At 47.8% G+C, this 232517-nt stretch overlaps 12 protein-coding genes and 1 long non-coding RNA gene across 34 annotated transcripts; 8 read left to right on the top strand and 5 right to left on the bottom strand.

Moving 5' to 3' along the window:
* The first annotated feature begins 27622 nt into the window (after positions 1–27622).
* On the top strand, positions 27623–38015 carry LOC133218967 (epoxide hydrolase 1-like). Its single transcript, XM_061365930.1, has 11 exons — positions 27623–27719; positions 27751–27785; positions 29137–29160; positions 30038–30251; positions 30935–31115; positions 31788–32018; positions 32375–32504; positions 33429–33643; positions 36360–36468; positions 36771–36896; positions 37708–38015. Exons 2-11 carry the CDS (start codon positions 27757–27759, stop codon positions 37907–37909), a joined length of 1461 nt encoding a protein of 486 aa, XP_061221914.1. The 5' UTR covers positions 27623–27719; positions 27751–27756; the 3' UTR covers positions 37910–38015.
* Positions 38016–38783: 768 nt separating this feature from the next.
* MAD2L1BP (MAD2L1 binding protein) lies at positions 38784–41183 on the bottom strand. Its single transcript, XM_061365929.1, has 2 exons — positions 40905–41183; positions 38784–39394 (listed from the first exon to the last, which is right to left on the bottom strand). The coding sequence occupies exons 1-2, from the start codon at positions 41181–41183 to the stop codon at positions 38864–38866; spliced, it is 810 nt and encodes a 269-aa protein (XP_061221913.1). The 3' UTR covers positions 38784–38863.
* Positions 41184–42571: 1388 nt separating this feature from the next.
* On the top strand, positions 42572–53253 carry GTPBP2 (GTP binding protein 2). Its single transcript, XM_061365938.1, has 12 exons — positions 42572–42766; positions 45041–45067; positions 45686–45870; positions 46123–46231; positions 46760–46957; positions 47212–47386; positions 48019–48238; positions 48667–48802; positions 49223–49281; positions 50026–50197; positions 50437–50601; positions 51024–53253. The coding sequence occupies exons 1-12, from the start codon at positions 42587–42589 to the stop codon at positions 51219–51221; spliced, it is 1824 nt and encodes a 607-aa protein (XP_061221922.1). The 5' UTR covers positions 42572–42586; the 3' UTR covers positions 51222–53253.
* A 1783-nt stretch (positions 53254–55036) lies between these two features.
* Positions 55037–65043, bottom strand: POLH (DNA polymerase eta). Of its 2 annotated transcripts, none has more exons than XM_061365936.1 (10): positions 64867–65043; positions 64648–64782; positions 64293–64531; positions 63719–63888; positions 60349–60452; positions 59180–59299; positions 58458–58581; positions 57706–57771; positions 56875–57077; positions 55037–56061 (listed from the first exon to the last, which is right to left on the bottom strand). In XM_061365936.1, exons 1-10 carry the CDS (start codon positions 65001–65003, stop codon positions 55206–55208), a joined length of 2154 nt encoding a protein of 717 aa, XP_061221920.1. In that variant the 5' UTR covers positions 65004–65043; the 3' UTR covers positions 55037–55205. The 2 variants fall into 2 exon arrangements, with proteins under 2 accessions (XP_061221920.1, XP_061221921.1); XM_061365937.1 differs by having other exon boundaries at positions 56875–57038.
* Positions 65044–65222: 179 nt separating this feature from the next.
* XPO5 (exportin 5) lies at positions 65223–93247 on the top strand. 4 transcript variants are annotated; one of them, XM_061365925.1, is made up of 33 exons: positions 65223–65458; positions 65764–65885; positions 66496–66568; positions 67152–67289; positions 67604–67786; positions 68800–68841; positions 69716–69742; positions 70037–70222; positions 70889–70965; positions 71418–71517; positions 72913–72996; positions 73374–73499; positions 73721–73811; positions 74537–74665; positions 75410–75525; positions 76450–76605; positions 77023–77064; positions 77692–77799; positions 79132–79331; positions 79915–80014; positions 80924–81105; positions 85973–86073; positions 87100–87196; positions 87743–87879; positions 88493–88590; positions 89105–89151; positions 89340–89434; positions 90285–90347; positions 90826–90908; positions 91614–91721; positions 91902–92039; positions 92205–92369; positions 92929–93247. In XM_061365925.1, exons 1-33 carry the CDS (start codon positions 65303–65305, stop codon positions 93067–93069), a joined length of 3711 nt encoding a protein of 1236 aa, XP_061221909.1. In that variant the 5' UTR covers positions 65223–65302; the 3' UTR covers positions 93070–93247. The 4 variants fall into 4 exon arrangements, with proteins under 4 accessions (XP_061221909.1, XP_061221910.1, XP_061221912.1 ...); XM_061365926.1 differs by having other exon boundaries at positions 65224–65458; positions 77710–77799; XM_061365928.1 differs by lacking the exon at positions 68800–68841 and having other exon boundaries at positions 65224–65458; positions 77710–77799.
* Positions 93248–95847: 2600 nt separating this feature from the next.
* POLR1C (RNA polymerase I and III subunit C) lies at positions 95848–99141 on the bottom strand. 3 transcript variants are annotated; one of them, XM_061365939.1, is made up of 9 exons: positions 98994–99141; positions 98840–98911; positions 98655–98762; positions 97926–98058; positions 97718–97864; positions 97356–97508; positions 97033–97182; positions 96481–96597; positions 95848–96153 (listed from the first exon to the last, which is right to left on the bottom strand). In XM_061365939.1, exons 1-9 carry the CDS (start codon positions 99060–99062, stop codon positions 96035–96037), a joined length of 1068 nt encoding a protein of 355 aa, XP_061221923.1. In that variant the 5' UTR covers positions 99063–99141; the 3' UTR covers positions 95848–96034. The 3 variants fall into 3 exon arrangements, with proteins under 3 accessions (XP_061221923.1, XP_061221924.1, XP_061221925.1); XM_061365940.1 differs by having other exon boundaries at positions 97718–97837; XM_061365941.1 differs by having other exon boundaries at positions 98983–99101.
* Positions 99142–99340: 199 nt separating this feature from the next.
* On the top strand, positions 99341–105022 carry YIPF3 (Yip1 domain family member 3). 2 transcript variants are annotated; one of them, XM_061365922.1, is made up of 9 exons: positions 99341–99493; positions 99582–99782; positions 99854–99960; positions 100515–100560; positions 100951–101043; positions 101352–101483; positions 101990–102103; positions 102511–102634; positions 104531–105022. In XM_061365922.1, exons 1-9 carry the CDS (start codon positions 99422–99424, stop codon positions 104650–104652), a joined length of 1011 nt encoding a protein of 336 aa, XP_061221906.1. In that variant the 5' UTR covers positions 99341–99421; the 3' UTR covers positions 104653–105022. The 2 variants fall into 2 exon arrangements, with proteins under 2 accessions (XP_061221906.1, XP_061221908.1); XM_061365924.1 differs by lacking the exon at positions 104531–105022 and adding an exon at positions 102908–103458.
* Positions 105023–109886: 4864 nt separating this feature from the next.
* On the top strand, positions 109887–116153 carry LRRC73 (leucine rich repeat containing 73). Of its 2 annotated transcripts, XM_061365920.1 has the most exons (6): positions 109896–110289; positions 110733–110893; positions 111885–112007; positions 113214–113314; positions 113932–114115; positions 115691–116153. In XM_061365920.1, exons 1-6 carry the CDS (start codon positions 110018–110020, stop codon positions 115759–115761), a joined length of 912 nt encoding a protein of 303 aa, XP_061221904.1. In that variant the 5' UTR covers positions 109896–110017; the 3' UTR covers positions 115762–116153. The 2 variants fall into 2 exon arrangements, with proteins under 2 accessions (XP_061221905.1, XP_061221904.1); XM_061365921.1 differs by lacking the exon at positions 111885–112007 and having other exon boundaries at positions 109887–110289.
* Positions 116154–116377: 224 nt separating this feature from the next.
* On the top strand, positions 116378–116936 carry LOC133218962 (uncharacterized). The gene is made up of 2 exons (XR_009727313.1): positions 116378–116472; positions 116871–116936. It is a non-coding gene; the product is annotated as an uncharacterized LOC133218962 (long non-coding RNA).
* A 1619-nt stretch (positions 116937–118555) lies between these two features.
* Positions 118556–156892, bottom strand: TJAP1 (tight junction associated protein 1). Of its 9 annotated transcripts, XM_061365915.1 has the most exons (12): positions 156715–156892; positions 155608–155682; positions 133929–134033; positions 131932–131971; positions 129929–130087; positions 127321–127349; positions 126046–126207; positions 125317–125383; positions 124839–124868; positions 123562–123669; positions 122772–122855; positions 118556–121163 (listed from the first exon to the last, which is right to left on the bottom strand). In XM_061365915.1, exons 5-12 carry the CDS (start codon positions 130052–130054, stop codon positions 119847–119849), a joined length of 1923 nt encoding a protein of 640 aa, XP_061221899.1. In that variant the 5' UTR covers positions 130055–130087; positions 131932–131971; positions 133929–134033; positions 155608–155682; positions 156715–156892; the 3' UTR covers positions 118556–119846. The 9 variants fall into 9 exon arrangements, with proteins under 9 accessions (XP_061221899.1, XP_061221897.1, XP_061221900.1 ...); XM_061365913.1 differs by lacking the exon at positions 131932–131971 and having other exon boundaries at positions 133939–134033; XM_061365916.1 differs by lacking the exons at positions 155608–155682; positions 156715–156892 and adding an exon at positions 151715–152189.
* A 7212-nt stretch (positions 156893–164104) lies between these two features.
* On the top strand, positions 164105–175144 carry DLK2 (delta like non-canonical Notch ligand 2). Of its 2 annotated transcripts, none has more exons than XM_061365909.1 (6): positions 164105–164482; positions 169716–169817; positions 171248–171311; positions 171436–171566; positions 172223–172370; positions 172880–175144. In XM_061365909.1, the coding sequence occupies exons 1-6, from the start codon at positions 164410–164412 to the stop codon at positions 173655–173657; spliced, it is 1296 nt and encodes a 431-aa protein (XP_061221893.1). In that variant the 5' UTR covers positions 164105–164409; the 3' UTR covers positions 173658–175144. The 2 variants fall into 2 exon arrangements, with proteins under 2 accessions (XP_061221893.1, XP_061221894.1); XM_061365910.1 differs by lacking the exon at positions 164105–164482 and adding an exon at positions 167347–167501.
* Positions 175145–175552: 408 nt separating this feature from the next.
* On the bottom strand, positions 175553–197985 carry ABCC10 (ATP binding cassette subfamily C member 10). 4 transcript variants are annotated; one of them, XM_061365905.1, is made up of 22 exons: positions 197879–197985; positions 191062–191258; positions 188747–190115; positions 187251–187478; positions 186898–187054; positions 186052–186191; positions 185515–185594; positions 185195–185366; positions 184507–184605; positions 184101–184290; positions 183645–183722; positions 183068–183259; positions 182519–182654; positions 181946–182141; positions 180813–181156; positions 180509–180678; positions 180049–180209; positions 179404–179657; positions 178933–179078; positions 178362–178459; positions 178052–178164; positions 175553–176059 (listed from the first exon to the last, which is right to left on the bottom strand). In XM_061365905.1, the coding sequence occupies exons 2-22, from the start codon at positions 191220–191222 to the stop codon at positions 175924–175926; spliced, it is 4620 nt and encodes a 1539-aa protein (XP_061221889.1). In that variant the 5' UTR covers positions 191223–191258; positions 197879–197985; the 3' UTR covers positions 175553–175923. The 4 variants fall into 4 exon arrangements, with proteins under 4 accessions (XP_061221889.1, XP_061221890.1, XP_061221891.1 ...); XM_061365906.1 differs by lacking the exon at positions 197879–197985 and adding an exon at positions 192006–192011; XM_061365907.1 differs by lacking the exon at positions 197879–197985 and adding an exon at positions 191735–191930.
* Positions 197630–226844, top strand: ZNF318 (zinc finger protein 318). 2 transcript variants are annotated; one of them, XR_009727310.1, is made up of 11 exons: positions 197630–198196; positions 203355–203500; positions 210313–210952; positions 212022–213446; positions 216076–216175; positions 216909–217195; positions 219984–220187; positions 220669–220768; positions 221810–221928; positions 222359–226490; positions 226607–226844. XR_009727310.1 is itself a non-coding variant. In XM_061365904.1 (10 exons), the coding sequence occupies exons 1-10, from the start codon at positions 197825–197827 to the stop codon at positions 225806–225808; spliced, it is 6843 nt and encodes a 2280-aa protein (XP_061221888.1). In that variant the 5' UTR covers positions 197630–197824; the 3' UTR covers positions 225809–226844. The 2 variants fall into 2 exon arrangements, 1 of the variants encoding a protein (XP_061221888.1); XM_061365904.1 differs by having other exon boundaries at positions 222359–226844.
* Positions 226845–232517: the final 5673 nt, after the last annotated feature.

Raw genomic sequence — 232517 nt, 5'->3', positions numbered from 1 at the left:
CCAACAGTCAGCACCCCCAGGCCCTTTTCCACTGAACAGCTTTCCAGACACTCTTCCCCAAGCCTGGAGCACCGCATGGGATTGTTGTGGCCCAAGTGCAAGACCTGGCACTTTGCGTTATTGAACCTTGTACCATTGTCCACAGCCTGTCAAGATCCCTCTGCAGAGCCTTCTTACCCTTCAGCAGATCAACACTAGCACCCAACTTGGTGTCATCCACACATTCACTGAGGGTGCCCTCAATCCCCTCATCCAGACCATCAATGAAGATGTTAAACAACACCAGCCCCAGTACTAAGCCCTGGGGGACACCACTAGTGACCATTCACCAACCAGATGTGACACCATTCACCACCACTCTGGGCTCGGCCATCCAGCCTGTCTTCAACCCAGAGAAGAATCCACCTATCTAGGCCATGAGCAGACAGTTTCTCCAGAAGAATGCTGTGGGAGACAGTGTCAAATGCTTTACTGAAGTCCAAACAATGTCCGCAGCCTTTCCGTCATCAGTGGGGTGAATCACCTTACCACAGAAGGAGATCAGGTTGGTCAATCAGGTCACAGCAAGGAGGCTGTGCACTATCTGCGAGTCTGCCATGGCCTTCCTCTAGAACCACAGAGGAGAAAGCAGAGCCCTGGAGAGCTCACAGACAGATCTGTCTGTAAAGCTAACCCTGTCAGGAGCCCCAGAGACACTGACAAAGCAATGTGGTTAAAGGTGACTGACCTGCATAGGTGTTCCTCAATTTCAAGAGGCCTCGATCCAAAGGTAAGGCCAAAAAGCAGGAGGGCATACAAATGCATTGCACCTTAGCTGGAATACCACAAACAGCTCCAAGCTCCATTTTCCTCATTTCTTGAACAACAGGGAAAAAAAAAAGAAAACAAACACCTTTGACTCTCATTATTTAGTGTCGTTTTTATAGATCTTATTTAGCTCATGTACACCTATAAATAAATTGCTTATTTATGAATGACTGTATTTGATCACTCTTTGGGGCTCATTTTGCTGAATCACATAAAGACATGAAACACATACCCATGAAACAGCTCCTGCCCTAAAATCTTGCAATCTGGCTTAAGACAAAATGCAATCAGTAAATAATGAGATTGTTGAATTTCTGTTCAACATCTTCAGGAAGTTAAGCTTTGTATGTGTGCATTATATAAATAAATGTCTATGCATTTAGATTTAAATCCATTGCCATGTCATAAATTCTTGCATTTCTTTTTCCTCCATTTCCTGTTCATTTCTAAGGAAAACACTGATCCTGGGACTGCTGCCTGTTAACAGTCATCACCTGCTTGTCTGTCAAGTGAGGTGTTTCACGAGCTGTGCAGCCCACAACCTGACCCCTTAGTTTTACTTACACCACACAAAAAGCAACTCAGATTCTTGAAGGTTAACCACCTCTCTTTTACATGAATCAGGCAGAACGTGCAGGAGTGACTGCAAATATTTTGTCCTCGTTGTCACCTGTCATCTTGCCATAGTCTGATTTGCTCCATGGGAATAGGAATTTTCAGGCTTTGTAAAACTCATTTAATCACTGATGTCTCTAGAACTGTGTGTCAACGTTTTCTAATATGGCTATTATTGAGCTAAAAAACTGCAAGTAGAACTGCAAGCCAAACTCATCTCGTATGAGTCAGAGGCAACTTGAGACCCTAATGAATTTCTGCCACTGTCAAAACCTGCTGGATTCAAACCAGATGCTAACAGCTGAGAGGCTCTTTAACCTGTTATGGAGCTTCTAAGCCACCCAGTCTCCAGTCTTTGCCTCTCCTGACTGAAGATAATCAAAAAGGAAATCTATAGCTTAAGGAAATTCTTCCTGGTTCAGTAAAGTCTGGTGGGTAACTGTACTCTGCTTTGCTTTGTCTTGACCCCAATTACTAAACACTGATAAGGATCGGGAAGTAAGTGGTTGCATTATTTAACAAATGAAAGGTCAAAAGTGCTGCTATTCAACAGGGTCAAAGGTTACCATCACTGTTATTAAACAGTTTGAAAGCAGTTTCTCCCATCAGTTGCCATTCCAGGCTCAAACGAGGAGCTGCTCAGCAGTCGGGATGCCACTAGAAAAGAGAGGCACCAGGCATCTATAGCCAGCTGCTGGCCAGGAGGCTTTTCTTAGAGACCTGCTTTGAGGAGGGAAAGTGCCATGCTTCGGTAACACACAGCAGCTCCCATAGCAGGACTGAGCTCTCCTGCTTCTGTACAGAACATGCACATACCTGGGTGCCAAACAGCTTCAGCTCCTCCCAGCTCCACCCTGTTAGAGCTGGCATTCTCTCCAGTGAGAAATAGAACTTGGATTCCTTTTCACTCATCTTGGGCAAGGTAATGAAGTGCACAGAACTATTAAACATCTTGAAACACATGTAAGTTGTTGCTGAGTAGACAGTGGCTCCTGTGTGCTTGCACAGCTTTATAAAAGATTTGAAAATAGTTCTAGTGATGTAGTAGGAAGTGAGCTCATCCTCCTTTATGTTTTTTAGTATACGTCATCTCAAAAGAAAGAATACTTATTAATCCTTGTCACCATTTCTGGTAGCACACACTAAGAAGGCTGCCCTCAAAGTACTGTTTCAGGACCACTGCTACACTGCAATGGACATTCACTAAGCTGACATTGCTCACAAGTTATATTGCTATCCTTCATCCAGGTCACTTCTTCAGGTGGTAGAGACGGTATGCAGCTGGTTTTGATGCAGCAAGAAATAGAGAGGGGTTATTCCTCCCAGGTGTGTTGAATATAAAGTCTGATTTTACTCCCTATTAGCTGAAAAGCTCAGACTGTCTCTGGCTTCAGAAACATAGCAGCTTTGAATCACTTTCCTCCATGTAAGTCATTAGTGTATAAGGACAGTAAAGATGGTAAACAAGAAAGGAGAGAGTTTTTCCTCAACAAGCAAGACATGATAGATGGCTGCTTGACAGAAGGGGAGGAGATTCTGTATAACAAACTAACTGTTAAACAAGCTTCAGAACTGCAAAGTGAAGCCTTGAGCTGTGTTGAGCCTAAAGAAACTGGGGCCAAATAACAGGTTAACAGCAACAGAAGGGACATGGGATCATCGAGTGGTTTGGATTAGAAGGGACCTTAAGGATCATCCAGTGTCAACTCCCTGCCATGTGCAGAGACACCTTCCACTAGACCAGGTTGCTCAAAACATGGTCCAACCTGGCCTTGAACACTACCAGGGACGGGGCAGCTCCTCTGCACCGTCACCGTAAAGAATTTATTCCTCATACCTGATCTAAATCTATCTTCTCTCAGTTTAAAGCCATTACCCTGGGATGTCCCTACCTCATATAGTACAGAGATTTTCCTCTGTCATAGAGATTGTACTAAATATGGCAAAACTGTGGGAATTCTTTGACTGCAAACTGTTCAAACTAAAACGGTGTCAGTCTTTTGGCTTGTCTGCGACAAATGCTGTTTTCTCAATTAGTGAGACCCGAGCTAGCTGTGTGCAGTCACTGGGAGACTTGGAAAAGAAGGAATGAAGGGGAATGTGTGCTGTGGGATGGGTTTCTCCACATCTGGAATCCTTGCAGTAGCATTCTCAGTAACAAGTCAGCAAGAAATCAGGCCAGTAGATCAGGATGAGAACAGCTGTGCTGAGATAAAGAGAAAATCTTCAGGATGACTCTGACAAGTTTTCCCTGGAGATTCATTTTGGCATAATCCTGGGCAGGCAGTATGCTCAAAAAGAAGTGGCTATACTGCCCTACTCAGGAAAAGACAGGCACAAGAGCCAAAGAGCTTTGTCATTTTGTGACGTGAAGTTTTCTACATCTCTAAGGTTTATTTCATGCATTTCATCACCCCCCTCTCTTGCTGGATGCTCTTGATGCAGTAGACAGGTAAAGGTTTTACTGGGGTAGGAAGTACCAGTGTGGTGATTATATCATCTTGCCTGGTCATCACATGAGTAGCTGTGATTCTTCTACCTGGCAAATGAACACATGTCTGTCTTTGGGTTTTGCCAGGTACCCACAGAGGTGAGATGCAGCCTTTTGACCTTGCATCCACCATGCTGCCAGTCAAACTGCTGACAGTCTGAGTAGGAGAATGATGTATAATGGTGCAGAGCTGAGTGATGTGTGAGAAAAGCATGTATCATGCGGATGATAGGATGAGTGTTGCTTGCCTACAGCCTGAGAGCTCAGAGCAGAAGTGAGAAAGTGGATCCAGGGCAGCTCTGGGATCAGAACAATGATAAGACAGATCTCATTAACTAAAGATGACATTTCCAGAAAAAAAGTCCTTCTTCTCATAAGCTTGGCTTTTATCTAGGCAGAGCTTATTCCCCTTGGAGACATCTGCATCTCTCCGTTTGCCAGATAGTCAGAGACCAGTGGCCTTTTCTCATGTCCTTTCTATAGACATTGCTATTTCCAACACCCTTTTTTTCCCCTCCTCTGGAAAATACTTCCCAATCTGAAATTTCTGCTCAGACTCAGGCACCTGGTTAGAACCCTTAAAAACATGCAGGAACCAGAGACCAATTCAGGTAGAGTGGATGGCCTGACTGCGCCCTCCAAGCATCAAACACCCAGAGATGTGTTCACATCCCCATCTCTGGGGCACTGACTCTTGTCAACAGAGCTCAGCCATCCCCTCAGCAAGCCTTTTGCCTTTGTGTGGATTCACTCTTCCCCCCTGCTGCTGAATCACTTTGTTTGAACAATGCAGCTGTGTCATGCTGACACTTTTATGTGGTTTCTTTTTCCAGCAATAGAGTGGAGCCAGGTAAATCGCGTCTGAAAAGGGGAGGAAAAGAGGGCTCCATGCACTGCATCTGCTGCAGGGTCTGTCCCTCCACATGCAGCATGTGGCCCTCACTCAGCCAGCCTTGAAATTGCACTAACCAAGGAGGGTTTTCCTCATTTTTACTGCAAGACTGAAAAACATTTTCTCTCTAGTTCTGAAGAAAATGTTACTTGTCTGAAATTTCCAGCTTTTCTTTCCCACCTGTACTCAGTTCTGGGCAGAGATTGAGGAAATCTGAGATGACCCAGGAGAGAGAACAGCAGAATGCTTGGCCTAAACTGTTTGAATAGCTAATACCCTTTCCAAATATTGGCACCTGGGAACCCTTTAATGACTTGGATGATGCTTTGGGTTGACTGAATATCTTCTTTCAGAAGCAAAGACATTATTATTATTTATTATCTGCCTCAAATCTTAGAAACAGTCAGAAATTAACCCTTTCTTGCATTATATTCCTGATCCTATGCCAGATACCATGAGGCCAAAGTGTGCTCTCATTTACTCTGATTTAACAGCAAGTGTAAGTCAATATTAGGGCAGATATTTCAGATTTTCATTAAAGAGCAGAATTTGCCCCTATTCATTTAGTAAAATCTTGAATGCACACTGCATGTTCAGAAGGGAATTAATTATATGTGGAAAAAAAATCAAAGTACTAAGTGGATGTGTGCCTCCAACATAGCTATTGAAAAGGTAAGTCATCATTTGTAACTGAAAGGAGAAGGATTGTCACTGAAAGGCATAATAAACCACCATGTAAAACGTGGTTTATACTCTGCCTTGGGCAATTGTTTTAATCACCTGAACCTTTACTGATTTTTCTTTATTGATAGAGTTCCAGTAGGAGAAATTTTTCCTTCTTTTCTGCTTAGAGATTAGTATTTGGTCTAAAGAAAGAATGAATTCTGTGGTTTCATGGGCATGCATGGAGACTCTTCTTAATAACATGATCCAGAATCATAAGCCTTTGAAACATATCTTCTGCCTCTTTCCATATTGCCTTGATTTGTTTATCACCGTCTGCATCACTCCCAGAGCCTGATTAGCTTTATAGAATCATAATGTATAGGCTTGAGCCACACGGTTTCTTGCAGACTCCAGCCTTTCTCAGTTTGGTTTCTTTTTCAGTCCTCTAATCTTTAAATAAGTGAAAGAATTTATAGCAAAAAGGTGAAAGAGTAAATGCTGCAATTTTAGAAATTTTCCTTTACATGGGCCTAGCTTACACCTGTAAACTGCAGGGGTGGAAGGTCAGTCTGCATTTATTCAGCACCTACAGAATTAATCCTCCCTCCAGTCTCAGTTGTGACTTCCCTGGATGGGAATATGGGTAGTGTCACATATAATAATTATAATAACAACTACCAGCCTGTTTTACTGATAACTGTTATGTTTTCCTTTGCCTCTTTACAGCCTCTATCTTAGTATTTCCTGCAGAATGTCAACCTTGTCCTTGTACATCAAGGTTTGGAAGTCATTGCAGATATGACCCAGGGAAGTTTCCTCAACAACAGTAAGAGAAACCACATGCCCAAGACCCCACTGTGAGTTTGTAGCACAGCACTATGCCAGTGGAAAATGGGGCGGGTCTCACACTGTCAGTTACTTGGGCTTTCTAGCCAGCCGTGGGGAAATTTCATGCACAGAACAAGCTTTGAGGCACAGAGGTGCATCTGAAGTGTGAGGCCTGGGACTGTTTTCCAGCTTGGAAGCCCAGATGTGCCCTGCAGTCACATCCTGCTTGCTTGTCAGGATGAAGCCTGGGTTTGTAACTGTCTGCCCTCTCTTCCTTCTCCTCCCTGCCATGCTTCTGGCTTTCCATTGGGTAGAAAATAGGGAATGAAGGCAGGGAAGCAAGTGCTGTTGTGGACTCCTGGTTTAGGCTGCCATAGCATCACTTTACAGTTCACCTCAGACTAGTAACAACACATGGCAAAGTTTGACCTTGCACAGTAGAATCACTGTGGGATGGGCTGTTGCCAGCTTCTGAGCACCTGAGACATATGGACTTGGACTAGAGCAGTGCCTTTGAACCAAATTTCCCAGAGAACCACCACGGGGCAACCTCATTGCTTGTTTTACAGCTGTCACTACCAGTAGCGATGAGTTAAGATGTAGTTGTTTTGGGAGAGAACTGTTTGGATCAGTACTGACTGATCTGGATGCCTAGTTCTAGAACTTCTGTGGGTCTCTATGTGCAAACACTTAATTAGTTTGAAAATAAAAAACAACTTAATGTTTCCTTTTCATTTGACCACAGCTTTATTTTTGCCCCTTTTAACCCATCTTTTAACACATCTTGGCCACTTGAGATCATTTATTTTTCAAATGATGGGCTACAGCTGTATGAACTTGGCTGAGGGTAGGTGAAAGCTGCAGCTTATTTTAAAATATTATCTACTTTATGTAAGCAAAAATAGACGCTCAGATAGGTTATTAGATGTGTGTATTGCTGAGTTGTTGGAAGAATTGTGCTAAAAAAAAAAAGGAAAATGAAATAGGAAACTGTAGCTAGATTAAAATACAAATTCAGTGACAGCCAGGGGCTGCTGGTTGAAGCGTAAGTCTGGCAGAAGCCAGTGGTAAAGCTTTCATTCATTTTGCTGGATCAGTGTCTCATCTGTAGAGTGCAAATGGGGAGCCAATGGAACAGCAGTAGCAGAAACAGCAGTAAAGCAGTTGGTAAGGTCGGGTATGATGCTTGATGTTGTGCATGGAGAAGCAAAATTATAAACCTACAAAATGAACTTGATGAGAAGGTTGAAGTGTTTGTGAGGTGGCTACATGCTCTGAAGAAAAGCTGTAAGATAATATCATGGGAGAAAATTAGAACATGTCCTGGGCTCTGGTCTTTGGGACTACCTCTCTCCCAAAGAAAGCTCCCAGCTGCTCCATATTACTGACTAATGTGAGCTCCTAAGGGGAGAGATTCCTCACAAATTACTTGTTGTGAGAGCACAACAGCACGGTTCAAACTCCCAGAGGACTTCTGGTTACAATTATATAACAATGCCAAAGTCCATTGAACTGATTGCTTAAGCCAGAAGTAACCTTGGCTGATGACTAGCTCCCTTGTATGCTGTAGAAATCCTACCTTGTAAACATTCATAAACTTCACACCCACCAGAGCAGCCCCCTGCTCTCCCTGTAGTAAGAGCATCAGGGCATTCATTCCTACCCTATAAGAACTGGTCTGGGAGAAGGCAGCATGCAAGAAATCTCTTTCCTCTTTAGTTTAAACAGCACCTCCTTGGGTGTTATGAAAAACTCACTAATGGTCATTTTTCCTCTCCTCGACTGTTTTTAAACTGAGGGATGTAATGCTAATGAGAGCCCAAAGGTAGAAAGGGAAGGGCGTTTTGTGCATATAGTACTTCTCCTTTTTAAAAGAATGTTTTATAAGGATTCTTTCTTCGCAGAAAAGACCTAGAGTGGATGAAGAAATCTCTCTCTTTCTTAGATGCTGTGTTTCAGAAACACATATGGATTGTGTTCTATGGGCAGCTCCAGTTGATGTTTTTTATTGTTACAGTGACTGAGTCAAAACATAGTGGGTCTAGTGAAGGTGATAGATACAGCAGGCTTGTGAAAGTAGAGACCAAGCAAGCAGCAACTGAATTTCACTGATTTTGTACAGCAAAAGCTTGGTAGACAGTGCCCTCTTCGTTCCACAAAGAAGAATGCATCCCTCTGAAATGCAAGAAACGAAGTTCTGGCTAAGTATATGTTGAAGAGATGCCAGCCGTTCAGCCTGGCCTCTTAATCTTTGAGAGTCTGGAAATCCTGTTCAAGTCAGGGCTATCCCAGCCTAAAGTGGAGACCACAACAAATGATTGAGCATAGACTTCTATGTCCCTGCAGGGAGATCTACCAGACATGGATGCACAGACCAGCAGAAATATAAAGTGGCTTTGATTCTCTGTAGGAGTACCAGAATTGTACCCACTTCAAATGCTGTTTCTGTTGAAAGGCTCTTAGAATTTGAAGCATTTGTGGGACCCAAATGCAGGGATCCAGTAAGATCCTCACTTGTTACATTCCCTGTGCTTCTACTAGAGCTCAGCCAGGCTTGCCACAAGTTGGAACTGTCTCGCCTCTCCTAATTTTGGTAGCAACAAGAAGGTGGGTCTTTCTGGGGAGCCCTCCTGATCAAAACAAACACAAAACACAGGTGCCAGGGGCTACAACCAGAGTTTTCACGCTCCAGGAAAACACAAAGTTTCTGGGCTTAGAAACAAAACCTGCATGGGAAGGATCTGGAAGTAGCCCATTGCCCACTGGCATCAAAATGTGTGAGGTGCACAGACTGCACTCGTCATCCAGGGATACAGCAACTGCTGTGCCTGGCGCATGCACACAGGTACTATGGAGGCCCCAGCTCTCTACAGTTCCAGGAACTAAAGGAAGACACAGCCAAGAGGAGCAAAGAAAACACAGACTGAATAATCAGGAAAAGAAGATAAACTGTGCTGAGTGGCAGCTGGTCTTTAGAGAACAGGCTGTGTAAATACCCCAAGGGCCTTGCACATCATCCCTGGGAAGCTAGTCCCCAGAGTGGAACTCAGCTGGATCACCGTGCCACTCCACACTGGAGGTATGTTTATTTCTGCACAGCCTTCAGTGTTTCCTGTGAGAACATTCCGCTGCTCATAACCAATATATGCTGACCTCTCAACAAGCAATGTTTCCCTTCTGTGTCTGTACACATCTGTCCATGCCAGAAAAAGCCTACAAATAAATTATTTACTGCTTATCCTCTTCTAGGCACAGAAGGCAGAGGAGATTTCAGTCCTGCATTTCCCAGTGTTGAATGGGAAGGCCAGCTATCAAATAACAGGATTCTTCATTTTGTCTTCCATGCATAGGTGACATAGAGTGTCATACAGTTTCTCTACCTGTATGTTCTTGTACTAGAAACGGTTTGTAGGACAAATTTGCCTTGCATAATTTTCAGCATAATACACACTGACAGCTCTACACTGATGCTGTTGCAAGTGGTCAGGATGGGTGACTTTTGGAAGACAAATGCAGCTTGCCAACATAACAAAGTTTCAGTGCCTGCTGTTAATGTTGCTTCTGGCTATAATTGTACAAACCATCATTCAATGACTATTTAACAAAAGTTATCACCAGTTTGCCCTTCTAATTTACTCTTAGGTCCATTTTGTGTCCCTTTCTTTCTCTTTTTTGTCACAGACTTTGCTGTGTTTCCCTGTTTTCTCTGTGTCTCCGGCCCTCCCCTGCTCCCCTGGAGCAATGTGCCTTGTTACGTTCACTGCCTGCAATTCATTTGTACTGGTAGACTTGCCAGTGCTTGGAGGCACACAGCAGTTTTGGCACTGGCTTTGACATGATCTCCAGTGATCTTGGCAAAAGAACCGACGCCAGCCTGGAGCTGTGGGTTTCCTTACAGGGCTCTGCAGAGGCCCCACAGAGCAGGGATGGCTGAAGGAGAGGAACAGCTGAAATGATTTACTATCAAACAGTTGCTTTGTAGAAGCTGAGGTTTGGATCAGAAGTGCTGTCAAAGGAGCACTTAGGTGCCTTTCCAGCCTGCTCAGTGTTTGGGCTGTAGCTGTTGTAGCAGTGAATCATTTGGTCTTCCACCAACCAAATCCTTGGTCTCTCTTCACTGTCCCTAGGTTGCAGTTTCCACCCTCCTTTTCCACACTTTTTGATAGCTGTCATCACCCAATACCTGGTTCAGCAAGGGAGCTATCTGACAGAAAACTTCCAGTGATTGCATTACTCTAGGAAATTAATAAATACGAAACTTTTCCTGGGACAGCCTACACCAACAGCCTGACAAGCATTTGCTATAGGCACACTGTGCTTGCTCCCTGACACAGAAAGCATCCCTACTCTAAGAAATGTCAGTCTGATTTAGAAATGAAGAAGAGGTATGACCCACCTTTCCTTAGAGTGTTTATTTCATGCAGGGGAAAGGAACTGGGGATTAACCATTGTCTTTACTCTGCAAGTGAGAGGCTGGTAGTGGAAACAAACCAGAGACTGGAAAACAAATGTGAAGAAAGAGCTTGATCATTCAGAGATGGAGGTGAAAGGGGCTGATCGTGCAGTGACTCCTGGGATCTACTTCTGAATTTACTGTTCCACTCCTTAGTTCTCTATGTGAGATCCCTACAGTGTCAGTTAAGGATCTGTTGATGGTGGCCAGAGGCTCTAAATGAGAACAGATAATTATTTGCTTTTACTGCAGTGCCAGGGAACTTCTGCCGTAGATCAGAATCTAATTGTTCTAGGAATACAAACAAACAGAAGACACATAAGCACAGAAGAAAGCAAAGTCGCTTTCAATCTAAGTAGATAAAAGAAAGAGCCGGAGAGAGAAAGCATTATCACCTCCTTTACATGGATGGAAACTAGAGCATTAAGAGATCAAATAACTTGTTCAAAGTCATAGAGATGATGGACCAGGAAATGAACCCAATCCATCACCAGTCCTTATTTGCAATCCCATCTCTTCTTTGCACAAGGACTCTGATCCACCTGTGCAGACAATGTGGTAATTTAACTACCATGCAACTCCCATGTTAGGATGTAAATTAAGTTGTAAGTTTTATAAGGTATAAGAACCAAACTTTGTGAATTCTGTAAGAACTGGTGCTGCTAATGACTGACTACTCAGTTCCATGGACCCATAAGAAGGACTCAGATTATTTCTGCACTTATACCCACTTGCACCTGTGACTTGCCTACATCTGCCATCTTACAGGAGGTGCAATAGCTACGCAAATACTGTTTTAGGTCAGGAAAGCAGGGGAGCTAAAGACTTAGGGAAAAAAAGCTGATTTTTTTTTTTGTGCTACATAATTTTGATGGAGACTGTCTGCATATCCTCTTGAAGAAAACCTATCTGGAAGTTGCTGAGGGATGGAAAAGACAGTTTGTTTTTCCAGAGGCTGAACTGGTTGCAGCCACTTGTATTGCAGGTGGGCAGTGGGCACACAGCTGGTGGCTCCTGTGAGCCCATCAATTTGCCACTGTCATCACAACTGCTAGAGATCCATTCCTGTATCCTGCCCTCTGTAAACAGCAGGTCATAACCACAAAGCACCAAGTGTCTCTGGTCCAGCATCAGCTCAGGGAGCCAGAGAGCTGCTTGCTGAAAGCTGCCTTCTGTTTGCTTGCAGAATTGTCAATATTTACTGAGTGAGGCTCCACTTTTGCCCAGCTGGAGCATGACAGCTTTGCCACTCTTGCACTCAGTGGCCCTATCTTCCAGCATTAACATCAGGAGGTGATGAGTGACCAGGCTGGCCTGATAAATGAGAAGAGATCTGCAAACAGAGAACAGCAAACACTTCCTGGGAGGCTCAGGACACCTGCTGAGAAAGATGTTCTTTTTTGCAAGGATCAGGTAGCATATGATGCTGTATCAGGAGAGAGACAGGAAAGGTACTATTGGTGGTGTTGGGTGCTGTGGCAGGTCCAGCTTCAAGCAGGGGTATGTGGTAAGCTGTTAAGGTGGCCTCGCAAAGAGCGCATGGTGTGTTTTCAGAGGTGTAACCATGTCTCTAAGCTTTGGGCAGAGCACTGTAAGGAAAACAGCCTGGAGCATGTGGCAAGGAGGAGGGAAAGATGGTTCAAGAGGTGCACCAGTAAGGTTATGTCTCTCTCCTGTTTCTAACGATGCAGGAGATGCAGAAGGCAGGACGCAGGATGCGCTTGAGGGTAAAGTGCCACCACAGGCTGGGGGTTGATCTTTTCTCCCATATAACAAGTGATAGCACAAGAGGAAATGGCCTCAAGATGCACCAGAGGAGGTTTAGACTGGATACTAGGAAAAATGTCTTTACTGAAAGGGTGCTCAGACATTGGAACAGGCTGCCCAGGGAAGTGGTGGAATCACCATTCCTGGAAGTGTTCACAAAATGTGTAGATAAAGCCCTCAGTGACATGGTTTAGTGGTGGTCTTGACAGTCCTGAGGTAGAGGTTGGATTTGATGATCTTAAAGGTCTTTTCCAACTTGGTTGATTCTATGATTCTATGAAATCCACTGCACGGTTAAAGCTGCAGTTCCTCAGTTATCAAATGCATATGTGAGCCATTTTATGCAAATAAAAATCAAGAGGCCTGTTTCTGCCATTAAGTCTTCAAGCTTAATTCTCCATGATTTCACAGCTATTTGCAAATCCTGTAGCAGTGGGCATATTGCAACTAACGGTTTGAATGTGGCCAGAGCTTACTGGCATGTTCTGTTGTGAATTAGGCGGACAATAGCTCCCAGTGGTGGGGACTGGCAAAAGAGAGGGATCAGTAAACAGTAGAAAGGGCTTACAGATGAATGGGGGAGAATATTCAAAAAAGGATAAAGCTGTTCAGTTGGGCTGTTTCTTCTTGGTTAGTTTATTTTTTTTTATCCCTCTCCATCAGGACCCTGTAGGGAAAGAAATTTAAATGACTGAAATCTGGGCCTTTCTGTACCACCTAAATGACACAGGAGCATGAGTTCTCCAGAGGTTGGCTGAGGCACCTTTGAAAACCCCTCAGAGAAATCAGTGTGGCTACCAGCTTTTCCCTGAGGATTTAGGAAAAAAGAAAGGGTGAGCAAGGAGGATATGAGGAAACTGGCCCCTCAGTTTAAAAAGGACAGGGACCTGCTGGAGAGAGTCCAGCGCAGGGCAACTAAGATGATTAAGGGAGTGGAGCATCTCCCTTATGAGGAAAGACTGAGGGAGCTGGGTCTCTATAGTTTGGAGAAGAGGAGATTGAGGGGTGACCTTATTAGTGTATATAAATATATAAAGGGGGAGTGTCACGAGGATGGAGCCAGGCTCTTCTCAGTGGCAAACAATGAAAGGACAAGGGGTAATGGGTACAAATTGGAGCACAAGAGGTTCCACTTAAACCTGAGAAGAAACTTCTTCTCAGTGAGGGTGACGGAACACTGGAACAGGCTGCCCAGGGAGGTTGTGGAATCTCCTTCTCTGGAGACATTCAAAACCCGCCTGGACACGTTCCTGTGTAACCTTATCTAGGTGTTCCTGCTCCGGCAGGGGGATTGGACTAGATGATCTTTTGAGGTCCCTTCCAATCTCTAACCTACTGTGATACTGTGATACTGTGATACTGTGATACTGTGAAAAGGGAGTCCAGCCATTATATGGGTAAGTGGTGGCTTGATACAGCAGAGTGCAGGGATAGACAGATTACTGAAAGGAAAGCAGGAAAAAAGATAAAAAATGGGGAACAATGTGGCTTATGCACTAAGGGAGAAAAATGAGTTTTGGCAGCTGATCTGTGTTTAGAATCAGGCAGTGTCACTAGCACATTCTGGCTTTTCTGATGGCAAGCTTTGCATCACAGATGGTTTAACATGACTTGGGACTAATGATCCAGCAGTTCAGATCTCCTTTGCCATTATGGATTAAACGTTTCACCCCAGTGGGGCCCAGCATCCTGCAGTTAAATTCTCATGTATTATGATCAAATAATGGGGTTAATTTAAATGAATTTTTACGGATAGGTCATCCCATGAAACAAGCTGCCACAGCAGAAATGGGTACCAGCAGGGCCGTACTGAGGACCGCCCTCTGAAAAGCAGCGCAAGACTGCAAGGATCCCAGCCCTGCTACCCTGAGCTAGCAGAGCCTGGGGCAGATAGCAGCTGCACCGGGCTGCCTCCCAGGAGTAGGATGGACAAGATCAGTCAACATCTGTTCCCCTTTAATCTTTTGTTCCTTTATGTTTTGATGTAGTGCTTTTGTACATAATGAGTTACGCTGCTGGGACTGAAGAGCTATCTGAGGCTGCGATGTGTCTGGAGACAGTGCAGGCTACAGACTCAAGTGTGTTTCTGATGGCCCAGCTCCTCCTGCCCCACCAGATTCAGCAGGATACCCAGGGCTCAGCAGACCCCATCAGGAAGAGGCTGAACCATGCAAGTTGGTTCCCCTCCATGTCACTGCTTCCAGCTGTTTTGATTACAAGGGGTTCATGTCAGGACAACCTCCAGGGCTTCCTTTCACTCACACCCCATTACATAGTCAATGTATGCACCTGCAGGATCAGCTTGCCTAAAGCCATCGATGCTTTTAACCCCATATGTATGCCATTGAACACACTCTGAGTTAGCAGAAATGGAAAGAAGGGAATAATGTACTAACAGTCTTCCACAAAGGCCTTGTGCTTCCACTGCTGTCTCCAGAAGTTTACTGTGACGCTGGGAAGGGAGCCAAAGATGGTCTCCTGCTGAGAAAAGACCACAGATATTCTGTGGGATCTTTCTCCCCATGAAGTAACTCACAAAGCAGCCTGGAGTGTGAAAGGCTCCTTGTGATATGAAGGATTTAGACTTCAGGAGAGGAGGTGTTTTTCTTTCCAAACAATGTATGGAACTCTAGATAATTTCCTTACGCCTTAGTGTTTGGTGATGTCCCTGCAACTCCTCCAGGTTGGGAAGCACAGGAGGAAAACTTTAATTGCCTTCCACTTCTGAACCTTTTGAAACATGAAGGCCAGGATCCATGCAAATGTTTCTCACCCAGGAAATTACCAGCAAGAACGTACACAGGACTGAACTTAGCTGATGTAGTGATGCACCAGCTTCTGCACAACAGCACGCCTCAGTCAGGAGCAGCAGTGATGGCAGTGTCATACACGGAAGTGCAGTTCAGATGGAAAAGGGATGTCAGAAATACACAGTGGGATGGATACTGGAGGCTAGTGAGCCCAGAGCAGTTCCAAAGGATTGTGAAATGACCCTTCTTCATGTCCACCTGTAAGACAAAGCTGGCTGGATCTATATTCCCAAAACTCAGAGCAAGAGAGGATGAATAAAGGGTGAGGCCCTAAGGAGAGGACTGGCTTCCAGATTTCCCAAACGAACATCATTTCATGCTGGCCAGTCTTTGCTTTAGTGGGTACATTCTCAGACTCTTGAAGTCAAAAGGGGAAAGGATGGGATAATGGCACCCTGCAGCTAAAGTAAAAGAGCCAGAAAAACACCTGGAAAGCTGAGCTGCTGCCCTGCTGTGCTGGCTTTGGCTGGGATAGAGTTAATTTTCTTCAGAGTGGTTAGCATAGAAGCTATCATAGCTTCATAGTAGCTAGCTATGAGAAAATTCAGGCACATTTTAGTTACTGTAAAGCAGTGCTTACACAGAGTCAAGGCCTTTTCTGCCTCTCACACCTCCCCACCAGTGAATAGGCCAGGGGTGCACAAGAAGTTAGGAGGCAACACAGCCAAGAAAGCCGATCCCAACTGATCCAGGGGATATTCCACACCATATGACACCACTCTCAGCATATGAAGGTGAAGGAAGAAGCAAGGGGGAGAACATTTAGAGTAAAGGTGTTTTGTCTTCCCAAGTAACACTTACACATGATGGAGCCGTGTTTTCCTGAAGATGGCTGAATGCCTGCCTGCTGGTGGGAAGTGGTGAATGGTTTCTGTTTTGCTTTGCTTGTATGTGTGGCTCTTGCTTTATCTATTAAACTGTCTTTATCTCAAGCCACAAGTTTTCTCACTTTTACCCTTCCAATTGTCTTCCCCATCCCTACTTGATCTTTGGAAAATGGAACATCCCGTCCCCATCTCTGTGCTAAGGGGAGGATGATGAACTTTCTCTTATTTCCTCCCTTGGGGTATGTGCAGCAGGGAGGGATTGTAATGTCTGGGGAGTGCACATAGTGTGGCAGCTATTGCTATTCCATTGGGTCACTGTTCAAGGGCTCAACCCTTTCTTTCCTTTTCTTTCACACTCACAACAGCTTTATTTTCCAGGAGCCAGTGAAAGCAGGATATGATGAAATCGAATTAACCTCTCTGACTGCTTCTCCCAGGAAAACAGCTTATGGGCAAGGACCCTACAAAGCCAGGAAGGAGCTGCCAGGAAAAACATAACAGTCTCCTAGTGGTGACTTCCCCTCCAGCTAGGGGGACCTCTGCCATGTCTTCTGTACAGAACAGCTTGTATCTCCCTCTTCATGTCACTGCACAGGTCAGGTACTTGAATGCATTGCCAGATACCTTTTATATGATGCTTTGAAACAGTGGAGCCTAAGGGTAGGAGACAGTAGAAACCAACACAGAGCAATAAGCACTTCCAGTACTGGTTTCCCTATTTAGCCTTCTCAACATCGGCTCAGAGATACTCAGTGTGGGAACCTGCAGAGGATGCTGGTAAAGAACAGATAGGGCTTTAGGTTGCCAGAAAAACCATGGTTTGGTGCCTTCTGTTAGATAATCACTTTGCCTCTTTTTTTTCCTAACAATTTCTTCTAAGTTTGCAGGATAGCGGCCTGTCTTACAGGCTCACGTGCTCTGAGTCCCAGCTGCCATGCCATGAAGGGATCTGGGCCACAAAGCTGCCCACACCAACTGTCCAGAAGACATTTGGCAGAAATCTGTCCTCTTTCCTGGAATCAGTGGTTCTCAAAACAAATGAACTGTAGCTTGGTTTGATTGTGCTTAAACAGGGATCCAGGCTTGAATCAGTATTAGAATCAAAACAAAAGCTCTTTGCTCTTTGATTATTAATCTTTAATGGGAATCTGAAAACAGTGGATTGTGGGGATACTGTTCTAGCAAAGACGGTGCATTAGTCTGTCTCCAGGGTCTGAGATAGGCTGGTGTATGCGAATGTTGACTCCTTGATCCCAGTGCTGGGGGGGGGGGGGAGGTGGATATTGCTGCAGGCTGTAGAAAAGGGATTTGATTAGTCTTATTTGCAAATAAGTCCTCTGAGAAGAGATAATTGATTTGGCCATCTTTTTTTGTTCTCTAAAGACCTGTCATCATTGGTAAAGTTCAGCTTTAGGATTTTCTTTCTTAAACAGGGAATTTGGCAAGGGAAGGAAGGGCTGCTGCTTTTTATTGCTTTCTGTTTGGAGTCAGTCTAGTTGCTTGAGCTCAGTTTGCTTCCCAGATTTTCAGGCTCCGTCACGCTTAGGGCATGCCTGCCACAGCATCAGTGTTTAATTTCAGCATAGCAACTGTACATAAACTCTAACAAGGATAAAGTAACAGCAAGACGGACTTTCAGGAAGGCTAGTTAAATCTAGTCAGTGGCTTGAGCAAGCTTGTTAGACCATGCTGCTGAGGCTCCACTGTTGACATCCCAACTACTTGGAGCTAGATGAGTCTGCTGCTGCAGCATTCCCTTCTCCAACTGCATTTTAAATAAGGAACATCTTGCAGATCCTTCTGCCATGTCCTGGTGTAACAGGGCACTCCACACATTGGAAAGGTCCAGAATCACTCCTTTTCCAGCGCTCTTCAGTGGCCCAAGATCACCCTGAGGCTTTTGGCTCTGTACTTTTTAAGAAAATGAATCCCAAACCCTTGAAAGGAGCTCTATGCAAAGAGCTGATTTTCATGCTGCCATATTCCAAGGGCTGATGTGGTCCCATCAGTGACTAAAGGAGGAATACGGAGGGACAGAAAGAGAAGAATGGAAGAGATTGATAATGGGAGGTTTGGGTAAAATTGGTAAATTTGGGTTCCAGGTGGATGATTGACAGTTGTCAGAGGGAAAAGTGGGGAAAGAGATGGTTCTCAGCTATATCAGTATCCCTCCAACCTCACCAGCAAGAGATACTAAGAGGGGAATGAATCAAGAGAGCAGGTGATGAATAGGGCGGAAGGGCAGACTGGGGTTAGACAAGCAGACAGGAGATGCCACCTTTGTACTGCCCTGGTTTGTAACACTTGCTTTATTGAGCACTGCTGAATCAGGCAGGCTGGCAGCTCCTACCAAATGATGGGCTGTGCCTCTGTCTTAGCACTGTTTTCTTGTGTTGTACTTACAAGGGCACTCAGAGCCCCCTCCATGCAAATTGTGTAAGCTCTTCCATTCCTGAGCAGAGGACAGAAGCCAATCTATCCCCAAGTGCCACAGCTTTAGCTCTGCAGCTTAGCTCTGCCTTCAGGACTGGTACAGCATGATCCTGCCAACTATGTACGTTCCCAGGTTGCTAAATCCACTCTTTGAAGAGCCTCAGTAACACCAGGGCTTGCAGAACCACAGCTCTGCTAGCTTGTTCAGTGTATCCAGCTCACCCAGTCCTACTCTCCCTTGCCCCATCTTGGAAGACTTCTTACACCTCTCTCCTGCCTTGTCAGGCAGATGGGAGGGCTGCCTGCCCCTGAGGAGGGACAAGGCTGGACCACTTCCATCGTGGCCATCCTGTGGGCTGCTAGAGGTGCTGAATTGGACCCACACCGCACAGCACCTGGTTCTCATTCTCCTTGGGTCCTCTGGCACACTCCTCCCAGTCCACAGCTCACTACTGGCTCATTAGCACAGTGAACACCTCATTACCCACTGCCATGAGGCTCTGCCAAAGTTGTGCTACAGTAGACAGATCCATGCAGTGAGGAAGCCAAACCTGGACTGCAGGAAAGGCAGGACTTCTGTTTCCCCTCTCTAGACCTGTCTGCACACATATATGTGAAGCTAGCAGTTCACATCAATACTATAAATTCAGCACTGCCTTTCACCCCTTGTTCTAGGCACCAGCTTAGTGTTTGTACCAAGCAGAATGCCTCCACTCTACTCCCCACCAGAAAAATAATTCTCCAAAATCAAGGCAAATGGTGGTTTGTCCCATGGGCTGCCTCCAACCACTGTCATGTCTGACCAAAGGCCCAAACACCTCCTTCCTTGGGAAAGCCGTGAGAAGGTGGAGAAGTAGCCCTGGCCTAAAACCAGTGTTGTTCTAAAGCACCCCCAATAATATGTCATAGGCTGGCAAAAAAGAAAGACCCTTCCTGGGACCATATGTATCTCCCACACATGGATGTGGGAGAATAGTTTGGATTTCCTGGAATTTCTGACACTTTGGAGGAATGACCACTCTTTTTCAAAGAATTTCTTACTTTGTGGTACCCCTATCTTCATGCCCCCAAAACACTGGTGTCCTTTAGCCACTGGTCACCTCCTGACTTCCAGGTAGACTATGAGCTGCTCTTCTTGACCAGGTCTCTGTTCGTGGCCCATACTATGCTTACCCTGACAGAGGCTTGATCTTTCATTAGAGAATCAGAATATGAACACCTCCAATTCACAGCCCAGTGTCTCACAGGCAGGAAAAACACAAGAAGAAGACCAGGCACATTTTCCTTGCCTCATTTCCACCAATTACTCATACTTCTTTATTATGCTGAATAATTTTTCTTCCCTCTTTGAATATTTGGAGGCCAGGATCCTGCTCCTAATCAATCACTCCTTAGGCAAACTAGATTTTGCTTTTGTAATGTTTTTCTGCATAGTAGCTCCAGCCTCCTAATCATTTTTGTTGTTGTTCTTGGAGCTGCTTCTCGTTTGTCACAATTTTTCTGGTAATGGGATTCCTGGAAGCAAGTGGGATATTGCAGGCACAGGAGCCCTGCACATCCCATTGCGTGTGTGATGTTGCCCTCAGGTGGCTACTCCAGAGAAAGGATGCAGCTTTGAAAAAACCACTCCAGTGTCTCCAGGATGGATTTGTAACTCTCTGTGGAAAGGATAACTCTGTGCTCTCTTACATGATGCTTTTGCGTCAGAAGCCAGGATTACACTGGCTTTTTCTGGCTGTCCATCTTCAGTTCTAGCTCTCAGTGTTTAAAGTTTATTTCCCCATGTGAACACTGCTGTGCTTAAAAGCAGCAGGAAGAATCTGTTTTAGTGAGCTACACAAAGCTGAATGGGAATCCTAAGACAAAAGGCTTATGAACTGACAGACTTTCACCATCACCAACTTTATTAATACTAATTTTCTCACTGCAGCTACTTGTCTTGGTCACATTTTTCAGCAATTATTTTTGTCTCAAAATTATATTCAGAATAAAATTAGATTTCCTTTATTACACAAGATTTTGTGTAACTCCTAGATTGTAATTCATATAAAGCCATAGAAGGTGCTCAAGAGGTGACAGAGACCTTATTAAAGGTCAGATCAGAAATTCGTTGTGTTTGTCTCTTCCCTAACTCCGCTCTTCACAAAGCTAAACCATCCTGCTCACTCATTCCCTTCTCCCACTGCAACCTCCATTGTCCCAGAGATTACGGTGCCCTTTTTTTCCCTGCCTTTTCTATGCCTCTCTGCCCCTTTGTTACAGAATGACCATACCTAACACTGGAGATACTCAGCTGATACATTTAGGAATCATTATGGTAATATATACATTCCTGACCTATTTAATACATGACATCTTATTTTGGTTTTGCTACGCTCTGCACTGAGGCTCCTCTCCCAACACTGCACCATCCACAGAGGTGCCCAGAGCTTTTCCCTGAGATCAGCTCTAATTCAGAATTTCAATTTATGTATCAGGTAATTTGAAAAGTTTTTCCATCTTCCCTTAACTTGTATTGGAATACAGAGAGCTTCATCTGCCATCACTTCATTCCACTTACCTAACTTTTGGTCCATTCCTGCTCCCACGGAATGCAAATGCCAAAACATGCAGTGGGTTTAAAAGGAACAGCCTTTGCTGTTTTCCCAGTCATTCTATATCTTACATAGATTTGGCCACCTCACTGAGCATTTCATCTTCTGAGAGTGGTGCAAAAGTAAGCTTTGGTCTCACTAATGGCACTGAAGATTTTGCCATTGAAACCAAAGGAGCTGGATTAGATCATTCTTGGCTACTGTACGTCTCAGTGCTGATCATGGGGGATGCCTTGCAACTCCTGTCAGTGCAACACTGATAAGAAATCGTGCTTTCTCCTGTGTTTTCTTTCACAACTTTATGTCCTTGCTTCCTGTAGACCCAATGCTTGTACAATCACCTCATGTGTCCTCCCAGTAAGTTTTCGACCTGTTCGCTGATTTCAACAACTTCAGAAAGCAGAGATTTCAGAAATAGTTCTGAAAGGTGTTTCTACACATTTCATAAAAACTGTTTTGGGAAGTGCTGGGGGAATTTTGTGAACATACCTAGAGAAAACAAAGTCTTAGAACAATGCAGTTAGAAAGCCTTTTTGCTTGCAAAACACAAATTATTTGTGTTTGCAAATAGTAGCTCTGTTTTGCAAATATGTGTAGGAAATGAGGGTTCATTAGTCCCACTGCTCGTGGAACTGCTTACTAATCTTTGGCAAGGATTCATCCTGCATGCTGCTCTTGCCAAGATTCCTTAATAGCCACTTGCAAAGGGGTTTATCCTCATACCTTTGGGAAAGGCCAGTCAGTTACATATCCTGGGATTTTGCTTAGACAAATCCTTCCAAGAATGCTGAAAAGCTGGAGGAGAGAAAAAAATTACAGACTTGCTGATAGAATCTTGCTCACCATGTTCAAACCCCTATCTTGAAATGGAATACCTACTTATTTTCCCAGCTGTATTTGTGGGTCCCCAAATAAGGCTCAAGGTCCATAGTGCTGTTTTCTTTATGTGAGATGTCTGCAGTGCTGTTACTACATTATACTCAAACATCTCTGGTTTTCCAGACTAGCTGTTAATAATGAAAAATGAAAATCACATCCTTATGTTAGAAGTTCAGCTTCGTTTTCTTAACGGCTCTGGACCTGAAGAGTTTCTTCATATTACTGTTATTGCTGTTGTTGTTGTACAGTGTAGGCATAACAACTAATAATGGACAGTAGGAAAAACCATCGAGAGAACAAATGATTATTCAGAAAGGAATATTTCCAAATAGCAGTGATGTTCCCAAAAAGGGAGGAAACAACACACAGGATCAGAGCAGAAAATTTCCCAAAATCTCCAGTAAACTGAACACATCACGAGACCTACTTCTCAAAAAGAACGTCCCCTCTTGCACGTGTCCTCAGGCCTGCAAAGGGAAGCTCAGCTGCTCCAGCAGCCCCCACCCACCTCCCATACCAATCATGGGAGCTCTGCCGATGTCTAAAGCTCAGCTGATGTCTCTGCAAAACCAGTGCCTAGATCTGGGCTTCTTTTCCCCCTGAAGCCCTTCTCTGTTAGGGCTAGTTTTGAGAAGCTGGCTATCTGGCCCTTCCCTGCAATGCACCTACCCTTGCAGCTGCTGAGCACTGATGCCCACCAAAAGCAAGACCAAGAGTTTGCCAAGATAAGGATGGGGAAAAGGAACTTGGGATCTGGCCTGTGATAGTAGTTACTTATAATAGCTAATAGTTACTAATAATCCTATTATAGGATTCTCAGAGGCAGTCATTATTATTGAGAAGAATGGAGATCATTGTCATTTCTTTTTGCCTCAGCCAAATACGATAATTGAGTTTTCAGATATTTTTTTTGTTGTTTAAATAAATCATTGAGTATAGGCCCCCTACACATACTGATTTATTTCCTCTTTACTGTAAACCTTTGTTGAAGATAAGGCCTTTGTTTCTGCCACTAATGCTTCTGTCACTACAGTAATGACAAATCACCCAGGATATTCTTTTCCATAAGCCATTTATATCCATATTGCCCTACAGATCTTAAGAATATTCCCTTCTTCAAGTGCCTTTGGTCAGTTGCATCCTTTTTTTGGTTATTTTTTAATGATTCTTGCTTCTTTGCAAGATGATGATTTTACATGGCTTGGAGCAATGGTTGCAGAAGTTGATGCGCAACACACTCCTAAGGTTGTAAGACCACAAAAATGTCATAACTGACCAAGATTTAAAGTTGTATCTGTACTGGTTGTATGGAGTTTTCTTCTGTATAAGAAATCGCTCATGTCCAGGCATTTGGGCACCTGGGTTTCCTGAGCCAAGCCCTCAAGCCTCCACCACACTCTCCAAAACACCAGTAACGTGTTCAAGCCCAAGAAGGCTCTACCTCACATTACGCTCCAGGATTAACACTCCTAGTACACAGCATAGCAGGACCATGTCCCAGAGCACAGGAAGGACCTGTACACCCAGCTTTCAGTGCATGGCTGGGTGCACATGCAGGGACCATCAGGTTTTGCTCATCCAGGCTCTGAGCACAAACTCCCGGCGCCTACTGCCCACCTCCCATAACCAATATCCCCAAGATTATCCCCGGGGTATCAGTGACCTAAATACACTCTTTGGGACTTGAAAGTTGCTTTTGTTTTTAATGTTGCTGGGTCTGTAAAATGAGCACACGTAACTAACTGCCTGTTTCCAAACAACTGTTGTGTAACTGCTCCCCACCCCCAGAGATGTGGCCTGCCATGATTTAATGGGCTCGGTTTCACTGGGAAGTGCCTGGGGGAGCCTCTTAACTCCCTAATTAGGAACAGAAGGGCTAGTCGTTGCTGGAGGTAGCAGCGAAACATTTGTGAGGTCTCCTGGCAATAACGGAGGCAGAGACGGGGCAGTTCCAGCTGGGAAAAAAAACACTTTTACTGAAGATACAGGGCAGAGGGCTAAAGAGAAAGTGTCAGGGGGAATGTACTTGCAGAAATTATGATGGGTTTTCGGGGTGAGAAAGAAGGGGGAGGAGGAGAGGGGAGAGACTGTCCCTGGCCCTCCCAAGTTCTTCATCCCTCCTGCAATCTGAGTTTTATATAAGATACTGTGAAGTAGCATAGAGGCCTGGTGGGCTGGCTGCTGGTGGAGGCAGGTACAAGGTGTTGCTGTGATCTGCTCTCAGATATTTGAGCTGGCTCTTGTTAATTAAATTCAGGAATTAACAGCTTGGAAGTACTTAGGAACTCAATGTTTCCTCAAGTGATGTGATCACTGAGGCTGAGCACAGAACCTGCCATTGAAGGCTGAAGTAGATTTTAGCACAAAACAAATCTCCTGCCAACCAGCTGAATGTCCTCTGAGACCTCACTGGGAAGGTGAAAACTTTGCCCATCCATTGCAGGTAGGGTAATGTGCTTGGGGCTATTCCTTATCCCCCAGGACACAGCCATAACATGGCAAGTTCTCCGATTTTCCCCATGTGATCCCATTTCTGGGCAGTGCTTTTTTCATACAGTACCAAATGGGAAGAGTTGTGTGTGCATAAACAGTCCCAGCTTGGACCTGTTGGACAGTGGGGCTGATTGTCCTTCAGAAGTCATGCAGGGAAATACAGCATTCAGTATCTTTGGCCTGTGGGAGCAAAGATCCAGCGAAGCAAAGGAAAGCCTCTTTGGACCATCCTTAAAACCTAAGGAAGAAGACGAGGTTCAAAGATGTAGTGATATCATGGGGCAAGCAGTGTTGCAGGAGCCCGGAGCACCACAGGGGAGATGTGAAGCTTTCAAATCTCACCCTGCTCTGCAACATCACCAGCCAGCAGTTCACTAGTAGTAGCCACTGACCAGATGAAAAGGAGAGAGACTGACCTTGCTATAAGTCAGGAAGCTATGTTCATGAAGATCTCCTGTTACGGAGCACCATTTCCTCTCTAGTAATATTCTTAAGAGAGTGAACCTGATTTGTGCATGCAAAAGGAAAATTACTCAGCAAAGCCTTCATGCTGTAAGGTGAAGGACAGTGTGTTACAGCCACGGTCATAAACCCCAGCAAAGGCCTTGGAGTGGTACTGAAAGTCAGAATATTCATTTCCAAGTTGCCACAGCATCTCAAGCTGTAAAAGAGCTATGTTCAAAGCTTTTGTGCTCCACTCTTGCTCCTGTTCATTAGCTCATTTCATAGCCAGAAATAACCAGATTTCCTTTCTGTGTTTCAGGTTTCAGTATTAGTAATACTTACGAGGTTTGGATTATGATTAAATGCAATTGGCAGTGAGAAAAACAAGAGACCGAAAGAGAAATAAGTCCCAAGGAGAAAAAAGGTGGCGTTAACTGTACTGCGAGCTCCTCTTTCCCACTAGAGGGCACCCAGTATTCGCAGAACTGCTGCTTGGCCTTTGGGTGCTTCTTCCAGCAGCAGCAGGTCACACTCTACACCAACATCATTGAACGGGCCTGGGAGAGCTGGCAGGTTATGTTGTGTTTGGCTCCTGCTGCTCGTATCCAGCTGCTAAACCAGCTGAAAAAGTACATTACAGTAACGTATTCCTATGCACATCATTTCCATCATTGCAGCAGGGGTCATCCTGCAGATCAGTGGCAAGAGGAAGAGAAAAATATAGGAAGAAAGCTTCCTATTCGTATGTGATTTGCGCAATGGAAACGCATGAAATCTCTTTATAAAATTATGAGAGGCATAAAGGGATTATGGGATTGCAAAAATTGTAAGTTTAGATGGAGGCTTTTTAAAATTGGGTTTGCTAAGACATCTGTCATTAGCAATAAGGGATACTGCTCAAATGCATGGAGATGCTCTGAGACACTTTTGCAGGTTCTTTCTGGTGGAATTCTCCTTTCCATGGATGGAACATGCATCAGAATCTCGCAGGAGGAGGCAGCCTTGTTGAACGCAGCAAGCAGTTTCTGCCTGGATTTGTGCATTTTTAGGCACTAGAGGTTATAAGAGAAAGGGGGGAAATTCCCGGGAGGGATTTCCTCTGGGAGCCTTTGATATCTGCCCACCAGGACTCACAGAACACCCCTGCCCATGCCCTGCATTTCAGTAGGCAGGATCCTGGCATCTCAGCTGTTTCGGGTTTATCACCGGGGGAGGGGGGGGTTGAATTTTAGCCCTGCGATATTAATGGCCTTGATGTGTTCCTTTAAAGCAAAAGCAGTGCTGATTCTCCCAAGTCTTTTGGATAGAGAGTAGCAACTTGCATCTTTTCTTTGCAGCTTTAAATAGCTCTGGTGGCTCTTTTCCCACATTCCTGCTATAGATAATTTCACTCTTAGATGCTTAAACCAGACCTTCCTCCATCAACCTTTATGCTTTTTATTAATGCTAAGTAAGAAACACATTAAACTTTGACCAAATTAAGGGTTTACAAGGTTTCCTTCCTGATGGCTCTTTTTGATGGCATAGTGTGTACATATGAGCTAACAGAGCCCTCATCATCACAGAGCTCTCTGGTGATGGTACTTCACTTTAAGCATGGAGATAGGAATCCTTTCCTCTGACAGTAGAATGTAGCTATTCCTGGAGTGAAGCACAGCAAGGACACTGTGCAGCAATTTACACTATCCAGTAAGATTTTACTGACCATGAGGGAGATGAAATCCTGTTCCCTGAGCTATAACAAAGCATTGATTTCTGTGGAAAATGAAAAACTTGTTTTTCCTTTTAGTCTTGGCTGCTACAAAGCACATGGAATAGAGCCACTTGGTACCCAGGTCGGAAGCCATACCTGGAGGTCAGCTCATCCCAACTCCTGCTCAGAGCAGGTTCAGGTAGGTCAGGTTGCTCCATGCCTTGTTCCTGTCAAATATTGAATGCTTCCAAGGATGAAGATCCCACATCCTCTTTAGGCCCCTGCCCTGTGTCTGAGTACCTCCATAGTGAACTGATTTATCCTCACAACTAATGAGAATTTCCTTGTTGCATTTGCACCTATTGCTTTCTGTTCTTCAAATGTTGCTCCTCCAAGACGAGCGTGGGTCCATTTTTCCTATGCTTTCCACTACGTAACTGTAGACAGCAATAAGATCTCACCCTTTGCTTTCTCTCTGATAGGCTAAACAAGCCCAGGTCTCTTTGCATATACCACATGCCCCAGCCCCCTGGCAGCCTGGTGGCCCTACACCACCATGAGTGAGTTAATTCCAGTGTTTGCATTAGCAGCAAGGCCAGAACTGGACTTGGCACTCCAGATGTGGTCTCACAAGTGCTGGAGTGACCAAAGGATCACTTATTTCAGCCTGCTGGCTAACATGTTTGCTCTATAGCCCTGCTATAGCCCTGTACACAGCTGTCCCTCACTGCAAGGACACCTTGTTGACTGAGGTTCAGCAGGTGACTTCAGGCCAACCTCTGCAGAGCTGTTTTCTCTTCATCTGGCATCCAGCCTGCGCTGGTGCACAGGGTTATTCACTCCCCACGCAGGACTTTGCATTTCCCCTTGCTGAACTTAATGTGTGGCTGCACACTCAGGCAATAGGTGGCACTAAGTGATGACGTAGCTTGCAACTGCATTGCCCCAGAGTGTCACTGCTAAAACGAAAGCCAGCAGAGGAGGTGCCTGGATTCATTCACCTGGAGCATTGGCCAGGAAAGGAGGATTCACCTGGAGCAGCAGCCAGGAAAGGAGGAGCAGACATGTGGCAGGAGATCCTTCCCAACACCTGGTGAGGTCTCTTCAGCATGGGGAGGAGGGACTCCAAATGGGGCTCCCCAGGGCTGGAGCAGGAGAAAGTCCCTGGGGGGTCACCAGGGTGGGAGCATGCAGCTGAGTTGTGAGCATAAACGGGGAGGAGGTTTTATTAGGCTGAGCCTTGCTGTGCATCGCTCTGAGAGCTGCTTCAGGAGCACGCTTGGTTTGTTAGCAGTGCTGAATTTGTGCTATCGCCATGATAATCGGTTTCATGCCTCTGACTCACTAAACTTCAGGATGTAAGTACAGGGGGATATTATTACTTGTTGCATAAGCTGCTTAGCCTTTAGAGAGGTGGAGGCTGGCACTGCTCGCTTTTAGGAGCCCTATACTTCCTTGTCCGGGAGCGGCTTAAGGAGATACCTCCTTAAAAATCAAACGCACACAGGATGTTACAGAGATTGTTACCAAGTTGCCTTTGGAATTGCTGGGGTCTCCAGTACAGGCACCAGGCTGCATCACAGGCAGTAGTGGGAAATTATACTAGGCAAAAAGAAACACTGAGTGGACTTGGGTTTTCATGGAGTTTCATGTCCTTTTTTTTTCCTCTCTTTTTTGGTCTCAACGTATGGTAATTGTGACACCAACAGCTCCCTAATCTTGCTGCTTTCCATAGGACACAGTAACAAGACTTTTTCTTGTCGATTTTAATTTTGCTGGATTTTAGGTTGCACTTTTCTTGAAAGAGAATCTACCAGGCTGAAAGAGAACCAGGGAGGATATTCTCTTTTGCTTGCAGGCAGATGAGACCTAAAAGCTTGGCATTCAGTTAGGGGTAGTTACAAGTATCAAAAGTATAGCAGCTCATTGAACTCTGAACAGGGAAAGGTCCCGCATGGCTCTCCTTGTGCCAGCCCTGCAGCACAATGAATACCACATGGCTGGCAGCAGAGTAACCCTTGAGCTTGAAAGTGCCCTGCCGAGGCTGCCCGCCTATTGCTATACCTCAGTCAAAATAAGCTATTTTCTTGTCTGAAGTAACACAGCTGCTGGTAGGATGAAACACCACAAGGACACCTACAGTTATTAAGTGTCTTTTATCTAAATTATGCCAAAGGAGGGAATATTATGGCAACAAATTATCTTGCTAAAGCACAGCCCAGAAACACTGTCTCTTTGTGCAGCAGCAGTGCTCTGAGCCCCTGCCTGTCAGTCCCACCTGAAAAATAAGGGAAATAATGGCAGATGTTGCAGGGTGGCTAAACTGTTTGTGATTAAATGGTGCTGGTAGGTGATATTCTCTGTACCACTCCCAAGGGTTGGTACCATCCAGACAACACTATCAGACTGTAAGTATCTTCTTTTTCTTTCTTTTCCTTGTGTAGGGAGACCATCTCATCCCAGATCAGGTGAGTGAAATATCTGCCCTAGCTGGGGCACAGCATCATCCCTTCCATACCCTGTATGACAGCAACAACAAAATCTTCATTCACAGCAGCCCCCTGCAATAGCCCCAGACAAATCTACTAATCCCCAGGGGAAGCTGGATTGAGGCACAGGTCAGAGGGATAGGAAGGTGCACAGCCTTTGGATTGATTGCACAAGCATATGAACAGTTTTGAAATACGCTGCATGTCTGTTTAAGCCTGTTAAATCCAATCCTAGTGACTCAGCCCTCACACCTCACGAAAGTCTGAAACCTTGCTGTCCAGAACAGAAACAGACAAGCTGAGACTCTTACCTACTGAAAGCTGTGGTGGAGGACCAATGTTGCCCTAAAAGAAGACTGAATCTGTAGGAGAGCTACGTACAAAGCACTGCAAAGAGGGACATGTCCACCACGTTCATCTCTCTCCAGCATCTGAAGACCCTTGTATCTGTTCCTGCTCCTCAGCCAGTTCTCTCTGTACAGTTTTCATTCCTGGAGGTGTCCAACTGCCACTATCCCATTCACTTCAGTACCTGCTGAAAATAGACTGGTGCATATCCTGTTGACCTTTGTCCCCCAGGGCATCTTAGTTCACAAGAAGAGGGACAAAGAAGCTTTGTGATCAGCAAGTCCTAATCAGCAAAGACTTGAGGTCACTAAGGAGCTCTAGTAGATGTAACCCTGCCCCAGATCTTGCCTGTGATCTTCAAAAATTAGAAACCCTCAGCCCCTGCTGACTCCATGGTATCTGTAGGCATTTGTTCCTGCTCAGACCCAACTGATGTGCATACGAGTCTCAGCATAGACCCTTTATCCTTGACACTTCTTTTGTTGACCACAGTGTTATAACTCCCCAGGTCTTTTGGATATTCTCAGAAGCATGCAGTCCTGGTCCCTGCAGCTGCCCTGGGAGTTGGAGGGATGCTGGTTTACTGGCTGAGGTCTAGACACAAGATCAAGACTATTGAAATGGGTGACGGATGGTGGGGCTCAGGTGAAAGACCCGTACAAGGGAAAGAAGATGAAAGTATCCGTCCCTTCAGGATTGAAACGTCTGACAAAGAAATCGAGGTACCGGTGGCTGGGATGTGAGAGAGGCAGAAAGATGCAAGGTTGAGCCAGTTCATCACTCACCTTGCTTTGAGGAGATCCCGTTGGGGTGATAGCAGCACACCAGCCAGTGCAGCTACCTAGATGATGCTCTGGCTCACTGCCCTTTATGAACGGGATTTGAGCTCAGATTCATTGCAATGGCCCATAGAGGCTTTGAGATCACTGACTCTACATGTGACGTGGGGCTTCTCCTGTGGAAAATCCACACTGGGCAGCAGACAGTGGGTCTGTGGATGATGGACTGGGAGGGTGTCAGGACAGCAGTGATACTGCTGGGGCAGGACAGAGCGGCTTCCACAAAAGGAAGGGCTGGTAGGGTGAAGAGAGGTGGAGGTTTGACTGAGTCACAGCACCTCTGTCCCTACATGCAAACATGTCCCTGCATGTCCCTATCTAGCCAACTAGCAGTTGACAGCTCAGGCTAAGCTTTTTCCCCCAGCCAGCTCCTAATGTCAAAAGCCTAAAGCAAGTTAGCAGCAAAGCTAGGAGTAGGACCCAGTACTCCAGTGCTTCAGGAGGGCTCATGGTGTCCCAGAGAGATATAAAAGCCAGTGGGGCCAGATGAGCCCATCCATGCCTGCCTCAGTGTAGGGCATGCGTGAGCCACTGGCCAGCCTCACAAGAAAGGCTCCATTCCGCAGGACCTGCACCGGCGCCTGGATCAGGCCCGCTACACACCACATCTGGAAGGGGCCGCCTTCCACTATGGCTTCAACTCCAGCTACCTGCAGAAGGTGGTGGCCTACTGGAGGAACCAGTTTGACTGGCGCAAGCAAGTAGAAGTCCTGAACAAATATCCCCATTTCAAAACCACCATTGAAGGTGAGGGGTCTCCATGGCTTGAACAGGTCTTACTATGAAAGACAGAAAAGGGTGATTAAAGAGATTAAAATATTTAAGACAACACTATGTATAAAAGCTGAGTGATATAAGCAAAATAACACTAGTGGTGGCCATATTCTTAATAACCTCCCATAGATTAAGACAGTCAGAGTGGCAATAAGATTATGTCTACTTCAATATGGGCTTCATTCAGCCCTGAACCTGTGCTAAATAATGATCTTTTCTTCTGCTATGGCCTTGAAGCCACCTTTGAAAATGGTAAAATTTACCCAGACTCTGAGGCTAGAATATCCACTACCACCACACAGTTCAGCTAAGTGAGGTTACCCAGATCTGCAGGTTAAATTTCTATGCTATTCACGTAAGTGCAGCTCTACTTATATACTGTGAGACCAGTTCCTCAGGAGGTGGATGTTCAAACTCTTGTGACTCCAGTATCTAGGGCTGGGATCAATACCGTTGTTTGTATGTAAAAGATGAGATGTGGGTACAATACCAGCCATCCCTTTCAGCTAGTCCTCTTCCTGCCATGGATTGTATAACTTCCAATACAAATGATAATAACAGTTTTGCCACCCTCCATCTTCGGAGTCCAGAGCAGAAACTGTGCAGAACCACAGCTTTAATTTATCTGTCTTGGATGTGTGGCAGGGATCGAGATCCATTTTATACACGTCAAGCCCTCCTACATCCCTCATGGTCGAGCTGTTCAACCTCTGCTAATGGTTCACGGCTGGCCCGGTTCCTTCTATGAGTTCTACAAGATCATCCCTCTGCTGACAGAGCCAGCCAGCCATGGCCTGAATGAGGGTGATGTGGTGTTTGAGGTCATCTGCCCATCCATCCCAGGCTATGGCTTCTCAGAGGCACCACACAAGCAGGGTAAGTGATGAAAAGGCTTTGTTGGAATCACATGGGATTTGGAATGACACCCGAGCCATCCCTGGGCACTGCAGTTTGTGAATGTAGATGCTTAGCTCTGCATTAACACCCATGTGTCTGGGGCTCTGGGGCTGACTGGATATTTGGAAGGCATTGGTAGCTGGAAGCCAGGTCTAATTCCCACTTTCTCCAATTCCCTCTGAATTTCTTATCATCTTGAGTTCGCTTTATTGCCAGGGAGTGAGGCAGAGCAGCATAGCACTCTGTGCATTCACATACTTCTGAAAGGCCACAATCTTTGGCCAGTGGATGAACACCAGGACAAAAAGGTCTCCTCTGTTTTTCTCTGCCTACAGGGTTTGACAGTGTAGCAGCTGCTCGGATATTTCATAAACTGATGAACAGACTGGGCTTCAAGGAATACTACCTACAGGGAGGAGACTGGGGATCTCGCATTACCACAAACATGGCCCAGATGCTGCCACAGTGAGTAGCAAAGGGAATCGGTGCAGAAAAGATGCCCCCAGTTCTCTTCCTATCTTGTGGATCCATCATCCTGATCCTGCCCTCTGTTTGCCCTGCCTCTCATTCCCTTCTGCTCAGTTTCCACCAGGGATGTCGCCACCCCTGTGCGTTCAGTTGTATCCATACGCTTTGTATTGATACTGGCACAGTTTTCATGCTTTCTAAATTTCAGAGCTATTTGGCTTCTCTGTCAGTAGCTAAAGGAGACAGATTCTCATTCCAAATCAGGAAGGTGATAAATTTAAAATCAGCAGGGAGAAAAAGAAGGAAGGAGCTCAGCCTTTCAGCAGCTGAACAGTACCATGAAGTATAGAACTTTCCTATAGAAAATGCAGAGTTGAGACTGAAGAAGAAACACAACACCTTCCTTACAAGATGGCATCACAGCTCATTGTTTAGCACTTAATGAAAAGCAGGCACCACGGCCATGCTGAGGTCAGAGAACAGATAAAGTGGGAAAGCTCTTAAAGCAGTTAGATTGGAGGATGAGCAGCTCATGCTCCCAATGGCAGTTGTGCTTCACAGCACCCAGAGCACTGTGGCCATGTGTGATCTGATCAAGCTTTTCAGAAGATACCCAGCGCAGCCTGTTCCTGTAGCACAGAACAACATTAAATCAACAGCCAGAGCCACCAGCATGGATACACCACATCCAGAAACCAAGTACCTAAAGCTGAGTTCATACCAGTGGCACAGCTGGATGGAGATGACACCAGATGTACCATTTTTTAACTCCCATAATTATATTTATTTTCCAATCATGATGAACCTGAAGGGCTTCAAGTATTTTACTCTGTAAAATATTTCTATCACAGCCCCAGTCAGACTTATTTTATGTACAGACAATCACTTGATTTAACCTTCTATTCACTAACTTAATTTCAGGTGTGTGAAAGGGCTTCATCTGAATATTGTCTTCATTGCCGTACGAGGTTTGGGAAAGATTATTTCTGTTATGCTTGGGGCTTATGTACCATGGCTCGTAGGCCTCACCCGGGAAGATGTTCACCGTATGTATCCTTTCGTCCAGAAGAACATATATGACATTCTGCGAGAATCTGGATACTTACACATCCAAGCCACCAAACCAGACACTGCAGGTAGTGAAACTTCTATACATCCCTCTGAACTATATATAGTAACTGCTCATGGTATATAAAGACATAGCTGAACAAAGGTCAACTGTGTTTGAGAAGCAATGAGTTGTGGTGACTAAATATAAGACATGGGGCAAGAACTGTGTAAAAGGAAGTTAAGGAGAACAGCTTAAAAAAAAGACTCTTCAAGGTTTTTTTAAATGCCATGCCGCGTTTCTTGGGGAAAGAACTCTTTTGCAAAAAAAAACCCCTTAAAATAAAGCACAGGGTCCTGAAATTGATGCTTCTAGAAATAAATGTGGGTGAAAACAATACAAATAGCATAAGCAAGTGCAATGGGAAACTTGCAGGAAGCTAGAAACAGCCCTAACACCTGAGAAGCCAGAAGCCTAATACAGTGAGGCCAGTATATGAGGAGTCTAAAGAAAGATATGGCCATCTCAGGACAGTTAAATGAATGATTTGCATCAGTCCTCCCTAGGGAGGACCATGGGGTCCTCCTTTAACAAAATAAGCCTTCATCAGGAGAGACAGTGGAGCTGTCTCACACTCCTGCTGGATGTGGAGACCATAAAACAAACAGCACCTCATCATGGCAACTCACTGAAAACAGAAAAAACTCAAACTGAAACGTTAATTAATGCCTAGTCTGTTGCTTGAACTGATTGCAATACCAAAGGAATAAAAGGAGACAAACAAGACACCAGCTTGTTTTCTTGGGTTTTTTAAGAGCCAAAAGTGAAGGTAGACCCAGAAAAACAAAGAGCAGTCTGTGTAGTCACTGATCAGGAAACCAGCAGCACTATTTTAAAGAGAAGAATAGGCTTACAAGTGATAATATCACAAGGAAATCACGTTTCAAAAATCAGAGCTCTGTCAGAATCAAAGAGCAGGGTTCCAGTAACTGAACATATTTAATTTCCAAAGATACTTTGTCGAGGTTCCTTCCCCAGTGCTCTTAAAGAAATTAAACTGCCTTAAAAAAAGGATTAAGATCATGGGTTAATAACTGGCCAACGTGAGAATCCACTCAGAGGAATAAATAATCAAGTTCCAAAGAGGGAGAGTAAATAAAAACCCCTGTGCTGGAACCTGTCTATTTCAACACAATCCCAATTTCTCTACAGTTCAAAGTTAACCATTAAGTGAAAATCTGACAGCTCTCCAGGCTTTGGTTTACTCTAAAGAAAACTGCAGAGAGTTGCAAAAACATTTAAGTGAGCGGTTGATTAAGCGGGCCAATAAAAACTGATGTCAATGAAGTCCAAAGCAATTTGATTAAGGAAGAAAGTCACAATGGGCTCGAGTTTGGCTGCTGCTGCCATATGAGAGAATCCATGAGTCAGGGACAGAGCTTGGAAACGTCAGCCAGGTCAGAGTTCAAGAGAATCTTACAAACTCTTAAAGAAAGCAAAAATAGACTAAGACAGACACTAAATCTACAATATTCAGAATCTGTTGCACCCCTGTTCGCCCTGTTTCATAAGTGTATTTTAGAATCAGAAGAGTACAGGAAGGGGGGAAAAGGAAGGCTGGAGTGACCAAGCAGCTTCTGTATGAGCACTGTACATAGTCAGGGACTCTTCAGCCTGGAAAAAGAAGAGCAGGGATTTTGTAGCACACTAAAATTGTGAAATGTAGAAACTGAAGAGGGAGAAAAAAAATATCTATCTGCTACCCAGTCTGAAGAAACATCTACATTGTCAGTTTAGTTTTCGTTAGGCAGCTCTAAAGCAAAGCTTAAAATATTTCCATTTACCACAAGTTGTATACCTAAGATGTGTACAGGGTGAATGACAAACTGCAAACAAGACCCGTATTTCTGAGCATCTAACCTGTCAGCATTGAATACAGCAGTTCAGAGGCAGCTTTCAGCCCAGAAAAAGCTCATCTCCGGATGGGTTACATGCTAGCTGCCACATTTCAGCCTGCCCTACAGCTGCTGGTCAAAGCATTTACACAGCTGTGGTCCATAGCAAATCACTCCAGGCCTGCCAGCACAGGGAAACAGTTGTGCCAATGCACAAACTTACTTTGCATTTGCTATGTCCACTATTAAATGAAGACTGTGTTGTGCATCATCTTCTACATAGTCACTCAGTGCTAAAATTCACTTGGAGGTGGCAATACCAAGTATATTGTAAACTACAGCCTGGGGTATGATACAGGAATTTCCCAAGGCAAGCCTCCTTCACAACTGAAGTAATCCCTGTCCCAGTTTTACAAGTAAGAACACAGATAGAATATACTGTGTATGTGCCGTGTTTATAATATTTACTAGTGTTTCCCCATAGCCAGAAACAGGTAACAGATACACAACACTCCACTGTTTAAGTTAGATAAAAAGTGATGAACAGCATTCAGTGTGCTGGTTATCCACTCTAAGCAGGATGCCACTCCAAATAGTTTATCAAAAATGTCTTATAATCCCTTTACACATGAATTTGTACCTCCTGCCACACATGACCAAGAAGCCAAGAGGACTTCCTTAGCTCCTAGCTTCCTTTGTGTAGGAATCACCTAAGTTTGCAGTCAGTTACAGCTGGAATCCCATTGGGGTGAATTTCTCAAGGATAAAGTACTACCAGGGCTACTAAAATACAGATTTTTCTACTGAATTCTCATAGAAAACTCTAAAGAACTCAATAAAGTCCAGTTTGACTTCCACTGAAGTATTGCAGTGCCAGGCAACTGTAATAGCTCTCCCCTTCTGAATTAGGTTGTGGACTGAATGACTCCCCCGTGGGGCTTGCTGCGTATATTTTGGAGAAATTCTCTACCTGGACAGATAAATCATTTCTGCAGAAAGATGATGGAGGCTTGGAAAGGTAAGAAAACAGATGCTCTTCCCTAACAACATTCGTTAAAGACTGAGTGATGAAAACTGATGAGGCCAGAGCTGAATAATGGAAGATTACATGTGACAAGCAGTAGTTTAAACTTATAGCAGATTGCCTGCAGGCTACTGCTTGAACACGGGGTAGTTTCGGTCTGGGTACACAGATGTCAATTTGCTGCTTGAATACAAGTGGAGAACAAGAGGAAACGAGGGCACTTCAGGGCAAAATCACAATACAGCATACTGGGAAACAGCTTCCAATGAAGTTTCTTCATCTTTCTCACTCAACAGCAAATACACTCTTGATGAGCTTTTGACCAATGTGATGATTTATTGGGTGACAGCTTCCATTGTGTCCTCCATGCGATTCTACAAGGAGAACATTACCAAGGACCCTGATCTAAGTGCTATTTCCAGGTAACATGAAACCAAAACCTGCTTACTTTTGATACAGTTAAGGGTCACCTTTCTTTCAAACTGTAATTCACACAGGAACTTGTGGCCAAGACTAGGCAGACTTATCCAAGTATTTTCAGTGTTGTTTGTGATCAAAATACAGGTCATATACTTATTCATCAAACAAATGTAATCTGTGGCTCAGTTCAGTAAAAGGCAGACAGAAAAACATGAGCATTCTAAAAGAGTTAGGAAAGATGTGGCTCACTGGTGGATAAACTAAAAGCTACAATTCTTGAGTAGGAACTTGGGGAAGCAGTTTGGAGAACAGTACTTGAAACACAGCACCTTCTGGGAGCTGCTGGCTTTAAGACAAATATGAGCGGAATTCTCCAAGTGATTGATCATGCAAAGAAATAGAAAAGTCCTTTTCTCTGTAGACTGAACCAGTTTACCTTTCCCTTCAGAAGGGTCATTTCTTGCACTGGCACCATGAATTCTAAAGTAAGCATGAGCTATCTGGTTTCTGACTTCCCAGAAGTGCGACATCTTGCCACACATCATGAAACATACACAAAACAAGGCAAGTTAAAAAATCTGAAACGTTTCAAGACTGAGCTGGGTGCACAGTTGGCTCTACTTTGCACTTCTTTGGGTACAACACTTTTAAAGTCAAGGAGATCCAAATGAAAGCACAGCACAATGCAAGACCACAATACAGTTTGTCATGGTAAGCTTCCCCAGCTTGACTGAGGCAGTTACCAGTCAGAAGGGGCTTATAGACTTTCCCCACTACTTGCTCCAAAAATGCAGTTAACCAATTGTCTTCTAGGGTTGGAGTATATGTTCCCACAGGGATTGCAGCCTTTCCTCAGGAGATAACACATACACCACAAGTCTGGACAAAGGAAGCCTACAAGAACATCATCACTTACTCTTACATGCCACGTGGAGGGCATTTTGCCGCCTTTGAGGAACCAAAGCTTCTGGCACAAGACATCCTGAACTTTGTCAGAAAAGTGGAACACCTGTGAACCTGCAGTTTCAATATGTACACAGAATGGAGGCAAGTTGGTTTGCCACCAGGAGAACCTTCACTTTGCCAGATATTAAATAAATCCAAAACAACTGCACATAGAAGACAGCATTTTATTTGGATAACAATTATAGTACTAAATTTGTTAATTAAACTCTAAAAACCTTAAGAAAAAAACAAACTTAAAAGCATCTTGTCTTCTTTCATACCCAGCACATCCTTGCTGCATTCAGAATTCAAGTATAACAGAACATGTAAACAGTTTAACACGGTAACATTGCACTCATTTAGGGAAGAGCATAGCAAGAAATGGGGCCTTTGTTCCTCAGAACCAAGCCTTCTCTTCAAGAGCTTATGCAGAACAAGCAACTTTGGTGGAAGAGTTCTGATCTCCTGAGCACACAGCTCCTATGTTCAAGTTATGATTCATTCAAGAGACCTGTGGTTATATATTCAAGTAGATAGCTGCACATAAGACTGCCTTCTTCATTCTGGCAGTTCTTCCCCTAGAGCAAGCTTTAGCAGTTACTACATATTGTAAGCAGTTCTTAAAGGATAGGCAGAGACAGCACCCCAGTGGACTACAAGCTCAATTTCCTCCTAGTTTTATCATCTCATTCCATTCCAAAAGGACAAAGTTAAAAATATGCATCAAGTGTAGAGTGCATTAACCTTTACCCTCCTTTCAAAAGATTTTTACCACCCTATCGTGCAATATTTGCTATCAGGAAATTGCAAGTGACCTCGCTACTGGTATGACTGGGTTTCCCTTCAAACAGAATAGAGCTCTAAGAAGACAGATGAACACGGGTGAACTAAATGGAGGCAACAGATGCCCAGGATAATAGATCCAGACAGACAAGAACACACGGTTACATTTCATAAAGTTATCATCACTTAAAGCAGCACCAGAGGTTATTGAATATTCTATAAACATTCTACAGAGCACACATCATTCATGAAAGCCTCTGAGTGTCACTGGTGCTTGAAACCAGATGTAGTCCTCCCAGTCAGAAGCCACATGCTGAGCAGGGAAGGCACTTATGTTGATGTCTCCATCACAGGACAAATTCACGGTGAGTTTCCTCCCTCGGGTTGGTACTTTATAGTTGAGCTTGGGCCGGAACCAATCAACACCACAATCGCGGTGTCCTTGGAGCATAACAACAGTGCCCATGGCAGGGAGAACCTTAAGCTCACTGAAGACATCCGCAACAAACAGCGAGTGGAACAGCTTGCGAACACAGGATGCGGTCTTCAGGCTCTCTTCAGCACTGCCTTCAAGGATGCCCTCCAAGTTGAGCTCATAGAGCTCCTTGGGCCTCATGACATTGCCACCAAGCAGAATAAGAACCCGAGGAACCAGTGTCAGTCTAAACATTACTTGCAGGTGCTGGAGCATTCCCTCCAGCTCCATCAGCACCTGCTGGCACTTCCTGCTTGCTGGGTCCATGGGGGTTGGCTTCTTAATCCCATCTCCATCCTGGGGAAGAATTGAAAGAAAAAAGAAAGAAAAAAGAAAGAAAAAAAGAAAGAAAAAAGAAAGAAAAAAAGAAAGAAAAAAAGAAAGAAAAAAGAAAGAAAAAAGAAAGAAAAAAGAAAGAAAAAAGAAAGAAAGAAAGAAAAAAGAAAGAAAAAAGAAAGAAAAAAGAAAGAAAAAAGAAAGAAAAAAGAAAGAAAAAAGAAAGAAAAAAGAAAGAAAAAAGAAAGAAAAAAGAAAGAAAAAAGAAAGAAAAAAGAAAGAAAAAAGAAAGAAAGAAAGAAAAAAGAAAGAAAAAAGAAAGAAAAAAGAAAGAAAAAAGAAAGAAAAAAGAAAGAAAAAAGAAAGAAAAAAGAAAGAAAAAAGAAAGAAAAAAGAAAGAAAAAAGAAAGAAAGAAAGAAAAAAGAAAGAAAAAAGAAAGAAAAAAAGAAAAAAGAAAGAAAAAAGAAAGAAAAAAGAAAGAAAAAAGAAAGAAAAAAGAAAGAAAAAAGAAAGAAAAAAGAAAGAAAAAAGAAAGAAAAAAGAAAGAAAAAAGAAAGAAAAAAGAAAGAAAAAAGAAAGAAAAAAGAAATAGCATATTTAATTATTAGGACACATTAGTCCTAATACACGCTTCAGAAAGTATACCCCATCCCTAAAAGTCAAGGAAAGCTGAAGGTTTTATGCTCCTTTCAAAAGATATAGGCATCCACATACAGAATCAGATCAGAAGAACACAAAAGGACACTCTATAGCTACTCAGTTTGAATCTGGCATGCGGAACTGATCAATTCCCACAAGAATTAGAAGCCACATCTTTTGAAGAACAGTTATTAGTAGTGTCCTGGTTTCAGCTAGAATAGGGGTATTCCATACAACAGTACATCATATAAACTGGGAGGAGTCACCCAGAAGGTGCAGATCACTGCCTGGGTAAGGCTGAGTATCAGCTGGCAGATGGTGAGCAACTGTATTGCTCATCACTGCTGTTTATTGCTTATTTTTCCTTTACCCTTTTAGTTTTAGATTCTCTTCACTTGCCATTTCCCTTATTATTATTATTAGCAGTAATACTATATTGTTTTTATCTCAACCCATGGGGTTTATATTCTTTCGATTTTCCTTCCCACCCCAGCTGAGCAGTGGGAGAGTGAGCAAATGGCTCTGTGGTGCCAAGTTACCATCTGGGTTTAAAACACAACTCCAAATCACCTGATTTTTTTTTTTTCCTGAAGAGCTGTTAGAGTAACAAACAAAACAGTGACATGCTTTAAGCAGAAAAAGAAATAAACAGTAACTTGTTGAGACCTTCAGCCACCCAATTTACAGGTTTGCTGCTTTTGTTTTGAATGAAGGTGTAGCAACATTTAAGGGTACAGCTACAATGAGCACTTCAGAAGCAGTTAAGACCCAATGCACGGGAATTACCGAACCATAACGGTTAACTGACAGGCAGCACTCGAAGGCCGCGGGCACTGCCGCCCCCAGCGCAGAGCTCCCCCGGCCACCCCCTTCGCCACCACGGTCCCTCACCTTAGCCGCCCGCCGGCAGAAAAAGGCGAGCTGCTCGTAGGGCAGCGGGAGCTGGTGCCGCTGGTGCATGACGTGCTTAAGGAGCTCGCAAGCGAAGAGGCAGCAGGTCTCCCGGGTCACCAGGCCCGGGAACACCACGGACACCAAGGGGCAGGCCACCGCCAGCTCACTCATCCGGGACACCATCCTGCCGCCGCGCTTCAGGCCTGGGGAGGCCTCAGGGAAAAGCACTGAGGACGCTGGAGAGACAGGAACAGCCGCAACACCGCCAGACGCCATTTGCTACCAGCAGCCGGCTGCGATTTGAACGGCCGCGGCCGCACTGCAGTATGGGAGTGGCGGAGTCCCGCCCACAACGGCTTCCGGCGGCGGGTGAGCCGTGCGCGGTGGGGAGGAGCCGGGTTCCGGCTCGTGGGGGCGGTGCGGGCAGCCCAGCCCAGCCCCGCCCAGCCCAGCCCAGCCCCGCCCAGCCCAGCCCAGCCGTGGGCGGTCAGGCTTTCCTGTCTGGGGCTCGGTCAGCAACGCCGGGAGGAGGCGAAGCGGCTGCTGCTGGAGTGCTCGGTGGGGCTTACGACCGCCGCACTGAGGAGGCACCGCAGTGGCTGCGGCAAACCGAGTGCCCCAGTCCGGCCGTGGGCACCGCGAGCTGCGGCTGCCACGTCGCAGGGCTGCTCAGGTGGCTCCGGAGAACTCCCGGACTGGGCTTTCCCCCTGCCCAGAGCACGACTGGCATGTGCGCGGCAGTGAGGGGTCAAAGCCCCGCCGGGGGCCGCTGGGTTCCTTCAGCCCTGCCAGGCAGCCCCGCTGGCTCCAGTGTAGCGCAGAGGAGCTCCCTCCGCCCCGCGGCGGGCGGGGAGCATGCAGTGATGGGAGCTGCTGTGTTTGGAAACAACGTGGCCGCAGCCCCATTGGGTGCCGCCTCATCACACCGCGAAGGGAGGGCGGTCCCTGCCGGGTGGCGGGAGGAGCTGCTGCCCTGTGCTGGCGGAGCGAGGTTACCGTGCCGGAGCCGTGGCTGCCTGCTGTAAGTGCCACGCACCGTGAAAGTCTCAACAAACACTAATAAAGAATCGCCGTCCCCAGGTGATGCGGTGGAGAAACACTCGGTATGGGCATGCTTCGGGTGGCAGAAGGGGTTTTTGGTCCTGGGGTATCGTTCCCCTGCCCCGGCAGGAGATAAAGGCGTCCTTTGAGGTAGCTCCTTGGTGAGCTGCTGCCTCCACGTATTTAATCGGCACCCCAGTGCCAAACGCCTACAGAAACGCCCGTCAGAACGGGTACTGATAGCTCGCTGTCACCGAACGGGGGACTCGCGGCAAAACGGGCCAAGTGCCGGAGGGGACGCCCGCGGGCACCGGTAGATCGCGGGGGTCAGGGACCGGGGAGCGGCAGTTCCCTGTGTGCTGTATGCCGTGGCCGCCAGGCGGCGCCGCCTCCCTCGGACTCGAACTCCCATTCGTCCCTGCGGGGGGAGTCCATGAAGGATCGAGGGGGTGCGCCGCGGTGCATGCTGGGAGCTGTAGTTCTGAAAGCAGCGCAGTAGGTCGGCGGCTGCCGGGACTCGGTTTCCCGTGGCGCCGCGCGGCGGTTGCTGACGCTGGGACCGGGGCGGCGGGGCCGTGCCGGGGAGCCGGGGCGGGGAGCGGGCGCCGCACCGGGGCGGCGGGGCCGTGCCGGCAGCCATGGACTCACGGGTGTCGGAGCTGTTCGGGGGCTGCTGCCGGCCGGCGGGCGGCGGGGCTGGCGGGGCGCTCCGCGGGCGAGGGGGGGCCGCGCCCGGCGGCGGCGGCTCCAAGGCGAAGAAGAAGAACGGGCGGAGTCGTGGGGGAAAGGCCAACAACCCGCCGTACCTGCCGCCTGAGGTGAGCTCCCCCGGCCTGGCCAGGGGCAGCCGCGTCCCGTCAGCTACAGTGGGGGTCTCCCCCCCAACCCGGGGCCTGGAGCCGCGGGGGCCCGCGCCGCTCCTGTCAGGGCCGGGCAGGGGCGGGAGGGGCGGTGTGTGTGTGTGTCCTAAGAGGTGGGTGCGGCGCGGGCTGTCCCGCACCCGGGCGGGTTCGGTCGTGGGTCAGGCGGGAGGCAGCTTCTGGAGAGGCTCGGCCGAGGGGTCCGGCGGTGCTGGTGCGGGGTCGTGCCGGGCAACCTGGGCCAGCAACCGTGCGGGCCGTCCTGCGGCCCCGGCAGCCCGGTGCCCTGCAGCCCCCCGGCCTGTCCTCCGGGGTCTGACGTGGCAGTGGGCAATGGTTGTGCCCCCAGTGCCAGCGGGTGCCCTGCGTGGTGTGGCAAGCCCTGTCCGTCAGAGGTATCTCGCTGCCTGGTGTCCATCTGCCGTCTGGGAACTGAGTAGCTTTGGAAACAATGCTTTGCTCAGCTCGTAGTGCCGAGCATCTTGTTCTTCCCAAGAGCCGATCTGTTGGGTGTAAGTCCCTTTCCAGCTGCCAAACTCAGGCATTGCTCAGCAGGTGCTTAGTGACTCCTTTCACAGCTAATTTGGCAACTGTTTTTCTTACATGGAGTACATGTAGATGGTACTGCGAGAGTGTGAGGCACTTGCCTCTTGCAGCAGGAAGAAGTGACATTGGTAGGATATGGGTGTGTTGGTTAGTCTAATAGGACTGCCACTGTGGGGAGCATCATGTTGCCCTGGAGTCAATTGCTTGGCCTCACTCTGTAAGTCTTCTGTAAAATACATAAGAGCCTGCGCTTGGAGGGAACAGTTCCTCCACAAGGGCTGTGACTCTTGGCAAGAAGGGAAAACAGCGCTTTGCTACTGTTAGATGTTCTCCACGGGCAGTACTGTACCCTGCAGCCGCGGTTCAGTTTTTGTTCCTTTGAGCTGGAGGCTGGACAGCCCCCTGTGGGTTCAGCACAGCTTCCTGTCCCTGACCACCCTGTGCAATATGTGGCCCAGCAAGTCTAGGCTTGTTGCTTTTCTAGTCTCAGCTGCCTTGAAGGAGACCCACACCCTTATTTGGACGACAGCTCAATATGTTAATGTGGTTTCCTTAGAGCTGGAAAGCTGGTAGATGGTAAGAGAGGAAGACTTCCACAAGCACCCTTTTCTCACTGCATAGCTTCACTGCCTGAGAGCTAAGCTGACAATTACGAACTTCCCTCTGTTGGCCCTTTGCCACCCTAAGCAGTGCTGTGGTTAGGAGCTGAGCTAGAAGGCAAGGAGATTGCCTCTCCTGACATGCAAACAGGTGTCCAGAGGAAAAGGAAGTGCTTAGGTTTGGTAGCCCCATTTAGTGTGCCAGAGTACATGGCTTCCTGGAGGCTCCCGCCCTTTCTTAGTGGTCCTGACACCGAATCAGTGGGAAGATTACTTCAATACTGGCTACAGGTTCTCACTGGGAAGCTGATGCCTGTTGTGGTTGTAGCAAACCTGATGAGTGCACAGGCCTTTCTGTGAAACCCCAGTCTGGCTTCAGCCCTTCTGAGCATGTTGTGTAGAGACGGTCCTGATCAGGCCTGGTTCTCCAGAACTGCCAGCCCAGTGACCAGCTTGCTCTTCTGCAAAGAAGTCAGTAGCTTGCTTCCTTACATTTGTAGTCTTTCTCTCTTACAGAGATATGATACGCAGGGATATAGAAGGGAATCAAAGAAAAACTAACTGGGGGAGGGTATCAGTGCACACGAGAGGAGGCAATGACTCTTGTTCCCAGTCCTCTGTTTCTGTGCACATTGGTTAGATGGAAGCTGCTGGATAGTGTGGGAGTGGGATGCTGTGGGTGGCACTGCGGGTCATGGGTGGGTGAGGGGGGAGACTCAATCATCTGCTGCCCTGTGCCTTTTTGAAACTGGAACTCTCTCTCTCTGTGACTGTTAGACCGGCCCTATTCTTTACCAGCAGTAAAAAAATCCTCCCCAAACAGTATTGCCTCTGTGTCCCTCTCTAGTTTTGTCCTCTGGTTTTCATGACATGAGGTGCAAATAGTAGAAACAAACTGAAAGTAAGTTCCAGCTGAGTGTAGAATGAATGGCAGAAGAGGCTGTGACCTAACATAGCGTATTTCTGCCAATCTCCCTCTCTCTGGGACTGTCAGCGCGAGTTGCAGAGTATCTGGGCAGCTGATGCCCATGGAAGTCCCTGCTGGCACAGCATCTAACTTTTGTGTCTCCTTTCATTCTTTGACCAGGCAGAAGATGGAAACATTGAGTACAAGGTGAGCCTTTTGAGGTTGCAGGAGGTCTTCCTCCCAGAGGGTTATATTGCAGTGAGTAACTTCACCAAAGACAGCATATGGGGAACATGTGTAAGGAAGGGATGGAAAAGTAGATACTGTACTAAGGAAGTATCAGTCATCTGTGTTTCTGGGCCTAGCTCACTATGCTGAGCTGGAAGAGTCTGATCTCAGGACTCATTTTTAGGAATTTGTTTTAGGAGAAGAGACCCACTGTGTTTTTCCTGAAATCTTATTCCTTTGGAGAGGGAGGTGCAGGTGTCACTGGTAATCATTTGCCACTTTCTTGTGGCTGTTCCACCATTTTCACTTAGTTGCAAATGTGTCACAGGTAGGTCCTGTCTTTACCTACACAGTAGGCAAAGTACAGCTGCCTGTAGCAAGATGCAGAAAAGTTCTACCATGTGTATCCACTTTTGTGAAACTCTGTCTCACCTGTCCTGTGGTGTCTGTGCAGACACTAACATGGGTTGTGGTTTCTAGAGGTGGGTCAGGACTGGGAACATTGCTTCATGGTGTTGGGTCAGGCAGTTGCTAGCTTGGGCAGTGGGATTCCCTTTACATCCAGCTATGACTATAACCACCCCCTCTGTTAAACAGCTGAAGCTGGTGAATCCCTCGCAGTATCGCTTTGAGCACCTGGTGACACAGATGAAGTGGCGACTGCAGGAAGGCCGAGGTGAGGCCGTCTATCAGATCGGCGTGGAGGACAATGGGCTGCTGGTGGGCCTCTCAGAGGAGGAGATGCGTGCCTCGCTCAAGACACTGCGCCGCATGGCAGAGAAGTACGTGTTCCCTTTCATCTGCAGGGCCCGCAGCCTTAAACAGCCTCCAGTAGAGAGACTGCCCCAGGAGTCCCCTGGGGAGCCGGTGGCTCTGTTCTGCAAAGCCTCTGAAATTCCCTCATCATAAGGTTCTGGAAATGCAAAGGCTCCTTCCCTGCTTTCATCCCATTCACTTTGCCAGCTATAATTCTAGAGGTGCAAGAGCTGCTAAATACAAGTGTGTCTCACCCCTTTCTTTCATGTTTGTGGCAGGGTTGGGGCTGATATTACGGTGCTGCGGGAGAGGGAGGTTGATTACGACAGTGACGTTCCCAGGAAGATAACGGAGGTGCTTGTCCGAAAGGTGCCTGACAACCAGCAGGTAGGGACCTGCGTCTTGGCCATCCTCTCCTGCTAAACACTTAGAGGCTTCATGTAAGCCACTTCCTTTTGGGATGGGAGCCCAAACCCTAGAGGCACTGTGTCATAGATTGGTCCATAGTAGATGCTTTAAAGAGCTGCCAGAGGGAGGCTTGATGATAATGCTTTTCATCTCCAGGATTGTGGTTGAGGCAGATACCAGAGGGGACATTGCCTGGAGCAGAGGTGAGAAATTATTTCACTTCTATGACAACAGTTCTGGTGCAGGCCAGTGTGCAAACAAGGAAGGAGTTAGAGGTCCTACTGTAACAAATAGCCTTTTTTGGTGATATCAAAGCCAGAGTGTGTATCACAACTCCTGCGCAGTAGTTTGCTGGGGGCAAGAGCAGAATCTGAGCAAGATTACACTGCATAGTGTCCATTGCAGAGGGCAGCTCTCTGAGACGCATCTCCCCCACCATGTAGTGTTCATGCACAGCCAGCACAGTGATGGTGAAGTTTCATGATTTCTCTGTTCTTCTACCTGCAGTTCTTAGACCTGCGAGTAGCTGTGCTGGGGAATGTGGACTCGGGGAAGTCAACCCTGTTGGGTGTCCTGACACAGGGAGAGCTGGACAACGGGAGGGGCAGAGCACGCCTGAACCTCTTCCGGCATCTTCATGAAATCCAGTCAGGGAGAACGTCGAGCATCAGCTTTGAGATCCTTGGCTTCAACAGCAAAGGAGAGGTGAGATCTGAAAGCTGGAGGAGAATAGAGCTACCCTCCTGTTACAACTGGGACATGAGGGTAGAGAGGTGACACAGCTCTGTGTCCCTTTAACTGAACCAGAGTGCTAGGTATCCATTTACAGCAGACGCTGTGTACTGCACCCATGGTGAATGATCTCACTAATTCTGAGGTCAAAGTGGATAGATAAGAGCTGAGTTTTTTTCACCTGCCTGCTGGAGCTCCTTTTCTCACCGAGTCCTTATGTCCCTCAGGTGGTAAATTACAGTGACTCCCGAACAGCAGAAGAGATTTGTGAGAGTTCTTCCAAAATGATCACTTTTATTGACCTGGCTGGCCACCACAAGTACCTGAAAACAACCATCTTTGGCCTCACCAGCTACTGCCCGGACTTTGCTATGCTGGTGGTTAGCGCCAACACTGGCATTGGTGAGTGTTGCCCTGCCTGCATGGATTGACAGCAACGTGTGAAAAGAAATGGAGAATGGGGGAGTGAGTCCTTGTTAGCTGGGAATGATGGTCAGAAAAAACACAGGAGTCTGGAAGCCTCTACTGATTTCTTGTAAGCCAGTGCCTGGGAGGGGAGCAGAGCTAGGATCCTCTCACCAGCTGTAGCCAGCATTAAACTGTACACTGGACAGGGAGGCTTTGTTTGGAATTTGAAGCTGTGTTTGTCAGAAAACCCACACAACTTTGGCATATTCTTAGAGGTGCTGAATCCCAAAGCCTTATAAAAAGGCAGATGGAATTCTCCCGTATCTTTTCTTGACATTTTTGTGGCTGTTTTCTGGCAGACTGCAGCCCAAGAATGAAAACTACTGCATCTTTTTGAAACAAACAGATCAGTCACAAAAATCCTTGGTGGTTTTTATGTCTTCCTGGACTGGTTTGCTTTTGTTTAAAAGAATAAATTTGATTTTTTATTGCCTGAGAATCAGTTTCACTGGTTAGACTGGTCACTCTAGAGTGGGCTTGTGGGAGAGCCAGGAGACGTAGCTGTCACGTAAACAAGCAACAATGATGACTGCTATTGCACCTACACTCTCACTTGTTTCCTGCAGCGGGCACAACACGAGAGCACTTGGGCCTGGCCATGGCCCTCAAGGTCCCCTTCTTCATTGTCATCAGCAAAGTTGATTTGTGTTCAAAAGCCACCGTGGAACGGACAGTGAAGCAGCTGGAGCGAATCCTGAAACAGCCAGGCTGCAACAAGCTCCCCCTGCTCGTGAACTCAGATGATGATGCTGTTACAGCAGCACAGCAGTTTGCACAGTCTCCCAAGTAAGGGACCATTCTTTTCTTCTGCTAGGAGCCCACAGTTCAGACTGGGCTACTGTGTAGAGCTGGGGAAGGGTGACCACATTCTTAATATCTTGGCTTCTCATCAAGTTTCCTACCTTTGCATTCTCCAAGAGGGCATTTTTCCCTCTCAGGCCTTTTTCTGGGCTCTGGGAGCAGAACGTGCCCAAGGCTGCATTGGGGTTACTTCTCCATGACAGAAGTGTGGGTTAGCAGGGAGCCGGTGCCTTGACCAACCACCAAGGCAGAGGTTACTGCAAAGTTGTATCTAGCCCATGTGTCCTCCTGCTTGAGCCATTTATTGCTGCAGTCTCTGTCCTTTTGCTGGACTTGGTAAATTCAGAATCCTGTCCACCCTCTGGAGCTGTGCTCTGCCCTTCTGCTTATTCCTGTTTATTTATATCTGACAGCATCACCCCCATCTTCACACTGTCCAGTGTTTCTGGGGAGAACCTGGATCTCTTAAAAGTCTTCCTCAACATCCTGCCTCCACTGACCAACAGTAAAGAGCAGGAAGAACTAATGCAGCAACTAACAGAGTTTCAGGTGCGTAAGGGCAGTTTGTTCCCACTTCTGGTATTGCAGTCGTTGCTGTGACATGTGACAAGCATCCTGGGGATCTGAACACCAGGGGTAGAGATGTGGTGAACTCTTGGACTATTAGGAGACATTAAAATAAAGAAAGGACTCAGTCTTTGGGGGAAAAAAATAAAGCCTGTTAGGCTAGGCTCTGTCCTAACCAAGCGGTGCCCATTTCAGGTGTTAGATTGTTTCTCTGGTTGCCACTTACAAGGCAGAAGTTCCTCTAATGGGAAGGTAGCGTGATCTGGTGAAAACTCCAACACAGTGTCTTAACAATCAGCAGAGAGCTTACCTCTGTCCACATAAGGGGTGGGCACCTTGTCTTTGTTCTGGAGTGCTGTTTCACAGCTGTCTGAGCAGCTTGTTCTTGTTGCCTTGCTGCAGGTTGATGAAATTTACACTGTGCCAGAAGTGGGGACTGTGGTAGGAGGAACTCTGTCGAGGTAAGTGAGGCCAGGCGGACAAATGTGCATGTGAATGGTTGCTGGAGTTCCCTCAGGGTTGGAGTCATCCACTGCAGATGTGGAAGTGGTGCAAGGCTCAGTCCTGACTGCTGCCAGATAACTGAGCCAAGAGAGGGTAAAGCCATACAGGGTGTTGAGAGGTGCCATGAGCAAATTATTGGTGTCGTGGAGGCAAGCAGAGAGTCTGCTGTAAAGTTGCTTGATTGGGAATGTGACCAGCAGAGTGCTGAAGGAAGGCATTCTGGGATGCAGAGTCAGCAGAGGTTAGCCATGACCCCAGGGTGTTGCTTTCCTCCTTCCCCAAGCAGGGGGAGGAAATGTAGAGGACAAGCCCTCCAATCCCAGCAGAGGTTAGCTGCATGCTACCCCGTGAGAATGCAGCTTTCCCTCAGTGTTCAGGAGTGATTGGTTTGGCTGCCAGCATATCTACACAGAACGGGTGTCAACCACAGTCTCCCCAGCAGAAATGGTGCAGTGTGGCAGAGCACCGGGGACCATGCCCCCTGTCTTACCTGGTATTCTTGGGACCTGTAGTGTGGCTTTCATTCTTACTGCAGGAAATCCCTGTTCCTGCCAGCTTTGCATCCCTGTTATTTGGTCCTGGGTAAGAGTCCAAGGGCACTCACCTCCTTGGCCGTGGGGATTTTTGAGGGGTGAAATTTCTTCCTTGTCTCTTGATGAACTCTGTCCTGCACTTCTTTCCTGCTCTGCTGCCCTGGGCAGTGGGATCTGCCGAGAAGGGGAGAACCTGGTGGTTGGTCCCACTGACGACGGGAAATTCCTCCGGTTGAAAGTGTGCAGTATCCAACGCAACCGCTCAGCCTGCCGTGTGCTGCGGGCTGGGCAGGCAGCCACCCTGGCCCTTGGGCCCTTCGACCGCTCCCTGCTGCGCAAGGTGAGTCCTGCTGCTGCCAGCACTGGAGATCCCTCATTGGTAGGGTGGGAATGAAGCAGAGATGCTTGCAGGAAACTTGCTGGAATGGGAGGAGATGGCCAGGCTGCAAAACAGGATGAGACAAGGCTGAGAATGGGATGCAAGTCCAAGTCATAGAGTGGAGCTGTGTTTGTGGTTTTGGAGGCTGTTCAGAAGCACGGAGACATCCTAATTGGTCTGAGTTTTGGGTTGTTGTGCAGGGCATGGTCATGGTGAGCCCAGAAATGAACCCTACTATCTGCTCAGTGTTTGAAGCTGAGATCGTGCTGTTGTTCCACGCCACGACTTTCCGGAAGGGGTTTCAGGTGACAGTGCACGTGGGGAACGTGCGACAGACTGCTATTGTAGAGAAGATCCACGGAAAGGTAAGCATGGGAGGAAAGGGGAGGAAGATGGACCTCCTGTGGGGTTTGTTGGGATTCCACAATACCCTCTAGTAAACCTAGGGGCTACTGGCATCTTCAGTAGCTGTGTCCCTTCCTAGGAGTACACTCCATTTCTTTATCCTGCCTGCTTCGTTGCTTTTCCACCCAATGTGTTAAATAATTCCTTCCTCACAAAGTAAGCAGTACGATGGACTACAGCAAGACTGTGAAAGCAGATGAACTCTCCTTTGTTCAGAGCTAGTATCTTTGTGTCTCACCTTATGCATACAATAATTGGAAGGGTTCAAGCCATGCAGTCTGAGGGAAGCAAGCTCCTCATGTACCTGATCTTAGCATCCAAATGCACCTCTCCTGCATGCACTGGAATGGTGCATGGGGTTCTAAGGTCTCCTCCTTTTCAGGACAAGCTGCGGACAGGAGAAAAGGCAGTCGTCCGGTTCAGATTCATCAAGCATCCAGAATACTTGAAGATTGGAGCCAAGCTGCTTTTCCGTGAAGGAGTCACCAAAGGCATTGGGCATGTCACTGACCTCCAAGCCATCACCACCAAAGAAAATGGGCTGGAGGAGTCCCTGGGGCCTGGACAGCTGAACTTCTGACTACCACTGCATCAGAGAGATCTCCACTCACCAACAACTGGGGAGAAGGATGGAAGCTCCTGTGGCTCTCTGAGTGATGCCGGGAGCTGTTGCTGTCCCGTTCTAGCACGGGTGTCCCTCCTTCACACTGTGAGATGGAAGCTGGGAGAGTTTCTTGCATTCAGTGTCGTACATGGGGCAAGTTAAGCATGTTGTCAACATCGCCTGCAGCTTTTGTTACCCTGCCCTTCTTCAGAATAGATCAGAGGCACCTGCAGACCTGGACAGGCAAGTTCTGGCTTTGTTTACTGTTCGAAAATTACAGGTTGGGAGGAGCAGAACCCCTGAAGACCAGCAGCGAAGGGATATTTTTCCATCTCTGACACAAGAGCTGGTCCTATTTCTGTTCTCCAAGTACTGGGTTGATAACAGTCCTCTCTTGAGCCATCATGCAGAGCATCCTTCTGGGCAGGGGATGGAAGAGGCCCTGCCACCCACAGCAGGGCCTTCGTTGAACCTCTCAGAATGCATTCAGGATACTTTTTAACCGTTTTAATCTTGGTTGGTTTTAATCTGCTGTGTGTCCATTTGTGTGTTGGTTTTGCATTACTCCGATCCGAGTGTCTTACTGTTGGGCAGATGTCCTGTTCCCTGCCCATACATACATACACACCCTTTCAGCATCCCCCTTTCTGACTCCTGGGAAGCTGTGGCTGCTCTGAGTTGCACAGCCTCCCGATGTAACATGAAGGCAGAGTTTGCACTTGCATCTGCTCCTTGCAGCAGCTGTGCAGGAGGCCATTCTGTGGAGAGGAGCAGGGCCTGCACCTTTGCTGGTGTGTGCACGTTGTTTCCACAGACGTTCAGCTGACGGTGTCATCTGCACGTTAGCAGTGGTTTGCAGTGGGCTTCCTAGTGTGGCTCTTCCAGGTCCCAGCCCAGTGTACTCCCCAAATGCTTGCCTTAATGTGTGAGGAAGGCAGGCTGTGTTATGAACACAAACCCAGGTGACTTTATGGTTTAGATGTGATTTGAAAGTGGCATGACTTTATTTCTGTTTCCCCTGGAGGAAGAATTTTCTTTCCCTTGCCACTGGGGTTTGTTGTCAGAAGAAGGGTGATGGTGCCAGCAAGGACTCTGTGCACAAAGAGTGGAGCACATCTGTCTCCCACTTGCTGTCATGCAGCTCTCCTGTGTACCCTGGAGGTGCAGCAGGGGCTGTATAGCTACACAGGCTTTTGGGTTTGTCGTTGACTGTTAGACAAATTGTGTCTGCTGTGGACAATGGGCCTTCAGCCAGCCTTGACTGAAGGGAAGGGCAAAGGTCTATAATAGCACTTGGACACCCAAACAGCCCTTCTAGCATCATGAGAGCAAGTTCTGCTTTCTGGGCTGCTGGCACAGGCAGCACCTGCAGGACTGAGCAGCCCATGGATGTCACCGAGCGGCTTTCCACAGGGCAGGACTCCAGCAGGTGGGAAGTGGTGGCTGCACCCGAAAAGAGCTCGCTCAGACATGGGAAAGCCAGTGAAAGCGATTCAGAGGCAGCTCAGTAGTGACAGGAGTGACCTGTCCCTTCAGGGGAGCACTGACCCAGCTGAAAACTCTGCTTCTTCCCCATCAGCCCAGCTGTGAGACAGGAGCTGCTGCGTCAAGGTCACTGCTCATGCAGGATCCCCCTTTCTTCCCATCCTGGCAGTGGTCTGGGTATTAGGGTGACATTGTCTTTCACCCATGCCTGCAAGAAGGCCCCAGCCACCAGCAGGCTCTTCTCTTTGGTGCTTACAAAGTCACAAAGAAAGCTGTCTGGGGGGTGGTGGGGAAATCCAGCTGTTTGCAGCAGCCCTGATGTTTTCTACCCGAAAGCGGGTATGTGGTGCTGTGTCCTCTGAAATAGCTGATGGCTGGTCTCACCACATCCCTGCCATCTGTGGCATGACTGTTCTTGGTGCCATGCTTTCATAATTGCTGTTTTGTTGTCTTGAATTTTTCTAATGCTGGGGGTTCCCCAAGCATCTCTATATAAATGTACAGAATAAACATGTTTTATTGAGCTTGCTGGCAGAGTTGTACAACAAGTGAGGGTGGAGCTGGGCTCTCGCCCTCCTGCCCTTGGAGCTGGGTCATGGTTGGAGGTGGTTGAGCTTCACAGCTTCCTAAGCTTCCTGCATTCAGCGCTATGAATACCTGTGTCCTGTGGCATGGAAGGAATGCACGCGTGCTGCTGTTTACAACCGCTCTCTCTCTCCCGGCTTATCTGAGCGAGCCCGGGTGCGCAGCCTGGGGTGACAGGCAGCCACGTCACCCTGAGCACAGCACTTCAGGCTGTTGTGGGCGGAACCGGCTGCTGCGCGCGAGCGCTTCCTCACAGCCACACATTCCCCCAGAGCCTAATTAAAGGAATGCTTTCTGGGGCACAGAGCTAACCCTGCTTGGTTCTGAAAATAGCTCCGACCTTTCAAGGGGTTTGCTGCTACGGCCTCTCCATGAGAACAGGTTGTTCTCTTGGGGCAGCAGAGGCAGAACAGCTTCCCTGTGGAGGTGACTTGTGGCACTGAAGGGACTGGCCTGTTCTCAACTTTGGTTTTGTGTCAGGTAGTGGCGTGTGCAGACTCCGGTCCTGCCCAACACTTAGGAAATGAGACATGCTGCTGTCATAGGAGCGTGAGGGAACCCTGCCAGACTGGTTGCTATTTCTCTTTATGTGAGGACTTTGGGGAAACTTGTCACTTTGCAATGTGAGGACTGTCATTAATGGGAGTCACTCTGTAATTTCTTCCTCTGCCGATTACCAGCAGAGCTGCACACACCAGAATGAGCTCTTACTCAAACCTCTTAACAACCGTGTTGTCATGTATTAGACCCCACTGACAGTAATGTGGCAGCTTCTTGGCACAGGCTGTCTGCTGGAAGAAAAGCAGCTCCACAGCTCCAAGTAGAATGGTTCAGTTCAGAGAAGACAGGGAAACAGCACATACAAATATTGCTGCACTTTGCATCATTATCCACTGCCTGCTCTCCCCCTGCAGCTGATGAAATGCTCAGCAATTTCCAAACCCCACCCAGTGCTGCCTCGACGTGGCACATCCCTTCCCCCTGCCCCAAGAGCCAAGTTCAAATCACTGGCAGCAGGACTTCCAGAACAGAGTGTCAGGCTACAGGCAGCCAGCAGTGTAGTACAGAGCTGAGCCCTGCCAGGCTTAAGCACAGCACTTGCCCTGGAGCTGGTCTCTCAGTGCCCACTTGCTCCTTCCATGCTATTCTGCTTTGTTGGCTGATGTAATCTGTGGAGCACTGAGGCAGGCACTCTGATGTGAACTGTGGCCCAAAGAGCTGAACAAACCATTCAGCATCACAGGGTCAAAACAAATACCTGTCATCAAGTTACACAGAGAGTACTGCTAAGTCTGGGAAGGAGGGAAAATATGGTCAGGCATGTTTCCCATCCCTCTGTAGGGACTCTACCAGTAGACTGTTCATGTGTCAATAGCAACTATTAGGAACTGGTGCTTACATTTCAAAAAGCCTAACAAAAAGTATGCCTGTGCAGCACCAGCTTCCTCAAGTCTTGACAGCAGGTCTTGTGCACTCCAGAGCTGGTGATAAGCACCATACAATGGACTGCTACACACTGCAAATACACTGTGCTTACAGTGCCTGCTTTTAAAGTAGGAACAGGAAGGTGTAGGAACAGAACTACCAAACTATGGAAATACTCAAGGCAAAACATGTACGTGAGAGCAGGGTGCAGCTTCAGTTAGTACCACACAAGCAGAAGCAACCTTGCAGGCACCAGCTGAACTGGGTAGATCCAGCATCACACACAATCCGCAAAGTCCAGTTCCTCTTAGACTTGGGATACACATAATTTATTAGACTTTTCTGCATTAAAAACCTGGCAAGCAGTATAAAAACTTTTAACTATATTTAAAAACACCAATTCTTTAAAAACACTGATTCTTTTAAAAACACAGATTCTATAAAAGCTGCCAGCACAGGTGGGAGTTAAGGAGGTAAGCGCTTAAAGAAGAAATCCAAAGTTCTTGTTACACCTTCTCTGGGCCGTTTTGCACTAGATCCTGCTGAAGTCTTGGGCTTGTTCTTTGCTTTGGCAGGAGATGTGGAAGCTGCAGCCGTTGGGTTGGGGTCTGCTGCCAGAGTAGTGGGAACACTGGACTCCAGGAAGGAGCTTTGCAACTCTAGAGCAAAGTGGTAGTCCATGTGCTCTGGGAACTCCCACACCAGCACAAGCTGGCCACACTTCTCACAGCGTTGCTGGTCCCCTGGTGAGGCAGGAGGGAGCAGGGTGAGCTCAGGAGAGGGTGGCAAATTCTGCTCATTTTCCTCCATAGCTGGCTCTGATTTCAGAAGGGCCCCAGAGCTGGGTGGAGCTGAGGGTGTTTGTGTAGCATCAGACAGCGCCTTCTCATGGTGAAGCCTCTTGTAAGCAGTACTGCTCCCCTCTCTGGGACTCTGCTTCGCAGGGGACTCCAGGTCACACTGCACAGAGCCAAGGCCAATGCTATCTCCCTCTTGGTGCTCTGGGGAGCTGGGCACAGGTGACGCTGCAGTGGGAGCAGGAGGCAGGCTGGTTGCTGCTGCCATCTGTGACTGCTGCCTTTCTGATGCCTTTTGGAAGAATGACTCAATAGCATTAGCTGGCTTCTGCCTGAGCTCTTTGCTTGGGCTTCTAAAGAACTTGACTATGGGCCTCCTGGAAGATGTATTGTTTTGGCCAGCAGTGACAGTGCTGTCAGGCTGGGTATCACCCGTCATGAAGGTGGTGATGCCTGCAGAGAGGAGTGTGGCAGGCTCCGAGAACTTGCTTGCTGAGAGAAGCACCGATATAAGCGGTGGAGACCTGCAAACGACAGACCAACATCAGCTCAGCCACCAGGCTGGGAAGCAACAAGTCTTTTGAGGTAAAACTTTAAGCAACATAAAACATTCACAGGTAGGGGAACTGCAGCCGGGTGTAGGAGAGATGTTTCCTCTGACAAAGTGTTAGTTTTGCTGCCTCCAGAACAGTCTCTCAGACATAGTAGGCTATGTTGGGCAGAGCAGAAAGCTTCTTTCCAGAACAGCATTTCCCAAAGGAAGGGGCACTGGAGTAGAAGCAGGCAGCTACCAGTCTACCACAGGCCAGAGCTGCTGTGAGACTCCCAGGTAAGAGGGCTTTAAGGGAGCAGCAGCCTTGTCAGAGCCTAACAGAGAGGACCTTCTCACCTTCACTCAGAGCAGGAGGAAGATGAATAAAGTAACACTGACACAGGAGCTATCCACCTTTGTTTTCCTTCCTGCTCCCGTGGCCTCCTCCCAAAATGCACCTTTGTCCTTAGGGAAGGAGAGCAAGACCTAGCTAGCTTCTCCAGCCCAGCAGGGCAAAGGACTGCCTTGTCCCAGCTGGACACCACTGTGCCAGTAGCAATCATCAGCTCCAAGTACAGAAGTAAGAAGTGTCTTGCCAGATATGGGGCAGGAAGAGGCCAGCTCTCACTGCTGTCCTACCACTAACAAGCAAATATTTCTGTGCTCTGCTGTGCATGGACCAGGGACCACTTTTTCCTGCCAGTCAGTGTAACGCTCCCGTTCCTTTCTGTGCTCATCCTGCACCTCCTGCAGCAGAACAACCCCCAGTGAGGAAGGACACTGAACTACTTTCAGGCACACTCACCAGGCCGCCTGGTGAGCCCCAGCCACGTTGCAGTTTTGGATGAGGGCAAAGGCATCGTTGCACATCTTCTGGGCATCGTAGCGGGTCAGAGCACAGAAGCGTGACACCCGGGTGTTCCCCTGCATGCGGATGACCACCATCAGCTGCTTGGCCACTCGGCGGTTCTGCAGAGAGAGAAGAGGTAGCTGTGTTTCAAGCGACACCTGCAGGAAAGAGCAGGAATGGCCGAGGAGACTGTCCCGCTGCCCAGAAGCTTGCGCCATCAGCTACCGCCTGCCGATGATGCTGTGGCAGATGGCAGCTTGTCCTGCCTGGCCTGATCTCCAAGGGACGACATACAGAACAGCAAGTGCTGGTACAGCTGTGCTACACCGGATGGGAAGCAGTTAGTCCTTGCTTTCCTTCCAAAGCAGCTGCGCACCCTTTCCTGCCATCCTTACAACAATCACTAGTCTCACCCTGGCCTGCAAGTCTACCACATCTAGATTTGAGCATATTGCTTCCTCTCACAGCCCACAGCACAAGCAGAGCTGCATCAGCAAAGGCCTTGCAACGGAGCAGGATGGCGTGGTGGCTTTCAAGTCCTTGCAACCTAAAGCACAGGACAAGGACAGTCCTTAACCCTGCAGTGTTCTGGGGCAACTATCCTCCAAAGAGGCTCCTACACACCTCTCTGCTTGAGCACCTCTGCACACAAGCACATACCTGAGGGTGAGCACATTTCCACACACACACAGCACTCTCAGCCTCCTGCAATCAGCTCACAGTGCAAACGGGCTGCATGGCTTCCTGAAGCAGGGGGAATGCTGTCCTCGTGCCTCCCCTCCTTACCTGGCTCCTGTCTTTGATCAGTCTGGCTTCCAGCTCCAAGGCCAGCTGCAGGAGCCAGTGCTGCACCTGGACAAAACAGTGGTTAACAGACAGGTTGAATCTCTGCTCACAGCACTGCCACCAGGCCAGAGCAACACTCTGCACAAGCTGGGCACTGCTGGAGAGGGATCAGACTGAAAAGGACAGAGACTATTGTAAGGCCCCATATCTGGACTACTCCTGGAGAAACTGGCCCAGGTAAGGACTCAGCACTGGAGGCAAGGCAGTACAAAGTCCTCCATACAAGTCCTCCAGCATTACTACTAGTCTTTGCTAAGTAAACTTTCTACCTGTCTTCCCACAAATCTGTGGCAACCTCTTCCCCAGCTAACAGGCAAGGTGCATCCTCCCTCCTCCTTTTAGACTTTAGTTACTCCTTTAGATACTTCAGTTACCTTTTTCTGTAGCAACCAAGCGCTTGAAGCTTAGCACCATGAATACCTTTTGAACAGCACCGGCCCACAGTTTTTCTTATGGAAATTACAAGAAGGTTGGACATCTTGTGCAGTTCATCAATGGATTTCTGTCAAACAGAGATCTCCTTCGTTTCTGGGGCTCAAACCACCCACTCCCACTCAGCCCAACCCTAGGCTGAGTTTCAGGGCATAGTAATACAGAAAAGCAGCAGTTTTGCAAGCTACTCTCAGCTTTTACCGTTCTCATCTTCTTCAGCACAAAAGCCAAGCCTTACGCTAGAAGCTGGCTTCTCCTACCTCCTTCTGCGTGGCCAGGGCTATCTTCCCAGGGAAGTTCTTGCTGCAGCCAATGGACTGGGGCAGGTGCCGGTTTTTGACAGGTTCCTCTTCAATTCCTCTGCACAAGTAATAGAGCCAGGACCTGAAAGCCACAGAGGAAGCATGAGGTGAAGGCAGCCACAGACAAGCAGGCACACTGGGCAGTAAGTCAGCTTTCTGCTGAGCCATGCTTTCAGCTCTGTGCACACTGTGACTGCCTCTAATCCCCAGCTCTGCAGTTGCAGCCACAGCGGACAGGCAGGCTTCCCTTCAGGCCGCAGCTGCCTGTCAGCACGACTCCTCCACCCCTTCTCCTGAAGTGGCAGCAGTTTGCCAGTCTGCAGGGCACCTGAACTGCTGCTCTGAGTGTTACCGGCTCCAAATCCAGCCTTGTAATTTTCTCTGTTAATGAGACTGTTAAGCCTGCTTGCTTCCTAGCCTGCAGGGAGTCCTTCCGTGGCTTGGCCCCAGTCCTTAGGCACTCTAGAGGAAGGCAGAGGAGCTGGCTGACAGGGAAAACATGCTGGGGAGGGTGCCTGGGAGCAGGCAAAGACTGAAAACCTATTTGTAGGCTTGCCAGACTGATGTTTCTCAAGAGTTGTCACCTTCCAACCCTCCTAATCACAGCAGAACAACCTGTGACTGAAAGGAAGTCCCAGTTCCTGCCAAGAGCCAAGTTGTGACAAGCGGCTTATCATTACCCGGTTTTGTCTCCAAAGTGAGTCTGGAGCTCTTTCTCACTGTACCGTGTCAGCTCCCCAATGTACTCTACTCCCAGGATGTCTGTGATGGCAGTGCCAAGCTTGCCTCCCAGGTTACGGCTGTGACACAGAAAAAGAGAAAGAGGAAACAAAACCAAAACATCAGGTGGAGACTATACCAAGTCTTCTTGCAGCAGCTGATCATGACAGCTAGAAATAGTCAGGAAATAGCAAGACAAAAAGGAACAGTTGGTAGAAAACAGTTCTTAGCTCATAACAGAAGGACGCATGGGAGATGAAGTGGGAACTGCTGCTTGGTTTACCCAGTTTCAGTGCTTCTTTCTCAGCTCCATCTTCAAAATGTGGTCTCAAACTATACTTTGAAGAATGCCTTGCACACTCCCTGTTTCTTCCTATGCAGACAGGACCCCTCCCTGCACACCCCCCTCTCCATCCCTAGTGAGACACTGAATGCAGAGAGCAGCAGTGCAGGACCAGGAATCCATTCATTTGGAGCAATGGTGCTGGCAACTCTTTCCTTCACCAGAAAAAGTACTTGTGCACAGTGTGGATGTTCAAAACCAAGCCACATCTGCTCTCTGGGAGCACAGTTCTGTCACTCACACTGGGGCACAGCTATGGCCTCCTTGCTCACAGGCGCTCCTGGCTTACACCTACACATGCCAGCAGTCATCTCGAGCACAGCTCTAACCAGGGAAAGGCTGCCCACAGGATGCTAGTGGGCTCTTCAAGTGTAGTCCCTTCATGGGCACGGCTGCAGCTCCCAGGCATGCTCCTCCCAACCTGTTGCTCACAGCTGTGATGGATTACTGGCAGGATATCCTCTCCATTTCTTATAAGCATTGACAAGCAGTTACTGTGGAGTGAAAAGCCTTTGCTGGCTGCTGTCAGTTGGCATCACTGCTCTCTGTTGAGGTGGCCAGGAATAGTGTTGTACCCCAAGATACTTTAGTTCTGCTCACACCAAGCAATGATGACAAACCAACAGGAGAAAGTACCACAACAATGAAGACAAACAGGGCCCTCTCCCTTATAAAAGCCTAGACAGTGGATGTATAGCACCGGCATTTCACATAAGAGCTCTTGCCACAGTGCAGCTCAGCCTGAGCCCCAAGTTGCACAAAAGCTGGCAGCTCCCCCGTACTTACATATTGCCAACAGGCAGCTGGCTGAAGAACTGCGGGACAAATCGCGAGGACAGCAGTGTCTGGCGGTTGGGCTTGTTTAGCCCACATGCCAGTTTTGCCAGTGTCTGCAACACACAAGAGAATGGAAACACTTATTACAAACTCTGCACTGACTTTATTGTGAATCTACCTAATGGCTTCTGCTTTATCACCTCTAACAGCTGCCTTTGGAATAGCTGCTAGGAAGGATGTGTGGATTACACTGTTGCTTGCTCCCAAGTAATACCCAATCTGGGACTTGGCATGCACTGGCTGAAAAGCACGTGGCATGCACTCTAAAAGCGGTGCTGCTTCCAGACTTCTAGCTCTGCAAAGGGCTGGACTCCTGCTTCAGGTAGCTTAGGGGATCTGAGTCTATCACGTGCTCTGCTTGGCTTAGTTTTCCATCAGGCAAGCATGCTAGAGCTTCCAGAGCATCCCTGTAATCCTGTCCAGGTATTTCTCTCACTATGTCTTGCTCCTTCATCTCTGTGTTTGTCTTGTTTTTTCTCATTGTCACTGTTTTAATCTTCTCTCTGTGAGGTCCATGGCAGCATAATGCTGCAAAAGGGAATCTGCAGAATACAGGCCTGCTAGCCTGGAAGGGATGTTCTCTAGACTATCACCTACACAGCTTCCCCTCCCACTCTAATCTACACCAGGATCAAGAGTACACACACCAGCTTAGAATACATTTAGCTCGGTGTTTGGGGTTTTTTAACAAGTCTAGTAATTTCCTCTTTCACTGCTTTACCACACATCCTATAACTAAGCAGAATTTCCTTCCTGCCCACTGAACTATGTTCTTTATCAGTAGCTATTTTACAGTCTCACACACATTCTCACTCTTTATCTAGACAAATAGATACCTTTCCTTCAACTTTTCATACCCAGTCATTTTCCAGATGTCCAGTTATCATTATTCTTTTTTCACGGGGGACTATTTCAAGTTTGCTGACAGCGTTCATGAAATGCTGCAAGCTGAACCCATCATTGAGACTTCATGTGAACAAATAATGCTTTTTTCGTGAGCCCTTCACTAATCTGCACGTGCTGAAACAGGATTTGCCATTTCTACAAGAGCACTCACATTACTGACTCATCCCGTTGCTTGCCCGCAATAACTCCAGGCTACTTCCCGACTTACTGCAACTTAGCCAAAAGCCTGCTGGTTGCTTTTTCCCTATAAACCACAAAAGGCAGACAGTGAGGAGCGTAAGCAGCACTGCGTGGTAATTTCAAACTGTTTCTGGACTTTTCAAGCCCAGAATTTTCAGCTCGTATTTCATCTCCCACAACTCTCACAGCCCAGACCCAGGGCTCCATCTTAGCATCACCTCAATTCCTACACCCATTCCCTCTCTAAAGGCACCAGTGAAAATATTGGCTCTTTGCAGACCTCAGAGAGATCCCCACAGGAGCCCACTCTAAACATACCTGAACACAATCATTATGGAAAACAGCAAGATTTTCTTCAGCCAGATGCATGCCCTTCAGATAACATCAGCCATGCTGCATTTTGCTAGGATGTCGTCATCATCAATTTATGCAACTCGGGCTGAGGTGTGTTAGAAACCTTAAGGTCACCACCTCACAGATGCAGTTCCCCCTATACGTTAGGCCACTTTTGCTGTCAAAGAGGGCACATAAATGAGTTTGGCACAAGTGGTTCTTGATAAAACCATGCTGTTCCCAAATAGTTCATTCAATTATTTGGTCTCATTTATCAGCTGGGTTCTGGCTGTACTCTAATGAGTTAGCTCACTAGGAAGAAAACTTCCTCAGGAGGGTCTTCTTCAGAAAAAATAAAATGAGCTCAAAGGAGGAAACCTGCACCTTGAGTTTTAGGCATGAGTGGCTGTAGCCAGTGAATGGTTTTTAATGACATTAATTCCCAGCAACTTGGACAAAGAACACCACCAGTTTGGGGCACTGAAGTGAGGGGCTGCTCTTCCTCTTTCTGGTCTATCAGTCTTTACCCCTGCTGGCTGTGCCGTGGGTGATGCTCAACAAGCTGCTGAGAGCAGCCCAGGAGCACTTGGTGCATGTCAGCAGCTGCAGAAACAAACGGACTTTGATGCTGCAGCTACAGAGGGTTTCCTTCTGGGTGAAATACTGACAGCACCTCACACTACTTTCATTCTCTGCAGAAAAGGTTTGTACCTACAGAGCTGAACTGGCTGTGGAAGCACTGTAGTGTGTTCTGCATAGGCAAACATAGGCTCTGGTAATCTCTTCATTGTGCTTGCTGGTACAGATCAACAGTTCTTCAGGACAGCATAGTACATCATAATTTTCTTACCCCCTTTAATTTAGAAAAGAAAGAATAACGCTAGCATAGAAAATGAGATGTGGGAGAAGCTGCTAGGGATAGTAGGGATGCTCTTTACTACTCTTGATTAAAAAGAGCAAAAGGGCAAACTGAACATCCCTTCCACTGGAAATTTCTGTCCCAGTGATCTTCCTCAGCTAGCTCGTTTCTGCCTCAGTCTGCTTTAGTTTCAAGGTGAGCCAGTGCAGAACTCGCTCCACTCCCTGTGTACAGCTGGTAATAGTTCCAGTTGTTCCTGCAGCAGTCTAAGATGAAATGTAGATTCCTTAAGTTCCAAAGCATTCATTTAGTCTTTACCCTTCTATTTTTTTGGTCAGAGCTTGTACTGTTAAAAGTCACACCTGTACAGATAAGCCCCTTTTGCAAACAGCAAAAGGAGTGCGAGATGCTGTCAATAAGCCACCCTGTATTTGTCCCAGCAGGAAATCCTCTGTAGCTGCAGCATCAAAGTCCGTTTTTTGCTGCAGCTGCTGACATGCTTCAAGTGCTCCTGCAGCTGCTCTCAGCAGCTGGCTGAGCATCACCCAAAGCACTGCCAGCAGGGTAAAGACTGATGGACCAGAAAGAGGAAGAGCAGCCCCTCACCTCAGTGGCCCAAACTGGTGGTGTTTTTTGCCCAAGTCGCTGGGAATTTGTGTCATTAAAAACCATTTCCCGGCTGCAGCCACTGTTATCTAAAACGCAAGGTGCAGGTTTCCTCAGCTCTCTTTTTTTTCCTGAGGAAAACCCTCCTGGGGGATTTAAAACCTTTGTCTTCTAAGCAATTCATTAGAGTACACCAGGAATCCAGACAGTAAATTGACTGAGTGCTGACTGCATAGGCCACATCCCTGGGGAAAATACTCCTCCCCTTCCCAGATGTCCTATAATTTCCCCAAAGGTGTGCTCACATATGGCTGCGCTCCCCACTCAGCTCATCTTCTATAGGAAACTTTGCAGAGCGCACAGGAAAGTGCCTACAGTGCCCACATTCTGATTCTGCTCTGCAGAAGAAATCAGGCTGATGTGTTACACACATACCTTGTTGTGTGAAATTCCAGCTGAACACTTGAATCCGGTGGCTGCTTCTACAGCCACCCTCATTTCCTCCACAATTACTGCACCCATGGTCAGCTGCAGGTCAGGACAATCGGGGTTATCAAACGACAGCATCGCCAGCCACTCATGCAAGCCACATTGCCGCAGCTCCTCTAGAAAAGGGACACAAAGGGGATCGGAATGCGCACTTCTTGCTGAGCCCAGCAAAGGGGACGGTAGCATCAGCCAGCCCCAGCCAACAGCCACATGCTTCACGCCAGCAGCAAGGATGAGACTCAGGCACCTTAAAAGCCATTCACGGGGGCAACCATAGATCCCGTTTACCACACTCTCACTTCGGGGGAGGTAAAGCAGCACACCCTCTATCTCTGTTGATGTACAGGACGCATTACCGATAGGATGGGACAGGGACAACACAGGGCACCCAGGGTGGCAGCGCTGGGCTCCTTCCTTGCCGCACTGCGCGTTCTCAAAGCAAAGCCGTTAGAGCCCCCCCGCTGCGGTATGCAAAGCGCCAGCCGCGGCGGCTGAAGCCCGGGTGCGGGTCGGTGCGTACCCTTCCCGCCGGGCTGGGGGCCGGGGCCGGGGCCGGGCTCGGCCCCGCCTGGGTCGTCGGGCAGCCCCTGCACGAAGGTGGTAGGCAGCAGCGCGGCCGCAATGGGGCGGCCCTGCAGGGCTCGCAGCCGCTCCCGCACGCTGCCCGTCAGGTCCAGGTACGCCTCATCGATACTGGCCCGCTCGATGGCGGCGAAGCGAGACAGCACCTGCATCACCTCCGCGCTGGCATCCCGGTACCTGCCGGGCAGCGGGTACGGCCTCAGCAGCGGGCACGGCCTGGGCCGCCGCCCCACATAACGGCGACCCCCGCCGCTGCCGGCGGCGACCCCTAGCCCGACCTCAGCCCCACTCACCGGGTGAGGTCGGCCTTGCCCCGCGCCTGGGGCACCCGCGCCAGCGCCAGCTCGGGGCACAGCGCCCGCGCCTCTGTTGCCCACATCCCGCGGGACACGCCGAAAGCGCGCGCCTCGTAGCTCACCGCGATGATCCTGCAAGACACGGAGGGGAGGGCAGGGCAGTGCAGGGCCGCGCGGAGGGGGGTGCAGGGAGCCGGGGCCGCCGCCGATACCTACCCGCCGCCCTGCCACTCGGTGTACTGCACCACGGCGCAGGGGCGGCCGCGCAGCTGCGGGTCCAGCCGCTGCTCCACCTGCATGAAGAAGCAGTCCATGTCCACCAGGGCCACCACGCGCTCCTGTCCCCGCGACATACCACTGCGACCGCCGCTCACTCGCTGCCTCACTGACTGACTGACTCACCGACTGACTGATGACGCGTTTCCGTGGGACGGGACGGCACAGCAAGGAGAAGCTCCGCACCATTTCCCCAGGGACAGTGGTACCCGCGAAAGGCGTGTCGGGACTTGTAGTCCTTAATAGGTGCGACGCATGCTCTTTCCCCACTAGCTCCTCCTCCTTCCCCGGCACATGCGCGGAGGCTGCTGCGGTGCCGCGCGTGCGCCCGGTACGGGGTGCCCCTTCTTTTCGCCCGTCGGTGGCCGCCGCCGCCATGGCTGCAGCTGCTGCTGTGGCCGCCGCTGCAGCTGCCATGGCCGCTGCCATGGTTGGGGAGCAGGTGAACAGCCTCTGCGAGCAGTTAGTGAAGGCGGTGACCGTCATCATGGACCCGGCCTCCACGCAGCGTTACCGCCTGGAGGCGCTCAAGGTACCCTGCCGCGGAGGGGGGGTGCCGGGCTCCGGCCACGCGGGTGCCCCGACCGCGTGTCCCCTTGACCCGCTCCGTCCCGGTGCGTGAGGGATCGGGGACGTGCCGGCCCCGGGTAGCCACCGAGGCTCTGGGAGCCGTCAGCGGGTGGGGGAAGGCAGCGGGGCTGCGCCTGCGCAGCGCTGAGGGGGTCGGGCGCCCCCCTCTAAACGCTGTCTTTCCCGAGGGGTCGCGGCTGCCCCCAGTCACTGGCCGCCCCGTCCCCCCTCCCGTGTTTTAACCGCGTGTTGCCGGTGCTTCCCCAGTTCTGCGAGGAGTTCAAGGAGAAGTGCCCCATCTGTGTACCCTGCGGGCTGAAGCTGGCAGAGAAGACGCAGACAGCCATCGTCCGGCACTTCGGCCTGCAGATCCTGGAGCATGTGGTCAAGTAAGGCAGCTCGTCCAGCTGCCTGTGCCTCGGAGGGAGCCGGCCTGCTGCCACACAGCCGCTGGTGTGGGCTCTGCTCACGGCCCGGCGCCTCCCTCGTCAGGGAGGCACTTGCAGGATGTGAAGGGTCTGTTCTGCAGCAGAGAGCAGTTGCTGTCCTGCTCCTTTTTTTCCCTTCTCTGTAAAATGAGAGGAGAAAACAGCTTTCAGGCAGGCTGGGGAGACTAATTCACCGAACACTAAGTTACATTGACATTGCAAGGTGTAAACAAGCACGCAGAGTTATCAGTAGGTCTTTGCAGCATTCTCTGACCATAGCCTCATGCTAACAAAGAGGCTTTGTATTAGTTCAGTTCCGAGATTCCTCTCTGCTGCCTCTACAGACCTGATGCTTTGTGCATTTGCTGCTGCTCCCCATGTGTGTTGACCTCAGTGGTGCACACCCATTTGCCAGCAGCAGTTTTAACTCGGCCTTTTCATTAAGGCATTGGGCCCTGTCAGAGCCTGAGCTGTAGTGTCTCTGTAGGTAAAGAAGCGGTGGTTGGGACTCAAGTCAGAGATCTTTATAAGTATTTTGATTTGGTGTCATTTTTGTTGCTCTTTCAAACAGGTTCCGCTGGAACAGTATGCCTCGCCTAGAAAAAGTTTATCTAAAGAACAATGTCATGGGCCTCATATCCAGTGTAAGTGCCTTCTACCACAGGCTGTTATCTGATGCGTGATTCTGTCACCTGAAGACAGAAAGTGGGAGTGAAAGGAAAAAGGATTCCAGTTACTTAGCACACAGTACCTGAATTCAGTTGTGCATTTCATTACTTTCTTGGTGCGCATCCTTAGTTGTTCCAGGGATTTTCTGTGTCTTGTAGTTGGGTCAATAACCATGTCACTTCATAGGGCAGAAGCTGCAAATCTTGTATAATGTATATGCAGTGCTTTTTTTCTTAGGAGGCAGTTCAGTAAAGAGGGGTGTTCTTATCCATTCAGGAATATCAAACTTGTCACATTAGTCGTGTTTTCTCTATTATGATTGCTTTTGTGAACAAGTGACCTTTGAGGAAAATCCTTTTGGCTCTCGGAGTTCAGTAGCTGTGGGTGTTTGGGAGTGTAGGAGTGTCACCCAAGGTCGCTGGGATGGAGAGTGGCCCAGTGTTGTTTCATTGTTTTCATTTTCTGTGGTTTAGAATGTTTGCAACCACTGTGCTTTGCAAGTCAAAGTTACAAATGTCTGACGTTTGCTGTTTTGGTAACTCTGTCCCTCTGTCTCAGGGAACCCAGAGTATTCTGGAGGAGGAAAGTCATATTAAGGATGTTCTGTCTCGCATTGTGGTGGAGATGATCAAGCGTGAATGGCCTCAGCACTGGCCTGACATGCTGAAGGAGCTGGATACCCTCTCCAAGCAAGGGGTATGAGACACACCTGTCTGTTCTCTTCTGCTTGGTCATAGCATGGGTTTTGGTCTTCCGTCATCCTGATGAAAGCTTAATTCAGTTGTGTTCAGGTGAGACAGGCAGATGATGGACTCAAAAATCCCTGTTAGATGAAGTTATTCTAGGAAATGATTTTAGCAGAAGAGTGGGGTGTCCTTCTGTCTTACTTTTCCAAGGTGTGACTTCTATCTTCATGCATGTTCACTTTCTCCAGACATCTTTGGCCTAGCTTCTAGAGATTTTAATCTTTGAACTGTGCTGATGGTGTGTGTTTCATTTTGGGACATCAGGAAACTCAGACGGAACTGGTGATGTTCATTCTGCTACGTTTGGCAGAGGATGTAGTGACTTTTCAAACTCTGCCTACCCAGCGGCGACGAGATATCCAGCAAACACTCACTCAGAACATGGAGAAGATCTTCAGCTTCCTACTAACTACCCTGCAGCAGAATGTCAACAAGTACAGACGCATGGTAAGAGTCTCTTTTCCTTGAGTTCTGTCAGTCCTGGAGGCACTTAGGAATTGGGATACAACTTGCAAGTTGTTGGGGAAGCAAGTGCAGGGACTGTGTGAAATCTGTTGCTGCCACTGTGAGTAGGGATCTGCTGTGGCCTGGGAAGCTGGTGCTGATCTGAGAGACTGAACACATGAGGCTGACAGAGTTAGTGTTGATAGTTTGGATTTGCTAACGAAAATAGCTAGCTAGAGTGGATTGTGTGCCTCATCCATGCTGTTGGAATGCTCTGCTGACTCGAGGGCTGTACGGCTTAGCAAACAAAAGGTGTGGTTGTAGCAGAAGCAGGTGGATTTGGGGTAGTTTCTGTAACACACAGTGATAAAGAGATGCCATCCTTGGCTCGCATTTGCTCTCTTACGTTGCAGTGGTGCCTTCGTGGTGATACACCAAAATGCAAGAGTGTTTGATGTCTCTGCATTGCATCTGGGCTTCTTTGGTCTTTTTCTCTGATAGCTCAGGTCAGGAAGCCCTTTTTTGTCAAGTTGTGGTGAGGAACTCTCTTCCTTTTTGTGTAAAGAGACTTCTTTCCTTAATTCTTGCCTAGAGTCAGAGATGTGCAGGTATGTCAAGGTGGATGGCCAAGGTAAGTCTCTGTCCTGGTCTGTTCCTGTGAGAAGGAGGTGAATTTGAGGGCAAAGTGCATTTGAGAAACTGATACAGAAATAAGGTCCTTAGGTGTATCTCTTGTTCTTTTTCTTACTGTGAATTAAAATTCAGATACAGTGGATGTGAAACTGGGAGGCAATGAAAAACTCTCTCCTGTGTGACTTTTCTGGTGCACTGACAGGCTGAACAAACCCACCTGCTGAGCAGGCAGTTCTCTGTGCAGTTCATGGTGGTGGGTGGGAGACCCTGGTGCATTTTGTAGTCTGGTTGAAATGCATTTCCAGGTAAGGTTTGAATTGCAGTGCTTGAGGTTCTGAAGTGTGGCTGCTTGTGCTAACGGTGGAATCTTTCTGATTGGCAAGGTTGGCGCACCCCAGGAACAAGAAGTCCTCACCACTCCACAGGTTAGATGATCTTTGGGATGTTTGCACAGGGTAAATTCTGAGGGTTGGGTGTTCAGTTGCCCGTTTGCACACGGAGAATGGGGGAGCTGATGGACAAGACCATTAATGATGTGCAGTGCTTAGAAGTATGCAGTTCTGGTATGGCAGCTCTGTTCCTAAGTGTTTGAGACATGTCCAGATTAACTTAAATCACTGCACTGACTACATTGATGGACAGAGTTTCCAAACCAGAACCTTGCAGCAAAAAGACATGCTCGTAGTGTCTTTGCATCAAATCAGGCCTGAGCGTCTGAAGGACTCATTTGCAATGGTCAATAAAATAGTGCAAGCAGTGTATTGCTGCTGTTCAGTGTTTGGAAATGGGAGTCAGGCTGTAAGCTGTTGCTCCACCTCTCTCTCCAGCTGCCTGTCTGACTGTGGACAAATCAGTTGCCCTTTTCAGACATCAATCTCAGTGTGTAAGAGCCACTAGCATCTTTCAGAGTCTGGCTTTTGAATGTAAGGTGCTCTAAAAGATCAAATGTTTCTTCCCTGGAAGCTTCCAAGAAGCACCAAAATTCCTTTCCTTCTTGTCCTCTGTGTCTCCCTGGTGCCTGCTGACTGGAATGTCATCTTCTGGATAAGAAGGAAATTGTGGCTTAACTTGCAGTCCAAAGTCCTGTTGTGTTACTTGCCAGGGGGCTGTGGAGGTGGTTGTGAAGCTTGCAGCGATGTCCTGAGCCAGGAAACTCTGTTGCAGCCTCCTTCACTGGGGAGCTGTTCTGTGAAGCTGCTTTTGGCTGCACTCTCAGGAATAAGCCTGTCCAGCAGTGGCTGGGTGGAAGTGTCTGTGTGCTATAGCTGCTCGCTTACCATCTCTTTTTTTGTTTTTCAGAAGACTGATCTGACTCAGGAGCCAAAGGTGAGTGGAACTAAGCATGAGTTAGTGCATTTGTCATTCTTAAGACCAAGATTGCTTAGAACTAGGCTTTTCCCAGGCTTTGGAGTCTATTACCTGCAGTTCTCATTTCCAGGTGGACTCGTTCACCCCAGTACAAAATCCTTGTAAAGAGAGAAGTGAGAGGTGGCAGCAGAAGGGTCTAAGTCTCTCACTCAGGATGGTTCCTGGTACTGTTCTTCCAGGGAACGGACTGCTTTAGACAGGAATTGATATTTCTCTGTGGCTCTGACCTACTTGCCCCCTCTCTGTTCACAGGCCCAGGCAAACTGCCGTGTGGGGATAGCAGCACTCAACACCTTGGCTGGCTACATTGACTGGGTGGCTCTGAGCCACATCACAGCAGACAACTGTAAGCTCTTGGAGATGTTATGTCTCCTCCTAAATGAGCCTGAGCTCCAAATAGGAGCAGCAGAGTGTCTCCTGATTGCTGTCAGCAGGAAAGTGAGTTCTTCCTCCTCAGCTCTTCTGGCTTTGCTTTGTTTTCCTCCAATACTCCTATGTAATTCTTCGGATAGAGCAGTGATATTTTTCCCCTTTATTTAAGAAACAGAATTAAAATTTGGCTGCTTGTGCTAATGATACTCAGTGTAAATGGCATGCCAGCACAATACGTACAGCGACTGTTGGAGTCCCATCCAGCCTGTGCTCCCCTCTCCCTCCAGTGTTGGAGATCCCCATTGGCTTTTTTTTCCCCTCACTTTCTACAACTGTGAAGTGGGAAATACTGTCATCTGGCAGCTCAGAGAAATCACAGCGGGATCTAAGCAGGTGATTTGAGGAACGTGTTCAGAACCAGCGTAGTGTCAGGGCTGCGTGTTTGTCAGCTGCCTTTAACTAGTCTGCCATGAAGAAGAGTAAAGTCTCAGGATCAGTTTTTCAGTTTAAAGTTCCCGTGATGGAATTGCTTGGGGAAATTTCTTGACATCAGTAATACCTTAGGTTTTTTTGCAAGTTTTAACTAAAATTACTTGTGGACTGCAGGCACCTCTCCAGATAGAAGGGCAGTGGGGGTCTTCTAATTTGACCTGCAGATGAGAATAAATAATTATGTAGGTGGGAATAAATAGTTGTGTTCTGACTGAGGCATTTGGTGTATTTTACACATAGGGCAAGCTGGAGGATCGGAAGCCTCTGATGGTCTTGTTTGGAGACGTTGCCATGCACTACATTCTGTCTGCTGCCCAGTGAGTACCATCCTGCTGCTGTAATGTCACACGAAACTGCATACAAATGGCTTTGTAGATAGGGTTTGCCAAAGATACTGTTGTTTAACTGCAGGAAGCAGAGACTGGGTTACGAGAGAGCAATACCACCATTTCTCTTGCAAAACCTGAAGAACTGCAAGATTTTTTAAATCCTATAATTGAAGGACAAAGTGATGCAAATATCACAGCTCCCTCAGCTTTCTTTTTAGTCTGAAACTGATCAGGAGGGGCTCTTCCACAGAGGCAGTCCTAGAGGTTTTAGATGCCAATAAAGCTCTAATAGCAAATAATGGTAATAGCAAAGCAAATCCCACTGCGATAAAATCAGATTGTTCTAGTCCTCTTTTTATCTACAAGATGGATAGCAGTGTGCTTGTTGTCTACAGCACAAGTAACTGTGATCCTGTTTTTCTCCCTTCCTTCATTCCTAGGACAGCTGATGGAGAAGGCCTGGTGGAGAAGCACTATGTTTTCTTGAAGAGACTTTGCCAAGTTTTGTGTGCATTGGGCAGCCAGCTATGTGCATTACTAGTAAGTCTCTGCTAACACCAGAAGCAGCCCTGGCAAGGCTAGTTTTTAGGGCAGGGGGTGAGACAGCCCTCAGGTAGGACCAGAGTTCTTTCTGTACATTTTGTAGCCATCGGGTTCTCTCCACACGTCTGTTAAGTGCAGAAGCAGCTCTACTTGCAAGTGAGGCAGCTATCCTGAGAAGCCATAGGAATGTAGAATGGAGGGACCCTGACTGATTTCAAGCTTCTTCTGTCCTTCTGTAAACTCTGTTAACTGCCAAAACTTCATTGAAAATTGATCAAGTTTTCTGCTGTATACTGCTACAGAAAAACTGCTCCAGGAAATTACTCTTTTATTTGAAGCCTTTTACATTTCCCTATTAAAATAACTCAAAAGGATACATGTTGTTTTTCTACCAAGATTCTCTCAAGCTGAAGGCAGAAACAGGTTTTATTCCTGCTCTTCACCTTTCTGATGCTTTGTGTCAGTCTTGAGATGAAGCTGCACATTGATACTTTGTATGCCATTCTGGCCTCTGGGTTCCTGCTCCCACCATTCAGCACAGTGCTTTGCAGTAAAGAAGGCAAGCTTGTGAGAGATGCTGCTCTTAGGGTGACTGAAGCATCCTGTGCAAGCGATACAGCAAAGTAAATTCTCACAGGGAGGGGGAACAAGCAACCAAAACCAAAACCTTTGAGACTTTATCCCTAAAAAGAATGGACAGCAAACAAAGGGTGTATTATTACTTGCAGTGACTTTACTGGCTGTTAGGCAGTGCAAGCTGTTAGTCCATAGATGAAGTAATGAGGTGGAGAGTTGAGTCCTTTCGTTCATATTCACTGAGGGGAGGCAGCATTGAGCTGTACAGCTCCACAACAGGGTTCTTAAGGGCCCTAGGTCATACTATGATTCATGAGGAGCTGCAAAACCATGAATTTATGGCTCTGGGCAAAACCTACTTTCCTGACAAGCATCCCACAAAGTAAGAGATGTCCATGCATTAAATACAGGAAACATTTTGAGAAATGGCAGCAAAATCTGGGTGTATGTGTGAAATTCTGCAGTTGTGAATTCCTCCACTTTGCTGCTGCTGGGTCGGCTTGACCCAGTAGGAGTAAAATTGTCACTCATGGCAGCAGCAGTGGACATGAATTTGTCTTTATCTGAACTCCACTGTTTGAGAAGTCACCCTTTTCCCTTGAAGGGTGGTACTGTCTCCAGCAGCCCCAGGCTGCTCAGCAAAACCTGCTACTTCTCAGGCTATGCTGATCTAATCACAATTGTTCAGGTTTTTGTCTTTGCTCCTTTACAGTCTGTGGCCTTGAGTGCTTCTGCTTTACCCAGAAACAGAGCACTTGTGAGTCCAGTGTGAGATAGAGTTAATGTTTTGTATGAAATTGTTTGTCTTCCTCATAGGGCTCAGATTCTGATGTTGAAACACCACCCAACTTTGGAAAATACCTGGACTCTTTTTTAGCCTTCACAACCCATCCCAGCCAGGTATGTAAAGGCCTGAAAGTCTTGTGTATGTTTATGTAAGAATGTGTGAGTTGAGCTAACCTGCAGTAAACAGCACTAGCTGCCAGATACTGCTTTCCATTTCAGCGAACACCTGGAAGGCAGAGTGGTTTCTTCTCCATTACCACCCTGTTAGGGACGGTGCCTGACTCAGATGCTGCATACAAAGTGCAGAATTTGCAATCAGCCCTAGTGTTTACTTAAAAGACATGGCATTCTGGAAATTTATGCCTTCAAGGTGCCTTAGCCTCAACTGAATAGTCACTGTAATTTGCTATTGCCTTCTGATAGCAACACAATGCTAGCAGTGGAGATTCCAGCACTGATGTCCTTCTTTTTTCCCATCTTTTCTCCCCTAGTTTCTGCGATCTTCCACTCAGATCACATGGGGAGCCCTCTTCCGGCATGAAGTTTTGTCTCGCGATCCCTTGTTGCTGGGTATGATTCCCAAGTACCTCCGAGCATCTATGACCAACCTGGTGAAGGTATGTGGGAACTGTGGCCAGGTAGTTGCTATATGAATGTGGCCTGTGGGAGAGAAACTACGTTTTTATTGTGTCTGCCAGAGACATGATCTCCTGGCTGTGGAGCAGACAGCTCTGTCTCAGCATTTTGCTGTCTGCTCCTTGTCTTCACTCTGGCAAGTAACTGGAGTTAGCTGTGATGGGTAACTTTTTCTTCCTGACCTTTTCTGCTCTGTCTCCAGGTGGGCTTTCCCTCTAAATCAGACAGCCCCAGTTGTGAATATTCCCGCTTTGATTTTGACAGTGATGAGGACTTCAACGCCTTCTTCAACTGTAAGTTGCCATCATCCTGTGCAGATGCTGTTGTCTGTACCTTTCTGTTTTAAAGATTTAAGTTACATCTGTAGTCAGCAGAGCCAATTCTTTTGTGTGGTGATGTACTGGAATATTCTGGAACAAATGAAATTCCTATTCTCTAGTTTGCTTTCAGTATCATAAGGCTCAGGTTCTGGTGTGGAAACAGAAGCTTTCAGTATCTTTTCAGTATCACAGAGAAGCTTTCAGTATCTTTGAAGTCAAAACCAAGACTTCTTTGGGGTTTTTGAGTTTGTATTAGTTTATCAGCCTAGAATCTGAACTGGGTTAAGTCGAATAATCTAGAAAAGTATGTTTATCTGAAGGAAGCAGAAGTTATCTAATGCTGCTTTTGTATCTCAGTATCTCAAAGTGCAGCAAGCATGTATAGTTTGAAGATTTTTTTTTTTTTTTTATGAAAAAGAGCCTTAATTGTAGTACATCTGGCTTTAACATAGACTTCTGTAATTCATAATTGCATTTTAGTTGCACTTCTTTTTATCTTAACCCATCACTATTTTTAGTCCATTTAAATCACTTCAAATATTGCCCATTCTGTTACACCTAGTTTGCTGGCTATATATCTGAGCTCACTGCACAGCTATTGCTGGAGCAGCAGCCCATAACATTCCCAGCTCTGCTTTGGGGAGAAGCAAGCATATGCAACATCAGCTTGTTGCATGGTGTCTCATTTTCCACTGCAGCTTTCCGAGCCCAGCAAGGAGAGGTGATGAGGATGGCATGTCGTCTGGATCCTCGAACTGGCTTTCAGATGGCTGGTGAATGGCTGAAGTACCAGCTCACAACTCCTGTTGATACTGGACCCATGAACTGTAAGTTACCTGAAAAAACGAGACTGATATGGGGTTTGGTTTTTAATTCAAGCTGAGAAGCCGCTTCTCTGCCTTCTTTTTTTAAGGGTGAACCAAGACTTAACACAATGGTTTTGGGCTTTAAGATCTTAGAAAGTTAAAAACAGAATCAAATCAAGCTCATTCCTCCCCACATTTAACCCTTTACAGCCTACCTGTGGAATAGCTAATGTAAAGCCCCTGACTCCTCCTTTCCTTCCCCCATATCCCTCTGCAAAACAGATGCAGCTGGCACTCTGACACAGCTTTGCAATTATTTGAGCCTTGTTATCTCTGTAACATTGTTTTTCTGTCCAGGGGAGTTCTGCTTTTTTTGGCAAGCCCTCTGTCACTCATACTGCTTTCCTCCTGTGAAGGAAAGCCACTTGGTGCTCTGCAGAGTCACACTGAGGGCAGTCTTGCCTGTGGTGATGAATCTGGGCATGCATTCTCCCTTCTCTTCATTTCCATTCTATGATTTGTTGGTGTTGCTTCCTATGATATCTCAAATATCAGACTTGTGTCTCAGGAGCCTTAGCTTGAATGAGGCAAATCACATGGGAGCACCTTATTTGCTCCCTGTGCATCCCTGCCAGGCATCCTCAGGGATTGCTGTGTGTCCAAAATACTTGAGTGCTAAGATGTTGCTGTGAAGGAGCTTACCAGCCTCCTGTTGTGCATGTGGGGAGGAGCATGGTGAGAGCTCCAGTGTTCTCTTCCTTTCAGCGAAAACAGGCGAAGGTCTCTGCTCCATCTTCTCTCCATCCTTTGTGCAGTGGGATGCCATGACCTTCTTCTCGGAGAGTGTCATCAGCCAGATGTTTCGAACCCTGGATAAAGATGTATGTGTATCAGATGCCATTTCCTGCTCTCCTGGCTTGTTCTTGGTTGACATGAGTGTGTTTTTGCAGCTATGGTGTCATTGAAAAGTTTGTAGTAACTAGTTATCTCCATGAAAAACCCGATGTCTGTTTAGTGACTCTTATGAAGAGTAGTGACCCTTCTTTAGATGAGACCAAACTCATCCTGGCTTAGTTTTGGACACTATGCCATGAGAAGTGACAGGAGAGCACTCAGGTGGCATACTTTGAAATGTGCCTTGCTAGAGGAGGATTGCTTAAGCGGAATTTTCCCATGTTTATTGTTTTTAATTATCCTCTGATTAGATTATCTTAACTTTTAAGTGAGAGAAGCTCCTGCTCAGAGAGTAGGAGGCCAGAAGCGATTTCTTTCTGCTTTTTTTGTTCCACAGCAGGCAACACAGAGAGAAAGCATTTATTTTTTTTTTTCTCAGTCTTATGTAGGCTGACTGGGTTTTTTTTTTTGTTACATTGGGCTTCTCCTGAGCTTGAGTTCATCCTTGTAACCCCAGTAAATTGGGTTGATGTAGTTGGTTAAGCATGGAATTTGTTGGACCAAAGTTAAGAGGAGACTTGGGAAACAAACTGAGGTAGAGGAAATTCACCTTTCCCAGAGATGCGAGCAGCAGTATGGGGACTTGAGTTTGACATCTCAAAACTGCCCTATCAACAGTGGCAATGTTGCTGTCCTTTTTCCCTCAGCAAGTGCACATAATCATGCTGTTAAGTGGAGGTTTCTCCTTATTTTCTTTCTGCTTTGAGAACAGTTGCGTTCAGTTGAGAGGCATGATGTGATAGCGGCAGCTCTGTGACCTAGCTCTAGGAGTTACAGGATGTGTGCTACAAGCTGAAGTAGTGAATGTTGTCTCCTTTTTGATTTCCTCTTTCCATTTGCTGACTTTTTAGGAAATTCCAGTGAATGATGGCATAGATCTGCTGCAGCTTGTCCTTAATTTTGAAACAAAGGATCCTCTCATTCTGTCCTGTGTGCTTACCAATGTCTCTGCTCTCTTTCCATTTGTCACTTATCGACCAGAGTACCTACCACAAGTACTTTCTAAGGTAGGTACTTGCAGACCCTGCTTAAAATCAGGTAGACTTTTGGTGGTGCAGGGCCCTTGTACCAAACTGCAGGAGTTAATTCTCTTGATGTTAACTGTTAGGGAAGTGCTATCCTTCATGTTAAAGGTGGGAAAAACTCAGATTGAATCTTGTTCAAGAAGAAACAGTGTCAAATAACACCAATTTTGCAGTTCCTAGCCTTAAATCTTAACGTTAAGTGCATGCTCTGGCCAGTAAACACCATTTTTTTTATTTCAAGACCTCACTGTGCTGCCAGTTCATCTTTCAACTTAGTCAAGAGGTCTTCACTGACTTTAATGAAATTGCACTAAAGTCTTATGATCTGTTCTTTGAGCTCAAAGCACATGTGTGCTAGATATTAACAAATGATGTGAATTTTTGGATCTTTTCTCACAGCTGTTTGCTTCAGTTACCTTTGAAGTTATAGAAGAAAGCAAGGTATGTCTGAATTATTATCTACTAATCAGCTATAACAGTTGGATCAAACTATATCCTATTTGAGAACATGCTGGGTCTGAAGACTGCTGTGTAGGCTTCTCAAGTATAGCTCCTGGAAAGGGCTGGAAAGTCGAGACATAACTGATCTCTTCTTGAGTGACGCAGCCTAATAAGACTGTGCTCACAAACTTAGAAGGCCACAAGTGTGGTCTAAGGCCAGTGTACTTAGTCCCCTGGTCTATGTTGGCCTTCCTGAACACGAAATCCCTTCATTAGCTGTGGTTATTCTTCAGTAGTTGGTATACATGGCTGTGACGGATGGCTATAAAGCTGCTAGCTACCTAGGGAGTGCTTGGGAGCCTTAAAATAGTAAGATCTGTGACAAGCTGTGTCACGGATCTTACTATGTCTGTCTACTCTCCCAAAGCAGAGCTTGTCTGAACATGGGCTTCTTGAGTTGGCTACAGCTCCAGGGAAAATTTGTTTGTTGGGTGATTGTTTGGGGCAGGGGAGAGGTGTGGAAATGCTTTCTTGATCTGTACTCAGCAGTGCAGAAAACTGTATGTAATGCATTTGTCTCTTGAAAATCCCTGCATTTTTCTGAACTTTTCTTTTGTTGCATTGAAGTTTGTTATGTCTGTCCAGGCTCCTAGAACTCGAGCAGTGAAGAATGTGAGAAGGCATGCATGCTCCTCAATCATAAAGATGTGTCGGGATTATCCTCAGCTTGTCCTGGTATGTAAATGCAACTGTATCATGATGAGTCTTGCCTCAGTTTCAGCTGGATTTTGTGGGATCTTCAGCTTCTTTGGCTACAGCCTCTGTTTTTCTTCCAGGAAACATTCCTGCTGTGCAAATGGCAAAGTGCTTTATTCCCTGCACCTCCCTTCGTCCCCACCCCACACCTGAAAAATCTTCTGCCTGAAGAGTTGATTTGTAAGGTGATGAGTTAAATGCAAAAGGGATTATGAGGAGGATACGTACAGCACTAGATTCGTTTTATGGGAATGTTTGCTGAACTTCCCTTTTGTCACTTGTGATGGTCTCGGTTCCTCCCTTAGCTGAAGTTGCTAGCAGTAACTAATCTTCAGACTTCTGTCACTTAACAGAACATAGGAGCAAGAGGAGAGTATTTGTTTTCCAGATTAGGCTGAGGAGACTAGAAAAACAAATATTCTTAAAATGCATGAGCCAGTGTTTCATTTGGTCTTGCTGAACTAAACAGCCTGCCCACAACATGCAGCTGTGAGCTCCTTTCTTTAGCAGTGTTTGTATGGAATGGCTGTAGGACTGTGGGAGCACCATGGGACATTGTTAGCTTAAACAAAGACATTTTTTGAGGATGGTAGTTGACATAATTTAGGCGCTCCAGTCTGCATTCTGCAGTAGCTGCTGCGAACTAGTGGGTTTGGCTTTGTCCCGCTCCACTGGTCATTGAACTACAGGGGGCTGTTTCCCATGGCCACCTAGACATCTTCACTGGAAGAGCCAAGGGCCCAGAGCTGCCACAAAATATGTTCAGGTGACTTTGCTGAAGGGCATGATTGCTAATATTGATAGAAGGTTACAGACACGTGGCCGTGTCTAGAGTGGGTAAGGAAGAAACACAACCGTTCCTATAGAGATAATGATAACCACATGAATTGTTATTAACCTAGTTTTGAGCAAGAAGATGGAAAAGTCCTGAGCCTTGCACTTGATAGCCAAAGGAGCAAGGTGCTTTCTGTGAGCAAGCAAAAGCACCAGACCTATCCTGAAGTGTGATGCTGCTGTAGGAAATATGACTGTCTAGAAGAGGGACATTTCCTCTGCTTATTTTGGTCATTCTGGAGACTAGAGTAAACTGGATGCAGGGTAATGATAGGGTGATAGGGAAGAAAAGAGGCTCTTTTAGACTGAACATTCAGATAAACTTGGTCTTAGAAGGAGATAGCTATGTAGAGGAAGGGTAAGGTAGACATGCTCCTCCAGCTGTACTGTGTAGTACAGTACACCCCACCTGCTTCCCCTAGTGGCCCCCATCCACACCAAATGCATAACGCTCTTCCACTTGGACGTGTTTTTTAGCCAAACTTCGAGGTGTTGTACAACCACGTGAAGCAGCTGCTCTCCAATGAGCTCCTTCTGACACAGATGGAGAAGTGTGCTCTTATGGAGGCCCTCGTCCTCATCAGTAACCAGTTCAAGGACTATGAACGGCAGAAAGCTTTCCTGGAGGAGCTCATGGCTCCTGTTGCTGGCTTGTGGCTCTCCCCAGAGATGCAGAGGTACGGGTCGCTTTTCTGAGCTTTGAGTTGGAGGCATTGCAGAGGTAATGCACAAACCTAATGAGCGTGGTGGGGTGCCTCATGACGCCCTGTGCTCTGGGCAGTCTTGGTAACAGCTCTCTTGTAGTTTGGGAGCTGCCAACTGAGTCTAAATGCTGTTTGTTGGAAGACTCATTTAAGGTGATAGAGGAACACTTTTTCCCAGCATGCTCAAAGCATTTGCTGAAAATGAAAACTTGTGAAAACGAGCCAAGACGTCCTTGCTCATGTCCAGGAGAAGCTAGGAAGCTGAGCTCTCATTACTAAAGCTGAGGTGTGCTGCAGCCGTGGGCAGCTCAGCGTGCACAAGAGCTTTGCAAGCAGGACTATCTTCATAAGAGATTCAGTGGTTTTAGGTCCTCATGGCCCATGCAAATGTCTGGAGGGTGCACATGTCTCCGGTGCTTTTTATCGTGTTCCCACATAGTGTGAAGCTTTAGCTAGGCTCTGACCTACTCTGTTTGTTGAGATGTTTGTAGCCAGTGCAAGCTCTGCTCAAATTCCCTGCCACAATGATCCTTATTACTGTCTTCTGCTGCTGCAGAGTCCTCTCAGATCCTGAAGCCTTTATCTCCTATGTGGGTGCTGACAACAAGATTGCCGATCCAATCTTGGAAGATCCCAGTGGCCTGAACCGCTCTAGAGTGAGTATCGTTACCAGGAGAGGTGTAATCCTTAGCGAGATGGGAGTTGCCTCCTTCCATCCCCCATTCGTTGTGGATACACATAAGACCTTTTCTGATCATGTGCTGCTTTTGGGTGCAGATCAGTAGGTTTTTCAGACTGCAGAATAACTGACTGGCTTTTGCTTCTTTAAGCTACAGCAATGAGAATGCAGGCCATGCAAAACCAGATTATCATGCAGAGTGAAGCACACTGTCCCCCACTCTCTGTGTGGCAGAGTTTGGTTTTGGAACATGGTTTTTGGAAATATGGTGCAGTGGATTTCTCTTCAGAGTTTCAAGCCGTTCAGTGTGGAAAGTGTCATTCTAGGACTGCAGCATGGGATGTAGTTAAAATACATCTGAGGTTATTTGTGTTGTTTGAATTGTTAGTGAAATATGTGCACTTCCTGGACAAACGGCAGTGGAGTTGCTGTCTTTAGGTCTGCAGAAGACAGTGAAAGGCAGTCCACAGCACTGGACTTGTGATTTGGGGCTAATGCAGTTTGACCTCTGTGTCATCACAGATCTCTACATTCATCCCAGCACATTGAAGGAGATCAGGAGCTGATGGTGTAGACCCTTCTTTTTAGAGGGTAACCTATCTGGTTGCTTGCATACTTACGCGACCATATACATTAATGCTTTATCTAATAATGAGTTTCTAGGCCATCCTGCCATGGCCAAGGGTCACTGAAGATGATGGAATATAGCACAATCATTTGCTGCTATTTTCTTAGCAGCAAACCCAGTGGAGTTTGTTCTTGTCACCAGATTAGGCTCACTGTAGAGCATTCCTTTGAGATGGGTTGATGATGGGTTCCTCTGAAAACCTGTTTATTCATGTTGTTCTGTGGCTAAAAATCCGTTTCTCCCCATCTCTTCCTGCAGATAAGCTTTTGCGTGTACACCATTCTAGGAGTTGTGAAACGAGCTCGTTGGCCTGCTGCTCCTGAAGAGGCAAAAGCTGGAGGATTCTTGGTGGGATACATGCCCAGTGGAAGTCCAATCTACCGTAATCCCTGCACTGAACAGGTCCTGAAGCTGCTTGACAATTTACTTGCTCTTATAAGGTGGGTCGAGTTGACTTGAAATAATTCATGTTGACTTAAGAATCTGTGAAAGCTGAACTGTGATAATACATGGAATGCTCAGAGCATGTTTACCCAGTGAAGCCAGCAGGAACACAGGCTGGTGCAGGTGCCCATGTACTGTTCCTGACTGTTCACAGTGGGGAATGGCACTGGGGAAACTGGAGCCTTCTGAATGTTCGTTGGCCTGGCCTACAAGAGTCCATCAAAGCCAGTGGGAGCTTGGGCTGGGGTTGCCTCCCCCACCTCCACTGCTATAAATCTGCCACCCAGTTAATCATTTCTCAACTAACATCTCTGCTCTGCCCTCAGCCCCTGCAAGGCCACCTCTCCAGTCACCACCAGGGCAGTCCCAGCTCTCATCGCATCCTGTTTGCGTTGTTCTCTCTTCAGTGTTAAATTAAGCTGGTTTTGCTGAACATGGACCCCAGCCTCCTGAAGCACTGTCTGCTATTGAAATCAGTGGATGCATACTCTCAGGCTGTTGCTATCTTGCAGTGCCTCTCTGCATGTCGCTGATGTTGTGTACATCTGGGGCAGCCAGAGAAGGGGGCAGGAGAAGGCAGAAAAAGGGAATACTGAATAACAAAGTTCCCAGAATTATAAAGGAGGAGCCTGTCTCAGGGTAACTCTGACACTGGGATTTTGCCAGTCTTATGGGGCAGTTCTGTGAGGTAATGCTACATGTTAAGTTCTTGAAAACTTGAGGCTCTGTCATTGGCAGGAGCCTGTTGGGAAAGAGCATTTTCAGATCCACTTACATTTTCAGCTCCCAGTTCTGTGAGGAAAGGGGCCCTATTCTATTACTCGAGTTCTGTGTAGTCAGGTATGTTTGGTAGTCACTGAGCTCAGGACTGTCCTGCTTCCAGTAAGAATGCTGGATATGCTGGACAGGTAGGACGAGCACATGCTGCCTTGGCCCACCCTAGCAAAGCTCTGTGTAGCACAACAGGTGGTACTTTGGCCAGTGAGCAGGGTTGAAGTGTCTTGTTAGAGCTGTGGAGTTGTGCTTTTATCCTGGAATTTTTATCCCAGAAGTGGTTTTATCCTGGAAGGGTGAAGGTCCTATCAACAAGTGGAATTGCCTGAGTAGAAGTAGCCTCATGCCAGTTCTTCCAGAGCCTGAAACATGTTCCATATTGTGAGAGACCAATGAAACCAGTGCCCAGGGTCCGAAGAGGCTGCAACAGACAGCCATTTTGCTTGTGTGATTGCTCTTCTTGCTGGAACTTACGTATTACTAAAAACATTTGGATTTGTGTCACAACAAGCTTAGGAAACCTCTGTCAAACTCTATCCCTACCTGGAAAGAAGCAGAAGATCTGTCCTCCCTTGTTTAGCACCTCCAGGAAAATGCATGAGCTATGTTCTCTTGCCAGTGCTTCCCCATCTACCTAAAGGAAGAGGCTCCCTGGCTGGTTTTTGACACAATGCATCTCTGGTGTTCAAGCATCCTCCCTGCAGACCAAAATCTTTCCTAAGCACGTTGTAGTAACATACATGGAGCAGCCTGTACTTCAGTCGGAGGTATCCAGGCTTTTCTGAAGGCCGAATGTTCCAACAAGAACCAAAGAATGATGTATTAAGAGCAGTAGATCTTCCACCTCATACCTTTCTTGGCTGCTGCTGGATGTGGAGGAGTCCGTGTGTTGACAGCTGCAAGCTCAGTTCATTGCAAATGTTGATGATGCTTATGCCTTTCTAGAGAAGTTAGAGGTTGTGCTGGGGAGCTTCTGGTATGCTTTTTGCTGCCTTTGAGTGCCTCTTCCATGCGCTGCTTCCTCAGGCCGTCTTTAATACAAATTACACAAGAGAACATGGAGTCTGCAGCAGTCTGCCAGCGAGTAGGAAGTACAGGGATATGAGGAGCTCTGGCTGGCAGGAAAGCTGCCTGTGTTGAGGATGCCTTCAGGAGCATAGTTGCATTACTTCTTAGAGGTGGGTGCTTCTCTTAGCTCTGTGCCATTAGGCAGCTTTCTATGGGGATAAAGCAAGGCCCAGCGTTGCTCATGTGCTTATGCAGGAAGCAGATGTGGAAGTCCTCACAGATTGTGTTGGTTACTGTGTGAGCGGGTTTGCAGATGGCAGTAGCATGGGTCCTACTGAGAGCTAAACTGAGCACCAAGTTGGGCACCAGTATGCAAAAAAAAAGAGGCATTTTGCAGGGCAAGCTGTTGTGTCTGCTGCACTCTGGGTACTGGGTGGCGTTCTGATGTGTTTGCAGACAGAAGCAGTGAATGTTCTTAAGCCATTGGGTGTTTTCAAGGTTAAACAGCTGGAAGATAGGTCATGGATGAGACCAAAGAGCCAAGAGGAATGAGAGGGAGTCTAGGTAACAAGAAAAAAGTAAGGTAGCTTTAAGTGGCATCTTTTTGTACCCACCCGTATTTGTCTTTGTCTTTGGTGGTTGTATTTACCAACGTATTTTGAGGCTGCTTTGTTAACCACTGCTTGCAGCTTTTTGGGTGATGATTCTCCTATCCTCTTTTCACCTAGGTGCTTTCTACCTCTTCTGGCTTAAATTGTCCTCTCATGAATTTAAACCCAAATCATGATCTCCAGCCAGACAGATGCACATGTAGTCATGTGTCTGGAGTCAGTAGCTGCATGAACCTTTTGGCTCGGCACCTTTATTGTGTTGAGATTTGCTTGTGTGTTGTTACAAATGGACTGGTCAGGCTCAGCAAATGCTTTGCATGGACAAAGGCTTTTTTGGAACTCATCTTGATGAGACGCTGACATTACCAAGGCATTAATACTTGTGAAAGAATTGTTGGATAGACATGGATGCTGTAGGCATTTTTACTGTAGATGTCTCCAGCTTTGGATAAAGATTTTTCAAGCATGAACTGTCCTAAAGGACTCATCTTTGGCCGCTAATCCCACCTCCCTAGGCATCAGATGGTTTTTCCAGCAGAGCTGTGACTATTGCTGAAAATCCCCCAAGTCCTTTGCCCACAAGGGCATATCCTTTGCTTGTCTTTCCTAAAGCATAAATGTCTCTTAAATTTTGTTTTTCTATGTTCTCCTGTGTGTGGGGTGCCTGGGAGTGCTGCTCACTGCCGAGAGTCTCAGCTGGAACGTGCCTAGGGGCTACATCTTCATCGTATATGAGGACTGTTGGATGCTTTTTCATGGGGAGCAGCGTATTAGCCATTTTCTCTCTGTTACCACTGGGCTCAAGTTTGAATTAAGGGAGCTCATCCTTGAATTGAGTGAATATCTGCCCTCCCACCTGTCCAACCTGAGAAAATGTTTCAAGGACTCTGAAACAACTAAGGATCATGACCACAGCTTCAGGATATGATTGGACCGTTCTGCTGAGATTAGAGCAGTGGGATTTCAAGGTTCATTTCAGTCCTTGGGTTTGCCCAACTGCCCTTGAACCCACCATGAGGCAAAGCCAACACCTGCATGGGACAGGCAGGAGACGTGTGAGAGGAGGTGATTTTAGTAGACAGGTTTCAGGATAGCCTCAAGCAGAAATGCACGTTTTTTTGAGTCAGTGAAACAACATCATCCAAACTTTTGTGGCGGCTGGGCTGCTCCCTGGCTCCTCTTGGGAAAGTAAAACCAGCTTGTGCCCCCTTTGAGGCCTATTACATGGTGTTAGATCCAGCCCAGAATGAGAGTATGAGTCGTTAAGAAGTCATTTGTGTAGCTCTTTCTTGTGAACCTTACATACTTTCCTTCCTCACGTGCAGTGAGCAGGGAAGTATTTAAAACTTGCAGAGAGAACTGGGATGGTTGACGTTTCGGAGGTAACTGAGGCAGACGTCACTGCATCGGGGGTGCCAGGCTTGTGAACATAGACCTGCCAAAACAAAATTAAATAAAACAATAATTACAAATCGTTAAGACAGGAGTGAAAGCTGAGACTCTGGAGAACATACTGAGGTCTGTCCATGCTCCCTTACCCCAGCCATTCCCATGTACCCCCCTGCTTTGGGAAGTGCTGCTCTAGGGGGAGATACTGAGTTGCCCTTGATCACCTCTAGCAGCAGGTACAATGGCATTGCAGTTTTGGAGGAGGCTGCAGGATTTGTGCTGTGTGCAGCTGGCGACACCCAGAGTGGAGGTCTGAGGTCTCAAAGGAGAGAGGTAGGTGAGAGAGACACCCCCCGACGAGTCCAGCGCTGAGTGTCAGTACCCTGCCTTAGAGGGGACCCATTTTGGCCTGGATGGCAAGAGCCAGCCACCCATGGCTGAATTGGTGTCCCTCGCGGAGACCTGACCGTGGCCACCTCCTGATGATGCGGAATTGTTCCCAGCTGGATGTGTTGTCCAGGGGCACCTGTGTCTGCCATGAGTAACATCTGATCGGACTGATGTTCTCCCTAGAGTCCCTCCAATGCCACCTGCCATTCTGGGGACTGTGACCCATCCCTGGAGGGCAGTGTGTGTGTTTTGGAGCTGAAACAGCCCCTCCCTCTGCAGGGGCCTCCGGTGCAGAAGGTCTTTTGAGATTGCAGAATCTGCGTCTTGTCAGTTTTTGAAATACATTCTCTGATCCCTTTGGCCAAGCTACTGAGCTGTTGCCAGCATCAACTGGAGACTTGCTGGGAGCTTTTCCTGCTAGTGCTTGCAAGGGGTGGGGTGAACTGAAATAAGTGGAAGGGGGCAGCCAGGAGATTCAGGACATGAGGTGGAATCACTCCATGTCTGTTGGGTCAGCTTCCCCAATATTTTTGCAGGTGGGGAAGGGGGATCCCATGCACACGTGCTTGGTCTCACCTTCCTCATCATCTGCCTCAGAAGAGCTGTTCACAAGCTGAAGGAGAGGATCCCACTGTCAAGGGCAAAAGGGGTGGACTCACATGTGTATAAACCAAGTGCTCTTCTGTTTCAGGACTCACAACAATCTCTACATGCCAGAGATGGTGGCTAGGCTGGGGGAGACGTTTGCAAAGGCCTTGGACATGCTGGAGGTGGAGAAGAATGCCATCCTAGGTAAGGGACTTCTCTTTGGCAGGAATGTCTGGTCAGATTCTCAGAGGTATTTGAGGTAGTGGTCCATCAGTAGAAGTGAAGAGGGGCTGGAGGGCCAGCTTCTTCATAGCATTCACTACTTGGCTATGATTTGAATCTGCTGAAATGAAAAAGTTACTGGTCTCAGACAGATTGGTTTCTTCTGCATGAAATGAAGGTGCATGACATGGTGGTCTCTGCAACATATTTCTGGCTGGAGAGACTGGGAATGCTGTAATTGTCTGACTTTGAGCAGAATTAGTGCTCAGCAGGATCCCTGAGTGCTGGTATAAAGACCTGTCTTGGAGGGCAAGAGCCAAGTACTGCAGTAGGGCCCTTGCATTTGTTTCCAGGTCATGTATTATGTAGAGGCTCTTGGACCATCTTAAAACAGAACAGAGCTTACGAACACAGAAGCCTTCCCAGCCAAGTAGAGGTGGATAGCCTTGTGGATAAAACCTGGACCATGACTTTAGAAATTGGGGTTTAATTTCCCATTCAGACAGTGAAATATTTCAGGGAGTATGCTTTGTCTTTCTTATCTCCATTTCCTGTCTGTAAAATGAGGAGATGTTTTCTTCGACTTACAAACTCTGTCTGCGAACCACTGCATTTAAAGCAGCAGGGCCTTAATTTCTGCCCTGAACATTTTAATACAGTTCAGCATGTGCTGACAGAGATGAATGAGATGATTGTGCAGCTCCTCTAATAGCCTGTCACCTTTGCTTCTGACTGGGTTCTGATAAGCTCCAGTAATTTCATTTTGGAGAGAGGACTGTGACAATCTTAGTGGGAACACCTCTGCTCTGGGTAGAACCAACCTGAACTTGTCTGACCTCTGAGGGAGGTTCTCTCCCAGGGCTGCTGCACCTCTTCCCATTTGGATGCAGGTTGATCTTGCCGGGTGCTTCCCTCACTGCTGTCAAGGTGGCTGGGGCCTGCCCACCACATTCTGAAGGTGCACCATGTTCTCCCATTAATGTAGCTAAAGCTTGTTCTCTCCCGCAGGTCTCCCTCAGCCTCTGCTGGAGCTTTATGACTCTCCTGTTTACAAAACAGTCTTAGAAAGGATGCAGGGCTTCTTCTGTACACTTTACGACAACTGGTAAGAGCACCACATATCCCACACGCAGTCCAGCATTGCACAACCAGAGCAGTAGTCTGTTGCTGGGTCCCGACTTCTTCTAGAGTTAGACTTCTCACGTGAGCTGTGTCCTATAACATCCAAGTAGGAGCTGCAGTAGTAAACTGTACTTGGTGGTTGTAACCTACCACATATTAATGGAACACAGTGGCTGAAAAATGTACTTCAAAATGTGGGTCTCTTTTTAAGCTTTTCTGCAATTAGGTAGTGGGATTGCATCACTTACCTGATATCCTGACATAGTTTGTTTATTTGCTGCTTTTTTAAATCATGTGTTAGGATACATCAGCACTTGAAAGTGCATTTTTAGTGCTTAAATGTTTAATTCATTATCCCTCTGCATGTATCCCAGAAAAAAAACGCTGCTAAAACTTCTCTGTAGTATTTGTTTAAGAACATGACAACTATCTGGTCTCAAGATGATAGCACTTGTAGCCTTTACAGGCCAGAGGCATGGTACCTGTTATCTGGCAGACTTGCAACAAACTTGGTTTTTTTTCTTGGAAGTTTCCACATCCTGGGAAATGCAGGCCCCTCCATGCAGCAGGATTTCTACACTGTTGAGGGTCTTGCCACCCAGCTCCTCAGCTCAGCTTTCATCAACCTCAATAACATTCCTGATTACAGGCTCCGACCCATGCTCCGTATCCTTCCATCACTGTCTGAGGCCAGGTAGGGAGGCTTTCAACACATAAACTGAAAACCTTTTCAGTATGACAAGCCAAAGAAGGGTGATTGAGGGGGTAAACAAGCAGGGATATATGCCTGATGTGGATGAGGTGTGAGCCTAGGAGGGCACAAGCAGAAACAGCAGTGCATGGGGTCAGAGAGAACAAATGCAAAGGATTTGTGTTGTCCTGGAGGCATCATGAGAGGTGGGTAGTGCCTTCTGGCAGTTAGGGGGCTTGGACACTGTAGGAGCTTGGCAGTAGGGTGTCTGACTAGAGTTTGTGTTTGTATGGAGACCATCTGGGATTCCCAGCCCACCTTCCAGGGCTGCACATCTAGTTTCACATCTAGGATATGGGCGCTAAGCACCCTCAGCTTTCTCAGCTGACCTCTTGGGGAAGGGGCTGAATTACCTCATGCTCTCACTGTACACAGATGACACTTGTCAATTCGGGGCTGTAAGAAGATGGGCTTTGAGGTGTCTGTTACTTGGCCTCCCAGGGGAATGGGCTGGGCTGGGCCATGTGCTGCAGTCTCCCTGGCAGCTGGTTGTGTGTGCTGGATCTCTTCCTTAACTGGCCTGTGCAGGTGTGTTTGTGAAGCCTTTGGTACTCTTCTGCCCTTCAGAATACTATGAAACCCTTGTCTGCCCCATGCTGGGACCACTCTTTACCTATCTGCACATGGTAAGAAAACACCTTGTTCTATGCCTGTTCCTTGGCAACCCAGACTCCTTGTAGCAGGAATGTATAAGAACATCTGTTTCTCCAAAGCCAGCAGAGACAAGGGCAGAGCCTTAATGCTTAATGATTTGGATGCTATCTGGGTGGGTGGGAGTGCTTTTGAGGTGTGTTGAACCTTGGCTGTTTCAGAGCACCCCTAGCTGTGAGTCCAAACCTGTGGATAGCAGCTCCTCAGCCGTCAGCCCTGAGAATCTTTGTGGGGGTTTTGTTGTTTATGTCCTCTCATTTTCCTGACAATTCACTCGCATTCCTGCAGCCAGCACAGCCACAGCATCTTTAGCACCATTGGCAGTGGTTCCTGTCCCATTCAAAATAGGTCTTTGCATGAGAGATGTCTTTAAAGCTCTGTCAGCTTTAATGATAGCACTTCTATCAGCAGCTGTCACCTGGGGCCTCTGCATTGTGTCCCACATGGCTCTTTAGGAAGGTATTGAATGTTTTATTTTGTCTTGGACAGAGGTTGTCCCAGAAATGGCAGGTGATCAACCAGCGAAGTATGCTCTGGTAAGTTTCTACCCTTTGGTGTGCAGGGGAAATTGGGAGTGGGATGGAGCTTTGGCCTTTTACATGCCCCTTTCCAGCAGAGGGCTGGAAAACACTGTTGACCCTGATGGTGACTCATTCCTTGTGCTTGAGCAGAGGGGATCCTTTAAGACAATGTCTCCCCTCACATTAAAACCTGTTCTCCTCAGTGAGGATGATGCTGCAGATGACAACCCTGAGTCTCAGGAGATGCTTGAGGAACAGCTGGTGAGGCTGCTGACCCGAGAAGTCATGGATCTCATCAGTAAGTGAAATTAAGCTGGGTCCCCTGGGATATTTGGGAAGTTTGCCCTGGAGAGGACAACGGGAATTTCCAGTGTGCAGTAAAACTTAACTGTAATGGTCAGTACTATTTAACATAATCCTTAGAAGCCAGGTGTGAGACAGTTAACCCTGCCAACGTCTTAGCTAAAACCTAGTAAGAAATCAGTTAAAAACCTTGAGAAGAGTGTTTCTTCCTTCTGTTTTCTCAGCATTTAGAGCTCCATTATTCAGGCATTGCCCCTATAGGAATCCAGTCCTCCTTTGGAATCTTGGTTTTCCCCTTCTGTGCCCTGGAGCCCAATATGGGACATCGGTTTGTGGAAAACCTGAGTGTAGAGCAGTTTTGTTGCTGGCCAGTGCCAAACAGAAGGGAAAGTGCCCCCTGCCAAGGCAGTCTCCCTTCTCTGCATTCCATTTCCCCAGCATCATGTTTTTATCAGTGTGGCTTAGAGCAGAGAGGCTGGGAATCCCTGCATATTGATTATAGCTCCTCTACCTTCTCTCTCCTTGATTGGCCTTGTTGCCTTCAGATGGTGATGTTCTCATGTTTAGGCTTCAAATGGTTTTGCATGTTTCTGGTTCTCAGCTGTTTGGAGCAGCCCCTGTGCAGCAGGTTCCAGTGTGGGAGGATGCTGCGGGTGGGGTGTTCCAGCCTTACAAGCAGTGCAGCATTTGGCTTTAAACTGGCCTTTCAGATTCTTCAGGTGCTGTGTATGAGCTGGGGGAGCTTGGAGCAGCTGTGAGCCCATCACACTCTTAGGATAATCTTTGCATGTTCTGAAGTAGCATCTTCTGTTTCCTGCTCCTCTGATCTGCAACTGTTTTTGCAGCTGTTTGCTGTGTTTCTAAGAAAGGTGTTGAGCATAACACTGCAGTTGCTGTAGATGGAGATGGTGAGTAAATGCCTACTTTGTCTTTCCCACCCTTGGTGCATATAACCTTTTCCCATTTCCTCAAGCATTTCATGAGGGTATGGCTGGCCTTTTGCTGGAAGTTCTGGGTGAGGGATATAGGTTTGGTAACCTTCAGCTCTGTCCTGCCCAGTGTGTCTGGGGCCACATTAAAACCTGGTCTAACCTAGGAACAAATGTGCTGGGGAGTTCACAGTAGCATGTTGGGGCAGCTAATTCTTAAGGTACCAAGAAAAGGGGGATATGAACAGCCTTCCCAAGAGCTGGAGGTAGCAAGTTGGGTGCCCTTCCTGCCCCACAAAGGGTAGGTGCTTTCTGCTTGGAGAGGGATGTTCTGAGGAGCTGTGCCAGCATACTGGTCCTGTGTGCTGCTTTGCCAGCTTAGTTCTCATGGTGCCCCCATGTCTTCTTCAGTCCTGGGAAGCCATGCTCACAGTGTTGGCTTTGCTCTGCTCTGCAGATGATGAGGCCATGGCCACAGAGGTGACTCCCCCTGCCAGCGCAGAGCTCACCGAGCTTGGGAAGTGTCTGATGACACAAGAGGTAAGAGAGCAGGCTCTAATTTCCACCACCCTTTCTCTGTGCTCTGTGTCTTGCTTGCCTGTGGTTCAGCCAGACGCTGCTACAGATTGCTGGGCTGCTGGAGCATTCCCCAGTGTGAGAATCCTCTCTTGGGAGCATATGTGGGTTTTCTAAGGGCCTTGTTAATGGTTGCAGAAGCCACAAAGCAAATGGTGGTTGGGATCCAGTGTAATATGCAGCTACAGTTTCGCCCTTCTGCGGGGGAGGCCTTGGGCATTAAGCCCCAAAGGCTCTACCTGCCTCCTGTGCTCCAGCCCTTCACAAGGAAGGACTTTATCCAGTAGCTCTTTTTTCCTGTAAAAATCTTCCAGAGCTGTCCCAGGAGCCACAGTGTTAACATAGCCCACTGTGCCGGTACCTTCATCCCAGTACCTCTGCCCTCCTCTGCTCTGGATGCCTCAGAAGGTTTTGTAGTGGCTTGAGAGCAGCAGCTGATGAGTGCTCCAGGGCCTTTCCAGGGCTTGACCGTGGTCCCTTATGGCTGTGGTGCTCAGTGGATGCCTTTGAGCACCTTCAGCTGGAGCAGCAGCATGCAGGATTCTCAGAAGGTAGCCCTGAGGAGCTCCTGCAGAGTCCCTGCATTGCTTCTTGGCTCCCTTCAGATTTAAACCCTGGAAGTGGGGGATAATTCCTCTGACTGGTTTCCCTCCCTTGACTCCTTTTCAGGATGTTTGCACAGCACTGCTGATCACTGCCTACACATCCCTGTCCTGGAAAGACACCTTGTCCTGCCAAAGAACCACAACACAGCTTTGCTGGCCACTGCTCAAACAGGTACCTCTGGGAGGAAGGAGAGTTTAGCTCTCACAGGGTTGGGAGAGGAAGCTCTTGAACATGGTGCCAAGCATGGCTGCTTCACCCCTGGGCACCTCTCTTGGGCAGATGGAGCTGCTGCAGAAAGGCAATCCTGTATCAGTATCCTGCTCCCATGCTGACAGTGCCTTTTCCCCCCAGGTGCTTCAAGGAAACCTTCTGCCCGATGCCGTGTCCTGGTTCTTCGCAAGTGTGCTGAAGGGCTTACAGACACACGGGCAGCACAATGGCTGCATGGCAGCTCTTGTCCACCTGGCTTTCCAAATCTACGAGGCCTTGGTGAGAAATGCTGCTCTTTATCCAGATGCCAGGTTGGCTGGAGAGTGGTGGAAAATTAATCCCATGCCTGCCTGGGGAGGGCAGAGGAGTTATTGTCCCCCCAAGGAGGACAGGACTGTTTCTAGAACTCTAACAGAACTGTGTTAACCATACTTCTCCCTGCAGCGCCCTCGCTACACTGAGCTGAAGGCAGTGATGGAGCAGATCCCAGACATCCAGAGGGACTCTTTGGAGCAGTTTGATTCCAAGCTTCTCAACCCAACACTGCAGAAGGTGGCAGACAAGCGCCGGAAGGATCATTTCAAGCGCCTCATCACAGGTTGCATTGGGGTAGGTGATATCCTGGAGGAAAATGAACCTGTTTCATTTCACACCTGTATGCTGCAGAGTGATCGGGTGGCCAGCCTGCTTATCTGCCTCTCCCCAGCTGCCTTCCTTCCCAGCTTAGGAGGCTGTTGTAGCATGTCCTCAGTGTTTGTTGTCTCTCTTTAACTTGGAGGTACAGCAGGGATAGCAGCACAGGCTGAGCAGCCCCTCCAGCAATGACTTCTCACTGAGAGGCAGGGGATACCTTGGAAAAGGGTTCCTGGGGAAACAGGGTGTTAAAATGTTTGAATGAAACTGCTAGGTGGGTGCTGGGCTCTTTTGAGGGTGCTAGTGTTTGAGCCTGGTGGCACTGCATTAGCAGCTGGTGCGCTGGTGGTTACCTCAGTGTCCCGACACTTGGGAAGGACCAGACCCAAGATGCCCCAAAATGAGTACATGGAGCCTGGGCCTAGGGACTGCTCAGAATCTGGGGTCTGCCTCTGATCTGCAAGCAGGCTGCCCCTGAGCTGAGTGGGGGAATGAAGGGAGTGATGACTGATGTCTGCCTCTCTGTCCTCTGCAGAAGCCCCTTGGGGAGCAGTTCCGCAAGGAGGTTCATATCCGGAACCTCCCATCTCTCTTCAAAAAAGTCAAGCCATCACTGGAGCCGGATGTGCTAGAAAATGAGGATGGAGAGACCCTCACTGCACTCTTTGAGTCCTGAGCCTGGGACACTGCAACTGTCCCCTCTCCTACCTTATATTTTGTCTCTCCTCATAGTAAGCACATTAGATCCTTCTCATCATCGCCTCCACAAGCATTCATCTGAATAAAGCCCCTTATGGGTCCTGTCCCATTCTCCTCCTTACACTGGGATGGGACCTGTAGTGGCATATGAACCAGTCTATTAAGCTTTCCCTGCTTCCTTCCCCTCCATTGATGAGCATCTTTAGGCCTCTGCTGCTCTGCAAGGTGGGAGCTGAGCCCATAGACTCCATTAGGTAAAACCTGGTCATCCTATAGACTTGGGTGATTTTTGCTCCACCTCTTCATCCCTTGGGGTTTAGGATTCATGCAAAGGGCAGAGTAGTGCACTGTGTGGAAAGGGGTTACCCTTCTCTTCCTCTGGGCACTAGCAGCCAGGCTTTGTAGGGAGACATCAGACACTCCTGTCATGCCTGTCAGCACTTGTCCCCAGTGGACTGGTGTTCTGATGGATCCATTTCCCTTCAGGACGCTGAGCCTTGGGCTGAGGGCTGCATGCCAGGAAGCCTAGCAGTGCTCTAGGATCTCCCTCGAGATCGGCCTTTCTAAGGTGCAGCTGCTCTCTAGAAAGAGGCAGACGTTGTCATACGTATATATATACATACATACATGTATATATATGATCACAGAGCTTGTTCTACCCAGAGCCAAACCGAAGGCTTTTCCTTTGTGCCAGCCTTTCTTGGACATCTCTCTCAGGGGGAGCAGGACAGTTTGGTGGGGTTTTTTTTAATTATCTTTTCTTTTTACCATGCCCTGTAGACTAGAACATGGCCAGTGCAGGGTACACAAAACCTGGACCAATATCTGAAGCACCTGCAAACCAAAAGGGATCTCCTTACCCTGTTGCTGTGGAGGTGACAGTAGCCTGTGTTTTTACCCAGTCTGGTACTTCTTGGAGAATTGTACGGTGGGGCTGGCGGGGTGGGTTTATACTGCAGTTTACAGGGGGGGAGTCAGGTCAGAAACTGGGTTTTAGATGAGGTGGGACTCTATCAAGCCACTCCAGTCTGCAAAGCTGGTAGTTCTTGACATGGCAAATGATTCACTCGACCTGTCCTAGCACAGGAGCTGGGAGTTTTGCCGGCCAGGGGACAGAACAAATGATAAACTGTGGAGGGCAGTTAAGGTGGTGTCTCCACCTGGCCAGACTGGATAGAAGACCTGGGGTTGGGAGTACAGAAAGGAAGAGCAGGCCTTGGGAATCCACTCACCTTCCTGCCCTTCCTGTACCACCAGCACCCTCCACTTTCCTCCTGGCCTCAAACGTTTTTAACCTCTGAGCTAACATGGCTCCTGGCTCTAGCAAAGGCTGGGTGTATTTATTGTGTTGTGATATTTTTAACATTCTGTGACTTCACGCTAGACACAAGGGGGTTTTTTTAAATGGTTTTTAGAACCTTTTTTGTAGGAATGTTTAAATCCGAAGCTGTCTCTGAACTGGTTGTGTTACACCTCTGGATGTCAGTAAAGCTATTCCAGTTTCATACACATGGTGTCATGTTTCATTTTTACCCCTCTATCTATTTTGGCAAGATCTGAGACCTTCTCTGCCGAGACTGCCTTCCTAAGGGCTGTTCAGCACTTCTTATTCCAGCTGCCAAAAAGGGAGCACCTTTGATGGTAGTTAGCATACATTATCAGGGAGAGGATGAACCACTCCAGACTACTAACACCTGCCCGGATGTTTGTAGTGTAAGTAACTATATTCCAGTGAAACAGGTACAGGAAAAGTGCAGTTTGCTACCCTAAATTCTACTGTTGTGAGAACTGACTTAAGCACCTGGGACACAACAGTACTCCCACCCCTTCTCTGAAGTTCCACACCCTTCCTCTGCTTGTTCAGAACAACTTTCACAAGACCTACCCAGTGCTCACAAACAATAGTGCTCCCCACTGAGATGAGCATTTCCCAGGCTTCCCTGGCTGGAGCCAGGCCTTTGACTGTCACTTGCCCTCCACCATCCAGTTCTGCTTCAGGGTCAGCCCAGTCACTGGAAGGGAGAACAGAGTTATCTAGCATCCAGGGAGAAATGCTAGAGATGTTTAAGAAGGGGCAATCAGTCCTTACAGAGCACCTTTGCACAGAGAAGCCCAGTACTGCAACAGAGAATCATAGGCTGCAAAGGAATGTTAAAGCCCATCTAATCCACACACCTTCCACCCTGCTGTGGGCAGGGGTATCTTTCACGAGGTCTAGTTGCTTAAAGCCTAGTCCAACACTTCCAGGAATGGGGCATCTACAGCTTCTGTGGGCAACCTGTTCCAACATTTTGCCCCCACCCTCCCTGTAAAAAAATGCCTTACATGCAATCTCAGTCTACCCTCTTCTCGTATAAAAATGTTGTTGCTTGTCCTGTCACTACAGGTCCTGGCAAGAAGTCTTCCTCCATGCCCCTTTGATATACTGAAAAGCCACAGTAAGGTCTCCCTGGAGAGTCTCCCCAACTCTTTCTTCACAGGAGAGGTGGCCCAGCCCTCTTGACAATACAGCTTTTTATCTATCACATTAACTACCCCAGAGATGGTCTGAGACACCTGCAACAGTCCTGCACTGATACTGATGTGTTAAATCTCACTGACCTGCTGAGAAGTCCTTTACTACATTGCCATGTCAGTCCTCTTAACGTACTGCATACAATCTAAAATGAATACTTGCTATTTGTCTTTAGACCTGCAGCCGCTTTCTTTTCTGTGTATTAGTCTCAATTGTGAACAGCACAGAAGGAGACAGCTGTAAAGAAAAGCCTTTATTTTAGTGCATCTCCTCACTGAGGCTCATTACTAACAGCAAATTCAAAGAAGTGGTCCTAGGACTCTTAACAAGCCCATCTTGACCCTCTTGCTGTTGCAAGAGGAAACACCCCTGCAGGCCGGTGGTAGAAGCCCAGAACAACAGTGCAGGGATACACTTCCCAGCCTGCTCACTCCATAGGTATTGAGTCCAGCTCATTCAGGAAACGCTGACACTTTCCCATCAGGATCTTGATGGCTTCACTCACCAGCACATCTGGAGGCAAGATACCCGTTGACTCCACTGAAACTGCACAGAGACACAAGTCAGCAGAGCCACTAGGCAGCTTCAGCCTATACCTGGCTCCAGCATTTGTCCCTCATCTTCCCTTACACCACACTTCCAACAACCCTCATTGTCACAGACAGAGGTTACGCTTGCAGGCAGGAAGCACACACACGTTAAATCCCAAAGCAACACCAAACTGCAACCTCAGTAGCTACTCAGTGGAATACGAATGCTGATGATATGGCGGGTGAGGGGAAGGCAGAGCCCCAGCTATACGTGCTGGCAGTCCCTGCTTGCTTGGACAGAACACAGCAGGGCTCTCTGTTCTGTGGAGCACGGGGCACTCACAGATGTAATGATTCCGTACTCTTGCCAGGCGCACAAGGTTTTTCAGACTCTCATGTCGGAAAACTTCTCTGCTGAATGTGTCCAGCCGTGCATTGGCTACTCTTGCCACCTTTTTTCCTACAGGGGAAAAGATGAAACAAGATGGGTGCCTGCAGCAGATGGGCTCCTTGTGGACACAGCAGGCGCTTACCCCTCAAACATGCACTCCCCATCAGCAAAGGCAGTGAAGCCACCACTATAAAGAATTAGCATGTTCCCAAAAGGAAAATTTCAACCTGACAAAACTCGTCTCTTAAACAGTTCCAACCCAAACACAAAGCTTGAAGAGAGGCAGAGCCTTAGCATTTCAGGAAGATCCTCATTTGTGACCCAACACATCTGCATGTGACAACCACTGATCCATCAAACCAGCTTCAGAATAGCACAAAAGGCTGCTGATCAGCAAGTCAACATTACAATGTGGTTTTGTCTCTACAAGGTTTGACTCTGGTCTGTATTTGGCCTGTGATAAAGCTTGTAAAGAACAAGGCACTCAGAGCAGGAAGAAAGTACCCTTGATATTCTGGATCTCGATGACTCCAGGGGAAAAGCACTTCTGCAACGTTTCAGCTGCCTCATCCTCAATAGGCTGCAGGAGCGTAATGTCAGGAAGCAGTCGATAACTAGCTGTGGCCACAGGAGAAAACTTGGCATGATCTTTACCTGCAAGAAGAGTTAAGCATCAAAGATGAAGGCAAGCCTCAGGGGAGTACAGGGATGCCAGGGTCCAAGTTCATGGGGGAAAGCCAGTTCTCCACTCTTCCCCTTCACACAGCTGTGCCCTAGTACAAGCACTCACATTTGTCCTCCCACTCGCCCCAGGACCCAGGACTAACCTATACCCTTGACACAGTGCATAAGCACATCTATTTCCTGGCCAGGTCGCAGCAGTGCAATGAGGATGTCATCGTGAACAGGTCGGAAGTCAGCATCTGGAAAGAGGTCTGTCTGATTCCCCAAGGGCACCCATGTCATATGTTTACTGTACACTGCAAAGAGAAGCCACAGCATGAGCCAGTGCTGTCTCAAAACAGATCACTGGTCTGGACAAGACTGGAGATGGCAAGAAGTTTAGCAAACTGAGGGTATCAGATCTCTCAGCTCACAGCACTGAGAAAACAGACCAATTCCTGTGTCCCAAGACCAAAAAAGGAAAGGGAGAAAAAAAAAAAGGCATCTATTTTAGGAGAGATCTCACCTTTGTGATTGAAATATAATTCATTAGGATCAGATGATTCCTTGGCTGCCTGAGAGTTTCGGCTACATTTTATTTTCAGCTGGAACTGCAGAGTATCAATTTCTGTGCCTTCCTCATCTCCTGGGAAGGGGAGAACAGCATGAGCCTCTACGGAATCTGCTCAGTTTACCTGACCCTCCCATATTTCTGTTTCACCCAAGACTCTCACCTTGGTTTCTATATTCAAAGAGTCGTGGGTCTGCTCGTATAGGGATGAGGCCCAAGCGATGAGCCAGAATTTCATCCTGCACAATGGATGTGTTGTTGTACACAAAGACTTTCTCTACAGCCATTGTTGGCACCTCAGGAAGACAGGAGATCAAGTCAACGTGACAGCTGAATTACACACCAACACAGCACCAAGCCAGAGTGTCCCTTGTCTCCCATAAATAACTGCCCTGCAGACTATTTTCAGTGGCATTTCTGCTAAACCAGGCTGCCCAAATACCCTTACGGCCATTTCCCTGGCAGTGTTCAAGGCTAGGTTGGATGGGGCTTTGAGCAATCTGGTCTAATGGAAGGTGCCCTGCTTGTGGCATGGGCATGGGCACTGTATGAGTTTTAAGGTCCCTTCCAACCCATACCATTCTGTGGCCATTCTATGATTCCTTAGGTTGGTTTTCTTTAAACAGATGATCACAAGAGGTGAAGGGCAGACTGACGCACAGCCACTACCAACAGCGCCCTTAGAAGCAACAAACACTACTGCCCGTGCTGCTATAAAGCTCTAACTCCCTAGGCTCCTGGCACGTGTGCGGAACAAACCTGTGCTTTCCTTCCAATCCCAGGAGCTGCCCGCAAGGGCTGACATAAGGCAGGGCCTTCCCCACTCCCCATCATGCAAGCGTGCCCCCCCCAGCTCCCAGGCCGGCACCCCCGGCCCGGGTGGCAGCGGTACCTCGGCGAGCAGGATGCGGCGGAAGGCGTTGGCGATGGCGGCGTCGATGCCCACCATGTCGAACTCTAGCGCGTCCCCCTCCTCGCGGATCACGTCCACGCGGAACGCCTGCAGGGGCCGGGCGCGGAGGGTCACCCCGGGCACGGCGGAGCACCCCCCGCCCCATCACCACCGCGGGCACCCACCTGCTCGAAGCGCCGCTGGTCCCACGCGTCATCGTAGCCGGAGTAGTTGCCGGGGAAGTCGGTGGTGTGGACCTGCGAGGAGGCAGACAGGCGGGGCCGTGAGGGGGGCTGGGGACCCCGCACCACCCCGCGCCGCCCCGAACCAGCGGCTCACGTTGCGGACGCCGAACTCGCCCAGCACCACGCGGTCCCGCATCTCCTCAGTGCGCCGCTTGGCCGCCATGGCCGCCGCCGCCAGTGCGGGGCGGAGGGTGCGGGGCTCCCCATCACGTGACTGGTCTCTGCCCGCCCATGCGTGGTTTCGCTGTTCCAGGAGAGCGCGGTGCTCCTTCGCCGGCCAGCCCCGGGTCTCTGTCTCCGCCCCACCGCCCCGCACCCCTCACGCCTCACCTCGTCGTTCTGCCACGGCGCTGCACTTTTCCCCGCCCTGCGCCACACACAAGATGGCGGCACCGCTCACCCTCCCGACGCGCGGCCTCGCGAGAGAGTGGGCGCCTTTCCGCCCTAACGTCACATCCGGGTGCTGCGGGGCTGGCAGGTGGCTGCGGCCAGCGCGGCGCGGCGCGGCGCGGGCTGGGGACCATGTCCGCGGCGGCGGGCGGCAGCAGGAGTGGCACCGCCGGCGACTGGGGCGGCTTCGAGGACAACATGCAGGTGGGGCCGGGCTGCCAGCGGCGGGGGTGTTGTGGGGCCCCACAGCGAGGGCGCCGAGCGGGCGTTGACGTTGTCTGCCCCGGCGCAGGGTGGCGGCTCCGCTGTCATCGACATGGAGAACATGGACGACACATCGGGCTCCAGCTTTGAGGACATGGGGGAGATGCACCAGCGCATGAAGGAGGAGGAAGAGGAGGAGGGCGAGGCGGGGGCCGCCGAGGAGGAGGACGGGGAGTTCCTGGGCATGAAGGGGCTGCGGGGCCAGTTGGGCCGGCAGGTGGCTGATCAGGTGAGCGCTGCCCCAGGAAGGACCCTGCCTGCCCGTCCATCCACCCGCTGCCAGCTCCCTTTTGTCCGCAGATGTGGCAGGTGGGGAAGAGGCAAGCCACCAGGGCCTTCAGCCTCTACGCCAACATCGACATCCTTCGGCCCTACTTCGATGTGGAGCCCATCCAAGTGCGAGCCAGGTGGGCAAGGCCCGGCTTGGGCTGTCTTCACCGGGGGGCAGGGAGAGGCTGGCTGCCCCCACAAAGACAACAACATGGGGTGGGTTGTCACCCTTGCAGGAAGGCTCAGATGCCTGTCCCCTTAACGGGGGTCACGAGGTGGGTTGGTAGCCCAGTCGCCTGTCATTCAGCATTGCTGCTCAGGGAGGAAAAAAGGACTTTGGGTACTTGGATGCATTATGTGGCTTCTCTTGGGTTTGCATCACAGCTGTGTCCAAAAAGGCAAAATTCTGTCAGGCACCATGAAGAAAGGCTACTTCCTTCCTGTTTGTCAGTCTCTCATCTGCAAGTGGATCCCTAAATGTTTTCACTGAATCCTCTCCAGCAAGGTTAACCCACTGATGGTCAGGTTTTTTCCTTTAGTTACTTTATGCGACCCTTTAGAAGACATCTGTGTCCCACAACAGAAAACAGTGATAATGGGTGTTTGGGATCTTTTACTTTTGAAGTATTTTGCTAACCATTTTCCTGTGCTCCCTGCTCCTGATGTCATTCCCTGCTTTGCTGTGATGCAGACTGATGGAGTCCATGATTCCTGTGAAGATGATTAATTTCCCACAGGTGAGTTCCCTTTTGCTGAATCAGACTCAAAGGCCAAGTGAACATCCACATACACCTTGTAAAACTGAAGTAGTCCATGTTATTAAGGACCTTAGTTTGTTAAGTGCTCACTTCCCAAAAATTGTTGGAAAACCCTTTCCTGTAGTAGTCCCGAACCTCAGTGTGCTGCCTTTAGTGCTTGTACAGTTCCAGAGCTCTGGGCTTCACATATCCCAGAGTCCTTGTCACACAACATATTCTGCCTGGCTCCTGCCAGCCGTGACTCTACTGCTCCTTCTCAGGCAGCTAAGTGATAAGCTTTGAACAGGGCGATTCTCGCATCACTTGTGGTGGGGAGCCTGGTATTCCAGAGCACTAACCAAGCCTTCCCTGATCTGTCTCCTCCCGTAGAAGATTGCAGGCGAGCTGTATGGACCCCTCATGTTGGTTTTCACGCTGGTGGCCATCCTTTTGCATGGGATGAAGACATCGGACACCATCATTGTACGAGTCTCAGTGATAAGTTGTGGTTTGACTGGGCTCTGGATTGTTATAATGACACTAGAAATGGAGAGGAAACTTCTTCCATGACTGAATTAGCATCTTGCTGGAAAGCAGATTGATTTCAAGAACCTGTTGGTTTGGGGATGGGAGGAAGGATAGGGAAATCTTGATGCTCTGCTGCTGGGAGAGCAGGGTGTTTGCAGTGTGTCATCCTGAACTTAGAAAGGCTCTGGGACTCTCTCAGGTGGAATCTGGGTGCAGACAGGTCACTCCTTTGAGTTCTCCTCATCCTCATTCTGTCTCCACAGAGGGAAGGCACACTGATGGGCACAGCCATTGGCACCTGCTTTGGTTACTGGTTGGGCGTCTCATCATTCATCTATTTCTTGGCATATCTGTGCAATGCCCAAATCACAATGGTGCAGATGCTGTCGCTATTGGTATGTACACATGGAGCTGCCCCAAGATGTGTGGTATTCTAGCACAAGCTCTTCCCAGAGAACAGGATGAGTCCTTGTAAATAGGTTGTCCCAGGTAACCGCACTGGGACAATCTGGAATTCCAGGATGCTCTTCTGACTTGCCCCATCCTGGGCACAGTAATAGCACAAAGAGGCAGTTCCTTTGTGCAGGTCTTTGGCTTTGCACTTCCTGATTTGACAGCATGGTGGTACAAAACCCAGAAGATTTCAATTTCTCTGGAATCAGAGGCTCCTCTTTCTGTTTCCCAAGCTGTTGCAATGTCTGACATCCCTGTGAATCTGAGAAATCATCTGGGTATGAGGCGCTGTTAAAATTACTGTGCTGGTTGACTCTTTGGCCTTGAATGAGTGGTTTGTGAAGCTTGGCTTTGGTGACACGTTGCAGGAATAGGCTGCTTGTGCTCTTGATCAGTGGCCCTTTGTGTGGGACTGATGCTTCTAACATGGATATTTTTGTTTTGTCAGGGCTACGGTCTTTTTGGACACTGCATCACCCTCTTTGTCACCTATAATATCCACTTCCACTCCCTCTTCTATATCTTTTGGTTGGGTGTTGGTGGACTCTCTACCCTACGAATGGTAAGGGACAGGTAGCATGGGGTCCTCTTCTGTGGACAAAAAAAGGGAGGGAAGTGTTGTTTGCTTTATGTTCCTTGGGCCTGGCAATTCATTTCACAGTCAGTTAGGCTGCTATGAAGAGCAGCCTGACACTCTGATATATGAAGGTGACACTGCAACTGCAGGAGGTTTACTGCCTTACGTCTGTGGGGAGTCCTGTCTGAACATCCTGTACTGGTGAGACCAGGCAGGGTTCACCTGCATAGAACAAAATTAGATTACTCTGAATTTGTTGGTGCAAACTGCAAAAAAGGCTCTGAGGAGAGTTCCACTGGCTGTCACTACTTGGCCCACCCTCCTGTGTGCTCCTGACTGCAGTGCCAGAGAGGCAGCAGCTACCTACTCTCTGATCTCCACCTCTTTTGTAGGTTGCTGTGCTGGTGTCACGTACCGTGGGGCACACCCAGCGGCTTATCCTGTGTGGGACCCTCGCTGCTCTGCACATGCTTTTCCTCCTTTATCTGCACTTTGCTTATCACAAGGTGGTGGAAGGTAAGCAGGGGAGATAAAAAGACATCCTCTATGGGAAGAGGAGCTGCGTTTTACTCTCTCTGAGAGAAAGGATGGACAGTTCGGATCTGACGTGAGGGCATCTGTGCCAGTTTCCAACCCAGGAATGACCACCACTAGCTTTATTAGAGGAAGCTGTCAAAGCAGGGCAGGAAGTAAATGAGGGATAGTTTCTGTGCACTGAGTTTTGTTGTGATGCAGGATGCTTATTCTTTCCCCACAAGTGCCGTGTAACAGCATTGACTGTTCTTGCAGGCAGACGTCCAGTCCTTTCCTGAATCATGCTGAAGTTGGGTTGCTTGTCTCTGATCTGGAAATCTGCCTGTCCTGGTTTGGGCTGGGATAGAGTTAATTTTCTTCCTAGTAGATGGTACCATGCTGTGTTTTTGCTTTAGTCTGAGAACAGCGCTGATAACACATGGATGTTTTTAGTTGTTTCTAAGTAATGCTTACTCCAATCAAGGACTTTGCAGTCTCAAGGACTTTTCAGTCTCATGCTCTGCCAGTGAGGAGGGGCACAGGAAGCTGGGAGGGAGCAGAGACAGGACACCTGATCCAAACTGCCCAAAGGGTATTCCATAATACAGCACGTCATGCCCAGTATATAAACCCAGAAGGGACCAATAGCTGCTCGGGTCGGGCTGGGTATCAGTTGGTGGGTGGTGAGCAGTTGTATTGTGCATCACTTGTGTTTATTGTTTATTTTTTCCCTTTTAGTTTTATATTCTCTCCCCTTGTTATTTCCCGTATTATTACTGGTATTAGTATTGTATTGTACTTCAGTTATTAAACTGTTCTTATCTCAACCTACGGGTTTTAAATTCCTTTGATTCTCCTGCCCATCCCACCTGGGGAGGGAAAAAGGGGGGTGACACCTTTTTTTATCACATGTACAACACAGATAGCAGAAGCTGCATTTTCCCCAGTCAGTGCTGTTTACAGTCTATACATGTTCAGGTTCCCTTTCTGTGTCTCTTCTTGATTTCTCCTAACAAAGTCTCAATCTCTTTTTAAAAAGAAAAAAGTCTTCTTCCACCCCAGCACCAGAGAGTTTCCACATCCCTAAACACACAATTCTGCAAGCCTCTTTATGTGTTTAGGCAGCCAGATTTGTTGATGATACTTCAGAAAAATCTGCTTAATTTTGGGGTTGTAGCATAGCTTTACAAGTCCTTTTAGTTGTAAATACTGTTCTTTCCTGGATCTGTTCTCACAGAGAAGGTTCTGAGCCCTGATCTGCAACTTTTCAGCAGGTGAAATAGAAGAAAATATACTCGGAGCAGTTTTCTGCAAGGCACTCTATGGCTGATTATCAGTCTTGAGAGGGTAATTGACAGGGAGTGGAGGACACTTACATCGGTATGCGTGTTTTCTGCCAAGCATGGGCTGTATTTACATTTCAGTGATAAAAATTCCACATTGCACCCTAGCTGTAGCTCTTGATGTGAATCTGCAGATGTACCTCAGGATGAAACAAACAATCTAAGAGCAGGATCTATGCTGGGATGAAGTAGGGGCAGGATTTTACCTATCTTCCTCAGCAGAGCAGCATCCCTGGCAGTGTCTGCAACTAAGTCAAATGGTAGGAAACTGGATCTGGCACTTAGAGTGAAAGAATCTATGTTCCTCTTGGGAACATACAGTTTCCCTGCCCCAGGGAGAAGCTCTGATCCATACCCTGTGGTCTCTGGATGAAGGTGTACATTCCCATTCAGTCTTTGGGGCTAGATGTTTCCTCCTGTTACCTGGAAGTGCTTCGGATGTCCTGGGCCCTGCCACCATCAACCACTACCTGGCCAGAGGGAAAAACAAGGAGAAACGTGGCATCTGCATCTGAACTAATTCTTGCTACTCTCCCCTTTTTCCTGTTCCCTGCAGGTATCCTGGACACATTGGAAGGACCCAACATGCCACCCTTTCAGAGAGTTGCCAGAGACATTCCAGTTGTTTCCAATGCTGTATTGAACACAACAGCCAAAGCCATTGCATTGACCCTGTAGTTTCACAGACTTGGACTTGCTTCCTTCACTACTTTTGGGGCTGCATAGGGCCATAATAACCTGCTGCCTCTTAGGAACAGGACAGAACAGCAGAAAGAAGAGTTGGTTTTGTTTCCTGGGATCTGTCCTTTGGGTTGCAGTTTTGGGCAGCTGAATGGACTGCACCTCAGAGACTGGGAAGAACTATGCTCTTCCCCCAGCCAGGTCTGGGCTGTCTAGAGTAAAGAGTGGTTCTGTTGCCTGATGTTTAGCTGGGATTTCCCAGCACAGTTTGTCCCTTGCCCCTCTTTCCGCTTGCTGATGTAACCCCGGGGGTATCTGCCCTGTTCCTGTCCTGAAGAGGGAAGAATTAAATTGATGTTGGTGCTGAGTGCTGTTTTATGTTTGAGCATACTTGTGTAATAGAAGAGCGGTGTTGGTTCTCTACACCTTTATCTGTCCTGTTGTAGACTCAAAGCAGGATTCTTTGCAGTTCTCTGCTGTCCTACTTTAAATGCTCTTTGATACATGGTCTGTCTTGGACACCTTTTCCATAGCCCAGAGGAACAGGGACTTTAGTTTCTCTAGAGATTTTCAAGAACAGCATGATGTTTAACTGCATGTTCTTCCTTGTCATGTTCCAGATTGAGCCCTCTTTTTTTTTTTTCCCTTGGTCCAAGCTGCTGTCTCACCTCACTGTCCCTTCTCCCATGGATATCAGAAATGCATCTGTCCCCATGTTTTCACAGCACCTTGTGTTCTTACCACCATTCTGCCAATGTTGCTCCATGGGACAGCAGTTCTAACTGCAGGGGCAGCATGGTTGTGCATGTTTTTCTGTGGATATTTCTATTAAGACTCTAGTTCAGCCCACCCCCACGCAGCTTGTGCTAACGTCTCCCAGCCATGGGACTTTGACCTCACTGCTCTGAGCAGCATCCTGCTCCCCCAGACACACAATCTGCTGTGTACTGTCTGGCTCTTCAAGCTGGGTCTAGGCCTTATTCCTGAAAGGAATCCTGGATGCTTTTGAGTCTCTGGCAAGCTTTTCTCTAGTGTTTCCATTAAACTAAGGGAGAAACTGGGGAGTGTGCAATGGTAAGAGAGTTGGCACATTCATCTCCAGCATACTGGTTCAGGAAAACTCCGGTTAAGGATGGAGAAGTGAAGCAGCTCAGTGTAGGCTTACTGGCACTGCAGTAACTCGTAGCTGAATAGTTCAGAGGTAGCCTTCCCTCACTGCTCTCACTTGTACTGGTCCAAGAGTGGAAAGCTGTTAGCTGATAGTTGGCTTTCACCTTTTCTCTGCCTGTAGCTCTGGATGACTGAGGGAGAGGAGCCACCCCTTAGAAGTTTTCCTTATGCTCAGGATGGAGGAAAAAAAAATAGAAGGTGTTTCCCTTTCTTGTACTTTCAAGTTAGCTGTGCGCAAGGCAGATGGCACATCAGAACTTCACTCCTTGCTGCCTTGCTTTTATTAGTGGGAGAGGATGCAGCTGTAGTGGCATTCGGACTAGTGCCAGAGTACAATGAAAGAGGAAGACGGGGCCAGCTACTGTCCTCAGGCTGGTCATCTGCTTCAGTCAAACAAAAATGTCATTTGAGCATTTGCAGTCACAGACCTACTTTCCACTGTTGCTTATTCCTGAGTTCTAATTTGTTCCCCCTTCCAAGAGCAAGAAGCTCGTCTGCTAACAAACACGTACATAACAGACATGTTCTCTCACTCATTTCCCCCCTCCCTGGGAAATTAATTTTGTCTGAAGAACCCCACAAAGAGCAAGTTATCTGGAGGAACTAAGTATCTAGGCCTATGGTCTCCACATCTTTTGGACCAACTGAACTACTGTAAGCTTGTAGAACTTTTATTACTTTCAAATTTGACAAAAATGAAGTGTTAGTTTGTAATGCTGATTCTGGTATTTCCCTCTTTATAATTCCATGGGAGGTTGGTTTCTGATTCATATTTCTTGCCCTGGCAGCCTAGAATGGGTCTGTTTCTCTTGGTGCAACTCTCACAGCACAGGCAGGGGGTGAAGGAAAGCAGAAAGAGACAATTGTCACCAGAATAAGTCCAGCCAAGAAGAAAAATCATTCTGCACTGAACTCCTATCACTGCTGATACACAGACACTGTTGGAGAAGAGCTGTGCACCACTCCAGCACCTAACCACTTACCTACATCAGAGGAGTGAAGCTGTGCCCTGTGTTTTCACTCAAAGCACAGGAGAGAGCAGTGAGCTCTTTGTGCTTCCCCTGTGCAGCCTGTGTGCCATGTCAGCTGGGAACTGATGACCAGGGTGACAACTCTCTCAGAAGCCATGGGGCTTGCTCTGCTCCAGTTCTTCAGGCCTGATTAATTCTGTGTGCATGAGCAGCTGGAAGCTGAACTGTTCTGTGCTGCCAGAAATACAGTACTCAGCTGAGAGCTTCAGCATCTCCTTTTGCTGACAGAGAGAATGCACTTTTGCAGGGAAATACATGTGTGCTGCAGTTCCAGGGAGGGTGCTGAGCATGCAGCCTTAGTAAAGTCCTTGTGGGAGCACGTCAGTGCTTACTCAAGTCCTCTAGTTACCAGGACAAGCCTTACAGCCCTATCATGGCAGACTATCTCTGCCTTTGTTTCCTGCCATGGCTCTTGCAGAAAATCCAAAACAATTTCCCCCCTCCTCCCCTGCAGCAAATCCGAAATACTTGCCTTCCATCACCTCTCCCTTTTGAGGAAGGTTGCTGAGACTTGTGTAAGCCCCTTTTTATTAAATATGAAAAAAATCATATAAAGGTGTCAGACTAGAAAGAGGAAGATAAAGTGTATATTAAAGCATTCCTGATCTCCTCTCCTCTGCAGTACCTGCGAGTCCAACCCTTTCTTGAGTCCCTCCTTGTAGCACTAATTGTTGCAACCTCAATGTGTTTTGGGTTACAGGCAGCCTTATCTTCTCCCATTTGCATTCCTTCCTGCCTCTAGTCTCACTGTGGCTGCTCCTCATTCACTGTTTTTCTCTTTTTAAGTGTTAGCACTTAATGACATCAGTCAAGAGAGTCAGCCATTCCTTGTGCCCCCATTAGGTAAACAATAAACTACCTTCCTCATACCTGCTTCATAACTGCACATGACAAGGAAGCAATATCTAGTTCTTCACAAAATACCATTGCCAAATTCCCCTCTCCATAGTCCTTAATTAGGTTCAGTGAGCCAAGAGCCAAAGCTTTGAACCATTAGCTCCCGTGCCGCTTTTCATAGTGTTTGAGCATAAAGCAGGGTAGGACCCTTACCTCCTCAATGTGCTCTTGCTCCTGACAACAGGCAGCGAAGGTGCCACCACTAGGGCATCCTCATCAATACTTCAAGGCCTCTGCTGTCAACTGAAGTGGGACACATCCCAGGGGCTCTCCTTCAAGCACCTCTCTAATAATAGCCTGCTCAATGAAGCATGGGTTAATTAGTGCCTGGAGCTAATTACAAGGTGAGACTCAGTGCAGTCTCCCAGTCGACCTGTACAGATCAGCAGCTGGTATTTTCTTGGCCACCCCCTTGCTCACCACTCTGACACCTAGCCTCTGCCCCTCACAGCCCTGGAATACATAGGATCTGGTTCTCACCTGGACCATTTAATGTGACCTTAGAGATCAGTTGCTAAGTTTTTGAAAGCCACCACCTGTAACACAACTGGATGCTCACAGCTGCTGCTCATATCCCAGTGCAGACGTGTTGCCAGGCCAGTGTTCTGTTTTGATGTGTCTTGTAGGTACAGAATCAAGCCCATGCAGGTATGTATGGCTGTATCTAGAGAACAGCAATACTCAAGAAACCTCAAAGGGCATGATGATACCTACACTGTAAGTTAGATGCTGCAGCCAGTCTTAAGCTCACATCCAAGTCCAGCTTCTTATCTGCTGCTCTCCTTGTCCTATTCAGGATCTAACACGCACTCCTCAGCAAAGGTGACCTGCTCCTCCACTGAAATGGAGAACTGCTTCATGTCCCACTCCTCTCCTATTTTTCCCCTCACTTTCCATCCTCTCTTTTCCACCCAGGCCTGCAAACCAAGCAGAGGAGCCTGGGTTTGTCCCAGAGTTACCCACCAGACTGGAATTCACTTGAGCATTGCTGTATGCAGCAGCCAGATTAGTTATGTGCTGAAAGCTGCCTACTTAGGCGGTTTAACCTAATTTCCACATCACTGGCTTCCTTTTGCAGCTCAGTGGACTTGAAAACGCTGGGGCCCTGCTTCCTACTTCTCTCCAAGTACAGGATTACCCAACGAGGGAGTAAAGGGGACAAATCCCTCTGATCTGTACCTGTAAATGGGCAGGGAGTGAGGTACATCCCTCACACCTCAGGTGGGGCTGAGGGAACAGGCTGTGTGCTGCAGGGGTAAGGAAGCCTGTGGCACTTTCCCAACACTCCACCTTCCACCAGCTGCCTCCAAGCACCAGCTCTGCAAGCCCTGGATGTGAAGAGCGGTTCACACCAACCTCACCATCAACCCGTGGGTCCAAGCTTAGGGTGTAGTGGGTTTAAACATCGCCAAAGCTGATGGAAGACTTTTGTTCCTCAGACCAAGTACACCATGGCCCAATACCTTTGGCGCCTTGCCCAAGCGGTAGCAGGGCAAGCAGGGAGAGCCCTTCCCAGGATCTTCTCCCACTCTCCCTCCACTCCTGCACCCCCGCAGCACCAAGGAGCACCCCAGACGGCCTCGGCCCCGCTGTCTCCTCAAGGCAGCAGGCAGGAGCCAGCAAGCACCAGCAACGCCCTCACTGGCTTCGAGTGGTGCCGGGGCCCAAGATGGCGGTGAGGCACGCCGGTGTGGGATGGGGGTCCTCATGCGCCCACCCCCTTCCGCGAGGAGGGGGCCTTGCCCGGCGGCGGACGAGGCGAAGGGCTGTGGGCGGTGCCGGCCCGCCCTGGGCGGAAGGAGGGCCCGTAGCTGTGGCAGGCAGGAGGCGGGGCGGCCCGGCAGGTGCGGGCGGAGTGGGGCGGGGCGGGGAGCCGCGGGGACGCTCAGCCCCCGCCCGGCCCTGCCGGAGCAGCGCAGCGCAGCGCAGCGGGGCGGTGTGGCCCAGCCCGGTCCAGCCCAGCCGGGCTCAGAGCCCGGCGCCGGTGCGGATTAGCCGCCGCCGATGGCTCCCCTGGGTCTCGCCGCCCGGGTGGAGCGGGGCGGCCCCGCGGCCGCCGGTAAGGCTGCGCGGTGACGCCCCCGGGGCCGCGGTGGGCCGGGCCGGGACTGCCCGGCGGCGGTAGCAGCAGCAGCAGCGGCGACGGCGACGGCGTTGGCGACCGCCCCGGCCCGCAGCGCGCAGCGCGGCTCGTCCCCGGCGCCCTACCGCCGCGACGGGGTCGGCGGTTGTCGGCGGCTGGCGGGACCCCGAGCGGGGGGAAGATGCTACCTGGGTCCATCCAGATATCCGGGGAGACGCTGTCGGGGGCTGAGATCCGAGACATCTGCGAGAGCCTGCGGGAGAACTCGGTGCGGCTGCTGTCACTGCGGGGCTGCCAGCTCTCCGAGCGGGACTTCGGGCATGTGTGCCGGGGGGTGGCCGAGTCCCGCTCCCTGGCCCAGCTCAACCTCAACCTGGGCATCGTCTCCAACATCAACCGCGTCAAGCAGCTGGCCGAGGCCCTGAAGACCAACCGCTCCGTCCAGTCCCTCTTGTGAGTGCAGCGGGGCGGGTACATCGCGGGGTGCCCCTGGCTCCCTCCCGTCGGGGAAGGGTCTTTTAGGGGCTCGCAGATCCGGGCTGGTCCCTGAATTTAAGTCTTGCCGGAGGAAAAATGCCCTTGAGGCTGTAACCCCTTGCCCTTCACCTGGCTGGGATGGAGCCACCTCTGCCCCGCCGGCTGGGCACGGGCCTGGCTCTCTCAGTTTGAGCCTCTCCAGTGCCGTTGGCCCGGTGGTGGGGCTGCCCCTGCCCCGCTGCCATCCCCTGCACAGCCCGGGGGGGGGATGCCGTAGCGGCTGAGGCTTCCCAGTGATTTTCCCCCCGTGGGGTTAGCATTTATCATCCTCCTCATTCCGTCTGCTGCTCCCTCCCCACCAAGGTTAGTTAGCCCCCGGGACGAAGGCTCCATCGTAATTTTCCCTTTTACCTGCGCAGCCTCCATGGGAGTCCCCTGACAGATGCAGGCTTGGCCCTCCTCAACCCTGCTCTCTCCATCCACCCCTCGCTGGTGGCTCTGGATCTAGGAGACTGCATGCTGGGTGATGAAGGCATCAACCTTATCTGTGGGCTCCTGCCGCCTGACGGGGCCAAGTCCGGTAAGCACCAGGGGCTGTGGGCTGCACGACCACCAGTGGAGCTTTCACACAGAGCAGATGTACTCAGTACATCAGCAGTAAATCCTCTATCGTTTGCCTGGGCTGAGGAACCGAAGCAGGAAAGCCAAGCAACAGAGGAGCAATTCCCTTGGGAAGGGACTTTCTGCTGTTGATCTGCCCTGCTGACAGTTTGGAGTTCAGGGCCCAACAGGTTGCTTCTTGTTCATGACAGGAGCGTTTGAAACTGGAGGAGGGGACAGCTCGGACTTAGAATTTATTATTTTGCATTTGTGTATTGATAAATGACCATAGGTAAAAATACATGGTGTGCTCCCACCTCAGCACCTGCCTTTATTGTCACTGCCTAGGAATTGTCCTTGCTTGTGGGTGCACTCCCTGAATGTGTAGGTGCGTGGTAATAACCTTAGTGCCAAAGCTCAGATCCTTGCAGGGGATGATCTTTGGTGGTCAGAGGCCAACGGGCTAGTTAAGCTGAGAGCTGCCACGTGCTGAGGTAACACCACCCCTCTCCTGACTCACAAAGTGCTTTCCACCGCTCCCCAGCACTTTCTAGATGTGTGCTTACAGTGCTACTGATGCTGTTATCTCTGCTGCCTACCCTGCCCCCAGCTGCAGGCTTCAGAGCCTACTGTCCCTGTTATCTGCTCTCCAACCTGTCACCTCATGCCACCTCCTTCTCGTCAGTCATCTCGCACACACCTTACTTGTTTCCATTCTATTTAGGGTAAGCAGGACTCAGGATGGGAGCAGAGAAATGGGGCGGTCACAGCATGGGCAAATGAAGAGCTACTGCTGAAAGCAGTGAAATATTTCACTGTTCAGGGAAATACATCGTGATGTTTGTCAGAGTAAACCAAACCCTTTAGCCTGTCAGAGAACAGGAGACATGACCCAAAGCTGTTCTGGTTAGTTCCCCTGAGATTGCCTTGGTGACCCTAAGGTGCTTGCTTGCCTTCTCTCTCTTCTCCAGGCCTCAAAGAGCTAACTCTGAGCGCCAACCCAGGCGTCACAAGCAAAGGCTGGGGTCGCCTGGCCATTGCAGTGGCTCACAGCTCCCAGCTCCGCGTGCTGAACCTGGACTACAACCCCCTAGGTAAGCTGGGGGGCCAGGGAGGAGGAGCAGGGGATGCTGCGCTCCTGCCTCTCAGCACTTGTGCAGTTTGCACCAGTGGGTGGCTGGACCGAGATCTACAAAGGTGGTGGTAGAGCATCACCAGTGGGATGGGGCAGTTTCTTGCATCCCCAGCAGTGAGTTCACCTGGACAGATGCCTTCAGTGTAGGGAAAGCCACCCTTCCTGCTCTGATTGTGTGAGGTGGCCACATGCCCTGCAGGGAGGCACAGAAAGGAAGTTGTGCCTTGCCTGCTCCACTACCGTTGTCATCCTATTTGCCCCTCCATGTGTTCCCTATTCCTGAAGCCCTGGGGCCTGATGCAGGTTTGGCAGATGCAGTATGTCCCTGCACTCCCTCCTTCCATCTTCCTGGCGGAGCAGGGAGGAGGAGGAAAGCCTGGCACTCGTTGCCATAGAAACCAACTCTCTTCAGCTCTGATGCAAGGTGGTGAGGAGGAGACCAAGCCATGCCTCCCTGAGTGCCAGTCTCTCCTCACCCAGTCTGGTCTGGAAACAGGAGCCTCCCTGCAGGCCCTGTCTGTCTGAGCAGGTACCTCCTCCTGGGCAGGAAGGGCCCCAGGGTGTTACCTACCAGCAGCCTGTTGTTTTTTCTTTCCAAGAGAAGGTGTCACAGTTCTATGGTATCTTGGCACCCGCCCGGGAATATCAGGAGAACATGCTGGAGCCTTGTCTCTTTAGCAGCATCAGTCCTTAATGCTCCTGGTCCTGCTGCAGCCACCCCCAAAGCCTGTCCCCTTTCCAGGGAGACTGTGCAGAGTCCTCCGTCCAGCTACAACCTCCCCCTAGACTGAGGTATTCCCCTCCTTATTCTGCGTCTGGGATGCCTTACAGGGATTGTTAAAGGCCCTCGCATCCTTGAGTAGGAAAAATATTTGTGAAGATATGGATCATTGTGGAATAAACCCAATTTCACTGTGTTACTTGGTGTTCCCCCAGTAACTGGTGACTGCTCCCATTAATACAAAATGGTGTACCTTTACCTCGTTTCTTTTCTCAGTTAACAGCGTACCCCCTCCCCACCCACAGGGTAACTGGGATTTGGAAATCGAGAGATTTCTGAATAGTTGGAGGTTGTTTCCATGACAGCCCAAGCCCCATGAAACCATGTAGTGTTACATGAGAGAAGGCAGGCACTGCTGACAGCCCCCGTTTGCTTGTCCCACAGGTGACCAGGTAGCAGGGATGCTTGCTGTTGCTGTGGCCTCCAGTCGTACCCTTGAAGTTCTGGACTTGGAGGGAACAGGACTTACCAACCAGTCAGCCCAGGTATGAGAGCACACTGTTATTCTACAGCATCACTGATGTCTCAAGGGCATAGGTCTTAACTGTTTATAGAGGCCTCAGGGCCTACACCTGTTTTTCACTCCCCTCCCCAAGTCCATGGGCACCCCTTCCTTGCCTGTGCCCAGGGGTGATGTTGCTTTCCCCTGTCCCTTACAGCTACAGGAGGAGCTCCTGAGGCACAGCTCTGACCTGGGGCTCCTGGACCTCCCCCAAGTCATCAGGGAGAAACACACACCTCTTTTTAGTTTGGAGAAAGCAAGGGGTTGGATTTGTGATTGAGGATCAGAGCTAAAGCTTTGTGGACAGATACAGGCCAAGGCTTGTTAGGACAGGCTCTTCTCTCAGAGTCCCAGCTCCCAGCAGGAAGAGGGGACTAGCCTATAGAGCCAGGAAATCCAGGCTCAGCTGCAGCCACAGAAAGATGGGAAGTTTTCAGGCTCTCAGAAAGCCTGGTGCAGGGAGGTCATGGCCAAGGGAAGGTTGAGGTAAGAAGAGGAGGGCTGGAGTTTGCAGGGAGGCAGAGCATTGAAGCTCTTTCTGCTCAGCCAAGCCTGCTGTATGTGCTCTTTGACAGCCTGTTTATCTCGCTCTCAATCTAGACCTTGCTGGATATGGTAGAGAATTACCCCACAGCTCTACGGACACTCATCCTGGCAGAGAACAACATCAGTCCTGAGCTACAGCAGCAGATCTCTGACCTGCTTTCAGAGGGTGAGGAAGAGGAGGAGACGGAGGCTCGCGAAGTCACAACCAGGGAGAAGAACCCCTGGATCTGCCAGAACAGTAAGAGCTCTGGGACCTGGGCTGGGGGCAGGGGCTGACAGGAACTAGGGGTAGGGCAGGTGAAGGGGTTCTGTTCTGTGAACTGGCATCCAGAGAGCCTCCAGGTGCAACCTTCATGTTAAGTAGCATTGGGCTGAGCTGCACTTGGAAAAGCAGCCTCCAAGGACAATGCAGCTGCTTCAGGGAGTGGCAGTGGTGCCTCAGAGGCATTTCCCTGATGCTGCAGGAATGAAACCTTTGTGCAAAGTCTTAAAATTCAAGGGCAGGAGCATCGAGGTTCTCAGGGGCCTTTGCCAGATACCCTAGCCAGAACTCATGTCATTCCTCATGCTTCCTGAACCGCACTGCAATCCGCACAGCATCACCTATTCCTATCTCTGCATCCTGAACATGTGAAGGGTTAGCCAGGTGCCACAGTCTGTCTGTTGCTTGTAACATACAAAAAGGCATATTATGGAGATAGCGGTAGCCTGTTGTGTATTGTTTGTATATATGACACTGTATATTGTCATGCCTGTGCCCTGATCCTGCTGGTTTTCATTTTGTGCTGGGTTTTTACCTTTAGTTGTCCTTTCTTCCCTCCCAGTTCTCTTATCAGACTAGTAGGAGACAAACCCAACCACTCCCTCAGCCTCAAAACATCTGATCCTCATTTATTAGCACCATAAAAATCCTTCTGCAAGCAGCTCTGGCCAAGTTTTGGATCCAGTTTCCAGAAATTAATCCCCAAAATACTGATCCCACACAGCAGTTTCCAGTGTGTAGAATGGGATCACACTGAAACACAGCCACTAAATATGTCCCTTGCCTACAGGAAAAAACAGGGTTGTTCTCTGTTTATAAAGCCTTCTGGATGGGAACCTGGTACCCTGCTGAGTTTCTTACTTGCTATGCATGCCCATCCTCCTTGCAGCTGATTCACTTGGCATGGGGAAGAGTTCCTGGCTGGCGCTCTGTGCCACCACAGAGCCAGAGAGCTGCCCTCACCTTCCTGAGGCAGGAAGGGAAGGGCTGCACAAACCCTCCATTCATGCAGAGCAGAAGGTCAGGATTTCCAGGCCTCTGCTGCCCTGAAATGGCTGCTTGCCCACTGCCTTCCCTGCTTCTGGGAAGGCAACACCACTGCCCTAGGTGGGTTTGGCTGGCTTGCAGCCTGCCACCCCTGCCACACCTGGACACTCTGGGTGAAAAGACACAGGGTGAGTGCAGATTTAAAGGCCTGTGCAGTGCTGGTTAATGCACAGTGAGGTCAGCAAAACCACTGTCACCTGCAAGTGTGTGTGGGGAGGGTTTAGAGCTGATGCTCCTTTCAACAGCCAAGATAACAAATGCAGATTCCCCACCCCGGGCTCTTAGTGCTGTCTCTGCCTTCCCTCCTCCCCAAACAAGCATCAGTTTTGTTCTGCTGCATGGCCGGAGTAGACCTAGTTACTACTTAATCTCACAGTCCTCTCAGCAGTTTGCTTCCCACCCTGCTGCACTCTAATTCCTCATCCTCACCTCTGGATCTGGGATACAGCCCAGCACTCTCTGGCAGCCCAAGCAGCTCATGGTTTCCTCCCTCTCTCACCACAGATTCCAGCTCCCAGATGGTCCTGATGACGTCAGGTCTCGGTGACAGCCTCTTAGCAGAAACAGAGATGTAGCTGGGCTACCCTGCCTGCTTCTGCCGAGAAGAGCACTGTGCCCACAGGCAGTGTGCATCCATCCACAGCTCCCTGCCGCCGGCGGGCTGCCCCAGCCGTCTGCTCACACATTTCACGTCCTGTTGATGCCTCTCCTGGTTCTCTGAGTGCCGGAGCCTGGCCCAAGCGAATCTCTACACACGTCTCTGTGTTGTCACGCACCACATTGGCCGCTTGTGCTTGTCCAGTCGCTGCCTGTGTAGCTCACGCTGCCCTGCCTCCCCCCTGTGCCCTGTTGTGCTCGCAGGGTGCAGGCTGTATTTATTCAGATGTGTATAAGAGATGTTCTTTCTATTGCTTGTACTGCTGTCGCAATGAGAGTTTTATAAAGGTCACAGACATGGCACCACTCATGGCAGTGTCCCCTCCATCACTCTGCACCCCCTGCAATGGGGCAGACACTGATGGGTACCAGGAGCAGGCAGGAGGTGTGCAGGGCCCCGGAGCACCAGCAGCAGCCTGCCTTCCCCGTGGGCTCTCCTGCTCCCTGTGAGAGCAGGGTCCAAGGATGTTCACCTGGCCCCCAGGCAGATTACCTGCTCAGGTAACTTAGTAACCCCTAGGCTTTTCCTCTGTCCAGCAGATAGATCCCCTCTGCATGGAGGTTGGCACCAGGTGGCTGCCTCAGCACTAGCTTTCATTGCTCAGCCAGGTGGCTCTTGCTGGAGCTAGGTAAGGAATATCATGTTTCAAGGCTCAGATTAGGTTGGAAGATTAAATTGTGGCAGCAGCTGCTACTCAAGGGAACAGAGTAAAATCATTAATTATGGGGACAAAGCAACAAGAAACTGCCCCTGTGTTCCATACACCCAGGTCAGAAGGGCACAGGCAGCCTAACTGGCGAGGAAATTTCATCACGTTCCTCTGACCTCTCAGCCAGCAAAATGCTTGAAATGGGGTAGGCAGAATTTTACGAGTAACACTGAGGCTGCTTACAGCACAGTAAGCTTCACTGCAGAGGTTTTTCACTAGTCAAGCCTTTACGGCCTTTAAGTAATGTGAAAATTGCCCACATTGTTTTCAGTGTTTCTCCAGTGTTGCCTGGTCAAATAATCTGCCCTTTTTTTAAGCTGCTGTGAGCTTCTGAGTCAGAAGTGACACAAGTGCTGCTGTGAACAATGGCTTCTGGGCTGCAGGCTCAGTCTGATCTTTGAGCTGACAGTCTACATTCAGAACCAAAGTTTGCAGAGGCTCGATAAGATTAAAGAAGAAAACCACAGCTCATCCCCACCCATGACTCCTTGCCTGGGATTGCACCTCTTCTCCACCACAGATGACTTGATTTGCACAAGCACCTGGAATAAGGCTGTTGCTAAAGTGGGCAGTCAGGATGACCAATGAGTTCACAGCTTCTGGAAAGCTTACAGGTCGCAGGATGGCTCTTCCCTGGGAGAGCACACACAGTTCAGCAACCCTGGGGCACTGTACAAGAGGCTCTGCTCCCTCACAGGCTCAGGATCAGTTCAGGTCTTAGCTAGCAGAGAACACTGTAGCCGCTGCCACCTACTTTTAAAATAGTTTATTTCTGGTCTTAAAATATACATCAGTTTGAAAACGTCAGAAAAAAACACATTAGTTACAGATTAACAGTCTGGAGTTGGGACACTGAAAATGGGTCAGCTCAGGGCCCCAGAGCCAATACTGCTGAGTGCAGAGGTCAGGCACCATGGCCGCTGGGAGAGGGCTCTGCTCCTCTTGAGGCTCCCCCTCAACCTCTGCCAGCAGCCTAATGCTATGAAGAAGGGTCTGGTGAGGCACTGGGCACCCCTTTGCCACCTCTCCATTTCTCTTTTAAGCTTACTTTGACCAAAGGTAGCAGAGGGAGGCTGGCTCTGCCCAGCACCATCACACTAGCTGCTTCAGCAAGAGTGGGGTTGGTCCCCTGACCAGCACACGGGGAGATGGGGCAACACCTCCCCCTCAGGGAGCCAGAGGAGCTCACTTGGTGAGCATCCAAGCCCAGGTGATGTCCATGAGGCAGGAGCTGGCAGCCGCTGCACGTACAAGCCCTCAGCAAAGCTGCAGAAGAACAGAAGAAATGCAGCAGTGGAGCAGTTGATGAAAGCAAACGCAAGGACCTCACCACCACGTTCAGGTCCGGGTAGATGAACACCCTGCAGGCTCAGAGGAGGATCCTGCTCTCAGCATCAGCCTGTTTGCACAGGTTTCCAGCAAAATACTGTAGTGAAACACGAGTTCCAAGTCCCCGCCAGAGGGTGGCATCAGCTCCACGATGCTAGAGGTGGGAAACAAGGCAGCAGGGGACGTAAAGCAACCTACAGAGCCGCCACAGGCGCCTGCATCTCCCTTTCACAGGCCCTGGAGCCTCCAGGCTGGAGCTGAAGCCCTGGCTGGCCCCAGCTGCAGGCCCTGTGCAGAGACAGGGGTTTCGGGAGGGGAGCAGGGCCCGAGGCAGCTCTTGGCTGCACATCTTGCTGTAAGCTATGAACAGAAGCTCCCTTCCCAGAGAGAGGGCTGCTGGCCACAGCCCAGTGAAGAGCCCTCGCTGAGTAGGGTGGGAAGACAACACAAACCCAACTCAAAATCCAGACAGCACTGGGTTCAAGGGGGCATGGCACAGGGAACCAGGCTACCCTACCTTGCACCCCTCGGGGAGCCAAGAAACACCAGACAGACAAGGGCACAAGACAGTTAAAACAGGATGCCTGGGCTTCGTAAGCCCTCAGAAAAATACCTACATCTACAGACCTCTCCCCTTCCCTCCCCCCTAACAAGACACCCAGCACAAAAGACCGAGATGAAAAGTAACACATTATCACACCACACTAGGAGAAAAGCACAGAGAGGCCCTATCCAGAAGGGGAGGCCCCAGAGAGGCACCAGAGCCAGCCTGGAGCCCCCCGAGAAGGGGGTGTGCGAGGAGCCCCTGGCAAAGGGCTGCTGCTGAGCCATGAGGTAGTGTGTCTACAGGGAGCTGCCCTCACATCCCTGCCAGCCCTGCACTGAGCCCAGTGGCATCCGTCACACCTTGATCGCCTGGAGCGAGACCTTGTTCTTGAGTCTGGAGGGGTTTCTGCAGGTTGGAGGCCAGGATCAGAGGGAAGCACAGCTCCAAGCTGAGCCTCCTCAACACACCCTCAGTGCAGGCATCAGACTGGCTGCCAGCGGCTGTGTCTGTTTATGCAGGGCGGGGAGAAAGGAAAAACAATACACCCCAAAACCAAAGGCTTGGAAAGAAGAAAGCAAGCCCACCCAAGAGCGAAGCATCAGCACCGTACAAACAAAACAACAGCACGAAGAGCAGGGGAAGGTCTGAGGGGCACACAAACATGGATCCCAGTGCCCAGGTGGTGCCTCCCCCAAACCACCCCAGCAAACAGCACCCATGCCCCATGCCACAGCATCAGCATCCATGCACTGCCCTGGGGGGGCCTGGATGCTGAGCCCAATGCAGGAGCCAAGTGATGGGGACCTGCAGAGGCAGATTCTGGAGAACCACCCAGAGGGCAGCTGGGAAAAACAAAACCAGCAGGAAAATGAGACACCAGAAATCCCAGCACATCCCCAGGGGCACAGAGCCATCTGCTGGGAGAGTCCTGGTGCCCCACTCACAGCCCCTGGGGGCTCCCAGGGAATCAGACACCACCACACAGGCACTCTGCCCTGTTGGCACAAGTTGAAAGAGAGCAGAGCAGCTGCAGGCAACCAGCGTGAGAGCACCCAGGGCCTCAGGTACCTGAGTGGGAAGGGGAAAGGAAGATGTGAGCATTAAGAGGCACAGGCACCAGGACGAGGAGTACCAAGAATGAGCTTCGGTACAGGCACCAGTGTGAGGCTGTGAAGAGAGCTGCGACTGTGCCAGGGCAGTGGGTGCGCTTCTGCACACTGTGTGTGCTAGTACTGTGGGTCTGAGGTGCTGGGGAAGGTGGACTCCAGCTCTTCCAGGTAGCAAAAGAAGAGAATAAATACAAAATCTCAGAGCAGAGCCCCCCAGGAGGAGGGTACTAAAGGGGGTTCCTTCCTCAGAAGTGGACACATGGAGGCATTCCACAGCTCTGCAGCGTGTGGCTGCTCCTTGCCCTGCCTCAGCTGAGAAGGTTGCCTTGCTCCTGGGCTTGCGTCAGACTGTCCTTGCGATGTAAGTGGTGGACCCCCATCCTCTTGGGGCTGCGGTGCGGCCGACTGAAGGGAGGCTTGACCCTGCCTTCTCCACTTTCCTCTTGGGCACCTCCTTGGTTGCTCTCCTTGCTTCCCTGGAGCAACATTTCTCTCTCCTCAGCTGGGCTCTCAGGCAGGCCAAGGTCTACATAGTCCTTGTGCTTCTCCGGTGAGGGGCTTCCAGGCTCAGCGGTACCCCCAGCACTTTCCTGCAACAGCTTCTGAGCTTCATCCTGGGAGAAATCTGTACCATAGTCTGAGGAGAAATGGCTCCTGCGGGCTCTGGACTCCGTGCTGTCCGTCTCCACGCTCGAGTCCCGGCTCACAGTCCAGCTGCAGCTCTGTGCAGACTCCTCACCATCCGAATAAACCGAGGCCGCCCTACCCAGCTCCTGCATAGAGCGGCTGAACCTCTTCTGGAGCTCGGGGGCCGTGTCCCGGCTGAAAGCCGTGCGGTTCATCAGCACCCGCTCCGAGGTGGGGGGAGCCTTGTCCACAAACATGCGCTGCCAGTTGGCCAGCAGGTCCTCCTCGGAGCTGGCGGAGCTGGCGAAGGCGCTGGGGATCTGGGGGGGGCTGCTGAAGGGGCTGCTCTGGGAAGAGCCGTGGGGCCGGGCGGCTTTGGGCGACTGCTGGCAGGAGCAGCTGGAGGCCGAACGGCGCCCTTCTGAGGCAGGGCTGTTGGGGAGCGTTCGCTGCCTGTCACAGCTCTCGTCTTCACTCTGCACCAGGCTGAGGGAGATGGCCTGGCGCGTAGCGTACGTGCAGTTGGGCAGGGGGCTGTTCTTTGGGATCCTTACCTTGTCTTCAGAGAACTCAATCACTTTGCGACCAGGGTACATCGGATGGGGAGGGGATGGTGTAGGGTATGGGCTTAGCTTCTCAAAGGCAGGCACCTCCTCTGGTACACTCTCCACACTGCTCTGAGGCTTGCAGCCACCATTCTGCTGTTTTCCTGCATCTCCTCCCTCCTTCCCCAACTGTCCTGCACTGCTGCAGGCATCAGGAGGCGTACCACTCATGTCCACGTGCACAAAGACATCCTCAGCCATGGGACAGCTGCCACTGCCAGACTTGGCTGAATTCAGAACCAGAGATTCTGGTTTCTCCAAGACTCTGGCAATGACCGAGGTGGGAACAACATCAGATGGAGCCAATGTATGGGTTGCTTCTTGACCAGGGCCTGCGGACTCCTGAGTGCTGTGCAAATGCTTATTGACCATGTCCTGCAGCTCATAGGGAAGCTACGGAGAAGGAAAAGGGCATTAGAAGGGGGATGCCATGCAAACCTGTCTGCTCCAACCAACCTTCACATGTTCTTTGTACTCCTCATTTTGACCCTAACATTCACCTACCTTACCCTGAGAAAGGCATCTCTTTCCAAAGCTAACCTGCCTCATGAGCAACTGTCAAGGATCTAGCTGTCACACTAGTCATGTTTCTGGGCCATGTTTGCAGGCCCTGCTGTGCAAAGAGAGGAAGACGGCCCATGGGCTCAGTCCCCCATGCCTGTGAGCACAGAGACAAAGTTCAACCAGTGCATGCTAGGAAGAGGTCTATTGATCTGTGGAAAATCAGCTGGTGGTTGCACTGAAGCGACTCAACAGCCCCCAGTGCTGGGATTCACAGTGCTCCCTGAACACAGTTACTGCAGCTATGCTGCCTTGGCAGCCTGCCCACAGAGCAGAATCGATGCCTTCCCTTGTTCCCACCAACTCATCCCACTTCCTCACTCTCCCCATTTCAAAGAGACAAACATGGGGTTTATTACCAAAACTGCAGGACTGGGGTCTCAGCACTGCTTGTTTTCCTGCAAATGGGCACTACAGCTCTCCCCGTCACCTTGCCAGGCTGCCCTCACCTCAGTCACCACATCCATGCACCACATGAAGTGGAAAGCAGAGCGCTCTCTCTCAGGGTCTGGCCCATCAGAGGCAGGAGGAAAGGGGGGACACTGCATGACAACACCTGGCTGCGAGGCTCTCTGCACAGCTGCTCAGCACCAACCCCCTGCCAGTGAAGCCATGTGAGACACGATGCTCTGAGGGGCAGAATGCAAAGTTCCAGGGAGGGGGGACAGCTGGGAGAGAGGTCAAGGTTACCCGAGCAGTAACTGATACGCTGACCTCAAGAGTGCTAATTTGAGACACAATGGGGAGGGTGACATACTGGTCACCTGCTAAGTTAAAAAAGACAAGCACGTGGTTTTGGTGAGAGGAACCTAAGAAGGGATGGAGACTGGGGGTACTGCAAAGAGAGAGCTGCGGTAGGGGCCTGAATGATACTTCCAACAGAAGAAGTGATGCTACTAATGTTGAAGGCCTGAACTCAGTATTTGCTTATCCTGAGGGCACAGTGAGCTGAACAGGCTCCACAAGGGGGAGTATGATTTGGTACCAACTTCTCCCACTCAGGCCTAAAAGACACCCTGAATGCTGCCTCCCACATTTCTCCTCAGAGTAAGAAGTGAAGCCAGGCCAGACTATTGCAGCTCAACTCCTTATCAGGCACGTGGACCTTCTATGTGGACAGGTGAGGAAGGGGACAGAGCAGGGTAAGAGAGAGATCTGTCCTCCTGCCAGCTCCCATCAGGCACCCAGCAGGCTATCAAATTCAAGGTTATTGTGCTTTTTATAACAGCTCCTAGCTGATCTGTGAAATGGAGCTGGCGTGAAAGAGGAGATGGCAGAGGCTCTGTGATGCTTCTCAGTGGGAGTGGGAACAGGAGCCCTCCCCTACCCTCTGTCTGAGGTTGAAGGAGACCAACAGCCCTGCAGAGAAGGCTGAAGCAAGCAAGATGCAGGCAGGACCACAAAGCCCTTCTTCCCCACCTCCGCAGGACTGCTACTCACATCAGCAAACTTGTGGTTCCTGAAGTGGGACTTGTTACACTTCAACAGCTGTACTGCAAGGTTACAGTCCTGTCGATAGCGCTCCTGCAAGAAGGGCATAGGGTGCAACAGTGTTAGACTGGACCCATCTCTTACCCAAAAATGCACCAGCTGATCAGATGCTGCTGGCATGGAAGCAGGAAGAGGTATGTGATGAATCACTCATGAGGACACCTGTCATTCCCTCTTTTCCACACCCCTTTGTATTTTCTTTCACCTCAGTCAAGGTGTTCCTTTAAACTCCAGTCCTTGTCCAGACACATACAGTGTGTCAACACTCTCTCTCTCTCAGGAGATTTTAATAGTCTCCAAAAGTCCCACCAGATTTGCTATCCCCCCCCAAAGCTCTCAACCATGCCTGAAGACACTGCCCTCTTGCAAACAGACAGATTGGAGGGAGTTGAGGGCAGTTAATAGATACAAGCAACAAACCCAGGAACTTCTCTATTGATGGTGTAGAAAAAGCATCAACTTCCTCCCAGCACTCGAGTAAATGACCCCTCTGCTGATAGAGCCTGGACTCAGGTCAAACTGAACTTAGAAGAGCCAGTACATCAGACTTGAAGATCACGTCTTCCTTGCTCAAACCCTCAGACCCTTTTCTGTTTGTCTGTCCCTACTGCTGTGCACAGCTTCCACACTTTCACACACAATGAAGTCACTCACACGCTTCTTTACACTAACAACTTTCAACAAGAGGAAAAGCCTACACCTCACAGACTTTCACAGCCATTTGCAGACTAACACTTACATTGAGTTCCTCCAGTTTATTGATGGTGGTTTTGGCATCAAGCAATTTATTAGTGAGCTCTACAATCTCCCAGTCCAGTGTCTTGCGGTCCATCTCTGCCTTTTTAATCTGGGATGTAAGAACACCAGATGTAAATCCCCCCAGAAGAGAAGCACTTGGCTTCACCACCCACCCCTACCCGAGGATAGCACAAAGACATGCTCAGCTGGGACACAAAAACTTCTGGACAGACAAGGGGGACAGCTACAGAGAACAGGTTGAGTTCAAACCTCCTTAACACAGTATCTCTTTCTACAGCACAACCATGTATCCTCTCTGCCCTGGTTCACACAGTGCCTTGTGGAAAACTAGCGGTTTTGAACGATCAATCCCATCCTGCCATTGGCAGCAAAGACCTCTGAGCTTTTGATACCCAGCCCTCTTCTCTGGGGCAACAGAACAAGAACACTGCCCATAAAGATTCAGCAGTCAGTGCTGAATGGACAAAAGGGTTTTTGGCAGGGTGAGGACATTATCTTTAAAGGGTTTAAGCCTTGCTCTAGTAAGAAAAAGGACCTTTATAGCTTCACCTAGAGGTCAGTTAATGCCCTCCCTAAAGCAGACAATCTTGCCTCTTTAGAGTCCCTAACAGGTGAGATGCAGGGCTGATAGAGACCCAGATGTAACAGCAGAGAGGGGTAACAATTCAGAACAACCAAGCCATTCCCTTCTCAAGAAGTTCTTCCAACACTGCACAAGGGTGCTCGAGGCTGAGACAATCAGGGCCCAGCTGTGCATCAGGGTGCAGCACAGCAACACACAAGGGGGTCAGGTAGGACAGTGCTTTCCACATATACGGTCTCTTCAGGCACCAGCACAATGAATATAAACTCAAGAAATTCAAGTGCTAGAACCAAGGAAATCTCATCCTGAGATACAGGGAGGCACAGTCAGCATCTCGGCTCTTCAACTTGCCTGCTCACAGCTGGGAAGGGGAAGGAAAGGGAGCAAACAAAGCTCATAGCCATCTGTATCTCGTGCAGTGCCACAGCTTATGGGCACCGCTTCCCAACACGCCATGCTCCAGCTGGCTCAGAGTCAAACACTCTTCAGATGGAGCACTGCAAGCTGGGACGTGCTGCATCTGTGGGCAGCTGCTGGATACCAGGTGAGCCCTTGGCTGGACGAGGGCCGGGGCCCCTCCATCTGGGGTGGTGTTTGTGGGACTGACAATGGAACCAACAGGCTGAAACACGCAAAGAGGAGAAAGAAAAAACACACAAACGAAAAGACGCAACTGCAAAAATCCAGCTTTGGCTGAGAGAGGCCTGAGAGGTGAGTGCGCCCAGCGTGTGCCAGCGGCAGCGTGGGGAGGAGAGAGAGAGGGGGAGGGAGAGAAAAGAAACAGCCATGAGTGTTATGAATGCACACAACAGACATATACGCACATTGGTTCTGTTCTGACTGCCCCCATCCTCCCAGGATGACCACCCAGAGACTGGCATTTTGAGAGGGACTGAAGCAACATGACGGAATACCATGCAATTATGTGTTGTGGGGAGCCAAAGCTCACATGCATGACCAAGTAGGGGCTCAGTAAATGAAGAAAACAGTTCATGACACTAGCAAGAATGGGGAATAGATAGTCATGGCCAGAATCTCACCCTTCACCCACTACCACATCTGCTGAGTAAAGCCAGTGCCTCTCACCCCATCTGCTCCTAACACACAGGTCTCTTCTACCTCCTCTCTGTACTTACTTAATAGGGCACTTACCAGGGCATGCAGCTTCTCCTCCAGGTCCTGGTTGGTTCTCTGGGAAGCAGTGTAGCTGTTTTGCAACCTATAGAAACAAGATTGTACACATGGGAACGGATCTCAAGCACCTACTCAAGTCCTCTTCATAGCTGCCAAGCAAAACACCAACTCCACAACTACAGAAAGACTGGTACTAAGACAACCAGGTATATTAGCTATGCCTTACCTCTACCACATAATGGCCTTCAGGCCCCATGTTACTGGAGGCAAGATAAGGTTGGCTAGGTGAAAGGATCTTGCAGAGGAGGGTATAAATGACTTTGGAGGACTCCTCAAGCTATGTCATGTATTAGCATGTGACCAGTGATTGGCATTGATTTTTAACTGAGATACTTTCCAGGTAAACTGGTGATGTATTCTTTTGTAGCCATCAAGAGAATGGAGTGTAGAAGGAGCCACCAGTGGCTCCTTTCACACATGCTGAGTAACCATCCAAGCTGGATCCTGCCTTCCATCCAACAGATGAAGAATTTCCTGTCCCTCACACTGGCAGCATTCCTATACTGTACCCTGGAGGAAGGAATGGCTGCAGAGTCTTTAACTCCCCCACAATCTAGGAGTGCACCTTTCTGAGGATGCAGCATGGTTTTGTTTCGCAGAACAGGGCACAGCCTGCTCAATGCCAGCTGAGCGAGTACTTAGTGGGAGGGATCTCTCTGATTCTGACTCTGGTTTTCTTTTTCATACCTACGGAATTTGTCCTTGAATTTCTCCAGCTCCTCACGGTTCTGGCCCAGCTCCATCTCCAGGTAGTCCTGACCAGACTCCAGCTCCCTCTCCATCGCCTCCATTTTGTTAGTCACATACGTCAGCCGGCGGCGCAGCTCCTCATTCTCATGCTGCAATAGCCTGTGGCACAGAGGAACAACGTATCACTGAGTGCACAAAGGGTACTCCACACTAGCACCTCCACCCTGCTGTCTTGCTCTAGGGCCCGAGACCCCACGTGGGGGCCCCATAAAGCCAAGAACTGAAGTGGCAGGAGACTCCAGAACATGCAGTGAGAGGTGCACCTGTATCAGGAAAGAGAGGCTCCAACTCTCTTGGAACAGGGACAAAGAAGCACGTACCAGCTGGCCAGCCATGGCTACCAGCTCTGGTTACAATGCCTGAATAAAGCCCACTAGCCAGATGAGCTGTGCAGCTCCCGTGTCCTTCACTAGTGAATGAAACCCAGTCAATAATTTATCACAGTCCAGGTTAGAAGAGTTGAAGGCAAAAAGAGTAAACTCATCTCCCCTGAACCTGTTCAAAAGCCCTCACCCCTTAATATATGGTGGAAAGAGGACTCCATACAGCCTTAATCCCAAAAGCAGAGGTGGTGGGGTGCATTTACAGATGTGATCACAGCTGCCAGTCAATCCCATTCCAACACAAACTGCTTCATTCCTCCCCAGCCAGGACACGCTTCGTGGTCAGAATGATTTCCTGTTATTTTTCATTCCTTTGTGCTCAGTTGCTTGGAGAAACCCAGAAGAGCTTGCTTCTCTTTGGCAGTGCAAACCTGCTCTTCACTATGGCTTGGAGCTCTGTGCTAGCAGTTTTCTGTGCCCCACGCGACCACTAGTAAAGAGCTCAGCTCTCACCCTCAGTCAGCAGCAGGCTTCTGCATACTGCTTCTCGTGGCTTACACCAAAACTAGAGGGTTAAAAAAGGCAATCCTCTCTCCACTTATATTAAAGGCTTCATCTCCTACTTTCTTTCACACCCACCAACTCTTCTGCCACCACCCACACTGAGGATCTCTGCTCCCTCCCTCTCCAGAGGGAGAGATATGCAAGGCAGACACTGGCAAGGCAAAGACTAGAGCTTTGCCTACATGGCCCCAAGAAGACTGAAGATCTGAGAGGAGCCGACAGGTCCAGTTGGCTTCACTGTGCAGGTGGCACAGGGAAGGATGTGAGGAATCAGCACCCACACAGTTGTAGTATGACAGGCATAAAGGGGGAGCAGGACACTTACTTCATCCTTTCTGCATCCGTCAAGGGTTCCTGCACAGGGAAGAAAACAGCTATGAGATTCAAAGGAGGAGCTGGTGTCTCATACTGTCCTAAAGGGCAGAGTCTTGGTTGCTAGACCCTTCCAGGATCCGTACACAATGCTCAGCTGTTTTATACCAAGCCAGACCATGTGTTCTGGTTCAGGGTAGAAAAGTTAGACTAGAAACCACCACACAAGTTAGGCAACTTTACTCTCCCACGGTTCAGTCTCGGCATCTCTTGTAACACCACCACCTTAGCTGGTATTTCAGCTTCCTCCACAACCGCAGTTAGTGGGTAGCAGGAATCTAACAGCCCAGAATATGCTGATGATTAAATTGTCATGACAGTAATCACAACACCCTTGAAGCCCCACAAAAAGAATGAGAGTCATTTGGGAGCTGAAAAATGTGCTACCATTTCCACCACCCAGACAGTGCTGTGAAAAGGGTTCCTTTCTGCAGACCTGAAACCAGCCACTGTAACTATTCTAGGATAGCAGAACAAACACCGAAGGTCACAAAAAGCTGTGAAAGAATTAATGTTCTGGGCAAGTTCTCCAGAGACTGCTGGAGGAGGGACCTACGGAACATGGGGATACAGCACAGTGACAAGAGCACACCCCTCATCTATTCTCACTTCCTTTGCACTCTCTGTGTTAACCCCTGAGATGGCTGCTGCTTGCCAGCATGGCTGGCAGAGATTTCATTAGCATCAGAAGCAAAATACTTTTTGTGAAAGCCCAAGTCTTTGACCATTACCACAAAGCCCAAGCTGCCCATAGGTTATTTTTGGTGCTTGGTACTAACAGCACTGCACAAACCCAAAGTGTTGCCATGCTTCAGGTTGTCCATTAAGTGTCACAGCCGGTTCTGGGCAGAGAGGCCATGTCACAGAAAGTTGTGAATCAGGTTGTTGAGCTGCTAGCAGTACTACAGAAGCAAACCACCCAGTCCTGGCCTTAAGACATCACGGGGCTGCTTCCTTCATCAATGCACACTTTAAAAGAATGATCCTTACCGCCTGCATACATTCTTCTATCCCTGAAGGCAAAGCACCAATCCATTCTTTTCTCACATCCTGACCCCACATGGCAATCAGTTAATTAATGCAAAATTATCTAGCAACTGCTACTTCTGCCCCCACAGAAACATAAACAGCAGGTACTAGTGGCCAGGCAAAAGGCTCTCACTCTCCCCACTGGCATTACAGACTAGATGAGATCCAGGTGGAGGCTTTGGCTTTTGCGAGACCCCTGTCTGTAAGCCAATGGCCCTGGCACCTACCTTGTTTAGTGCAAGGCTCAGGGAAGGGGAGGCTTTAGATGGGGCAGGCCCTTCCTCCTGACTCCAGCATGTTGGAGTGGAGAAGGATCCTTTCTCTGAATAGTTCGGCTCCACTGCACTCTTCTGCCCAAGTTTAGCACACAGATGGTGTGGCTGGAGTAGCTGTGAACGAGGACTGCTTTCATCCCTTCTGCCCTCTGCACTGCTTTTCCAAGAAGATAGTGAGTGCTGCTGCCTGGAGGATGTTCCTCCCAGCCCCAGGTCTGCCAGCTGCTTCAGCTCATACTGACACAGATCTACTACCCTCCTCTCTACGGAAAGGAGTTTTCCCTTACTGTCTTTCCTCCCAAGGGCAGGTTTCTTTCTTAGTCTGGAAGCTCTCTCAGCCTCCTCAGAACACTTTCTCTGGCATGAAGCCATTCCCAGCTCTTCACATTTAATTTCTGCTTTTCTTCTCCTCAGGCAGGGGGATCTTTCAGCTACGCGCTTGGTTTTAACCCCTTGGCCTTCTGGCACAGATCTGGGGAGAAGGGTAAAGTTCTGGTCTTGTTCTGCTCCCCTGGTCTCTCGCAGTGAACGCAAGCGGATAGGACTCAGCACCCGCTGGGTAATCTCATCCAGGAATTTGGAGAACTGCAGTTTTTCCTCTGTGATCTTTTCCCTGCGCTTGACAGAGCCAGCGGCACTGCTGCTGCTGTGCTCCAGTGACTGCTTCTCCTGTGGGCTGAGGCAGAGCTGAGGATCACTGTACTTGCGCGAGCTGCGGCCACGGGAAAGCGTCTCCACTGACTGGGACTTGCGCAAGCTCTCAGGGCACGGGCCTCCTGTGTTGGTCTGCTTCAGGATTCCTTTGAGAGGCAGGTGGGTAGAGGAGACCTGAAACTTCCTTGGTGTCAGCACTTCAGGAGGCTCTTTAAACATAAGTGAGCGTTCCAGGCTTCTGCTCTTGAAAGAGCAGGTGGGATGGTGTCTTTCATCTTCAGGCACCACAACTGTCTCCATGCTACGGCTCACAAATCTACTGTGGTGCCCATGACTGCGGGTTGGGCACCGCCTTCCACTTTGCTGCCCCATCTTCCCACCACGAGGAAGTGCTGGCGAGACAGTCTGGCTCTTGATGTTCAACTCTGCTTTGCACCCTGTCACTTCCTTCTCACTGCTGGACTCCAGGGACCACGATGAGGAGAAATTCAGATCGCAAACCTCAAACCCCTGTGCCTGCTTGAGCTGTCCTGCCTTGTTGTAACTAAACCCCGTTTGCTGGTGCAATGGTGTTAAGCCCTTTGCCACCCGGCAAGCTGTTACCTGACTCTGTTCAGCCAAGATCACTCCATCCTGGTCATCCCTGATGATGGGTACCTCATGGCGGATTTCCCGATGCTGCGGGGGTGCCTTGCGGTAAGGCTTCTTTGATGGAGCGGTGCTTGACATCCTCCCACCTGTGTGGCTCCGAAAGCAGGTTACCTACCAACAGCAGAAAGTGCATAGAGGAGAGAGTCACAGGTGCTCCATTGAACCCTAGAAGTGACCCAGCAGGAATTTGGCTCTCCTGGAGTCCCAGGGCTGGTCCCCATGCAGAGTGTTAATAGAGCAAGGAAAGGATGTGGCCGCAATCCTTGAGCAGCAGCTGCAGGAGAGGGAGCAAAGTAAGAGGTAGCTGTGTCCTTCTCCCAACCAGTGATAGCAGAGGGCTGGCACATCCTCTCCCCCCTCTACACACGCAGTTTGTATGTATCTGGATTATATATAGCAAACGAGAACAGACCTCACAGCAGCTATTGATTAGGCTCTTTAGGAAAGGCCTTTTCCAATATGGAAACTGCAAGCCTTTACAGGCAGCAGTGACAGCTGGAGCACTCGTTATTGATCCTGTTCTGTCACTGTCAGCAGGGACTATGTGGGAGGAGACTCCAACCATTAAAAATCCCAAACCCAGAAGTTTTTGGCTTACACTGGAATCCCAATGGAACAGACCACAGGAGACTTGTCAGAAGGAGGTACCATAACAAATGCTCACTGTCAGAAAAAACAAAGACCACCCCCAAGTCATAGGTGGCATCCAATTAGGATGGCAATGCTCTTGATGTTGGTACCTTAAGCCAGATTTTGCAACATGCATCAGTACCACTATTGGAAAGACCAAATTAGTCCCTTTACTCCAGCCATGCTGGGCATGGAGCTGATGCAGGAGCTGTAGCAGTACAAGAGCAAAAAGAAAAATAATAAATGGGGTAGAAGGAAAGCAGCTATCTTGTCCACATGGAAGAATCTCCTTCCTTTCCACCATGCTGGGACTGCAGTGGAGGGCAGGAAGACTTGCCTCCAAGCAGCCAGTATTTCAACCACCCCATTGTACACAAGACAAGACGTCTTGGAGCTGCCAAGCAGTCCTTGCAGAGCCCAGTACCAGATATTCCCTGATGACAACATATAGTTCATAGTTCCCCTAAATTTGAGGTAAGCACCTGCTTCTCATTCCCCCTTCACTTGCTGGATCCTAACACTGATCAAGCCTAGCATTTATGCAATCCTCACTTGACCTGCAGCACTTCAAAGTGCTCATATCAACTCATATCACCTTCTCCCTGCTTCTACAGGCAGGGCCATTTGACTCCCATTCACATACCTTCAAGGCAGCTCAGTCAATGGATACCACTGGGCCAGTGGCCTAGCAGATTTCACTTGCTTTGTGTTTTGGCCAGTGGAGTTTTACATGTTAAGTGTCTCAATGGAGCCCCAAGAATTCTCTCCAATTTTTACCCCTCTTGCCTATCTGCATCTTCTTGACACTTAGACTGAGTCCTCTGGGAGGACTGTTGCATGTGAGGTGTTTGCACCAAGCACAAAGTGGCTCCAAGCCGCAGCAGGCTTTACACTTACACTTTGCAAGCTGGCCTCCACTCCGCTAAAAACAGAAGCTCACAGAAGATTCTCACACCTTTCCAGAGTCATGAACAACTTCCTAGCATTAACATGTAAATTTTTCCACCACCAGAATGCTGGAAGTCATTCCCTCAAGGTCCCATCTCCTAAAAAGACTCAAGTAGGTGAAGAAATCTCTAATACCTCAGAAAGATCACATTCAGCATACTGCATGCACATTCTATTGCATCCCCAAGCAAAACAGACGGGTCTGACTTCTTAGGAATGCTGAAATTCTGAGCAGAAGCAGGTTTGTCAACAGGATCAAATAGGAGATCTAGGGGACTCTTCTGTCAATTCCATCCAGGCTAAGGACAGTAGATGCAGAGATATCCCAAGCCGAAATCACAATCATATCTCTAACCTATGAGGACCTGAGCACTTACCAGCCTGGGCTCAAATTCAAAGCCTCATGAAGCAGGGACACTCACACAGATGCCCTGAAGAAGAGAAACAAACAGTTTAGCATGCAGTAAAGCAGCTGGTTTGAAATCTCACCCCATAAATATGTTAGAAATAGGGAATGTGTATAACCAAGAACAACTGTATGACCATGTCACTCCAGGTACCTGCATCAGACCTTCTGAAAGTAAATGAAATCAGCTTAGGGTAGTTGAGCCACATAGCCCAGCAGGAGCTGGAAAAGCACCTGGCAGGGACATGTCCAAGGCATTTGGGCAACTGGGACCACACAAACCCAAAATTCATGAAGCAATAGCTTCAAGGAAACCTTGGTTCCAGTAAGGACCAAACTTGCCATGAAATGGGACCCTCCCAGCTACTTCTTCCTTGCTAGCTGTGCAAGGATGCTAACTGTGAAGCCTTCAGCACAGAAGTTTGGTAATGCTAACAATTACCTCACACATTCTTTTAAGTCAGTGTTTCTCACCTACAAATGAGCTGGCAATTATCAGGCTCTTGTTCCAGCCAAAACATTATGTCCTTGTGCCTACAGCTGTGATAACCCACACCTCCACTAGAGAGGAAGGCAAGCTAATCTGACTTCCAGCAAGTAGCATGCCATGTTCTACCTTGCTGCTAATAAGCCTCTCTAAAATAAGTGTCCAGCCAACCAGGGATATATAACACAAGTTCAGAAACAACATTCCTCTCTGTTGTAAATCCCAGGGTACTGACCTGGTTTTGACTGGGATAGAGTTAATTTTCTTCTTAGTAGCTATGTTTTGGATTTAGGATGAGAATAACATTGATAACACATCAACGTTTTAGTTGTTGCCAAGTACCACTTTCCCTGGTCAGGGACTTTTCAGCTTCTTGCACTACCCCACCACCGAGTAGGCTGTGGGGCACAAGAAGTTGGGAGGGGACCCAACCAAGACAGCTGACCCCAACTGGCCAAAGGGATATTCCAGACCATGATGTCATACTTAGTATATAAACTAAGGGGAAAGCTGGCTAAGGACCACTGCTCAGAACTGGCTATGCCTTGGTCAGCGGGTGGCGAGCAACTGCATTATGCATCACTTGTTTTGTATAGGGGGGAGCAAGTAAGCAGCTGTGTCACGCTTAGTTGCTGGCTGGAGTTAAACTATGACAGGCACCCATCACTACAAGAAGAGGAGTGGGTTGATCTGGGAGCTAGCTGTAAGAGCATAGCTCTGTGGCCATCACACTGCCAGTAGCATGAGAGAGACTGCAGTGGAGCCTTCCTTTCTTCCCTGATGAGCTTCTGCTGCTGTGCTGCTTTCTCCCTTTTCAATGGCACCAAGCCCTGGGAGGGCACAGGATGTGCAGCAGTTGTACATACACAGGGAAAACCAGACTGAAGCTGAATAGAACAGGCAAGCAACCAGGACCACGCAAACTCAAGCTCTGCCAAAACAAACTAAATAGGTGCCCTAGCGCTGGCCCTGCCCCAACAAGCTGTCTGGCCCTTTTCCTTACTACAATGCTATAGTCGGGTCTCAACTAGCACAGGAATAAAAACAGCTTCATAACAGCACAACAGGGGAAGAAAGCAAAGAGAGGGAGAACACAGACCTCCAGGAAGGACCAGGCCAGCATAGTCTGAATCTGCTTTTCCACCAACTCCCAGCAGGAGCTGGCTCAGCATCAGCAACATGGGCTGGCAGACAAGCAGAGGCTTCCAGGAACAGCTGCACCCATGGGTCCACACATGTTCCCATTGCAGTGGGGCTCAGAACAAACATGCCAAGGGCCTCCCTGTCTCTTAGCACATAGCTCCCTCAGGCCCAAACAGGACTGTCCTGCTTCCTACCCCAGAGCCAACCACTACACTACCCTCCATCTCATCCCCACCTACCTGGAAAAGATACTGGGATTCAAAACCTACCCTCATGATCTGAAAATTTTCAGAGACACTTAAATACTCACAGTGCCTCCAGACAACTTTCTCTGAAACAAGGACTTACAGATCCAAAGTGATGATGTGTCCAAACATTTCTGGCCACTTGTTTCCGAATCAGCTTTCCCCTGTCAGCATCCAGCAGCATCTGGCCAACAGCTCCTGAAACATGAGAAAGGAAGCTTGGTGTCAGTCACCTATCAGCACAACACATGGAAACTGCCAAGCATGCGTCAAGCAACCCACAGCCAGAGCAGAAGCTGGCAGCACCATCAGGCTACTATCTAGTGCCAGGATCCTTCCGTGAAATAAGCTAGTCTTCACTATGTCCCAGAAAAGGAAGGTCTTTTAATCATCTCTCCACTAAGCAGGATGGCTGTGCAGACCAGTAACTAATCTCTGAAAGGCAGCTGTTTTTTCTAGATGGCTGGAGTCACTTGCTTCCCCACCTGCATTCCTGTACACCACCAGGAGGAGTCCAGCCTCTGTCATTCTGATCCAATCACCCTGCCACAATCACCTAGTTTTTGTTCTGCAGACTTCCCTGCACTGAACAGCACAGTTAAGCCCTCCCTTCTTACAATACCTGAACATCCTTCACTACCACAAAGATAATTCCAAGGTGGCTCAATTCACCACGCCTCTGTTCAGAGAGAAGCAGACGCTCTCTTCGGAACAAATTTGTGCTCCAAATCAGAAATGGATATAGGTAATATCCACAAATAGAAGGCGGCACGAATGCTGCTCATCACACTATTCACAAGCCTCTCTCTGAAGGAGCTTGCAGTCAAGTCCACATTCTGAATACCCTGGAGAAACTCAGCTTTAGCCTGTAGCTACAGCATCCAGTAGCTCTTCAACCTAATTAGCAATGTAATACAAGAGGAAACTTAACCTCCTGGTTCCTTTTATCTGCCTTTTCCATCTCTCATCAGTAATGTTCCTTAACATTTACAGTCCTCTTCCTAGCAGGCTACTGTCTGCAGTAGGTCCAATTCTATTTTCTTCTAGCTACTTCTAGCTACTACCCACTGTAGTTCCAGCCTCATTTCTAAGCTCAGTTATAGCTTCACTGGAATGGCTCACTGAGGGCTGCAAGGCCTGGACTCACACTGATCAGCATCAGCAATAGTAGCATCTTCCAGGCCAACAGACATGAACACACAAAGGGTCAGAAGACTGCAGTGGAAACCCAGCAATTTGCTTTATCAACGCAAAAAGCTGTGGATTCCTCTGCCCCCTCACAAATACAAAACACTCACAATCTCTTGACAGCGAGGAAGTGCAGCGACAGTCACTGAGTGCACCTGCACAGGGAGTATCCAAACCTGATGCTAGCTGTTTTTACCAGAAAGTATCCCTCAGTGTAAAATTCACTTGAGAGCAGCTATGTTCTCTGTGTGATATGAGAAAAGCAAAACCTTTACCATACCCTAGGAACAGATGTGATCTAGCACAGAATTGCTTAAGACTATTCTGCACAGGGCCCACAGAACTAACAGCCACTTGGCATGCATGCAAAATCCCAGCACAACTTCTTAGCATCACTTTGTCTCCACTTACAAGAAAGAGGTCCACAGCATACAAAAAAGGTCCAAAAAGAAACCCTTTGAACAAAAAGGGAAATCACCAAAGAAGAAAAAGCAACATCTGTAGACACCTACTGTTTTCCTGACACTTGGCAAGTCCCTTGAGTCTTGAGGTAGCTTATACTTAGCTTTGGTTCTAAGATGCACACTTAGAACCAGGTTTCTGCCTGCTTGCTGTTACAGCAGCTGAACATTCCCTGTAAAGAGGCAGAGGACTTGCATTTTCCTCATCATCACCTTCTCCTGCGTTGCCTTTTCTGACCTTATAAAACAGCCTGCTTACCAGGGTTCACCGTCAGCAGTCTCCCTCAACAGATAAATGGTGACTATGTTGCAGAGACTGTTTCTTATTTCAGGCACTGTGCCATCCTTCCAGCCTTTTCTTCTTAAAAGCAGCATTTCTTTAATCTTGCTTTTTATTCAGAAAGATAAATTTGTATGACAGATAAAATACATTCCATAACACAATCACAGTTATATTTGTTTCTAATGCAACACTACAGAAAGATTCACTGGCTATCAGCATACTCCAAAAAACTCCAAATGCAATACCCACATGTAAATAAAATGCTACTACTGGCCTGTGCCACATATCTGATCTCCACAGCTAACCCAGAATTTTCACTCTGTGTGGGCCAACCTATACTCTGAATGCATACCCAACACAGGACGTTGGCACATCCTGCTTTAGGGGGCAACAACATCTTTCCATTAGTATCACGTGAAGCAAAAACAAGAGAAGCTTGTCCAGTTGCCTTCCTGTGCTTGTTAACAGAGGCAACCTCAGCCTCCGTATGTCTCAAGCCAGCCTACATGAGAAGCTGTAAACCTGATCAAACCTAATCAGCAAGACGGATGATGCAATAAATGCATCAAGAGGTCTTGTCCAGGACACGCAAACAAGCTGTGTGAAATTAAAGGTAGCACCTGTAAACTGCTGGTGCCAAGTACAATGGAAATGGACTGCAAGGTTATTAAAGGACACTTTAACATTTAACGAGAGACATATTTTCATTCAGAGAAGGCATCTCAGAAGTATGTTCAGATCAATTCTGTTGCTGGCTACTTTGAAGCTCAAGGTAAAAGGATGGCAGCTCCTAGTGCAGACACATCTCCCTTCTGCTTGTACACTAATGCTCACAATTCAGATCTGACTAACAGCATTACAGTGACTCAGATTAAAACTGAGTTTCAGGAGGATTATTGCTCATTCCTGCTTTTCCATACCAATTAACCTTGACTATTAGACAGAAACCTCTGTTCCCTGCATGGGAGCAATTCCAAGAGCTATCAAGAAAAAGGGATCAGGCTAGCTGCTGAGCAACAGTCCATGTAACAAGCCCTACTTAACACCTAACATATTTCCAAAGAAAATTAAATCCCTAGACTCTACAGTCTTACATAGTTCTTGTTGAACGTAAATACCACTGGACATATCCCATGTCTTTCATACCTACTGCACCCTGCAGAAATCTCAAAAGTAATCAGAATTGGACTTTGCTTACAGTCTCGCTTCCTCCTCCCTGTACAAAGATCTCACCTCCCTAATCTAGTTTCACTCCATATCCTTCAGTACCCATTTTATTATCTATACTCTTTGCTGTGTTAACAGTAGCTTAGCTTCTCTAGCCCTTTTATAAAAGCCAGGACAGAGCAGCACTGCCCGAGAAACACTAACATTGCTAACATGTAAACGGAATAGAAGGCAACAGCTGACTGACATCTGAACAGGAACAGGGCAGGAAGCAAAGGACCCGAACCCAATCCCCAGAAGGAATGTTAATGGAGAATAAAAATACCCAGGGGAGATTTTGACCAGGAAATGAGTGCTAGCTTTCTAATGCATGTAAAGCATAGAACCACCTTTAATGGCTACATCTGTAACTGCACGAGAACTAGCGCAGCAGAAGGTCATTTGCCAAGTTACCTTTAGAAACCACAGCTACACTGGGGCCTAATGACAACGCCTCATCCAGAAATGCTCACACACCAGAAGCCTGTTTAGTTTGTTCAGTGATCCTTTCAACTCTCACAAGATGGTTTAGGCTACAGACTTCCAGAGCCTCTTCATCTTTGCTCCATGTGTTTCCTGTCCTTCCCCACTCTGTCTTCTTACCTGTGTTTTTGTAAGATCTTCCATGGGAAGACTTCTGAAATATGTTCCTCAGATATTGAAAGAGATGTATGCCAGGCCATCAGAAAACAACTCATGGAGATCCAGAGAATTCTGAACAGTTCCTGAAAATAACTGTCTAGGCCCTGCTAGAAAAAGAAATTCTTGATACTCTAACAATATGCATCTGGCAAAAAGCTAGTAGGTAACACAAAGGAAATTTGGGAGTCATGGCCTTAAGCTTGGCTCAAACACAAGCTAGGGAACAGCTATAGCAAGCAAACATTTTAAGAGAAGTGAAGGAGGGAGATTTCTATAGAAAATCAGTACGTAGCAATCCCCAGACCTCTGTCAGCTCCTGTGCTGTGCAGAAGGGGAAAAAAAGGGGGGGTGGGGTGGAAAACATACATTACTTTCCTAGAGCATAAAATCAGAATGCATTTAATTAGGACAAGGCAGAAACAACTTAAATTCTTTGACCACTGAGAAGTGGACTCATAACCCTAAGTATTCCCTAAGTCTCATACAACCCTAGCAACTAATATCAGCAGCCCTCTTGTTTCAGCCCCTGGTTTCAGAAGTCCTGGAAAACTGCAGTCTCCAGCTCCTCAGTGCCAGTGACTGAATGCCACTGAGCCATTCCTGTTAGCAGAGAATATAGCAACGCTAGAGAATGCTTCATTGCTGTAACCTATGTACTTGCCTCAATACACTCTCCAAAACACCCCGTCTGTCTGAGTCACAGCAATGCGCAGATGGCTAACACACTATGTAGTATCTACACAGCCGGACAATGGAGCAGGGCGCATTATTTACACTATTTACAGAAGACAGATGGACAAGTTGTTGCAGTGACCCAGCCTACAGTGCATCTGCAATGTTGAAGAGGAATTAAGTCCAGTCCTGATGCTTGCAGGTGCTGGCAAAAGCAAATTTCAATAAATGAAATGGCTGTTTACAGCAGCCAGCTTTATTCTGAAATGCTATCAGTGCAACCACACTTGGGGAGTAATTCACATGCCAGTTTTGTTCCCAGAGCCTTCACCAGTAAGAGGAAAACACAAGATGTATTGACTAGAGATTTATCCTTTTCAACAAGAGAAGTGACATCTGCAGTACTTCTAGTAACTTCTTCCTTGGCCATGGGTTCTGTATGTATGTGAGTCACTATTCATACTGAAACACATATGGGGGGGGAGACAGTGACTGGGAAACAGACACAAAATTGGGTGAAATCTCTTTAAAGCTCTAACTAGCTGCAGAAAAAGTGCAGCTCAGGTCTGCTCAGCCAGCTGAACCTTTTGAAACATTAAACATTTGTGAAAGTTTTCAGATGTTGCTTTTGCTGCATACACAGTGTGCTAACCAGGTCTGAAGGCTCTTTTACTGGCAGGCTGAGGAGGAGCTTTAACATTTCAGGAGTCTCACATCTGTTCTAGACAAGAAAAAGCCTAATTTAGAAGGAGGAGCGATCTACTTTAATCAAACACTATGGCTACGAAGGACCAAGCTGTACAAAGGCTTGCAATTATCAGTTCACCCATCCTCCACCAACACGTACCACAACAGGCTCTTTCATTCCACAATCACATGGCTGCAACCAAACATGACATACTGTTCAGCAAGTAATAAAAAGGATCAGATTTTTCCCCAAGGTCTTGTCTACATATACATGGTACTAAATTAAATTGACTTAGAAAATAACATAAAGCAGTATAATGCTCCTGGGTAAATGTTCTTAATTCAGTTTAAGAGCCCTCTACATTGAATCAACTTAAGTTAAATAAATACAAGACACAAACTAAATTAAGGATGCCTATACAAGAATGCTGAACTAATATAATCACAGCTGTTTCTAATCTGATTAAGTTAAATCAACTTCCCTGCAATGGCAACATCCTTACCAATATTGAACTTAACCCTTTTTTCCCCTTTTCTGCATCCAAAAAGGGTTTTGCTGGGTTTTGTGTTCACTTAGTTTTTTTCCTTCTAGAATACCCAGTATGACATCCAGAATCAGTGTAAGCTAACCAATGTATATTATATATGTATATATATGTATATGTATGTGTATATATATATAAAACAATGTATATGAAGGTATTAAAGGTATTGACATTTGAACCTTGTGCCAACTAAACATCAACATAATGCTCAGACGAGCATAACATTTTCTCCACTCTCCCCAAGCAAAAGGGGAAGGGTGACCACAGATCCTTGCGCTGTATCCTGCCTTCCATACACCCACACAGCTTTTGCTTGCTGATGTCCAACATACCTGGAGCAGTTCAGACACTGGGAAGGCAATGTTTCCCACTTGCTCATTCCTAAGGGTATGGCTCACCAACAGCTTATCTGAGACAACTGGAGTGTGGAGTTAGAGCATGTTATCTAACTGCCCCCAGGCATGGTCTTACTACTGTCCCTCTTCCACCAAAATGTGAAGTTCTCTTGCTGACTGTAGGTTAAGCACATACACAAAACAAGTCTGAGGTCACAGACTTAACATGCTACAAATTCACACTCTAAAAATGACCTCTCACCTCCTCAATTCCCACACCATTTCCCTTTGAAATGTATTTGTCAAAATTGAATTCCAGCAATTCAAAAATTACGGGGTTTTTTTCCCTGTTCCTCTCTCGAAATGCACCTGAACTGCTCCTCCTGACTATCAAGGCTTAATTTACCTCATTTTTTTGGTACTCTTCAAGCTCACTGCAACCTCCTCACATCCACCCCACCAACACAACCATCACCCCCTCCTCACTGCCACTTTCTACTACCATCTTTGGGCTACCATATACAGAATTAACTTTCTCTTCAGTACAAGTTTTCCACGTTCGGCATGCAAAATAGCAAAGGATCTTCTGCGAGCCTCTTGCAGAGAACTAAATCCCTCATTGGCCTTCAGAAACTAAATTTTGCCACAGCTCTGAACAACACAGTGAGCTGTCACTTCTGCCGAGTACCAGTAGCAACTACGAAATCAACCAGAGTTGTAAGACTGTTTAATTTATTATTTTTGAAAGAGCTATTTTGAAGTCCTGATCTCATGGCAACATGGACTGTAGGTACACACAACAGTTCAGTTGCTAAGGGAACCACACTTACACATTTTCTGTTTTACGAGATGTAAATTTCAACTCTCAAAAGGCTGCGGGCACATTTTCACAATAAACTGTTTGGTCTTGAGTCTCAGATCCATGCTGGTAGCTTCTAGCAATTATAAGGTTATGTGGTCGCACACCAGCTCTAGAATTCCTGTTCACCATAAACACATGCAGTGAGAAAGGCAAGAACAATTTATATTCTGTAAGTAAAGGAACTGAGGCACTAGTAGGAAAAAAAAAAAAAAAAGAAAAAGCTTTGTGAACTGTTATTGCATGAAATTCCATGTTAAAGAAAAACAGCCTCAGCTGTCACAAGAAAGGAACTGCACGAAAATTCAGCAACACAGCCTTATTTCTTGCACCTAAACCAAGAATGAGCTGGGATAGAAAAGAGAAGGGAAGTGTGCATGAGCTAAACACCTACCTGACAGCAATTGAGTTGAATAGCCTGCAATTCTTTGTTACAAATAAAACAGCAACCCTGATCCAGTAGTAGAACAATATTTGTACTATACTCAATTTTCTCTGCTGCTGGAGTTTAATCCCAGCAAGAATTGTTTTGGTTTAATTAGTTTTTCCCTAGCAGATGGTCAGATGTGAGAGGCAGAGAATGGTACAGGCTTAACTGTTGGGTGATTGTGCAGCTGCATCTGTAGCTGAACAGTTAAGCGTGTCCAGGAGTCCAGCTGTAGTTTGCACAACACAGTCCATCTCTGCCATTAGCCAAATGTCAGCTTCCTCTTTTTCCAGATTATGTATCAGTCAGAGGCACTACCCTAAGGCAGGCAAACAACTAACATGCAGTCTCACCACTATTCCTTTCTTCAGACAAAACCCTCAAATCTTAATAACCAACTGAAAGTCCCCCTCTTTCTTTGGTGACAGAAGCACATTCAGAAGCATTGCCATGGAAACTTGAGACATCTTCTGTGCTATTAATCAGGGAAGAACTAGCACAGAAATATTTTATGATCTCCACAGCACTGCACACAGACAGCAGTCAGTGTAATTCAGTAAAATGACAGGCTCCAGCATTGCGTGAGGGTCATTCTTCAACCAAGCTGCCTGATCTTCGCTTCACCTACAATGAGCAATAGCTCATAATAAGCTGGCAAGGAAAAGCAGCATAGCACTGAGAGAAACAGTGGTATTAGAGGAATACACCTATCCACCCAAAGGGAGAAAAGAGAAAGGGGGTCACAGCTTTTTCCCAAAGCTTATTATATCCTGACACTTTCCCTACCCAAAGGTTACAAATGATGTTTTTACTGACTCCTTTGCAAAGAAGGATTCTTACCAGGCACAGATGCCTTCCACTTAACTGAAGTGACAGCCACTACCTACCCTGGAGACCGCATTGAGTATTCCCCATCAGCTCCCTCTAACCCTCTGCATCCAGGCATGATGCGGACTGGTAGAGCACACACACACACACACACACACACACACACACACACACACACACACTGGCAACAGTTGTCTCAACAGGCCACAGAGGCAGAACAAAGAAAGGAGACAGCCTTCAAAAACATGCTTTGGGCCTAGCACATTCAGAGCCTGAGCCAGGGGCACAAACAGGCACAAAACTTGTCTCAACTCTGTAAACAATAGAGCAGCATGGCTCCTGAAGCAGAATGCAACCCTGGAACATCTTCTCTCTTTTTTGTGGTGGGGCCCTGTAGTTAAGCTGCCTCAGTTTGCCTCATTCGGGTTTTGTTGGTTTGCTGCGGGGGAGGGGGTGTTTGGTGGTGGTGCTAAAGACTTTCTTTAATGATTCTCTTAGTCTTCAGCACCACTGAACTGCTGATTCTATTCTGAGAATTCAGTCACAGGAATACAACATGGTTTAATCCAGCTTAGGAAAAACAAACAGATCCACCCACCCACCTTTCACTGGTGACCTGTATAAAGCACGCAGCTGGCTATGGATCTTTTCTCCCCATTCACCTGGGCCCCAGTCAGATTTTTTAGCAGCAGGATCCTAACCACAGCAGAGGGGACATACACCTCCACCAGATGCCCTACAGGCTGTACATGAAGAGGCTGCCTGTCATCAGCAGACACAGGCTGCACTGCTTGTCTCTCCCATATGCTGTATCATACGTTCTAGGTTCACCTTCCTCCCTTGGAAGGAGATAACCACAGATGTCCCACCTAAGACCAAGCAGCGTTGCTTCAGCTCTTCCCTCAAACACAACCCTTTCTTGCAGCAGTCAGTGCTCTCATCAGCCATCTCCTTCCACATCTGTCACCAGTGCTGGTTCTTCAGCTGGAGCTAATCATGATCATAAATTGTCTCAAGGGGAAATTGCAGTGAAGGCCCAGCACTTCAGTTTTACCACAAGGTCAGCTTGTCCAGACTAGCACTACATTCTCTGCCTAGCAATGCTCTTGTAAAACTGAAATGCTTGGTCTTTACCACCATTATCCTTTGGGATAGCATAAGCCTATTAATTATTCCAAGGTTAAGGAAAAACATCTCATTTTTCAGCAGCGAAGACAAGCTCTTTACCTCCATGGGGCTTCTCCCCGTAGAAACCCTTGTAAGTAAGCCCTGTGCAGGTCCTGAGAGAGCAAGCTGGGAATGAGATAGCCAAGCTGCAAGTGAAGTCACCTATCCTCAAAGGGGCTCTGACTGAGAGCAGAGAATAATCAGCCCCAGCTATCCTGAAGAAAGCAAGCCACTGTGTTCAGCTACTTTCTTTATGGTCAAGTGTCAGACTAAACCTCTCAAAGACTTAGCAGCTCACCACTCATCTAAGGGCAAAGACCACGGATGAATGCCAATATGTAGCAGGAAGATGTTGCAAAGATAAGGTGTTTGTTCAGCAAGCTGTTCACTATGCCTTCAGCTTCATGCAGCTGCATGAGCTCAGCTATAGTCTGTGACTCTGGACTAAGGAATGTCTCAACTGCAGACACACCACATCTGTTGCCGTCTCAGGATGCCCTAGGATCAGACCAATTGCAGTTTTACTGTCCAGCCGAAGCCCTGCTTTCTGCTCCGGGTCCCACCAGGGGGAGATCTAGCTACTTAGTGAGGGTTACTGCTCTAGCCGGAGGAGCACATCTCCCTGGCAGAGAGAGGCGTTAGGGAATGGACACAGAAGCATGCAGATCTGGATTCCTGAAGGCCAGCACGCAAGCCGAACCAAGAAACTCGTCACTTTCTCTCCACAATATATTAAAACTCACTGACAGGAACTAAAAGGCCAAGAATCAGCCCTCCTTCCTCCTTAGCTAATGTCACATCCATTTCATTTCAACTCCCTTACTCCCTTTCCTGGCAATTAGAAAGGAACACCAGAAGCAGTAGTTAATCCTGAACAAGACCTCCTATATTGCATGGCAAAGCTGAAATGCCCAATTGTTATACAGACTTAAACGTTCTATCATAATATTCCACATAACCCATTTTCAGACTTTTTTGTATTTTGCTACGCTTCATGCTACCACAGGGTATACTGTCCAGCATGGCACTGCAGAACAGGAAGGCAAATGAAGATTCAGGAAACACACTTTCTTGTCAACACCCAAGCCCTAAAAGTCAGGTATGGAGATAGTGGCAACTAGTTTGAAATAAAACGCAAAGTTGATACGTAATCAAGAGAGAAGAGAATCCAATGTGAATAATTTCCAACCATTTCACAATGGTAAGAATCTTTTGGAACAAGTAATGTTGCCCTAATCACCTATCACTGAGATCCTGCTTTGAAATGTAATGATGTATAACCTGCAAGACAAAGGGTGGCATGAACGGGTCTGGTAAAAGGAGCTCTGCAGCAACCGACCCAGAGACTGTGGCAACAGCTTAAAAGCAGAAAGTGTGTTATAAAGCCAGAGCACTTCTGAACACCCATTCTTTCATGCCTGCTACTGTTTAAAGATAGCAGTAGGGAGGTCTTCTGCAAAAGACTAACTTTAATATGGAAGTGACTGTCAGCTCACAGAATTTCAGGCTACTAAAAACTGCCAGAAGGAAAACTACAAGTCCCAGAGATCAAAGCAAATTGGGTCATGAAGTGAACAGCCCATGACTTACTCAGCACATAGACCATGCTCTACTGTTCGTTCCACAAGCCTTGCCTGTGGTCTGCCCATACCGATACTGCCAAAAAGTGATCATGTTTCCCTGTGTCAGGCTTACATAAGGAGGACAAGGATGGCTTGCATGACAGGGGCATAGGAAACTACTGACACTTTCTCGCAGACATCATGTCAAGGATCCCAAAATAATGCATCTGCATCCTGATCTGCCATCCTTCACCAAGCTTTCCATCCTCATCTCTTGAGGCGCCAGCCAGAAAATGAAGTTTTTCCAGAAGATACTGGAGCAATTCAGCTGCAGCGTATACATGTAAGAACATTTACGCATCAACTGAGGGAAGCAATCCTGCCCAGGTTAAATCCCAGAGCCATTCCATCTCCAAGCAGACATCTCATGCACAGTTTGTACTGAGCAGACCTTGATGGCACGAGCCACTCAATCATCTACTGATTGCCAAGAGCACAGAGGCTGCAGGGGGGATGAGCCAACCTTAATTGGCCTTATCGGTGTAAATTAAACCCTACAACACACCCAAGCAAACAGCCAGTTCCTTTGGAGAAACAGGCATGACTTATTTTGCTGCAGCTATAAAGGAAACATTGCTGCTAGGACATGCCCCTGGAGTGACTGTGCCGCTCAGCTCTCCCGCTGCATTCCTGGGGTTGTTTAGCATGGACTCAGCTCCAGCCTTTCCACAAGCAAGAAGTCTGAACCCTGAATGCCATCTGCAAACACAGCCAGACCCCGCCTCCTGCATGCCTGCAGGCCATCAGGTGTGGCCAAGAATGGCACAAGCTACACACTAAACACACCTTTGATGTGGAGCTGAAAGCATGTAGCTAGAGGGCATGAACAGCACGCCGCCCGCTGCTCTGCTGACTCCCAGTGCAGGAATGTAGCTGCAACCACAGGCCAAGGAAGGCAAACACATTGCATTCCTCACCAGGCAGGGAAGGAAAACAAGCAGCAAGCCCACACACCCAACACACTGACACCCGCCACGCTCTCCACACATGGTAGCCCTGCCACTGCCAGGACCCCAACAACAGCTTCAGCCTCAAATTCATGTGTGGGAGACTCCTTGATTTCTCCAGGCAACTTCTTCAGCCATGTGGAAGAGCAACAACAAGGCAGGAGAGTTACCAACTGGGCATGCAAGTCATGGGCAGGAGGAGAGCTGCCACCAAGTTCCTGTTCACAGTCCAGGACAGGAAAAGCTCTGTGCAGTAGCCTGGGAAGGGAATTTCCCTGACTCTTCCTATAACACAAGGAGCAAAGATAACACTGAGACTTGTTGAGCTGAGGGAGCAGAACAGAGTAAGAAGTGGACTTCAGGCATTAGGGATGCTTAGAAGGATCCAGGCCTTTTTCCACCCCCAGAAAACCACTCTACCGTACGTCAAGCAGCTTTTCTGAGATGCAGGCACTTCCTTACTACCCCAAAATCCTTTTGTAAACACTGTCCCCACTGTGCACAGACACAGATCTGATCTTTGTTGTACATTATTCTCCCCTCACAGCACTTATACCTAGTCTCTTATGTGATCAAGAGAATAGAGACTCAACATACAAAAGCCCCAGACATCAGGTAACCTCTCATCTCAGAACCTCACTGTTCTAGAGTCACAGACTCTAGTCAGAAGAAAAAACACTACTCCTCCTTCATGTGGCACCCTGCAAATCCTAAAGCTTTCCAGAGAACTCAGTGCCCAAACATGAAGTTATTCTGAACATAGGATGCATCAGGAGGTGGTCAGCAGCAGCATTCTCAAGACATCAAAAGGAATGCTGTATTGTGAACCCTCCACATTCTGCATCTGCACACACTTCGTGTAATACAGCTAAATATCAACCCACTCCTAAAACCTCACTGCCCAGCACTAAAGGCCAACTGTGAGACTTAATAGCCGTGTTCTTTCAGCACCAAGCAGGAAAGCCAATGCTGTCACAAGTGCTGTAGCAAGAATATATCCCACTTGAATCTACACCAATATTCAAAAGGCTGCCAAAAAAAAAAAAAAAAGAGATTCTATCTGCTGTGCTTTACAGAGCAGGTTCTGAACTTCTGGATGTCATAAAGGAGCAGGATTTCATGAGGCAAAAATGACAGGAACAGTTTAACACAAATGGATATAGTAGAACACGTATTCTCTCCTACTTTCTAAGAAGCGAAGAGAACACACAGAGAGGAAGACCTAAGCCCTCACTGCACAAAACAGCCTCAGCAAATTCAAAGAGCACCAACGACGGGCTGAAACACTGTAATCTCTGGAGAACTTGGAAGAGGAAAGGTTAGTGTAGCCACAAGCTCCAGAAACATGCCAATGCATCCAGCAGGCTGCTGGAGCACGGATGGTTTATAAGGCTATGACCCAGCTTCTCCACACCCCATATGTGTATTTCATGGCCCTCACCAAGGGGAATGGTCTGGTATTAGGCAACAAGAACAGGCCAGATGAGGTCCAGTAAAGTTTCCCAAACCCATTAAAATGCAAGGCCTCAAGCCACCTACTCCCTTCTAAGGCAGTAAGGTTAAGCTGCTCCAGTACTCAGAAAAGAGCAGCATGAAAGGCCAGATTTACCAATAGATTTATATCCAAAGATATAAATAGAAGCCTGGCAGGATTTACAAAAGCACCAAACAGATTAGGTGTCTAAATCATCGCAGGCAGGAGAAAGGGCTCCTCCACTTCTAACCACGCCATACCTCTCCAACCCCAGCCACCACAAGAAAACCCATTTCAGGGAGGACGGAAGCCCTGCTGCTCTACAGGCTGCCAAGGGCCATCTCTGTGTAATCCGCTTTGATGGTGACAGGGCTCAAACCCCAAACACCCACAAGTCTCAACAGTGCAACCTGAAATGACTGCAGCTCTCACAGAACGTAGGTCTGCCTGTTTCCCAGAACAGGAGCTGCCTCTTCAGCCTCTGCTCTCCCTTCCCCCACTACGCCTTTATTTTTCATAGGCGTAATATTGTTTCAAGGTACAACCCGCATCCTGCCACCGGTGGGCGGGTGAGTGGGGGAAAGGGGCCCTTTATAATTGTAGTGTTGCAATCTGCCAGCCCGGCCAGGCGGCCTGTTCCCGCCTGCACTGTATTAAATACCTTATAACTGATTACACCCCCATGGGGCATGATTAGCAGTCTTCAGAGAACAAAGTCTACTTTCATAAGAATAAGAACAGACACGTACTGCTAACCTACTACACAGCTGGGCAGGTGAGGAAACGGAGAAAAAAGGAGGGGGGTGAAGCGGGAAAAAGTTAACTGTATTGCTAACTCTATTCTTTCCTTCCCTTCTCTATCCCAGCATCTCTGAGTCGAGATTTCCAGTGCCCCAGACTGTTCCCTTCAGATCCAGAAGACCTGAGTAATGCAAGCTCACAAACAAACTACTACCAGCAGAAGCCAACCTGGAGAGCTAAGGCCTTGAGGAAAGCAGATTCTTCTCTGGGTGACAGCAATTCCTTCACACTAGTTCCAAGAAAAAGGGAAGGGGGAATTCCACCAGCAGCATCAAAAACAAGGAGGAGGGAAAGCTCTAAATACAATCACATACCCACGCCCCTCTCTAACCTCTGGAAAGTCTATATAAGTAACAGCAAAACATCTCGTTCCATCTGGAGGTTACAGCTCACCAGAATCAGATGATTATTTTTTTCTTGTGGCAAGAGAGGAGGCAGCAAACAGGAGGAAAGCCCTCTCCATCTGAGATAGGTAATAGGGATCCCCAAACATACACAGTCCATATGCATTGCCGCAACAAAAAAACAGCCTGATGGGAACTTGCCAATCTGACATGAAATGACCCACAACTCATTAGCAGGTGCCTTCGAAATCTCAAATGCCCACATAAACAGCCACAAGCACATGTGGTGCTATCTGACCTCCATCTCAGCAAAGCACAGAATCAAACAGACTGTACAGCCTTTCACCAAAAGGAATAAGAAAAATGGAGGCAAATCCTAGGCTCAAACAAGCCTAGGATGAGCTCTTCCAGCTACTCTCCCCAAACCTATGACAGGGAGGAGAAAAGGAAGCTACAGGAAAATAGCCTTATTTCAGAGGGATGCTTGTGCAGCAGCTTCAACAAAATACTAAGAACTTCTGACTGTGTCATTTTGGAAACAAATCTCCTGCTTTACCCAGAGCCCACTGGCTCATGGTACAGTCTGGAAGCACTTATGTTCAGCTGGTCCATCTAGGAGAGGGCACCCTGATGACACATTCCACCCAGATTCTTACCCAACCCACCCAAGAAAGAATTTGTTGATGGCAACACCAACCCAGCTAAAAATGATCTGCTTCTATCTGCTTTACTCAGCAGCTGGTCCTTCAGCCAGCACAAAGGAGGTATCTGTACTGTCTAGTCTCATTTGTACAGCAAAATCTGCATATTCTCCTCATTACAGAAAGACCTGAAGGTCCCAACTGACTTTAGGCTTTGATGTACTAGGCATGAATGTAAAAGAATCGTACATTTAAGAGTTATCAAATAGATTGTGCTTCCAGGGTTTGGATAAATGGGAGGTTTCACCATAAACACAAGTTAGTCATTAGAAGCTCCAGGAGGTGATTTAAATTATCATAGGCAGCCCAAAAATAGTCTTACTTTGGGAGATGAAGTTGCAAAGCTGTAATAAATTCAAGTGACATAGTGAAACTTCTTATAAAAGCTGAAATTAGTTCTGAAGCCCCAGATGGCCTTACATATAATTTGATTCTGCTACCTTGGGCTAGAAAAAAGGAAACCACTCATCACAACGTAAAAGAAAGACCCCAAAACTCCTTCAGCTTCTAGAAGACAGAAATAGTCTGCTTGTATTTTGTGTGTACACACACTATACATACAAAATACATAGAAATAATAAATACATAAATAAAATTTAAAAGACATACAGTCAACAATTAATTGTTCAATCTTTTACCACGCTGGGCAGCTATCAGCCAGGCATCTGACCAGTGCAATCCAGTGCTCTCCCCTGGCTGCTGTACCCTCACAGATACCCTGCATCCACATCCCATTCCTAGAGTAAATTGCCTCCTCCCACTGCAGAGAGGCACTCCCGCTATTCTGACACCGGCATTCACCACCAGGGCAAGAGACCCTAATTTAGCCCCGCACGGGCCTTCTGCAAACTGCTAATCCCCAGTACACAGCTGGTTTTCAAATGTACGAGCATGAGCAAACCGTAAACGATTTATGGCGCGTGGCAGGAAGACTCCTGGCTCCCTGTGCAGGCGGGGTTTTGGGACAAGATCATGCTTGGACTAATGTTTATATTGCAAGTTGTCAGTCGGGTAGTAAATCACCTCTGAAGCTGCATAGTAATACAACTCTACCCATCCAGCTGGAGCCTTGACGACACTGAATTCTGTTATAGCCATTTCAGACGTACCTTGGGACCTATTTACAAAGGCTTCATCTAATCAAGAGAAAATGTATACACTTATAAGTAGACTCTGCAGAAATTCTGCAGCCCAGCAAGGGTGATTTGCTGTCAGGAATCAATCTAACCTGGTACGAGAAGCTTCCCAAAAATGACACTCCGCACTAATCCAAGAAGAAATTGGATTGAATGCCTACACAAACATCTGCTATAGAGTGTATCCCTAGCAAAATGCAGTCACCTGAGAAAGTCCTTCTGACCAGTTTTCATTTCATGGTATTTACATAACCATAGTGCAAGCAATGCTTAGAAATTCAATTCTAAAAGTTCAAGAAATATATTTTGCATATTTTAGTGCATGAGACACTTTCTGCTCAGAAAAACAAAACAAAACCACTTAAAGGTAGGATGTGAACTTGAAGTCCACTCTCAAGAAAGGTTACTTAAAATGATTTTAATTTTAAACAAATATCCTGTCATTTCACATTATTTTATTCCCCTCCCCCCCCCCCGTCTCCCCCCTTCAAAGGGCTGTGCACACAGTACACTGGGTATAGATCTCCCACACGTAAAAGAGAAGAGTTCTCCATAAGGGAAAAAATTATAAATAAAAACACACAAGAAAAAACAGACAGTAGAACTAACTGCAATCACTTTTAAGTTATGTGAAAGAGACCAGATTTCAAGTCACCTCCCAATGGGGAGCAGCCAAGCCCTCAATAATGAACAGCAAAGCTGCAGGATGAAATCTGATTTAGGAGATAATGAAACAAGACATCTCTGGGAGCTGTAGAAAGCTTGTGCACCCAAGTCTAAAAACATTTACCCTGAGTGGCATATGCTAAAATAATGGTCAAAAATCTTACTGCCATAATGATTATCTAATTATTAATCTCAGGAAAAACTTACATTATTTTGTTACAAATGCTGTAAGGCTGTTTATGAGCCTCAGTATAATTCTCCAACAGTTAAAGAAACTACCCCATGTGTCCCTTTTAATTTCACAACCATTCATGCATGACTGTTACTTTAATGCAGCTGAGACTTTAAACACAAGAGTAAGAAAATCCAGTTATGACTCCCACAGCATTGCCAAAGCCAGCTTTATCATGGAGTCAAAATACAAATATTGAACTCAAGCAAAGACACAGTAGTCACTATGGGACTTTCAGTTCTGAATTTGCTGACCTCCAGAAATCAGAAATTTAAACCAGTTCTCTCTTGCCACTAGCAGCAAGCCACATTCTCCGTGCCTGAAAACCAGCCTAACCCTTGCAGGAAACCTTATTTTCCAATCCTGACCCATTTCACTTTCTCAGCACCACAAAACCTCTGTGAACATCAGTAACCCTTTATTCAGCCATTATTACGCCTGCCACAAAAGGGTTACATTTTACCCTAAAGCACAGTTGTTCCTAGAACAGCCCATAGAAAGGGCACCCACACAGGGATCTCAAGGTTTGCATGACCTGCTCCTAGCTCAGAGAATCCCCTCATGCACACTTTTATCTTCAGGAGTTCCCTTTGCATTTAGGAAAACCTTACAAACATACACCTTTGCACATGTGCCTCCATACCGCTGCCACTTACCTTTATTAGCCTATTCAGCAAACTGAATTTATGCCTACTTGACTAAGCAGCACTGATGATTCTCTTGATCCTCAACATAGATTGGACATGAGCACAGGACACAGACTGTGTCTTCTCAGACACTAGTGTGCTGAGGCTCACACTATGACGTACTGGATCTCACTCGAACAGCCTTAAAGCCCTTCATTTCAATTGCCCTCTGGACTAAAGTCCACTACAAGACTGCAACGTGGAAAGGCCAAACTCCACTCATTCTTTTCCTTTTTACAAGCAACAGCAGGAAGCACAAAGCGTTTTCCCTGATAACTTAGCATGAAGACACAATACTTAGGTGTTCACATTCACGAACAAGATGGTCCTTATCTGTGGACTGCACTATCTCTCCAAGGACCCTGCTCTTCACCAGCTTAAAATCCTCAAGTACCAGGCCTAATCAAAGCAGCTGAAGTGCTTTGTGGGTTTGTGTTTTGGCTGATGGTTTTTTAACTGATGCAGTTATCACCAAAAAAAAAGGTTAGTGGCCACCTAACAGCAAGTACATGTGATTCAGTGCCTTGACTCTGATGTGGGCCAATACAAGGTGGTTTAAAAGATGGAGCAAAAAGCTTCAGTGGACAATTATGGAACAAACTGCCCTTTCTTCAAACCTTTACCTGTTAAGAGATTGGGTTGTGTCTGAAAAATACACCTTCTAAAGCAAGCTCTTTAGCTAAAGCAAGTCTGAACGTTTCCACTCATAAGCGCTTGATCTTTCTGAATCCCGCTCAGCTCTTAGCCTCAGTGCTATTATGTGGTAGTGAATTTCCACAGATTAGACATCATGTGAAAATACTTTAAAATCATTATTCAGTTTGATGCCTATCAGTTTCACTGAATTGCATTCACCTCAACTGAAGAATACATTCCAGCTCCTTCACCTCTGCACAGCAGTCTTCCTCAGGCTTGCCACCCTGCATTGTTGAAAAGCAGAGGAAAACTGAGCCCACCCAAGTGATGCTTATCCTGCATTCCAACCATTGCAGTGTTATTCTCACACTCCTACAGGGCCTTCCATGCCATTTCCGTCCTAAGCACAGCTCGCAGGTACAACACTCCAGAGAGGGTGGCTCATGTCATTCCAAATACAAGCCAGCCTGCAAGCTGCTGCCCTCAACCTTCTCTGTCCCAGGATATAAACAGTAAGACCATACATAACCATCCTGACATGAAGAGAACAATTTCCAAGTCTTGAACAAATTGTGGGGCGAAAAAGAGAGAAGATCAATTTAAGTCAAAAAGATTCAGCTAGGTGTTAAAAGCCAGGGAAACAAGCAAACAGCTCCTGGGAAGGTAAAGAATGGAGAGAATCTCAAAGTGCCTAGCTGTCTTAAACAAGGCAGGGCCTGACTTCCACTCTATAGCAATTTCACCATGCTACAGAATACCCAGGACAGTGGATCACACAGGAGGCCGCCTCATTTTGAAGTCATAGCTTGGAATATAATTTTCCTCCACTGAACTTTACTAAAGCATTCAACACCACAGTATCCAAGCATCTTGTAGACACTTAAGGAACTCTTCCTCAAATCACCAATAAGATGGGCATCAATTGTATACTGCAACCAAAGAATGAAGAGCAAGAAACAGTAACAACCTGAACACACCCACACAATAAATCTGTCAGAAATTAGGTACCCTACACTGTAGTTCAGAATTCTGCCCACAGGTCACCCTTCCCCCTCCAGCCAGCTGTTAAGGTACTTCAGTTTTTAAAAGTAACATTCTTCCTACTACAGTTACAGACTCAGCCAATCTAGATCTAAGGAAAAGCCCTCAGGTAGGGGAACTGGCAGGGAAACAGGATGGACAATTTCACGCCCTAAGGCATCAGCGCTATTTGCGCAGATTACGGACATAGCTCCTTTGCAGCCCTACGTAAAAAAGGATCCTCCTCAAGAGAGGATCATATTTACCTACTTATTAGTGACTTGAAATATAAACAGCTAGCACAAATGCCACAAGCACTTACTCTGTCCATAGCTCAAGGTGTCATGAAAAGGAGATATCTCCCCAGCCAAAGTCTTCAAGCAAGGAGATGAATATACACAGCTTCAGGGCCTTAAATTTAATCTCAAAGCGTCAACTAAGTTGAACAGCCAAGAAATTCTGCTCTATTATGACAATTCCAGTTCCTGACAACCCAGTCAAAAGAGCAGAGATAAGCTAAAAAGCCAGATCTTCATTTCTTAGCAGAGGAATCCTGTTCTCAATCTGTATCATATGCAGACTCATCGAGACACCTACATATTGTACATCTCCCAGCAACATGAATGGCAGAGGTTTATTAACCACTACTACATTACTCTTGTCACACTGTGCTGTAAAAGCTAGACCCTTGCTAACAAGTACACAACACTGTTAATTTGTTATGATCTCCAGAACTATTTAATGGGATCATGCTATAGATGTGTCAATACACAGAAATCCCAGAGTCCAGTTTTCAGTCGACCCTCCATAAAACACAGCAGACGTTTTAAAAGGTTAGGGAGCTCACCTCCAGAACTCACAAGCATTGAGTCTATTTCAAACAATTACTGAAAAATACAGTGGCATATTACTGAAACTTGTTTACTTTCCTATTTTTCAAACAGCTTGGCTTTCCTCATATTTTTAAAAGCATTTTATATGCCACACCACAAACCCTTTCTCCAAGACAGCTCTGGCACCACTCACATCAGCACATTGACCAAAATTTATCCCATCTGACTTTACTTGTCCTGCTCTGGGACAAAAAGGGGGGTGACCTGCAAAATACCATACCTCTTTCATAGCTGTAGTCTATTTCCCCTACATACTATGTCACATGATTGTATTTAGAGCAGGTAGCAGAGGTAAGAATTCACGGCTTCAAAGCTGCAAAGCAAGTGACTTAGCAGCCAACAAACAGCCTGAAACAGACTGGAAAAGAATGCGAGGTCATCTTTGGTTCAGAAAGCTGGTCTGAAGAGGCAACAAGTCTTGGCATGTAATTCTTCCCCTCCTGACCCACTGCATTGTTAATATTAAAGATGAAGATAGCCATGGCTTGCACTTTGGAACTCTGCTGGCCCTGCCAGAATACATTCCCATGATTTCAAGATCACTGTGTGCCTGGGAAGAAATGGATAGTCAAAAGCTCATAATACCACAGCTAAGACCTGCTTGCTTAAATGCTGATTTAAAATCCAGAAGCTGAAACACACTGTATACAAAGCACTATTGGGATACATACACCTTCTGCAGTGATTCAGTAAGTGAAGAAAAGGAGTTGTACTACGTGATTTGATAAGTCCTGAAAGATATGATCAAAGGACCAGCTGCTGGGTACCAAATAGCTGCTCCTTCAAATTGGATCTCAACAGTGAGTTCAGGAGAGGATAGAAAGGCCAGCAGTACACCTGCAGCAACCATCAAGGGATCAGTTAAAATACATGTGGAAAAAACAACGTGGTTGGAATAAATAATCTAACAGAAGAAAGGGTCACTAGAATTACTTAACTTTAGCCTTGCAATTATGGGAAGAGCAGATCGTCAGAAGGATTTCATTGGGATTCTGGCACCTCCTGTGATTACACAGACTATTTCAGCGCAGACTTTGGACTGCTTCTCTGGGTGGCATGTGATGAGCACTGGCTTACAGCTTTAATTGAAATTTCCTCCCAGGAGCTCTAAATGAATTTTTCAGGGTCGCTTCCAATTCATTGACACCCCTGGCTTCTCATTGCATGCAACACAAGCCTACCATGATGCAGAGACCACCACAGAGAAGGACACTTTTTAAGGTATGTAGTTCACATATCCTCAAAAAAAAAAAAAGTAATGGGATCAAAAGAATGCAGTCTGACTCAGCATCAGCTCATTCCTGGTTTTCTTACCTGCTGTCTGGTGCTTCAACAAGGACCCACTGCTTCCTCTTATATAGGCCCTTTATCTCAGTTCTTTCTCTGAATCTGTAAAACAGAGATGCATACCTCTGAAAAGCTTTTGCTGGCATAGAACTATTGACATTTGATGGATGATTCTTTTCAGTGGACAATGTACACCTGGCATCTCTCAGATCTAGGTCATTCTCAGCCTTGCCAGACTTGCACATCATCTGCACACTGTGATGCCTACCAATACAATCTCCTGCACATCTACAAATCTGTTTATTAGCAGTTGATCTTTTACCCTGCTCCATACAGTGTGCTCAAGCCCAAAGCAAGATGCAGTTCAGTATTTACTGTTTGCCTGTTTTTCTTTAGATTCTTCATATGTTCCCAGGGTCCACTCACTAATTCTACAGCAGGAAGCATCTCTTCCACTAGAGAAGGTGTCCACACTGGTAGAAAATTTCCCATCCCCCCCTGCCAGATTTGGCACCAGACAAGTACTACTGCCTCCCTTCCAGTTCTGCCTCTGCCAGTGATACTCTGGTTCTCTGACACACACATGCTGGCGCAGACTTGTTCCACTTTCCAGCCCCTACTTCAGCAATGCTCCCTGAACAGATACTGCTTTCACATCTCCTCACTACTTAGCTCTCCCATCACCCAAACAAGGCTACACCTTGCACAGACCTAGCCTGGCCTGCTGCTTCCATACCTGTGCTGCTCCCCACCACAGGTCTCTCCCCCAGGAATGAGAGCTCCCTAAAGCCCTGATGGCAGAGGCAGTAGTACTACCAGCCTTCCCCATGGGGACGGCCTCTTCCTCAGGGCCGTGGCTGTGGCCCTACCATACTCCCGCACCCGGCCACCACCCGCCCCCCACCCCGCCTGGCTGACTGCCCTTGCCCAGGGTGTGAGCAGCCCAGACCCGCAGCCCTCGGGGAACGCGACACCTCCTCCCGACCCCGGCCCACACACGGGAACAAGGAGGGAAGCCCGCCCGGGAAGCCCGCCGAGGCCGGGGGCGCAGGGGGCCCCGCCTGGGCCCGGGCTCAGTCCCGAGCCGGTCGCGTTCCCCGCTCCCCGCCCCTAGGGCCCCAGCCCGGTTCTGACCCGGTGGGGCTCGGCTCCGCCCGGGCTCCCAGTGACTTTGCGGCCGGTTCTGCCAAGGTTCGGCCCCACCTCGAGCCCGCCCCAAACTTTGCCCCCGCTCGGCTCGGCCCCACGCTCTCGCTTCACGCCGCCATTTTGCCGCGGGGCACGCCGGGTAATCCGGCGGAATCCCCACGCCGCAGCGCAGCTGCGTCATCGGCCAGCACGTGAGGGGGCGGAGCAAGGCGTGGCGGCGCGCGGCGCGTCCCCCCCGTCACCGCGGCAACACGAGGAGAGGGGCGGGCCGAGGGAGAGGGGCTACGGGACGAAACCAACGGGGCCGCGCGGGGGGGAGGGTCGGGTCGGGACGAGCGAACCTGAATGCCGGAGGTGGGGGGGGGAGGAGGCGGTGCCGAGGGCATGGCACAGGGGCAGAGCGGCTAACCGGGACCCCGTGCCCTCGGGTGGGAAGCTGGCAGGGTGAGGTGTCTTCAGATGTGTTGAGGTACACGGGGTAGCCCGCCGGCTGCTCGGCTGCAGTCCGCAGCACTGCGCTGGCAGAGGCCTCTCGCCCGGCTGGGGAAGGATGAAGACCTTGCCTTGTGCTTCTGGAGGCTACAGCTGAGCAGCCGGGCTGCAGCCTTTGGGCACCGCAGCGGCCATCTCCGAGGTTACAGAGTTGAGAGCAGACCTTGAAAAGAGGCAGCTCAGCCCCTGAGTTGATGAGGATGGCAGAAAAAAGCCTGAGGGTGCACTTAGGACCCCAAAGTGATCCACCCACTCCAGGTCTTTGCCAGCCAGGACAACTCACTGGGATCCAATGTCCAGGGTTAGCTCCTTCCCCTTGTTATGTGCCTCACTTTCTGAGAAACACGGTGACAGACTGCAGCACATCACAGCCTGTCACGAGGGAAGGGTCCTCCATTCGAGGAGAAGGGGGGGGGGGAGTAAATCGGCAAATCTACGTACAAGCCTCAAGGACAACTGCTGCATTCTTAAAGCAGAGGGGCTGAGGACAGTGTGTTCTAGTCAAAGGTGAGCAAGGGCTAGTCCAACCTGGATGCCATTTAGTAACGTGCTTTGGTCTTCATTTGCAAAATCTTCCACTCTGTTATTCTGGCCTTGGGACTTCAAGAAGTCAACACATTTTAATCTTGAAACAAGCTGCTCCGTTTATTCCACTCCGAGTACCTCATACAGGTACTTTGTTGCCTCCAGTGTCTGGTGAATGGACTTGCTCACCTTCTGCCCCCTTTTCCTACTATCGTTTCTTTCACAAACATCTCCTGAATTGATTATTCACATGGTAAATATTGGAGCCCACTCCAGAGGAAATTCGTGTGGCTGACAACAGTCACGATAGTGTTTGGATGATGTGCAGCGTTTACGAAGCCTTCAGGTTCGCATTCAGGTAGTACCAGCTTGCAGCGCTGCAAGCTCTGCACACACAGTCCCCTCTCTTACACAATAAAAGACAGATGCTCAGCAGGACCCTGCTTCCATGACCTTGGGAATATTGTGCAAAAACCCCTGCTGCACACCCAGCAATCGCGTCTGCACCACGCCACGTGTCAGGCAGGGATATTTCAAGATAGCCTGCGGTCCTTGTGCCCCCATAAATTCTCCAAATCCTCCCTATGCCGGCATCAGATAACAATCAGAAGGACAATGGCTTCAAGAATCCAGGCTGCCCATCTGCTCTGCACTTCCAGATTCTTGCTTCCATAGCACCAGCTGATGAAATTTTCATAGCTGATGAGGTTTCTCATTTCCATCAGGCCTTGCTGCCTTGGAGCCGTCACAGTTGTGGTCTGTTCAGGTTTCTGTGCATGTGCACTGATGGCAGCAATGGCTGAAGTCCTTTGCTTTCTTTGGCGACCTGTCAAAGTAGGACTTCAAGCTTCTTGCAAGTCTAGGTGAAATAAGCCCTGCGGGAAGCAGAGAGTTTGATTTTCAGGTGCTCTCAGCATTTACTGCTTCCGTTAAACTCAGCCCTTCTCAAAATCAGATCCCAAGGCCATACAGCCAAAGGGAGACAGGAACTGGGCTCGGTATGCCTGAACACCCAAGCACTGAAAAGCACTCCTTCCTCAGATCCCAAAGGCCTTGATTCCCACTCCGTCTCCACACACATCCCCCATGCCTTTTCCTGTATCCGGTATGCTTGTGAACTGGACTCACCACTGCCCTGAGCCCAGAGATGTGACATGATGTGGAAGCATGACGTTAGGTTACATTATGTTCATTTATATAACACCATTCATACCAGAGTGCTGCTCTCTGCTAGAGCCAGTTGCTTGCTAAAGCCTCTGCAGCGCAATTAACAAGCACCAGGTAATCTAACACTTGACTCCCAATAATCCTTTTATTTTAAGTGGCCTCTGGCGGATGTAAAGCAAACAGTCCTGGAAGTACATTTGAGATTCTCTCAAATACCAGCTGAATTTATGACCCTTAGTGAAGAGCAGGGAGGAATCTCTTCAAAATACTTTCCAGCTGGCAGCACTTTATATAGACCCCTGTAACTGTATAAAAGGAATCCCTGGAGGGGCAGGTGCCACCCTGTGGAGGGACAAATCCCTCTGAAGTACCTACGGTCTCGGCTAGTGAAGAACTAAATGCCAGAAATAAAGTTTCCCCACCAAAAGAAGGCAGTGGAGGGTTGGTTCCTCAAGTTCCTCACCAACCCGGGTCAAGCAGGGAAGATGGTGGATGCCAGACCACCCTTTGGTGGCTTGGAGGCTGCCACCTGCCTTAGGGTTGCGTGAAGTCCCATTTCCTCCAGCGCGGGTTCCGCAGTTCTGAAGGGACCTTCTCTGCTGCTTCTCTGACTGCAGCTGCTCAGAGGATCCCCCAGTAGACCTCAACTGGGAAATGCTCAAAGACAGAAGAGGTTTCATGGATGGGCTGAGCCCACCAAAACCAAAAAACACCAAGACGTTCTGAGCAGAGCTTGCACTCTGGGATATGTCAGTACAAGAGGAGCTCAGCGCACAAAACCAACAGCATCTTGGGAACAGTAAGATCAGTGAAACACAGCCAGCCTGAGACAGCCAAACAAGTCTGTGGATGCAGAATTGGACAGCTAACATCCTGCCAGCATGCCTGGAGCGTGCATGTACCAGAAGAATACAACCCACCAGTAAAACAGTTCCTAACAACACCCATGTAGATAATCCAGTCCATCCCATTCAGGGCTCAGGAAGACACAACCCTCAAAACTTTGCTGTCAGGATCCCCAGGCACCCGTCACAATTGGGATGTAATTGTGCTGGGCACTGCACAGAAAGACAAGCAGACACAATATCCTGCCCCCGAGGCTTGAATCTCTGAATCTTTCTCAAAGCTTCTTTGCCAATACGGGATGGAAGACGGAGGCAGAACCAGAGAATGACAGAAACCTACCACCACAGTACCCTGGTGCTTGGCATGGCTCAGTGGTTTCATGACACTACGAGGTTTGAGCAGGGAGGCAAAGCTCACACTGGTATTTCAGGCATATGTAGGGGCATTTTCCCCCAGCCTGTACACCTGATGAATACATTGCGCCCCAACACTTCCCCACTACAATTGCTGCCTGTGGGTGTTCTGTAGATTTATTTGCATGTGTATAAAAATATAGTAAAATAATGATGGTAAAATAAATAGATATCAGTGACCCCTGCTGGCCACTTCTAATTAGCCATAAAACGGTGAGCAACAGTAGGCGCTCACCTCTTGCCCTGCCCCTGGTGCAGTATCTTATTGTGGAGCAGGGAGTGCAGAGCCTGGCAGCGGTGGATTTGTGCTCCCTGCACTCGCTTTGCACCGACTGCATCACTCTCAGAGGAAGGCAGGAGAAATCAGGGTCTTCTGGCCTCAAGTATTTGGTTGTGGCATGCCCCTCATCTCTGCCCACTGCCGCCTCCATGCCACGCTCACCTCGTAAGCCAGCTCTCGCACTGAGCCCAGCTCAGGTGCCTCCAGCTCTCACTCTGTGTGGCTCCAGGGCTCTGCAAAGGACTATGTACTGGGATGTGACCTTAGAGAGGTTATTTTGAGAGACAAAGCCAGTTCCCACTGGGATCCACACCACAGTTACCACCGGTCCCTGGAGTGAGCTCCCTGCAATAGGAGCTGCCCCAGCACTGCGGTTTCTCCTCCCATCAGCCTCACCCAAGCCCTACCAACGCTCCCGGTAAAGCCTTTGCCCCAGCAGATGTTAAATCCAGCATGGGTGCTGCCATGCAACAGAGATGGAAAGGCAGTTGCCTTCCCATGCCAGCAGTTTATCCCTGTGAAGGAATGGAGAGAGATGGCACAGGGTCAGTATAGCTGGTCCAATGCAAGGCAAAGCCCCATGGGAAGCAAAGGCTGGAATCACGGCATCAGCCTCAGACTGAGACTTGAAGGGCTCTGCCTCCCTTCCCCTTTGTCAAAACTTGTTTAGCTTGTCATGCTAATAAAGTGTTTGAAATTAAACGAGTTAAAAGTATGTGGAGAAGAAGGGGGAGGATGTCTCACTGGAGCACAAAGGGAGGTGGTGGAGGGGTTAGGTGTGAAGCTGGCTCTCCCTGATGTGCTCAGGCAGATGGGGCTTCATCTAGGTCTGGGGCAGCACACTTGCCTGTGTGAGGGAGGACACTGCATGCCGGGGTGTTGGGGGCGGCACTTCACCAGGGTGCACAAATGGGGGCAAGGATCTGATCCCCAAAGCCTCGGAGGGCAGAATAAGGACTCGCAGGCTCTGTCAGGCAGAGGCACGTGGCTGTGTGATGCTGAGGAGCACTCCTGCGTGCCTAGCGCGTGCCTCCAGCTCAGAGACCTTTTTTGTGTGTGAAATCCTCTGCTCTGCTCTCCTCGCTCAGGGACAGGTCCGGGCAGGCCAGGGAGGAATTACCTTTCCCTAGGACACGCTTGGTGCTTGGCTGAACGCACTGCTTCCCTGCTTCACGGGAGCTGCTGAAGGCCAAGGAGCCAGTCAGTCTGCAATTAGCTTTCCCCCCCCGCCACTGCTCATCCATATCCCCTGGAGCTGCTAATTATGGACTCCTCTCCTCTGAACCCAGGGTCCAAGCCTTTCTAAGCACAGGCCATACCTTTGCATGACCTTGAAATTCACTGCAACAGGCTGTCCTGCGAGGTTTTGTGGCAAATGCCAAGATCCACCAATTTCTGTAAATACCCAGGAGCAAGTTCAGAGGCAAGCACCAAGGGAGCTCAAAACATTTGCTTTAAGTCCCGTTAAATGCTTGTGTGCTCCCGGTAAGATGAAGAGGTTTCATTGCTCAAGCTGCCAGCTGGAAAGGGAAATGGAGAGGGCATGGCTGGAGGTGGGCTTTGAGGCACTCGCAAGTGTGTGCCAGCAAAGGGAAAGTCTGGCAGACGTCTCCTTCCCATTGCCATGCTTCCAGACCTCTGCCCAGTGGAGGGAGGCTGATGAGGGAATGGGTACAGCCCCTGAAGTCTGTGTCCTTGAGAGAGCCCTGACATTAGCTGTCACACACGCACACCAGGGGAAGCCAGAAATCACAGAGCAAAACACCTTCTCAGTGAAATCATGGTGCTTTTTTGGAAGAGGATGACTCAGTCTTTTGAGCTGTGGGGGCGCAAGGTAAAAATCTTTTCTCTAGTCGCCCTTCATCATATATAACTCAATTTCTTTCCTCTCTCTTCAGATCTAAGGACTCCTTTTGCCTCCAGTATCTAATCTATTTTTTTCCCCTCCTCCCCTGTCTTGTCTTGAATAGAAGTACTGGGGTGGACTCAGGGAATCTATATCTCAAAATAACGTGTGACTTAAGCTTACTTTTCCAGCTCTTCACAGCAGGTTTGGGGGCTGCCAGGCACTGAACTCAAGTCCATTACACCCACACTCCTACACTCAGAAGACGTGTTATAATGGAGCAGCCCAACAGACAGTCACATCGTTCCAGCACAGCAGCAACCTGGAGGCCGGTGCAGGATACAGACACCCCTCAGGAAGCAGCAGCCCTGGCAATGAGGGACTCCACACAGCTGGCTCGGAGCAGAGGAGAGGAGAGCTGGCAGTCACACTTGAACAGGGGCTGGCACTTGGCTCTGAACACTCAGGAATCACCTCTCCAGGACATCTCACAGGCACCACGGGAGCATCCAATACAGTCCCATCCTCCCTTGGCCTTAGTGATGGGAAATGTATGCTGGGCCACCCTTTTGTCCAGTGGGAATGTATGGATGGTGCCTTCTCACACCCAGCATCCTTCCTGTCCCAGGGTCAGGTCTGCATGGCTCAGAGGAAGGTATAGGCATCGCTCTGCACACAGTTACTGCCCTTGTGGAGAGCTGCTCCTTAGTCCATGGCCTCATTTTCAGTGCTCTAAAGCACGAGATTTTACAGCTCTTTGGAGTTCATTCCTATTCATTCTCGATATCTACACAGACATCTAGACATTTTTAAATGCATGCCTCTTCTCATTACCCAGTGGCAATGAGTTACCCAGATCATCAGTGTTTAGGATAAAGGCAATCCTTCCTGCTGTTCATTTTGACTGCACTTACACTGCTGATTTTGCCGTGTGTCCTGGCAGGCTTCAAAGGATGCAAATAAAAGAGGCTTATGCCAAGCCTAGAGAGTGTTCCCAGGGACTCCGCGATCATGGGGAATGTGACACTGGGCTTGGGCAGCATTCCTGGAGGCTTTGGGAAAACACAAAATACATCCCGGGGTAGCCCAGGGTGGCTACCCTTAATGCAGTACTGAAATGGAGGAGGGTGAATCCCAGGGCAGCTCCCGTATGCTGAGGTACCCTTTGCAGGGCCGCCAGGTTAAAGGAATGAGGTACTTCCACCCTCAGTGCCATTTCTGGTAGCCTCAGCTTCCAGACTTAGTAAAGTTTGAAGGGCTTTTGGAGGCTGACCTGTACTTTTGCTACTAGAAAGTGATGGACTCACCAAGACCGTAGCTTGGCCTTTTCTCCATCATTCTCCAGCTCTGCCGCTAGCCCTGCTGTTGAGAGCAAGTGTTGTCATTGTCCAGCCACAGCCCATCCACACCCCACAGAGCTGCAGATCTTTGAGATGGTGCAAACTGGGAGGGAAGAGCGAGGAGGTTTTCCACCTCTGACCTTCACCCTCTCCCTGCTTCTCTTTTGCCTGCCCCCTCCACTTCCCCACTGCAGGCACAAACACCTACTGCCCATGGAAGCTATTTCTAAGCAATCCCGGGCATCTGGAGAATGAGGCTCTGAACAAATATCGGAGCGTGCGTGTGTAGTGAGCGCGCACACGCACACACACAGAGCCACAGTGCTGCTGCAGAGTCAAATATAGACCTTGGGGAAGGGGGAACAATGGCTGGGGTTGGGTTACATGGCTGCAGGGCCAGTGAGCTGATGATGTTTGTTGTGGGCTGGGGTGGAATGGGAACAGCAAGGGGGGTGGGATGGCAGAGAACATTTGTCTTAACCCAGAGACCCTGTGCTTCTGCTGTGCGTAAGGCGAGAGGGTGATGCGGAGTGCGAGCTGCGGGAGAGGATGATCATTGGAGTTGGCAGCCTGGAGGTGCTTGCTGCCTTTCTCCAGCTGGTTTATGCTGCTCCTCTGCCTCCCTTGAGGGATTAGAGCAAGCAGGAACCAGTGCGTTTCTCCAGGCTTCTGCACAGGAGTTTCTTTCTCGCTTTGCTCTGGGGAAGGCTCCTCAGTGGAAAGAGGCAACATCACCTGTTTCCTCAGCTCAGCATCTGCTGCTCATCCCTGATGTCCGGCTGCTTCCAAGGTATAGGTTCCAGACACTGGAAGGAAGGGAAACAGCTCCAGCTGGTTTTGACAGGTAATTCCTCCCTCTGTATGGGAGTAGTGATGGTGCATTGTAAGGATGTCCAGGGAGGGATCCTGTGGCTGGCATGCACTGGCGGGGGAGATTGTGGTGACAGATCATTCCTGTTCACACTCCAGGTCCCTGCTTTGTGGGATTTCCTTCACCGGAGGGAACAGCAGCAGAGGGACTCTTATGGCTAGGAAAAAATCCTTCCTAATTCTGACCCAGCAGCTGTTCCATCCGAGACGCCTCTGGGGATGGCATGGCAGGGATCAGAGCCCAGTAGAGCAAGGTCTAAGCCAAGTCCGGGAATCCCCTCTTCAACACCAGTTTCTTGGGTCTGTAAATAGAGCTGCTCCGCTTGAACCACCCTGGGCAGCCCAAGGGCTTCTGGGGCTTGGGAGTGTGTCTGGGGGTGGGACAGCAGCCCTTCTGTGCTGAGGAAGGAGCACACCCAAGGTCCACAGTGTCTGGGTTCCCTTCTTATCTCTTCCGTCTTCTTCTGTACCCACATTCATCCCTGCCTGCTTCTGTCTGTGATGCAGACACTTGCATCACATCACAGACACTTCTGTACTCACATGCAAAACCAAACCTAACCCCCAAACCCCATTTCCTCAAATATGCCTTTCCCCTGCTCTGTAATTGCACCCTCATTTCTATTCTACATTCCCCTGCCTCAGTGTTCAGGTCTCCAGCAGCCAGCTTTACCTTCTCAGCCTGCAGGTCCCTTGCTCCGCAACACAGCTCTCGCCTTTGAGAGAAGCAGCACAGGGAGATCCACGTGTTCTGCTCCACTTACTGCAACCTAATCCCATCTCCATCTCCCACAGTGCTCATGTTGTGGACACAGATACTTACGGGCAACAATGTGTGCAGGGACCCCTCCACAAGCACCCTCCTACCTGCCTGTTCAAATGCACACATAGCATCCAGAGGGCTTTCTTAGGTGCATTTAACTGTGTGAGGTTTCAGAGCACGCAGGCATGGTTGTGCAATGGCATTACAGCACGGCGTGGTCAGGACCAGGGCAGATCCCAGCAGAGGAGGGCAAGAGCAGGTGAGGATGTCACAGGTGCCATACCTAAGGCAGCCGGTGTAGACAGTAAGGTTTCAAAGAGGAGGTGAGGGTAAGGCTGAGCAGCCTACATTCACTGTTGGAGGGGGCCTCCAACCATGACTGGCAGAGCAAAGAGTGCAAGGCAGAGTGTTGTGGGGATCGGAGGAGAAGACTGGAACCTCCCAGGTCCTAGAGCATCAGTCACTGAAGGAAAGGTTGATTGGTTTTGAAATGAGTACCAGGAGCTGTGCTTCGCCCTCAGCCTCCCCCTTTCCCTCTGTTGTAAGCCCCAGATAAGGTGTAAACCAGGACTCAGAAGCAGACTGAGCTGGATGTGAAAAATCAGGGGATGAGAATGGATGAAGAACCACAAGAACCATCTCAGAACAGTGGGTGCACACCTGTTCCATGCATACCTGGGGAGCCAATGGAGCAGCCGGAGATTTGGACCTCCCTGGTTCTTGGGGACCTTGGAGCAGTTAGGTGGGGTGAGGGAGACAGGAGGAGGCAGGAAGGACAGGAAGCACAGTGCGCCTCTCACAGTGCGCCTGGTGACAGGAGAGCAGGAAAGAGGCAGGAAGGAGGCAGCACCTATAGTGATGGGCATGGTGGGAGGGTCCCATGCTACTGTTCAGAAGGTTTGTGTTGTCCAGACCTGCAGAGGATGGAGCAAGCAGGGGTTTGTAGTCAGAGCCAGCAGAGAGATGGGCTATGAGGGGGCTATTGGGCTGTCCTGGGGCACTGGGGCTGCCCACAGGTGCTGCAGGATGTGTGGTGCTGATGGGGCTGTCAGGAGCTGTAGAAGACCAGGGAGACTGGAGAAGCTGAGAGCAGGGATGGGTTAAGCTTTGTCTGATGAGATGAAATGGAATGTGGAAGCATCCAGGTAACTGCCAGTAGGACTTGGTTCTTCTTCCTTCCTGGTGAAAAAACAGCAAAACTCATGGGGTGAGGGCTGGCTGAGGTGAACTTGTGATCTAATGAAGGATCGCTAGAACCTTTGAAGGTGACAGATATGATCTGGTGAAGTACCAGCAAGGCCATGGAAGGTGAGGAGAAGAGCGGGCAGCTGTCCCTCCTGAAGATGTGACAGCCCAGCCCCTCTCCCAGGGCTGTCGTATTGTACACTGGGGAGCTGGTGTCCACAGCTTGTGAGCGGCAGTGAGAGGAGTGCCAGGGACCACTGAATGTCTTCATTCTTGTAGATTGACAACTCCACTTTGCACCTCTACCTTAAGCATGGGGCTTCCTAACCCTGCTGTTTGCCAGCCGAGCTGTGTTGGTAGCCTCTGAAGCTGGCAGCGAGGGGCTGCAGGAGGCTTTTTTGCTTGTTTCAGACAATGTGAATGAAATGAAGGCTGGGGTCACCCCACACCCACTGCTGACAGAGGAACCAGGCTGCGAGGAACCAGCAGCAGCGGGCCGGGGCCCCTACCCGAGCATGTGTGTGCAGCTGCAGGGGGCTGGGCGGGGGTTCCCGCTAGGGCAGGGCCGCGCCGGGAGGACACCCCCAGCCCGGGGCAACCCCTGCATCCTCTGCGGGCCCCTCCTGCGGACGGGACCGGTGACTCTCGCAGAGGCAGCCCCCCCCGCGCCCCTCCCCGGGGGCAGTGCGGGCCCGCGTGTGGCCGTGCCGGGCCTCCCCCTTCCCCATGCCCACGGCGGCGGGAGCAGGGCAGGGGTGAGCGGGCAGGGCGGGCCGGGCCGGGGGCTGCCTGCGGTTTGGGGCGGCGGGAGGCGGGATGTCCCGGGGAGGGAGCGGGGATGTGCAGGCACACGCAGCCGCTGGCAGGCGGCCGGGGCTGCACGGCGGCGGCGGGCGGAGCGGAGCGGCGCGGCGCGGAGCGGCACACGCGGCGGCAGCTCCCTCCGCAACCCCGCGCCTCCCCAGCCCCGCCGCCGCCGCGCCGGGCATGGCCGCCCCCCACCGCCGCGCCCCGCGATAGCCCCACGACACGCCGCGTCGCCGAGGTGAGCAGGGGACGGGGGACGGCTCTCGGCGGGGACCCGCAGCCCCCTTATGCCCGGGAAGCCCTCCGCTGCCGCCGCCTCCCCGGCCGCAGGGGGACCGGTGGGGCCGGAGCGATGCTGGGCTCCGCGGATCGTCCCCTCCGGCCGGCCTTGGGGTGGGGGGAAGGCGGGCACCCCCGTGGCCGTGACCCTCGGGGGGCACTGGGGGCTTGGGGTGGTCCCAAAGCCGCAGGGAAGGAGGGGAGAGGCAGGAGCGCGGAGCCGCAGCGGCGCGGCATCCTCCGGGTTCCCACCCCTGCCCCTGGACCCGAAGCCCCAGGGGTCCCTAGAGGACCGCATGCTAGGGGCAGCGTGTATTAGACTGGGGGTCCCGGGGGGTCCCTACACTAGGGCAGCGCGTGATAGCCCCCTTCACGGGGTTTCCCTGTTGGCCCCCAACACTGCAGAGGTCCCTAATATTCCCTACGGGAAATTTAATAGTCCCGAGGGCCATCCCTAATAGCCTGCAGCCCCTAGGGGATGGTAGCCCGCAGCTCGGTCAGGCGCTAGTGGAGGAGTGGGACAGAGGGAGCTCCCTCCCTTGCATCCCTCTGGCCTAAAGCCAGGCCTGCCTGGGTGCTGCTTGCACCTCCCTTGAGCACCAGCTGCCCCTCAGGATGCCCCCTGCGCCCTGTCGGGGTCCGGGGGGTCCCTGGGTGGGAGCTGGGAGCAGCAACTGTGGAGTGGCTACATCAGGAGGTCCAAGAGGCTGTGCCTCGAGTGCGAAAGCTGTGGGAGCCATGGGGAAAAATGACCTCTGCAATGACATGTGGTTGAAGGTTGAGCTCCCCACAGCCCTGAAGGAAAAGGAGATCAACTGCTCAGCCCTAAATTACTTTATAAGTTTCATAGGAATTGCTTCACCCTCCTCTGAAATGCAGCAGCTGTGCGCCACTGCCCAGTGCTCTTGGGCAGGAGGCGAGGGAGGGTCCTCGAGCGTGGTGACAAGAGGGCTATGGGCAGAGAGGATGCAGCAATCTGTGCTGGAATTCGGCTGGGGCAGTGACAGTAACATCCCGTAGCCTCTCTGAAAATGCTGCATCCTTCACTGGTGATGGTTTGTTTGCTGGAGAGATGCTTCGAGCAACATCATTGCTTTTGTGGGCTATTTTGTCTGGCCCAGGCAGGTGAGGCCCTTATCAGGGATCCCAAAACCTCTTTATGCAATGCATGTGTACATGTGGGTGGGTTGGAGGACTTCTGTTCCCATCTATGAAGTCTTTCACGTAACTATCAACCAAACACAACCTTCCCAAGCTAAGGAGTCAAGCTGAAAATGGAATGGCCCCTGTCCATCACACCCACACAACTGGTTGGAGCCTGCTCCATACCTTCACCGCTCTCCTAGTACAACTGTTTAACCCCTCCCATCTCATTATAGTAATATATTTATGATATCACCCTCAAATTTCCTGCCCTTAACAACCCCAGGAGGCTGGGAGGGAATGAAGCGATTTTGGAAAGTATTTAATGTTATTTCAAGAGGGCAGGAGGCGGTCGGAAAATAGATGGGTGCAGGAACCCTGGGCTAACAGGGCTCTCTGCAGGACAGCCGAGGAAAAGGACTGCGCCTAGGGAGAGGTGCGTGTTTGCCTTTCCTATCTGGGGCTGCAGCTCGGGTCTAGTGCCTATCACTTCACTCCTTTGCTTGGAAAATGGAATAGGGCTGCTGTTTACCACCTGCTAGATCCACTGGACTCCCTTCCTTCCTGAAGGGCTTGAAAAGCAGCCTGGGTGCTGTAAAAAGACTCAGCCTATCTATTCATTCGGACATGCACAAGGGGGATCTTGCTTAACACAAAGCTGAAGTCCCCCAGATGAAGGTCCCCACAGCTGGGATGTTCTTTTCTGGAGGATTTGGCTCTGTTGACAGCAGCTGGCCGGGGTAGGTGCTCTGAGATGCCGTGTAACAGCCTGAGATATTGTATGTTCAGGGTGGAGTGTGCACACTCAGTTCTCCTGTAGAGTACATTTTAAAAGGCTTTTTGATTCTTGGTGCTCCAACATTGCCTTAGAGGAAGGAGCCTGGAAGGACAGAGAGGAGCGTGGTGACAAGTCTGTACAAAATGGGATGTTTCAAGTCAAAACTCCCAGGTAGCGAGGAAGGGATGCGTGAAGCGAAGCTGTGGTGTGAGCCAGGGGATTTTTCTGAGCTTGCTCTTCTTCTCTCTGTAGGTGTTCATCTCGGTGGGGCCACGCTGACCATGCTCAGGAGCTTCTGTCTCCAGCTCATGTCCTTGGTTTGGATTCTCTTGGCCCATCACCAACTTGCCCATGGTGAGTCTTTGTAGACATGGGTACTTCCCTTTCATATCCATCTTTCCAAACGTACTCTTGGCATTGCTGCAGTCCTCTCTGTTTTCCATGCAAAATAAAGCTGGTCTGACCTGGAAGAGCGGAAAATGTTGCTCAGTCACCCAGTACCTGAGGGGTGACTGGTGGCAACTGTAGAGACCCTCACTCTGATATCCATGGGGGTTGCGGTGCCTGAGCAGACCAGCAGTGAGGGATCCCACTGCTCTGTCTGTCTTGGGGTGAATGGGTCCCTAAACGGATGAGCCTGTTTGGAGAGGCAGGACAAGGGGGAAAGAAGATCCCAAACAGAACAGCTAATTGTCGATCCTATGAGACAAAGTCCTTTCCCAAAGATTAGTTTGCTCTTACACTACTCCAATGGGCAATGAGGTGTTTCTCTCCCTGCTCACGTCCTAGGGAGCATATCACACAGCCTGGGGGAAGTCAGAGTATGACTTTTGGCATGGAGACTTTAACCTGCCTCTGTCTGGGATGGAGGGGCTCAGTCAGATAAGGGTGTTTGTCTCCTGGGCCTGGCCTGGGATCACACTAGGCTCCTGCAGAAACCCCCTGCCTCCTGACATTCGCTGTGGCTTTACTGTCCATGGAGGCAGAGAGTGCCAGCTCCCTGTTGGGCTAAGATGCAAGCAAGTGATGAGGGAGAGAGGAAGGTGAAGATGAAAGAAGACACCTTGCTGGAGAAAACAGGCCAGCGTTGAGCAGAGGATGAGAAGTGGCACAGCAAGGCCAAGGCTCAGTTACAGCTTCTGTTGCCTTTAAATAAATAAACAGGACTTTAAATAAATAAACAGATACCTGGCTCCATACCTCCCCATGCCAGAGGGGAGTGCTGGCAGCTGCATTCTGGAGGAGGCCAGAAGCCCTGACCAGACCTCTTTGTGCTAATGGCTGTCCCTGGGGACAGGTACTTCCTGGGAGATAAAGAGGAACCATTCTTCCCATTTCCATCCTCAGTCCTTTGTGCCCCTTGCAGTACCTGGCCCTGAGCTTTCCCACCATGCTTGCTGCATGACTGAGGTCCCCGCTGAGTCAGGCTCTATTATACAGGTCGCCTTAATGTGCAGTGTGGTGTGCTGGGCAAACCCAGCTCTTCCTCAGAGAGGCCTGAAGTCTATGGGAGGCAGCAGAGAGGTGTGGAGATGATCGGAAACCAGGTAGTTTTGAAGCAGGGTCCCCTTTCTCAATAAAGGCAGTGTCATTTCTGCTTGGGTAACTGTGAAATCCTCATCTCTCATGTGGCATCCAGCCATTGAAAGGAAGGTTCTGGGGAAGGGCATGCTGAGTGCTTAGGAAGTAAGAAAAAAACCCTGTGAGCCAGAAGGACCATGGGCAGATCTGGAGTCATCTGTGGTCTCTGCTTAACCCAACTCCACCCGTTTCCTGCCTTGCAGGTGATGACTGCAGCGAGCGCTGTAATCTTGCCCACGGCTGCTGCGACCAGGATGGGAAGTGCAGGTATGGCCTTTGGGAGGGTTTCCCAGCGCTGCCATATCTGCGGGAGCCCTGCACAGCAAGCAGCCAGCTGCTCCATAGCCCCTGCTTGGGTTTTACCATGCTGCCATGCCCTGTCCTCCTGCAGGTGTGACCCAGGCTGGGAGGGCGAGTACTGCGAGGACTGCGTGCGTATGCCGGGGTGTCTCCATGGGACATGCCACCAGCCTTGGCAGTGCATCTGTCACACCGGATGGGCCGGCAAGTTCTGTGACAAAGGTGAGTCCTGGCCTGGACATCACAGCCTCTGGTGCTGGGGGCAGAAGCCCAGCACACCCTGCATGGACAGGTGAGCCGGCCTGGCCAGCAGCCCCACAGGTTATGCTGTTGGGCTGCCAGGGAGATGGGATGTTGCTTGGCTGCCACATCTGGGCAGAATAGGTTAGGCAGCCAGCACCTGCTCCCTGGCTGCATGTCAAGAGTTGCCACAATACCAGCCAGCCTTGGGACATGGAGCAGCAGGCTCACTGCCTTTCCCATGCTGTGGCTGGGCTCCGGGCAACACCTCCTGCTTTCCCCAGGGCTTCCTGCCTGTAGCTGTTGGCTGGTGGACTCCCCTCCTCTGGCCTGAGAGGCTCCTCTGTGCCATGGGGTCTGCACTGGCTGCCCAGACAGCATGCACAGCACCTTCACATCGTGCAGATCTGCAGGATGATTTGCTTTCTCTGCATCCTGAAGCCTGTGCACTTTGTGGACTGTAGCTGGGAGACATCACGTAGGCACTGCATTTCTATTGCAGATGCCTGTTGGATGGGTGGAGGGAAAAGCTCCTGCAGTTTCTCCATCCCCACTGGGTTTCACTGGGTGTGTTTGAACTGAATTGGCCACATTGCCCCTCTTCTCTTACTGATTCCCACTTCTTCCTTTCCCCTCAGACATACACATCTGCGAACACCAGTCCCCCCCGTGCCAGAACGGGGCTCAGTGCATCTACGATCGAGACGGGGAGTATTCTTGCCTGTGTCCCGAAGGCTTCCATGGGAAGGACTGTGAGATGAAGACGGGGCCATGTGAGAAGGCAGGGTGAGACACGGCAGCGAGGGCAGTGACATTACAAACAACATTAACTTTGGGCCATGCACTGCCAAGGGGTGGCCCTGCTGGGCTTGTTATCTGTGGATTTCCATGTGCTAATGGAGTTAAGCCAAAACCACATTTGGCTTTGGTTTAGCTGTGTGCACCGCACAATCCCACTGGGGCAAGGTCATTGGTGTCGTAGTGGGGATGAGCTGACACAGGCCATGCCTTGATGGAACGTCAGGAGGGTGCTTTTCCTCTTCAGGTCACTTGGCTGGAGACCCTCCCTGGTGGGTGTTGGGCCCGTGCACAGCCACAGCCCTTGGGGATGTCCCTCAGCCTCTCACTTGGGGAGGTGGAAACTCCTGTTTGGGCTTCTCTTTGAGATAGTCCCCTCATGGAGAGACGGTGCCGGACCCACTGTTCACACGAGCAGCTCTGTGTGCTCCCCTTCCTGGGGTGGGGAAGCCGCTTGCTCTCCATGGCCGTGACACTCCCTTGCTGTCTCCACGCAGGTCTCCATGCAAGAACGGGGGGCAGTGTCAAGATGAAAACGGCTTTGCCAGCAACTTCACGTGCCGGTGCCTGGCTGGCTTCATGGGGGCTTTCTGCGAGAAGGACGTGGATGACTGCCTGATGCGTCCCTGTGCCAATGGTGCCACCTGCCACGACGGCATCAACCGCTTCTCCTGCCAGTGCCAGGTGGGCTTCGAAGGGCGTTTCTGCACCATCAACATCAACGACTGCGCCAGCCAGCCATGCAAGAACGGGGCCAAGTGCTACGACCGCATCAATGACTATGACTGCTTGTGTCCTGACCGCTTCACTGGCAAAACCTGCGAGATCCCCGTCCCCGAGCCCACCTGGGCTCCCCCCTACCACCCTGTGAACCACGACAGCAGCGGAGCTGTGAAAAGCACCACCAGCGAGATGCCGGGGGTGACGCAGCCGGAGCCTGTCAGGACCGCGGTCACAGGGCGGCGTGTGGGCAACCACAGTGAGAAAGAGCCGGGGGGAGGGTTGTTGAAAATCTCTGTGAAGGAGGTGGTGACCCAAAGGGACTCGGGGCTGAGCGAAGCCCAGCTGGTGACAGTGCTGGTGTTCGGGGTGCTGACAGCGGTGCTAGTCCTCATCACCGTCCTGCTCCTGCTGAGGAACTGGCAAAGGGGCCGCCAGAGGTCAAACTGGTGCCAAAGCCCTTCCCAGGCTGAGAGGAAGCTGCATGACCAGGAGTGTCAGGTGGGCATGCTCAACACCGTCCTGATCGAGCCCAGGAAGACAACAGAGCTGTGAGCTGGGAGGACAATGAGCTGGGCCCTGGCACCAACCCCTTTGAACTGCACCTTGGGGAGCTGCGCCAGCACAAGGTGGGCAGCAGGGAAGGGCTCCCAGGGCAGCAAATGCATACACAAGTCCCCTGGGCATCCAGCACTGGTGTGATGGCGCTGCCTGGGTCTGAGCTGTGTGCTCAGACAGCACCCCATGGGCACCTGAAAGCAGGGCTGCGATGGGCGAGCCCTGCAGGGGAGCAGTGACATGCTGCTTGCAGCAGCCCGTGCCATGCGGTGCCGGTATCGTCCACTGTGCGCCCTCAGAAACAGGACAGGGAGTGCAGAGAGGGCACAGCCTTCTTGCAAACCCGAATTCTGCCAGGCCCTTTGTAACGTCTCTCTGTGACTATAGGAAGAGGGCTTTGTCCTAATTTCCATTGGTACTGGGGTATTTCTTCTGGGGCCTTCAGGACGATTGTGGCTGCACAGGCCTCCTGCCCCAGTACTGGAAGGGGTGGCTCAGCTGTTTCTGGAGGCTGTCATTTCAGATGCCATGTCCCTATGGAGTGAGCAAACACCTTCCTTCCTTGGCCTTGTGGTTCTCTGAGCCAGTTCAAAGACACTCTGGAGATCATTTGGCGTCCCCTCATGCCCTTCTGCCCTGGGTGATGTCCCCTCCTCTTGCTCTCAGACTTGGGGTTACAAACACTTTCTGTACTTTCCTGCTGATGATCCAGCGATCTTCTTGCCCCGACTTACTGAGCTGTCCTTTTGGGTCTGGCCACAAATGACCAAGCTCCTTGCCCACCCCAGTGTGCACTTCTGCCTCACCATTTTCAGGCAACGGGGAGCACGGCCTGCTCCCTTCTGGGGTCCTCCAGGCCTGAGCTGGTCCTTCTCATATGCCCTCACAGGTGAAACTGGAGATGGACAAGGCTGGAGACGTGCTGTGGCAGGTTAAGTAGCAATATAAGATCCAGATCGTCCTTTTTTGTCCCAGTTGCTCCAAGACAGGCAGCTCAAATCAGCCATTGTAGTGTTTCTTGATACAGCAAAGAACTCCCCACAGTGGATGTGAGGACAGGCCACCGAGCCTAAGGATGACCACAGGTAGCATAAGATACTGCCTTCATCACTGCTAAAGCACAGCTAAGAGGCAGTAAGTAGATGGCCAGGTCACCTGGCCCTTGTACTAGGTCTGCTCCTGCCTGCACTGTTCTGCATGTATGCAGCAATGTCCCTGTCAGGGCCAGGGCTTTCTGAGCCTCCACACGGGCATGAAGAGCTAAGCAGTGGGGTGAAAACAACCCCACAACGCAAACCCTGCTACTGGCCTGTAGGGTTGCAGAGCTGGGTTCAAGATGTGTGAAGGGAGCAGACAGAGGACTGAGCACTCAGCCAGGAGGGAGACCTGGGAGAGGCGACTGGGGCTTCATCAGAAAGATTATATTTTTAATACATGGATGGATGATGTACCTTTATCAAATAAAACAAATACAAGCCCAGAAACAGTGTATCAGAGAATCATAAAATAATTCAGGTTGCAAAAGTGACGTCTGGACCCCAACCTGATCCCCAAACTGAAAGCAGCTGTGGGTTTGTGCAGCTGGGAGCAGGGCAGGAGGGATAAGGAGTTTCCCTTGGAAAAGTGGTCTTGCAGCAAACTAGCCTTAGAGGCCTTTAATGTAACCAACTACATTCTGGCCCTTCAGGGGAAGGGCTTTTCCACTATAAAGTGGAGGAGAAGCAGCCAGGTCCCCAGGTGCAACCTTCTGGGATTTGAAAGGTCAGTGTCCTCTGAAAGCAAGGAGGAAACAGGGTTGTGTTTGTGCAGAGAGGGCACTACTGCTGTATGTCACAAGGAAGTCTGTGTCTCGGGGAAAGGGGACAGGTACCTGGGTAAGAGAGCTTCACAAGGATGTTTCCACTTTTATTTTAAATTGTGCATGTGAGACTAAGTCTCAGATTAGGATTCACTGATTGTTCAGTGAGCAGAAAATCCCTCTGTCATCTCAAAGGGGAGCCTTGAAGGGGAGCAGTATCCCAACAGCCAGGCTTGCATGGTCCTAAACACCAGATCCCATCTTCCCTACTAAAGGAAAGGCTGCAGTGCCATGCAGGAGCCTCAGGGAATCCCTGAGGACCCACAGTCACTGTCTGCAGGCAGGAATAAACCCTTCTCTCCCCTCAGCAGCTACTGGCCCTGCAGTGACAGCACTGATAGGTGAGGTGATGGGGAAGCCAGGCACAGAGCCAGGAGGGCTGCCTGGGCTCAGCCCAGGAGGAAGTCACTGCTGTCCGCTGTGCAGGAGGCGCTGAAACAAGGACCCATCTTTCTGGCTTAGGTGGGTGGGTGAATCCAGCTCTGCCACTCTCCCAGCCTGCATCACCAGCACACGGTCTGAGTCCAGGATGGTGTTCAACCTGTGGACAGCAAACACCAGGATACACATTGGTGTATCTGAGGAGAAACCCTGAATACTGCTTCCCCTGCTGTCAAGGGGTGTCCCAAGACATTGCCAACATCAGGATCTGTGGACCGTGTCCCTTTGCACTCAGGGGCACACTGCAGTCCAGCTCCCAGAAAGCCTCTGCGTGCTGCTGAAATGCACCACCTCTTAGGAGAGCACAGCAATGCTGTTCTGTTCCTGAGCATGACAGGCCATCAGGAGCACAGAGGGAAGCTCTGTGGAGGGAAAGCTCAGTGCACACCTGATTTTAGGGTTGCACAAGATGTCTTTCTTCCACAGGAGAGTTGAGTTGCTTCTGTTTGCCCCTACATTTCCTCACCTGCCACCTCCTGAGGGCTGCAGAAGTGGACTTGAGCATCAGTTGCCACTCCCCAGCTATCTGGCATCTCTGCTTACGCTGTCATCACCAGTGGATTTGTGGTTGCCAGATTGCCAACCACCACACCCACATGTGTGCACCCTGTTCTGCCCAAATTACTAAGCATGGCAGCAACCTCTGGCCCTGGGGAGGGAAGACAGGGTAGCAGGAACGTCTTTGCACAGTCATGTCCTGTTCAGTGCTGAACTACAGCCCTACAAATCTGGAAGACATTGTACACAATTTGAACAGGCATAAAGCATTGTGGAGTTAAGGACTTTGGTTACACATCTATCCCCAAAAGAGTGCCAGGCTGCAGCACTGGAAGTGACGTGGAGGGGCAAGGGACAAGTACTGAGTCATTTCCAAGCCTAGATTTTCACTTAACCATCCAACTATGGTTCACCCAAAGCTGAATGGCATGAAAGAACCATGGGTACAAAACAACTCCATTACCACCTCTCTTTCTTCACTGCTCTCCCCCATCTCTCCTCAACCCAGTGCAAGAGGGGCTGGAGCCATCTTCAACCCAGCCTTGCTGCCTCACCTTCTGCCACTCCTTCCTCTGCTGGTTCTCTTCTCTAGTTACTCCTCCATCAGAGGTGGTCTCCCTCCACCCAACCCAAACACACACCTCAGCCCACAGTGCTCTTACCTTTCTACTCTATTTAGGCATAATATCCCTAGTGTATGAACCACATTCCCTCCACACCCCTCCTGCCTCTGTCCTATCTGATGTATTTAACTAGACCCACCCGATTCACTTTCCATGCTCAGCCCACCCTGTCTGTTACCCATTACTCCCACTTCTGTGCACCAGGACACCAGCCCCTGCTCATCTGGTTTTTATTTTTGTGGTATCCTTTGTGTTTTGAAAACACCCTCCATACAACTGCATAACCCTCCTCCAAACTCTTCTCCATTTGGCAAGAGTAAGAGCACCCTGTGCAGATAGCACTACCTAATGCTGACCCATCCCTTCCCAGTATCAACGGTATTCATGTTTTGCCCTCCTCCCTCTGCCTGCAACTAGCTACTCTCCCTACTCTAACCCTCAATTTCTCATCTGCGGGCCAGGCACTGTTGCTGTGTCTTGCCTGGGTTTTGGAAACAAGACACCCAGAGTTCTGCCTGCCCAGGAACTGGCTGCAGCCCTTGGCCACGGCTGTCTTGCAGTGCCCTCTACTGAGCCAGAGACACCTGCTCCTACCCGGTCTCCGTGCTGCTCCTTCCCACAAGATAGCTGTCCATTACTCCGTGTTCTAAACTGGCAGAACCACGAGGTCTGATTCACTCCCCAGTCCCAAGAAGCAGTGCCCAGGAAGAGCCATCTGCCATACAACGTGGCGTTTTGCCCTTTGCTGTCCTCCAGTTTCTGGGTACAACATTTCCACTTCCAGTTGTTCTCAGCACCCAGGGCAAATAAAACAAAAAAGGCAAGTAGGCAAGATCCCGCCTTTTGCACTTGAAAAGCCTTATCACAGAGTCCTCCCTGCTCAGCTCAAGGCCCAGGCATGGTAGAACAGGTCCACCTCTCCCTGTGAGTGTTGGGATGAATTTAGGCGCCGAGTGCTGCTTCCTCCATACCTGTGAGCGATTGTCAGAACAGTTTTGTCAGCAAAGCGCTGGCGAATGGTCTGCTGCAGCAGCTGGTCTGTCTTCTGATCCACACTGGCTGTGGCCTCATCAATGCACAGTACCTGCCAGGGACAGAGAGTAATGGGAGCTACCCAAGAGCCCCAGGGGACACCCCAACCCCTCCCGAGAGAAAGCCTGAGAAGGTAGCACAGGATGTCTGCTGCCATCACACCCCAACTCTGGAGCACTCTGCTGCTCCCACACACCCATCAGCAGCTCACTCCCCTTCCCTCATGCCCCGGGAAGGCAGGGCACTCACCTTGGTCTGCGTCAGGAGGGCTCTCGCCAGACACACCAGCTGCCTCTGGCCCACAGACAGACTCTTTCCCCTCTCTCCCAGCTCACTGTCCAATCCACCTGTGGGGGTCAAGCTCAGAAGTCACACCACCAGGCTCTGCTCAGGGCCCTGAACAGCTTCCCCAGCCTGGGGCTTTCTCAGAAGCACTCAATATCCTAATCCTGCTCAAGCCCAGACACTGGGAACCAGAGCCTTTATGCTTAGATGCAAGCAACGTGTGGCACAGAAACGCCACACCCCCCTGAACTAGGGGCTGGCTTATCTCTCAGGCTTTGCTGTAACATCCACTGGGGTCAGGTCTCATCAGCAAGATCCTGACACCAATCCATCATCTGCCAGTCCCTTGCCACTAACCCTCATGGAATGCCACTAACTCCCACAGATCTGTTCCCACCCTGGTCCTTGTGTTCACCTAACCAGTTCCCTAATGTATTCACCTGGCCCTTTTCCTCATCTCCCCGACTGAGCTAAGGCCTTCTCCCTTTCTCAGTACCAGGGCTCACCAGCTGCATCTCACTGCATTCAGACTCACCCATCTGAGTAACAGTATCCCACAGGTAGCACTGCTCTAGCACCTCATGGAGCTCAGCATCTGTCCGTTTTCCCTGGGGGTCCAAGTTCTCTCGGATTGAGCCACTGAACAAAAACGGATCCTGAGGGATGATGGCCAGCCTAGATCTGCAACCAAATGAGAGCTGAGGGTTCATGGGGTAGGTTCCACAGAAAAACAAAGGCCGGTAATTTTTCCCTCCTGGGGTGGGGTGTCTTTGGCTTGCTGCATATTTTAGAGGCAAAGAGACATAGGTAACACACTCAGCCTGGTTTCTTTAGCACAGCTGATCAGAAACAACTGAGCAACTCATAAGAAACTGCCACAATCAGCAAGAGGTTGCCATGATTAAAAGTCCTTTGCTCCTCACTCTTCCCTTCGGTACCCAACCACTGACAGCTCTCAGCCTCCAGCCCCCGCCAGCTACCCTCCACTGTGCTCAGCCCTCCATACCTTAGCTCGTCCAAGCCCACCAGCTTGCTGTTGACACCATCCAGGAGAATCTGTCCTGATTTTAGCTCCAGCATGCGGAAAAGAGCCAAGAAAAGGGTGGATTTTCCAGATCCTGTGCGACCCACAATCCCCACCTTCTCTCCAGGGTAAACGGTGAAGTTCACACCATCAAGTGCATTAGGCAAGCCCGCTTGGTAGGCCAGGACCACTTGCTGGAACTCCACAAGCCCCCGACTAGGCCAGTCAGCAGCAACCTGTAAGGGATGCATAGGTGAGACAGGGTATGACTGTGACCCACTATTCATCTTCAGCCTCATCTCCCCACAGGCCAAGCCCCATTTATCCCTTTGGATGGCTGTCTGGCTTCTGAGCAGACCCAACGCACAGCACTGCTCCAATTCCAGTCCCCTTCTAGGCTTGTTCTCTCCTACCCTTTCCCATCATTCCAACTTTCACCAACTCCTGCCAGAGATTCACACCCCCCCCCCCAGGATACGTACTGGTAAAGGATGAGCAATCAAGGTGGTTTCTAAGGCTGAGGGACCTCCACTTATTAACTAGAACCCTGCAATCTCCCCAGGAGGCAAGTGCAGGGCACAGAGTCAGAAGACGGGCCTGTCCTAGAGAACATATTTGAGCTTTTACCTCGACCAGTTTATCCTGGGGCTCCATGGGGATGTCTGTGCTGTATTCCTCTGTCCGCTCCACACTCACCATCATGGTCTCTGTCAGAGTGAAGCTGGAAATGAGGCCTGAGAGCAGGTTTGTGACTGACAGGGCATATGAGAGTGCCAGACCCACAAGTCCTGCAAGGACAAAAACATAAGCAAGAATGTTATTGGCAGAGAAGGAGCTGGGATCTTGGTGGCACGACAAAGAAACAAAGAAGTCAGCACCCTGGAGTCTGCAATCCCACTTGAGGATGGGGACACACAGGAGGAGAACATGAGCTGAAGCACTATACTGTGGGTGACTTACTGAGGGACAGGGAGCAGGAGCTCTGGATCTTATCCCATGTAGAAAGATATGCAACTCTGGGCTAGGAGAGGGGGAACCCCTTGGCCACAGCCTAGGAGCGGGCACAGAACAATTCCTGGCAGCCTACCTGGATTTCCCAGTTGTTTCTGGTGCTGGATGATAGCAATTGCTGCAATAGCAGTAATCACAGCAACTCCAATCATCTGCAAGCGGATGTCCAGCCACTGCATTGCTGTGTTGCTGGCAAAGAGACAGTGCTGGTTCTGCTCCAGGCGCAGCTGATTCTCCAACTCAAACCTGGCAGGTACACAACAGAAGTTTACACGACTTAACCTCCATTCCTGCTACCCTATAATTAGCCCCACATCAGAAAGGCCCTGGTATATAAAGCCAAAGCTTTGGCTCTCTGGGTGCTCTTTTTTTCTGCTCACCTTTGTGTTGCCCTCATGGCTCTGATACTGCTCAGTCCTGAGAGGGTCTCTGAGAAGTGAGTGTAAATAGGTGACAGGGTGATACTGTAAAGGCGTTTCAGCTCCCGGGATGTGCGCCGGTAATAGCGCTGGATAGAGAAGTAGAGGGCAGCCAAGGGGATTAAAATCAGACCAATCCAAGGGAGGCCATAGGTGATTATCACCAGCATGCCCAAAAGCCCATACATGTTGGCCAGGAAGATGTTGAGGATAAATGGCAAGCTGTCATCCACACTGTACAGGTCTGAGGAGAAGCGGTTCAGGATTCGGCCTGTTGGTGTGGTGTCAAAGAAGGTAACTGTGGCCTGGCAACAAGGGAACCAAAAAGTAAGAACCAGTCAGCTACAGTGAGATCCAGCCACAGAACAGTGCCCAGGAGATCAGCACCATGGGCAGCAGATAAGGCCACAAAGGGGTGGCCCTGACAGACCCCTTCCTTTCCTCGGCTGAAGAAGAAATCTCAGATTCCAAAGCCAACATCCACTTGCAGTCAAGTAACTCATGCTGTTTATATGGTAAAAGGAAGGAGCCCTTCTGTGGTGAATGGCAGACAGCTACCGAGATAGCAGTGACTCAGATCCCATGCTGGCCCACCAGCAGCCAGTGAGACAACCCTCTAATCCTAGGATCTAATCCTATCTTCCAAACCTTTAATCCTTACTCTAGTCCAAGAACCCAAAGATGCCCAAATACTAAAGAAAGTTAACTGGCACATGCCAGCATCAGCCCTAAATCTTAATGATTCCTTCCAATTTCATCTGAATCTGAGCTCACGATGAGTAGCAAAAGCTACTTTGATTCAATTGGCCTTCATCTTCCTATATATCTAAGCCTAATGAATGAACAGATGCAGGTGGTAGTCATAACTGCCCTCCCTCACCATGGAATGGAACAAGGTTTATGGGACAAATTTAGAACTTCAGCTCATTGGTCCCTTGTGCTGGCTGTGGTGCAGCCCTTTTTGGATACAGTCGGCTAATACCAGCAGAAACCCTAACCCACCTCCCAAACCCTTACTCCCAACTAGGAGAAAAGTGTCAAGGCAGAGTGACTTGAAGAAGCCTCAAGCCTGCCCTGGACTTTTTGACCATTACCTTTAGAGCCCTCTGGAGCAGTCGGTCGTGAATGACAGTGGCAGCATGGATAGTGCCATAAGCAAAGAGGAAGGCCCGAAGAATGGTGAAGAGGGAATTGGCCCCTGCAATGCTTCCGTAAACTATCAGGTAAAAATTCACATCCAGTGAGCCATTGGAAGGGGCTGGAGTGGTGTCTAAAGCCTCAATGGGGGAGCTGGAACACAGAAGGAAGATTAGGAATCTGCTAAGGTCCCCATGGCAGTAAATTCACAGATAGGGCACGAGAACCTAGGAGCATGCTCAAGGAAACCAGGACACTTAAACCTGATACTCCTGTGATACCCCTTTGGCTTGCTGTGATAAACACTTCGATTACTATGCAGCTAGCTTCCATCAGCCCCAGGCAGAAGCCCTTTGGGCCCCTCATCAGGTCAGGGATTTCGATTCTCTTTGTAAAAGCAGCCACTCAGGTCCCCTGCAGTGGGGTGGTCAGTTTATCCCTGCTCTCAAAAAGGATCTTCACAGGAAATGCAGTTAAAGGCAAAAATGGGAGTGTGTTCCCATTGGCATCTCCTGACCAGATTCACTTACACAAGCCCAACAGTGGAGCAGAGAAGCAACTCTGGGGAAGGTGGGGAAGCTGAGCAGACCATCACAGACGTATTTGCTGCCTGGGATATGCCAGAGATCCAGTGTGAGAGCCACCAATCTGAAATATTTCTGGATGCTATAAAGAAAGACAGATGACATAAAGAGGGATTCAACCTTCCAATCAGCAAATATGAAGCAGAAAAGCTGGAGGGGAAGCTCCTGGACAACTTTTGTTATTGCCTCACTGCCCAGTCTAGTCTTCCCCTGCCTGCATGCTCCACTGTTAGTAGTAAAGCAGGAGCAAGGGAAGCCTTGAGCTGCAGCAGCAACAGGGCAGTGCTAGAGCAGCAGACACACAACTGCAGTAGTAAGATGCCAGATCCTGCTGCCACATGTGATACGTTAGCCTGGGAAAAAGAACAGGGATCTTCCTGCTGTAGGGAGAACAATTAAACCCCTGGCCTCTTTTCTTCCCTGGACTCCACACAACCAGGGAATGAGAGGCAAGGAATGTCTAAAGAGAGATGTGCTGCTGGGCCATTCCCTCACCTTGCATCAGGAACAGAGAGAAGAGAATGGATAATGCCAAGCAGCTGCCCACTGCCAGCCAATATGCCTTGTAAACCTGAAAAGCTACTGCCCCTTCTTTCTTCTCTTCCTCCTTGTGGATCAGATGACTGTTTGGAGTTGTTTCTTCTGCCTCTGTCTCTACAGCCTCTTCTTGGCCCTGTTCACTGGGGGCTGTGGGAATGGAGGCAGAAGCAAAGGTCAGTGTAATGCAAGTTCTTCCTGCAGCTGCTCCTTGATGTGAACAGAGCAAGTCTAGGCTATGAGGGAGACTTTTCTTCCCTCCTCTTTCCTCTTTCAAGATAGTGCACCAATCCTGGCAGACCTTCAAAGCTGGACCACAAGTGGAACAAGATTCAAACAGTTCTTCAGACTAATATTGAATGATACAAGGGCTTCCCCTCCTCTATGAACACACTACCCACAATCAGCACTGTCACAGCAGAGCAAGGTGGTGGGATATCTGCTCTAAGGCCAGCAGCTATCAGGTACGGGTTCTGTCTGGGTGGTCAGCTGAGCTGTGCTGGCCCAGCTCCCCTCAAGCTTGCCACATACAGACCTTTATTCTTCTGCCTCTTGTCCATATTCTTGAACCTGGGGAAGAATTCCACAAGGGGCAAGATATCAGCTGGTGTACCTGCAAAGAGAGACATGCAGAACTTCAGTCTGCGAGAAACAGCTGTCAGTTACTCACTGCCTCTTGTTATGAAATGGCAGTTTTGTTCTCTCATAACATTTCCTATTTTCTCTCACAGTACCTGCACCCTTGAAGGCCCTCCTCCATATAACCTGCTGTGGCCTTCTGCCTTAGCCCCCCCGCTCTAGGCTTGTCCTGTTTTATCTGTGCATCTGCACATTCCCTCCCACCCCATCTTTGCCCACAAAGAGAGTCCTCAAGCTCTTTATCACTGGGTTCCCACTAGTTAATCCTACTCCCTCATGTCCATCTTTGCTCAAGCCATTTCAAGACTGGTACACAGGCACGAACGAACGCATGACAGGACAGCCAGTGTACCTGTCTTAGCTATTCTGCCGTTGTCTATCAATAACAAGGCATCAGCCTTCTCCAGAAACTCCGTTCTGTGGGTGCAAAGGATCCTGGTCTTGTGTTTGAGAACTCCAAGAATGCATTTTTGCATGAGATGGTTGGCTACCTCTGCATCAACAGCAGCCAGGGGATCATCAAGGAGGTAAAACTCTTTCTCCTGAGAGGGAGACAAAAGACAAGGATACAGCTGCAGGCCCTGCTGTAATGAAAAGTGCAAGTGCTGCTGTGTGGTGAACCACCAGCACATTAGGCCAGCACGATGTGGTTTAAGACAGGCTGCCAGAGCACACTATCGAGCTGGGTACTTCATCTTCTTTACATCTGACTTAGCACTCAGCACAATCTGCCACAGCATGACTCCTTTGCTATTTACCTGGTAAACGGCTCTGGCAAGGGCTATTCGAGCTTTCTGTCCCCCACTGAGTGTCACACCATTTTCACCCACCTCTGTCTGGTCACCTGCTGGTAAAATCTGGAACATTCAAGAAAATCCACTTAGAAAGGACAGGAAACTACTGGGGACCCAGAGCCAGAACAGTGGGGTACCTCCCCTGCCTCTGGCAATAATTCCTTAGGGTGACACCTTACCAAAAATTAAACAATGCAACAGTCTATACACTGGTTCTGCAGACAATCGGCAAGCTTGGCATATATGCAATTAAACTCTCTTACATTCCACAATACGGTGGCCACATCTGAACTACCTACTGAGAGTGACTTCTAGTCTAAGATAACTCTGAAATAAACAAAAATAAAACTCAAGTAAGTTATCTTGCCTTTACAGAATATTTGTAGCACCCAGTAAAGCACACAGTTGCTCCCAATGCTTGTCACATCAGAAAATCAGGCATCAGGTTATAAATTGGAGGAGAAGACTAGGTTCCTACCGTGTAACAGCCAGGTTTGCTGGATAATACAGCCATAAGGCTCAAATTCAGTGAATTATTGAAAGGAGCACCACAGATTCAGCCCTTCCAGATCCCAGGGAAGTTCCTTCTTATCCAAAAAAACATCAGCTGTTGATAGGCTCTGCCTGAAAATCCCAGCTGTCATCTACTCACGTTCAGGTCCTCAGAAAGGGCACAGGCCTCCACCACCTCTTCATACAGCCTTGCATCATACTCCCGCCCAAAAAGGATGTTCTCTCGGACAGTGGTAAACTGTATCCAAGGCTCTTGTGTGGCCAAACCAAATCCTTGCTCCAGGTCACTAACATACACTCGTCCACCTTGCCTGCAAGTGCACCGGAAGCGGGTAGAAAGGGCAACAAAGGAGAACTGTTGGCAGACCAAAATGGCCTACAAATAAGGATGACACTGGATAGTCCCTGCCTGCTGTGGCATGGAGGGACCAATCAGGGAGAAATCTTTAGGGTACTTACTTAATGAGCTCTCCAGCGATGGCTGCAAGCAGAGAGCTTTTCCCAGAGCCAACCTTCCCAACAACCCCCAGCAGCATCCCCTGCAAAGCGAAATGAAAAAGAGCAATGTGATGTGCTAATACAGAGTGGCTTGTCCAGATTTCTTGAGCCACTGTAAGAAATCTGACTGCTGTTACAAACTAGGATTGTCTCACAGGTTCAGCAGCAGAGGTGGGTGAAGTTGTTGGGTAAACCAGACTCCTGATATAGCACGACACAAGTCTGCAATGAGTGTTAACTCTGGAGCCCAGCTGTGCTCCCTGCCCAGTCCTCTCCTTCAGCAGTGGTAGAAAGCAGAGGGAGCTGGTTTATCTCATCTGTAAGCCACGCCTGAATCTCCTGCAGTACCCTTCAGCTCTGAGAGTTATGATATGAGCCTCTTGACCAAGAGAAAATTTTGATGCACAGCTCATAAGACCAGGAGAACATGAAAACATGCTCCCTCTGCTCTATTCCCTAGTGCCATTCTTCTCCATTACCTCCTGCACCCTTGCTCACCTTTCTCACTGACAGGTTCTCAATGTGCAGTTGCAGACCGCCTGTGGATAACTGCTGCCTGGTGCTTTCCTCCTCAACTGGCACCCATGAGAAGGATGCATATTGCATCTCCATGGCAACAGCAGTACCTGAAGGGCTATCTGCAAGAGAAAAGCAGCATAGCATTGCACTACTACGAGAAGACCAGAAAATTAAACGCACCTGGCATCAGAGATACTATCAGCTTTGTTCCCAAATGGATGAGGCCACAGACAAGGCACTGCCATGATGCCCTTGACCCAAGCACAGAATGAGATGCTTGCCTGCTAACTTGCCCTTAAACTTATACCTCCCTTCCTCCAACCCTCCTGTTTCCAGCTCACACCAGACACACATGATGACCTGTTGGCTGTCATGGAGACACAGTAAGGATAACTTGTTGAAGGTAAAAGAATGGCAGGGAGCTGGCAAAAGGCAAGGAAGGAGAAAAAAAGGAGCAGGAATGGCTCAGGAGAGGGGGGGTGCACACAACCCTTTCTGACAGACAAAGCCAAGGCTGTTGATGGTTTCATTTTCAGAGGAGCTTTGGACAGAGGAGGGAGTAGCTTCTTCTAAATCAACACTAACAACAGGGCTTTGTGAGGACAAGCAATGGCCTACTATTGGTAAAGAGGAATGCTACACCCTTGTCTCCCATTTTCCACAGACATGAAGTGCCTTCACTCTGAACCTGACAACTGAATGTCATGAATGATGGGGATGACAGCCAGCTGCCCTCCAGTACTGCCCCTGGCCTCACACCTCAGCTCTCTGTTCCAAGTGTCCCCTGCCCAGGGTACCAAGCCCAGCAGCGTTCTCTGACATTACCTAGGGCATAATAAGCTTCCAGGTCTTGGTCCACAAGTTCAAGGAAACACTGGATTCGATCCAGGGAAACTTTAGCTTCCAAGGTCCCATTTAACACCCATGGGAAGCTGTTGAGGGGCAGAATAAGCATCCCGACAAGGGCCAATGCTGTGAACACCTGCATGGGTAAGGAAACAGCCATGAGCTGGAGGCAGGACCTCCCTCACCTCTTGTATTCTCCAAACAGTTTCACCAGTGAGAGCCTGAAGAGCTGTGGGGTGACACAGGCAGGTTTATTCCCCAGAGACTGCAGCCCCACTGTAGATTGTCCTCTGCAGGAGACAGGACTGGAGCTCTCCCTACTACCTACTCACCTTTGTGGCAGTGAGCTGGTGACCCAAGAGGACATAGGTGATGAAAATGGTAATGGAGACCACAACAGGCAGTGCTGCCCACAGATACACGCACACAGCGTCCAAGTACTTGATGGCTCGTAGCTTCTGCAGCTCCTTATCCCGGCAGGCATTTATCCTGGTGCTGAAGTGCTTTTCCCAAGCATAAAACTTGATCACACGAATGCCACATAGGAACTCTGTCATTAGCTGCAGGCAAAGAGGAAAATCACATAGAACAATCAGTGCTTGCCTAACACACCAGATGTCAGCTAGGCATCTGGGCAGGGGCCAGGTTTGCAGTTGTCTCCTGTTAAGGGCCAGGCTAGAGATTCCAGGAACCATTCATTGCTATCAAAGACATAAACTCAAGTGGCAGCTACTGGGAACTCCACTCTTACTCATTCCACCAGCTTCCTCAACCACCTGTGCCATGTATGGTTCAGGAAAAGGCAAAATATTACCCTACTTCACAACTGAAGGATGTGCAACATAGGTGAAAGCATATGTGGAATTACTATCTCCAGCCTAGAGACAGCCTCCATTGACCTGACAGCATCTTGAAATAATAACACTCGACCCTCAGGCCAGTGCTGCCCTGGCACAGCTAGCCTGCATCCAGAGGCTGGCTGTAGCACATCCTGCAGCTCAGGTGTCCCATTAACATGCTGTCCTCTAATCCCTGCTCTCAGGCCAGCTTGTGCAGAGCAAGCTGAGATGTGTCTGTACTCAACACAAAACTAAACTAACAAGGCAGACTTCACTCAGCAAACCTCTCCTTCATAGCCAGAGAAAGTCCAGCTTACCCATTAGAACCTGATGCACCTTGTGTTGGGAAAAGAAATAAGTTTACAGCTCACAACAGTTCTAACATGGAGCTGACTTACGTTTAATACTTCCAAAGCATGACGGAAATGGTGAGTGAAAGTGCTGTCCCTTGCATTTGAAATACAAGGCTAAAAGGTGGGAATCTAATGTTTGATGTGGCAAAGACATGGCACAGCAAATATGCAAAAATCAGTAGAAAAGACGACTAGAGGGTGCTAAGCTTGGAGCAATATAAAACCAGTACATCCATGATCATTGCCTTTGTCCAGACTGCAAGCCACCTCACCACTGATGGCATTACTGGAGCAATCCTAGATGGAAGCATCTCTAGAGGAAGCAATCAGGAGTCCCACCTTAAGTACTACATGTAGAAAAGAAACCTGCAAGGGAACTTGCATTAGCCCAGGGAACAAGACAAGCATTAGAGGTTCACTATCTTGTGGGTGGTGAAACTGCATCACCCTGAAATACCTTTGAACCAGGTGTCTCTGTGTGTGTGCTCCCTCTAGCGTTTTTCCCAACAGCTCTGGATCATCACAAGCAGCCAAAAAGCCAATGTTCTAGGGACAGATGGGGAGCAAATACAGCAACAAACTCAGAGAGAAAATCCTAAAAGAATTAATGCCCCAGAGTCACCAGCTCGCCCTCACCTTGACCCGTGCATCCTTGTGTTTCAGCATCTCCTTGTTGTTCATCACGATGTAGTTAGCTATGACCTTGTTTATGGGCACAAGCAGCAGTGCCAGTGCCAAGCCTCCCAGAAAAGCTACCCCTACTTGCTGGTAGAGGAGGTAGAGGGTAATGGCGAACTGGAAAGGCAGGCTCCACACCTCGTGCAAGCTGAGGCAGAAGTTGACCAGCCTGCTGGTGTCCGTGCTCATGAAGTTGACAATTTCCCCCACTGTGAAGCGCGTAACACTGGCACTGCTGACACGCAGAGCCTTGTGGTAGATGGCAGAGATGACGGCAGCCCGCACCATCAGTGTCACCTTGTTCACCTCATAGCTGAACTGGTTCCGCAAAAGAGCACCCAGGAAGGAGCCAGCAAAGAGCCCGAGGGCATAGAGCACCCCATGGCTCAGAGGCTCCTGCCGTGACTCCATGAAGTTCACCAGCAGGTTCAGAAGCAGAGGACCTGAGAAACCCAGCAGGTTGCCGGCCAGCTTAAGAAGTCCAAGGGAGTAGAAACGAAGCCCAAAGGCTGCATGAAGGACTGAGAAGAGCTGCACGGCCTCCTGGCCACGGTGCAAGCTGTCTGGGGCATCACTATTCCCATCGCCTCCAGCAATGATTGAGCTAGTAAGAGACACCGTCTCCTCCTCTACTTGGTGCAGAGCTGCCTTCTTCTGCCAACAAGAGTAGAACCGCTCACAGACCCTGGCAGCCTCCAGCTGGCGAGGAAGTACACAGACATCCTGTGGTTGGTTCAGCTTCCACTGATAGCCACGTTTCATAAGAGGGTTCATCCAAATATAAAAGAAGCGTGAGAGCCAGCTCTCACCATCTTCTGACACTCTCTGCTGATCAGGCACTGGGATACCTGGCTCTGAGATGAGCTGGCCTTGTTGCCAGGAGCTATTGATGGAGAGGAAGTCTTGCCTGCCAGCAGTGGGAAAGAGGTAGGCTATCATATATACAAGCAGAGAGGCCAGCTGAAGGCAGAGAATGGCAAACCTGGAGGAGGCAGCAGGGTGGGCAGGTGACCAAGCTGTCCCACTTTGGTAGTACCACACCAGCGTGATGATGAATGAAGGTATGGGCAAAACAGTGAGGAGTGCCAGGACTGCAGGGCCTCTGGTAAAACTGTGAATGGACTTGCAGAGCGTGAGAAGAACAAGGCTGTGCGTGAGCCATGTCAGGGCAGCAGTGCCATTGGCAAGCACTTCCAGGTATACAGGACCCAGCTCCTGCTGAGAAATGGTGGCTGGGATGGTATCAACAAGGAACAGGCCAGCAAGTACTAAGGATGCGGTGATTCTGCATCCCCACCCTGGCCTGCAAGGCACTCGGGAGCCGATTCTTAAAGAGGAAAGAACAGAGAAAAAATTTACAGTTGGAATTCCATCACCTCTCAGTCAGTACTCTCCTTTTTTCCTCTCCTTTTACCCTCTTTATCCATTCACTCCTACTTAAAGTCCTGGATCCACCTCCCTCGATTTGCAGCTTTTTTTCAGAATGTTGGCATTGCTCAACTACATCAGGCCAGTATTGCCCAGTATCTGATCAATACCAGAGATTCAGGTGCTACCAAAGAATAGCATTTCTCTGCACAAATTTGTTTGCAAAATGTGATATTTCATGGGCAAATCAGACTGCAGACCTTGAGGACTAACAACAAAGTAACTTCTTTAGCACCAATTACAGATGATCACATTGTCTGTGTCTCATCTGTGGTCCCTGACTTCTCTTGTGTTTGTGATATTCTGTCTAGAAGCATTATTTCTATCACTGTTGGTTTCAGTGATGCTGCACATGTAAAGTCCATAATTTATAGCCCAACAGAATATTTCATTATCACTTGACTTATTATCCTTTGAACATTGCCATGTTTATGAAATTCAGAAGAGAGTAAACAGAAAAACAATTTTTGTTTTCTCTCAACCGCTTATTACTTTATTTATTTTCCAGGCCACCTTGGATTTATATTCTCTCCCGAAGAGTCTCAGTTTCCCCAATCTCCACTCGCTGAAATTCCTTTGAAATATTTTCTCACTATAATCACTACAGTGATTTTATGCTCACTACCCAATTCGGTCTTTCTGGATTCCTTTCTGAAGGGACTAGAGTTGTACAACACACTCTGAATTAGATCGGATGCTGACAAACATAATAACTTTATAATATTGTGCTCTTCTCTAATTATGTATTAAGCACATACATTATTAAGGAGAGCTAATTTCCAGCCTTTCCACCTCACCTCCAGTCCCGCATAATAACCAAGTGTCAGACGAATTAGTTGTCATACCTTGGAGTGCCAAGGAAGCAGGCACTGACCACTGCAAGGACCACATGAGGAATCACATTTAATGTCAGCTGATTAAAGCAATGGCCAATGCTGCCATGATCCCACACAGGGATTGGGTCCTCTGGGCTGCTTCCACACAAACCAGCCAGGATGTTCTCCATCCTTTGCTGGGAACTCAATCTGAGAGGCAGGAGCTCCTAGGGTAGAAAAGAAAGAACAGCATGAGGTATAATAAAAAGGTACAGCCCCAGTCTAAGGTGGACTGTGATTAAGAAACGAACACAGGGATAGAAGCAACTTCCTGGGTCACACAGCCCAGGCCCTGCTGCAGTGCACTTGCTCTCTTAACATCTACTCCACAAAACGATCAAGCTCCATCTTAAACTAAATTATGTTTTTGTCCCCATAAGTCACCCTGGGACCCCAGTGCTCTGGGAATTTGATGATTTCTGCTTGTTTCCAGGCTGATTTTTTTTCCCATGGCCTGTTCATTCTTTGGAAACTAACATCAGGAAGCATTTGCCTTTTTATTGCTCACTTTGAAAAATATTTTGAGCTGCTTAAACAATTATCTATCCATTTTATTTACATCTTCAAAGAGAGCGTGTAGTATTAACCACCCTCCGAGTCGCTCTGGAGGATGCTGATGACCAACCAAAAGACCATGCAATACCTTCAGGCTACCCAGGGGAGGGACACCCTCAGAGCTCCCTCCTCGGTGCTGCCCCCCGGGGCTGAAGCACACCCGCGAGGGCCTCGTCTTTGCGCCGGCTGCCGTTCGCGCCGGCTGAGCCCATCCCCAGCCCGGGGCCGGCTGAAGGACGCAAGCTCGACACGGGAACCCCGGAACCCCCAGCCCGTCCCACCGGGGCGCAACAGCACAATTACTCATCCATCCCCCACCCCGCCGCACGCCGAACTTTGACCCCTGCCCCCCGCCGTACCTCGGTTGGTCCTGCCCACCTCCGCGCTCACCGCAGTGGGAGGGCGCAGAGCAGCCCCGTGCGCCCCCTGTGGGCCGGGAGGACGCGCAGCAGCCCTGGCAGCGGGGCCGCAGGGAGGCGCTGTAGCGCCTGGGGCTCGTAGCAGGCGGCGGGCAACGAAGAGGGGGCGCTACTCAAACCGGGCGGTCGGAGCAAGAAGCAGCTCGGAGGGGGGAGCGGCAGCCCCGGCCCCAGGCCCGGCCGCAGGCGGCGGTCAAGGTGCCTACGGCGCGTGGGAGTGGTTGCCATCTATGCCCAAGCAGCTCCAGCTCAGCAGCCTGTAACGCGCCGTGCCGCCGGCGGGTAGATGGCGAACACGGGGAGCGTCAGGGATTCAGGTCAAAAGCATGAGGTCGAGAGGAGGGGTAAACACGTCAAACACGTGCAGCTAGTTCAGACCTTTATCTTCCAGTTAAAAACAAACTAAAATCAGTCCCCGGTCATGAATAAACACTCTTTTTTCCCCAAAAATTCTCTAGTTCCTTCCTTGTGCTCTTATTTACTCCCCCTCCTGCTATCACATCTGCCCCACAACGCCTGGTACCTTGGACGTTTCTATACAGACACTTGTTACATGCAGTGTCACTGTGTCGATGAGCACAGGAATAGCTACGCACTGCTGTGTCCCCAGAAGCCAGCACCAGCAGGGATAGCCCAGGCACTGCTTCCATGGATATAAACGTGCTATAAACACTGCTGGGACAGTGTTTTTTGCTCATAGCAAATGATATAGCTGCAAGAGCACTTTGCAGGCAATGGATCAGTATGCCCAAAGAAGCAACACTCTCTCTCTCAGCACACAGCAGGTAACAGTTGTAAAAAGCCAGATCATTATCTTAGCCAAATACAATAATCTGCGTAACACAAGCTCTGCATGTTGCATTGGGGGGGGGTGAGTAAATGATCAGCTTCCTAGATGTCAGAAAAGGAGAGGGCATCCAGCCTCATCCCTGACAGACAGGCAAGAACAGGAGTGTGCAGTAAACGTCACCACACCCACCCAGCAATTTTACCCGCTACTGGTGATTTTTATAGCAGATGCACTGAATATTTCAGTTCCCCCAAGCCCTCCCTCAGTTCTCTCTCGTATCAGGGTGAATAATTCATCACAGGTAGAAAACTATTTTCAGCATCAGAGGCACAATAAAGCCTTCTCTGAACAGTATTACCAGTGGGGCGCTGAGGAAGGAGAGTATCAGTAACATTCCTGTCTGAGAAAACAGAACAATCTGGATGAGTGAGTCTGAAGCAGCAGAGATACGAGCAGGAGCTTATAGGCCACAGTACCCTCTGATCAGAGTTTCCTTGAAGGGAGCAGGACAGTACAGTTCTAAAATCATACACACATATATACATGTCCTTGTTTAATTTCTTTCCCTGAGCATTCTGATTTCTCACAACCCTGAAAGTAATCTTGGCCTGCGTGTCAGGGTTGCAAGGCTGCCTTTTCATGGCAAAGGTAGATACTGCTATAGATACTCTTGTGCCTTTGGCAGTTTGCTCTGTCTGCCACAGGCTGTCCAAAGGTTTCTAGAATGAACTCTCTTATAGATACTTTGACACTAAGTTTTATGTCTTCTCTGCTCAAGCAAGCTTCACTTTAAAAAAATGGTGTGAAAGCAGCAAACTCTCAAGACAGCAAAGAGGGGATGTGTGAGACTGAAGCATGAGCTGCACACAAGTGAAACTTAAAGTTTCATGGTTCTGATGTCTTATTTCCAAATGAAAAAAACCCAAACAAAAAAAACCCACTAAAACAAACTAACAAACCCCAAGCAAACACCCACTTCCCCTGACTGAAAGAGGTTCTCAGGTATCAGGACAAAGACCATCCTTCTCTCTATTAAGCTGATCACCCTCAGAGCTTTTCCATTTCAGCTGCATTCTGTTCTAGTGTTTTCCTTTTCCACATACTGCATTCTGCCTGCTCATCTCTCCTAAACTCTTCATGTTGAAAAGCATGAACTTTTCTACTTCAGCTGAAAGACGGATAGCTTTCAGAGGCCACAGATCCCAATTTGCTCCAGACAGCATTATCTATACTCAGATGGGAGAACAAACATAAAGGTTATTAAAAAAAAGGCACCCTAGGAGAACACCAATCCACACTGCCCTATCTGGTATCACTGGTGCTTGTTCAGTGTATGTGCATTTAGACAGGAACATGGCAAGAATCTAAAGAAACATTCCGCCTTTTCGTGCTTCCTTTTGGCTTTCCCTTCTTCTGAATATTGCTGCCTGTGACATTTACTGCTATGTATTTGACTGGTTTAAGATGTGCGCCATGGGGAGTACAGGCTTGTAGGTATACGGCTTACAAAGTACCTTGTACCCTATATATGATCAGACACTTGACATTTATAAAAAATCAGAGCAATCAAAATGAAAGGGAAAAAAATAGTAACAGGTTTAATTTAATCCACCCCACAGGCCAGTGCAGGCCAGATTTTATTCACTATTATCCAGTTTTTTAATTCTCTGGATTGGTATGCCCCCAGCGGGGAAGAGCTATCTGCCTTCTCTTATGAGTCTATTTTGTAACAGATGACTTAATACGCCTCCCAGGACTCAGAATCAGAGAATGAGAGCAGGCTGCATGCCCAGTTCACTTCCTAGCTATAAGTAAATATTGAGCTGAAACAGAAGCCAGCCTAGACAAGCCTTAAATTCAGAACTATCAAATGTGGTTATTTTGCATCAATAGATGCAAAATCTCTGAAAGCAGTTGTCTGTTTGGATGCATTTTCTGTGCTCCCAGGCAGGCTCTGCTATCAGCTGAACCATCCTCAAGTTCCAATATGTCATGACCAGGGAAGGTTTGATTAGTTGGCTCAGTCCAAGACTTTTCATGAACAGGCTGCTCTGCCTGAACCTGAACCACACGCGTATCTTGCCCTGTTTTCCAGGGGATAAATTAATGCAAAGCTCAGGAGGCAAAAGGAGTGTCTTCCACTGCACAGTCTCACGAGAACACTCATTTTGTCACAAAACCACATAAATTGTTTCTGTTCTTATAAGCAGCCCAGCCATTTAATATTCAGGGGAGTGCTGCACGGTTGTCTCATGTTCCTTAATCTAGTCAGTCATAAAAAGGTAAAGTTATTACCAGTGTCTTAGGTTTTTCTCTGTTACTGCACTGCTTTTTAACCCAGTGGTCCAATCTGACTTAACCTCAATTCTTATTTCTGCTTACTTGTTCATACTGAGCTACTGCTAACTTTTCTGATTCAGTTCTTTTCCTTCTCAGTATTGCTTGCTCCCCTGACTTTCTTATCTGAGGGCTAATGAGAACTCAGAGACACAGTATTACCCCAATACTGCCCTCAGCACACAATTAGCTAAAAAGAAAAAGTCTCTCCAAGCAGCAGCCAATTGCAAGTTCAAAGATGAGCTTTGGAATTCCAAAGAGGAGTTTGGGAGCTGAACTTGTAGCAAAGCAGACTGACTGGCACAGCACCTCCTTTGTCCAGTGACAGTATGGAGTGCCAGTCACAGGAGTATTGCAAAAACCTCTGCAAGGTAGAGGCCCAAATTTCAGCACTGATTTGTGGAGTAATTTAACTGAATCTTAATATGGGTGCTCCATCCCTTTAAAACCTTAACTCGGTAAGGCATGTGATTGAAACATGACACTGCAGCTAGTACAGAATGAGTTTATAAATTGTAATTGTAGAGTAATGCTCAGTAAGATGACAGGGTGCTACAAAATGGTAATGAGCACGAGTCAGTCAAGTATTTTTCTCCAGCAAATGGGATTTTTCTCTTCCGAACTCTTTTTACCATTCATTCCTTGAACAGTTTACTTACTGGTGTAGTGATAGATGTTATTAGTTATTGGTATCTGGATTCCTTCACCTTCCAAATGACACTATCACCAGAAACCACAAGGACATCTCTTGGTCACAAGGTAAAAAGATGTTAGAAAATATCTTCATGTTCTCAGATTTTCCAAAGCTTTTAGATATCATAAGCATATATCACAGCTTTATATGAGCTGACAGGTTTTGCGTGCAGCTTTGTACTCTTAACTGTTCTGAAACCAAACTGTGGTTTAAAATTATTTTTTGAAAACTGATGTGAAGAAAGCAGTAGCATGGAAAAGACACCCAAAATAAAACAAGTCCATTTTCTCCCTCTTGCTAGGCTGTTCTTACTTATTTCAGTTGGTGAAACAGAGGTACACAGGTACCTGACACTAATGCATGAAAGGGTGTTCTTTTTCTTTCTTTTAATGAACAAACAGAACACATTCAGGATAACAGCATATTCTATATAGTGATAAACTATTTTGATGTGATGTACAATACAAATCTAGAGGGGGAATTCCTAGGTGCACATCAGCGTTGTAGTTATCATAAAGCACAGCTCTGTACCTCTCCATGTGTCACACCAAATCTGACGCTTTGGGTTGGTAGCTAGAACAGGTTGAGTACCCATTGCCTCCACCATCATTGTGCTTTGCTCCCACTAGAAGCAGATTTGCAGTCTGCTGGGGCTCTTCAAATATGACATTCTTATCCCAAGATGCTTAAAACTGAATTGAGGTCACAGGTGAACATTATTAGCCATAGCAGAGAAGGGGAAAGAGTGGACAGTAGTAACTGAAAATAGGCAGTTTTTATATAGAATTGATCACTGGCATAACTAAGCATATTTCCTGTCCCTGTGTAGTGGTGCACTCACACAGAAAATGTCAAGGTGGGGCAGCCGGTTTTAATTCAATTGTACACAACACCTCCCAGCAGAAACACCTTGTTATAGTATCACAGACCCCCACCCACCAGCCTGCGCTTGGTTGCTGCTGCTCTAAATAGTATGCTTCTAACGGTGTGTTGTTCTAGCGAATACAAAACACAGGATTTCATCCAAGACTGCAAAAATTGACTGGGTCTCCAAATTCAAACCCTCAGTGCACAAAACTTTGCCCAGTTTCTGAACAAACTATAAAGGCTCAGAAATTCAGGAAATGGGAGATTTTTTTCAGAACCTTCGTTTCTTTGCACTCATTACATTCTACTGCTAGCCCATTTCAGTTGAAGACACGCTTCCTCCTCACCAGCCTCAGCATGAAGTAAGAGAAGCATTTCGTGCTTCACTTGTGAGAACTGAACTGCTGTACTCACACGCCTGCACTATGCAGGGTGGGTAGCCAGTGCTCAGGTGAGGAAGAGGGAGGAGGCAGGAAACCATTCCTCCCCATCACATCATCCCAGCTCATGGCAGTCACGACAAGGAAACCTGCTCAGAAACTGTTATGTGCTGGAAGCTCAGGCTCAGCGCCGCCTCATCGAGCAGCCAAGGATTCATCACTTAACACACTTCTGCCTAAAGCAGCCGGGAGGCCCAAGAGCGACGCGGGGGGAAGCCCCGCAAGGCAGTCAAGCAGGACGGCACAGCCACCTGAGGGCTGGGGAGCGTGGCCCCCTCACGGCCACCGGGAAACAGGAGCGGGAACGGAGGGAGCGGCGCTCTCGTGAGCTCCCGCCTCCCTCCGGTCCGCAGCCCGCCCCGCCACACGTGACCGGCGCTCGGCGGCTGCCATTTTGTGCAGGCGTCCCCAGGCAACGCCTCCCGTCCCCCGCCCCCTCCGCGGCCCGGGCTTACCCCGCCTCCCCCCCCCCCCCGTGCCCCCCTCCGGTGTCTGGCTCGGGAGCGCGCGCAGGGAGGCCGGCGGCGCGCACGCGCGGGGGGTGGGGGGGTCAGTCGGGGTTACGGGGGGGGGGGGCCGGGTCAGAGGAGCTGGGGTGACCGCGCAGGCCGCCGGGACCCTCGGCGCCATCATGTACCGCTCCGGCAGCGGCCGCTCCGGCCCCTCGTCCTCGTCTTCTTCTCACCGGCTGAAAGACTGTAGCTCGTCGGGGTCCCGCGCTTCCCGCTCTGGAACATCGGGGCCGGGACCAGGCCGCGGTCGGCCTCCCCCTCCGCCACCCGCCACCGCTGCCACCTCCGCCACCCCTGTCTCGCCGCCACGCTCCGCTTCGCCTCGTCCCCCGCCGCGCCGCCACCGCTCCCCGTCGGGCCACCGCGGGGCATCCCGCCGATCCCCGTCGCCGCACCGCAGCAGAAGGTTGCCATCGCCGCCGGGAACACCAGGGACCGGGGGGACCCGGGGCCGCCGAGGAAGCGAGCACGGAGACGGCAGCAGCAGCCGGGTAACTACTGCCGTGCGCTGAGGGGTCTCGGTGCAGGGCTTGCCCCCTCCCTCGGGGGCTGTCACGCCGTGGGGGGGTTCCCGCCGCCACCGCGGCCCCCGCCTCCCGCTGCTTGGTGGGGTGTCTCTCCCGCGCCGGCCCCGGCCGTGCTCTGGGGTAAGCCCATGTCGCCGCTGGCAGAGCGGCGGGAGCGGGGAGCAGCGGAGCCAGGGCCCCGGGCTTGGCGCTGCTGGGTCCTTGCGGAATTGCACCGGGCCCGGGCTGTCTCTGTGCGGGGGGGTGAAGGGGGATCTGTTCCCTGTTCCTTAGAAACACAAAGTGGGGGAAGAGAATCGATTACCATGTGAGATAATGTTTTCTTTAATCCCCGTTACATTTTAGGTCTCTTATCGGCTAGAGCCATTTTAGATAAGGCTCAGAGATGATGCTGTCTTTTGCCAATGCAAAGGATGTAGGTAGTCACTTTCCTCCATTTAACATCGGTTTGTGTTACTGTATAAACATCGCTTAATTCATGGGGCGATAACTTTTTTAAAAGGATGTTGAATGAGTACTTCGAGTTTTTTCAGCTGTCACGGGTGTACAAAGGAGACTGTTACAGACTGATAGAGAGGTATTCTTTGGTAGCAGCTGCTTTGTAGTTGGAGCTGTGCACAAGGTGTTCCAGTCTGCTCGCTCAGCCCTGGCAAAATCTGATTTGGGCTTGTGAAACTCTGGTTTGGCATCTGAAGTGATTCCATCTTGGGTGTGGGCACCTCCGTACTAAATCAAAGTGTATTGCTGTACTTTTTTGAGCGAGTGGTGTTAACTCATTTAGGTTTTCTTTTGTTACTCTATGGTGCAATGATTGTCTTGTCTGCTAACAACTATGATGTGTAATGGGTTCACTGCTTGTTTGCATTGCGTTGAAAGAAGAGTTTTTGATACTGGGATGTATGAGGCTATGGTCACCCAATCCAGCACGTGCACAATTTAAAAGAAGGGGGAACACACTTTTTCTTCTTGCTGTGCAGTATGTTCTGCCCCCTCCCTTGTGCTCTCATTGTATTTATGAAGTAGGTGATCAGGTATCAGGGTGAGCTGATTTGAGGAAACAATGCGGCTGAAAGTCAGTCTAACACAAATACATTGCTAAGATTTGTTGCATGATGGGACCCTAGGAGAGAACAGATTGTCTTCCCTAACGGCAGTACTGGTTCCTGTTGGATTTCTTCGGAGCTGTAGCCATAGAATCAATCACAGGTGAATGTAGTGGGGTTACAGTTCTGTTATTGGTGCTATTTGTTCCTTAAAGGTGAGCTGCCCTGAAGGTATGGGAAGAAATGCGTTTGACGGTTAAGCCAGGCTGAGGAGCTTGCCTCTGGCTGTTTGTTTTTAGGCTCTATTTTACCATTATCTCAATCTTATAGGTTGCTTGTGGGGTAGCCCTGAAATGACATTGCTACTAAGACCCACGATTGAAAATAAGTAATTTTTAAAAGGGGGTATTTTTTAAAATTTGATTCATGCAATTTTGTGTTGTGGTTTGGTGGACAGTTGATTTCACAGCTGAGGGGATGACAAAGTGGGATACAGGAGCAGAACTTTCTTAAACTGATTTCACCATCACTTACTCTACCGTTTCACGGTATCACCTGTGCTGGCTCTCTAAAACTTTCAGTGCCAAATGTGTTGGAGGTTCAGACTTGGAAAAATTTATAACTGGGAATTTTTGACTGGAAGCCTCACACTCCCCTTTTAGGGGAAAAAAAAAAAAGCCACCAACACCCTCCACCTCAGCCTCCCCCAGCTTCACACAAGCATTATTTTTGACAAACGCCATTCTCCCAGTTAACCCAGTGTTATTTTGCACCTTTTTGGCTGAAGTTGCAGTAATCCCCTTCGCAGATTGTTGCAGAATCTTGATGTTTTTCTTGCTTATTCTAATTTCAGAAAAGAACATTACTAATCTGAGAAATTAGGCTTTAGCAAGTTATCTAGTGCTGAACTGCTGCGCCAATTAGATTTTATGTTTATTTGAAAGAATATTCATTTAAGGAAAACCTTTCGCTAGAAAGCAACATTCACAGCAAAAGGGATCTTGAGACAGTTAAATATAGCTCTTTAACCTGCATTGTGCATTTTCTTGCATATGGTAAAGCCCAGCATAATTAATTATTAGAGTGTATAACGTGTGCATTTTTTCCATGGAAGTTTTTGTTCATTAAATGTGTTTGACCGACACTACTTCATTTTTGAAAGTGATGTTACAAAGCATAAAATGCAAATACAGTTGATTTTACTTTTTAGAAGTACCATTTACAAAATTAGCATTAATTAGAGAAAGATAAAAGCTGGGATTATGGTGATGTTTTCCCAACAGTGGAACTAAGTGTGATCAAAACAAAGCAGACACCAGATATGTTGGGTCCGCATGATTTGGTACAGTTATATGAAAGTTTTCAGATTTATATGACTTAAGACCCCCTCTCCAGAAGTTTGGGGATACAAAATGTGGAAATTCGGAAGGTTATGCAAGTGTTGTTAGTAAACAGTGTTTTGGAGCTGTTGTTGGGGAAGGATGAGTTCAGACAGAAGTCTGAGGAAGAGGGATTCAAGCTATGACAATGAAGGAGGACTTGGAAGAGGGGAATGTATGTGTAAAGGGTGGAAGATGTAGGTTGTGGAATGAAGATACTGATGGAATAAGGGTATGGGGTTAAATTGAGAAGGCTTTTGAGTACAAGCTCTAAGTTATTGTCCCTACCCTTTGTAAGAATTGCAGTATGGAGGGAGCAGCCTTAGAGATTTCTTACTCCCTTTTCTTGACTCTGTGAGTTGTTTTGGGGTTTTGTGGGGTTGTTTTGTTTGGCTGGTTGTTGCTTTTTATGAGGTGGAGTGCATGCAGTCCAGGTTATCAGCACCATTGCACATTTTCTCATGCACAACTGAGATGCTAACTGCATGCGGAGCTGTGTATTGCACTAAGTACAAATGTGTATTGCACTAAGTACAAGTTTCTCAGTAGCTGGGGAAAACTTCGTAGGAATTGGAAGAGCATAGAGCTACAGTAATGGTTTGGGGCAAGTACTGAAAAATGTAATGGATGAGAGGAAGGTCAGGGCTGTACAGTGAGAGATTGTGGCAGACTTACTTGTTCTTGCAGGGTTAACACATGCTGCGCTTACTTGTCTGCTGATCAGTGTGCTTGTTTTTTTTATAGTTTCTCTCAGATTCTTTGCTTTCTTGTAAGAAAATAGGCTGAAATTAGAGAACTGGAATATGCCTGGTCAACAGAGAAAGAAAAGATGAAGAGCTGGTATGCAACCTGTCCGATATTACATCAGTGGTAGCTGCAGTTTAGGTGCCAGAACAGGAAGGGAGGAAAATGCCATGCAGCGCATAAGTAGGAATGACTTCTGGTGGTGTTCAGTGCTCCAAAGGAAAAAGCTGTTAAAACTGGAATTTCTCAAACTGAACAAAAACCCCAAAACTTCTGAAGTTCAAATACTTACCACTGCAGCTGCTCTTGCTAGGCAGTCTGTATGGCAGTCACAGGCAATCCTAAAATCCTACCCTTTCTAAATGTAAAACTATTTCTTTTCTTTGTGCAGACGTTTGTTCTGAGATGTAATCATCTCTTCTCTGCCTTTATTTCCATGAGGTGGTCATGTATATGCCCAGTTTGCCAACAGTCTTGATGGCAACAAGATGCCCTTCCAGATAATCACTTCTTGAGGCAGCCCTCAAAATTCAGTGTTATATTGGGCACAGAGTGAGCCTTCAGAGTGCTTTTGAGAGATACATCCATCTTGTATATGTTGTATCTCAGCCAGGCTGTTGCAGGATCATACTGTGTGATACAACACAGCTGGTCTTAGAAAGCAATTAAAATGTGTTCTGATAGATGCTGGGATTCAAATTAATGGAGCAAAGTAGATTATCAGTAATATGTCACCGTAGGACAAGGTTATGTCCCCAGTGGGTTCTAGTGCAGATTTGCACTGCAAATAAATTGCGTTCAGGCAAATTTGTGATTTGTTTGTTTGGTTTTTTCCTCCTTTGTTTTCTTGATGGAGATTATGTACTGTTCTTGCTCTCTGGGAGGATTGAGCTGAATCTGCTGCATCGTCTCAGAGGGTGGATGCGGGCAACATAGTGCACCTGCTGCTTGCTACTGCAGTTTTCAGGAATGAAAGCAATATGCAGTGCATGACTGGTTTGGCAGAAGCGAAGCTGGTTCACTGCTTCCTGTTAAGATGAATCTAAACCATGTTGGTTTAAAAAAGCAGACCAAATATCTCTGTCTTTAGGCACTCTCATCTGTTTCTTACAGAACTCCCTTTAGATGATTCCTGTATTTTAGTGGCATATTCTAGAGCGATGTGAGGCATAATAGTTAAGCATACCATACCAGTAACGACACTTTCTGCATGGAGTATGTATCCAAAGGAAGATCTCTGCAGAGGCAGTTAGCTCAGGCCTTCTCTGATACGTTTTTTTTTAAAGGTGACTTTGCTTAGCTCTGGTTTAGCTCTACTGATAATAAATAATGATAATGGGAACTCTATTATAGAAGGTGTTTCGGTAGTCACTGGTACTTTTTTGCATTACATTTGTATTACATTGCACTTACCTGCTGAAAGCAGCATGAGGTGAAGAAAACTGTTGAAAACATCGCTGCTAGGAAAATCTTTGTTTACACTAGTTTACACTTAGGTTGATATTTTTACTAAAGCTGCAAAGGGCCGAAACACAGACACTTTTATTAAGAAATTCTGGCACTGTTTTTTATGTGATGTTTGTTTAGCTGCTTCTCCTCAAGAAAGGAGGACAGCAGCAAATCTGGGACTTTTTGAACTTCTATTTTTTCCACCTTCCAAAATGGTGCTTCATGAAATGTATTTTTGAGTTGAAAATTTCCCTTCTATATAATGTAAATATAGAGGATGTTACTAGCAGCTGGGATGAGAACTGCAATGCAGTCAATACTCTCCCCTTTCTTTAGTAACTAAAGACAATTGAAATATTTGGTGCAGTTGTCCTCCTAGCTTGATTTTTTTCATTGATTGATCTACCCCACGTTTTACGTGTTAAGCAGAGCAGAGGCACTTTCCTTTCTATGTCTGAGATTAAAATTCCCTGATTGATGGGCTTGCACTCTTTCTTCCATTTACAGAGACGTTCACCGAGTCTCCGCTCTGAGTCTTCACTGGAACAGAGTTTGCGGATTACTGTTGGTAATGACCGGTATTGCATTGGCACACCAGAGCGAAGGAGGCTGCCTGATAGACTGGGCTCACCAATTGATAACCTGAGTGACAGGTATGGTCCTCTGCAGATGGGGGTTCAAGCATGTGAAACAGTACAAGGGAATGGCTGTACTGCGTGAGACCAAACATGTAATTAGCCAAGTAGATGCCTAGGGAACAAGGGTAGGAGGGCAGGCATGTAGTGATGCTTCCCTGGAATACTCTCCCAGCCTCCAGCAAGTTGTGGTGCAGGGGATTCCTGAACAAAAACTAGCTTCCTGTGTTTATAGTAGCTCTAAATAAATACTTCTCTGATTTTTGTCAACTGCTTATTTAACCCATATAAACTAAAAGTGCCTGGATTGTACTGCAGGAGGGAGATGGCTTCTTTTGACATTTCACACCTTCAGCCACCTTCTTCTGTTTCTTATGAATCTGCCTAGACATGACTGAAAGGAAGGTTGTTTACAGATAGTATAAAGCTTCAACTTTTCTCATTTATTGGAAGGACTAATCTACTTTCCTGATTTTTGAGAATAGTCCAGAAGAAAGCTCTAGTGTAACTTGAAGAAAATTTATTATTTTGATTTCAAAAACTCTGCAGAGGACACATGAACATAGTCAGTTTCACATATGGTAAGTGTTAGAATTCTTAGGATCCCTTGTCTGGAATCTGAGAGAAACATATTCAATGAAGAGATGCCTTTTAAGTTAAAAACACTTCTGTGAACAGTGAGATATAAATATTAGTGGATGCTGTTTGAAAATCTTCGCCTTCTGTAGGAGAACAGGTATAACCTGGCAAAAGAAGTAAAATCAGATGACTTTGTGCAAACGAAATAATTTTCTTTGTATTGAATATTGTGAAGATGGCATAGTTTGTGACCCAGCACATACAATTGCAGTTTCAGGTCAGGGATAAGCATCCACCACCAAAAAAATAGGGCACTATAACTTCAGGTTTTGGTACAAATATCCCCAACTGGTTAAAAAATAGAAAAAGAGAAAGGGAGGGAAAGAAGGAAGTGATCAGATTAAGTGAATTTCCTGTCTTTCTCAAGAAGGTTAAGTTTCAGCAGGTGCAGAAAATCAAGTGAGAGTTTGGGTTTCAGTACTGTCACTTTTATGCCTTTACCTCAGTACTCCTGGGACCAGTGTTTGATTTATAAATCCCCTGTGCAGTCTGCAGTGTTCTGAATGAAATGAGTGCATATGCTCAGGGAGAGTACAGTGGTTGGAACGAGCAGGAAATGGTATTTAGGAGAACTGGCACTGCTCTGGCACATTAAGAAACATGCAGGGCTGGGGGGTGGTTGATGTATGTGTGTGTTTGTCCCATTGCTTCCTTTTTCCAGTGAGGTTTTAAATATAACCCGTTTTGTGGTTATGATGCATGGTAACATCAGGAACAGTGAAGTTTGTTCTAGCATAAGAGTGAAATGATGAAGAACTTTTAGTTTATCTCTGTTATAGGACCCATAGATGGTCAAGTGGTCAGAATAGACTCCTAAGGGATAAAAACAGTTGAATCACAATCAGAATAAGAGGAAGTGAGACCATGTAGATCTCGATTTTTAAGTGGCTTCTCCTGTATTTGTAGTGTAGGTATGCAAGAACTCCATGTGATTGACTTTTTGGGGTTTTTTTGTGTAGTCTGTTTATGCTGGCTGCACTTGTCTGAATGGTGCCCACTGCCCAGAACCTTAAAGTGTGTGACTACCAGGTGATCCCTTAGCTTTTCCTAAATCTTCTAGGTACTATTTTTGACTTCCAAATTCTTCACTGTTTAGCCATTTTGGTTGTTTTTAAAAGACACTTCGTATTTGGTTAAGGAAATTGTTTTTCATGGAGTTTTTTGGTCATGTACTGGTTTTCTCCTCTGAGAGACTGCCCTGGTACTGGGACACTGACTTTACATCTACCACTGGGCTTTAAAGTAGCCCTTATCGTGAGTCATCATTGGGTTTAATACTAGGCATGTCACATTCTTACTTGGCATGTGGTACGTTCTCGTTGTCATTTAAAAAAAAAAAGTGTTTTCTGAAGATGTCTTTTAAAATTTTGAAGTAATTGGAGCACATAATTCTGAATTTAGTTACACTCAACTATTTTTGTGAACTACGCAGAGATTTCAAGCAATCTCTTTTACAAATTATTCTCTGTAATTTGCAGGGCCTCGGGATGATAAAGAGGTTCATTAACCTATAAAGGAAATAAGATACCACAGATGGAAATCAGGGATGCTTTTGGATTCTTCTGCAGCAGTGGATTTTCAGGATGCCTCAGGAGAGTTTCTCAGGGTGTGTGTGCATGTGCAGGTCCATCCTAAAACATCTGTAAGAAGCTGCCCCAGATTTCTAGAGCAGCTGGCCTCCTGCACATGTCTAAGTAAGCATACTGAATGCTGCTGTCCTGTGACTTTAAGGTCACCTAAGCAGCTTCAGTCTTCTGTTTCAACAGATTGGTATTTTTTTGTGTTTGTTTTGTTTTCCAAAATCTCAGTCTCTCAAAGTGAAGAATATATCTTATCCCTCTCCCTGTCTTCCATCTCTCCCTACGTCAGTATTTTTAAGATATTCTACTACTATCTGAGCTGGCATAAGCTATACAGAGCATCCCACCAATATGTTAATCAGAGGTTAATCCAAAAAAATTAGACCATATTACTGCAGAGATGTGGTCTGTATTAAGCTGTGTTCTAAAATAGCATTTTTTGGCATAATATCAAAAGTGACAGTTGGTTTGAGCATTAACAGCTCATCTGACTTCCTATTTGAAGGCTGTGTGTTAAGGTGGAGTCCTGTTGGTTGCTGTCAGACTTTTATTTCTGTTTCTGCCTATGTAAATATATATGCCAAAAAGTAATTTACCTTACACTGGTTGTAGTTCTCTGAGGCACCATGTCTACGTAGTTTGTGGTCTGTTCTCCTTCTCTGAAACTGAAAATTCTCATAATTAGTGGATTTTGTGTGGTGAAGGAATTGGGACGGTCACAGTGGTACCACCTTGTATTCTCTCTCAGGGGTGCAACAGCCTGTAGTGGACACTGCTGGCTAAAACCACCCAGAACAGTTAAAAGGGACATATCTCTGTTGGATTTTATTTACAGAAAATGTACTTCAAAGAATCACAGTTTCTGTAAGGCAAGTAATCCCTTTCCTCACATCTGTATTTAACCTTCAGGTTTTAAATTTGCATCTTAGCTGTTCAAAGTGTATTTGGAACATCTTTCTAGTTGGAAATATAGTAGGTTTGCTGTTCCCTTCTTTCCAAAGTATGATTAAATATTCTTTCTGCTATGTCACTGCAGTTAGAGCGTTTGAATGGTAGGTGACACCTGGCAAGCATCTATGCAAATTATTTGCACAAAAATCAGCTGAAATTGCATGGTGAAACACATGTATTACTCCACTATGTGGGTTCGTGCAGCTTGTATAGGTCTAGCAAGCTCTCAGAAAAGGTGACACTGGGGATAGATGTAACTTCATATAGACTGTAAACAACATTTACGTATTAAATTTAATTCTAGCTACTTTTTAGGTATTTTTGTGCTTTTGGAGGGGGTGGATATGCATAGTTTGCTGAAAACTGGAAAGATGCTGTCTAATACATTGGGTACTGGTGTATGTGATATTTGCTTTAAAAGATGTGTTGGATAAAGCATCTAATATGAAATGCTTTGAAATTATGCAGGTTAGAGGTAAAGTACAGTTTTGTGCTTGTTCTGCTTTTAGGTATGCATATGTAAACTATCAAAATACTCCAGAAAAAGATCTTGTCTATTTATGTCTGTTATTCTTTAGCCTGGTGACTTTGAAAACTGGGGTTGTAATTCATGTGCAAATGTTTTTGAAGATGTAGTCTGGCATGACTTGATATGTCCCTTCTCACATCTATGGAAGGTCTTTCTTGAGTAGGAGGAGATGCAGCAGGAGGGCCAGGAGACCTCCTTGGATGGATAAGGAGCTGCTGAGGAAAATTCAAATGAAAAAAGAGCCTTATAGAAAGTGGAAGCAAGGACAGGCCGCCTGGGAAGAGTACAGGGATGTTGTCTGGGAAGCTGGGGACTAGGTTAGGAAAGCTAAGGCCCAGTTAGAATTAAACTTGGCTAGGGACATTAAGGATAACAGGAGGGGATTCTACAGGTACATAGCAAATAAAAAACAGACTAGGGAGAATGTAGGCCCCCTCAGGAAGCTCTCGGGTGAACTAGTAGCTACACAGGATTTGGAGAAGGCTGAGGTTCTTAATGACTTCTTTACCTCGGTCTTCACTGGCAAAGGCTCTGACCGCACCACCCAGGTCTTGTAAGGCAGACGCAGGGACTGTGCGAATGAAGACCTTGGGCCCACTGTAGGAAAGGATCTGGTTCGAGACCATCTTAAAAATCTGAACGTGCACAAGTCCATGGGACCTGATGAAATCCATCCATGGGTCCTGAAGGAGCTGGCAAATGAAGTTGCTAAGCCACTGGCCATCATATTTGAAAAATCATGGCAGTCAGGTGAAGTTCCCAACGACTGGAAAAAAGGGAAATATAACCCTCATTTTCAAGAAGGGGAAAATGGATGACCCAGGGAATTACAGACCAGTCAGTCTCACCTCTGTGCCTGGCAAAATCTTGGAGCATATTCTCCTGGAAGGCATGCTAAGGCACATGAAAACCAACAAGGTGCTTGGTGACAGCCAGTATGGCTTCACTAAGGGGAAATCCTGCCTGACCAATTTGATGGCCTTCTATGATAGGGCTACAGAACTGATGGACAGGGGTAGAGCAGTTGATGTCATCTACCTGGACTTGTGTAAAGTGTTTGACACTGTCCCACACAACATCCTTGTCTCTACATTGGAGAGACATCAATTTGATGAATGGACCACTTGGTGGATAAAGAACTGGCTGGCTGGCCCCACACAAAGAGTTGTGGTCAATGGGTCAATGTCCAGCTGGAGACCACTTACGAATGGTGTCCCTCAGGGATCGGTGCTGGGACAGGTCTTGCTCAACATCTTCGTCGCTGACATGGACAGTGGGATTGAGTGCGCCCTCAGCAAGTTTGCCGATGACACCAGGCTGTGTGGTTTGGTTGATACGCTGGAGGGAAGGAATGCCAGCCAGAGGGACCTTGACACGCTTGGGAGGTGGGCTGATGCCAACCTCATGAAGTTTAACCATGCCAAGTGCAAGGTCCTACACCTGGGTCGGAGCAATCCCAGGCACAGCTACAGGCTGGGCAGAGAAGAGATTCAGAGCAGCCCTACAGAGAAGGACTTGAGGGTGTTGGTTGATGAGAAAATGAGCATGAGCCCGCACTGTGTGCTTGCAGCCCAGAAAGCCAACCATATCCTGGGCTGCATCAAAAGGAGTATGACCAGCAGATCGAAGGAGGTGATCCTGCCCCTTTACTCTGTTCTCATGAGACCTCACTTTGAGTATTGTGTACAGTTCTGGTGTCCTCAACATAAAAAGGACATGGAACTGTTGGAACAAGTGCAGAGGAGGGCCACGAGGATGATCAGGGGATTGGAGCACCTCCCATATGAAGATCGGCTGAGAAAGTTGGGGCTGTTCAGCCTGGAGAAGAGAAGGCTGAGTGGAGACCTCATAGCAGCCTTCCAGTATCTGAAGGGGGCCTACAGGGATGCTGGGGATGGACTCTTCATTAGGGACTGTAGTGACAGGACAAGGGGTAATGGGTTAAAACTTAAACAGGGGAAGTTTAGATTGGATATAAGGAGGAAATTCTTCCCTGTTAAGGGTGGTGAGGCACTGGAGTAGGTTGCCCAGGGAGGTTGTGAATGCTCCATCCCTGGCAGTGTTCAAGGCCAGGTTGGACGAGATGGCAGGGGGGTTGGAACTTGATGATCTTAAGGTCCTTTCCAACCCTAACTATTCTATGATTTTTGAGGATTCAGGCAGTGCATAGTTTATCTCAAGTCAATGTCTCAAGTCATTCAGGAAAGACATTTCTCTAGGTTTTCTGTCCCATTAATTTCACTTAGGAGCTCATTTTCTTACCGTTCTTGGAGGATCTTGCTAGATTTTAAAAACACCTGTGAGTGAAACCAGCAGCTGATAATTTTAAAGTAGTTTGGTTTGTTTCTGTCTCATCTAAAGAACACTACCAGAAAAGTTCTTAGGGGTAGGAAAAAAGGTCTTAGTTAAAATAGTACTCCTAATTGGAGGTCTGTGTAGGAATCAGTCCAAAATAAGATACTCTTAAGAGATGTAGCAAGTTACTCTGGTGTTGTGCCAGTTGCACGTCTACTGTGTATAATAATTCAGTGGCTGGCACAAAGGAATGATACTCTTACATTTACTATCCCTGGTTCATAAGATGCCAAAAAATGTGCTGCTTTTTGGGTATAATGGTAAATGTGGCAGTCTGTCTACATATCTGTTGCAGCAGAAAATGGTGCTGGAATCTGTGGTCCTTGTCCAGAGCTGTAAGATAAAAAGAGGATCTAGTTGCATTGCCAGTTTGAAACTGAATTATGCCTTGAATAATTCATATGAAATGTGACCTTGGTGTTTTGCTGGGAGAGGTTAGGAAAGGGATTGTGGTCTGAAATACGATAGTAAGGTGTGTAGTCTTTCCCCTTCACAGAAAAAAAGGCATCGTATCAATTTTTCAAGGCTCTCCTTGTGTAGTATGAGTTGAAATGTTCACATCATTGTGTTTGCAGGTGACTTCCTAGGAGGGATGTATCGTATCATTAAAAATAAGTCTCTTTCTCTCCCGTGCCCTTTAAATACATAAAACGTTGCTTCTGTTTGGTGATGGTGGTGTCATTCTGAAACTGATTTGGAAGTTTCTTACTCTTGGGTAAGACTTAGTTTACTCTGATTCAAGTACTTAATGTTTATTCTACTCTTCTCTTACACAGGGATGATATGGCTGATGGTCCAATATTCACTAGAGGCCTCTCCTGTCCTCGAGGCCTTGAGAGATACCCATCACATGAAGATCAACCTTCAAGTCCCTTCATCATGAGACATGATGAAGACTACCACAATCGAGATGTTTTTCTCCATCGTTCAGATTACAGTCCCCATTATGGTCGTCGAGAAGAGCTGCCTCGTGGATCTGATAGAGATGGGGATAAACTCAGGAAATCCTCCTACCCTCTGAGGCCAGAAGAGAGAGGAAGAGAAATAAAGCGTCCACGGTATGAAAAGGATGAGAAGATGCATGGTGTGAGTGGAGAGCATCAGGGTTTCTCATCAGGAACACGAAACTATCGCAGGCGAAGCCGAAGCCGCAGCCACAGTAGAAGCCCAAGCCCATCATACCTAAATGAAGAATTCAGAGAGCTTGATCGTGCAAGACGGAAAAGAGAAGAAGAAGAACGTAGTAGAAACTTGAATCATGATATTTCAGGCAGTGGTTATGTGATCCCTGGCTTGACAAATACACTACAGACTTCTGAGCCTCGGTATACATACAGGCCTGAGGAAATCCCATCCATGCCAAAAAAATCTATTTTGAAGAAGCGAGTGGAGGTGGAAGTAGAGTCTCCTGTTCAGGTTTGATCTCTGTCTGTCTGTGTGTTTCTACTTTACAAAACAGTCACTTTCTGATGCAGAATGTTAGGTTGATTTCCAAAATAGAAATCCCGAATCTTTATGTTTTCCTCTCTTCAAGAGAACAGGTCTTTTTTTAGGCCATACAAGTTAGGATTGCATTAGAAACTTTAAACAGTGAAGGCGTTTAATCAAGAATCGTATATATATAAAATCTGAGACAGAATAAAGTGTCCATGTTGAAATTCAGTCCAGGATGCTGATATCTGGGCCAGTGCATCTTTTTGTACCACAGGCAGTCAGGATGCTGATCAAAGCTTTTCACCTGTTACAGACCCTCTTTCTTGTTTATTTATTATAGAATTAATGCATCCTCAGTAGCTCTGGCTGAAAATATCTTTGAGTTTCCTTGGTTTTGTCCCATTTGGACTGTAGGCTGGGATCAACCCTATTTAATTTGTACCCAAGCTACATCAATTGAATCTCAAAATGAGAGCAATGGAAAGATGTGTGATAAATTGATTTTTCTCATGATTTAGCACATCACTGTTGATCTGCCTGTTGTACTGATCAGTGGTGGGTTGACAATGACATGTTTATCTCAGGAGGTGCTCCAATACTGAGGATCCCATTCTGTACCTATTACTGGAAATGCTATTTAACATGGCATTAATTACGCATATCTGAGGAAGTGACTGGGAATAACCCCAGTGCAGTTGATTTACCTGTCTTAAGATGTTGAAGTCCTATTTGTCTGTGATTAAACTCAAAGTATAGCCAAAATCATGTTGTGGGGTTTCAACATAAGAGTTTCAGATCCTATGCTTGTAAAAGGAAAAAAAAGAAATAAAACTGATTTTGTGTATTCTCTGAGGTAAGCATTCATTGCTGGACGTGACATTCCAGAATCGTTAGGAAAATTGTTTTGTAATCTTTGTTCTCTTTAAACTGTATATTGTCTTTTCTAACTCTTCAGCCCTGAACTCAAAAAATTAATATGTTCCTTTGTTCTGTGAGGTGCACAGTCACCTCAGAAGGTGCTGTAGTAAATAGCGATGTCTCTCTCTTTCAGCCTGAGGGCTTTTCAAGCAGTCTGGCTCCCAGCAAGGATCTTCCTCTTCTTTCTAGTCATTCGTCTTTGTCCCAGAGCAACGAAACTGCGCCTTTTGCCTCTGAAGTAGAAAACTTCCTCAAAGGGTTTAACAAAGACTCTGTTGTAGAGTCTGCAAACAAGGACTTGCATGATGGTTTATATGAGTGGAATCCCCTTTCTGGGACTCCCAAAGATTCTTTCACTTTTGAAGATAAATTCGGAAGCTTCTTGAGTCACAAGGAAAAGGTAGAACCCAAGTCAGAGCCTACTGATCGCCCTACTGACTTCCTGCTGCCTCATGAAAGGGCCAGTCAGGATGGCAGTGGTTTCTCCCGAATTCTGGGGATGATGGCTGATTCTATAAGTGCTCAGGAAAAGAGGAGGCGTAGTTTTCCTGACATTGAGGATGAAGAGAAATTTCTTTATGGTGATGAGGATGAGGACACCAAAACTGAATCTCTCCCCATTCAGAAGCCTCCAGTTAGTTGCGGCAACGAGCTAATAAACCAGAAAGTGAGCCCACCTCCTTCTCCTGCTCCAGCTGTCAAGCTGGATCCTTTAGAAGAGCCTAATGCCGAGTATGCGAAGATCCATGACTTACTCAAAACCATTGGACTTGACATTGGTGTTGCTGAAATTGGAAAACTGGCTGTTCGTACCCAGGAACGCCTTCATGGCAAAAAGCTGGCATCTCGTTCTCCTGATCGTCGCTCTTCAGATTCTCGCAGACTGGACCCTTGGGACTTGCGTCGCAGCCGAAGTGACACTCGTTCTCCTGAGTCAGGCCAGCAGCGCTCAGCATCACCTCCAGTCTCTTTCCAGCAGTCTAAAGATGCATGCTCTCTTCAGAAATCAGAATATATTAAGAACAAGCCAGTGGAACAGGATATACCTCCATGTGCACCAGAACAGCCTCATCCTCCTGTCTCTCTTATCCCCTCAGTTCCACCAGCTCCTGCTAGTTTGCCACCTACACCTACTTCTGTTTCTCAGTATCAAATTCCCAACTATTCCCAGTTCACTCCCACTCAAATGCCCCAAAACTATCCACCTCCCACAATGGCTCCTCCAGGATATGATGCATATGGACACTATATGGCGTATGCAGCCTCTGGCTGGACCATGTACCCCGCTGCCCAGCAGCCTAACCCTACACTGCCAGAAGCTCATGGTCTTCTTACTATGGCTATGTCAGCGAACCCTACACGTCCCAACCTCCGGGTGATTGAGACAGTCTCTATGGGAAAGGATGTCCCTGATTTAAAACGAGATGGTTCAGTGCTTGTTCACGTCCCTACCACTCCTGCTCATTCCAAAGTGCCCCTTCGTCTGTCTTCACACCCTCTCAAAAATAACACAGAAAAGATGTCAGATGAGAAAAACCGGGCAGCTCAGAAGCAGAAGGTATGTTACCTATTATGATACATTAAAATAATGTTGGACTGCCTGATTGCTGGGGTAGAAGCTTTTCCTCTTCAGGTATGCCTTTTTATTCCCTGAGTGTCTCCAGTTTAAAAACAGATGGACTAAATTTCCTGTTGTTAAAGTTTTCTGTGCATTTGTCTGTATTATTCTGTGAAATTAAAAAAAAAAAAAAAAGAAAAAGTTTAAAATCTCCAGAAGTTGGTCATCCATAGATTGTGGCTGAACAGATAAAATCAAACACGAAGTTCTTGGGGCCAGCCAGAATTTTACAGAAGAAAAACACATGGTGGCTACAGTTTAGCTTTATTGTGCTGAGCTTTAGGTATTGAAACACATGAAGATATCTAGATACATAAATACATGAAGGGACAGTATAAAGAAGGTGGAGCTGGACTTCTTTTGGTGGTGCTGTCCAGTGGCAGGACAAGAGACGGCACAAACTGAAACACTGGAAGTTCCATCTGAACATGGTACATGGTACAATAATACCATGGTTATACCTACATCAGACATTCTTATACATACTAAAAGGTTTTGTCATTCACATACAGCTTTCCCTCTACATTTGTAATCATCTCTTACAAAAATCAGAAAATCAGAAGAACTTAAGGGAAACTATTCTTTATTTGGTGCATCAACACCAGTTTAGGTTATGGGTGTTCATGTTTTCCTCTCCTAGTTACCTTTATTTATATGGTAATTACAGACTAGTGGGGAAGAATATATTTTAAAATAGGAAACTGGGTATATAATTGTCAAAGGACTGTAAGTCCTGAAGGTTTTTCAAGTTTTCAAACTGTTTTCCCCTCAGTCTTTGTTGTTAAAATAAATAAGACTATAGAATGATAGAATGGTTTGGGTTGGAAGGGGCATTTAAAGATCATTAGTTCCAACTCCCTGCCGTGGGCAGGGACTCTTTCCAGTAGACCAGCTTGCTCCAAGCCCTGTCCAGCCTGGGCTTGAGCACTGCCAGGGATGGGGCAGCCACAGTTCCTGTGGGCAACCTGTGTCAGTGTCTCACCACCCTCATTGCAAAAAATTTATTCTTACGTCCAACATAAATCTACCCTCATTTAATTTAAAACTGTTGTCCCTTGTCCTGTCACTACAGGCCTTTGTAAAAAGTCTCTCTCCATCTTTCTTGTAAGCCATCTTTATGTACTGAAAGGCCACAACAAGGTCTCCCCAGAGCTTTTTTTTCTCCAGGCTGAGCAAGCTCAACTCTCTCAGCCTGTCTTCATAGGAGAGGTTTCACAGCCCTCTAATAATTTTTGTGGCCCCAGCAGGTCCATGGCTTTCTTGTGCTAGGGGCTACAGAGCTGAGCACAGTACTGCAGGTGGGGTCTGAATAGAACAGAGTAGAGGGGGAGAATAACGTCCCTTGATCTGCTGACCATGTATTCTGTGCAACCCAGTATAATGATTTGCTTTCTGAGCTGCAAGCACACATTGCCAGTCATATCTAATTTTCATCTACATATGCATATCTGCATTAGACAGATTCTTTCAGTGTAGCTGTGCTAATGATATATTGTGGTCGTAGATCTTCTAGTAGAAAAACAGCACATGACAGGGGCTGGAAGCTTTTCGCCTACTCAGTGATTATATCACATTCTTGAAAAGAAATCAGTCCATGGAAGGAGGGACAACTGAATCCAAGAGAGGCTCAGAAGAAGCCACTTTAAATTTTTAGTTTGAGATCACCTCTCTGCTTTTTTTTTTAAGTGACTTAAAAAGGGGTGCTTACACAAAGTGCTACACCAGCAGATAAGTGAGCTTTCACTGCTCAACAACTATGTTGGTAGAACTCCTGGGGCTTATTCTGCATTGCTGTAGTGGTACTAATTCTCTAAGACAGACAAAGCCTTGGGTCAGTTGTTTATTCAAGGAAGGAGTCAGTAGTAAGTTGTAAGAGCATTATGAAGGCAAAAAAATATGGGACTTGTCTCTTGAAAAATAAAGCCAAGAAGGAAATTAAAAGAATTTTCCAGGTTTCATTTTAGCATAAGGTTTCCTTCTGTGAGATCAGTGAAAAGCAGATTTGTGAGCTCCTCATGCAAGAGTTTACCTTACTGAGCAAGAAGCAAACATCGTCCAGGTGTTTCAGACAGTTATACCTGCAAAATATGAAATTCAGTGATACAGTTATGGTCAGATTGAAACAGAAGCCTAAGTAATAGCTAAAATTGGCCAGAATCAAAGCAGGAGGCAGGGTGAAGGGCTGTGAAGTCTTTTGTCACTGATAGAACATGGTGGCTGTAGAGATACTGCAGAAGTTTTGGAGAGACATTTATTGTGGTCTTGCTTATCCTTGTAGAAGATAGTTAGCTGAGCCTAAGTGCCTTGGGAAATGGTGCAACGAAGAAAGCTGTTTCAGGGAAGACACTGCCCAAAAAAATCACCTTTGTATAGGGTTGAAGCATGAACACATGATACAGTTACCTGAAGATGCAGAGGAAAGGGTGCATTTGTTGTGTTAGAATACTCAAGAACATTTCAAGAGCAGTGTTCTGTGACTGGCGAACTGAGGTCCTGCTGTCATTGTTTCAAGACTGCTTAACCTGGGTCGGGAAGAGAAAAAAATCTAGTCTGCTTCCAATCTGTTTAGGTGATAGAAGAGAGGGAAAAACTGAAGAATGAACGAGAAGCACGGCAGAAGAAGCTTTACTATCTCAAAACTGAATTGGACAGGCTTCGTAAACAGCAAGGTACAGTGCATACACCACACACCTCTCCCCACTTCTGTTTTTCCTACTGCAGTGTATCACAAGTCCTAGTACCTGCTAGGTGATGTGAAGACCAAAATAAGAATAGTCTATAGTTTAAAACTAATATTTTCATACTCTGGGCAATGCAGAACTCTTGAGAAAACAGTGAGCTAATTACTATAATAAAATCATGTCAAAATTGGGCTGTTACGCTGAAGCAAACAGTTGTTCTTGCATCTTCTTGGCAGCTTGACAAGTTAAATGTATTGCACTTTGTGCATTTTAGTGCTTCTTTAGAAGTGGGAAATAGTAACTGAAGACACGTCATTGTGCCTTTCAATTTTTTGTTAATCTTACTTGGAGAAGGAAGAGTCCTCTCTAGACAGAGCTGACTTTTTATTTTGAAAACTTTTGTTTGGTCAAAGCAAATGCTAATTTCCATCACCTTTGGAAAATGATACTTTTAGGTTAGAATGTAGGATTATCTTGTTTGATCACACAGGGAAATAGTGATAATTAAACTGATTCTCTTGAAGGATTATGATGCCTCTTTTAGAGTTGTATGACAGGGAGATATGGTAATGCTGTACCTGAGAATCAGTTCCATCTTTACAACTTCCTAGTTAAGATTAAGCTGTAATATTTTATATTAGCATTTTACTTGTCACTGAAATAGTTACACAGATCTTTTCCCATTGCATTTCCAACTCTTCTACTTCCTTGTTTGACTCAGGAGAGATGTTGAGGAAAAAACGTCGTGAGAAGGATGGACACAAAGACCCCTTGTTGGTTGAGGTGAACAGACTACAAGAGAATATTATGAAGGAGATTTCAGAGCTGCATAAAGAATCTGATGCAGCTGACAAGAAGCAGTCTGAGCTTGACAAAGTAGCACAAATCCTGGGGATTAACATATTTGAAAAACCCCGGAAACCATCTGTGGAAAACAAAGATTCCTCAGAGAAGAACAGCAAGTCAGAAAATGCAAAAGGTCTGGAAAAAACATCTTCCTCCAACAAGGTAAAATCTTCTAGCTTGTGTGCTGATGATTTTCACACTGAGAGAAGAGGGCACTGGGGAGACAGCTGCTCCCAAACATTTACTAGGGGATCATTTGATGTCATTTGTTTATCACACGTCATATGCTGGCTTTGATGGTGCGTATAGGTGAGAGTCAATGTAATCAGTGTTTAGAATTTGCCTCAGGGTTTGTGCACTTCAGTACCACTTACTGCTTCTGACTTGGTTTTGCTGAGGTGTTAGTTGAACAGTATCATGCATGTTTGTAGCTGTTTGGTCTCAGTGCCATACCAGGGGGACAGGTGGTTTTTCTCTACAGCATTGCTGACATGGCTTGTCAAGGATGAATGTTTTTAGCAGCAAAGCTCTCTGCAGATTTGGAGCATGTTGGTCTTCTCACTAGGTGATGGTATTAACAAATCAGCTTAACATGATTATTATATACATGCTATGTCTTCTCTCTTCAAGAAATGTCATTATGCATCATTATGGTCTCTCTGACATACTCTATTAATGAGTGCTGGATATATCAAAACAAACTTATTGCATTACAGAAGATAGTTTTTACTTTGGAAGTAGTGTATGACAGTAACATCTGAAAGGTTATGCATGATTCAGGACATTGATTATCATGCTTTTCAGATGTTTATTCAAATATATAACAGAAATAGCTGATGCGAGGTGGTAAACGCTTTTTGTCTAGACCTTACTGTATATTTTTTGCAGAGAGGAAAATCTGTGTATCCTGTAAACTTTTTCTTGTGCTCCATCCTGGTCTGATTCAGAGAACTTATTGATGTCTTTCATTTTTAGGGCTTGCTTTTGTAATTTGTTTTTATTGTTTCTTGAAACATCACTGAAGTTTAGTGTTCACTTACTTTTACAAATCATTTGCTTCAGTCACCACATTGTAAAGCTAAAGTAGACAACGATATCTTTTAAATCCTAAACTGCATTAAGGTATATTGCTTTCTTTTCTTGAAATATGGCATGTGTGAATGTATTTTTAATTATTTTAACTTTCATTGTTTGTATTGTCCAAACCCATAATGACTTGATCCCCTTTTCATAGTTATTTATTTTAACATGGAAAATACGGAGTTCAGGCTAGGAACATTTAGTACTTTCAGATATCTATAAGCACATAGGACACTGCTTTAGTGTCTAAGAGTCACCTTGTAATTCTGATTGTTAGTTTTTTTTAAAGAAAAGAAATACGGTGCAGGCCTTTTGACACTGAGATCGGTTGCCTCTGTCAACCTCATGGCAAAAATGTATGCAAACTGCCTTGTGGTCCCTTACTGCTGAACCTGTGTCTGTGTGTTGTAGTTACATAGTCAGTGCAGAGCTGAGCCTTGGACTAAACAGACAAATCATCTCTTTTGGGCTCTAAATAGCAGCAAATTACAAAGTCATCCTTGAGCTGGGGTTAAGCATAAACTGGGTTTAAGAGTTGACTGTCACCTACCTATGTGAGAAACATTGCCTTTTTAAAATTCTGATGGAGATAGTATTTTTATAGGATATATTGGGTGGATATATGTCTGTAAGTAACATAAACAGTGACACTTCTTAGACATCATGAACATCCTTCCATGCACTTCATGCAGATTATAAACCGGTCCTCTCATTTTTTAAAGAGTATGTCAGCTTTCCTGTGTTCTTGCACACAAGAGTTTCTGCAAATATTCACTGGGTCACTTCCTACTCTCCTGCCACAATTGTATTGGGGTATGGGTATCTGGGCGGTACATAATGGCCTGGGTGTCTCTTCACTGTTTGACCTACATTGTATGTTGTGTGGGGTGGTGTTAACAGGAGAGAATCTATTCCTGTTTATCCAAAGGAATTTCAAGTAAAGCAGATGTTATTTAAGAATTTTGAATCTGCTTGAGTAAATTTGTTCAACATGGATAATGAATAACTTGGAAGTCATGCAGCCAACTTGGGTCTGCTAAATTAACATGCACATTAGAAATAACATAATGGGCTTTCAGCAATGAAAATGTAACTCAAACCTCAAACTACATCTATTACTATTGTAAATAAATTATCAGGGTTCATTCATGATCTATATCAGGGATTATTTGTTTTGCTGTTCTGCAGTGTTAGTTTAGTATTAATTTTGGGTAGAGTCCTGAAATGTTTGTGTATCACCGTATGGCGTCTTTCTGTACAGATCAATGTAAGTGCAAATATCACATGCTGAAGTTGAAAGATGCTTCACCTTGCATACTTAGGTAATTAACAAAAAAACATCTTTCTATTATTGCTAAGAAAAAAGTCTTCTGAAGAATTCAGGAACTCTCAAATAATCTGGTAAAAGTACTTTTAGTCAACCAATTCTTACTTCTTTTTTTAATATTGCTTTCATCCAAGCTACTTTTACAGTAACTTCTGAATGCTTCTAGGGAAGCCATTTTAGGTCTTCCGGGCACTGTTTGGCTAGTATTGTAAATTGGAATTATTCAGATCTTTATGTGAAACCCATGAAGTGGGAAGGGTGCATGCCATAGGGAATTTGTCCATTTGGTTCCTTGATTACCTACAACCATCCAGCCATTACATCGGGGAGCCTTATTGGAAGCTCTTCACTGCGGCCATGCAGCGTCTTAGTCGGCAGTACCAGCTCTCTGAAACAGTGGAATTAGCCTGGGCCCTGAAAAGCAGGTGATACATATTTTTATTTTTGGTGTGTGTGGCTTCTGCTGGAGGCAGGTTCTGAGATCTAGAGCATTATGTCTGCCCTACCTTGTCTTAGAGAAGTGTTTCCTTTTGTTCAATTTAGGAATCAAAAACTGCTAATGAAAAATCCAGAGGTAGAAGCCCGAAGCCAGCAGAATCCTCTTCTCAATCCTCCAAACATCCTTTCCAGTTGGCCAGTATTTATGAATATTATGATGCAGGGAACCACTGGTGCAAAGACTGCAATACCATCTGCGGAACCATGTTTGACTTTTTCACACACATGCATAATAAGAAACACAGACAGGTATGTTGCAGGCTTTCTTCACTAAGTGCATTTCGTATTGCTATAAATATTAACACTGAAACATACATCACAGAACTACATTTTACAAGTGAATCTGAAGTGATAAATGAACCCAAGAATTTGCTTATCAAATCCTTCTTTCCCTAATGCCAGATTTAGCAATTTGTACAACTGCTGGTGTGTTCCGACTAGTAAATGGGGCCTGTGTCCAGTTTGCTCAGGAACTAGTGTTTGATATTCATGTTCCTTATGTTTACTTGTTCTTTGCTGTCATTTGCACTTTACCTTTTGCACAGGTTATTTTCTCATTATAAATTGGAAAAATGGGAGGGGAAGAGAGGAAAACATAGTTCCTGTAAATATTTGCACGTTGATTTTAATGTTCAGTGTTCTGAAAGGATGTTAAAAAGGAGAAAGTCAAGTGTACTTCCCTTACTAGTATAATACATGAGCCTATATACCTCTATCACTGTGCAAATAGACCCTGGATCCTTACAACAGACCTTGGGCTTCGAAGACACAGAGTGAGACCAAACAAGACTCCATAAAACGCATCGACAAGATAACTGTTCCTGCCAAAGGTATGTTAATTTTTTTTAAGTTGGGCATCGTCTCCCTTTACTGTCCAGCAGGTTCCAGTTGCTCAGAGAAAGGAATTTCAAAACTTTACTTGTTATAGGAGCACATATAAATACTGTATTATTAGGTAAAAGGCAAATTATTTAATTTCCTGGTTGTTCTTGTGCAAAAGGTCATGAAGCAAAAGCGTAGGAAAATATAGCGTATTTCCTTCTCTTCTTTTTAGAGTTTAGGTTTTTATTTCGAATACCAGGTGACTTTTCTTTCTCCAGTGTAGTTCTGAAGTGATTTTTGCCAACATGCTAGAATTCAGAACACGACCACAAGAGCTTGCTGTATTTAGGCACATCTTGTACCGTAGTCCACAGCCTTGCAACAGACTTCCATTCAGTACATTTTTAGTACAGTTCTCCCTGAAAAATCATTGATGAGTACTTGGTAGAATGTGGATACGTAGAATCTGAGAAAGCCGTATGGAAGGGGCTGTAAGTGATTTGATGACTTGCATAACATCTGAATGGTTAGATTGGCCTGCCAGTGATCAATCGCAGTTTAGTAATCTCTTACATACTTCTAGTAGTGCCTGGTGAAGAAGAATCTGCAGTGTGTTAGATGACTGCAGCTGCTTGTGTAGGTGTAGAGATGTACGCTTGCTGAACTTCAGTAAAAACCTGTGTGTTCTTTTTATAAACTAGGTTTAAACTAGTGTTTAGTATTTGAACAGATTATACCACAAAGGTGGAAAATAGATGAAGACTGTGGGAAATGTTAACCTACTTGAAATGGGGATAGCCTAAATAGGTTGGATAGTTCTGAAATAGTTTTTTGAGTCATAGTAAATGATAGTAATTCTTCACATTATGGGTTTGCTCTTGGCAGTGGTGTTTCCCATACTGTAAGCATAAGAAGAGCATCATTAATTTTTCCAAAAAGGAACATTGCTGGATGTTTTGCTCTTGTTCTTTGATACGTTTATCTGGCTTTGTAAAGAGCTTGGCATTTGTTAAGTTTTGTTTCTCTGATAATTTTCTTTGGCCTTTCAGGCTCTGAGTTTCTGATTCCTATCACTGGATATTATTGCCAGCTCTGTCATGAATTTTTTGGAGATCAGATCTCAGCAGAGCAGCATGTGAAAAGTCATCCCCACAATGAGAAATACAAGGTTGGTAGCTGGTGTACCAGGAGTGTAGCTTCTCATGTTAGCTTCTACTTGTTCTGTCTTCCTTTACTGAAGAGTGAGACTTGATTCCTTGGAGTATATGTATTTGGTTATCTTCACTACATTCTACTCAGCTAAATAAGCAGAACTTCCCACTACATAGAGGATAATCTTTCATCTGCATGAGGTTGCAATGGTGTTTAAGTCCCAGTATTGATTTTCAAACTCTTCTGTAAAGTGACAGCATTGCTTCCACTCAGTTGACAGTAAATTACAGAATGTGGAGTTTGTAGCATCTGAGTTTCCTGGTAGGAAGAAGTTCTCTCCTGTCTTAGTAGCACTTAATGAACAAGTCAAAACTGTTACAGAGCTGAATTTTTTTATTTATTTTCAATTGAAACAGTGGCTAAAATTGTGACATTTATTTCCACAGAAATACATAGATGAAAACCCACTCTATGAAGAGAGGAGAAATTTAGACCGTCAGGCTGGATTGGCTGTAGTTCTGGAAACAGAACGCAGGCGGCAGAATGAGCTGAAACGGAAACTAGTTGAGAAACAGAAAGAAGAGAAGGATGAGAAGAAACCAAAAATAGTAAAGAAAGAGGAAACAAAGAGTATCCCAGAGCTTGGAGAAGGGACTAGTGAGACTCAAGGCAAAATAGATTCTTCTGGGCGAAAAATGGGAATCAAGCTTAAGCTGAAGAAGGAAGAGAAGAAGGAGGAGAAAAAAGAAGAAAAGAAAGAGGAATCTAAAAAGGAATCACCAAGCCAGACTTCCTTTGGAAAATTCAGCTGGAAAAAGACTGAGAGAGACGATAAAACCCCAACAGGCAGTATTCCAAAGGAGGAGAGTACAGAAGGAAACAAAGAGGAGATCAAATGCCAGTCTGGGAAACCTCATGTCAAGCCCATTGAAATCAAGCTGTCTGGTAAAACTGTTATTCCACACACTAGCCCATGGACACCGGTTGTTGTCACATCAACACCATCAAAAATTCTACCCAATCTACCAGTCCCCACCATGATTTTCAAGAAGTCTACTACTGCAACAGTTAGCAAACCAGCACCTTTGAACACCTTTTTATCCATAAAATCCTCTGGAGCTACCACCAAACCATTGCCTGTGGTAAAAGAAACTAATGCAGACCTTCTGCTTCCCCCAGATATCATCTCAAAAGCTTTTGGAGGAGAAGAAGTAATTTTAAAAGGGGCAGAGGAGGATTTGAAAGCAGCAGAGAAAAGTGAATCTTCTCAGACTTCCGATATACCACCTCCACCCCCTCCTCCAATAGCAGTCCAGCAGACAGCTGTCATCCCTGCAGATGAAGTTGCTCCAGGTGTGTCTGAAAATGAACAGACAATGCTGGCAATGCCTGTGAGACCCCCTCCACCACCAACTTCAACTGCTTTCAGTGAACAGGCAAAAAAGGTAGAGAAACGGAACTCTTGCTTGGCCACAGCCAATGCTAAAGATCTCTATGACATTTTTTACAGTAGTGGTGGAAAGGGTTCAGCTGATAGCAAGCTTGCCAGTTCTGCACTTCCAAATGGAGAAAACTGTAACCTAACAAAACCTGCAGATTTATCTGCAAACCATAAAACAAATAATAGCTCATCCTCCTTGAAAGAGGATTCTCAGAATGTGGCTACCGAAGTTAGCCAAGTCCACTCAGCTGAGACAAGCTCAGAACTTGGGAAAACTGATATTCAGGAGACCTTCATATTTCATAATGAGATGAGCCCTGACATTGAAAATGGTATTCTGAAAGATGTAGGCCAAAAATCTCAGACTCATCTTTCAACAGATGTTCAGAACAAGTTGAAAGAAGATTCCTCACGTTGTAATAATCAGGTGACAGGGCACTGGGTTCTCAGAGAGAATCAGGCTGAAATGAACAAGAAAACACTTCAGCCTCAGCTGTCAGAAATGTCAGTCACAGAATTGCCAGAAACAAAAACTGCTTCTGGTTTCCAGATACTTGCAGAAATTGGACTTGTGGATATTAGAGGTAGAGAGCAGGTAGGTAGTCAGGAATTGTGTGATCTGCGGAAAACAGAGATTCAAGAGAAAGTTGAACAGGAAGATGCAAATAAAACTGCAGTTAAAACTGCAGTTGCTAACACAGGTCTTCCTGGTACCTTGGAGAAGGATACAGAGATTAAAGACTGGGAAGTAAAAGAGGCAAAGCCTGAGCTTAGATTGCACTCAAAGACATTGTTACCTGAAACACAGAATGAAATTCAAAATTTGGGAAACTCCCACTTAGTAGAGGAAGAATTAAGTGATAGATATAGAACTCACTCAGAAACTGATAGTCCAGACTTGCTCTGTAATTCTCAAAACACTTCAAAAGAAAAAGCTTTAGTAGCAGTAACAGTAGGGCAGAATTCTGTTGATGCCTCCTTAAAAGATGTAAAACTGAAAAGTACAGCTTTGGAAGTATCTCATCCAGGAGCCCTTGGCAAAGCTCCCCGATTTTCAGAAACCCAAAGTAAAATTTCAGAATTGACAAGAAGTCGTTGTGAATGGGACACTTCCAGAACTAGTAATGGAGAAGAACAGGTCATGACAACCTGTTCTTGTTCTGAAAATAGTTGGAATCTATCAGATACTCCAAATGTGGAAGTAAAAACTAATTCCAATGAAATTAGTGCTTCGGAATTGACAGAGGCACAGCCAGACACGTGTCTCGCCAATACAGAAGCTAGAAGTAGCATATCAGAAGCTCAAGAAAAAGTTCAGCCTGAACCTTCAGGCCATGCAGTGCTAGATAACAAAACCCAAAGGCAGGAAGTTACATGGTTAGTGAACACCAGCTCTGCAAATATTGTTGAACTCAGATCCAGTGTAGAATTAGTAGTTGAAAAAAAATCGTTAGGACACACTGGATCTGATGCAACATTAGATAATGTTTATAGCAAAAGAGGTGCAAAAGAAGTAGGGACTGGAGGCTTTTCTAGGGTTCACTCTGATCTCCTCCAAGAGTCAGTAGTTGCTTTATCAGCGGATTTCCATCAGGAGCATCTTTCAGAAGAAGCTGTCTGTGCTCCAGAAACAAAGCATGAGGTTTTAAGAACCTCAGCAGGCAGTGACTTTCATCCAAATTCCACTTACTCAGGATTGAACACTGAGCAATCTGGAAGTCTCTCTGCAAATGTTAATGTGGATAGCAAGAAAGTTTCTTTGACATCAGAAGATGTGAAAAACAATGAGTCTCCCTCCCAGAAGGCAGAGCTCAAGCTCAAAAGTGCTGATTACAGTTTGGGAGATACTAAGGTAAAACATGAATGCTTCAGCATCCTTACAACAGGACTTTTAAATGAGAATATCAAAGCAGCCTCAAAACTAGAAAGTACTGCATCCATTAGGGTGGAGTCCAGTGAACTTAAGAAGCTAGGCAATGAAAAAACAGTGGGTGAAACAGAGATTACTGATTTTGCTACACTGAGTTCTGCTAGTCGGGAAGATAAATTTTGCACACGGATTTCTCAAACAGTTATGCCGCAGCTTGGACTGCAGTCCTCAAATAGTGACACTACAGAAGTGGTCATGCCAGTTCTAGAAATGCAGGGCATTTCTCCCACATCTGAGATCCTTCTGCATGTGGAAGAGAGCAGAGGTGGTCCTGTCGAAATGCCGTCACTGAGTTGTGATGGGGGCAGCGCAGAAAGTCAGGCTTCTGGCTGCACGGAAACTTTCCTTCCTGGGCTCAAAGAAATACATGGGAAGGAGGGTGGCTCAGGAGGCAAGGGAGCATGCACCATCCTGCACAAGAAGACTGAGCAAACAGAAACTGCTGACAGTAGTTTGGAAGCTACAACAAAGTCAGGAGTCTCTGAAAGCTTAGCTGAAAGCTTAGCAGAAAGCCCAGTGGGTTGAAGTGAACCCAGCCACTCCCAATATTTGAGGAACCAGAGCTGGGATTATGTATATGTTTTTCGTTTGGTTGGTTGTTGTTTTTTGTTCTAGTTGAGGGTTTTGGGTGTTTTTTGCATCCTGTGGTAGGACTTGACTAAAGGGAAACTTGCATCATTGGAAACCAGACACATACTTTCTTCTGTACATAATTAATTGTGTAAAATGTTTTTTCATGTGAATTTTTTTGCCAATTTCTTTTCTACACTCTGCTATTAAAATGGAATCTGTCGTTTATAATGTGTCTTTGTTGTTTATTTTGGGGGCTTTTATTCTTTGACCATTTTTGGATAATTTCCAGCTCACCCTGTTTGTGTCAATAGCACTGAGTAGCCCAGCCACTGGGACAAGCTCAAGGACAGCAATTTAGAACTTGAGGAAGTGGAGACTTGCAGAAGAGCTAAAACTGAAAATTTCTTTAAGCTGTAATGCATGATTTTGTTTACTTTCATTGTTTGAAATACAAAAATGTGATTAGAGTTGGTTTTGTTTGTTTGTTTATCTGTGTGTGATTTGTAATTACTGTTGTATTACATCTGTACTTAAGCTGCTTCATTGTAATGTATAAGCACATGTATGGATACCACAGCACTAAAGCAAGGGGAGAAAATCTATCCGACTGGCTTTTGGAGAAGAAGACTAATCGGTAAGGCTCTGTGGCCTGACACCTGGACCAGACATATTAAGGTCACTTACATGATTTGAAATGGGCTTTCTTTCATTGTATTGTGATCCAGTAACTATTTGTGTTAAATCATTTAGCAGCTGACCAGCTCTGAAGAAGCAGAAGACCAGAACCCTGGTGTCAGGAATTGGACTCGCTTCATGTGATAGAGACACATGCATGCCTACCCTGAATGGTCCTTGAGCTATCAAAAGCTCTAGTGTGATGGTTCTCATTTGTATAGCTTGTTAAAGACTAAAGTATTAAATGTGTTTGCTTGGATAAATATGACATTTGTAAATTGTTTAAAAAATAAACATATGGTGGTCAACAAGACTTTCTTCCTGATTTTCTCCTTTCTTTTCTTAAGGAAACTGTTTGATTTCAATTAATTTCTAACTCCTGTAGTAGCTGATAAAATTGAGAAATGGTAGATGATGAAGATATTCAACAGTTAGCCTGCTCAGTAAAAAACTGATCTATTCCCAGCTGAAGTCAATGGAAGAACTATGGTCAGCATCATCAGTGGAAATGTGTTTGAAGTCCTGAGCCCTATGTAAAGCTCGAGGCAGGGCACTGGGGGGGGGGGGGGGGGCAGACACGACCCAAAAAGAGTTCATACTTCTTTAATAACTACCAGCGCATGGACCTCCAGAGGGGCAAAAATCACCAGTTTTTCTTCCTATTCTGTGACTGTGTATGAAGAAGCTTCACATGAAAACATCTTTTCAGAGTCATCATGGTGGTTTTCATATTGGAAATGTAAGAACTGCTTAAGCTGAATTTGGAAATAGAGTATAAATGGCCAAGTCATCAAAAACAGGTAATTAAGAAGGGAAGAATGTTTTGAGAAAGGCTCTTTGAGCTGTTCTTGTGATGTTAAGCAGTTACTGCATTGAAAATAAGATGTCTTTGTTGCCCTACATTCTTCAAAGAACCATTTGCTTTTCAAAACTAAAGAAAGCATGGTTTGACATGCTTTGATACTTTCAAAATGGAGTTGGGGAATGAGTAGAGATTGCTTAAATCCTGGTTTATTAAAAAGTCCTTTGTAGTGGATCTTAGTTTCCTGTTTGGGTTTGGTTTTTTGTTTGGGTTTTTTTGTGTGTGTCTTTTTTGTTAGTTTGTTGTTTTGTTTTTTTTTAAAGTAGATATCTGAGTTTATTTGTTTACATTTGGCAGCCAAATTTCCCTCCCCCATTTTCTGTCTAGTTTCTTCAGATAAGTGCCTGGTCCCTTGTAAATCTACAGAGGAAAAGGGGAACTGATTTTCTTGCCTGCCTTGTATATAGGGATGTCAGTGCAGGGAAGGGAGTTATTAAAGGGAACGCTGAATTTTTCCATAGCTCTGCATTTTAGATGGCACTGTTTTGGAATATAGACGTGCTTTCTGGTTAGTTTCCTTTTGCAAATTGGTTTCCATGAAGGTGCATGCAACAGCAAATGGAATAATTTGGACAGTAGTCTTGTTCAGTCAGTCTTATTCAGTGCTGTGCTACCTGTGTGAGACATACTCATGATTAACTTTATTCTGGAGGAAAGGACATCGGTATAAATCCACTGTCCTTGTTATCTGCTGTGCTACTGTTGCTTCTGCAAGTAGTAGAAGCAGTGGTCACTGCTGAGCCTGGCTGGCCATAAACAGAGAGCCACTAGCATCAAGAGAAAGCAAGAGCTTTGCAAATGAGAAACTGAGAATTGTCACCCGATTCTCGTCTTGAGCTTTCCAGAAGCTGAACCTTCCTATGGTACAAATTAAATAGTACTTCACTTCATGCCCTTTATTCCAATAATTGTTCTGTCCCCGAGTGCAGTAGGATGCTCTGTTCCACACCGGAAGATTAATTTGGCCTTTTTATGAGATAGGAGTGAAAGGTGCTCCTTTAACTGCTAGAACAGATGAGAACAAAGCAGGTGGTGTAGATGGCAGAGGCAGGCTGTAACTGTTGCAGTTTCATGAAATGGCATATATTTTTATTTATGTACTCTTTTTTTTTTCTTTTCTTTTTTTCCACTGTGGTTTCCAGAGGCATGCAGTAAATGATTTATCCACTGTACTGGTCCCCTGTGCTGGCAGAGCTGTAGTATAGTGCACTGACTGGGAAGCCTTAAGTTCTAGGCTGGCCTTGGACTCCTGACTCCAGATCCTCAGGAGGAGGGGTGAGTTACTGGAGGGGATTTACTTGTGTGTTTGAATGGTGCAATACAGCATAACCTCTCCTTCCCAACCTAGTTCTCTAAAAGCTGCATAACGCATAAGGAGTTTTCTTTCTTCTGGTTTTTAGAAAGCTGTTGATAGGGAGGAAATAAGCCCAGTTTGAATCTTTCTTGACACTACCTCAAATCAGGCATAAATACCTGTACATTCAAAGGACAGTGGATCAACTCTAAGCCTTCATTTGATGCTGCAACCTTTAGTTTGCTGTGATGGAGGTTGGCAGAAGGCCTTTCTCTTGGATGAAGTTTGTTGCAAAATCAATCTATGAAGAGACAGTGGAAGAAGAGGCATGGATAAGCTGCTGGCATTCTGGCAGTCTATTGTATGTCCAGGTGTGATTTTTTTAATACTTCCAGTTTCTTTTAACATCTGTGGCTGCATCTGGAAACGAGAAGCAGCTTTCGAAGGTTTGCAGTTTGCAGAAAACTTTAAAAACAGAAGTAATGTTTTAGACAAAATGCAGTACATTTTTTCCCTGGGGTAGTCTCTTGGGCAGGTAAATCCTGCTTCTGACTTGCTGGAATCCTGTTCTGACTGTTTTAACTAAGCAGCAGAAAGGCTTTTGGGGGGTTGCTTGCTTGCTTGCTTTAGACTTTTAAATGGCGTGTGAGCAGGGAAGAAATTATCAACCAGCATCTTGTTACTAATTTTTTTCCAGATGCATTTATGTCAGTGGTAAAAAGTACAAAGAGCAGATTGAGATACAAGGTCTCTGCTTGCTCTTAATTCTTGCCAACAGTGCAAATAAATGCGTAATTCTTAGCTAAGGGAAGCCACATAAATATCTGAAATTTTGCTTGTGGAAACAGATAGTAGGAAAAATGGTCAAAGAGAGATTATTTTTTTAGCCTGGTGAATCTCAAATAGGTTTCAGAAATAGCAAGCAATGATAGAAGACTGTAAGAAAGCAAACCCACAACCATCCACCAAACTAGTGCATCCCAAAGCATGATAAAACTATATGTTAGTGCAAAGGGCAAGAGAAATCATGAGAAAGGTTTTTATGTGACACTTCATGTAATACTGTGTTGGTTTATTATTCTCTCAGCATATTACGGAAAGGTAAAGGGAGCAAAATCATCCAGTCCTTTTTTGTCTGCTGCAGAGTTAAGTGCAAGCAGCCTACATGCCACCAATGTGGGAGTATGAAGCAGACATGAAATACGTTTTTCTTGACTCCTCTGCCTCTATCTAGCATGAAGAAGGAGCTAGAGATGCAGGTTGTAGTTGCTAGACCATCCTTGAGCCATTTTCAGCCAGTATGGATGTATTCCTGGTTGTAACCAACCTGAGCAAAATAACGCAGCTGCAGATTGCTATATACTGCCTTAGAGCAGAAACCTGATGCTCTGTATCTATTATTACTTTCTGGGGTTGGTTTTGCGATCCCACCTCCAGCTCTTCTTGGGCTGTCTTGTTGCTTGCAATGAGAAGGCTAATTACTACGTTAGCAGTTCCAGTCTCCGGTAAAAGGAGGCAAGCTGCTGTAATGATTCCCATGAAGCTGTACAGCAACTGGAGGTGCAGAGAGCAGAACCATTAGAATTGCTCAGGCAGGTGGTGGAGAACAGTTGAATGCCTGCAGGAAATAAAACCTGTATCAGAGCTCCTTCAAGGGAAACGGTGTCCGTTTTCCAGTGGGCTGGCTGAAGAATCTTCAGTTTACAGACAGGAGAGCGTATACACACAAGGTAATGTTTTCCATTTGTAGAACCTTTCTTCAAGAAGCTGCTTTTGTGGATAGAAAATGATAATTGGGATACCACCCTGTTTAATTTTCTTACAAACTTGAGATGAATGCAGAAACAAAATAACACTTCAGGGGCAATGTTAGCTGCAAAAAAATATGAAAAGCCCTGTAACAGCTACCTGATAAAGAGGTGGTAGGGATGATCCTCACATTAGTGTTTACATTAGGCTGTGTTCATCTCTTTGTCAGTTAGGAAAAAAAACATAAACCCCAAATAATTAGATGAGAGAAAGACTCATGAACTATGAACCTCTAAGATGGGTATTTGGAAATGCTTGATTAGCAGGGGAAAAAATAACAATGTCCTTTAGCAAAGGAGTATCAGACACTGCTTTTTCTCCTAAGAACTGAAAACTGCATTTAAAATGTAATGTGGTGCTTTTCAAGTACTGTTCAAACGTCACGTCCTCTGCCACCTAGTTTCACAGATTATATTGCTTTACCAGGTGTATGAGAGAGATTTAAAACTAGTGTATCTTGCTTGTGTCTTTAGCCATACTATCCAAGATAGGATTACAGAAATAATTCACACTTGTATTTCATGTATTCAGTGCAATGAATCAATGCAATGGATTCATTTTGGCCAGGGTGGGGAAACAAAAAGCTGTTATCTGCCTTTGCCACAGTACTTTGTGATTCACTTTCTACCTAGCATTTGAAATAAGATACAGGTATGCACAGCCAACTTCAGGCAGGCTACAATGTCTGCAGAAATCATCCAAGACACTAAATGACCTGTAATTATTCTCCTGAGAGTTGAATTTGTGTTTCAGAACACAAGAAGGGTTCAGAGGTTGAAAATTTATTTCAGGTTTGTAAAATGGAACCCTCTGCTTTATAAGGTTAGCATCCTAGACCAAGGCATTAAATACATGCCTTTTAGTTATCCTAGTTCTTACAGGTTTCTTCTCCTAGTGCACTACCTACATTGCCAGCATGTTCTACTGCAGCTGTTTTCGTTCTGTATTAGGCTTGCCATATTTCTTCCAGAGTACATCAAAAGCTTTTAGTGTTGAAAGCTTTTGATACAGAGGGGAAAACAGTTAAAAGGGCCTCAGATTTGGGAATGTAGCAGTGAAATACACCAGATGCTTAGCAATCAGGATTTTAGGATGAGCATGAAGTTTGCATAACAAGCCCATTCTCTTTGCTGGCTTTTGGTTAATTTCCACAGGAGCTAAGAAAATGTTACCTGGAATTGCTGGACTCCTGGAATCCTGTTGTGAGAAGGTGGGTACAGATTTGCATGATTGGTACCTCCTTCTCTTCTCTTTGGTATGAGGGAACATTCATTCCATTATTAATGTGATTAATAAGTGAGGCCTTTTCTATGTTCATAATGCCTAAACATCCTGTTCATGGGTATGTCCGTAATTTAAGTTCTTTTGCCATGTGTGGATGCTTCCTTACTCTTGATTGAACAGTTTTAAAACAAACATTAAACTTTTATGAAATAATACTGGATCCTGAGTGCTGTTTGTTTAAAAATTATTCCCTAAAGAGGATTAAAAAAATGCAGGCTCCTTCAGGGTATTAATAGTGGCAAGAGAGTGCTAGATTCTGAAGCTTCTTGATTCTTAGGACCTTTATGGTTCTATAGTAGCTTGTTTTCTGTATATCTTGGAAGAGCTGATTAAAGTAGAGGAAAATGTTTTTAAGTCTCTTTTCACTTACTCTGGAATCTTCCAGCTATTTTAAACTCAGCTACCATGTTAAATTATTAATGAAACTTTTTTGTCATATGTTCACAGAAGTCCCATGTTAACTCTTTGCAATTATTTCACCTGAGGGAGTTGGTGCTGGGTTTCAGCATAAAAAATGTCCTGGCATCAGCTACCAAACATGTAAAAGAATAAAGACAAACAACAGACAGGCTGCTTTTTTGCATATATTTATCAAAGCTGTTGATTATTCTAAGAAATAATGTATAAGAGTTTGCTTTACAACATATAGATAGACTCATCCTGCTTTATAAGTGGTGCAACTAGTTTGTTGCTGCTGCTCAGGGAAGGAGAGCACATTAGAAATACTTATTTTCCAC

This window comes from Neopsephotus bourkii, unplaced genomic scaffold (genome assembly GCF_033783945.1).
Source record: "Neopsephotus bourkii isolate Nb327-2 ecotype Australia unplaced genomic scaffold, CSIRO-AGI_Nbou_v1 NB_1292, whole genome shotgun sequence".
NCBI lineage: Eukaryota > Metazoa > Chordata > Aves > Psittaciformes > Psittacidae > Neopsephotus > Neopsephotus bourkii.
This window is presented reverse-complemented; position numbering and strand designations above follow the sequence as displayed.

What these genes read in the sequence shown, in the direction of transcription:
- TJAP1 (XM_061365911.1), bottom strand. Translation starts at nt 129,697, where the DNA reads ATGGGGCAGCAAAGTGGAAGGCGGTGCCCAACCCGCAGTCATGGGCAC. An exon ending in TTCAAGGACAAATTCCGTAG is followed by an intron (nt 125,384 to 126,045) that starts GTATGAAAAAGA and finishes TTGTTTCTATAG; the next exon opens with GTTGCAAAACAGCTACACTG. An exon ending in GGAACCACAAGTTTGCTGAT is followed by an intron (nt 121,164 to 122,771) that starts GTGAGTAGCAGT and finishes CCTTCTCCGTAG; the next exon opens with CTTCCCTATGAGCTGCAGGA.
- GTPBP2 (XM_061365938.1), top strand. Translation starts at nt 42,587, where the DNA reads ATGGACTCACGGGTGTCGGAGCTGTTCGGGGGCTGCTGCCGGCCGGCG. An exon ending in ATGGAAACATTGAGTACAAG is followed by an intron (nt 45,068 to 45,685) that starts GTGAGCCTTTTG and finishes TCTGTTAAACAG; the next exon opens with CTGAAGCTGGTGAATCCCTC. An exon ending in GCTTCAACAGCAAAGGAGAG is followed by an intron (nt 46,958 to 47,211) that starts GTGAGATCTGAA and finishes TATGTCCCTCAG; the next exon opens with GTGGTAAATTACAGTGACTC.
- LRRC73 (XM_061365920.1), top strand. Translation starts at nt 110,018, where the DNA reads ATGCTACCTGGGTCCATCCAGATATCCGGGGAGACGCTGTCGGGGGCT. An exon ending in CGCTCCGTCCAGTCCCTCTT is followed by an intron (nt 110,290 to 110,732) that starts GTGAGTGCAGCG and finishes TTACCTGCGCAG; the next exon opens with CCTCCATGGGAGTCCCCTGA. An exon ending in GCCTGACGGGGCCAAGTCCG is followed by an intron (nt 110,894 to 111,884) that starts GTAAGCACCAGG and finishes TCTCTTCTCCAG; the next exon opens with GCCTCAAAGAGCTAACTCTG.
- ZNF318 (XM_061365904.1), top strand. Translation starts at nt 197,825, where the DNA reads ATGTACCGCTCCGGCAGCGGCCGCTCCGGCCCCTCGTCCTCGTCTTCT. An exon ending in ATTGATAACCTGAGTGACAG is followed by an intron (nt 203,501 to 210,312) that starts GTATGGTCCTCT and finishes TCTCTTACACAG; the next exon opens with GGATGATATGGCTGATGGTC. An exon ending in CAGGCTTCGTAAACAGCAAG is followed by an intron (nt 216,176 to 216,908) that starts GTACAGTGCATA and finishes TGTTTGACTCAG; the next exon opens with GAGAGATGTTGAGGAAAAAA.
- DLK2 (XM_061365909.1), top strand. Translation starts at nt 164,410, where the DNA reads ATGTCCGGCTGCTTCCAAGGTATAGGTTCCAGACACTGGAAGGAAGGG. An exon ending in GCTCCAGCTGGTTTTGACAG is followed by an intron (nt 164,483 to 169,715) that starts GTAATTCCTCCC and finishes TTCTCTCTGTAG; the next exon opens with GTGTTCATCTCGGTGGGGCC. An exon ending in CCATCACCAACTTGCCCATG is followed by an intron (nt 169,818 to 171,247) that starts GTGAGTCTTTGT and finishes CCTGCCTTGCAG; the next exon opens with GTGATGACTGCAGCGAGCGC.
- MAD2L1BP (XM_061365929.1), bottom strand. Translation starts at nt 41,183, where the DNA reads ATGGCGTCTGGCGGTGTTGCGGCTGTTCCTGTCTCTCCAGCGTCCTCA. An exon ending in TCTGCCGGCGGGCGGCTAAG is followed by an intron (nt 39,395 to 40,904) that starts GTGAGGGACCGT and finishes ATTCTTCCCCAG; the next exon opens with GATGGAGATGGGATTAAGAA.
- POLH (XM_061365936.1), bottom strand. Translation starts at nt 65,003, where the DNA reads ATGTCGCGGGGACAGGAGCGCGTGGTGGCCCTGGTGGACATGGACTGC. An exon ending in CACTTTGGAGACAAAACCGG is followed by an intron (nt 58,582 to 59,179) that starts GTAATGATAAGC and finishes TGTGGCTTTCAG; the next exon opens with GTCCTGGCTCTATTACTTGT. An exon ending in GGGGCTCACCAGGCGGCCTG is followed by an intron (nt 56,062 to 56,874) that starts GTGAGTGTGCCT and finishes TGTCGTTTGCAG; the next exon opens with GTCTCCACCGCTTATATCGG.
- ABCC10 (XM_061365905.1), bottom strand. Translation starts at nt 191,222, where the DNA reads ATGGAGAACATCCTGGCTGGTTTGTGTGGAAGCAGCCCAGAGGACCCA. An exon ending in GGAAGCTTATTATGCCCTAG is followed by an intron (nt 186,192 to 186,897) that starts GTAATGTCAGAG and finishes TTTCTCTTGCAG; the next exon opens with ATAGCCCTTCAGGTACTGCT. An exon ending in GTGGGCTTGGACGAGCTAAG is followed by an intron (nt 179,079 to 179,403) that starts GTATGGAGGGCT and finishes ATTTGGTTGCAG; the next exon opens with ATCTAGGCTGGCCATCATCC.
- XPO5 (XM_061365925.1), top strand. Translation starts at nt 65,303, where the DNA reads ATGGCTGCAGCTGCTGCTGTGGCCGCCGCTGCAGCTGCCATGGCCGCT. An exon ending in AGAAGTCATGGATCTCATCA is followed by an intron (nt 89,435 to 90,284) that starts GTAAGTGAAATT and finishes CTGTTTTTGCAG; the next exon opens with CTGTTTGCTGTGTTTCTAAG. An exon ending in AGTGTCTGATGACACAAGAG is followed by an intron (nt 90,909 to 91,613) that starts GTAAGAGAGCAG and finishes ACTCCTTTTCAG; the next exon opens with GATGTTTGCACAGCACTGCT.
- LOC133218967 (XM_061365930.1), top strand. Translation starts at nt 27,757, where the DNA reads ATGTGGCAGGAGATCCTTCCCAACACCTG. An exon ending in AGAGGCACCACACAAGCAGG is followed by an intron (nt 32,019 to 32,374) that starts GTAAGTGATGAA and finishes CTCTGCCTACAG; the next exon opens with GGTTTGACAGTGTAGCAGCT. An exon ending in GATGATGGAGGCTTGGAAAG is followed by an intron (nt 36,469 to 36,770) that starts GTAAGAAAACAG and finishes CTCACTCAACAG; the next exon opens with CAAATACACTCTTGATGAGC.
- YIPF3 (XM_061365922.1), top strand. Translation starts at nt 99,422, where the DNA reads ATGTCCGCGGCGGCGGGCGGCAGCAGGAGTGGCACCGCCGGCGACTGG. An exon ending in GCTTCGAGGACAACATGCAG is followed by an intron (nt 99,494 to 99,581) that starts GTGGGGCCGGGC and finishes GCCCCGGCGCAG; the next exon opens with GGTGGCGGCTCCGCTGTCAT. An exon ending in AGACATCGGACACCATCATT is followed by an intron (nt 101,044 to 101,351) that starts GTACGAGTCTCA and finishes CTGTCTCCACAG; the next exon opens with AGGGAAGGCACACTGATGGG.
- POLR1C (XM_061365939.1), bottom strand. Translation starts at nt 99,062, where the DNA reads ATGGCGGCCAAGCGGCGCACTGAGGAGATGCGGGACCGCGTGGTGCTG. An exon ending in ACCAGCGGCGCTTCGAGCAG is followed by an intron (nt 98,763 to 98,839) that starts GTGGGTGCCCGC and finishes CGGCCCCTGCAG; the next exon opens with GCGTTCCGCGTGGACGTGAT. An exon ending in GCACTGTGTCAAGGGTATAG is followed by an intron (nt 97,183 to 97,355) that starts GTTAGTCCTGGG and finishes CTCTTCTTGCAG; the next exon opens with GTAAAGATCATGCCAAGTTT.